The sequence below is a fragment of the Calonectris borealis genome, chromosome W, assembly GCF_964195595.1.
Source record: "Calonectris borealis chromosome W, bCalBor7.hap1.2, whole genome shotgun sequence".
NCBI classification, from domain to species: domain Eukaryota; kingdom Metazoa; phylum Chordata; class Aves; order Procellariiformes; family Procellariidae; genus Calonectris; species Calonectris borealis.
Window position 1 is genome coordinate 36502223 of NC_134351.1, and position 288358 is coordinate 36790580.

At 47.0% G+C, this 288358-nt stretch overlaps 1 pseudogene; it reads left to right on the plus strand.

The window, feature by feature from the left end:
* Positions 1-62543: 62543 nt before the first annotated feature.
* LOC142074961 (phospholipid-transporting ATPase ID-like) lies at positions 62544-193865 on the plus strand (annotated as a pseudogene).
* The last annotated feature ends 94493 nt before the right edge of the window (positions 193866-288358 follow it).

The window sequence follows — 288358 nt, forward strand, 5'->3', positions numbered from 1 at the left end:
TCGCTGGTATGGTTGCCGCATGTCACGAACATTTTTGGGAGTCTCAAGATATAGATGTGCTACCCACTACTTTGCCACGTGCTAGAGAGATTTCCCAGCTACAGCTGGTCACCAGACACTACTTTTGACTCTGGCAAGCAGCCAAAGATCATAATTCTCTGGATTGTCACCACAGTTTCCCTTCTGGTCAACCCTTGTTGCAAAGCTGTGCTGCAGGTGGGCTGGCCAGGCTAATGTGCTTTTCTTTATTTGGTTTACAAACAAAATTTCTTCTCAGCATTTTTTCTGGAGTAGTGTAAATATGCTCTTCCCAAATATGCTCCACAAACCCATTTGGGACACTGCTTTTGCCTGACCCCTTTGTGTTTTATGCTACTTTTTCTCCTATGGCCAAAATAGCAATCTGACTATAGGAAAAAAATTCATGTCCCCCTCATGGTTTGCATTATATATTGCTCTGACAGTCAATTACTCTTCACACAGAAAACTCAGGTGGCACTCTGAGACGATTCCTTTAAATATCTTGTCGCATCCATTATGCTCATGAACACTTTAACCATAATTCCAAATTAAATACACTATGTGCATGTATATCTGTACTGTCTCTTTTCCAGGTTACAATCACATTTATCCTGCCAGGAAAAATATTGAGGCAACCTGCTGCCTTCCATGAAATTCTCCCTAGTATCAATGATAATTTATATATTTTATAGTAGTATTTTCTGCATTAGGACTTTATTATATTATTATTGCTTTTGCTGGCTGCTGCTTACTAGATGGTGATAAGATAGCCTGCTTCAGAGAGGTCAGGGGGAGCTCAGGGGTGACCGACTGATGTTTGCTCTAGGGATATGCAGCAGCAGCAGCATCTCCGTACTTTTGGGCATGGTCCCAAAAGGGGACAGGAGCATGTAGGAGTATATTATTCTAGTGCTGATGACTGAGACTGAGTGACTTCTTGACCTATCATAACTCAAGTTCTGTGAGCTCTAAGAAGAATAAGGAAACCTCTGCCTGGTGGCAAAGGAGCATGGTCAGGACAGAGTTAGAAAAAAAATAGCCATCTTATAAAACAAGGCCCAGGGAGCCTAATGTATTGGGAAGAGAGAATTTGGCTCCCCTCTGAAACATCAAATTTTAGCTAATTAACCAAAAATCTAAAATGTCTGCGCTAATACATCCTGGCATAAATATGCACAAAACCATTGATTTCCCTGGAGATTTCCCCAAGGAAACTGCGTGACATTTTAATCAACAGTTTGCACTTCAATTGCAGAATCACCTTGGCAGTAAATAAGCAGTATATAATCAAGGCTGTGCCAGCACGGCCATGGCACAGGCATGCCAGGGCCTGGCACTGGCAGCCTTTGCTTTTATTCAGTGCAAGTTTATTTTATGTTAGATTGTTCCTTTATCTGTTCTCCAAGTGTTTAACAGAAATGCATATTCCTCTGCACTTACACAGTTGAGAACAAAGACTTGTATTATTCTCATCTCCGTGCACACAGACAGTCAGGTGTTTAAGTGGTGAATTCCCATTAACTTAAATAGAAGTTATGCGCATAAATCCCTCTGCAGCCATATGAAAGAGAGGAATAACCTGATGGGTGCACAGGGCCTTCAGGATGTGATGGCAGAGTTAAAGAGGGCATGTTCTTCTTCTAAAAGCACTACAACAATTTAGGAGAACCTGGAGGGGGAGAAGACAGCAGCATCTAAGTCAGTGAGAAATGCAGGAGCTAGGGTACTGCAGTGCACACAGCCACAAGGGTGATGGGGGTATAGGTCTTATTTGAGGTTAATCATTGCCACTTTTCCTGTTGGGGTGTGATGCAGTATCACAAAAGATCCTTTTAAAATCAAGGAGATATATGGAAAGGGAGGAAGGTATTTTAATTAAACACCCTACTCCCAGTGTTACAATTTGTCATATACCATGTTTGGTTCTCATGTGCTGCTTGCAGGGTAAAACTAGTTGTGGGCCCCATAAGAAGAGATGGCATGCTGTTTCTGATAAAGTGATCAAGGTTTTACCAGTGTATCTCCAGAAGGCAATGACACACAGCCTGAAGCTAGGAATGTGCTAATGAAGGCACACAACAGAAAACTTAATCAAAGACTCCAAGAGACAAAAGGGAATGAAGTAAGGTTTCAGCAGTACAGTGCAGCACCAAATGCCTAGTCAGGAGAAATAAAGAAAGTTTTCTTAACAAGGAAGTAAAAAAAACCAAAACGTGGCCCTCTGGCTTGGTGTGGCACAGTGGCTTGGTGTGGCACAGAAAGAAAAGCTCAACCTTTTTTTGGGGCCTCCTCCACACAAGGAGATAGATAATCTTCGGATAAAGACAGGACATCCCAGCTTAAAATACTAGAAAGAGAGGTGGAAGCTACATGCAGCTTAGTGCAGCCGATGAGAAACTGTACTCTTAAGCATAATCTTCAGGGTGTGTTTTGTTATTTTAGATTCTTTTTTGTGCTATTGTGGTGGGTTGACCCTGGCTGGACGCCAGGTGCCCATCAAAGCTGCTCTATCACTCCCCTCCGCAGATGGACGGGGAGAGAAAATATAACAAAAGGCTCATGGGTCGAGATAAGGACAGAGAGATCACTCAGCAATTACTGTCACAGGCAAAACAGACTCGACTTGGGGAAATTAGTTTAATCTACTGCCAATCAAATCAGAGTAGGACAATGAGAAAATAAAAACCACATCTTAAAACACCTTCCCCCCACCCCTCCCTTCTTCCTGGGCTTAACTTTACTCCCAAATTCTCTACCTCCTCACCCCTGAGCAGCGCAGGGGGATGGGGAATGGGGGTTGCGGTCAGTTCATGACATGTTGTTTCTGCTGCTACTTCCTCCTCAGGGGGAGGACTCCTCACACTCTTCCCCTGCTCCAGCGTGGGGTCCCTCCCATGGGAGACAGTTCTCCACGAACTTCTCCAACGTGAGTCCTTCCCACAGGCTGCAGTTCTTCACGAACTGCTCCAGTGTGGGTCCTTTCCATGGGGTGCAGTCCTTCAAGAATGGACTGCTCCAGCATGGGTCCCCCACGGGGTCACAAGTCCTGCCAGCAAACCTGCTCCAGCATGGGCTCCTCTCTCTCCACATGTTGTCCGAAAAGCGGATTCGTGCAAGTAACCAATTCTACACGCTCAGGAGAGATATTGTTTTATTCAGGCCTGGGTGCTCGGTGGACTTGCCACAAATCAAGCACACCTGGTCTAGTCACCTTTCTGTTTATATCCATGCTTCTCATACATATTTTGAATTTCCTTGTTACATATTCATTACATTTCCGAGAACTAATTATAATATTACATCATCTTAAAAACATGCGCACTAAAGCCTTTAGGGTCTCCTTGAGGGTCTCGGGTGGTCTCTGGTGGTCAGCAGGGTAGTGAACTCTTCATGAACTTATTTCCTCTTTACCTTATAGGGTCGCAATTTTTCCCTGAGCCATGCTTGGACCACGTTTGTTTATAGTTTCCAAGGTTATTATTCACTAGAGCCTAACAATGCTTCCAGGATACACAATTTAGACTAGTTACAATTCTACACACCTGCAAACACAACACCTGCTAGTTACCTAACTTCTAAGTAACAAGTCTTCATTGTTTAGAATTACAGAAGCAAGCAGTATAGACTAGTAGATACTGTACCTATTACATCACACAGGTCCACAGGTCCTGCCAGGAGCCTGCTCCAGCATGGGCTTACAACTGGGTCTGTCCTGGTTTCGGATGGGATAGAGTTAAACTTCTTCCTAGTGCTGTGTTTTGGATTTAGTATGAGAAAAATGTTGATAACACAGTGATGCAATATCGCACCAACAGAGATTCCCTGATTCCCATCCAGAAGCTGATTCGTCGACTGGAGAGCCAAGGAGTGTACAGCAAGACTCGCTCACCCTTTAACAGTCCCATATGGCCAGTGCGAAAGTCTAATGGAGAGTGGAGACTAACAGTAGACTACCGTGGCCTGAACGAAGTCATGCCGCCACTGAGTGCTGCCGTACCGGATATGCTAGAACTTCTATACGAACTGGAATCAAAGGCAGACAACTGGTATGCCACAACTGATATCGCCAATGCGTTCTTCTCAATCCCTTTGGCGGCCGAGTGCAGGCCACAGTTTGCTTTCACTTGGAGGGGCATCCAGTACACCTGGAACCGACTGCCCCAGGGGTGGAAACACAGCCCTACCATTTGCCATGGACTGATCCACACCACACTGGAACAGGGTGAGGCTCCAGAACACCTGCAGTACATTGATGACATCATCGTGTGGGGCAACACAGCAGAAGTTTTTGAGAAAGGGGAGAGAATAGTCCAAATCCTTCTGAAGTCCGGCTTTGCCATAAAACAAAGTAAGGTCAAGGGACCTGCACAGGAGATCCAGTTTTTAGGAATAACATGGCAAGATGGATGTCGTTGCATCCCAATGGATGTGATCAACAAGATAACAGCCATGTCCCCACCAACTAGCAAAAAGGAAACACAAGCTTTCATAGGTGTTGTGGGTTTTTGGAGAATGTATATTCCAGATTACAGCCTGATTGTAAGCCCTCTCTATCAAGTGACCAGGAAGAAGAACGATTTCAAATGGGGCCCTGGGCAACAACAAGCCTTTGAACAAATTAAACGGGAGATAGTTCATGCAGTATCCCTTGGGCCAGTCCGGGCAGGACAAGATGTAAAGAATGTGCTCTACACCGCAGCCGGGGAGAATGGCCCTACCTGGAGCCTCTGGCAGAAAGCACCAGGGGAGACTCGAGGTCGACCCTTAGGGTTCTGGAGTCGGGGATACAGAGGATCCGAGGCCCGCTACACTCCAACTGAGAAGGAGATATTGGCAGCATATGAAGGGGTTCGAGCTGCTTCGGAAGTGGTTGGTACTGAAGCACAGCTCCTCCTGGCACCCCGACTGCCGGTGCTGGGCTGGATGTTCAAAGGGAGGGTCCCCTCTACACATCATGCAACCGATGCTACGTGGAGTAAGTGGGTCGCACTGATCACACAACGGGCCCGAATAGGAAACCCCAATCGCCCAGGAATCTTGGAGGTGATCACGAACTGGCCAGAAGGCAAAGATTTTGGAATATCCCCAGAGGAGGAGGTGACACGTGCTGAAGAGGCCCCACTGTATAATAAACTACCATAAAATGAGAAGCAATATGCCCTGTTCACTGATGGGTCCTGTCGCCTTGTGGGAAAGCATCGGAGGTGGAAAGCTGCTGTATGGAGTCCTATACGCCAAGTTGCAGTAACTGCTGAAGGAGAAGGTGAGTCGAGCCAGTTTGCAGAGGTGAAAGCCATCCAGCTGGCCTTGGACATTGCTGAATGAGAAAAATGGCCAGTACTTTCTCTCTATACTGACTCATGGATGGTAGCAAATGCCCTGTGGGGGTGGTTGCAGCAGTGGAAGCAGAACAACTGGCAGTGCAGAGGTAAACCCATCTGGGCTGCCGCATTGGGGCAAGATATTGCTGCCTGAGTAGGGACCTTGGTTGTCAAAGTACGTCACGTAGATGCTCACGTACCCAAGAGTCGGGCCACTGAAGAACATCAAAACAACCAGCAGGTGGACCAGGCTGCTAAGATTGAAGTGGCTCAGGTGGATCTGGACTGGCAACATAAGGGTGAATTATTTATAGCTTGGTGGGCCCATGATGCCTCAGGCCATCAAGGAAGAGATGCAACATATAGATGGGCTCGTGATCGAGGGGTGGACTTAACCATGGATGCTATTGCACAGGTTATCCATGAATTATCCATGCCTGGCAGATTGATTATATTACACTCCCACAAACCCGCCACGGCAAGCGCTATGTGCTCACCATGGTGTAAGCAACCACCAGATGGCTGGAAACATATCCCGTGCCCCATGCCACCACCTGGAACAGCATCCTGGGCCTTGAAAAACAATTCCTATGGCGACATGGCACCCCAGAAAGAATTGAGTTTGACGAAACACCCTCATAGACACCTGGGCCAAAGAGCATGGCATTGAGTGGGTATATCACATGCACCAGCCTCTGGGAAAATCAAACGATACAATGGACTGCTAAAGACAACACTGACAGCAATGGGTGGTGGGACATTCAAGCATTGGGATACACATTTAGCAAAAGCCACCTGGTTAGTCAACACCAGGGGATCTTTCAGTCGAGCTAGGCCTGCCCAATCAAAACTTTTACATACTGCAGAGGGGGATAAAGTCCCTGTAGTGCATATAAGAAATATGCTGGGGAAGACAGTCTGGGTTACTCCTGCCTCTGGCAAGGGAAAACCCATCCATGGGATTGCTTTTGCTCAAGGACCCGGGTGCACTTGGTGGGTAATGCGAAAGGATGGGGAAGTCCGGTGTGTACCTCAAGGGGATTAGATTTTGGGTGAAAATAGCCAATGAACTGAATTGTATGATGTTAATTGTTATATGGTATTGTATATCATCATTTCTATGGTTGCTATCAATGGTATAGCAGTAAAAATCACCCAGATTAATGAAGAATGAACTCCGATGAAACCACGCAAAGTGCAACGACAACAGAACCGGATGAGCGCAGCAATACTGGAAATCAGAACTGGCTTCAGGATGCAACAGTCCAACACCACACACCATCTATCCTGCCCTGAAAGACTGTTATGACAGATGGAGCCCAAAATCATGGACTAAATGAACTCAATGGACATTTTAGAGGGATGGCCCATAGACTAAGGGAATGATATCTCTGTGTGTGTGTGTGTGTGTGTGTATATATATAAAGACAAGAAAGGTGGTGGTGATTAATTGGAATGTATTAGAAAATGTGAGACCTAGGCATGTCGTAGATGGTATAGAATAACAGGTGGATACTGTCCTGGTTTCGGCTGGGATAGAGTTAAATTTCTTCCTAGTGCTGTGTTTTGGATTTAGTATGAGGAGAATGTTGATAACACATTGATGTTTTCAGTTGTTGCTAAGTATCCTGCTAGCCAAGGACATTCAGCTCAAGAAAAACAAAACAAAACAAAACAAGCGTTGGGATGGAGCACAGCCAGGACAGCTAGCCCAGCTGGCCAATGCTGTATTCCATACCATGTGACGTCATGCTCAGTATATGAATGGTAGGCGTGTTCCAGGAAGTAGCAATTGCTACTTGGTTATCGGTCAGCGCGGGTGGTGAGCAATTGCATTGTGCATCACTCATTTTGTATATTGTATCATTATTATCATTATTATTATCATTATCATTATCATTACCATTATCATTATTATTTTCCCTCTTCTGTTCTGTTAAACTGTCTTTATCTCAACCCCTGAGTTTTTCTCACTCTTACCCTTCCGATTCTCTCCCTGTCCCACTGCGGGGGCGGGGGGAGTGAGCGAGCAGTTGCGTGGTGTTTGGCTGCCTGCTGGCTTAAACCACAACAGGGTCCCAGCCTCCTTTGGGCGCATCCAATTGCTCCGGTGTGGGGTCCTCCATGGGCTGCAGGTCGATATCTGCTCCACCATGGACCTCCATGAGCTGCAGGGTTACAGCATGCCTCACCATGGTCTTCACCACCGGCTGCAGGGGAATCTCTGCTCTGGCGCCTGGAGCACCTCCTCCCCCTCCTTCTTCACTGACCTTGGTGTCTGCAGAGTTGTTTCTCTCACATATTCTCACTCCCCTCTTCCGGCTACTGTTGCGCAGCAGTTTTTTCCCCCTTCTTAAATATGTTATCACAGAGGCGCTACCACCATCGCTGATGGGCTCAGCCTTGGCCAGCGGCAGGTCCATCTTGGAGCTGGCTGGCATTGGCTCTTTTGGACGTGGGGGAAGCTTCTGGCATCTTCTCACAGAAGCCACCCCTGTAGCCCTTCCGCTACCAAAACTTTGCCACGCAAACCTAATACAGGCTTAAACAAATAAATGCCAGATCTCTTGGGTGACACTGTAGGGAATACAGAAGCTATCTGTTCCCTGCAGATCCAGGGATCTCTCATCCTTTTCACACATGCTTAGTGAAGAAAACTGTGGAAGTGGCGATGGGAGACTGCGACGAGCGAGGGAAGGCAGGCAGTCGACTCAATGTGAGTGATAAGGCCAGCTTCAACTTTATTGTAAAACCCTACACATATTTATACACTAAGTTCTACCTTATGCATACTTGTCTCACAATCATTGGCTTAGCTCTAAAAATTACATTATCATATTCCTCCTACTTTCGGTTACTGCTACGTGGTCCGGGTTCCATCCTGTTTTTCTTATACTGTACTTTCTCAAAGTTGCTTATCTGCACAGAGCAAGGTCAACATGACTTTCTTTTCTCCCTTGTCAGCATGACTCAGAATTTTCCCACCGCGGCCTAGTCTGGCTAACTTTCTCCAACAATTCCCCCTTTTTCTTTTTGGACCACCAATACATTGTGGTTCATTTTTACAACATTATTTAAAATACAGTGATATGCTATTTTTACTATAACTATAATTGTTAATAAAATACCAAGCCAGCGCTTGCGTAGTGCCTATGTTAGGCACTAGGGAAGCAAATACATTGGCTGTGGTTGACCATAATTCTATATTGTCGTTACAATCTGCTTGCAATTGATGTATAGACCTTTTGTGTCGATTTGTCGCTACTGTAGTTATATTGAGCCAACTTTGTCGGCTAACTGTGAGCAGAGTTAATTTACCTACATAACAAGGCCCTCCAAAGGCGTTCTTTGGAATGCCAGGCCATGCTCGATCCCCACAGATCAAAAAATATCCAGGGGGAAGAGCTTTGGCCGTATCATTGTTCCACAAAGAGTTATTGGTTCCCTTCATACTCCGTCCATAGGCACTGAGTGTTTTGGAAGCGTTATAATTCCCACAATATTGGCCTATTTCGAATCCTTTCGTAAAAGGTGAAACAACAGTCCAACCGGTGGTATTAACAAAAGGGTTGTTATCATCAGTGCGGCTGCTTATGCCGATCAATGACTGAAAGGTCTGGGCCTGTGCGGCAAAGCGGCTAAAACTGCCAAACACAAAACATGTCTGAGTAGTAACATTATCAGTTGCATTTCCAGTTTTTTCTGACCCCAAAAGGTCAATTTCTTGGGGGTCCCAAGGGAGAGTGTGATTTAGGGCTCTTATTAGTTGTACCGAGCAATTTGCTACAGTAACATTTATACAATTAACTGTTACAGATGTCCAATTATCAACATCTCTGGCAATAATTTCAGGAAAGCCTATCAGACATGTTTTAAAGGGCTCAGTTGCCGTAGCTGAACTCAGGCAAAAGTCTGTCGTCCCAGTTTTATTCGCCCACGCCACCCATAAGTTCGCACAGCTGGGCAACGGCATCGCTGGGATCAGTACAGACAGAGCTACATTGATCATCATCAGCAACAGCAGCTTTGGTCCAGCGGCTTGGAATCCACTTCGGCCCTGTGGGAGTAAGTACACACATATAACCTCTACCCATATACTTCACTTCTGCTGGACCTTTCCACAGTCCGGTTGCTGGATCTCTATACATAACGAAAACTGGCTTGTCATCCTTATTTTCTTTAGGATAACCATGCACCCATGCTGGTGGCTCTTTCTGATCTGCAAAAATACATAAATGATTTAGCACAAAAAGAGTCTTAACAAGTCTTTCTTGTACATCTGAGATTTCCCTAAATTTTTGCAAATATTGTTTCAGCGTTTGATGCGCCCTTTCAATGATAGCTTGTCCCGTGGGTGAGTGCGGAATACCAGCAGTATGTCGCACTCCCCATGTTTGGAAAAAACGTTTCACTTTGGCGCTTGTGTATGCAGGGCCATTGTCAGTTTTTATCGTTTGTGGCACTCCCATAACTGCAAAACAACTAGTCAAATGTCGCATTACGTGGAGTGCTCATTCTCCTGTTTGTGCCGTGGCCCATATAAATTTGCTATAGGTGTCAATTGTAACATGTATATATTTCAGTCTGCCAAAGTCAGCAACGTGAGTCACATCCACTTGCCACAATTCTCTGGCCTCGAGTCCCCTGGGATTCACGCCGATTCCGAGACCAGGCCCATGGTGGCTACACGTAGGACAGGCCCGCACAATCCCCTGTAAAATGTCCATAAAATATCCATAAATGTACACAAAATGTCCACTGCATTCATTTAGTCCATGATTTTGGGCTCCATCTGTTATGGTGGTCACTCAGGTCAGCAGAGGTGGTGCGTTGCGTGGAGTTACTGGGCACCAAAGTTGGCTCAGGTCGGGTCACTGCTGCACTTGCGCTGCTTCTTGTAAAGTTTGTCCTCCGTTGGCTCAGGTGGTTCCTGATGCTTGGGCATGGGCTTATCCACAGTCACAGACGCCTCGGGGTGTCCTGTCCCGCATGGACTCAGCCACAGGTCACAGTCCCTTCGATTCGAGTTCACGCTGCAGTTCCAGCCTGTCCAGCACAGCAGCACAGAAGCAGCAGCGATGCCCTGGCCATCTGCCGGCCCAGGTGCATCCCATTGCTGTTATCAGAATGTTCCCAGGCACAGCACAGTAAGACGATCAGCAGTGCAGCAGTACAGCAAGCAGCGAGAGCAAAAAAGCAGCCACTAACGAGCACAAGACTCTAATACACATTAAGGCAAGCAAGCCCCATGGCAAGCACAAGAGCCTGCGAATTAATAGCTAAACAGCAGTAACAGCTATAAATTCAATCCAGCACATTCCAATCAAACGTGTCGTTATCTTGAACTGTAGTCTTTGGTTGCATTCCGGTAAATATCCATTCTAATACTCTCACAGTCTCCCCCTTTTTCTTTTTGCACTGCGTGAGTGCACCAATAAAATGTGTGGGGCCGTGCAAAACGGTTAAGTCCACAGGTAAGTCAGGGTCAATACGATCCACTGCTCGGTCAACGATGTGGGTGCTTTCAGCTTGAGCAGTCTCCTGTCCGCTACTGTCTACCCTCTCATTTTCACTTGGACCTTCCCTCTCCTCTCCCTTTCCCCCGGCGGTGCGGAGGGACAAGCCCTTTCTGTCGGTGGATCAGGAGGGGGACGAGAGGGTCGGCGAACGACGGGAACAGGAATTCCCGAAGGCGGAGGTGAAAAGTAGTCACCCCCTGCTGTGAGACATCCAGCGGCAGGATCGGACTGCTCAAGCCGATCGGAGGCAGCTGTAGCTATTTGCCTTTCAGTTTTATATCTTTTTATACAATTAATAACATCTCTCCAAGATTTCATTAATTTTCTTGCTGATTTATCATCATCAATTACTAGATCCCACAAACAATCTCCATAAGAACGCCACTCGTCTACTTCAAACATACTTTCAGGGTCTTTAAAAAACCCTTTCGCTTTCCCTAACGCAATTAAACCAGCCAGGTCTTTTAATTGGCTTACTCCCCGCTCTTCTAAAAAGCGTTTTAAAATATCGAAGGCTACCTCTACTTCCATTGCGCGCTTCTCTTGACCCTCTTAATTATCCGGTCGTTTGCAGCCTTTTCCCACGGGTAGCCTTCTATCGGACGGCGAACCCATTTTAATCGTCCTGGGTTCAAGCACGGATCAGGCACGCCGCGACAGCGTCTACTGATCTTCTGCTCCCTGGTCGCTGCTACCAGTGCTTCTCCGATCTCGCTGTCCGGTGAAAAACAGGGATGGGGGGTCCCTGTTCGGGCGCCACTTGCGACGAGCGAGGGAAGGCAAGCAGTCGACTCAATGTGAGTGATAAGGCCAGCTTCAACTTTATTGTAAAACCCTACACATATTTATACACTAAGTTCTACCTTATGCATACTTGTCTCACAATCATTGGCTTAGCTCTAAAAATTACATTATCATATTCCTCCTACTTTCGGTTACTGCTACGTGGTCCGGGTTCCATCCTGTTTTTCTTATACTGTACTTTCTCAAAGTTGCTTATCTGCACAGAGCAAGGTCAGCATGACTTTCTTTTCTCCCTTCTCAGCATGACTCAGAATTTTCCCACCGCGGCCTAGTCTGGCTAACTTTCTCCAACAGGAGACAGGGCTGCATTGCTGCATTATGAAACAGACTGTCCAGTGGGGTGGACACTGCTCCTCTGTGTCCCCTATGATTACTGTCTGGAAAACTGAAGGGCAGATCCATTGCAGCCCTGTCCTCCTTTGCCTGCTGATCTCTCCAAGCACATCTGTTAGGCACCAGCACTTTCTCTCCCATGGCAGTGGAATTTATAGAGAGAGTACACAGGCTAAGCACAACCAGGACTAGAGCATCTCTAGGAGACTACAGGAGATTAAGCATTGTATAGCCATTATATGGCCCTTTGGGTCATGTTATACCATGCCAAAAGTGCCATTTGTCCCTTGAGTGCAGCCCATTTTTCCCACAAGCACAGCTTGTGGGAAGACTGTAAAATGCCTAGGCTTTTTGTTGGCTCTGCATGGGTTGGATTTCCTCTGTGTCTTCAGTCACGGGGTCCCACTGAGGGTTATCCTAATTCCTCAGTGGTATGAGCTGTTTTTTTCATGTGTATCGGAGGAGTGTGCATGTGACAAGGTTTGAAGTGTCACCACATACAGCATATGTGCTTGTGGCAGCTACTGCCTTGCAAATAACAGCAGGAGGTCTTGTGTAATACCCATGTTACAAAGGGCACTTTAATCTGAGGCTCTAACAAGCTGGGCTGTTGTTTTGCCCTCAGCTATTGATTTTTCTATTCACATAGGCATGATTAGCTTTTAACGAGCCCTCCCAAGCATCACCCCCCACCCCCAAGATTCCACTTTGTTCACTGAAGATTATTAGGAAATATGTGCTAAAAACAGTGTGGACACATCTGGGGTTTGCTGCAGCGGCTGATTAATCCCTGTGCTTTCCCCATGCAGTTGGGCACATGCAGTGTCATAGGGAAATGAAGAGACACAGACCTATAGTCCAAGAATGCAATCCTGAGACAGGTGGATCTCCATCAGCTCTCACTGATTTCAGTGTGCATCAAATCACCTAATGCCTCACAGGATCACAGCAAGCGTTTCAGGTACCTGGGAGACTTTTCCCCTTTCAACAGCCCCTTCCCCACCAGAGCAATGAATTTTTTGGCCAGAGAGAAGTTAGTAAACACAAGATCCCATATCTGGGGGGAACTGGACCTCAGAGATGGGATGATCTTGGGCCTCGTTCCCTGCAGAATTGAGCGCAAGCTTTATCTTCCCTTCAGTGTTATTTGAGCAGCTGAACCCAGATGAATGCTCTTTGACCAAAAGGTTTTTGGCTCTGTTCCATCTCCTATGGGTTGCAAAGGGGGAGATAGAGAGAGACTATTTTAATTTCTGTTTTAAAACGTCAGAAGGTATCACATTTCCTGGTGTTGGTGCCAGGAAGATGAGATCAATAGTCACCAGAGCAAGTTGCTGCTTTCCTTTTAAAGGCAAGAGGCTGCACCTTTGTGGATTTCTTATGATTTTCCCCAGATGATCATTGTTTGTCAAGGGCCTGGAGTACTGGGCAAGGGGCTCTGATGGAGAAAGAGAATTTCTAGCCATGCACCCTTCTTTCCCTGCTGCAGGTAAGTGGCACTCCACCGAATCCTGATCAGCATGAGTCATGTTATTCTGCACACACACACTGAAACTATTTTCTGACCATTTCCATTTGGCATGTACCTTACAGCACCATACCTGGTGAGCTATGGGAATATTTCTGTATGAACCTGCAGTGCTGAAGCTGCACACTTCAATTCAGATCGCACCCAGGGAGCGGGATGCATACTGGTAGGAATCCAGAGCATCCCTTCAAATTGAGTTACTTTGGATTTCTACCACTTTATCAGTACTTTTATCAGTTCCTTGGAGAAGCAGTTAAATGAATTTGGCTGAGTAGCTCTCAACAGGCAAGGACAGCCCTAGAGTAACTGGTCACTCGTAAAGTTGCTTTCCTGTGTCAGTTTCATTTTCTTCCCACAGTCTGGTCATGATAACAGGAACATGTAGGTTTTCTTTATCCCTTCCTCTGCAGCGTCGTGGTGTGCTTTCTGCTGCCAGGTGGACAGTTTTACCTCCCACATCCTTTGTGGGCGTCGTGGTTTAGCCTGGCAGGCAGCCAAATACCACGCAGCCACTCACTCACTCCCCCCACCCCCAGCGGGATGGGGAGAGAATCAGAAGGGTAAGAGTGAGAAAAACTCATGGGTTGAGATAAAGACAGTTTAACAGAACAGAAAAGGGAAAATAATGATAATGATAGAATATACAAAATGAGTGATGCACAATGCAATTGCTCACCACCCGCGCTGACCAATAATCAAGTAGCGATCGGTACTTCCTGGATCACGCCTACCATTCATATACTGAGCATGACGTCACATGGTATGGAACACCCCATTGGCCAGCTGGGCTAGCTGTCCTGGCTGTGCTCCCTCCCAACACTTTTTTTGTTTTGGTTTTTTTTTCTTGAGCTGAATGTCCTTGACTAGGAGGGTACTTAGCAACAACTGAAAACATCAGTGTATTATCAACATTCTTCTCATACTAAATCCAAAACACAGCACTAGGAAGAAATTTAACTCTATCCCAGCCGAAACCAGGACAGTATCCACCCCTTATTCTATACCATTTATGTCATGCCTAGGTCTCACATTTTTCAATACATTCCAATTAATCACCACCACCTTTCTTGTCTTTATATATATATATACACACACACAAACACAGAGATATCATTCCCTTAGTCTATGGGCCATCCCTCTAAAATGTCCATTGAGTTCATTTAGTCCATGACTTTGGGCTCCATCTGTCATAACAGTCTTTCAGGGCAGGAGAGATGGTGTGTGGTGTTGGACTGTTGCATCCTGAAGCCAGTTCTGATTTCCAGTATTGCTGCGCTTGTCCGGTTCTGTTGTCGTTGCACTTTGCTCGGTTTCATCAGAGTTCATTCTTCATTAACCTGAGTGATTCTTACTGCTATACCATTGATAGCAACCATAGAAATAATGATATACAATATCATATAACAATTAACATCATACAATTCAGTTCATTGGCTATTTTCACCCAAAATCTAATCCCCTTGAGGTACACATTGGACTTCCCCATCCTTTCGCATCACCCACCAAGTGCACCCAAGAGCAAAAGCAATCCCACGGATGGGTTTTCCCTTGCCAGAGGCAGGAGTAACCCAGACTGTCTTCCCCAGCATATTTCTCATGTGCAAGACAGGGACTTTATCCCCCTCTACAGTACGTAAGAGTTTTGACTGGGCAGGGCCAGCTCGACTGAAGGATCCCCCAGTGTTGACTAACCAGGTGGCTTTTGCTAAATGTGTATCCCAATGCTTGAATGTCCCACCACCCATTGCTCTCAGCGTAGTCTTTAGCAGTCCATTGTATCGTTCGATTTTCCCGGAGGCTGGTGCATGGTAGGGGATGTGATAGACCCACTCAATGCCATGCTCTTTGGCCCAGGTGTCTATGAGGGTGTTTCGGAAATGAGTTCCATTGTGTGACTCATTTCTTTCTGGGGTGCCATGTCGCCATAGGAATTGTTTTTCAAGGCCCAGGATGGTATTCCGGGTGGTGCCATGGGGCACAGGGTATGTTTCCAGCCATCCGGTGGTTGCTTCCACCATGGTGAGCACATAGCGCTTGCCGTGGCGGGTTTGTGGGAGTGTGATATAATCAATCTGACAGGCCTCCCCATATTTATATTTCAACCATCGTCCCCCATACCAGAGAGGCTTTACTCGCTTGGCTTGCTTGATTGTAGCGCACGTTTCACATTCATGGATAACCTGTGCAATAGTGCCCATGGTCAAGTCCACCCCTCGATCACGAGCCCATCTGTATGTTGCATCTCTTCCTTGATGGCCTGAGGTGTCATGGGCCCACCAAGCTAAAAATAATTCACCCTTATGTTGCCAGTCCAGATCCACCTGAGCCACTTCAATCTTAGCAGCCTGGTCCACCTGCTGGTTGTTTTGATGTTCTTCAGGGGCCCGACTCTTGGGTACATGAGCATCTATATGACGTACTTTTACAACCAGGTTCTCTGCCCGGGCAGCAATATCTTGCCCCAGTGCGGCAGCCCAGATGGGTTTACCTCTGCGCTGCCAGTTGTTCTGCTTCCACTGCTGCAACCACCCCCACAGGGCATTTGCCACCATCCATGGGTCAGTATAGACGTAGATCACTGGCCACTTTTCTCGTTCAGCAATGTCCAAGGCCAGCTGGATGGCTTTCACCTCTGCAAACTGGCTCGATTCACCTTCTCCTTCAGCAGTTTCTGGGACCTGGCGTATAGGACTCCATACAGCAGCTTTCCACCTCCAATACTTTCTCACAAGGCAACAGGACCCATCAGTGAACAGGGCATATTGCTTCTCGTTTTCCGGTAGTTTCTTATCCAGTGGGGGCTCTTCAGCACGCGTCACCTCCTCCTCTGGGGATATTCCAAAATCTTTGCCTTCTGGCCAGTTCGTGATCACTTCCAAGATTCCTGGGCGATTGGGGTTTCCTGTTCGGGCCCGTTGTGTGATCAGTGCGACCCACTTACTCCACGTAGCATCGGTTGCATGATGTGTAGAGGGGACCCTCCCTTTGAACATCCAGCCCAGCACCAGCAGTCGGGGTGCCAGGAGGAGCTGTGCTTCAGTACCAACCACTTCCAAAGCAGCTCGAATCCCTTCATATGCTGCCAATATCTCCTTCTCAGTTGGAGTGTAGCGGGCCTCGGATCCTCTGTATCCCCGACTCCAGAACCCCAGGGGTCGACCTCGAGTCTCCCCTGGTGCTTTCTGCCAGAGACTCCAGGTAGGGCCATTCTCCCCGGCTGCGGTGTAGAGCACATTCTTCACATCTTGTCCTGCCCGGACTGGCCCAAGGGATACTGCATGAACTATCTCCCGTTTAATTTGTTCAAAGGCTTGTTGTTGCCCAGGGCCCCATTTGAAATCGTTCTTCTTCCTGGTCACTTGATAGAGGGGGCTTACAATCAGGCTGTAATCTGGAATATGCATTCTCCAAAAAGCCACAACGCCTAAAAAAGCTTGTGTATCCTTTTTGCTAGTTGGTGGGGACATGGCTGTTATTTTATTGATTACATCCGTTGGGATCTGACGATGTCCATCTTGCCATTTTATTCCTAAAAACTGGATCTCCTGTGCAGGTCCCTTGACCTTTCTTTGTTTTATGGCAAAGCCGGACTTCAGAAGGATTTGGACTATTCTCTCCCCTTTCTCAAAAACTTCTTCTGCTGTGTTGCCCCACACAATGATGTCATCAATGTATTCCAGGTGTTCTGGAGCCTCACCCTGTTCCAGTGTGGTGTGGATCACTCCATGGCAGATGGTAGGGCTGTGTTTCCACCCCTGGGGCAGTCGGTTCCAGGTGTACTGGACGCCCCTCCAAGTGAAAGCAAACTGTGGCCTGCACTCTGCCGCCAAAGGGATTGAGAAGAATGCATTAGCGATATCCATTGTGGCGTACCACTTGGCTGCCTTTGACTCCAGTTCGTATTGAAGTTCTAGCATGTCCGTCACGGCAGCACTCAGTGGTGGCCACACCACTCAGTGGTTCAGGCCACAATAGTCTACTGTTAGTCTCCACTCTCCATTAGATTTTCGCACTGGCCATATGGGACTGTTAAAGGGTGAGCGAGTCTTGCTGATCACTCCTTGGCCCTCCAGTCGACGAATCAGCTTCTGGATGGGAATCAGGGAGTCTCGGTTGGTGCGATATTGCCGCCGGTGCACTGTTGTGGTAGCGATTGGTACCTGTTTTTTTTCAGCCCTCAGCAACCCCACAACAGAAGGGTCCTCCGAGAGACCAGGCAAGGTGGACAGCTGTTTAATTTCCTCCGTCTCCAGGGCAGCTATACCAAAAGCCCACCGGTACCCTTTTGGGTCCTTGAAATACCCTCTCCTGAGGTAGTCTATGCCAAGGATGCACGGAGCCTCTGGGCCAGTCACAATGGGGTGCTTCTGCCACTCATTCCCGGTCAGGCTCACTTCGGCCTCCAATACAGTTAACTCTTGGGATCCCCCGGTCACTCCAGAAATACAGATGGGTTCTGCCCCTTTATAGCTTGATGGCATCAGGGTACACTGTGCACCGGTGTCTACGAGAGCCTTATACTCCTGTGGGTCTGATGTGCCAGGCCATCGAATCCACACAGTCCAGTAAACCCGGTTGTCCCTTTCCTCTACCTGGCTGGAGGCAGGGCCCCTCTAGTTCTGGTCATGGTATCCATCTCTCACTTCTTGCAAACGTGAGTTAAGAATTTCTTCATCGCAATTAAAATCCAAAGTAAGATCAGCCCTTCTACTCTCTCTGGGGAACTGTTCACTGGAAACTGGACCGTCGTGAGACAGGTTTTTCCTGACAAGTGGAGTAGCATTTTTCCTGGTAGAACCCCCTTGTGTGATTGTTTTTCCTTGCAACTCACGTACCCGTGCCTCTAGGGTCAAGGTAGGTTTTCCATCCCACTGCCCCATGTCCTCTCCGTGGTCACGCAGGTAAAACCACAGGGTGCCCCGTGGTGTGTACTTTCTATATCCTCTCTCTTGAGCAGAAAAACGCTGACTCCTAATGGCTGAGATACTGGTCCATACAGGTGGAGAATAGGACATACCCTCTTTGAGTTGCTGGACCTCCCGGGACAGTTTCTCCACAGCCAAGACAACGGAGGAGGAGATAGTTTCTTCAAAATCCCGAAGTCTGCTAACCACCTCATCCACCGTTGGTGCTTCTTCCTCTTTCCAGCACAGTACTGCCAACGAACTGGCATGTGACGCTGGTGCGCTCTGTACCAACTTCCACCACATGGGTCGCGTGCACTGGACTTCATCTGGATCTTTGGGTACTTGCTCGTTGTCCAGGTCACTATAAACCACCTCCAGCATGCCTAATTCTCTCAGGTACTGGATACCTCTCTCCATAGTGGTCCATTTGCCTGGGCGATATATAACATCTTCCCTGAAGGGACACCTTTCCTTCACGCCTGACTGCAGTCACCTCCAGAGGCTGAGGGCCTGTGTCCCTTTTCCAATTGCATTGTCAATACCGGATTCCCTAGCAAGGGATCCCAGCTGTTTGGCTTCCTTCCCCTCTAATTCCAGGCTACTGGCCCCATTATCCCAGCATCGGAGCAGCCAGGTAACAATATGCTCGCCTGGATGACGGCTGAAATCTTTCCGCATATCTCGCAACTCATTCAGGGATAGGGATCGGGTGGTTTCTGTCTCGTTTGAGAGTTCTTCCTCTTCCTCCTGCCCTCCTCGTGATGGCCCTGCTTTTCCATCATCCTTTTCTAAACGACCTGACTTCCGCCTCAAAGATTTCTTCTTCTGTACAGGGGTGACGGATACCAGGAAGGGTTGGTCCTCTGGTTCAGCTGTAGTGCCTGTTGCTGTGGTTTGGGTAGCTGCAGTACTTGTCATGGGGGTTGGAGTAACTGTAGTGACTGTTGCCGGGGTTTGAGTGGCTGCAGTGCCTGTGACGGGGGTTGGAGTAACTGTAGTGACTGTTGCCGGGGTTTGAGTGGCTGCAGTGCCTGTTGCCGGGGTTTGAGTAGCCACAGGGGTTGTCGTGGGGGTTGAAATAGCCGCAGTACCTGTCGTGGGGTTTTGAGTAGCCACCGTGTCTGTTGCCGGGGTTGATCTCTGGACAGTATTTCTAAATAGTTGTTAAACCCTAAACAAGACCTGAATCACATTCAGGAGACATAGCAATATGATCATGCTTGTTTGAACATCCCAAGGATATTCAAAGTTCTCAGGGAATATTGTGGACGTCTTCATGAAGAGGATAGAAGAAAAATGAGTTTCTGAAGATATGGAAGGGAAGATGAACAAGTGGGAGAAAGTGTCCCATCCTGTCTCCCCCCTAAATTCATTCTCCGAGGTGAAGAGGTAAAAAGTGTAATTATTAATAGTTTCCAAAAGATAGCTCCCGAAGAACAGGAATGACGGCAGTGCTGAGTACAGGCTCGTGACCAATAATTTTATCATACCATAAGCCAGTGTCACACAGTATAGCAAAGCAATGACCTTAATCCATTTCCCAGAGATGACCAACCCCGCATAAATACTGATAATCAGCAGTATAGACAGCCAGTAAGGTGCTACATACCACAACTCCAAAACCAGGTCCAACAACTCTGAGAGCAAATAAACCAACATTGTGAACATCGAGTACTAAACTGATATAATGAATGCTTATAACAAATTTGTTTTAACCCGTTCGGGTCAGATGTGTCGTTATCTCAACCCTTCGAGCCCCACGTTGGGCGCCAAAAAGGACTGTCGTGGTTTAACCTGGCAGGCAGCCAAATACCACGCAGCCGCTCACTCACTCCCCCCGCCCCCCAGTGGGACAGGGAGAGCATCGGAAGGGTAAGAGTGAGAAAAACTCGTGGGTTGAGATAAAGACAGTTTAATAGAACAGAAAAGGGAAAATAATAATAATAATAATAATAATAATAATAATAATGATAGAATATATAAAATGAGTGATGCACAATGCAATTGCTCACCACCCGCGCTGACCGATAACCAAGTAGCGATCGCTACTTCCTGGATCACGCCTACCATTCATATACTGAGCATGACGTCACATGGTATGGAATACCCCGTTGGCCAGCTGGGCTAGCTGTCCTGGCTGTGCTCCCTCCCGACGCTTGCTTTGTTTTGTTTTTTTTTTCTTGAGCTGAATGTCCTTGGCTAGCAGGATACTTAGCAACAACTGAAAACATCAGTGTGTTATCAACATTCTTCTCATACTAAATCCAAAACACAGCACTAGGAAGAAATTTAACTCTATCCCAGCCGAAACCAGGACAGCGGGCGAAGGACACTGCCAATACTTTTCGTCTTTCATCACCTGTGACACAGTATATTTTGGGACCTTTGGTCTTTTGTTCTTCACATTATGATTGTGATGGTGTTTCCTGGAGTATGGCAATTTGCAAATTGGATATTCTGTGAATTTGCCCTCCTCTTTACCTCAACCCATGAGTTTTCTCAGTTTTACTCTTCTGATTCTCTCCCTCATCCCATTGTGGGGGGAGTGAGCGAGTGGCTGTGTGGTGCTTAGTTGCTGGCTGGGGTTAAACCACGACACCATGGGAGTCACAACTCCAGAAAAGCCTTTCTATGTGGTGCTGAAGGGTTTCCTCACAATCGCCCAAGCGTCAGCCTTAGATGACTGAATGTCCTCCCACAGACTATGCTTTCCTCATCCCAACTTTTATCCCCTTTCCTGACCAATCCTGGCCAACGAGGAGCTCCTTGTGTAGGGGAGGGATAAGGAACAAACCTCACTGGCACATCTGTTGTCATGAGCACCTACAATGGCTGCAAGCTGTCAGATGGGCATCTTGTTCCAACTGGTCTTGCTATGAGAGACTTTCTGCATCCTCTTGCTGTTGCAAGTCAGTGTAGGATGCATAAGAAATACAGGACTGAAAGGAAAAAATGCAGTGTAGGAGGAACCATGGACATATGGGCAATGCACTTGGGTTTTTTTTGTGAGCTGGAGTTGAGGCTGTTTGGATGGAAATGATCCCTGGACATTGCACCAGTTCAGGGTGTGGGGGGAGCCCAGCTTAGCTCAATCAGCCACGGCCGCTTCTCTGCAGTGAGAGTTACTAGCCGTGGTGGAGCAGGTCAAGCTTCAAACCTTGCAGTTTGGGCAAGACTGGAGTTACAAGACAGTAAGGGAAAACAAAGATCATCAGTGTCCCTTTTGAACAATATAGGATGGTTGGGAAAGCATCTAGGTTGACAGTAGTTTTAAAAATAGCGTTGACATAGGGAGGGCTTCTTGCAAGGACTGGCATTTAGTTTAAGTCTACACTGTGGGATGCTCCAGGGTGTGTTTCTCTCCTGTTTCTTTCCTATCCTCTAGTTATCCTCTCCAGTTACTCAGGGGCGTATTAGCCATTCAAAGCCTTACTAGGTCACCAGGCATGTTTGGGTCCTGTGTGCTCCAGAGAGGGTCTTCTGCTCTCTCAGCTTTGCTGTTTGGAGGGAGAGCGAATCTGGTCCAGAGGGTGGGGTGAGGGCATCCCTTAAAGGTCAGTGTCAGTAAGTCCTCAGTTCTGCATCTTGATCGTAGCTTAAATCTAGCACAGGCTGAATGACTGGAAGTCATTCTTCCAGCTACAGTCCTAAGATAAGGTCTTAATGGCATGAATTTAAATCCATCCCACTCTACGCTAGCCCTCTGTGACTAGTGGGCAGTTGGGAAAGTGGAGGATTCAAAGGTGAAGCACTATGGTTTGGAGGTAGCTGCCTGGCCAAGAAAACAGCTCTTGTTTACTGGAAAGGCAACAGACTGAACAACTTCCCACAACTATGGGTTACAGCAAACTCACTGCTGCCTTGCTGCAGCTGGTCAGCTGAATCTCTGCCCAAACCATGATGTCTGCAGTGGGAGCTCAAACACCCATACATGTACACCCCTTACGCAGGCACTGAAATTTAGACAACTTACTGCAGCCCTCCCTGATGTGTTCAGCAATTTGCAAAGGAGGAAGTGAATGGTGTGATCATTGGGAAGATGCTACCCAGGGACCAAAGTGTAAGGAAAGGACAAGAGATCTCAGAGCTGAGTTCATAATACTGAGTCACTCCTGCTCTTCTGAGTGCTTCCACATGTGCTGAACTTCCCTACATGAGCAGGTTCACTGAAGTCCAAGGGGAAAGCATAGCTGAGGGAAAAAGCCATTGCCAATGTATGTGAGATGGACTTCAGTGCCAAGAAAAATCATGAACAAAACAGCCTACCCAATTTTTAGCTATTTTAAAGTCTAAACAAGCCCCAAGGCCAGCTGATTTTATGGTTGGGTCCACTCTCATGTCAAAGGAAGGAGATGAACCTAACTCTAGGAAGGAAGAAATGACTGTGGCCGAGGTCAAAGTGGTTACAAGCACCTATAAAGACAGCAGCAAAGAAAGTGGGAGTAGTGTGGAATGAATCGTCATTAGCTAACATATTAAAATGGGGGGAAAAAAAGCAGAAGAAAGTTCTAAGAAGGAGGAAAACTCCAGAATGAAGCAAGAACAAGGGGTTCATCAAATATGTAGAAGGACCGAAATTAATCCAGATCCTTGTACTTTCGTTTGCAGGAAAAAACGTGATACTGTCTGTTGCTGTTGAGATAGGGTGTGGGTGGTGAGAACATGAGAAATGGCTAGTGCAGGGGAAATTCCTTCTCAAGTTAGGTGCTTTTTAGTTCAAAATTATCTGAAAATGACCAGGGTCTTGAGATCAGTCTTTCATGCCATGTCCCATGTTGGCTGTTTGTATGGATCCTTTGTGTTGGAATTAGGAATCCAATTCAATGAACGTTGTCTCAAATAGGTGTAACTTGGAAGAATAACCCTGGAGTCATCACAAAGGGGCATAGGCTCTTGTTCTTCCTTCAGAAATTGCTTATGGTGCTATAGGGTCCTGTTCATTGCCACTCTGCACTTCAAACTTCATAACCACTGGAGTACTGCCATTGCGGCATTCAGGGTCTTCCATAGCTTTTCTCTTGACAGGACTTCAGAAAATTTCACCTTCCAGAAAATACTCTTTGGCAAAGCCTTGACTCTCATGTTACTATAATTAATCAGCTGATTAATGCATTCAAGTGTTTGTGAGTAGGTTTGAGATTAATTCTAACAGTGTTCACATAAATCTGTTGGGAAAACACAGCAGATGAAGGAAAAACCAGAGTGATAAATACATATAGAGATCTTTTATGTTAAACTTTCTCTTGCTGTCTGCAATAAATTGGCACGTTTCTGGCAGGCATTACTGTCAACACAACTTAGGGAAAGAACATGGTGATCTTAGAATAATTGCAATTCAGAGGTATAGGGAAGCAGGAAGGTGGACTAAAGTTGTAGTTGGCACAGTTTTAGTCTTGTAATGTACCTGGTAGGTAAAATGCCAGGAGACTGGCATATAGGAGGGCACTGTATTAAAAAGGGTCCCAGAATTTGAAAAAAAAGTGAATGTGTGGTTCATTGAAGGTGGGAGAATGAGTGGGAAGGTTGGGAGGCTCATGAGAATGCTGAGGGGTTTTGATGAGGAGGGTCCCCTCGACAGCAGTGAGGCCGCACGGGTGTCCCAGAGGCCAAGGGGAGGTCATACTGTCAATGTATGAGCAAGCCCTGACATTTCGGCACCGAGGCGATCCTCCGGCTGGCTGAAGGAAGCTCTGTGGTTGAGTTATGCAATTGTACTTTATGAGGTTTTTCTCCGCAGAGTTTTTGCTACTCACAACTCTCGGAAAGTAGACAAGGTGGAGCCTTGGGATCAGCTTGTAGGACAGTGTCTCTGGGTTTAAGGAATCCTGACCGACTTCAATGTTACGGATGCAGAGAGAGGGGCTGTGGCAGGGAAATGGATCCCTTACCAAGTTCAACCTTTTTTAAAGCAATTTGATATGTTGGACTCTCTTACTCTCTCAGTTTCCTTTTGAAAGCTTCCATGTCAGCAGGAGGTAGGTAAGGAGAGCAGCAGTTGCCTCTTGAATTAAGCAGGGTGCCCCAACCCTAGGTGCTCTGCTTTTCTGCTTTAGTCTTTTGCAGCTTGTTGTGCTGAGCATTTTATTTTTAAGGGACCTACTACACTCTTCCTATCTACAGGAAACAGAATTAAAAAAAAAAAAAAGGAAGAATTTGTCAAGGAGCCAAACCCAGTGACTGAAGTAAGAAGTAGGGAACTTGGAGTAAGTTTAGTTACCAGGACATTGCAAGGCAGAGCAGGTCTGCAGTGGATTTTAAGGGGCTTGGAGACAAGTACACGATGCCTATTTCACAGTGCAAAGAAGTTTTGCTTTCTTAGATGAATGTCCTTTTGCTGCGATTATGAGTGAAGTTGTTGATCTTGGGAGGGGATAAAGCTTCATGTAAATGAGAAGAGAGGAGTGTACCAGAGTGCTATGGAGGGCAGCAACTTTGTTGCTGTGACTTTTACAAGCCTTCAAGGGTAAGATTTAACACTTTCCTTCCATTTGTTTGTTTTCTCTGTCAGTTTTTGGGGCAGAAAACTTGCATTTTTTTCAGACCCAAGAGCTTTGCAAAGCTTAATCAAAGTGCTTTGGGTTGAGGTTTTTATGTGAGCGAGCTGATAGACTTCTGGGTGGAGTGAGCTGAGCTGTGCATGATTTCAAGCAGCAGCAGCTGCCCCGGGGAAGCTGCTATTGTTTGAATTGTTTTGGAGGGAGCAGACTGCAGCTTGCATTTCTGTCTGTGAACTCTCTCTTCCTCAGCTGTTGATCGGTAACTTGAGCATTGCAACTAACTTACCCAAAGGAGTTGAATGCAAATTTTGACTGCCATTCTGGTGTCAGTTTAAAGAGTGTTTTAATGAAGACAGATGGAGGATATTGGATCATTACTTTAAAACGTGGCAGATAACAGACTGAGTCTGTTTCCCAGCAATTATAGCTAATTGCATTGGCACATTTGAGTGTAGGGGGTGTTATAGAAATTACACATGCCAGCCACCATAACAGGGTTCGACTTTAGGTTTCCACTGAATCAATAAGCCGAAAAGAGATTCTTCTATAAAGTCCTTTTTATCAATAGTGCTACAGCTCGAGCTGGGTGCCTCCGAAGAGGGACCTCGAACAAAGAAATCCCTGGGCAATTATACCCTTACGATCTAAATACCCCACCTCTCACGCAACAGTTTAGACCAGTAGTAATATTAGGGTCTGGGGTCTTCCCGTTCTTCACTGGGTCCTTTCATTGTCTCTAGGCAGGCCTTTTCTTTTCTTTTCTTTTCTTTTCTTTTCTTTTCTTTTCTTTTCTTTTCTTTTCTTTTCTTTTCTTTTCTTTTCTTTTCTTTTCTTTTCTTTTCTTTTCTTTTCTTTTCTTTTCTTTTCTTTTCTCTAAGGTTGCAGCTTCTGTTAATGAATGTAGCTTCCTTATCTTCTGGCTTGAACCTGCTCTGGGGCCTTCTTTTGCTTGACTAGGTAAAAGTTCAACAAATCTAGGTGAAAGTTCACAGCTTGCGGCCTAAGGCTTCAGCAAATTTAGCTACTAATGCTAAGCAAGTTATGCTAAACAAGTTCTATATAAGTAGTATACCAAATAGCACAACAGTCGCCCTTTTGTTTTTATAGGCATACCTGCCTTATAAAGGGTCATCAAGAAGGGTACGTCTATACCCTTGCATGCTCCTAAGCATTATGTTTCTTAAACAAGTCTGAACACACTGAAAAAAGCAACAGAACAATAAGAGCATAACAACTACAGGAAGTAAAATCTTAATAAGAGTGGCTAATAGGCTTGATAACCAAGAATTAAGTCCCCAATGGCTGAACAGTGTTTCCCATCAATCTTTTGAGGTGCCTGGGTGTAGATGGGAAACTAACGATTGAATAGAGTTAGGGTTTGTTATCACTTTGCCTGTGTTATTGACGTAGAAACAGCAAGATTGATTAATAGCTGCACAAACACCCCCTTGACTGGCTAACAATAAACCTAAAGCCATTCGGTTTTGAAATACCATTTTAGTTGGTCCACTATTGTTTGTATGCAGGCAATAGCCAGATTGGAGTTAGCTGCTGTACTATTAACAAAAAGTGTTAAACAATGGAAGAAGCCCAGGGAGTATATGGTTCCTGGGGTTGGTCTATTAGGGTCGCCACCCATTCTGGATATACAAAGTATTACTAAAATGGATCCAAGGAGTATCAAGAGTATCAATATCACAAGTTCCCACATATAATCAATATAAAGGTTATACGATTAGAGCTAAACAGGCTGAGCACTACGGATGTGTGTGATTCATCTGGATGTTATTCCCAAATTATCAATACCCTGTATTGTTGTGAAGCTCTTCTAACTGTTAGTGGCTAGTGTAGTCTGCACACACAGCACCAGTTTATATGTCCAGAGGCACCTTCCCTAGTTATACTTCCCTGACTCCAACCCTGTCGACAATATTCTCAATGACCTTTAAAACAATTATTAGTACACCTTCTAGGATGACATGGACCAAAACTGTTACAGGATAACCGAAACCAACCGTGCTGCAGGATTGGTGGGGTTCTGCGTGGATGGCGGTTATTCATTTAACTGATATTCCTTAGAAATTCATTTAACATGTGAGTGATGAATCCGATTCTCTTTCCCTGTAACTTTTACAACAAAATAGGAAGTTAATAGCAAAGTATATGGACTCTCCCATTTAAGGTCCAACTTCGTTTTGCGAGAGTGGACTTTTATCATTACTGTATCCCCAGACTGGATATCATGTATACTTGCATTCTTGCTGGTACTGGTTGAAACCATTGGGCTTGTGCCCTATTTTCTTGTAGATGTTTTTGTATTCCTAATACTAATTTGGTAACCTGTTCATCTCCATCTAAGAGGCTGGTCCTAGCGGGGACAAAGGTCCCGTGTATAATTAAGTGTTTGCCAAACACTATTCCTGTTGATGACAACCCCAGAGGTTAGTGAGGGGTGTTTCCAATATCCCAATATCCCATAGTACTATTCCTAAAACTTCAGGCCATTTTAAACCTATCTGACTATAAGTTTGAATAATTTTATTATTTCTTTCAATTTCGTTGGAGCCTTTGGTATGAGCTGGAGAGTGTACTACAGCAATTTCCCTTGGAAGCTTAATAGCTTCAAACAGCATTTGGATTTCAGTTCCATTACAAATACTCTTTTCTGCCGAGGTAAGAAACCCTTGTTCTTTCCATAGCATAGCTGTTGCATGACACACTCCAGAAGCATGTTTAGAATCAGTATAAATACTTACTCACTGATTATGTCCCAACCAGGCTGCTCTTGCTAATTCAGTTAATTCAGCCCCTTGGGCACTCACCGAGGGTTGTAGAGGTTGTGCTTCAAGTACCCGTCGTGGTTTAACCTGGCAGGCAGCCAAATACCACACATCCGCTCGCTCACTCCCCTCCACCACAGTGGGACGGGGAGAGAATCGGAAGGGTAAGAGTGAGAAAAACTCGTGGGCTGAGATAAAGACAGTTTAATAGAACAGAAAAGGGAAAATAATAATAATAATAATAGAATATACAAAATGAGTGATGCACAATGCAATTGCTCACCACCCGCGCTGACCAATAATCAAGTAGCGATCGGTACTTCCTGGAACACGCCTACCATTCATATACTGAGCATGACGTCACATGGTATGAAATTCCCTGTTGGCCAGCTGGGCTAGCTGTCCCGGCTATGCTCCCTCACAACACTTAGTTTTTTGTTGTTTTTTTTTAAACTGAATGTTCTTGACTAGGAGGGTACTTAGCAACAACTGAAAACATCAGTGCATTATCAATATTCTTCTCATACTAAATCCAAAACACAGCACTAGGAAGAAATTTAACTCTATCCCAGCCGAAACAAGGACAGTATCCACACCTTAATCTATACCATTTATGTCATGTTTAGGTTTCACATTTTCTAATACATTCCAATTAATCACCACCATCTTTCTTGTCTTTTTATATATATATATACACACACAAAGAGATATCATTCCCTTAGTCTATGGGCCATCCCTCTAAAATGTCCATTGAGTTCATTTAGTCCATGACTTTGGGCTCCACCTGTCATAACAGTCTTTCAGGGCAGGAGAGATGGTGTGTGGTGTTGGACTGTTGCATCCTGAAGCCAGTTCTCATTTCCGGTATTGCTGTGCTCGTCCAGTTCTACTGTCGTTGCACTTTGCTCGGTTTCATCGGAGTTAGCTCATTCTTCATTAATCTGGGTGATTTTACTGCTATAGCAACCACAGAAATAATGATGATATACAATATCATATAAAAATTAACATCAAACAATTCGATTCATTGGCTATTTTCACCCAAAATCAAATCCCCTTGAGGTACACACCGGACTTGCCAGCCTTTTGCATTACCCACCAAGTGCACCCAGGTCCCTGAGCAAAAGCAATCCCACGGATGGGTTTTCCCTTGCCAGAGGCAGGAGTAACCCAGACTGTCTTCCCCAGCATATTTCTTATGTGCACGACAGGCAATTCACCTCCATCTACTGTACATAAGAGTCTTGACTGGACAGGGCCAGCTCGATTAACAGATCCCCTGGTGTTGACTAACCAGGTGGCTTTTGCTAAATGTGTATCCCAATGCCTGAATGTCCCACCACCCATTGCTCTCAGCATAGTCTTTAGCAGTCCATTTGTCATGGTTTAACCTGTGCAATAGCGTCCATGGTTAAGTCCACCCCTCGATCACGAGCCCATCTATATGTTGCATCTCTTCCTTGACAGCCCGAGGCGTCATGGGCCCAGCAAGCTATAAATAATTTACCCTTATGTTGCCAGTCCAGATCCACCTGAGCCACTTCAATCTTAGCAGCCTGGTCCACCTGCTGGTTGTTTTGATGTTCTTCAGGGGCCCGACTCTTGGGTACGTGAGCATCTACGTGACATACTTTTACAGCCAGATTCTCTACCCGGGCAGCAATATCTTGCCCCAATGCGGCAGCCCAGATGGGTTTACCTCTGCGCTGCCAGTTGTTCTGCTTCCACTGCTGCAACCACCCCCACAGGGCATTTGCCACCATCCATGAGTCAGTATAGAGATAAAGTACTGGTCATTTTTCTCGTTCGGCAATGTCCAAGGCCAGCTGGATGGCTTTCACCTCTGCAAACTGGCTTGATTCACCTTCTCCTTCAGCAGTTTCTACAACTTGGCGTATAGGACTCCATACAGCAGCCTTCCACCTCCGATGCTTTCCCACAAGGCGACAGGACCCATCAGTGAACAGGGCATATTGCTTCTCGTTTTCCAGTAGTTTCTTATACAGTGGGGCCTCTTCAGCACGTGTCACCTCGTCCCCTGAGGATATTCCAAAATCTTTGCCTTCTGGCCAGTTCGTGATCACTTCCAAGATTCCTGGGCGATTGGGGTTTCCTATTCGGGCCCGTTGTGTGATCAGTGCGACCCACTTACTCCACGTAGCATCGGTTGCATGATGTGTAGAGGGGACCCTCCCTTTGAACATCCAGCCCAGCACCGGCAGTCGGGGTGCCAGGAGGAGCTGTGCTTCAGTACCAACCACTTCCAAAGCAGATCGAATCCCTTCATATGCTGCCAATATCTCCTTCTCAGTTGGAGTGTAGCGGGCCTCGGATCCTCTGTATCCCCGATTCCAGAACCCCAGGGGTCAACCTCGAGTCTCCGCTGGTGCTTTCTGCCAGAGGCTCCAGGTAGGGCCATTCTCCCCTGCATGAACTATCTCCCATTTAATTTGTTCAAAGGCTTGTTGTTGCTCAGGGCCCCATTTGAAATCGTTCTTCTTCCTGGTCACCTGATAGAGAGGGATTACGATCAGGCTGTAATCTGGAATATGCATTCTCTAAAAACCCACAATGCCTAAGAAAGCTTGTGTTTCCTTTTTGCTAGTTGGTGGGGACATGGCTGTTACTTTGTTGATAACATCCATTTGGATCTGATGACATCCATCTTGCCATTTTATTCCTAAAAACTGGATCTCCTGTGCAGGTCCCTTGACCTTTCTTTGTTTTATGGCAAAGCCGGACTTCAGAAGGATTTGGACTATTCTCTCCCCTTTCTCAAAAACTTCTTCTGCTGTGTTGACCCATACAATGATGTCATCAATGTATTCCAGGTGTTCTGGAGCCTCACCCTGTTCCAGTGCAGTGTGGATCAGTCCATGGCAAATGGTGGGGCTGTGTTTCCACCCCTGGGGCAGTCGGTTCCAGGTGTACTGGACGCCCCTCCAAGTGAAAGCAAACTGTGGCCTGCACTCGGCCGCCAAAGGGATTGAGAAGAACACATCAGCGATATCCATTGTGGCGTACCACTTGGCTGCCTTTGATTCCAGTTCGTATTGGAGTTCTAGCATGTCCGTCACGGCAGCACTCAGTGGTAGCATGACGTCGTTCAGGCCACGATAGTCTACTGTTAGTCTCCACTCTCCATTGGACTTTCGCACTGGCCATATGGGACTGTTAAAGGGTGAGCGAGTCTTGCTGATCACTCCTTGGCTCTCCAGTCTATGAAACAGCTCATGGATGGGAATCAGGGAGTCTCGGTTGGTGCGATATTGCTGCCGGTGCAGTGTTGGGGTAGCGATTGGTACCTGTTTTTCTTCAACCCTCAGCAACCCCACAACAGAAGGGTCCTCCGAGAGACCAGGCAAGGTGGACAGCTGTTTAATTTCATCCGTCTCCAGGGCAGCTATACCAAAAGCCCACTGATACCCTTTTGGGTCCTTGAAATACCCTCTCCTGAGGTAGTCTATGCCAAGGATGCACGGAGCCTCTGGGCCAGTCACAATGGGGTGCTTCTGCCACTCATTCCCGGTTAGGCTCACTTCGGCCTCCAATACAGTTAACTCTTGGGATCCCCCGGTCACTCCAGAAATACAGATGGGTTCTGCCCCTTTATAGCCTGATGGCATCAGGGTACACTGTGCACCAGTGTCTACGAGAGCCTTATACTCCTGTGGGTCTGATGTGCCAGGCCATCGAATCCACACAGTCCAGTAAACCCGGTTGTCCCTTTCCTCTACCTGGCCGGAGGCAGGGCCCCTCTAGTTCTTGTCATGGTATCCATCTCTCACTTCTTGCAAACGTGAGTCAAGAATTTCTTCATCACATTTACAATCCAAAGTAAGATCAGCCCTTCTACTCTCTCTGGGGAACTGTTCACTGGAAACTGGACTGTCGTGAGACAGGTTTTTCCTGAAAACTGGAGCAGCATTTTTCCTGGTAGAACCCCCTTGTGTGATTGTTTTTCCTTGCAACTCACGTACACGTGCCTCTAGGATGAAGGTAGGTTTTCCATCCCACTGCCCCATGTCCTCTCCGTGGTCACGCAGGTAAAACCACAGGGTGCCCCGTGGTGTGTACTTTCTATATCCTCTCTCTTGAGCAGAAAAACGCTGACTCCTAATGGCTGAGATACTGGTCCATACAGGTGGAGAATAGGACATACCCTCTTTGAGTTGCTGGACATCCCGGGACAGTTTCTCCACAGTCGAGACAAGGGAGGAGGAGACAGTTTCTTCGTATTCCCCGAGTCTGCTAACCACCTCATCCACCGTTGGTGCTTCTTCCTCTTTCCAGCACAGTACTGCCAACGAACTGGCATACGACGCTGGTGCGCTCTGTACCAACTTCCGCCACATGGGTCGCGTACACTGGACTTTATCTGGATCTTTGGGTACTTGCTCGTTGTCTAGGTCACTATAAACCACCTCCAGCACGCCTAGTTCTCTCAGGTACTGGATACCTCTCTCCATAGTGGTCCATTTGCCTGGGCGATATATAACATCTTCCTTGAAGGGATACCTTTCCTTCACGCCGGACAGCAGTCGCCTCCAGAGGCTGAGGGCCTGTGTCCCTTTTCCAATTGCTTTGTCAACGCCCCCTTCCCTAGCAAGGGATCCCAGCTGTTTGGCCTCCTTCCCCTCTAATTCCAGGCTACTGGCCCCATTATCCCAGCATCGGAGCAGCCAGGTAACAATATGCTCGCCTGGACGACGGCTGAAATCTTTCCGCATATCTCGCAACTCATTCAGGGATAGGGATCGGGTGGTTTCCGTCTCGTTTATGAGTTCTTCCTCTTCCTCCTGCCCTCCTCGTGATGGCCCTGCTTTTCCATCATCCCTTTCTAAACGACCTGACTTCCGCTTCAAAGATTTCTTCTTCTGTACAGGGGCAACGGATACCAGCAAGGGTTGGTCCTCTGGTTAAGCTGTAGTACCCGTCGCGAGGGTTTGTGTAACTGCAGTGCCTGTCACAGGGGTTGGAGTAACTGCAGTGACTGTTGCTGGGGTTTTGGTAACTGCAGTGCCTGTCGCGGGGGTTGGAATAACTGTAGTGACTGTTGCCGGAGTTTGAGTAGCCACAGTGGTTGTCATGGGGGTTGAAGTAGCCGCAGTGCCTGTCGCAGGGGTTTGAGTAGCCACCGTGTCTGTTGCCGGGGTTGATCTCTGGACAGTATTTCTAAATAGTTGTTAAACCCTAAACAAGACCTGAATCACATTCAGGAGACATAGCAATATGAACATGCTTGTTTGAACATCCCAAGGATAGTCAAAATTCTCAGGGAATAATGTGGACGTCTTCATGAAGAGGATAGAAGAAAAAGGAGTTTCTGAAGATATGGAAGGGAAGATGAACAAGTGGGAGAAAGTGTCCCATCCTGTCTCCCCCCTAAATTCATCCTCTGAGGTGAAGTGGTAAAAGTGTAATTATTAATAGTTTCCAAAAGATAGCTCCCGAAGAACAGGAATGATGGCAGTGCTGAGTACAGGCTCGTGACCAATAATTTTATCATAACATAAAGCCAGGTCACACAGTATAGCAAAGCAATGACCTTAATCCATTTCCCAGAGATGACCAACCCCACATACAAACTGATAATCAGCAGTATAGACAGCCAGTAAGGTGCTACATACCACAACTCCAAAAACAGATCCAACAACTCTGAGAGCAAATAAACCAACATTGTGACCAGCGAGTACTAAACTGATATAATGAATGCTTATAACAAATTTGTTTTAACCCGTTCGGGTCAGATGTGTCGTTATCTCAACCCTTCGAGCCCCACGTTGGGCGCCAAAAAGGACTGTCGTGGTTTAACCTGGCAGGCAGCCAAATACCACGCAGCCGCTCACTCACTCCCCCCACCCCCAGCGGGACAGGGAGAGAATCGGAAGGGTAAGAGTGAGAAAAACTCGTGGGTTGAGATAAAGACAGTTTAATAGAACAGAAAAAGGGAAAATAATAATGATAATGATAGAATATACAAAATGAGTGATGCACAATGCAATTGCTCACCACCCGCGCTGACCGATAACCAAGTAGCGATCGCTACTTCCTGGATCACGCCTACCATTCATATACTGAGCATGACATCACATGGTATGGAATACCCCGTTAGCCAGCTGGGCTAGCTGTCCTGGCTGTGCTCCCTCCTCGCAGTCTAGTTTGGTATCAGAGGATAGTTGCCCTTTACAAGGTACTTAGGAACAACTGAAAACATCAGTGTGTTATCAACATTCTCCTCATACTAAATCCAAAACACAGCACTAGGAAGAAATTTAACTCTATCCCATCCGAAACCAGGACAGTACCTCTAAGTTTCTCACCACTGCATAGCCCGTATGTTGTTTTCCATTCGCGTAGTATGAAGATCCTTTTGTGAAAAGGGTTAGATCCAAGTTCTCTAGAGGTTGATCTCGCAGATCTTCCCGTAGTCAGCTGGAGTGAAACACCACCTCAGCACAATCATGATGCGGCTCACCGTCGGAGGGAACAGGCTGGATTCAAAACATTACATCTTTTCAAAGTAATATTATCCGCATTTAAAATCGTTAATTTGTAACGATATGCTCTTCGTGGGGACAGTGTGTAGCATGTTGTTTAAGAATCAGTTCTACTTCATGTGGGATACACATGGTTGTTGGGTGACCCAGAACCAATAGGCTGCTCCTTTTTATGATAGTTGCTGTTGCTGCTATCACTTTAACACAGGAATTATTCCCTGCTGCTACAGGATCCAGTTGTGTTGAGTAATAAGCCACAGGGCAGTGATGTGGACCTAGCTTTTGAATAAGGACTCCGCTGGTTACTCCTTTGTTCTCATGCACAAATAGTTCAAAGGACTTGGAGTAATCCGGCAATCCGAATGCCAGAGCAAAAGCTGAAGCTCCTTTTATAGCTTTGACAGTCTTTTCTTTCTCTGGACCCCAATGTATAGGCTGCACTTCCTCTGCCTTGTTAGCTTCTGTCAATGGTTTACTTAACTCCCCTCGCCCCGGTATCCAGGGTCTGCAGTATCCTACTGCACGTATAAATCCTTGCAATTGTTTTCTTTGTTACTGGTCGAGGTATTTCTTCCATAGCCTGGACCTGTTCTGGGTCTACTAATCTTTGTCCTTCTGTTAATATAAATCCTAAATATTTTACTTCCTGATGACACAGCTGAAGCTTAGAGAGAGATGCACAGTGACCTTTTTTCTGCTAAAGCAGTACATAGACAAATGTTATCTTTCAAACAATCTTTGTATGTCTTGCTGGCAAGTAACAAATCATTTACATATTGTACAAGTCTAGAATCTCCAGGTAATATAATATCTTTCAAATTTTCTCCTTGCCACCCCGGCATGTGATCCTTAAAATAGTTGCAGATGTCAGAGGCGGCTTGGTCCACAAACACACTTGCTGCCAATTCATTATTAAAATTCTGGAGAGTCATTCCCCCTTATGTCATTAAAGCCTGTTGCTATCTTCCCCAGTAGTCGCTGGGGTGTTCTTCTGGCCTCTGTCTACATTTCTGGTTTTGGTGTTCTTTATCCAGAATTTTAAATTTTTCTTTGTGAAACAGGAGTAGTGTCAAAGCACAAAAACTTCTTTCTGTCACCTAGAAAACTTGTTCTGGATAGATCATGATTCCCTCAAATGTCTCAGCTTGGCTCCACTGGCCGGTTAAGCAACTGATACAGCCTTCCTGTTGATTCAGGCTCCTGGTCAGCCAGGCGTGCCGGATTGTGCTGGCTTTTCCCATGCTCACAGATCTTCGCAGGTTGTCAGCACCAACATGACCATTAAGTCCTTTAAGTAAACTGTCCAATGCTTGGAACACCAAAAGTTTCATCACCAACAGATTTTGATGTGATTTTTTTAATGCTCAGTTCCTCTGCATATCAGGGTATTTCCAGTGCCTTAAATGCATTTCTGGTGCCTGGCTTCTGGGCCAGGAAGTTTGCAGCCAGCAGGGGAGAAGTTTTACTCAGAGCTGTACAGGCTAGTCCACCCCAAACACAGAGGGTGACCAGCAGATGGACAACAGTGTGAGCCAGCACATGTTGAGCACAGGCAGATGTACAGGAAACAAGTGTTTCCCACTGCTTCCTCCTCTTCAGGGAGGCTGGTCATGCTCTGGGTAGTCACACAGTTCCTCTATACCTTAAGTACAAGCCCTGTGAGTGTATTTCTCCTTTTCATATAGGGCCAAGGTAGTAGGAATGTCCTTTTCAGTCTCTCCTCCACCAGCCCCTTCTGTGTGCCGTGTCAAGAGATGAACAGATCAAAATGTCCAAGGTAAGGTGGCCCACACCAATGCAGTGCAACTTGCAAACCTGAGATGGTTTTGCATTTAAAATATGCTATGTGATAAACTGTAGCTGTTGGCCATGGTACTTAGGAGCTAGGTTCTCCCATTTTAATGGCACAGAATTACATGTATGTGCTGCATCATGTCATGCTGCGGGACTAGAAACCCCCATTGTGAATTACCTTCTCATTTGTCTTGCAGAATTTCCATGGAGTTGGACTAAAATAAATTTTTGGGATGTCTCTATTTGGATTAAAATTTGGAAAGAAGAAATTGAAAGGTGAGTGCAGTCTGGTAATGCCAGTCACAGGTGACAACCTAAGGAATGTAAATACAGCACACATGCGAGCCCTTGAGAGCATGCTTGGGAGCATGTCTTACACCTGCAGAGCAGGCGGAGGAAGACACACTTTGTTTACTTTTCCTGCATTTCGTACTAACTTGGGGGAGTGCTGTGGACTGTGTGCCAGTGAACAGGAGAACATATGCAACAGAACAGGCTGCAAAGTTTGTGCTGTATCACAGCACATGACTGGCTTGGGGAAGCTTGGGTTTTGGTGTCCTTTCTACATGGATCTCTTGGGGGAGGGGGCAGAGGGGCAATGCATAGTGCCCTCTCTCAAGCAGTTTATAAAATATGCTAGAAGCAAGTTAGTGTGAAGGTCTGATGCAGTCTTTTGATGATGAAATGTGTTAATGGCAATGGCCCAGATATTCCTTTTAATGAGCAGTAGGAAGAAGAGCAAAGTACAGAGGCGCACCCTGAGAGTGTGGCATCTGATAGATACAGGCACAGCCTTTCTCATAACAGGGCAGCCCTCCCATCTCTCCCTCCATTGCACTTCTCTCCCTTGTCTCTCTCCATTGCCTCTCTTATATCTTCCTTGGGCAACAATCACGTCTGCTCACAATTCCCTTCACCTGTTTCTGCTCTTGAATCAGCTGGTACTCATTAGGCCACCTCTTAATTCTTCTCCACATCTCCCCCTTTTTTGTTTATGATTTTATAGCATTGCCAAAGTCCTATCTTACCTTGGCTGAAACTCCCAATTCCAGAATTCTTCTCCACATGAGAGCACCCCAAAAGCCACTGAGGGGAACCCTAACTCTGGAGTAGAAACCAGAGCCTACATAATTCCCTCCCTGTGAGCTCCACGTGTCACCCAAATAAATGGGTGTGGAGATAAGGAGCAGCCACTCTCTGCAGCATGATCCTCAACAGACTTTGCAGCAGAAATCCCTGCAGAGATGAATGCTTAGAAGTCCAACAGCAGGGCTACTAATGTATCCTTAAAGTGGGTCAGCCTCCTGCAGTCTCTTAGGGTGCATCTTCATCAGTACCAGGGCTTCGTCTTACCACGATAGACATTGAGTATGAAAAATATATTTTTTTTTACATAATTTCCCATGAGGGAAATAACTGTGAATTGAAAAGCTTCTCAAAGTTTGTTTCAGAGCTGTATTTATTTTTATGATTTTACATCACTTCCTATCACTGTGTATCGCTGTTATTAACAACGTGTGCAATTGTGTCAAGCTGTAGCATTACCAGCGTGTCTAGGAGATACCCTTTTCTAGTAAAGGATATGATATGTGCCAGCCAGTCACTATTTCAGCTGCTTTATTTGGTATGCTGATATTGGTCAAAATATTGTGAACTACTATTACAAAAACCAGGATACAAAGTGATATAAAATTCTAAACCAAATTTGAAAAAATAAAATTTCCAAAATTAAAGTTTTCCAAAATGAAGAAGAGACACAATTTCCACTGCTAATATATTTGAAAAATGCATATTTTCATTCTGAAGTGGACTGAAAACAAACGTGAAAAGATGTAGATGCTTCTTGAGAAATAATCTGTTGCAAGGCATTTCTGAGACATGGTGAGTCCCCACCCCTTGCCCAGAGCCAAGGCAGGTGGGTGAGACATCACTGGGAGGAGGAAGCAAAGGACAAACCAGAACTGGTATTATTGCTGGAGATGGGGAAGGGAGAGATGAGGCAGCCTCTGTCCCTTCCCAGAAAGACCTAAAAGGGAATATTTTCTGGTTTAAGGTTATCTATCCCAAGAGTGCTATTTGACCACAAATGTAGTACATGCTGGGCAAAGAAGAGGCATCCTTTTGGAGCCCTCATTTCTTGTTTTCTCTGTCTTTATGGTGATAATATCAAATGCTGCTTTGAACTTTATCTTCAAGTTAAAAATTTACTGGACCTGAGGCAGAAATAATTTCAGTTCACCCTCAAGATTTTTGATTTCAGACCTTGCATCTGCTCTATGAAAATGGAGACATGTCACTACATCTCCTAAGTGGGCCCTATGTTAGTGATGCCAGAAAAAAAAATTATTTTGCATTAATACCTTGTCCAGGGACATATGAAATGTTTTACAAGTGTTAGCAAATTCCAGTTGCCATGTAGTGTTTTTTTAGTGCTAACAGGAGGCTGAGCTCAGTACCAGGCACAAAAGACACAATCCATGACCACAAAAGTGTATTATTTCTTGCATTTCATTTCTTCAGGAGGAAGGAGGATTCTAGTTCTTTCAAGGCAAAAAGAAAGATAAAGATGATCTTTATTGAATAATGGAGGATCAGGCAGGAGGGAATAGGGCTAAACTCATTTGTGGTGGTGTATCTGAATGGACTTGCCTCAGTTTTTTTTAAATTAAAGCCCTCACACTCAGTCCAAGCTAGTCCATTTCAGAAATGAAAATGCATGTGATGATTGCCAGCATAAATCATCTCCAGCCACAGCAGCCAGAGAGGCTCCGTGGAAGAGGGGGCATCTACACATTGAAAATGTGCAGTTTTATAACATGGAGCCCTTGAGAGCCCCTCCTTTGAGTCAATAATGAAAAACACTTCTGTCTGCCAGGCAGCTCGGCATGTGCCTGCTCCGAGCAGGGCTTGGCTGTAATCTTCACTTTTCCCAATGTCGTGGTTTAAGCACAGCCAGCAAATAAACCCCACGCAGCCGCTCGCTCAGGCCCCGCCTCTGGTGGGATGGGGGAGAGAATCGGGAGGGCACAAGTAGGAAAACTTGCGGGTTGAGATAAAAACAGTTTAATAATTGAAATAAAACTAAGTAGAACAGTAATAATAACAATGAGAACAACAACAATAACAGAATATACAAAGCAGGCGATGTACAATGCAACTGCTCACCGACTGCCGACCGCATGTCACGAACGGGGGGTGAGCCCCCCCACACCCCTGGTTTTTATACTGAGCATGATGTCACATGGTATAGAATACCCCATTGGCCAGCTGGGTCAACCACCCCGGCTAGGCTCCCCCGCTGCAGAGTTTCCCCTGCACTTGGCAGGGCATGGGAGGCCAAAAAGAGAAACGAAAAGTCTCCCCGGTGCAAGCACCACCCAGCAACAACCAAAGCATCAATGGGCCATCAACACTCCTCTCATACCAAACCCAAAACACAGCACACCCCCCAAGCTACTAGGAAGAAAGTTAACTCTGTCCCAGCCAGAACCAGGACAGTATCCACCCCTTATTCCATACCATCTATATCATGCCCAGGTCTCACATTTTGCAATACATTCCAACTAGTCATCACCACTTTTTCTGCCTTTTGATATATATGCACACAGAGATATCATTCCCTTAGTCCATGGGCCATCCCTCTAAAATGTCCACTGAGTTCATTTAGTCCACGACTTTGGGCTCCATCTGTCATAACAGTCTTTCAGGGCAGGAGAGATGGTGTGTGGTGTTGGACTGTTGCATGCTGAGGCCTGTTCTGGTTCCATTATCACTGCGCTCGTCCGGTTCTATCATCGTTGCACTTTGCTCGGTTTCATCAGAGTTCATTCTTCATTAATCTGGGTGATTCTTACTATAATACTGTTAATATGGTGTATAGTAACCATAGAAGTGATGACATACAGTATTAAATAGTAATTAATATCATACAATCCAGTTCATTGGCTATTTTCACCCAAAATTAAATCCCCTTGAGGTACACACCGGACTTCCCCATCCTTTCGCATCACCCACCAAGTGTACCCAGGTCCTTGAGCAAAAGCAATCCCACGAATGGGTTTTCCCTTGCCAGAGGCAGGAGTAACCCAGACTGTCTTCCCCAGCATATTTCTCATGTGCAAGACAGGGACTTTATCTCCATCTACAGTACGTAAGGGTTTTGACTGGGCAGGGCCAGCTCGACTGAAGGATCCCCCAGTGTTGACTAACCAGGTGGCTTTTGCTAAATGTGTGTCCCAATGCTTGAATGTCCCACCACCCATTGCTCTCAGCGTAGTCTTTAGCAGTCCATTGTATCGTTCGATTTTCCCGGAGGCTGGTGCATGGTAGGGGATGTGATAGACCCACTCAATGCCATGCTCTTTGGCCCAGGTGTCTATGAGGGTGTTTCGGAAATGAGTCCCGTTGTCTGACTCAATTCTTTCTGGGGTGCCATGTCGCCATAGGATTTGCTTTTCAAGGCCCAGGATGGTGTTCCGGGCGGTGGCATGGGGCACAGGGTATGTTTCCAGCCATCCGGTGGTTGCTTCCACCATGGTGAGCACATAGCGCTTGCCCTGTCGGGTTTGTGGGAGTGTGATATAATCAATCTGCCAGGCCTCCCCATATTTATATTTTAACCATCGTCCCCCATACCAGAGAGGCTTTACTCGCTTGGCTTGCTTGATTGCAGCGCATGTTTCACATTCATGGATAACCTGTGCAATAGCGTCCATGGTCAAGTCCACCCCTCGATCACGAGCCCATCTGTATGTTCCATCTCTTCCTTGATGGCCTGAGGTGTCATGGGCCCACCAAGCTATAAATAATTCACCCTTATGTTGCCAGTCCAGATCCACCTGAGCTACTTCAATCTTAGCAGCCTGGTCCACCTGTTGGGTGTTTTGATGTTCTTCAGTGGCCTGACTCTTGGGTACGTGAGCATCTACGTGACGTACTTTTACAGCCAGATTCTCTACCCGGGCAGCAATATCTTGCCCCAATGCGGCAGCCCAGATGGGTTTCCCTCTGCGCTGCCAGTTGTTCTGCTTCCACTGCTGCAACCACCCCCACAGGGCATTTGCCACCATCCATGAGTCAGTATAGAGATAAAGTACTGGCCATTTTTCTCGTTCAGCAATGTCCAAGGCCAGCTGGATGGCTTTCACCTCTGCAAATTGGCTCGACTCACCTTCTCCTTCAGCAGTTTCTGCAACTTGGCGTATAGGACTCCATACATCAGCCTTCCATCTCCGATGTTTTCCCACAAGGCGACAGGACCCATCAGTGAACAGGGCATATTGCTTCTCATTTTCCAGTAGTTATACAGTGGGGCCTCTTCAGCACGCGTCACCTCCTCCTCTGGGGATATTCTGAAATCTTTGCCTTCTGGCCAGTTCGTGATCACCTCCAAGATTCCTGGGCAACTGGGGTTTCCTATTCGGGCCCGTTGTGTGATCAGCGTGACCCACTTACTCCACGTAGCATCAGTTGCATGATGTGTAGAGGGGACCCTCCCTTTGAACATCCAGCCCAGCACCGGCAGTCGGGGTGCCAGGAGGAGCTGTGCTTCAGTACCAACCACTTCCGAAGCAGCTCGAATCCCTTCATATGCTGCCAATATCTCCTTCTCAGTTGGAGTGTAGCGGGCCTCGGATCCTCTGTATCCCCGACTCCAGAACCCTATAGGTTGACCTCGAGTCTCCGCTGGTGCTTTCTGCCAGAGGCTCCAGGTAGGGCCATTCTCCCTGGCTGCGGTGTAGAGCACATTCTTCACATCTTGTCCTGCCCGGACTGGCCCAAGGGCTACTGCATGAACTATCTCCCGTGTAATTTGTTCAAAGGCTTCTTGTGCTCAGGGTCTCATTTGAAGTCGTTCTTCTTCCTGGTCACGTGATAGAGAGGGCTTACAATTTGACTGTAATTTGGAATATGCATTCTCCAAAAACCCACCACGCCTATGAAAGCTTGTGTATCCTTTTTGCTAGTTGGTGGGGACATGGCTGTTATTTTATTGATTACATCCGTTGGGATCTGACGATGTCCATCTTGCCATGTTATTCCTAAAAACTGGATCTCCTGTGCAGGTCCCTTGACCTTTCTTTGTTTTATGGCAAAGCCGGCCTTCAGAAGGATTTGGACTATTCTCTCCCCTTTCTCAAAAACTTCTTCTGCTGTGTTGCCCCACACAATGATGTCATCAATGTATTGCAGGTGTTCTGGAGCCTCACCCTGTTCCAGTGCGGTGTGGATCAGTCCATGGCAAATGGTAGGGCTGTGTTTCCACCCCTGGGGCAGTCGGTTCCAGGTGTACTGGACGCCCCTCCAAGTGAAAGCAAACTGTGGCCTGCACTCTGCCGCCAAAGGTATTGAGAAGAACGCATTAGCGATATCCATTGTGGCGTACCACTTGGCTGCCTTTGATTCCAGTTCGTATTGGAGTTCTAGCGTGTCCGGCATGGCAGCACTCAGTGGCGGCGTGACTTCGTTCAGGCCACGATAGTCTACTGTTAGTCTCCACTCTCCATTGGACTTTCGCACTGGCCATATGGGACTGTTAAAGGGTGAGCGAGTCTTGCTGATCACTCCTTGGCTCTCCAGTCGACGAATCAGCTCATGGATAGGGATCAGGGCATCTCGGTTGGTGCGATATTGTCGCCGGTGCACTGTTGTGGTAGCGATTGGTACCTGCTGTTCTTCAACCCTCAACAACCCCACAACAGAAGGGTCCTCCGAGAGACGGGGCAAGGTGGACAGCTGTTTAGTTTCCTCCGTCTCCAGGGCAGCTATACCAAAAGCCCACTGGTACCCTTTTGGGTCCTTGAAATACCCTCTCCTGAGGTCGTCTATGCCAAGGATGCACGGAGCCTCTGGGCCAGTCACAATGGGGTCCTTCTGCCACTCATTCCTCGTTAGGCTCACTTCGGCCTCCAACACAATTAACTCTTGGATCCCCCTGTCACTCCAGAAATACAAATGGGTTCTGCCCCTTTATAGCTTGATGGCATCAGGGTACACTGTGCACCAGTGTCTACGAGAGCCTTATACTCCTGTGGGTCATATGTGCCAGGCCATTGAATCCACACAGTCCAGTAAACCCGGTTGTCCCTTTCCTCCACCTGGCCGGAGGCAGGGCCCCTCTAGTTCTGGTCATAGTATCCGCTTCTCACTTCTTGCAAACGGGAGTCAAGAATTTCTTCATCGCAATTACAATCCAAAGTAAGATCAGCCCTTCTACTCTGTCTGGGGAACTGTTCGCTGGAAACTGGACCGTCGTGAGACAGGTTTTTCCTGACAACTGGAGCAGCATTTTTCCTGGGAGAACCCCCTTGCGTCATTGTTTTTCCTTGCAACTCACGTACACGTGCCTCTAGGGTCAAGGTAGGTTTTCCATCCCACTGCCTCATGTCCTCTCCGTGGTCACGCAGGTAAAACCACAGGGTGCCCCGTGGTGTGTACTTTCGATATCCTCTCTCTTGAGGAGAAAAACGCTGACTCCTAATGGCTGAGATACTGGTCCATACAGGTGGAGAATAGGACCTATCGTCTTTGAGTTGCTGGACCTTCCAGGACAGTTTCTCCACAGCTGAGACAAGGGAGGAGGAGACAGTTTCTTCGTATTCACGGAGATTGCTAACCACAACATCAACCGTTGGTGCTTCTTCCTCTTTCCAGCACAGTACTGCCAACTTATTGGCATATGACGCTGGTGCGCTCCGTACTAATTTCTGCCACATGGGTCGCGTGCACTGGACTTCATCTGGATCTTTGGGTGTTCGGACATCGTCCAGGTCACTATAAACTACCTCCAGCATGCCTAGTTCTCTCAGGTACTGGATACCTCTCTCCATAGTGGTCCATTTGCCTGGGCGATATATAACATCTTCCTTGAAGGGATACCTTTCCTTCACGTCTGACAGCAGTCGCCTCCAGAGGCTGAGGGCCTGTGTCCCTTTTCCAATTGCTTTTTCAATGCCTCCTTCCCTAGCAAGGGATCCCAGCTGTTTGGCTGCCTTCCCCTCTAATTCCAGGCTACTGGCCCCATTATCCCAGTATCGGAGCAGCCAGGTAACTATGTGCTCGCCTGGACAATGGTTGAAATCTTTCCGCATATCTCGCAGCTCACTCAGGGATAGGGATCGGGTGGTTTCCGTCTCCTTTATGAGTTCTTCCTCTTCCTCCTCCTCTCCTCGTGATGTCCCTGCTCTTTCATCATCCCTTTTTATACGACCTGATCTCCGCTTCCAAGATTTCCTCTTCTGTACAGGGGCAACGGATACCAGCAAGGGTTGGTCCTCTGGTTCAGCTGTAGTACCTGTTGCTGGGGTTTGGGTAGCTGCAGTGCTTGTCATGGGGGTTGGAGTAACTGTAGTCCCTGTTGCCGGAGTTTGAGTGGCTGCAGTGCCTGTTGTAGGGGTTGGAGAAGCTACGGTGACTGTTGCCGGGGTTTGAGTAGCCACAGGGGTTGTCGTGGGGGTTGAAATAGCCGCAGTACCTGTCGTGGGGTTTTGAGTAGCTACCGTGTATGTTGCCGGGGTTGATCTCCCGCTGCCCACCGCCTCTGAGACTCGCCGCTCCGCCCGCCCCGACGAGGCACTGCCGTTTGCCCTCCCTCTTTTCTTGTTCCTGGGGGTTGATCTCTGGACAGTATTCCTGAATAATTGTTTAACCCTAAACAAGGCCTGAACCACATTCAGGAGACATAGCAATATGAACATGCTTGTTTGAACATCCCAAGGATATTCAAAATTCTCAGGGAATATTGTGGACATCTTTGTGAAGAGGATAGAAGAAAAAGGAGTTTCTGACGATATGGAAGGGAAGATGAACAAGTGGGAGAGAGTGTCCCATCCCGTCTCCCCCTTAAATTCATTCTCCGAGAAGGAACAAGTGCAATTACCAATAATTTCTAAGAGGTGGTTCCCGAGGTACAGAAATGACGGCAGTGCCGAGTACAGATACCAGATTAGACTTACTACCAATGATTTTATCACCTCATAAAACATCAGCAAAATTATAATCTTGGCCCAGTTCCGACTGATGATAAACAGCACAAAAGGGAACACATACTGCAAGCAAGGTATTACATGACCCAACATTGAGAGCCAGCCCCACAACTTTGACAGCCAATACATCAACATTGTGACCAATCAATATAACGAATGCTTATAACAATTTTGCCTTAACACACTTTGGTCAGATCTATCGTTATCTCAACCCTTCGAGCCCCACGTTGGGCGCCAAAAAGGACTGTCGTGGTTTAATCTGGCAGGCAGCCAAATACCACGCAGCCGCTCACTCACTCCCCCCACCCTGCAGTGGGACGGGGAGAGAATCGGAAGGGTAAGAGTGAGAAAAACTCGTGGGTTGAGATAAAGACAGTTTAACAGAACAGAAAAGGGAAAATAATAATAATAAATAATGATAGAATATACAAAATGAGTGATGCACAATGCAATTGCTCACCACCCGCGCTGACCGATAACCAAGTAGCAATCGGTACTTCCTGGAACACGCCTACCATTCATATACTGAGCATGACGTCACATGGTATGGAATACCCCATTAGCCAGCTGGGCTGGCTGTCCTGATTATGTTCCCTCCCATCTTGTGTACCTAGCTCAGTCAGTAGGCACGGGAGCTGTCCTTGGACTAGGAGGGCACTTAGCAACAACTGAAAACATCAGTGTGTTATCAACATTCTCCTCATACTAAATCCAAAACACAGCACTAGGAAGAAATTTAACCCTATCCCAGCCGAAACCGGGACACAATCCATCACACTTGGACTTGCAGGAGACTTTGGAGGGCAAATTCCCTCCTAGAGCTCATCAGAAAACGACGCGAGAGGCCAAGCTGCAGCATGTCCCTACCACATTGCTCCAGCCACAGAGCCTTTTTAGCTGAGCACCGGCCGGGCAGGAAGGTTGGAAAGTGCGGGAAGCTGGACTGATGAGGTAGGATGAGGATAAGAAGAGGATAGGAGCTGCATGTAGTGGAAATCCCCTTAACACAGAGGCCTCACGGTAAGGTGGAGGAACATTTTCAGAGGAAGAGTTGAAGGCCTGTCCCCGTGGGCGTATGAGATGTGTCATGCAGTGGGCTGGAAGATTAGGTTGGTCTCATTCATCTGCGTGAACAGAGGCAGTGCAGATTGAGAGGGGGACAAGGGAAGTGTCTCTTATCTGAAGAAGCTTCTTACGTGTCTTCTGATTATTTTTGCTGTGATTAAATAATAGGAGGTTCCTATTATTAAGGGCAGCAGCTTCAAGCAATGGCTGCGGTAGTGCTTGGGTAGGTCAGGATTTATTTGCTCTTAGTGTGAAGACTGAAGGTGAAACTAGAGCTCTCAGACTGGTGCAACCCCAGACATCCTTGGCCTTATCCTGCACAGCAAGAACACAGTAGCTTAGAAAAATAAAATAAACTTTAAAACAAAGTGCTGTGCAGTTAACTGGAAGGGCTGAGTGTGAAGGTATGTACTACCCACCAGCTCACAAAATTAGTTAGGAATGACTCAGAAACCAAGTGTGAATGAGTGACATGCAAAGGCACTTAGTGCAGCACAAAAATGGACTCAATATTGGTCTGTAAATATGAAAAGTCAAGTCCTAATCCTGTGTTTATTTACACTGCAGACAGGAAGATCCTTCCTGACTTCAGTAAGAGATTTGCCTGTGTAAAGACTGAAATAAAGTGAAAAGTAGGGTGCCAGATGTGGTTCAGCAAGATTTAAGGGCTTTAATCAAGATTCTTATCTGAGGCAATTCAATCTGCACAGTTGCAGAGGGGACTGCCCAGTGTGGATCCACCACGATGGGCTCTCTGTCTATAGACACTCTGGAGAAGAAAAATCTCTTCTGAAGGCTTTTAACGTTTGCTCTGATCCTAATTCCCTTTTATTTCTTCGCTTTCACGTTGGAATTTAGCACAGCTGCACTGGGACGTCACGAAGGGCTGCGAAAACAACTTTGAAATTGACTTTCAGACAATAGGAGAGGAAATGCAGGGCCTGTGAGTCAATGACAAATTTCATCTTGGATCAGTATCTACGGTCAAACCAGTATCCTTTCTGCAGGGCCAGCAGCGAGGGGGCTGCTTGGACTCTGTTTTTGTTTTTCCTGGTCACCTGATGAATTCTCTAGTGAAATAGGAGGGATGCATATAACTTCCTATGGCCAATACACATTGCCCTGGGCTGGAGCAGCAGCTGGGTTCTTATCTCTTTGAAATTTAATCAGAGAGCAAGGAACTTGGGTAGTGGGCTCAGGTTCTGCTCCACCTCCACTTGCATGCTTAGATCTGAGAAGGATGCCTGGTGGGTTATCCTCAAGGACCTTGTCAGTGTGGTCAGGATGGTGGTAACGACTGCCCTCTCTTCCCATCCTCAACCTGCAAATGTTTCCCAGTCTTCGTCATGCCCAAGGCTGAAGGGAGTGTTGTCTGATCATGTGAAAAGTGGTCTGAGAAGCCCCTGAAGGAATAGCTACAGCAGCAATCTGCACTGCTCTTTCTGCATTTAGGAAGGTGTTAGCTGGATTCATCTGAAGACCAGCTGAGGCACTGTCAGAGAGCAGCCAGAGCAGGGCTGCCCTATGATAGGGGACGAGCTGGGAGCTGAGGGTGACCCCAGCGCAGGCAATGCCCTCACTGATCAGGGTCCAGTCCTGCAGCATTTGGTCAGGGGGGACAAAGCAGGATGCTAGTAATGGGGCCCATCCCGACCATCCCAGACAAGGTGAGGTGATGAACCAGGTCCAGGGTCCATTTAGGGAGCCCAGTCAGGAACAGTGGGAGACAGGGCTGAAGACAAGACTACACCATAGGTCCATCTAGGAGGTAGGGCTGGATAGGTCCATCTGGGAAACTAGGACAGACGTCAGGCTGGAGATTGGTACTCCTACAATGTAGCTCAGGCAAGGAATGAAGGCCCAGGGCTGGGCTTAAGTGGAGCTCCTGGGCCTTGGACAGGGGGTGTGAAGGGAGGTGCCAGGTGAGGTCAAGGCCATTAAGGCATATTAGGGCCCTGACAGGCACAGAAAGGTTGAGCTGTGCCAAACATGAGCTGTAGTGAAGTTCATAGACTCTCTTCGGACCGAGTCCTCCACTCTTCATCTTATCTTAAACTTCATGGAAACAAAACTCCTACCATACTGGTTGGGAGTCTGGTTGTGTGAGACCTTAATGAACAGGGTATGGTGGCTTGGTGTTTGCCTCCTCTGCACCATGCGGCAGCAATCTGCCCTCCCTTTCACTTCTCTTCCCTGCCTAACAGCAGCTTCAGGTACTGAGGAGAAGGCAATGTAGGCGAAGGAGATGATTAAGAGACAAGGCCATTAGATCCTGTACTTGGCCTGTCTGTGAGCGATGATGTAAGGTCGGCAAGCCATGTGTCGTGGTTTAACCCCAGCCGGCAACTAAGCACCACACAGCCACTCGCTCACTCCCCCCACAGTGGGATGGGGGAGAGAATCAGAAGGGTAAAAGTGAGAAAACTCATGGGTTGAGATAAAGACAGTTTAATAGGTAAAGCAAAAGCCACACACAGAAGCAAAGCAAAACAAGGAATTCATTCACTACTTCCCATCAGCAGGCAGGTGTTCAGCCATCTCCAGGAAAGCAGGGCTCCATCATGCGTAATGGTTACTTGGGAAGACAAATGCCATCACTCCGAACGTCCCCCCTTCCTTCTTCTTCGCCCAGCCTTATATGCTGAGCATGACGTCATATGCTATGGAATATCCCTTTGGTCAGTTGGGGTCAGCTGTCCCTGCTGTGTCCCCTCCCAACTTCTTGTGCACCCCCAGCCTACTCGCTGGTGGGGTGGTGTGAGAAGCAGAAAAGGCCTTGACTCTGTGTAAGCACTGCTCAGCAATAACAAAAACATCCCTATATTGTCAACACTGTTTTCAGTACAAATCGAAAACATAGCTCCATACTAGCTACTATGAAGAAAATTAACTCTATCCCAGCCAAAACCAGCACATTCTCCACCCCTTATTCCATACCATTTACGTCATGCTCAGGTCCCACACTATGCAATACATTCTCATTACCCACCACCCCCCTTCCCATCCTTTGATATAATAGACAGATATCATTCCCTTAGTGTATGGACCATTCCTGTGAAATGTCTGTAAAATGTCCACAAATGTCCACAAAATGTCCGTTGAGTTCATTTAGTCCATGACTTTGGGCTCCATCTGTTATGGTGGTCACTCAGGACAGGAGAGGTGGTGTGTTGCGTGGAGTTATTGGGCACCAAAGCGAGCTCAGGTCGGGTCACTGCTGCACTTGCACTGCTTCTTGTAAAGCTTGTCCTCCATTGGTTCGGGTGGTTCCTGCTATAGTAATTCCTATAACATGCAACTCAAATCATGGGTTAAAACAATTTAAAGGTGTATCTATTACACCATGTCACCTCCATCTGCCTCCATGCACTCTTCTGCACCACCACGATGAGGGCATTCACCACAGTGATGTTACACGGATTAATAGCTCTGTAACAGGATGACTCCAGGCAGAAGGAACAGCATAGGAAAACAGAGCCAGTGACCACATTTTCCTAGAGATTTTCCTGGAATACCCAATGTGTGATGGGATCCTGGAACTCACTTTATTATTGCTGCCAAGAGGGAGAGGGAATTGAGGGGTTACATATCTAAGAAATTCCCAAAAGGAAAAAAAAAAGAAAAAACAAAAAAAAAGAAAAAAGAGGAGTGTGGGTTGGATATAGATCTTTCTATTTTTGGTGTTCGACCAGTCTTTTACTTCTGGGAGTCAGGATGAGACCTTTACAGGGACCAGATGAACTCCATCTGCATCCTGTTGGCCTTTCTCAGTCTTCTGTTGAGTTGGGGCTGCTGCCCACTGTCAGGAATAAGGCAGTGAACTTGGTAGGCTTAAAACTGTTCTAGTCTGACTATTCTGTATTCCCTATGAAAACAAAACCTCTGTGGCACCATGTGCCCTGTTACACTAGTTTATTAAATTATTAAATGTACTGTGGTCACATTTCTGCGTATGGCAGCTGCATGCTTTCAAATTGCACTACGGCAATTAAAAAAAGTGTCATTGAATTGCACTCCCACCGTCTCCTTGCAAGGCTTTATCAAAGCACCTGGGGAAAGCTGTTTCTGCTTCTCAGCTGCTTCATCGGTCTGTACCTTGTGCTACACAGGTACCAGTGAAATTGCCAGATGTCGTGGCACAACACCTCCCTGTGAGATGGCCAAGATTTCACTAAAATTTGCTTTGAGCCAGGTTGTTCAGCTGCTAGAAAATAATATGTCACTGAGCCAGGGGTATAAATTCAGATGGTCAGTACCCTGCCATACCCTGCCTTTTCTGGGTATCACCCTTTAGCTCCTGTAATCTGACCACAAAGCCAGCAATGTTTCTTATTTCCAGTGACTTTTATGGTGAGGAGATGATTTGTTTGCTCAGCAAACAAAGGTAGGAGCCATCTGCCAAGCATTTGCCCGTGGTCGAACGTCACAGGCAGGCTTCTGAAAACACTCCCAAAGTAACAGCTCATCCACCAGATCTGGACTTGTGTAACTGTGGTGCTATGAACACTGTTCTTAGGGACAGCATTTTGGTGGAGTCACACCTCTTGGAGGTGGTGAATCTAGCCCCTGAAAAGAGCAGATGAGAATAATCCCTCACCCACAGACAACGTTGCTCTCGTGTCAAGCTTTGCATCTGGAGAGCTTGAGGCTGACGGTGGGTAACCATGGTCGTGCCTATTCTTTCAGGACACAGGCACACGTAGGGGCTGCCCATGGTCAACCAGAAGTCTAGGGCAGATCTGGGAATAAGTGTAAATGTCCCAACTCCCATCTTTGTGCTCGGCCCATAGAGCTGCTTTTCTTGGACGTTTGATTTTTATAAATCTATAGGAGAACCAGAAGCTCCTGTAAGGCTTCTTAATACTTAATTGCTGCTTCAAAGATATTTCCTCTCCATCACTTTTCCCATATGGGAGTCTCCTTCACAGAAGACAGAGCATGGGGAAGGTAAGGAGGATGATGCGTTAAAAGCATTGCTTATAAAATGATGGCTGCATATGGACTGTTTAACATGCTGCAGTGCTGCAGGTTTCTGTAGCAACCCTCCCACCCCAGAGTCATGTTCTGGTACAGCTCTAAAGGAGTGACAGGGTGTGATGGTATTAAGCATCACAGAATAGGATAAGATCGAGAGCAGAGGCCAACTGAGATTTCCCTGTAGTCAACCGAGAGCCCAAGCTGTCAAAGCACGCAGACCTGGCGTATTGCATGAAAACATAAATGATGCCTTACACAGAGCTTCAACTGTATCCTTGACATGGGAATGCAAAGCTTTGAACTGGAAAGGCTGAAGTTTTCCCTAGTTTGTTTTTATCATTTAATACTGATATTCCCTTAGCCCCTGAGGGCCGTGAACAAGTTACTTGTTGAATTAGAAATCTTCATAGTGATTATGAGGAATTATTTTCTTCTGGTGTTTAGTTTTAATTATGGATCCTAGAATAATGAAAAGATCCACTATGATACTTCCTGTCCTTATCCTGAGGTCAGTAGTGTCCCAGTGTCCCAAAAGATAGTGTGTGTCAAACAATATCATGATCTTGAAATACTATGGAGAAAATACTGGATGTCCAGATTCCTGCAGTTAAGCATTTGGAAGCTGTTATGTCTGGGGTTTTTACCATGCCTAATGGCAATAGGAAACAAAATGAATGGCTCTGGTTCATTCAGTGGTTTTCTTGACGTAATTAATGGACAGAAATAGAAGGCAGGAATTGAAATAAACCACTCCCATTCTTTTCTCATCCCCCTCTGAGATTTTTGCAGGCAAAGTTCTATAAACTTTATGTGAGTGTTTACAGAGTAGTTTTTCCCATGTTGTATGTGACCCTCCGAAATCTGTTGACGCACAAAGGTCAGGTGCCCTGTACATACTTTTTCCTGCAGCTACTGTCTTCTCTTTTTTTAAGTGGCAGGGATATTTTTCTTCAGATTAGTGGGCAGGCAGCATCTTTAGATCCAGTTTTTATTAAAAAATCTGCCAGACTCTGTGTCTGGTGGACACAGACTTGTCAAGCAAGTAATTTAGTTCTCTGTATGTTGGGTTTGCAGAGGATGCTGCTATTCCATTGCTTCTGTTTTAGCAGTGTCCGTGGAGCCTGTATGCAGCACATAACCCACGGTGAGGAATTTTGGAAAAAAAAAAAAACAAAAAACCACAATGTGTCATGACATTTAGATCACAGGCAGAATTAACCACACCCAGAGATGGCTACATGATGCCAGGAGACAGGCAATATCGTTTATATGATGATCACTGATAAACATCTCTCCTTATCGGAGTGCAATCAATGGGAGGATTTGGCTAGCTCTTCCATGAAGGGCGTTTCCATCTCTGCTCTTTTAGAGACTTATTCATTGGCTTGTACAAAAGGATAAAACATGAAGTTAATGCTGAAGAACGTTGCCGTACTTTGTGTCTGGACACAGCCAGAAATCCAGTAACTGCCTAAAATGGAATAGCTTCCCCCATACACACCTTACGGTGGTGATCTTAAATAATTGGTTTAATGGTGGAAACATGCTGATGTGTGTCTGTTTAGAAGTAGAGATCCTGGATTAATGCATGGATTAGAAGTGGCCTGTGATTCACATTTAGTAGCTCCTGTGCTCCCACCAGCTTAGCAATATCTAAAGTCTATTACAATATTACAATCACCATTTGCTCTTCAATTGAACCAGCAAATCTATTACTGAATGAAGGTGCACTGTGTAATATCCTTGTGCTGTCACACCTTAGGTTCCCTGGGAGGGGGTTAATAGGCATTTTCTGGAGAGCTTCTCTGGGGGAAATTTTAGATGTGCTGGCAACAGATGGCATTCATGCTTCCAGGACTAAACCTGGATGAGTGCTTGATAAACTTCATGTAAAGAGAAAACCCAGCACACCTGAATATGGAAGGGAGGAAAGTAGCTGCCATTTCCCCCAGAGTGCTGGGAAAAATATGTATCAAAACTCTCTTCAAGCCAAAGAAGAAACTATCTACAGGGTGATGCTGGACCCTCAGCCCAGGGTCCCACGTTGCTACCACAACCCTAAACACAGTGAGTTCTTTGGTACGGTCCACTCTGGCAAGATAGTATTATGCAAACAGCAACTGCTGCTACCATGCTGCTGAGAGGCACAGAGAGATGCTGCTCTGGCAGCTCCGAAGAACACTGTGAAGCACAGACAGATGTGAGCTAAAACCTTTAGAAATCTGGGACAGCCCTAGCTGGTGGGCTCAGTATGATGGATTGAGCCTGTCTATCAGGTGGCAAAAACTGGATCAGAGTGCTCTGATCTTCGGGGAAAAAAACACCCGGTTCTGTAATATCGAGCTTGGGTCTTTCTCCGGTTTGAAGACAGATGGGGGAGCAGCCATTGCTTGTGGCTGGAGGGGCCATCTGCAATTAGAAAAGGAAACTGGAAATAGGGAACAAAGCTGCAACTAGCTTACTGAAATGGTGAGTTCTTGTATTAGTGGCTGTTTGCACAACACCGCATTCAAGTGAACATTATGGGATATAAACAAGCCACCGCTCCAAGTTGCTGAGTTGAGAGGCTGCTGAATCAGCTAAAAATGATAATGTCATGTTCTGCTCCTGGGAGGACCTAGAATCATACAATCCAGTTTTTAGGAATAAAATGGCAAGATGGACGTCGTCAGATCCCAATAGATGTGATTAACAAAATAACAGCCATGTCACAACCAACTAGCAAAAAGGAAACACAGGCTTTCTTAGGCGTTGTGGGTTTTTGGAGAATGCATATTCCAGATTACAGCCTGATCTTAAGCCCTCTCTATCAAGTGACCAGGAAGAAGAACAATTTCAAATGGGGCCCTGAGCAACAACAAGCCTTTGAACAAATTAGAATCATAGAATCATAGAATCATTAATCATAGAATCATAGAATCATAGAATCATTAAGGTTGGAAAAGACCTCTAAGATCATCATGTCCAACCGTCAACCCAACACACCATGTCCAATAAACCATGTCCCTAAGGGCCTCATCTACACGTCTTTTAAATACTTCCAGGGATGGTGACTCCACCACTTCCCTGGGCAGCCTGTTCCAAGGCCTGACCACTCTTTCAGTAAAGAAATTTTTCCTAATGTCCAGTCTAAACCTCCCTTGGCGCAACTTGAGGCCATTTCCTCTCGTCCTATCGCTAGTTACTTGGCAGAAGAGACCAACACCCACCTCCCTACAACCTCCTTCCAGGTAGTTGTAGAGCACGATGAGGTCTCCCCTCAGCCTCCTCTTCTCCAGACTAAACAGTCCCAGTTCCCTCAGCCACTCCTCATAAGACTTGTTCTCTAGACCCTTCACCAGCTTCGTTGTCCTTCTCTGGACACACTCCAGCACCTCAATGTCCTTCTTGTAGTGAGGGGCCCTGTTGGAGAATGGATGAGGGAACGCGGTCATGATTCAATCTTGACATAAGTTAGCCAGATTAGGCCGCGGTGGTAAATTCCGAGTCATGCTGACAAGGGAGAAAAGAAGGTCGTGCTGACCTTGCACTGTGCAGATAAACAACTTTGAAGAAGCACTGTATAAGAAAAACAGGATGGAACCCGGACCACGTAGCAGTAACCGCAAGTAGGAGGAGTATGATAATGTAATCCTTAGAGCTAAGCCAATGATTTATAGACAAGTATGCATAAGGTAGAACTCAGTGTATAAATATGTGTAGAGTTCTGCAATAAAGTGAAAGCTTGCCCTATCACTCACATTGAGTCGACTGCTTGCCTTCCCTCGCTCGTTGCAAGTGGCGCCCGAACAGGGACCCCCATCCTTGTTTTTCACTGGACAGCGAGATCGGAGAAGCACTGGTAGCAGCGACCAGGGAGCAGAAGATCGGCGGACGCTGTCGCGGCGCGCCCGATCCGTGCTTGAACCCAGGACGATTAAAAGGGGTTCGCCGTCCAAAAGAAGGCTACCCGTGGGAAAAGGCTGCAAACGACCGGATAATTAAGAAGGTCAACATAGCGCGCAATGGAAACAGAGGTAGCGTTCGATATCTTAAAACGCTTTTTAGAAAAGCGGGGAGTAAGCCAATTGAAAGACCTGGCTGGGTTAATTGCGTTAGGGAAAGCGAAAGGGTTTTTTAAAGACCCTGAAAGTATGTTTGAAGTAGACGAGTGGCGTTCTTATGGAGATTGTTTGTGGGATCTAGTAATCGATGATGATAAATCAGCAAAAAAATTAATGAAATCTTGGAGAGATGTTATTAATTGCATAAAAAGATATAAAACTGAAAAGCAAATAGCTACAGCTGCCTCCGATCGGCTTGAGCAGTCCGATCCTGCCGCTGGACGTCTCACAGCAGGGGGTGACTATTTTTCACCTCCGCCTTCGGGAATTCCTGTTCCCGTCGTTCGCCGACCCTCTCATCCCCCTCCTGATCCACCGACAGAAAGGGCTTGTCCCTCCGCACCGCCGGGGGAGAGGGAGGAGGAGAGGGAGGGTCCAAGTGAAGATGAGAGGGTAGACAGTAGCGGACAGGAGACTGCTCAAGCTGAAAGTCTTCTAAAGGCCACCCCCAAACCTTCCCTCCCCAAACCGTCCCAAGCTCATCAACAGCTGCGTTTAGTGCGGGTTGGTTGGGACAAAATAGCACGAGAAGCTATTGAACAAAAAGATTTTGATTTATTAGATCAAATTAGCCCTCAAGCCTTCCCGGTAATCTACCAGGTAGATAACGCGGGGGCTATGACTGGGGTGCATGAGGCCTTAGATTGGAAAATATTAAATCAATTGCGAAACACAGTTAATGAGTCGGGGGTGCATAGCGAGCCTGCAAGGCAAATGCTAAGCTATATCTGGGGTAGCGGGATGCTATGTCCAGAAGATATTAAGAACATAATGAGGCTTATTTTGAAGCAATCACAACAATTACTTTGGCAAGCCCACTGGCAAAGACTTTGTGAAATCTCTGTGCACTCGCCCCGAGCCCCAAATGATCGTTTAGCTGGAGTAACCATTACGCATGATGGAGCCCTGCTTTCCTGGAGATGGCTGAACACCTGCCTGCCCATGGGAAGTGGTGAATGAATTCCTTGTTTTGCTTTGCTTGCGTGCGCGGCTTTTGCTTTCCCTATTAAACTGTCTTTAATCTCAACCCACGAGTTTTCTCACTCTTACCCTTCCGATTCTCTCCCCATCCCGCTGGGGGTGGGGGGGGTGAGCGAGCGGCTGCGTGGTATTTGGCTGCCTGCCAGGTTAAACTACGACAGTCCTTTTTGGCGCCCAATGTGGGGCTCGAAGGGTTCAAGATAACGACACGTTTGATTGGAATGTGCTAGATTGAATTTATAGCTGTTACTGCTGTTTAGCTATTAATTCGCAGGCTCTTGTGCTTGCCATGGGGCTTGCTTGCCTTAATGTGTATTAGAGTCTTGTGCTCATTAGTGGCTGCTTTTTTGCTCTCGCTGCTTGCTGTACTGCTGCACTGCTGATCGTCTTACTGTTCTGTGCCTGGGAACATTCTGATAACAGCAATGGGGATGCGCCTGGGCCGGCAGATGGCCAGGGCATCGCTGCTGCTTCTGTGCTGCTGTGCTGGACAGGCTGGAACTGCAGCGTGAACTCGAATCGAAGGGACTGTGACCTGTGACTGAGTCCATGCGGGACAGGACACCCCGAGGCGTCTGTGACTGTGGATAAGCCCATGCCCAAGCATCAGGAACCACCTGAACCAACGGAGGACAAACTTTACAAGAAGCAGCGCAAGTGCAGCAGTGACCCGACCTGAGCCGGCTTTGGTGCCCAGTAACTCCACGCAACACACCACCTCTGCTGACCTGAGTGACCACCATAACAGATGGAGCCCAAAGTCATGGACTAAATGAACGCAGTGGACATTTTGTGGACATTTATGGATATTTTATGGACATTTTACAGGGGTGGTCCATAGACTAAGGGAATGATATCTGTGTATTATATCAAAAGATGGGAAGGGGGATGGTGGGTAATGAGAATGTATTGGATAGTGTGGGACCTGAGCATGATGTAAATGGTATGGAATAAGGGGTGGATACTGTCCTGGTTTTGGCTGGGATGGAGTTGATTTTCTTCCTATTAACTGGTATAGTGCTGTGTTTTGGATGTAGTGTGAGAATAATGTTGATGACACACTGATGTTTTGGTTGTTGCTAGGTAATGTTTATGCTAGTCAAGGACTTTTCATCTTCCCATGCCCTGCCAGATGTGCAGGGGGCTGGGAGGGAGCATGGCCTGGTATCCCAAAGAACGCCTTTGGAGGGCCTTGTTATGTAGGTAAATTAACTCTGCTCACAGTTAGCCAACAAAGTTGGCTCAATATAACTACAGTAGCGACAAATCGACACAAAAGGTCTATAAATCAATTGCAGGCAGATTGTAACGACAATGTAGATTTATGGTCGACTACAGCCAATGTATTTGCTTCCCGAGTGCCTAACATAGGCACTGCGCAAGCGCTGGCTCAACTCAAGAAGTTAGCATGTTGGTCGGTGAAACAAGCTAACGTGACCACCAAAGTCTTGACAGAAATGGCTCAAGACATGGACAGTTTGCGCCATGCCATTTTACAAAATCGAGCAGCCATTGATTTTCTATTATTAGCTCAAGGACATGGCTGTGAAGATGTAGATGGTATGTGTTGTTTTAATCTCACAAATCACAGTTAATCTATTCAGAAGCAACTGCAGTGGCTGCGCGACCACACAAGAAGGGTTACCGAGAGCGACAGTCCTTTTGACGATTGGTTCAAGTCCATGTTTGGAGGATTGTCTCCTTGGCTCTTGTCATTGATTAAAGAAGGATTGCGCTGGCTTGGCGTTTTATTAACAATTATAGTTATAGTAAAAATAGCATATCACTGTATTTTAAATAATGTTGTAAAAATGAACCACAATGTATTGGTGGTCCAAAAAGAAAAAGGGGGAATTGTTGGAGAATGGATGAGGGAACGCGGTCATGATTCAATCTTGACATAAGTTAGCCAGATTAGGCCGCAGTGGTAAATTCCGAGTCATGCTGACAAGGGAGAAAAGAAGGTCGTGCTGACCTTGCACTGTGCAGATAAACAACTTTGAAGAAGCACTGTATAAGAAAAACAGGATGGAACCCGGACCACGTAGCAGTAACCGCAAGTAGGAGGAGTATGATAATGTAATCCTTAGAGCTAAGCCAATGATTTATAGACAAGTATGCATAAGGTAGAACTCAGTGTATAAATATGTGTAGAGTTTTGCAATAAAGTGAAAGCTTGCCCTATCACTCACATTGAGTCGACTGCTTGCCTTCCCTCGCTCATCGCAGGGCCCAAAACAGAACACAGTATTCGAGGTGCGGCCTCACCAGGGCCGAGTACAGGGGCACGATCACCTCCCTAGTCCTGCTGGCCACACCGTTTCTGATACAGGCCAGGATGCCGTTGACCTTCTTGGCCACCTGGGCACACTGCCGGCTCATGTTCAGCTGGCTGTCAACCAGCACCCCCAGGTCCTTTTCCGACAGACAGCTTTCCAGCCACTCTTCCCCAAGCCTGTAGCGTTGCCTGGGGTTGTTGTGACCCAAGTGCAGGACCCGGCACTTGGCCTTGTTGAACCTCATACAATTGGCCTCAGCCCATCGATCCAGCCTGTCCTACCCTCAAGCCGATCAACACTCCTGCCCAGCTTGGTGTCATCTGTAAACTTACTGAAGGAGCACTCGAACCCCTCATCCAGATCATTGATAAAGATATTGAACAAGACTGGCCCCAGTACTGAGCCCTGGGGAACACCGCTCGTGACCGGCCGCCAACTGGATTTAACTCCGTTGACCACAACTCTCTGGGCTCGGCCGTCCAGCCAGTTTTTTACCCAGCGAAGAGTGTATCTGTCTAGGCCGTGAGCTGCCAGCTTCTCTAGGAGAATGCCGTGGGAGACAGTGTCAAAGGCTTTACTAAAGTCCAGGTAGACCACATCCACAGCCTTTCCCTCATCCACTAGGCGGGTCACCTCGTCATAGAAGGAGATCCGGTTGGTCAAGCAGGACCTGCCTTCCATGAACCCATGCTGGCTGGGCCTGATCCCCTGGATGTCCCGCACATGGCTTGTGAGCACCCTCAAGACGAACCGCTCCATAATCTTCCCCGGCACCGAGGTCAGGCTGACCGGCCTGTAGTTCCCCGGATCCTCCTTCCGGCCCTTCTTGTAGATGGGCATCACATTGGCAAGCCTCCAGTCGTCCAGGACCTCCCCTGTTAACCAGGACTGCTGGTAAATGATGGAGAGTGGCTTGGCAAGCTCCTCCGCCAGCTCCCTCAGTACCCTCGGGTGGATCCCATCCGGCCCCATAGACTTGTGAGCGTCCGGGTGGCGTAGCAGGTCGTTAACTGCTTCCTCTTGGATTATGGGGGGTTTATCCTGCTCGCCAACCCTGTCTTCCAGCTCAGGGGGCTGAGTACCCTGAGGATAACTGCTCTGACTATTTAAGACTGAGGCAAAGAAGGCGTTAAGTACCTCAGCCTTATCCTCATCCTTGGTGGCAACGTTCCCCCCCCCATCCAATAAAGTATGGAGATTCTCCTTGGCTCTCTTTTTCTCATTAATATACTTGTAAAAGCATTTTTTGTTGTCTCTCACAACAGTGGACAGGTTAAGTTCTAGCTGGGCTTTTGCCTTTCTAATTTCCTCTCTGCATGACCTATCGAGATCCCTGTACTCTTCTTGAGTTGCCTGCCCCTTCTTCCACAAGTGGTAAACTCTCCTTTTTTTCCTGAGTCCCAGCCAGAGCTCCCCATTCAGCCAGGCTGGTCGTCTTCCCCGCTCGTTCTTCTTGTGGCACATGGGGACAGCCTGCTCCTGCGCCTTTAAGACTTCCTTCTTGAAGAACGTCCAGCCTTCCTGGACCCCTTTGCCCTTAGGGACTGTCTCTCAAGGGACTTTCTTGACCAGTGTCCTGAGCAGGCCAAAGTCCACCCTCCGGAAGTCCATGGTAGCGGTTTTGCTGGCCCCCCTCTTTACTTCACCAAGTATCGAGAATTCTATCATTTCATGGTCCCTAAGCCCAAGCCGGCCTCCGACCACCACATCTCCCACCAGTCCTTCTCTGTGAACAGCAGGTCAAGCGAGGCACCTCCCCTGGTGGGCTCGCTTACCAGCTGCGTCAGGAAGTTATCTTCCACACACTCCAGGAACCTCCTCGACTGTTTCCTCTCTGCCGTGTGGTATTTCCAGCAGACGTCCGGAAAGTTGAAGTCCCCCACGAGAACAAGGGCTTGCGACTGTGAGACTTCTGCCAGCCTCTGGTAGAATATTTCGTCTGCCTCCTTGTCCTGGTTAGGTGGTCTATAACAGACTCCCAGCAGGATATCTGCCTTGTTGGCCTTCCCCCTCATCCTCACCCACAAGCACTCGACCTCGTCATCACAATCATTGAGCTCTAGACAGTCGAAGCACTCCCTAACATACAGGGCTACCCCACCGCCTCTCCTTCCTCGCCTGTCCCTTCTGAAGAGCTTATAGCCATCCATTGCAGCACTCCAATCGTGAGACTCATCCCACCATGTTTCCGTGATGGCAACTAAGTCATAGCTATCCCGCTGCACAATGGCTTCCAGCTCCTCCTGTTTGCCGCCCATGCTGCATGCATTGGTGTAGATGCACTTGAGCTGGGCTATCGATTTTGCCCCCGACATTGGCGTGCGGTCCCTAGGCTCTTCTCTAGTGAGCCTGGTTTTATCCCCTTCCCCCTTCGAACCTAGTTTAAAGCCCTCTTGATGAGCCCCGCCAACTCATACGCAAGAATCCTTTTCCCCCTGTGAGACAGCTGAACTCCGTCCGTCGCCAGCAGGCCTGGTGCCGTGTAAACCTCCCCGTGGTCAAAGAAGCCAAAATTTCTCCAATGGCACCAGCCCCTGAGCCACGTGTTGATCCGATGAGTTTTCCTGTTCCCTTCAGTATTCTTCCCTGCCACTGAAGGGATCGAGGAAAACACTACCTGTGCTCCTGATCCTTCCACCAGTCGCCCCAGTGCCCTGAAGTCCCTTTTGATCGCTTCGGGACTTCTCTCTGCAACGTCCTCACTGCCAGCCTGTATAACCAATAGCGGGTAGTAATCGGAGGCCTGTACCAGACTAGGGAATTTCCTAGTAATGTCCTTAACCCGGGCCCCAGGGAGGCAGCAGACTTCCCTGTGGGATGGGTCTGGCTGGCATATTGGGCCCTCTGTCCCCCTCAGAAGAGAATCACCTACAATTACCCTCCTTTTTTTCTTAGCGGAGGCAGTCGTAATGCGTGGGGCTGACTGACTCGCTCTGGGCAACCCCCTGGATGGGCCTTCATCTACATCCTCATTTGCCTGGCCCTCAAGTTCCAGGGCCCCATATCTGTTCTGTAAGGGCAACTGGGAAGGTTGAGGTGAGGGAGGCCAGGCAGGGATTTGCCTGGCGCCCCGAGCAGGGACCTGTGTCCATTTCCCCCCGTCTCCTGGGTCCCCTCCTTCTGCCTGGTGGCAAGAGGGTAGGGGATCCTCTGCTTCTTGTGGAGCCTCCATGTGCTGCCTTTGCCTCTGGGATGGTAGGGTGCGGCTCCACCAATCTATCTCCCTCTCACACTCCCCTGATACTCCTTAACCTCTCCACTTCCTCCTTCAGCTCTGCCACCAGGCTGAGCAGATCATCCACCTGGTCACAGCGCACACAGGTGTTATCTCTGCTGCCCTCCTGTACAAGGGACAGGCTCAGGCACTCCCTGCAGCCAGAGACCCGGACAGATGTATGTTTGCGTGGGGGGCTCAGTCTGGGTCGCCACATTCCTTCTGGCGATGGCTTTCGGCCGAGTGGAAACCATGGCTAGGTCCTCTTCTGGGAGGGCGATGACCACTAGTTGAGCTAGCCTCTAGAGCCTGGAGGGGGGGCTGCCGCCCTGCCCGCTCGCCTTCCCCGCTCGCCTTCCCTGCGCGAACTGCTGCGCCGCGCTCCGGGTTGCTCGCGCTCCCTGGGGGCTGCTCTTGTATCTGAGGGGGTTTGGCCGCCGTCCCTCCTGTCCCCGCCCACGCCGAGTCAGAGCTGCCGCTCGTCAGGACCTCCCTTCTCCGGCTCGGGGGACGGGGGGCTGGGGCACTCTCTCACTCCCGGCGCTTTTGCCTTCGCGATTTTTGCCTTCGCGGTTTTGCCGCTTTAGGAAGGGTCCTCCGCTCCGGAGCCCTTCGCCTCGGTGGCTCCTGTAGCTCCTGTGTGGTTATCCAGCCAAATGGTGCTTTGAAGTCTCAGACAAGTTATAGATAATTGACCTAGCATGCGTTTTCTAACACTGCTTTGTAGACACTACCAGCAAAATGTCTTAGTTGTGTTTTGGTTACAGTTTTTAATTCTATTTGTGCATCATGTAAGTAAGTGGAGAGACTAATAAAGGGAAGATGTGTCTCTGTGAGTGCCTACATGTACCTTGATCTACCTGCAGTTGCACTGGCATAAACTGAGCATCATGTTTTCACTAATTCCATGAGGAATTCTGTTTATCCACACTCGGCATGACTGTATGGGGGAAAAGGAAATGTTTTTTGAACTGCTGTTGGAAACAATGCTATTGCTAAATATAAGCAAGTAAAAACACAGTTGAAATGGGTTGTGCTGTAATTTTGTTTCCTGATTTACCAATCCTATTTATTTTCCTTTTTTTCCCTACAGAGCAATTCAATTAAAACGTCAAAATACAACTTCTTCACTTTCCTGCCTGTCGTGGTTTAACCCCAGCCAGCAAAAATAAATTCCTTAATATGCTCTAAATAGTCTGTCGTTATCTCAACCCTTCGTGTCCCACGTTGGGCGCCAAAAAGGACTGTCGTGGTTTAACCCCAGCCAGCAAAAATAAACTCCACGCAGCCGCTCGATTACTCCCCCCCGGTGGGATGGGGGAGAGAATCGGGAGGGCACAAGTAGGAAAGCTCCCGGGTTGAGATAAAAACAGTTTAATGATTGAAATAAAACTAAGTAGAACAGTAATAATAACAATGAGAACAACAACAATAACAGAATACACAAAGCAGGCAATGCACAACACAACCGCTCACCGATCGCCGGCTGCGTGTCACCAAAGGGGGGCGAGCCCCCCCCCACACCTGGTTTTTATACTGAGCAAGATGTCACATAGAATCATAGAATAATACAGGTTGGAAAAGACCTCTAAGATCTTCGTGTCCAACTGTCAACCCAACACACCATGCCCACTACACCATGTCCCTAAGGGCCTCATCTACACGTCTTTTAAATAGCTCCAGGGATGGTGACTCCACCACTTCCCTGGGCAGCCTGTTCCAAGGCCTGACCACTCTTTCAGTAAAGAAATTTCTCCTAATGTTCAATCTAAACCTCCCTTGGTGCAACTTGAGGCCATTTCCTCTCGTCTTATCGCTAGTTACTTAGCAGAAGAGACCAACACCCACCTCACTACAACCTCCTTTCAGGTAGTTGTAGAGCGCGATGAGGTCTCCCCTCAGCCTCCTCTTCTCCAGACTAAACAACCCCAGTTCCCTCAGCCGCTCCTCATAAGGCTTGTGCTCCAGGCCCTTCACCAGCTTCGTTGCCCTCCTCTGGACACACTCCAGCACCTCCATGTCCTTCTTGTAGTGAGGGGCCCAAAACAGAACACAGTATTCGAGGTGCGGCCTCACTAGTGCTGAGTACAGGGGTACGATCACCTCCCTACTCCTGCTGGCCACACTATTTCTGATACAGGCCAGGATGCCGTTGGCCTTCCTGGCCACCTGAGCACACTGCTGGCTCATGTTCAGCCGGCTGTCAATCAGCACCCCCAGGTCCTTTTCCTCTGGGCAGCTTTCCAGCCACTCTTCCCCAAGCCTGTAGCGTTGCCTGGGGTTGTTGTGGCCGAAGTGCAGGACCCGGCACTTGGCCTTGTTGAACCTCATACAATTGGCCTCGGCCCATCGATCCAGCCTGTCCAGGTCCCTCTGCAGAGCCTTCCTACCCTCGAGCAGATCAACACTCCCGCCCAACTTGGTGTCGTCTGCAAACTTACTGAGGGAGCACTCGATCCCCTCGTCCAGATCGTTGATAAAGATATTGAACAAGACCAGCCCCAGTACTGAGCCCTGGGGAACACCGCTCGTGACCGGCTGCCAACTGGATTTAACTCCGTTGACCACAACTCTCTGGGCTCGGCCGTCCAGCCAGTTTTTTACCCAGCGAAGAGTGTACCTGTCTAGGCCGTGAGCCGCCAGCTTCTCTAGGAGAATGCTGTGGGAGACAGTGTCAAAGGCTTTACTGAAGTCCAGGTAGACCACATCCACAGCCTTTCCCTCATCCACTAGGCGGGTCACCTGGTCATAGAAGGAGATCCAGTTGGTCAAGCAGGACCTGCCTTCCATGAACCCGTGCTAGCTGGGCCTGATCCCCTGGTTGTCCTGGACATGGCTCGTGAGCACCCTCAAAACCAAACGCTCCATGATCTTCCCCGGCACCGAGGTCAGGCTGACCGGCCTGTAGTTCCCCGGATCCTCCTTCCGGCCCTTCTTGTAGATGGGAGTCACATTGGCTATGTATAGAATGGTATACATTGGCTATGTATAGAATGGTATAGAATACCCCATTGGCCAGCTGGGTCCACCACCCCGGCTGTGCTCCCCCCTCCCGGTGCAAGCATCACCCAGCAACAGCCAAAGCATCAATGGGCCATCAACGCTCCTTTCACACCGAACCCAAAACACAGCACACCCCCCAAACTACTGGGAAGAAAGTTAACCCTGTCCCAGCTGGAACCAGGACAATATCTACCCCTTATTCTATACCATCTACATCATGCCCAGGTCTCACATTTTCCCATACATTCCAATTAGTCACCGCTACTTTTCCTTGCCTTTTGATATATACGCACACAGAGATATCATTCCCTTAGTCCATGGGCCATCCCTCTAAAACGTCCGTTGAGTTCGTTTAGTCCGTGACTTAGGGTTCCACCTGTCATAACAGTCTTGCAGGGCAGGAGAGATGGTGTGTGGTGTGGGACTGTTGCATGCGGAGGCCAGTTCTGGGCGCTCGTCCGGTTCTATCATTGTTGCACCTTGCTCAGTTTCATCGGAGTTCATCCTACATTAATCTGGGTGATTCTTACTGTAATACTGTTAATATGGCATATGGTAACCATAGAAGTGATGACATACAGTACTATGTAATAACTAACATAGTACAATTCAGTTCATTGGCTATTTTCACCCAAAATCTAATCCCCTTGAGGTACACACCGGACTTCCCCATCCTTTCTCATCACCCACCAAGTGCACCCAGGTCCCTGAGCAAAAGCAATCCCACGGATGGTTTTTCCCTTGCCAGAGGCAGGAGTAACCCAGACCGTCTTCCCCAGCATATTTCTCATATGCACGACAGGGACTTTATCCCCCTCTACAGTACGTAAGGGATTGGATTGGGCAGGGCCAGCTCGAGTGACAGATCCCCTAGTGTTGACTAACCAGGTGGCCTTTGCTAAATGTGTGTCCCAATGCTTGAATGTCCCACCACCCATTGCCCTCAGTGTTGTCTTTAGCAGCCCGTTGTATCGTTCAATTTTTCCGGAGGCTGGTGCATGATAGGGGATGTGATAGACCCACTCAATGCCATGCTCTTTGGCCCAGGTGTCTATGAGGGTGTTTCGGAAATGAGTCCCGTTGTCTGACTCAATTCTTTCTAGGATGTCGTGTCGCCATAGGACTTGCTTTTCAAGGCCCAGGATGGTATTCCGGGCGGTGGCATGGGGCACAGGGTATGTTTCCAGCCATCCTGTGGTTGCTTCCATCATGGTGAGCACATAGCGCTTGCCCTGTCGGGTTTGTGGGAGCGTCATATAATGAATCTGCCAAGCCTCCCCATATTTATACTTCAACCATCGTCCTCCAAACCAAAGAGGCTTTATTCGCTTGGCTTGCTTGATTGCAGCGCATGTTTCACATTCGTGGATAACTTGTGCAATAGTGTCCATGGTTAAGTCTACCCCTCGATCACGAGCCCATCTATATGTTGCATCTCTCCCTTGGTGGCCTGAAGTGTCATGGGCCCACAGAGCTATAAATAATTCACCTTTATGTTGCCAGTCCAGATCCACCTGAGCCACTTCAATCTTAGTAGCCTGGTCCACCTGCTGGTTGTTTTGGTGTTCTTCAGCGGCCCAACTCCTGGGTACGTGAGCATCTACGTGACGTACTTTTACAGTCAGGTTCTCTACCCGGGCAGCAATATCTTGCCACAACGCGGCGGCCCAGATGGGTTTACCTCTGCGCTGCCAGTTGTTCTGCTTCCACTGCTGCAACCACCCCCACAGGGCATTTGCCACCATCCATGAGTCAGTATAGAGATAAAGTACTGGCCATTTTTCTCATTCGACAATGTTCAAGGCCAGCTGGATGGCTTTCACCTCTGCAAACTGACTCGATTCACCTTCTCCTTCAGCAGTTTCTGCAACTTGGCGTATAGGACTCCATACAGCAGCCTTCCACCTCCGATGTTTTCCCACAAGGCGACAGGACCCATCAGTGAACAGGGCATATTGCTTCTCGTTTTCTGGTAGGTTGTTATATGGTGGGGCCTCTTCAGCACGTGTCACCTCCTCCTCTGGGGATATTCCAAAATCTTTGCCTTCTGGCCAGTTCGTGATCACCTCCAAGATTCCTGGGCGACTGGGGTTTCCTATTCGGGCCCGTTGTGTGATCAGCGCGACCCACTTACTCCACGTAGCATCGGTTGCATGATGTGTAGAGGGGACCCTCCCTTTGAACATCCAGCCCAGCACCGGCAGTCGGGGTGCCAGGAGGAGCTGTGCTTCAGTACCAACCACTTCCGAAGCAGCTTGAACCCCTTCATATGTTGCCAATATCTCATTCTCAGTTGGAGTGTAGCGGGCCTTGGATCCTCTGTATCCCCGACTCCAGAACCCTAAGGGTCGACCTCGAGTCTCCCCTGGTGCTTTCTGCCAGAGGCTCCAGGTAGGACCGTTCTCCCCGGCTGCGGTGTAGAGCACATTCTTCACATCTTGTCCTGCCCGGACTGGCCCAAGGGCTACTGCCTGAACTATCTCCTGTTTAATTTGTTCAAATGCTTGTCGTTGCTCAGGGTCTCATTTGAAGTCGTTCTTCTTCCTGGTCACATGATAGAGAGGGCTTACGATCTGACTGTAATTTGGAATATGCATTCTCCAAAAACCCACAACGCCTAAGAAAGCTTGCGTTTCCTTTTTGTTAGTTGGTGGAGACATGGCTGTTATTTTATTGATCACATCCGTTGGGATCTGACGACGTCCATCTTGCCATTTTATTCCTAAAAACTGGATCTCCTGTGCAGGTCCCTTGACCTTACTTTGTTTTATGGCAAAACCGGCCTTCAGAAGGATTTGGACTTTTCTCTCCCCTTTCTCAAAAATTTCCTCTGCAGTGTTGCCCCACACGATGATGTCATCAATGTATTGCAGGTGTTCCGGAACCTCACCCTGTTCCAGTGCAGTCTGGATCAGTCCATGGCAAATGGTAGGGCTGTGTTTCCACCCCTGGGGCAGTCGGTTCCAGGTGTACTGGACGCCCCTCCAAGGGAAAGCAAACTGTGGCCTGCACTCTGCCGCCAAAGGGATGGAGAGAACGCGTTAGCAATGTCAATGGTGGCGTACCACTTGGCTGCCTTTGACTCCAGTTCGTATTGAAGTTCCAGCATGTCCGGCACGGCAGCACTCAGTGGCGGCCTGACTTCGTTCAGGCCACGGTAGTTTACTGTTAGCCTCCACTCTCCATTGGACTTTCGCACTGGCCATATGGGACTGTTGAAGGGTGAGCGAGTCTTACTGATCACTCCTTGGCTCTCCAGTCGACGAATCAGCTCATGGATGGGGATCAGAGAGTCTCGGTTGGTGCGATATTGCCGCCGGTGCACTGTTGTGGTATCAATTGCTACCTGTTGTTCTTGGACCTTCAACAACCCCACAACAGAAGGGTCCTCCGAGAGACCGGGCAAGGTGGACAGCTGTTTAATTTCCTCCGTCTCCAGGGCAGCTATACCAAAAGCCCACCGGTACCCTTTTGGGTCCTTGAAATACCCTCTCCTGAGGTAGTCTATGCCAAGGATGCACGGAGCCTCTGGGCCAGTCACAATGGGGTGCTTCTGCCACTCATTCCCGGTTAGGCTCACTTCGGCCTCCAACACAGTTAACTCTTGGGATCCCCCTGTCACTCCAGAAATACAAATGGGTTCTGCCCCTTTATAGCCTGATGGCATCAGGGTACACTGTGCACCGGTGTCTACGAGAGCCTTATATTCCTGTGGATCTGATGTGCCAGGCCATCGAATCCACACAGTCCAGTAAACCCGGTTGTCCCTTTCCTCCACCTGGCTGGAGGCAGGGCCCCTCTAGTCCTGGTCATCATATTCGCTATCCACTTCTTGGAAGTATGAGTCAGAAGTCCCTTTATTAAGGTCGGAAGTGGAATCAGCCCTTCTACTCTGTCTGGGGAACTCACTGGAGACTGGAGCAGCAGTTTTCCTGGAAGAACCCCCTTTTGTGGTTGTTTTCCCTTGCAACTCATGTACCCGTGCCTGTAGGACTGAGGTAGGTTTTCCATCCCACTTCCTCATGTCCTCTCCGTGGTCACGCAGGTAAAACCACAGGGTGCCCCGGGGTGTGTACCCACGATGTCTCCTCTCTTGAGCAGAGGGACGCTTGCTCCTAATGGCTGAGACACTGGCCCGTGCAGGTGGGGAGCAGGACATATCCTCTTTGAGTTGCTGGACCTCCCGAGACAGTTTCTCCACAGCAGAGACACAGGCCCGTAGGGAGGAAGAGAGACTTTCTTCATATTGCCGGAGTTGGCCAGCCAGTTCATCCACTGTTTGTTCCTCTCCATCTCTCCAGGTCATTATTTCCAATGAGTTTGCATGTGACGCTGGTGCGCTCCGTACAAACTTCCGCCACATGGGTCGGGTGCATTTGACTTCATCTGGGTCTTTGGATAACTGCTCGTTGTTCAGGTCATCATAAATCACTTCCAGCACGGCTAATTCTCTCAGGTACTGGATACCTCTCTCCATGGTGGTCCACTTGCCTGGGTGGCATATAACATCTTCCTTGAAGGGATACCTTTCCTTCACACCTGACAGGAGTCGCCTCCAGAGGCTGAGGACTTGTGCCCCTTGTCCAATTGCTTTGTCAATGCCCCCTTCCCTAGAAAGGGATCCCAGCTGCTTGGCTTCCCTACCCTCTAATTCCAGGCTACTGGCCCCGTTATCCCAGCATCGGAGCAGCCAGGTGACAATGTGCTCGCCTGGACGACGGCTGAAGTCTTTTCGCATATCTCGCAGCTCAGCCAGAGATAGGGATTGGGTGGTCACCATCTCATTTACGGGTTCTGCCTCCTCCTCCTCCTGTTCTCGTGATGGCCCTGGTTCATCTTCATCCCTTACTAGACGAGCTGATTTTCTTGTGCATTTTCTCTTTTGTATAGGGGTGCCTGATACCGGCATGGGTTGGTTCTCTATCGCAGGGGGCGGAGTAGCTGGCGTGCCTGCCCTGGGGGTTGAGGGAGCCGCTGTGCTTGCCGTGAGGGGTGGAGTAGCCACAGGGCCTGTTGCTTTGTCATCAGCTGCAGAGACCTTTTCTTCCCCTTGGGGGTTCTGAGTGGTGTTAAATAGGGCTCCGTAGGCGTGGGCCAGGTCCCAGCACATTGTAGTGATTTGTGTCTTCCTAGAATGGCCAGGGTGACAGCATACTTCTTCCAAATATTCTACTAATTTTTCAGGGTTCTGCACTTGTTCAGGGGTAAAGTTCCAGAACACTGGGGGTGCCCATCGTCCTAGGCATTTGCCCATGCTATCCCACTCGCCCTGCCACTCATAACTATCCAGCCTTGGGGCAGATCTCTGGATGACATTCTTAAATTGCTTACTAACCTTGGATAAAACCGCAACAATATTCCCAAGGAGTACCAATAGATGTATCTTAACTACCCAGGGATGTTCAAGGTACTGGCAAGTTATTTTAACAAAGGAGATGACATCATAGAGGAAGGTAGCGAGGGTGCCATTCTCTATTTCCTCCATAAAAAATCTCTCGGAGGAAAAGGTATAATTGCTAATGGTCTCCATGAGGTGGTACCCGAAATGCAGAAACGGCTTCATTACAAATCCCAAATACCAAATAACCCCCAATGCCAGTGTTTTTTTAATAACAAATCTCCCAGGCAAAACATCATTAATCACTGCAGAGCACAACAGACTACAAAACCCAACGCCAATCTTTAACAGGTACAGTAAAAACAGGAGCATGGTGCAGAACAAATTAATATGTTAACAGATATAAATTCCTTAATATGCTCTAGTTAATCTGTCGTTATCTCAACCCTTCGTGCCCCATGTTGTGTGCCAAAAAGGACTGTCGTGGTTTAACCCCAGCCAGCAAAAATAAACTCCACGCAGCCGCTCGATCACCACCCCCCCCGGTGGGATGGGGGAGAGAATCGGGAGGGCACAAGTAGGAAAGCTCCCGGGTTGAGATAAAAACAGTTTAATAATTGAAATAAAACAAAGTAGAACAGTAATAATAACAGTGAGAACAACAACAATAACAGAATACACAAAGCAGGCAATGCACAACACAACCGCTCCCCGACCGCCGACCGCGTGTCACCAACGGAGGGCGAGCCCCCCCCCACACCTGGTTTTTATACTGAGCATGATGTCACATGGTATAGAATACCCCATTGGCCAGCTGGGTCCACCACCCCGGCTGTGCTCCCCCCTCCCGGTACAAGCACCACCCAGCAACCGCCAAAGCATCAATGGGCCATCAACGCTCCTTTCACACTAAACCCAAAACACAGCACACCCCCCAAGCTACTGGGAAGAAAGTTAACCCTGTCCCAGCTGGAACCAGGACACTGCCTCATAACCTGTTTGAACAGTTTCAGCAAATAGCCAATGCTTACTTTCTTTTCTTGCTGATTTTGCAGGTATGAATTCACTGTGTTGTTTCTAACAGATTACATCGTCTTCTACCAAAACCTGTCTATGTATTGATAGTTGTAATAAAGTGCAAGCTATATCCCTATTATGAATTAGCATCTTAGTAAAACCTTAAAGTAGATAGAAAGTAGGGCAGAAAAAAAAAATTCCTCTCTTACCTTTGGATATGAGGGTTTGAACTAAATGAAGAAAAAAAATTAATTACAGTTTTCAACAAATTGTGTACATTTTTCATGCCCTGTCCTACTACCCCTTTGTGTCTACATCTGAGTGCTCCTGGCTGTCCTTGGCTTTGCATTACTTATTCCTCCTGTAGTACAAAAGTAATTTGTCTCTTATCCATAGGTTTAACGGCAAATTCCATTGACTTTTTCAAAGGAAACAGCATGAAGAAGAACAAATTTTTAACCCATACTGTTTTCCTGGGAAGGATGGAGTTAACATCAGGAAGGCTGACAGTTGCAGCTAGTTTGCATAAAGCTGAATATTGCTGCTCCCTGCTCAACAGGGTGAGGAAGGTGTCTAATATGGAGCATGTCAGACAGTGGCAACACTGTTGAACCCTGTGGCTCATGATGGCATTGAGTTGCACTTTGCCCATTGCTGTTGGTAATACTACTCTGTCTGAAAGCTGAACACACCAGAAAAATGGATATCAAGATTTCTGCCCCTTTGCACTTTGCTAGAATATGAATAAATGCTGTGTCCTCTGTTTGTTGTTGCTGAGTCATACTGGAATACATGTTATCAAAAAAAAAGGTATAATTTTGATTATGTTTCAGGTATGATATTTTAAATTTGACCATTTCAGTGCACACAAGTTTGCAAAATTACCTTTTTCAAATGCTCTTTTTCAATTTCAGCTCAAAAAAGCATAGGCAAAATTTTGTTAAGCCTATAGCAAACTACATACAATCTTCTTTGCTTATTTACATGGAACAAATTTGTGAAATTTCAACCCACACATATTTTTCAAGAAACTAGCTTATAGTGAAAGTGCCTTTTCATCTAAGCTGACAGCACTGTTCCTGTGTTGTTGTACTGCACTCTAGCTGTTTGTCTATCAAATTCATAGTATTTCAAACTATTTGCCTTAAATTATTCCACTGTGTCTTTTGCTGAACCATCTAGGAGTGACTGTATATAAAAGCATACAGCTTTATCTGCTACCAGCATCAAGGTAGGCTAAAGAGGGCAGCTATTAGTCTTTTACATTTACATATTCCCCCATTTAATTTTTTCCCTCTTCTGCCCACTCAATCCATCCCTGTAGCACTGGAAGTATCTCTTCCTGCATCAGGAGTGGATGTGATGGGTAGGCTGTGGGGACTCTGCTTCCCCACTCCTTTGGCACAGCCCAGTAGGACATGCATACTCCCAGTTAAGTGAGAAGGTAGCAGTTACATGTCTCTGCAGCCTCCACAGCTGAGCGTGGCTGTGCTTGCCTCTCAACATCATTCCTCCTGGCTGGATTTGGTGGTGCCTGTATGTCCTGGTTTCGGCTGGGATAGGGTTAAATTTCTTCCTAGTGCTGTGTTTTGGATTTAGTATGAGGAGAATGTTGATAACATACTGATGTTTTCAGTTGTTGCTAAGTACCCTGCTAGTCCAAGGACAGCTCCCATGCCTACTACTGAGCTAGGTACACAAGATGGGAGGGAACATAATCAGGACAGCCAGTCCAGCTGGCTAATGGGGTATTCCATACCATGTGACGTCATGCTCAGTATATGAACGGTAGGCATGTTCCAGGAAGTACCGATTGCTACTTGGTTATCGGTCAGCGCGGGTGGTGAGCAATTGCATTGTGCATCACTCATTTTGTATATTCTATCATTATTATTATTATTATTTTCCCTTTTCTGTTCTATTAAACTGTCTTTATCTCAACCCACGAGTTTTTCTCACTCCTACCCTTCCGATTCTCTCCCCGTCCCACTGTGGGGGGCGGGGGGAGTGAGTGAGCGGCTGCATGGTATTTGGCTGCCTGCCAGATTAAACCACGGCACTGTAGGATCTGGGTTGTGACAGTGCAGCAGAAGGAGCAATCCCAAAGAGCAGCTCTCCACCCTTAAGCAGCTGCTTTAATGGCATAAATGTCAACTTCACAGTGCACATGGAGTTGACACTGCCCAAATCCAATCTGATGGACACAGTGATGCTGGTATCACATTGCTTCCACCATTAGTGCTGTTCTAGAGGAAGGGGGAAACTATGCTGGGGTAAGACATCTCTGCATCAGTGAAGGCATGGCAGAGTCACCTTCAACTCTTGGGTCCTCTGACTAGTAAAGATGTGGAAAACAAAAATGGCTCTGTTGATCTTGGAAGAGCAAGGTCAGCCCTGGCAACAGCTGTGTGTTGTTTACTGATATGAAGTTTACTTCAGCAAAATGTGAAGAGTTACTGAAACAAAAAACAGAAACATTTGAAGGCTCTGCACAGCAAGCCTTGCTCAGATAGCTCTGGGTCGCTCACAGCAAGCTTGCCCATGTCAGTGCCTCCAAATAAATCCACTAGGGACTTTGCAATCCTAATGTTACAAACAACAAGAAAGAGCAACCCACTGCCCTTCCTGACAGCTCCATGTTTATAACCTAAATTACAGCTTGGTTTGTAAGCAAAGCATGGGTTCCCTGGCTCTCCCACCTTTGTGGAGTCACGTATAAGTGATAGAGTTGCATTTCTGTCTTTATTCTGTATTCAGAAATGTTGTCTGCAGTCAATAGAAGAATGTTGTCTGCAGCTTCCACAGAAAACAGTGGGTTTTTTTCCATCTGTTTTCTGAACTGGCAGGAAATTTCTCAACCCAGATCTCTTCTTTCTACAGTTGATTCCTCAGATTTCCTCGCTGGCCTGGTTTACGATGGTGGTGCCCCTAGTGCTGGTGCTGGCTGTATCGTGAGTCAAGGATGCCATTGATGATTTTGTAAGATCTGTATTGCTGTCCTGTACTTTGGAGTTTGCCTGTGATTCTTCAGCACAATGACTAAAGCAAACCACTTAAAATAAACACAGCCAGTGGCAGGCAGTTGGAGAACTGGTCTGTGGCCAACATGGGGTCTGAGATTAGATCCCCAAATCTATAGTTCATTACCTTAAAAGGAGCTAGAATTTCCAAATTGCTGAGCAGCCCAGCAGCTCCATTGACTTTCTCTAAAACTGCTCAGCATGTCTGAAAATGTGGTAACCGATAGATACGCCTGGATGCATGCACAGAAGTTTATTCTTAGGCTTCCACTTTGGAGAACTCATCCTCTGCCATCTAGCTGCAATGTCGGAGGGTCTCCTAGGAAAAAACATTTGGTAGGAAGTAAGCATATGATCAGTGTGTGATTTTTCAAACTTGCCCAGCTTGCTTTGGCCAAAGTCTGCTCTGATTAGAGCTAATGGTCAAAGTTCCATTGACTTCATGGGGTTACATGAGAGCTAAGTTTAGCATCTGGTTTTCTCTTGTTATTAAAATAAGTTTGATGCTCTATGGAGACTCAATGCAACTTTCCAAGTAGGCAGGTGAGAGGTGGTGAGGTGCTCTCCCAGGGAGCAATACCAGAACATCTGTGGCCACTTTCCATATCAGAGCAGAGGAATGGATGTTTACAAAACTATGATGAACAGGACCAATGCCAATTGAGTCAGGACTGTGCTAAGTGACATATAAGGCTCTACCCTCCTTCTTCCCTCCAAGAGCAAGCCCCGTGTTGCCTGTTGCTCTTTGCAGTCCAGTTATGCCCTATGTTACTAGTGTAAACATGGGCTCAACTATGACTCAGTTGTGACTCTAATCTGCCTTACTCATTCAGCCAGCTGGGTGAAAACCTAAAATGTTAATGAACTACCTACAGCTCTTGTATGCTTGGTTTCCTGGAAAGGCCTTTTAACATACTGATCAAATTTTCAGAATCGACACAAAAGTGACAAACATGTCAACAACCACCCAGTCCAGGTTCTGATCAATGGCATTTAAGTCCTTTTTCTTTTGCTGTAATTTTGACTGAATATTTATCACTGGGAAGAGCATTTTATTAATAATATTTTTTTTTTCTGTGTGATTCCCAAGGATCACTAAACAATTTAAAATGGAATTGTCTTTCACACCATTAGTTCACAGTGCAGTTCTGGACTATGTGTCTGATTAATAGTACAGTACTATTAAGTACAAGACACAGTACCACAATCAGCGCAGACATAATGGCTGTGATCCTGCACAGACAGAAAGTAAACTCTTTCTGTTCCTGGATATATATGTGTTTAAATACGTGGTACTTTGAGAGTATCATATTATTTTACTCCTTACCCTAGAATGAAAAGTAAGGCTATCTCCCCATGTCCATTTATGTTCATAGCATTTATTTCTGCATTAAGCAAAACTAGGCATTATCAACAAGTGATTTTAAATTAAGAAGCATGAATGGCTTCCTCATACATGTCATAATACTTTGAGTGTGTCTTCTGACTTAGATGTACTCAAAACATTTGAGCTGTGTGTCTTGGACTTTGTACTGCTAGCACTGTTGTTTCCTGCAGAAAAAATAGCAGAGGCTTTAGCTTTTGCGGCAGACAGATGTGCTGTTTACTTGCAGCTCCATGGAGTCCAACTGTCCATAGGACACAGCTGTAGACAGCTGTGAAGTCTCTAGTGACTTTTTTTTCTGTACTATAGATAGCAGTATGTTGTGTAAACTCCAACAGATCATCAAACAGTTAAAAATATAACTGGAAACTGAAGAATAGGAACATACTTTTTGTGCTTTCTGCTAAGTAAACCAGTTTCTTAGTTTACTGTGTATTAGTTACTGTGTCTAGGAAACACATACATTGACATAGAAATTTTCTAATATTCTGCCTTTGTTCAAAAACTGGAAACCACAGGTCCTGCCCAACTCCGATGGACATTGAAAGAGAGAGGGCTGAGCTGAACTCAAGCTTGAATCCCCAGTCCTGTTTTGATATAACTTTTGATATTTCTCACCTCTAGGTTTTGCATACATAGCTATCATGACTTGGTTATGTTGGTGCTTGCAGTTTAGCTGGCTGTCTGCACATCTTGCTTAGTGCTGTGAAGGCCATTGCAGACACAGGCTTAGCTAGGCACATGCACAGACGAAGCACCTGCATTGACCTTCCTGACAGCCAGGCCCACACAGAGCCAGATCTGTTGCTCTGGCCCTTAATACCACTTTGAAAAACTAACACAAATGGCAATTTTCCCAGGTGTTTGGGAAGTCTATTACAGCAAAGAAGAGAGTTTTTTTCTGAGACATTGTGGCTCTTTAGGAGAAGGAAGGGAGTAATCAGTCCAGATAGAAGGACAGTGCACATGGACTGTGCTGCTATTGTGGGGCTTGGTCTCAACCCTGCAATGTCACCCCAACAAATGTTACTGCTTTTTTGTATTGTGGTAGTCCCTTAGCTTAGTATGGATCAGGACACATCATGGCAGAATCTGCTCCATCTTACCAACAGCCCAAGTCCTGATGGCGCTTACAGTCTGACTTCAGCAGCAGAGCGGAGTATCCTACTTTCCTAAGTGGTATTTGCTTTATGTGCCTACTTACTAGGAGTTTTCTTGCAGTTTAAAGCATGAAAAATTGATGAATGTCCAAGTAGGGGATATAATAAAACTAGAAAACAACAACTTTGTGACAGTGAGTACAGTTTCTCTCCATCCTGCTCACAGTTAGTCTCTGTAATTACTCTTATCACCCATAAGCAAATTAGTCAGTAGTGATGATAACTGCCTCAGAGACCTGCAGTGTTCAGAAACCACAAGTAGCATTGCGGTGCCACTGCCCTCTGACTGTGTGAACTCATGCCAAGACTGTCTGTTCTGTTCTACTGTTACTGTTGAGCAGCGAGCCGCACAGCCTGACATATATCGAGACAGCTGAACTGGACGGGTAAGTGAGCCTGGCCCTCGGGCGCGATCACTGCTGCCAGTGCAAGGCCAAATCTTGTGTGGTGACCCCGGATGCTGCAAGCTTACCTGCAATAGCTTTTGTAGCAAGAGTTTCCTAATATGTAGACTAAACTTTGGGTAGGTACCTTGAAAATAATGTCTTCTAGTGGAGACTTTTGCCTCTTTCAGTGCAAATGTCATGTGAGGAGGGGATTTTTCCTTTTATTTTTAGTGACAGTTCTTCTAACACTGAGAGTTAGTTTGAAATGTGTTCCTGCAATATCCCAGGTCACTGACAGAAGCTTTCTTATCTCCCTTAGTCTTTTCTGTTAGCCAGATTATCTGGGTGAGTTAATCACAATGAATAGCTCCAGTAATCTCCTTTTGACTGCTATACCATAATATTAATGCATGCACACTGCAAAGGCTTCCAAACATTGCTCACTCCAGGGCACAACTGGCCACAAGTCAGAGGGTTACAACTAATTTGTATTAATTGGAATAAACTGGAGCTGACCATCTTTATGACCCAATTTGCATTACCTTTTCTGCATTGCCTGGAGCTAGCATCAGCTTGAAGGACTAAGCAAGACTAGAGAGATCAAGAAATCGTGTGTCTCCCAAGACCCTACAGACAGTCCTCTGGACTTTCCCCATCTGATTTCTGCTGAAAGTGAGCTTGTAGTTCTTGTACATGCAAGTGCCAGGGAACACTTTTAGGAGGCCCTGAACAAATGCAGTGTTTCTTTGACATTGCATTTCAAACTCATCTCCCCAGCTAGCTAGCCCCAGGACTTCAGTACTCTTCAGGACCAGAATACCATGGGAGAAGATCCAGAGCTCTCCTATATGCTCAGATACCTCAGGGTTGAGTGTGGTATGAGCAGCAGGATAGACAGTGAGCTGCTCAGGGAGCTGAGATGCCTGGTCTTGCACTTTGTGGTGAAAGTGAGAAAACAGAGCCACCTCACCCTCTTTGGTACCATGATACCATGTCCAGAATTCCTCTGACCTGCCTGTCTTTGCAACTGAAAGAGACAACTACGCCCTTTGGCCAGGTAAGAAAGGCCCATGATGGCATGGTCCATCAGATGTCTAAGGAAGAAGACTGTCCTCAAGAACAGAAGTGACTTTCAGGGAGAGATGGACTCATTCCTTTTCGTCTCTCATAATTTGTTACAGTGAAACAAACCTCAAGGTGAAGCAGGCACTGACAGTCTCTGCAGAGCTTGGAGATGATCTTCAGAAACTGACAGAGTTCAATGGTGAGTCTACGTAGAAAATTCACTTTCCAAAGGATTTGCCCAAATACCAAAGTCCAGAGAGTGCCTGGGAGTCTTGCTTCCAGGCTGTCCTCTGCTCCCTGCTAGGACTCCTCTGGATGCAGTGGCAGGAAAACAGAATGGGAACATTGCAGTCTGTACAAAAGATATCAACAGTATGTGTAAAGAAAGAGATCCCCCTTTGCTTGCAGGTCTCGGTGCCGTATATGACTATTATCTGAAACTGCATTGGTGGGAACTCTCCTTTTGGCTGCACACTTTTCTTTAGTATCTGTCTGTACATGTTGAGACTGCCCACCTCGAATTTCAATACAAGAGTTCATGTAATTGCACAGTGGAAACAGTTTTTCCTAAACTTCATGCTTAGTTCTGATCTCAAAATATTTTCACAATGCACTTTTACATTGATGCAGCAATGTTGATGCATTGATTACATTTAGCTTCTGAGTGGCTGCACTTTCCAGACACTGTGCTGACCTGAGGACTAACTCTGCTCTGTGCACACAGGACAGGTGACTACCTCCCAGCCTGAAGCCTTGCCCTGCCAGCATTTCTCTCCTCTCTCAATGCCTCAACAAAGACTGCATTCTAAGATATTTAAAGACCAGCAGTGCAGATGTGGTTAACAGGCAAGGTGTCCTTTCTTAGCACTGTTTTGTATAACAAATATATAGCAGCACATTGTCGTGGTTTAACCCCAGCCAGCAACTAAGCACCACACAGCCAACCTCTCCTGACCTGAGTGACCACCATAACAGATGGGCGCCCAGCGTGGGGCTTGAAGGGTTTGAGATAACGACAGGTTTGATTGGAATGTGCTAGATCGAATTTATAGCTGCTATTGCTGTTTAGCTATTAATCGGCAGGCTCCTGTGCTTGCCATGGGGCTTGCTTGCCTCACTGTGTATTAGAGTCTAGTGCTCGTTAGTGGCTGCTTTTTGCTTTCGCTGCTTGCTGTAGTGCTGTACTGCTTATCATCTTACTCTGCTGTGCCTGGGAACATTTTGATAACAGCAATGGGGATGCGCCTGGGCTGGCAGATGGCCAGGGCATCGCTGCTGTTTCTGTGCTGCTGTACTGAACAGACTGGAACTCCAGTGTGAACTCGAGTCGAAGGGACTGTGACCTGTGGATGAGTCCATGCAGGAGCAGGACACCCCAAAGTGTCTGTGGCCGTGGATAAGCCCATGCCCAAGCAGGTACATCTCGAAGCGTCTGTGGCCGTGGAAATGTCTGTGCCGCAGCAGGTATACCTCTGAAGGGATTGTGGGTGGCCCAAGGATAAGTCCACACTGGAGAAGATACACCTCGAAGCATCTGTGGCTGTGGATAAGTCCATGCTGCAGCAGGTACACCTGGAAGCGTCAGTGGCTGTGCATGAGGTCATGCTGGAGCACCGCAAAGCGTGTGGCCATGGATAAGCCCACGACAGAGCAGGTACACCCCTGGAGGGATTGCAGCCATGGGTAAGGCTATGTTGGAGCAGGTTTACCTCTGAAGGGACTGTGGCTGTGGGTAAGGCCATGCTGGAGCAGGTATATCTCTGAAGGCATTGTGGCCCATGGAGAAGGCCATGCTGGAACAGGTGCACCTCAAAGCGACTGTGGCTGTGGATAAGTCTATGCCGCAGCAGGTATACCCCTGGAGAGACTGCGGCTCATAGATAAGGCTCCACTTGGAGCAGGTACTCCCCTAAGGGACTGCAGTCTGTGGATAAGTCCAAGCCGGAGCAGGGGCAAGGGGAGGAGTTCATTGCAGTGTTAAACCCTATGGTCTGGTCCAAAGGGACCAGGGGTGGAGATTGTAATGGAATTACCTTTAAATTGTTGTAACCCATGATTTGAGTTGCATGTTATGGGAATTACTATAGCAGGAACCACCTGAACCAATGGAGGACAAACCTTACAAGAAGCAGTGTAGCATTAATGGAACCAGAACTGGCTTCAGCATGCAACAATCCAACACCACACACCATATGTGTACATATCAAAAGACAGGAAAAGTGGTGGTGATTAATTGGAATGTACTGGGAAATGCGAGACCTGCACATGACATAGATGGTACAGAATAAGGGGTGGATACTGTCCTGGTTTTGACTGGGATAGAGTTAATTTTCTTCCTAGTAGTAGGTATAGTGCTGTGTTTTGGATTTAGTATGAGAAGAATGTTGATAACATGCTGATGTTTTAGTTGTTGCTGAGTAGTGTTTACAGTAAGTTAAGGACTTTTCAGCTTCCCATGGTCTGCCAGGTGCACAAGAAGCTGGGAGGGAGCATAGCCAGGACAGCTGACCCAAACTGGCTAATGGGGTATTCCATACCATATGATGTCATGCTCAGTATACAAAGCTGGGGGAAGAAGAAGGAAGGGGGGATGTTTGGAGTTATGGCATTTGTCTTCCTGAGTAACTGTTACGTGTGATGGAGCCCTGCTTTCCTGGAGATAACTGAACACCTGCCTGTGAATGAATTCCTTGTTTTGCTTTGCTTGCGTGCGCGGCTTTTGCTTTACCTATTAAACTGTCTTTATCTCAACCCATGAGTTTTCTCACTTTTACCCTTCTGATTCTCTCCCCTATCCCATCGTGTGGTGCTTAGTTGCTGGCTGGGGTTAAACCATGACACACATATACAGAAAGGAGACAGACTTGTTGAAAACCGAATACTCCATGCTCACACATTATCTGTCTGCAGAGAGAGGATGGGGGAACAGACCAAGTGGTGTTAGTCACGCTTTGCAGTGCCCTGCTGGCTTAGATAAGAGGGCGGGATTATGGGAAGAGTCAGTATGGAAAGGGGTGGAGTGAGTGCTGCTGTCCTTGGAACTTCTCAAGGACTGCAGGCTCTCAGGAAATATTTTTAGATAAAGAGGAAAAATAATTTTAAAAATTCTCTGAAATAACTAGATTATTCCAAGACAAATGGTGGGGATGTGGCAGAGAGATAGCATAGCTAGGACTGTCTATGGTAGAACCATCCAAAGCCATGGGCTTTTCTTTTGCTTTCTATGTTGAGGTTTTATGCAATAATGTGTGTGCTCTCAGCTGAGTGTCAGCTCAGTATATCAGGATTTCTCTGAAGTGATGGCTGAGGTTCTGAGTGTTTTAGGTCTTGAGAAATATGTTTTTGCAGGTGCAGTTAGATGCTTTATGTTAATAGACAGAGTGGCATGCCTTAATTATTTTCTGAAGAGGCTGCAGTATCAATTTGTAAGAAAAATCTTAATTTTAAATAATTTTTCAAGCATTTTGTGTGTAATGCTTATCTAAGGATCCTGCATTCTTGAAACTGCATAATTCAAAAAATGTTTCAAAATCTTTTGGAAAATTAAAACTTTTCTTATCAAATATTTATTTTTCCTTGAAATCTCTATTTTAGTTCTGTTATAAATAAAAGTGGCCTCTTTGCAATACTTAAAATGAATAAAAAGTTTCCCAGGATGAATTATATTTGGCAGAGTACTGGGTAGAATACTGTCCTGGTTTCAGCTGGGATAGGGTTAAATTTCTTCCTAGTGCTGTGTTTTGGATTTAGTATGAGGAGAATGTTGATAACACACTGATGTTTTCAGTTGTTGCTAAGTACCCTGCTAGTCAAGGACATTCAGCTCAAGAAAAAAAAAACAAAACAAAGCAAGCGTTGGGAGGGAGCACAGCCAGGACAGCTAGCCCAGCTGGCCAACGGGGTATTCCATACCATGTGACGTCATGCTCAGTATATGAAGGGTAGGCGTGATCCAGGAAGTACCGATCGCTACTTGGTTATTGGTCAGCGCAATTGCATTGTGCATCAGTCATTTGTATATTCTATCATTATCATTATTATTTTCCCTTTTTCTGTTCTATTAAACTGTCTTTATCTCAACCCACGAGTTTTTCTCACTCTTACCCTTCCGATTCTCTCCCCGTCCCGCTGGGGGCGGGGGGAGTGAGTGAGCGGCTGCGTGGTATTTGGCTGCCTGCCAGGTTAAACCACAACAGTCCTTTTTGGCGCCCAACGTGGGGCTCGAAGGGTTGAGATAACGACACATCTGACCCGAACGGGTTAAAACAAATTTGTTATAAGCATTCATTATATCAGTTTAGTACTCGCTGATCACAATGTTGGTTTATTTGCTCTCAGAGTTGTTGGATCTGTTCTTGGAGTTTTGGTACGTAGCACCTTACTGGCTGTCTATACTGCTGATCATCAGTTTTTATGTGGGGTTGGTCATCTCTGGGAAATGGATTAAGGTCATTGCTTTGCTATACTGTGTGACACTGGCTTATGTTATGATAAAATTATTGGTCACGAGCCTGTACTCAGCACTGCTGTCATTCCTGTTCTTTGGGAGCTATCTTTTGGAAACTATTAATAATTACACTTTTTACCTCTTCACCTCAGAGGATGAATTTAGGGGGGAGACAGGATGGGACACTTTCTCCCACTTGTTCATCTTCCCTTCCATATCTTCAGAAACTCCTTTTTCTTCTATCTTCTTCATGAAGACGTCCACAAGATTCCCTGAGAATTTTGAAATCCCCACGGCAGGCACTGTAGCTACTTCAACCCCTACGACAACCACTGTGGCTACTCAAACGCCCATGACAGGCACTACAGTTACTCCAACCCCCGCAACAGGCACTGCAGATACTCAAACTCTGCCAACAGTTACTGCAGTTACTCCAACCAGTGCGACAGGCACTGCAGCCACTCAAACCCCGGCAACAGTCACTGCAGTTACTCCAACCCCCGCGACAGGCACTGCAGCTACCCAAACCCTTCCGACGGGTACTACAGCTGAACCAGAGGACTAACCCTTGCTGGTATTCGTCGCCCCTGTACAGAAGAAGAAATCTTTGAAGCGGAAGTCAGGTCATTTAGAAAGGGATGATGGAAAAGCAGGGCCATCACGAGGAGGGCAGGAGGAAGAGGAAGAACTCATAAACGAGACAGAAACCACCCGATCCCTATCCCTGAATGAGTTGCGAGATATGCGGAAAGATTTCAGCCATCGTCCAGGCGAGCATATTGTTACCTGGCTGCTCCGATGCTGGGATAATGGGGCCAGTAGCCTGGAATTAGAGGGGAAGGAAGCCAAACACCTGGGATCCCTTGCTAGGGAAGGAGGCATCGACAAAGCAATTGGAAAAGGGACACAGGTCCTCAGCCTCTGGAGGCGACTGCTGTCAGGCGTGAAGGAATGGTATCCCTTCAGGGAAGATGTTATATACCGCTATGGAGAGAGGTATCCAGTACCTGAGAGAACTAGGCGTGCTGGAGGTGGTTTATAGTGACCTGGACAACGACCAAACGCCCAAAGATCCAGATGACGTCCAGTGCACGTGACCCATGTGGCGGAAGTTGGTACAGAGCGCACCAGCGTCGTATGCCACTTGGTTGGCAGTACTGTCCTGGGCAGAGGAAGAAGCACCAACGGTGGATGACGTGGTTGGCATACTTCGGGATTTCGAAGAAACTGTCTTCTCCTCCTCCCTTGTCTCGGCTGTGGAGAAACTGTCCCGGGAGGTCCAGCAACTCAAAGACGATAGGTCCTATTCCCCACCTATATGGACCAGTATCTCAACCATTAGGAGTCAGCGTTTTTCTCCTCAAGAGAGAGGATATAGAAAGCACACACCACGGGGCACCCTGTGGTTTTACCTGCGTGACCACGGAGAGGACATGAGGCAGTGGGATGGAAAACCTACCTTGACCCTAGAGGCACGGGTACGTGAGTTGCAAGGAAAAACAATGACACAAGGGGGTTCTACCAGGAAAAATGCTGCTCCAGTTTTCAGGAAAAACCTGTCTCACGACGATCCAGTTTCCAGTGAACAGTTCCCCAGACAGAGTAGAAGGGCTGATCTTACTTTGGATTGTAAATGTGATGAAGAAATTCTTGACTCACGCTTGCAAGAAGTGAGAGATGGATACTATGACCAGAACTAGAGGGGCCCTGCCTCCGGCCAGGTGGAGGAAAGGGACAACCGGGTTTACTGGAACGTGTGGATTCGATGGCCTGGCACATCAGACCCACAGGAGTATAAGGCTCTCGTAGACACCGGTGCACAGTGTACCCTGATGCCATCAAGCTATAAAGGGGCAGAACCCATTTGTATTTCTGGAGTGACAGGGGGATCCCAAGAGTTAACTGTATTGGAGGCCGAAGTGAGCCTAACCGGGAATGAGTGGCAGAAGCACCCCATTGTGACTGGCCCAGAGGCTCCGTGCATCCTTGGCATAGACTACCTCAGGAGAGGGTATTTCAAGGACCCAAAAGGGTACCGGTGGGCTTTTGGTATAGCTGCCCTGGAGACGGAGGAAATTAAACAGCTGTCCACCTTGCCTGGTCTCTCGGAGGACCCTTCTGTTGTGGGGTTGCTGAGGGTTGAAGAACAGCAGGTACCAATCGCTACCACAACAGTGCACCGGTGGCAATATCGCACCAACCGAGACTCCCTGATTCCCATCCATGAGCTGATTCGTCGACTGGAGAGCCAAGGAGTGATCAGCAAGACTCGCTCACCCTTTAACAGTCCCATATGGCCAGTGCGAAAGTCCAATGGAGAGTGGAGACTAACAGTAGACTATCGTGGCCTGAACGACGTCATGCTACCACTGAGTGCTGCCGTGCCGGACATGCTAGAACTCCAATACGAACTGGAATCAAAGGCAGCCAAGTGGTACGCCACAATGGATATCGCTGATGTGTTCTTCTCAATCCCTTTGGCGGCAGAGTGCAGGCCACAGTTTGCTTTTACTTGGAGGGGTGTCCAGTACACCTGGAACCGACTGCCCCAGGGGTGGAAACACAGCCCTACCATTTGCCATGGACTGATCCACACCGCACTGGAACAGGGTGAGGCTCCAGAACACCTGCAATACATTGATGACATCATCGTATGGGGCAACACAGCAGAAGAAGTTTTTGAGAAAGGGGAGAGAATAGTCCAAATCCTTCTGAAGGCCGGTTTTGCCATAAAACCAAGTAAGGTCAAGGGACCTGCACAGGAGATCCAGTTTTTAGGAATAAAATGGCAAGATGGACGTCGTCAGATCCCAATGGATGTGATCAACAAAATAACAGCCATGTCCCCACCAACTAGCAAAAAGGAAACAGAAGCTTTCTTAGGCGTTGTGGGTTTTTGGAGAATGCATATTCCAGATTACAGCCTGATTGTAAGCCCCCTCTATCAAGTGACCAGGAAGAAGAATGATTTCAAATGGGGCCCTGAGCAACAACAAGCCTTTGAACAAATTAGAGTCATAGAATCATAGAATCATAGAATCATTAATCATAGAATCATAGAATCATAGAATCATTAAGGTTGGAAAAGACCTCATGTCCAACCGTCAACCCAACACACCATGCCCACTACACCATGTCCCTAAGGGCCTCATCTACACGTCTTTTAAATACTTCCAGGGATGGTGACTCCACCACTTCCCTGGGCAGCCTGTTCCAAGGCCTGACCACTCTTTCAGTAAAGAAATTTCTCCTAATGTCCAGTCTAAACCTCCCTTGGCGCAACTTGAGGCCATTTCCTCTCGTCCTATCGCTAGTTACTTGGCAGAAGAGACCAACACCCACCTCACTACAACCTCCTTTCAGGTAGTTGTAGAGCGCGATGAGGTCCCCCCTCAGCCTCCTCTTCTCCAGACTAAACAACCCCAGTTCCCTCAGCCGCTCCTCATAAGACTTATGCTCCAGGCCCTTCACCAGCTTCGTTGCCCTCCTCTGGACACGCTCCAGCACCTCAATGTCCTTCTTGTAGTGAGGGGCCCAAAACAGAACACAGTATTCGAGGTGTGGCCTCACCAGTGCCGAGTACAGGGGCACGATCACCTCCCTAGTCCTGCTGGTCACACTATTTCTGATACAGGCCAGGATGCCGTTGGCCTTCTTGGCCACCTGGGCACTCTGCCGGCTCATGTTCAGCCGGCTGTCAATCAGCACCCCCAGGTCCTTTTCCTCTGGGCAGCTTTCCAGCCACTCTTCCCCAAGCCTGTAGCGTTGCCTGGGGTTGTTGTGGCCGAAGTGCAGGACCCGGCACTTGGCCTTGTTGAACCTCATACAGTTGGCCTCGGCCCATCGATCCAGCCTGTCCATGTCCCTCTGTAGATCCTTCCTACCCTCGAGCAGATCAACACTCCCGCCCAACTTGGTGTCGTCTGCAAACTTACTGAGGGAGCACTTGATCCCCTCGTCCAGATCATTGATAAAGATATTGAACTGGACCGGCCCCAGTACTGAGCCCTGGGGAACACCGCTCGTGACCGGCCGCCAACTGGATTTAACTCCGTTGACCACAACTCTCTGGGCTCGGCCGTCCAGCCAGTTTTTTACCCAGCAAAGAGTGTACCTGTCTAGGCCGTGAGCCGCCACCTTCTCTAGGAGAATGCTGTAGGAGACAGTGTCAAAGGCCTTACTAAAGTCCAGGTAGACCACATCCACAGCCTTTCCCTCATCCACTAGGCGGGTCACCTGGTCATAGAAGGAGATCAGGTTGGTCAAGCAGGACCTGCATTCCATGAACCCGTGTTGGCTGGGCCTGATCCCCTGGTTGTCCCGCACATGGCTCGTGAGCGCCCTCAAAACGAACCGCTCCACGATCTTCCCCGGCACTGAGGTCAGGCTGACCGGCCTGTAGTTCCCTGGATCCTCCTTCCGGCCTTTCTTGTAGATGGGCGTCACATTGGCGAGCCTCCAGTCGTCCGGGACTTCCCCTGTTAACCAGGACTGCTGGTAAATGATGGAGAGTGGCTTGGCAAGCTCCTCCGCCAGCTCCCTCAGTACCCTCGGGTGGATCCCATCCGGCCCCATAGACTTGTGCGCGTCCAGGTGGCGTAGCAGGTCATTAACTTCTTCCTCTTGAATTATGAGGGGTTTATCCTGCTCGTCGTCCTTGTCTTCCAGCTCAGGGGGCTGAGTACCCCCTTTAATTAAACTGGAGATAGTTCAGGCAGTAGCCCTTGGGCCAGTCCGGGCAGGACAAGATGTAAAGAACGTGCTCTACACGTCAGCCGGGGAGAATGGTCCTACCTGGAGCCTCTGGCAGAAAGCACCAGGGGAGACTCGAGGTCGACCCTTAGGGTTCTGGAGTCGGGGATACAAAGGATCCGAGGCCCGCTACACTCCAACTGAGAAGGAGATATTGGCAGCATATGAAGGGGTTCAAGCTGCTTTGGAAGTGGTTGGTACTGAAGCACAGCTCCTCCTGGCACCCCGACTGCCGGTGCTGGGCTGGATGTTCAAAGGGAGGGTCCCCTCTACACATCATGCAACCAATGCTTCTTGCAAGCGTGAGTCAAGAATTTCTTCATCGCAATTACAATCCAAAGTAAGATCAGCCCTTCTACTCTGTCTGGGGAACTGTTCACTGGTAACTGGACCGTCGTGAGACAGGTTTTTCCTGACAACTGGAGCAGCATTATTCCTGAGAGAACCCCCTTGTGTCATTGTCTTTCCTTGCAACTCACGTACCCATGCCTCTAGCATGAAGGTAGGTTTTCCATCCCACTGCCTCATGTCCTCTCCGTGGTCACGCAGGTAAAACCACAGGGTGCCCCGTGGTGTGTACTTTCTATATTCTCTCTCTTGAGGAGAAAAACGCTGACTCCTAATGGTTGAGATACTGGACCATACAGGTGGGGAATAGGACATATCCTCTTTGAGTTGCTGGACCTCCCGGGACAGTTTCTCCACAGCCGAGACAAGGGAGGAGTTGACAGTTTCTTTGTCTGTTAACCACGTCATCCACCGTTGGTGCTTCTTTTTCTGCCCAGGACAGTACTGCCAACGAACTGGCATACGACGCTGGTGCGCTCTGTACCAACTTCCGCCACATGGGTCGCGTACACTGGACGTCATCTGGATCTTTGGGCGTTTGGTCGTTGTCCAGGTCACTATAAACCACCTCCAGCACGCCTAGTTCTCTCAGGTACTGGATACCTCTCTCCATAGTGGTCCGTTTGCCTGGGTTATATATAACATCTTCCTTGAAGGGATACCTTTCCTTCATGCCTGACAGCAGTCGCCTCCAGAGGCTGAGGGCCTGTGTCCCTTTTCCAATTGCTTTGTCGATGCCTCCTTCCCTAGCAAGGGATCCCAGGTGTTTGGCTTCCTTCCCCTCTAATTCCAGGCTACTGGCCCCATTATCCCAGCATCAGAGCAGCCAGGTAACAATGTGCTCACCTGGACGACGGCTGAAATCTTTCCGCATATCTCGCAACTCATTCAGGGATAGGGATCGGGTGGTTTCCGTCTCGTTTATGAGTTCTTCCTCTTCCTCCTGCCCTCCTCGTGATGGCCCTGCTTTTCTATCATCCCTTTCTAAATGACCTGACTTCCGCTTCCAAGATTTCTTCTTCTGTACAGGGGCAACGGATACCAGCGACGGTTGATCCTCTCGTTCAGCTGTAGTACCCGTCGCAAGGGTTTGGATTAGCCGCGGTGTCCATCCCTGGGGTTGGAGTAGCCGCAATGCCTGCCGTCGGGGGTTGGAGTAGCCACAGTGCCTGTCATTTTGTCATCAGTATTGGAGACCTTCTCTTTCCCTTGAGGGTTCTCAATAGTGTTGAACAGGGCTCGGTAGGCATGGGCCAGGCCCCAGCACATCGCAGTGATCTGGGTCTCTTTGGAATTGCCAGGGTGACAGCATGCTTTCTCCAAATATTTTACTAATTTTTCAGGATTCTGCACTTGTTCAGGGGTGAAGCTCCAAAACACTGGAGGTGCCCACCGTCCTAGGCATTTGCCCATACTATCCCACACACCCTGCCACTCATAACTATCCAGCCTCAGGGCAGATCTCTGGCTGGTATTCTCAAATAGTTGTTTAACCTTAAACAAGGCCTGAGACACATTCAGGAGACATAGCAATAGGAACATGCTGGTTTGAACATCCCAAGGATATTCAAAATCCTCAAGAGCTATTGTAATCAGCCTGGAGGTGAAGGGGAAGGTGAAGGAAGCTGTCCCCCCCGTAAATTGGCTCTCCAAGGAGAAGAGGTAAAAAGTGTAATTACTAATAGTTTCCAAAAGATAGCTCCCGAAGCACAGGAATGACGGCAATGCTGAGTACAGTCTCCTGAACAATAATTTTATCATACCATAAGCCAGTGTTACACAGTATAGCAAAACGATAACCTTACTCCATCTCCCAGAGATGAGAATCCCCACATAAATACTGACAAACAGCAGTATATACAGCCAGTAGGATGCTTCATACCAAAACTTACATACCAAGTACAGATCCAACAACGCTGAGAGCAAATCAACTGACATTGTGACCAGTGACTACTAAACTGATATAATGAATGCTTATAACAGATTTGTTTTAACCCGCTTAGGTCAGATGTGTCATTATCTCAACCCTTCGTGCCCCATGTTGGGCGCCAAAAAGGACTGTTGTGGTTTAACCTGGCAGGCAGCCAAACACCACACAGCTACTCGCTCACTCCCCCCACCCCCAGTGGGACAGGGAGAGAATCGGAAGGGTAAGAGTGAGAAAAACTCGTGGGTTGAGATAAAGACAGTTTAATAGAACAGAAAAGGAAGGGAAAATAATAATAATGATAATGATAATGATAATGATAATGATAGAATATACAAAATGAGTGATGCACAATGCAATTGCTCACCACCCGCGCTGACCGATAACCAAGTAGCGATCGGTACTTCCTGGATCACGCCTACCATTCATATACTGAGCATGACATCACATGGTATGGAATACCCCGTTGGCCAGCTGGGCTAGCTGTCCTGGCTCTGCTCCCTCCCAGCCTCTTGTGCACTTGGCAGAGCATGGAAGCTGAAAGTCCTTGACTAGCAGGGTACTTAGCAACAACTGAAAACATCAGTGTGTTATCAACATTCTTCTCATACTAAATCCAAAACACAGCACTAGGAAGAAATTTAACTCTATCCCAGCCGAAACCAGGACACATGTACAGCAAAAACAAGAGCATGGTGCACATCAGATAAATTAATATTGAGAACAGATGAATCAATATTGTGTCCTGCAACTGTTAACAGATATAAATCCCTGAATACGCTCTGTTTAATCTGTTATTATCTCAAACCCTTCAAGCCCCACATTGGACGCCAAAAAGGACTGACGTGGTTTAACCCTATCCAGCAACAAAACACCACACAGCTGCTTGCTCACTCCCCCACCTCTGGTGGGATGGGGGAGAGAATCCGGAGGGTAAAAGTGAGAAAATATAGTAAAACAGTAGTAGTAATAATAATAATAATAGAATATACAAAGCAAGTGATGCACGATGCAATTGCTCATTACCCGCTGACCGATGCCCAGCCAGTCCCTGAGCAGTGATCGCTGCTCCCCAGTCCCCTCCCCCAGCTTATATACTGAGCATGACATCATATGGTATGGAATATCCTGTTGGCCAGTTTGGGTCAGCTGTCCTGGCTATGCTCCCTCCCAGCTTCTTGTGCACCTGGCAGAGCATGGGAAGCTGAAAAGTCTTTGACTAGAGTAAGCACTACTTAGCAACAACTAAAACATCAGTGTGTTATCAACATTCTTCTCATATTAAATCCAAAACACAGCACTATACCAGATACTAGGAAGAAAATTAACTCTATCCCAGCCGAAACTAGGACACCTGCTCACTTAATTACTCTCTTGCAGCCTTTATGCTATAATTTTCTTTCTTGTGGTCCTGCAGTTTTAAAGAAAATGGAATAGGAATTATGTGAGGTCAGCACTTTTATCTAAATTTATCCAGTGACATTCTACCACTATGAACTCGCTGTAGAAGGATTAAAAGTATGTTGCTGGTTCAACATTTCTTATTACCCACATTGAAACAAAGAAGTTCCTCACAAACTCTCTAAGACTCAATTTGGAGTTTTAGAAAGCAGGTATTCTTTATTGCGACGTCGGACGCACAGGTGATCGCTCCACCTAGTGTGCGTACCAAATTACTCAACCATAGAAGTTATATACAATTAGAATATACATATTCATTACATTTCCGAGAAATAATCTAAATATTCATGTTATTTCACGGAATTCATTAACATATGCAAAAGTCTTTGACGCATGCGCTCTTGTGTTCATTGATGGTCTTTCAGGGTCTCCTGGTGGTCTTTTAGGGTCCTCTGGTGGTCGTCGATAGTCTTTTTCACAGTGTCCTTTAGTTGAACTCAGTCTTTACGCATGCTCAGTTTTAACTCTTGGCTTAATTAGTACAATTCTCATTATCACAAACTAGCACTATCCCCTTATCTATTTTACTCAAGATTCTAGGTTAGCCTCTTTATCTATTTTACGCAGAATACAAAGTTTCAAGGCCTTTTTATCTACTGGATGTCCGGCCTGTCTATTCACGAAGCATTCCTAACCCATCTTCATCATTTCAACCAAAGAACCGTATGTCTCTTTGCTGTTCCTTTGTATTTGGTATCAATCTCTATCAACATAAAAGGCATGGAAACTACCAGTACAAAATTTCCATATTCAAAGAATAGGATAAATCCAAATTCATTGTGGTCCATTGGATTATGACATGAATATGGGGAAGGAGCAATATCCCAAAACATCAGTAAATATAGGATACAGGAATGCAATGACAGGGTCAGGAGTGGACTGCAGCTACAGTGTGAAATATTCCCTGTCTGGGGAACAGCTGAGAATGCAGTATTGACTGACATCTTTCTGGGCCACAAAGATTTCCACCATCTTTTTGTTTTTACCTTCCTTTTACAGGTGAAGTCAAATGTGAGGCACCAAATAACAAACTGGATAAGTTCACAGGAACTCTTACTCTTCGAGGAGAGAAGTATGCCATGGACAATGAGAAGATGCTGCTGAGGGGCTGTACTATTAGGAACACAGAGTCGTGCTTTGGTCTCATTATTTATTCCGGTGGGTGGAAAAATTGACATGTGAATTGCAGAGCACAGCAACATTAGCACGGAAGTACATCACACCCAGTAAGCACAAAGGAGCCAAGTATTTTCCTCTTTGGAAAATATATTTCTACCAGGTACAAGAACAAAAGCAAAACATTACATGAGATCCCTTGGCTTAACTCTAGGCTAGAAATTGTGCATATTGCAGGGGATTTTAATCTGAGATTTTTTATAGTGGTCTATAAGAGAAAACTAGGTTGCAAATGCTACATTACAACATCCAATTCCATCTTGATTAATTGCTTTAGTAAGCACAAGTGTTAATGTTAATTATAATCAACTATAATCCTCAAAGTGTTATTGTTCTGTGTATAGCCCTTGCCCAGAACTGGGTTAAAAACCAGTTAATAAGAAATCAGAATGATGAAGTTAGTGAGTGGGTGTTTGATTGGAGGAGATCAAGATGTATATGTTTTAATTTAAGAACACTATGGTGATAGATAGTTTAGTTTGTTGCGGATTCTATATTGTTCGCTTCTGTAATTTTAAACAATGAAGATTTGTTGCTTAGAAGTTAGGTAACTAACAGGTGTGTGTTTGTAATTGTGTGGAGTAGTAATTAATTATAAACTGTGTGTTTTAGAGGTATTGTTAGATTTAGTGATAATTAATTTTAGCTATGGAAACTATAAACAAACGTGGTCCAAGCATGGCTCAGGGACAAATTGCGACCCTATAAGGAAAAGATGAAATAAGTTCATGAAGAGTTCACTACCCTGCCGACCACCAGAGACCACTCGAGACCATCAAGAAGACCCTACAGACTTTAGTGCGCATGTGTCTAGGATGACGTAATATTATAATTAGTTCTCGGAAATGTAATGAATAAGTAAAAGAAAAATTTAAAATATGTATGAGAAGCATGGATATAAACAGAAAGGTGACTAGACCAGGTGTGCTTGATTTGTGGCAAGTCCACCGAGCACCCAGGCCTGAATAAAACAATATCTCTCCTGAGCGTGTAGAATTGGTTACTTGCACGCCGGGCACGAATCCGCTTTTCGGACAACACAAGTAGTCTTTTATTTTGGAAATGCATGCAGCAAAATACTTGAGAGAAGTCTTGATCAATCAATAAGAAAGAATATAAGAAATAAATCTGTTTAAGAATTAAATCTGAATTAAATCTTCCTTTACTGGTCTACACTGGGCCAACTAGAGTCTTTCTATCCCCAAGCTTGTTCAAAATTTTTCACTCTTAAGTGTATTTGATTAAAAATTCCACATCATTTCTATGTGATTTTAATCCATATTGGAATATCAGGGTCATCAATAATATTATTGTAGACTATTAGATCTATGCTTTTTATGAGCATAAACCTTCTATTGTTTCTATACTGCAGTAGACATGTGAGATGATGTATAATATATAATAACAGAGCAGTATCAGGTATTCTATGAAAAGTAATTAAACCTGAAAGGGAGGATTGTCTGTTGAAAGAAGAGAACAGGATCAAAATCCAGAATTAATGGCTTTATGTGACTCTTTCCATATAATCTAAGGCAAGTGACTTAACCTTTTTCTGCCTAAGTTTCCCACTGGCACTGTAAACTATATGTACCTGCCTTCAAGAAAGCTGTGATGGGTATTTATGCTGTAAAGCACAGTGGGGCCTCAGAGGGAATCAGCTTTAGAACTGCTAAGCTTTATTACTAAAATTCATGAGTGTGTTTCTGTCCTGGTTCCGTCTGGGACAGAGTTAACTTTCTTCCCAGTAGCTTGGGGGGTGTTCTGTGTTTTGGGTTTGGTATGAAAGGAGCGTTGATGGCCCATTGATGCTTTGGTTGTTGCTGGGTGATGCTTGCACTGGGGAGACTTTTGGTTTCTCTTTTCGGCCTCCCATGCCCTGCCACGTGCAGGGCAAGCTGGGGCAGGGGGGGGAGCACAGCTGGGGTGGTTGACCCAGCTGGCCAATGGGGTATTCTATACCATGTGACATCATGCTCAGTATAAAAAACAGAGGTGTGGGGGGGCTCACCCCCGTTCGTGACACGCGGTCGGCGGTCGGTGAGCAGTTGCATTGTGCATTGCCTGCTTTGTATATTCTGTTATTGTTGTTGTTCTCATTGTTATTATTACTGTTCTACTCCATTTTATTTCAATTATTAAACTGTTTTTATCTCAACTCGGGAGTTTTCCTCCTTGTGCCCTCCCGATTCTCTCCCCCATCCCACCGGAGTGGAGGGTGAGCGAGCAGCTGCGTGGGGTTTATTTGCTGGCTGGGGTTAAACCACGACAACATCCCAGTTACCAGTGAAAACCCAGGACTGCCATATTTCTAACCGCTCCCGTCACACAACCCACTGAGCTGTTTGCAGAGAAATGTTTACTGAAGTCATACTGAGCTGTTTATTGACAAACCACTATCCTCACTGCCTCCCCCGAGCTTTCCCCAAATTCTGTGAAATACCAACCATTAGATCTTTTTCAATGTCTTCATATAACTCCGACAATTTATCTTCCTGTCCTTCCAAGGCAGTGCTTGCTTCATGGTGACACGTGATCCAGTCCCAAAAGCAGTCTTCGTCCAAGTTTTTATAGGCCACCACGAGTGTCCTCAAACCTTCACCAGCAAACCCCTGCGAGACAGTGGTGAGGCAGAATAGGTCAAAGAAGAACAGTCTGCTCACTTGGGCTTACATAGGACCCTCAGAAAGCAAATGGCTATTTGTAAAAGCTTCTTGCCTGAAGTCTGCAGAGGAAGGGTGAAAAATTCACACCTTAGATCACAAACCTTGGGGTACTTTTTAAAAACTAGGCGGGGGGGCTGAGCGAGCAGCTGCGTGGGGTTTATTTGCTGGCTGGGGTTAAACCACAACAGTTTCATCTCCAGGGCCAGACACCAAACTAACGCAGAACAGTGGAAAAACAACTTTTAAACGGACGAGCATTGATTGCCTCATGAATATCCTTTTGTTGGTGGTAAGTCTGATTAATGTATCTTCATTTCTTCAGATGTATTCATCATTTCCAGATGCTCCACATCTTTGTCCACACAAATGAGGGAATATCAGAAGTGACTAATGATAAAAAGAAAAATTATGTAGTAATTTATTAGCAGCCTGAGTTCTGCAGCGCCTCTGCAAGTCCATCTTGCAAAGCAAGGCAATTACATTGACAGTGTTAAGGACCTTTCTTCTCAGCTTTTCATTTGCTGTGCTCTCCCTCGCTATGCATTTTTTGGTGAGAATCACTTTGAAGCCTGCAATAAACATTAGCAGTTCTCCCTCTTCTTCCTGATTTCTTGGCATCTTTGGTGATATCTGCATAGGATTTGTTAATTTACATGATGCCAGCTTCTGACTTAACACATTAGGGTAAAATGTTAGACATGGTCTCATTAATACTTGGAAACTGGTGTTTTTAGCAGTTGGGAAATTTGAGAACACTAGTCATATAGCAGGCACTCTCCTCAAATTAGAAAACAGATCTGATTTGAGGATTAAGCTTGTCAGTGGTTTTAACAAATGGCAAACACTTCCAGGCAGAGGTATTGATTCTTTTACAGAAACTCTCCCAAGATTTTACTGCTTGAGTTCAAAGCCACTCAGGGAAGGGACTATTTTGGTTGTTACTGCCAGTCTGCAGAGACATGCATTCTGATACTGCTTTACTCAATGTTGCTTGAAGAAAAGCTATTTAGTTTCAGGCTTTTATTTTCCTTTGGGTGCAAGTTTGTCATGCTTTTTCATGCATGCTGCACCACCTTCAGTTTATGACACTGGGAAGATCTGGTCACTCCTGCGGTCACCTCTTCCCAGCAGTGCCTGCTGTTCCCTCTTCTTCCCTCCTGCCCTTGCTCTCCAGCCCAACCTGACAGCCAGGCTGGGGCATGGATCCATCCCCAGGCACTGGAGCAAGCCCTGGGGAAGACAGAGCTCGAGGCATCCAACAGCAGCCTGCCCATCACAGCAAGGCTGTCCTGAGCTCTCCCTGCCCTCCGTGACTTTATGCCTCCTCAGCACTGGGGCTTATAGCACAAACATCTCCAAGATTGCCCCACTCTCCAACCTTGCCACTTCATTCCAGCCCCTGTCCTCCTGCTTTTTTCTCAGAATCCCAAAAGCCCTTTAGGTGGGCCCAGGGATGGGAGATGTTAGTGGACAGAGCCGGTTGTGCCTCTGTGAGACTGAAATTGTACCAAAGCAGCAGAGGTTAGCCCGACTCCCAGAGCTGTGAAGTAGTGTCCTGAACATCTGCATGTGCATATTTGCTGTAAAGCAGTGCCACAGCAGAGAGGCACTTCAGGGTCATCTTCAAGCCCTCTTGAGTCCTTGCTCCGTGTACAGTAAGGACATGCCCTTGACTTTAGTAACCTTACACCAATCTCTGCCAAGTGAAAATCTTGCTTACCATCATCAGCTGGTTTTCCTCAGTGTTTTCTTCTCTCACACTTAAGGGGACAGCAAAAACAAGCAAGGTTTGGGCCTCTTACATTCAGAATTTTGCAGGTATTTGAAAAAATTCACATTTTCTTAGTTGTTCTGCTATGTTATAGCTGGAAAGGAGGAGTGACTGTGGGGTAGGGCTATGGAGGATCCACAGGGCACAGAAATGGAGCAGAATAAAACTGAATAGGGAACTCACAATTTAGCATTCGATTAAGGTTTGCCAAATCTTCTTTCGCAAGTCAAGGGTCCCACCCAGAGCTTTCAGTCTGTTTGGCCTCTCTTCATGAATGTGAACAAGATGAATTTTACCTCCTGGCTCTGTTTTAAAAAAACTGAGCAAGTTGCAGTTGATTGCATCAGCCTCTGCCTGGGTTCTTGGGCGCTGATGGAGCCAAGTGTGTGTTTTTCTCCTTTACACATTTTTAAGGCACCTAACATTTTGGTGTCTAAGCTCTGTCCTACCCTAAAACACCAGACTTTTTGCACACCGAAGGGGATGTGGCATCAGGTCCTCCCAGCTCACTGGGTAGTTGAAGGTTCCAAAGTGCAGTCATAAAAAGAGGCAGTATATTGTGCTCTTGAGTTTGGAAATACAAATTAGCCACAGTTTGCTATAAATAGCTCATTTTAAGTGTAATGAAACTTGTTCCATATTAACATTGGCAAAGCTATTTTGTGTTTAATTGTCCATAAAATTTCCAGGAACAAAGCAGTGTTTAAGCACTGGAAAAAAGGAGAGCAGAGTTGCTACCCTGGACTTCAGGAGAGCAAACTTTAAGCTATTCAGGGAGCTATTTAGCAGAGTACCCTGGGAATCTGCTTTTTAGGGCTTAGGAGTCCATGAGTGCTGGTCAGTCTTTAAGAACCACCTTTTAGAAGCACAGGAGCAGGCAATTCCACTTTGTCGCAAGTCAAGCAAGCGGGGCAGAAGACCAGCTTGGCTGAACAGGGAACTCCTCGTGGAGCTCAAGAGGAAAAAGAAATCTCTGGAATCGAGGTCAGGCTTTGCAGGAAGATTGCAGAGCTGTGGTTCGTATATGCAGGGAGAAGACACGAAAGGCCAAAACTCAATTAGAGTTGAAAGTGGCCAGTGTTGTGTCAGATAACAGGAAGGGCTTTTTAAAGTATGTTAATAGCAAGAGGAGGTCTAAAGAAAACATTGGACTGATACTTGTTGAAGATGGTCACCTGACTAATAGGGATGAAGAAAAAGCGGAGGCATTCAATGCATTTTTTGCCTCAGTCTTTAATAATACTGATAGACCGGTCCTACCCGGACTTGCTGCCTGGTCCCCTGAGTCGGAGGACCACTAGTGTGGGAACAGTGCCTTTCCATTTGTGGACACTGAAATTGTAAGGGACCAGCTGTATCAGCTGAATGTTCACAAGTCCATGGGGCCTGATGGGATTCATCCCAGAGTACTGAAGGAGCTAGTGGATGTTACGGCAGGACCCCTCTCGATCATCTACCAAAGGTCTTAGGAGTCTGGGGAGGTCCCCGCTGACTGGAAGCTAGCCAACGTTATGCCAATTTACAAGAAGGGTGTGAGGGAAGACCCAGGGAACTACAGACCTGTTAGTCTAACCTCAGTTCCTGGAAAAATTGTGGAGAAGGTCATAGTGGGTGCTATTGAAAGGCATTTGAAGAACAATGCAATCATCAGGCACAGTCAACATGGGTTCACAAAGGGAAAGTCCTGTCTAACTCATTTGATATCCTTCTATGATAGGGTCACCCGCCTAGTGGATGAAGGGAAGGCGGTGGATATAGTTTTTCTGGATTTTAGTAAGGCTTTTGATACTGTCCCTCACAGCATCCTTCTGGACAAGTTGTCCAACTGTGGGATGAGCGGGTTCACGGTGCGCTGGGTGAAGAACTGGCTGAAGGGCAGGGCTCAAAGGGTTGTAGTGAATGGGGCTACATCTGGCTGGTGACCGGTCACCAGCGGTGTTCCTCAGGGTTCAATTCTAGGGCCAGTCCTGTTCAATATATTTATCAATGATCTGGATGCAGGAGTTGAATGCACCATTAGCAAGTTTGCTGATGATACCAAACGGGGAGGTGCTGTGGACTCTCTTGAGGGACAAGAGGCCTTGCAGAGGGATCTAGATAGATTCTAGCATTGGGCAATCATCATGTGGTGGGGTTAACCCTGGCTGGACGCCAGGTGCCCACCAAAGCTGCTCTATCACTCCCCTCCTCAGCTGGACAGGGGAGAGAAAATATAACAAAAGGCTCATGGGTCGAGATAAGGACAGGGAGAGATCATGCAACAATTACCGTCATGGGCAAAACAGACTCGACTTGGGGAAATGAATTTAATTTATTACCAATCAAACAAGAGTAGGATAATGACAAATAAAAACAAATCTTAAAACACCTTCCCCCCACCCCTCCCTTCTTCCCGGGCTTAACTTTACTCCCAAATTCTCTACCTCCTCCCCCCTGAGCGGCGCAGGGGGACGGGGAATGGGGGTTGCGGTCAGTTCATGACATGTTGTTTCTGCCACTCCTTCCTCCTCAGGGGAGGACTCCTCACACTCTTCCCCTGCTCCAGCGTGGGGTCCCTCCCACGGGAAACAGTCCTCCACAAACTTCTCCAACGTGAGTCCTTCGCATGGGCTACAGTTCTTCACAAACTGCTCCAGCGTGGGTCCCTTCCACAGGGTGCAGTCCTTCAGGAACAGACTGCTCCAGCGTGGGTCCCCCACGGGGTCACAAGTCCTGCCAGAAAACCTGCTCCAGCATGGGCTCCTCTCTCTCCACAGGTCCACATGTCCTGCCAGGAGCCTGCTTCAGTGTAGGCTTCCCACAGGGTCACAGCCTCCTTTGGGCACATTCACCTGCTCCGGCGTGAGGTCCTCCATGGGCTGCAGGTGGATATCTGCTCCACAGTTAACCTCCATGGGCTGCAGGGGGACAGCCTGCCTCACCATGGTCTTCACCATGGGCTGCAGGGGAATCTCTGCTCCTGCACCTGGAGCACCTCCTCCCCCTCCTTCTTCCCTGACCTTGGTGTCTGCAGAGTTGTTTCTCTCACATATTCTCACTCCTGTCTCTAGCTGCAGTTGCCATTGTGCAGGGTTTTTTTCCCCTTCTTAAATATGTTATCACAGAGGTGCTACCGCTGTCGCTGATGGGCTTGGCCTTGGCCAGCGGTGGTTCTGTCTCGGAGCCATCTGGCATTGGCTCTGTCGGACATAGGGGAAGCTTCTAGCAGCTTCTCACAGAAGCCACCCCTGTAGCCTCCCCACTACCAAAACCTTGCCACGCAAACCCAATCCACATTAATGGGATGAAAGTCAAAATGCCGGATTCTGCACCTGGGATGGAGTAACACCGGACACCAGTATAAATTGGGGGAGGAGTGGCTGGAGAGCAGCCCTGCAGAAAGGGATCTGGCTGTGCTGGTTGACAGTAGGCTCAACATGAGTCAGCAGTGTGCCCTGGCAGCCAAGAGGGCAAACCTCATCCTGGGGTGCATCAAATACAGTATAACCAGCCGGTCAAAAGAGGTGATTATCCCGCTGTATTCAGCGTTGGTGCGGCCTCACCTTGAGTACTGTGTGCAGTTCTGGGCCCCACAATTTAAGAAGGATGTGAAGGTCCTTGAATGCGTCCAGAGGAGGGCAACAAAGCTGGTGAGAGGGCTGGAAGGCATGTCCTGTGAGGAGTGGCTAAGGACTCTGGGCTTGTCTAGTTTGGAGAAAAGGAGTCTGAGGGGTGACCTCATTGCTCTCTACAGCTTCCTGAGGAGGGGAAGTGGAGAGGGAGGTGCTGAGCTTTTCTCCCTGGTATCCAGTGATAGGACACGTGGGAATGGCTCAAAGCTGCGTCAGGGGAGGTTTAGACTGGACATTAGGAAGCATTTCTTTACCGAGAGGGTGGTCAAATCCTAGAACAGGCTTCCTAGAGAGGTGGTCGATGCCCCAAGCCTGTCAGTGTTTAAGAGGCATTTGGACAATGCCCTTAATAACATGCTTTAACTTTTTGCCTGAAGCGGTCAGGCAGTTGGACTAGATGATCGTTGTAGGTCCCTTCCAACTGAAATAGTCTCGTCTCTTCTCTTCTCTTCTCTTCTCTTCTCTTCTCTTCTCTTCTCTTCTCTTCTCTTCTAAGCAGGACTCGCCAATGGAGTCCTGGTTAAATGTCACCCTGGTCTGTCCCAACAAGGGTTAATCAGGAGTAAACCTTTCCACATGGCAACCATAGCTGTTTTTTTCATGTTTGGGAGTGTTTCTCAGGGACCTGAGAAAGAAGTGAATGTTCCTCTGACTGGGATGCACCTGCCAGCTCCAGGAATGCTTTTTCCTCCAAAACTTGCTTTTTAGCAGGCTTGGGGAAGCATGTTTTCAGAGAAATAGAGCTGTCACCTTCATGTCTAGACACCTTATTGCTTCAAATCCCAGAGCAGAAATCAAAGTGCCAATAAAGAAACCAAGACAGTTTTAATTCACAGTCCGACAGGAAATGTTTGTCAAAAGTCACCTCCTCTTTACAAAAATCCTACTCAGTCCTGCAGAGGATCTCTTGCAGGCCCTGCATGGGCAGGACCCAGAGAGGGAGTATGTCCACGGTGGGAAGCCCCATGAGCATGTGCAGGTCTACAATCACTTTTTTTCACGTCCTTCTCTTGCAGAGCTGTGGTTATGATTACAACAGCCTGTACACAGTTGTTTTTCTGCACAGAAATTAATCTCCGGGGCCACTGTTAACAGCTCAGTCTTTCACATTTGTCTCAAAGTAAACAGCATGTTAGTGAACTTTGCGTAATCATGAGTATTGCACACAAGTTGAGCTGTTAGGGACGAGAGCGTTGACATGCAAAATGTACATAAAGCAAAATGTACATAAAACAAGTGCAGTAGTAGACAAGAACTGCTGTGATATGGGAAAGTTCACATGGGCTGTCTTGCCCCATGTGTATTTCTGTTGCTAAATCATACGTTGAATTTCCTACATGGATTGCGATATTCTACAAACTGACAATTTTTAACCTGTGGGGCAGTGAGGAATCATTCAGGGTACAGTGATAAGATAAAAGAGCTACCTGGCTCTTCTGTTTAATTTCTTTTACAACAGACAAGGTCTGCAGAGAGAAGTAATATTTTTTACTTGACCAACAGAAATATCTATAAAAATGGACAGACTTGTCTATTTTCTCCGTCTATGTCTATTGGTTTAATAAAGGTCATTACCTGTCCCCAGGTCATGCCTCTCATATATCCTTAAGTCATGATGATTACAACAGCGCAAACTGAAGTCTGTTTTTACTGCTGGTCACAGAGGTTTAAAAACACTGCACCACATTCCTTACTAGCAAGCAATATTGTCTCCATTTCACAAGCGGAGTAATTTATTGGGCTTCCCACAATTAAATAGAAAAGCTACTACTGATGTGGGAAATAAATGTGTCTCCTGAAACTCAGCCCAGCACCTTTACTTACTGCAGTCCCCTTTTAGCAGTTTCTTGGTATTAAAACTCAAGTTGGTCAGACGTGAACTTTTCACCAAGTGATTCAAATCACTCCATAAAAGTATCCTTCCTCCTCTCATAGATTACCTCAGCAATACAAATATCAGCTTTACCAGCAATGTTTCTACATTTGTACCTCAATTATTGTTTTTTAAAAAAGGTTGATTACTGTTGTAATGTGATTGTTACTGGGTGGCCTTATACATAATGGCCCAACTTACTGATATTTCCTCTCTTATGACCATACTTGCAAGAGATGATTTTTCTGTTGTGCAGCCTGTTGATTCCATATCTTCACATTTTTATTAGGATGTTGGGGTTTTTGAAGTCAAATATTTGAAGAAATCCATATCAACAGAACTGGTTTTATTATCATTTGTCCAGGCATGATGTCAAGCTAACTTCAGTTTATCTGTCCCACGATCACCATTTCTACCTTTCAAATACTGGAATTATGTTAGCAGATTTTTAGTACGGTGGAGCTTCTCAGTTTTCAAAGCACTGTTAAAAATTAACTTTACTGGTTAAGAGAATTTCTCAGCTAGTCCCTCTAAGCTTTCATCTTTAAATTACCTGGACCCACTGGATTGAAAATGCTTATTATTAGCAGATAGAGCCACATAGCGTTCCTCATCACAGAAGATAATCTGTCTTTTCCATCTGCTACATCATATGGGATAGATACTTCCTTCTGCTTCCTTCCTCCTTCATTCATGAAGGACTGTCTGTTGAACATGTCTGCCTTTTCCACACCTCTGTTTATGAGTTTACTGTTTTATTTTCTTGATATTTTATATGACTATTAGATATTCATAGTTCTATAATTCCTTGCATTTTATATTAATTTCTATTAAGTTCCCTTCTTCCCTTCTTTTTGTATTCTTTTCCAAATAATTGCTATGTTCTTATCTTCTTTTAATCAAAAAAAATGCTTTATGACCTATTTAATGTTTTTGTGTCTTTTAAATGGTGTTCCTGAGCAAGTCCCAGTTTTCACTAATGTGTCCCAGTTTGAAATTGTCTTCCCAGTTGCTGTTCCCCTGGTTGCTTTAGGCTTCAGGAAATAGGCTTCCCTAAAGTCCAAGGATACACATCACTGGTTAGTGTTGCTTTCTATTGCTCAAAGGAAATGTAATCAGATTGTGATGGCCGGTACCAAGGCAACCATTAGTTCTGAGTCAGTGTATTACAAATTATCTTTAGTAGTTTTTTTTAGAAATGGTGAGGAAAACTATGATACATCCAGCAAATGGCCAGAAAAAATCCTCCAGGGGGTTTCTATTTCCAAGTGTGCAGCCAGATGTTTGAGGAGCAGCACCTCAACTCACCTCTAATGAGATTTGATGTTCTGCAGCCAGCTGCCCATGAGCACCCTGGTTTAGGTGTCTACCTGAGACTTAAATCCCCAGCTGTTTGAGATTTTGTGATTCCAAATTGCCAGACTCTGCACTGTGTAATTTTGTCCTTGAGGTAAAAGTGTCATGACTTTGCTGTTTTTTCTCCTTCACCCCTAGGAACCTTTCCCTGAGATTCAGGCTGTCCAACCCAATCTGATTAGGGTCTTCTGATTAACCTGTACATAATAAATTCATTGTTTCTAAAATGCAGTATCTTTGGGGTTTTTTTTGCAGATCTTTGCATTTTTAGCACTGATGTGTCTTATCCTAGCCATTGGCAATGGCATCTGGGAGTATGATAAAGGCTACTACTTTTAGGTCTATCTGCCCTGGGCAGAAGGTGTCAACTCTGCCTCCTACTCTGGCTTCCTTATGTTCTGGTCATATGTGATCATTCTAAACACGGTGGTGCCAATTTTGCTCTACGTCAGGTATGTGCCAGAACCTCCTTTCACGTTTCATCTTAGGAGAGTTTTAGCTTTTGCCTTAGCTGGGAGCAGCATTTTCCCTGGACACAAATGCAACCCCACTGTGGGTGATGGCACACAGCCAAGGCCAGCTCTCTATGCTGTTGCCATCTAGTGAAGACATCTAATAGCCCCTGCTTTCTTTGTGGGTCTTGACTAGTCAGAATAAGCCCCACGTGGTTTTAAAAGGACAGCGGACTAAAAACATATTGTCTTCTTCCATCGGACCCTTTCCTCTTCTCCTCAAGTCCATACTTTATTTGACAGGGCCTAAAATCACTTTGTTGGGTAACTCTACACCACAGTGATGCTTTTCTTCTTTCTGCTGCCTTCGGAGGTCTTTGTCAGGGTTAGAGCTGGGACAGCAGTGAGCCCTTGAAGAGGAGAGGATAATTTTGCAGTTAAAGGGGAGATGTAGGTGTAGGATGCCGTAGGAGTAAGACTGAAAGCTTTGCACTGCCCACCAAAGTGAATGGCATGTTCTTCAAGGTGGCTGTAGGGCTCATGTGAGGAGTGGATTGCCAGGTAAGTAGATATAATCAGGTTGAGGATCCATAGTGCTCAGTGCTGTATGAGCAGGGTGAATGCCATCACTTCCCAGAGAACATAGTGCTATGTTGGTTATTGGAAATAGGCAACTAGGGGTAAAGGGTAGTCAACGTGTCCATGATGCTTTCAAAACCTTGAGGTTGGGGTGTAGACTGACTAGGCCTGTATAGTTTATTGCTGGACCTAACTCTTCAGGCAGCTTTGCTACTGACTGCAGAGTGAATCCTTGCTGTGTAATTCACAGAGATCATTTGTGAAAAGTTTGTGATGTCAAACTGCAAAGGACAGCTCTTACTTCTGGTGCTACCGGGAGGGGTTAATAGCTACGCTCGGAGTTAGGGGTTGGGAAGTTGTGCTCTGGGACTCTCTTTTCTGTTGGTAAATATGAGGAATTCATCCCGTTCCTTTCCAGTATGTCACACCAGTAGCAAAGTGGAAATTCATGTCACCTGCGAGCTGATACAGCTCCTTGGTTGTGTTGAGTTACACAATGACTAGCTTATTGTGAAGCTCTGGGTTGTTTCAGTCATGGGTGTACTCATCCCCGGCACCGCAGCTCAGCCCAGCCCAGAGCCCTGCTGGAAACGTTCCCTCTCTGAGCACCAATCCCTAAACTGCACCAAATGAAAACCACTGCTGCTGCCACCTCGCTTTTCAGTCTGGTGATGTGGCCTGCCCGGCGTGTACTACTGCCGCTCATTCACAGTGGGATTAATGAGGGTTTGGGGGAGTCTGGGTGAGAAAGAATGATTTCTTGCTGTGTGTCTTAACTCATTGCCCAGCATAATGATTTCCGTCACTGTCCTGGTTTCGGCTGGGATAGGGTTAAATTTCTTCCTAGTGCTGTGTTTTGGATTTAGTATGAGAAGAATGTTGATAACACATTGATGTTTTCAGTTGTTGCTAAGTACCCTGCTAGTCAAGGACATTCAGCTCAAGAAAAAAACCAAACCAAACCAAACCAAACCAAAACAAACCAAGCATTGGGAGGAAGCACAGCCAGGACAGCTAGCCCAGCTGGCCAACGCGGTATTCCATACCATGTGATGTCATGCTAAGTATATGAATGATAGGCGTGTTCCAGGAAGTAGCGATCGCTACTTGGTTATCGGTCAGCGCGGGTGGTGAGCAATTGCATTGTGCATCACTCATTTTGTATATTCTATCATTATCATTATTATTTTCCCTCGTCTATTCTGTTAAACTGTCTTTATCTCAACCCACGAGTTTTTCTCACTTTTACCATTCCGATTCTCTCCCCGTCCCACTGCGGGGTTGGGGGGAGTGAGAGAGCGGCTGCGTGGTATTTGGCTGCCTGCCAGGTTAAACCACAACACTTCTTTTTGGCGCCCAACGTGGGGCTCAAAGGGTTGCTATGTCTCCTGAATATGGTTCAGGTCTTGTTTAGGGTTAAACAACTATTCAGGAATACTGTCCAGAGATCAACCCCGGCAACAGACACGGTGGCTACTCAAACCCCCACAACAGGCACTGCAGCTACTTCAACCCCCACAACAATCACTGTGGCTACTCAAACCCCGGCAACAGTCACTGCAGTTACTCCAACCCCCGTGACAGGCACTGCGGCTACACAAACCCTCGTGACGGGTACTACAGCTGAACCAGAGGACCAACCCTTGCTGGTATCCATTGCCCCTGTACAGAAGAAGAAATCTTGGAAGCAGAGGTCAGGTCATTTAGAAAGGGATGATGGAAAACCAGGGTCGTCACGAGGAGGGGAGGAGGAAGAGGAAGAACTCATAAACGAGATGGAAACCACCCGATCCCTATCCCTGAGTGAGCTGCGAGATATGCGGAAAGATTTCAGCCGTCGTCCAGGCGAGCACATTGTTACCTGGCTGCTCCGATGCTGGGATAATGGGGCCAGTAGCCTGGAATTAGAGGGGAAAGAAGCCAAACAGCTGGGTTCCCTTGCTAGGGAAGGGGGCATTGACAAAGCAATTGGAAAAGGGACACAGGTCCTCAGCCTCTGGAGGCGACTGCTGTCAGGCATGAAGGAAAGGTATCCCTTCAAGGAAGATGTTATATATTGCCCAGGCAAATGGACCACTATGGAGAGAGGTATCCAGTACCTGAGAGAACTAGGCGTGCTGGAGGTGGTTTATAGTGACCTGGACAACGACCAAACTCCCAAAGATCCAGATGACGTCCAGTGCACGTGACCCATGTGGCGGAAGTTGGTATGGAGCGCACCAGCGTCATATACCAGTTCGTTGGCAGTACTGTGCTGGAAAGACGAAGAAGCACCAACAGTGGATGCCGTGGTTAACAGACTCCCGGAATACGAAGAAACTGCCTCCTCCTCCCTTGTCTTGGCTGTGGAGAAACTGTCCCGGGAGGTCCAGCAACTCAAAGAGGGTATGTCCTATTCTCCACCTGTATGGACCAGTATCTCAGCCATTAGGAGTCAGCGTTTTTCTCCTCAAGAGAGAGGATATAGAAAGTACACACCACGGGGCACCCTGTGGTTTTACCTGCGTGACCACGGAGAGGACATGAGGCAGTGGGATGGAAAACCTACCTTCATCCTAGAGGCACGGGTACGTGAGTTGCAAGGAAAAACAATGACGCAAGGGGGTTCTACCAGGAAAAATGCTGCTCCAGTTGTCAGGAAAAACCTGTCTCACGACAGTCCAGTTATCAGTGAACAGTTCCCCAGACAGAGTAGAAGGGCTGATCTTACTTTGGATTGTAATTGTGATGAAGAAATTCTTGACTCACGTTTGCAAGAAGTGAGAGATGGATGCTATGATCAGCACTAGAGGGGCCCTGCCTCCGGCCTGGTGGAGGAAAGGGACAACCGGGTTTACTGGAACGTGTGGATTCGATGGCCTGGCACATCAGACCCACAGGAGTATAAGGCTCTCGTAGACACTGGTGTACAGTGTACCCTGATGCCATCAAGCTATAAAGGGGCAGAACCCATTTGTATTTCTGGAGTGACAGGGGGATCCCAAGAGTTAACTGTGTTGGAGGCCGAAGTGAGCCTAACCGGGAATGAGTGGCAGAAGCACCACATTGTGACTGGCCCAGAGGCTCCGTGCATCCTTGGCATAGACTACCTCAGGAGAGGGTATTTCAAGGACCCAAAAGGGTACCGGTGGGCTTTTGGTATAGCTGCCCTGGAGACGGAGGAAATTAAACAGCTGTCCACCTTGCCTGGTCTCTCGGAGGACCCTTCTGTTGTGGGGTTGCTGAGGGTTGAAGAACAGCAGGTACCAATCGCTACCACAACACTGCACCGGCGGCAATATCACACCAACCGAGACTCTCTGATTCCCATCCATGAGCTGATTCGTCGACTGGAGAGCCAAGGAGTGATCAGCAAGACTCGCTCACCCTTTAACAGTCCCATATGGCCAGTGCGAAAGTCTAATGGAGAGTGGAGACTAACAGTAGACTACCGTGGCCTGAACGAAGTCACACCTCTGTTGATTCCTGCTGTGCAAGACATGCTAGAACTCCAATATGAAGTGGAGTCAAAGGCAGCCAAGTGGTACGCCACAATGGATATCGCCAATGCGTTCCTCTCAATCCCTTTGGCGGCAGAGTGCAGGCCACAGTTTGCTTTCCCTTGGAGGGGCGTCCAGTACACCTGGAACCGACTGCCCCAGGGGTGGAAACACAGCCCTACCATTTGCCATGGACTGATCCACACCGCACTGGAACAGGGTGAGGCCCCAGAACACCTGCAATACATTTATGACATCATCGTATGGGGCAACACAGCAGAAGAAGTTTTTGAGAAAGGGGAGAGAATAGTCCAAATCCTTCTGAAGGCCGGCTTTGCCATAAAACAAAGTAAGGTCAAGGGACCTGCACAGGAGATCCAGTTTGTAGGAAGAAAATGGCAGGACGTACATCGTCAGATCCCAATGGATGTGATCAACAAAATAACAGCCATGTCCCCACCAACTAGCAAAAAGGAAACACAAGCTTTCTTAGTCGTGGTGGGCTTTTGGAGAATGCATATTCCAGATTACAGCCTGATTGTAAGCCCTCTCTATCACGTGACCAGGAAGAAGAATGATTTCAAATGGGGCCCTGAGCAACAACAAGCCTTTGAACAAATTAAACAGGAGATAGTTCATGCAGTAGCCCTTGGGCCAGTCCGGGCAGGACAAGATGTAAAGAATGTGCTCTACACGTCAGCCGGGGAGAATGGTCCTACCTGGAGCCTCTGGCAGAAAGCACCAGGGGAGACTCGAGGTCGACCCTTAGGGTTCTGGAGTCGGGGATACAGAGGATCCGAGGCCCGCTACACTCCAACTGAGAAGGACATATTGGCAGCATATGAAGGGATTCGAGCTGCTTTGGAAGTGGTTGGTACTGAAGCCCAGCTCCTCCTGGCACCCCGACTGCCAGTGCTGGGCTGGATGTTCAAAGGGAGGGTCCCCTCTACACATCATGCAACCGATGCTACGTGGAGTAAGTGGGTCGCACTGATCACACAACGGGCCCGAATAGGAAACCCCAGTCGCCCAGGAATCTTGGAGGTGATCACGAACTGGCCAGTGTGGCGAATAAGGACACGGACTCCGTCTGAGAGGGCACGAAGACGAAGATGAAAAAACCCTTTATTATACAGCACAAGCGCCTTTTTATACCTCACATTATGCCACGTATGCACTTCAAAGAATTCCCCAGTGCATCCCCCAAGCAAAGGTCATCTCGACACTCTTCCACTAATTTCCTTATCTTTGTCACGCCCTCAGAACCGTTAACTGCCACCTCTTATCTCCCTTTTTCCCACGGCTTCTTTCACTTCCCATCTTCCCATGGCTTCTTGTTTACCAACGCTATGATACTGCTTGTACTCTCAGACATTGATTCCTCCACATCTCCCCCTTTTTCTTTTACAACAAACACTAAGCTAACTGACTTTTCTATTGTTCGTTTCACACATTGCAATAAACATAGTACACACACAAGAATACATACAAATACAATCTAACGTATAATTCCCAGTTCAATCAAACTCATTACCCATTTTGCCAAGCCCCAATAATTCTATCTCTTGTGGCTCTACACTCACGGGCGGATGGTACACCAAACATCCGTCCCAATTGTCAGTCACATTGCGGCCGCCACTACAAAGTGTTGCATGCGGCTCCGTGAGACCTAGGGTCCAATTGTTCCACGGGAGTCCCACTAAGCAGGTGGAAAAAGGATCTCCAGGTGACAAGAGCAAAAGGCAAATGGTCTCCTGGCCTGTCTGATTCGCAAGGGCGATCCAGACGTTCTCTTTGGGCTGCGGTGGGGCCCAAAACACACTTACGCCTGCGACAACGGCGAAAAAGACGGCTTGACAAACCGCGCTGGTACCCATCTTGGTCCTCGATCTGTGGAGACACAAGCATACCCTCGACCCCAGGTTATCAATGAAAACGGGCCTTCCCACTCATGAGATTCCAGGTTTCTCACCTTTACCCACGCCTTGTCCCTTATGATTGCCTCATGACCTTCAACAGAATCAAAATGTCTGCAAATCGGGGGTCCACCTTCCTCAGCCCACCAATTGAGAAAATTAAGAACATAAACGGCTTTTGCCAATCTTTCCTGTGGGGTCAAATCCCCTACTCCCCCTTTTTGTTTTGTTAACATGTCTTTGAGCGAACGGTGCGCGCGCTCAACAATGGCTTGCCCTGTGGGACTGTGTGGAATTCCCGTGATATGAGGGGTCCGTGCGGCTTGGGCAACATACCCGGGGCCGTTATCTGTTTTTATTTTGCTCGGTACTCCGAGAATGGAAAAAGCAAGAAGAAAATGTTTTCGGACATCCCGGGATTTTTCCCCTGTGTGGGCTGTGGCTGCAATTGCTCCCGAAAATGTATCCACTGAGACGTGGACACATTTGAGTCGACCAAAGTCGGGAAGATGTGTAACATCAGTCTGCCAAAGTTCGAGTGCCTGCAAGCCACGAGGGTTGACTCCCCCCGGCTGTGGAGGGCCCGCACACTGGCACTCAGGGCATGCAGTGACATTTGGCGTGCTTGCGTAAGTGGTAAATGAAACATTCCAGCCAAGGCCTTAGCGTTCTGATGATAAAAGTTATGTGAACGCCTCGCTTGCTCAAATTTCCCCGGGACAACAACAGCCCCTGCAAGCGAATTAGGAAACCGGTTTCCCTCAACCAGGGGCCCCGGCAATGCAGTATGAGATCTGATATGTAACATAAAAAAAGAGTGGATCCTTCAATGAATGCATTCTCTGAGGGTTTTAAACAGAGCAAAAAGCTGGGCATTATTTACATCTTTCAAATAAGCAAACTCCATGCGGGACACTACCCCTGCAACATATGCAGAATCAGTCACGATGTTGACGGGGCATTGCCATTTTTCAAACACTCGTACCACTGCCGCCAACTCCACGATTTGTGGTGAACCGTCTTGTTTCTGGATATCAGATTGCCATTGATCATGGTCATCTTTCCAGACAAGGACAGACTTACCCGTGTGCCCGGACCCATCCGTGAAGACGGGCCGGAAGGAGGATCCGGGAACTACAGGCCGGTCAGCCTGACCTCGGTGCCAGGGAAGATGATGGAGCGGTTCGTTTTGAGGGCGCTCACGAGCCATGTCCGGGACAACCAGGGGATCAAGCCCAGCCAGCATGGGTTCATGGAAGGCAGGTCCTGCTTGACCAACCGGATCTCCTTCTATGACCAGGTGACCCGCCTAGTGGATGAGGGAAAGGCTGTGGATGTGGTCTACCTGGATTTCAGTAAAGCCTTTGACACTGTCTCCCACAGCATTCTCCTAGAGAAGCTGGCGGCTCACGGCCTAGACAGGTACACTCTTCGCTGGGTAAAAAACTGGCTGGACGGCCGGGCCCAGAGAGTTGTGGTCAACGGAGTTAAATCCAGTTGGCGGCCGGTCACGAGCGGTGTTCCCCAGGGCTCAGTTCTGGGGCCGGTCCTGTTCAATATCTTTATCAACGATCTGGACGAGGGGATCGAGTGCTCCCTCAGTAAGTTTGCAGATGACACCAAGTTGGGCGGGAGTGTTGATCTGCTCGAGGGTAGGAAGGCTCTGCAGAGGGACCTGGACAGGCTGGATCGATGGGCCGAGGCCAACTGTATGAGGTTCAACAAGGCCAAGTGCCGGGTCCTGCACTTCGGCCACAACAACCCCATGCAACGCTACAGGCTTGGGGAAGAGTGGCTGGAAAGCTGCCCAGAGGAAAAGGACCTGGGGGTGCTGATTGACAGCCGGCTGAACATGAGCCAGCAGTGTGCTCAGGTGGCCAGGAAGGCCAACGGCATCCTGGCCTGTATCAGAAATAGTGTGGCCAGCAGGAGTAGGGAGGTGATTGTGCCCCTGTACTCGGCACTGGTGAGGCCGCACCTCGAATACTGTGTTCTGTTTTGGGCCCCTCACTACAAGAAGGACATGGAGGTGCTGGAGCGTGTCCAGAGGAGGGCAACGAAGCTGGTGAAGGGCCTGGAGCACAAGCCTTATGAGGAGCGGCTGAGGGAACTGGGGTTGTTTAGTCTGGAGAAGAGGAGGCTGAGGGGAGACCTCATCGCGCTCTACAACTACCTGAAAGGAGGTTGTAGTGAGGTGGGTGTTGGTCTCTTCTGCCAAGTAACTAGCGATAGGACAAGAGGAAATGGCCTCAAGTTGCGCCAAGGGAGGTTTAGACTGGACATTAGGAGAAATTTCTTTACTGAAAGAGTGGTCAGGCCTTGGAACAGGCTGCCCAGGGAAGTGGTTGAGTCACCATCCCTGGAAGTATTTAAAAGACGTGTAGATGAGGCACTTAGGGAAATGGTTTATTGGACATGGTGTGTTGGGTTGACAGTTGGACACGATGATCTTAGAGGTCTTTTCCAACCTGTATGATTCTATGATTCTAATTGCGCCAGCGTTTTACAATCGAGCGGACATAACGTATAACTCCTCATGACTGACCCTAGCATGTTCGCAGAGTAGGGGGCATTAAGGCCAAATTCAATCACTCCCCTTCTCAACTCCTTCACTACTTGGAAATTCAGAGCCTCCCACCAGGGCCTTTGATGAGCTTCATAAATCACCGGGAACGCCTGGACCTCACGGAGCTTAACCGCGAGGTCAGAGTCCCCTTCTTTCTCTGCCTCCCTTTGAATCCCCTTCCACATATCATGCACATGCGGGGGATATAAATCCGGCTCTTTCTCTGGGTCGACCGGTCCCGGATCGAATGGATTGGGATCATCAATGCCGCTACCCTGCCCCTCCCAGGCAGCCACCGCTCCAGCCTCAGTGGCCGGGGGCGCAGAAGGCTCTTTGGCCGCAGATGCACTCCCTCCTGAGTTTTCACCTCTCAGCTTGTCTTTAGCACTGACATGCTTTTTTAGGGTCTCATTCAGAGTCCTCCAAGGCGCTAGCAGTCCTGCAGCCACCGAGTCCTAACGAGTGGCAGCATCCCAAAGCTGGGTGCCTGCTTCATTCCAAATTTTTGGATCATAAATGTTAGTAGAATCGACTCCCTTAACGGTGGTTGTCACCCACTTCAGGAGTCATCTCAAGTCCCCATTATCCATGGTTACTTGATATTTTTTCAGGATCAATTCCATGGTCCTGCAAACAGTTTTTTCCTCCTTTGTCATGTTTAAACCCATGACTACCGCCCCCCGCTGCTCACCTCTGTTCTGCAGAGACGATTACACGATGTCACTATCCTGTTTCCTTTCAACAGCTTTTTTCCTGTTTCTTTTCAACAGCTTTGCAGTTAAGCGGGGGCTCGCCACCGGATCGGCAATTGCCGACTTTATGGCCCTTCAGACAGAATGTCCCGGTCCCTGTTCGGGCGCCATTTGTGGCGAATAAGGACACGGACTCCGTCTGAGAGGGCACGAAGACGAAGATGAAAAAACCCTTTATTATACAGCACAAGCGCCTTTTTATACCTCACATTATGCCACGTATGCGCTTCAAAGAATTCCCCAGTACATCCCCCAAGCAAAGGTCATCTCGACACTATTCCGCTAAATTCCTTATCTTTGTCACGCCCTCAGAACCGTTAACTGCCACCTCTTATCTCCCTTTTTCCCACGGCTTCTTTCACTTCCCATCTTCCCATGGCTTCTTGTTTACCAACGCTATGATACTGCTTGTACTCTCAGACATTGTTTCCTCCACAGCCAGAAGGCAAATATTTTGGAATATCCCCAGAGGAGGAGGTGACGCGTGCTGAAGAGGCCCCACTGTATAATAAACTACCAGAAAATGAGAAGCAATATGCCCTGTTCACTGATGGGTCCTGTCGCCTTGTGGGAAAGCATCGGAGGTGGAAAGCTGCTGTATGGAGTCCTATACGCCAAGTTGCAGAAGCTGCTGCAGGAGAAGGTGAATCGAGTCAGTTTGCAGAGGTGAAAGCCATCCAGCTGGCCTTGGATATTGCTGAATGAGAAAAATGACTCATGGATGGTGGCAAATGCCCTGTGGGGGTGGTTGCAGCAGTGGAAGCAGAACAACTGGCAGCACAGAGGTAAACCCATCTGGGCTGTCGCGTTGGGGCAAGATATTGCTGCCCGGGTAGAGAACCTGGTTGTAAAAGTACGTCACGTAGATGCTCACGTACCCAAGAGTTGGGCCCCTGAAGAACACCAAAACAACCAGCAGATGGACCAGGCTGCTAAGATTGAAGTGGCTCAGGTGGATCTGGACTGGCAACATAAAGGTGAATTATTTATAGCCCAGTGGGCCCATGACGCCTCGGGCCATCAAGGAAGAGATGCAACATATAGATGGGCTCGTGATCGAGGGGTGGACTTGACCATGGACGCTATTGCACAGGTTATCCATGAATGTGAAACATGCGTTGCAATCAAGCAAGCCAAGCGAGTAAAGCCTTTTTGGTATGGGGGACGATGGTTGAAATATCAATATGGGGAGGCTTGGCAGATTGATTATATCACACTCCCACAAACCCACCAAGGCAAGCGCTATGTGCTCACCATGGTGGAAGCAACCACCGCATGGCTGGAAACATATTCCGTGCCCCATGCCACCGCCCGGAACACCATCCTGGGCCTTGAAAAGCAAGTCTTATGGCGACATGGCACCCCAGGAAGAACTGAGTCAGACAACGGGACTCGTTTCTGAAACACCCTCATAGACACCTGGGCCAAAGAGCATGGCATTGAGTGGGTCTATCACATCCCCTACCATGCACTAGCCTCCGGGAAAATCGAATGATACAATGGACTGATAAAGACTATGCTGAGAGCAATGGGTGGTGGGACATTCAAGCATTGGGACACACATTTAGCAAAAGCCACCTGGTTAGTCAACACTAGGGGATCTGCCAATCGAGCTGGCCCTGCCCAATCAAGACTCTTACGTACTGTAGATGGAGATAAAGTCCCTGTCGTGCACATAAGAAATATGCTGGGGAAGACAGTCTGGGTTACTCCTGCCTCTGGCAAGGGAAAACCCATCCGTGGGATTGCTTTTGCTCAAGGACCTGGGTGCACTTGGTGGGTGATGCGAAAGGATGGGGAGGTCCGGTGTGTACCTCAAGGGCATTTGATTTTGGGTGAAAATAGCCAATGAACTGGATTGTATGATGTCAATTGTTATATGATATTGTATATCATTATTTCTATGGTTGCTATCAATGGTATAGCAGTAAAAATCACCCAGATTAGTGAAGAATGAACTAACTCCGATGAAACCGAGCAAAGTGCAATGATGATAGAACCGGACGAGCACAGCAATATTGAAATGAGAACTGGCTTCAGGATGCAGCAGCCCAACACCACACACCATCTCTCCTGCCCTGAAGGACTGTTATGACAGATGGAGCCCAAAGTCATGGACTAAATTAACTCAGTGGACATTTTAGAGGGATGGCCCATAGACTAAGGGAATGATATCTGTGTGTCTGTATATATATATGGACAAGAAAGGTGGTGGTGATTAATTGGAATGTATTAGAAAATGTGAGACCTGGGCATGTCGTAGATGGTATAGAATAAGGGGTGGATACTGTCCCCGTTTCGGCTGGGATAGGGTTAAATTTCTTCCTAGTGCTGTGTTTTGGATTTAGTATGAGAAGAATGTTGATAACACACTGATGTTTTCAGTTGTTGCTAAGTACCCTGCTAGTCAAGGACATTCAGCTCAAGGAAAAAACCAAACCAAAACAAAACATTGGGAGGGAGCACAGCCAGGACAGCTGGCCCAGCTGGCCAATGGGGTGTTCCATACCATGTGACATCATGCTCAGTATATGAATGGTAGGCGTGTTCCAGGAAGTAGCGATTGCTACTTGGTTATCGGTCAGCGCGGGTGGTGAGCAATTGCATTGTGCATCACTCATTTTGTATATTCTATCATTATCATTATTATTTTCCCTCTTCTGTTCTGTTAAACTGTCTTTATCTCAACCCACGAGTTTTTCTCACTCTTACCCTTCCGATTCTCTCCCCGTCCCACTGCGGGGGCGGAGGGAGTGAGTGAGCGGCTGTGTGGTATTTGGCTACCTGACAGGTTAAACCATGACACTCCGTTAGATCCTAACAGTCATTGAACTAAAAGGCTCTTTCACTGTATGGCCCTGGGCAGTTTTCTTCATACTGCTCAAGAGGTGCTAACAATTCACAAACTAATTGATTAACATCATTAGATTCCCCCAGAGAAATCAGTCACAGCTTATTCGTAGATTGATGCTTGTTTTGCCTGTGTCAGACCTGCTGATGGACTAGTGTGCCAGAAAGCTTGTCTTTTTTCTCAGTGCTATTAGCTGGCCTAATAAAAGAAGTTATTTCTTCCTATAAATCTTGTGTTGTGTATATTTGGAGATCATCATATCTCAAACAGCGCTACTATGCTCGCCAATGTTAGTGCTGCTAAACAGTTTGAAAAATATTCAGTCTGTTCATTCATGTGTCCTGTAGTTTACTTTTCCAACGTGAATGTCACCACAGAATATAGACATAGGATATGGTTTCAAGAAATGAATGGGAAATATGCAGAAAGAAGGCAGACAGTCTATTGCTTATAGTTTTCTAAATGCTTAGCTTCTTCCCCGGAATATACTACTTTGGATTTGCTGCTCAGGGGCATTTGGGAAAGCCATGCCAGAAAGGATGAATTAGTTCTGCTGCCAGGGAGGGTACTCTGGAGGCTTACGCTTCCCATTGGGAAGGAGGTGTCTAAAAGTCTCTTGGTTACAGTTCCCAGGGGATCAACTGATGTGCAGTTCTCAGGAGAGATGGCTTCTGACTTTCTTCTACACCCTCAGGGCTTTTGTGAAGGAGTACTAGTACCTAGAATTGACTTTAGTCACAGTTGAGGTTTCTGATGCAAGTATGGATCTATCATTCATGTAATTCACTGTATTTCAATCTTATTTCAATGAAGTGTTGAATCTGGCTGGGCTGGGCACAGTCCAGACCTTCCAAGTGAAATTTTTCTTCAGGCAGAAGAAGTTTCAATAGTGTTTCCTGGAGATGAGATGTCTTCCATTTCTGTGACCAGATCATCAGTTCAGGAAAAATGAATGGAGCAGCCTTGCTACCTAGATGTGCGAAGAATGGGCTTTGACAACTCCTTCTCTGTGGTTGTCCAGGGACTGTTGCAAACCCAGTATGATCCAGGAGCTGGATTTTGTCTCACATTCCAAAGGGAAGGTACAAGAGAAGTCATCCCCTGAAAGCACCTTCGTTTCCTGCCTAGCACTACATCCTTTCTGGGTTCAGCTTGAGCCAAGTCTTCTTTGCCCAAATGCCAGTCATTTTTATGGTAACTACTTTGTGTTTCAAACATCTGTCAGCCTCTGGATTTTGTCATGGATTAACATAGGAACTGATAGATATGAATCATCAGTCTTCAATACCCATGTCAAGATATTTGTGCTTACTGAAACTTTTTAACTTGATACTAGCTTCAAAACACTTTAACCAATTTTTGCGGTAGAGAAGCTCAGAGACTACACTTATCTGGAGTTTGTGGCTATAACCTCAGTCTTTCTTGCTTGCAGGTGATGTGTATGATATGTCTGGGCAAAGGATAGAAATAAATGAGCTAAGTGCTCAAGTGCTAGCAGGATCTGTGCTTTCTGTGAACCTGCCTGCATAGGTGCTAGTGGACACAACCCACTCAGGCATAGCTCGTGCTCTTGACCCTGACAACAGGGATGTGTGTTCTCGTGGATGTCAGAGGATTGCCAGAGTTGCATTCCCTTCCAGTAAGCCTGGTTTAAACCTGCAGGTCTGGTAGCCTGAGTGCCCACTGTTCCCTCAGCTTCACATGACATCCTAGTGCATGCACAGCTCCTCTTGAATACTTGGCCATTGATATTTGTTGGAAACTTGGACATTGGTGAATTTTATTATCCTTGGCAGTTAATTAAATTTTTGGCTAGGAATCAGTGAGTTCAGTTCATATCGATAACAAGGTCACTATCAAATTCCCCTAATGTCTGGACATCGGAAAGTGTGAAAATGGGTGACTTCATTTCTATCTAGCCTCTGCTTGCTGGCACAAACCCACACGTCTTGGATTTCACTGCCTAAAATATCTGAAAACTGCATGCAGTAATCCAAGTAACAAATGGCAAGATGATGATGAAAATCCCACTCCTCATTCCAATGATTCATTTCCAGGCCATTTAAAACTTAAATTACCCACTGAAATTGGCTATTTGTACTGAGTGCTGTGCCTCCAGACTGCCCTCGCTCAGGCAGCAAAATGCAAAGGGCTCACTTGCTTGGGGAGACATGCTGGTCTCCTGCCAACTGGCTGCCCGGCAGCTCCTCCTGCCCCTGATACTTGCCGGAGCAGAGTCTTGCAGGTCGAAAGGCTGCTGCTCACACATCCGCAGTGTTGCAGTGCCTGGACCTTGTTGCGCAGATTAGTGTATGTGGGGGGGGGTGGGCCTGTGCTCTTGCAGTAAGTGCTAAATGTCAGCTTGCACAGGTCAAAAGGATGACTCCCATCCTGGAAACTCTGAGCTCATCAGGGATGGGGCGGGAGTCGGCATCATCCCCGGCAGGCTTGGCAGTGCATTCCTCCATGACACATCATGCTTTGAGCTTCTGGCCATTTCTCCACTATGTTCCCCTCTGCTTGGGGCTCCTTGTTTTTAGACAAAATGGGCAGTGCCTGTGGAGTTGAACCTTTACATCACATGTCTGTCATCTTTTTCCTTTCTTGCTTTGGGAGAATAGGGTGGAGAACACAGCCTTTTGAATTGTTTAAATTGGGCTTCCACATTCTCCTGTCGCAGGCAGCCATTGAAATCAGGAGCATGATGCCTCCAAGCAGGCATATGTTGAAGGCAGACATTTCTTTGCTATAGAAATCCTTTGGTGGGGATCCTGTAGGAGCATTTGCTGTAGTACAGAGAGGCATCTTTAGCTAATCAGGTTCTCAGCCTGAGTGCTGCTCTGAAAGGCACCTCAAGTGCCTGTCCTCTCCTGTGATTCAGAAGCTTTCACGATCTCCCACTTACTCAGACTCATCAGTCTCTGTCATGAACAGCCCTGCAGGAGAGGGCCCTTTGTAAATGTAAGGAAGAGAGGGGGGGCTATGATGGGCAGGCATTGGTGTACAGGCATGTGAGAGCTCCACAAATAATACCAGGCCATATTTTTGCAGAACACAGAGAAGGTTGATTTCTCATACAACCAGTTAGTCAACCCAAAGTTTGCCTTCTATGACCATAGCCTGGTTGAAGCTGTGAAGCTGAGTGATGTCCCGACGCATAGGTTCTTCTGGCTGCTCTCACTTTGTCACACAGTGATGCCAGAAGAGAAGAAGGAAGGTGAGGACTGTTGAAGGCACCAGACTGAGTGGTTATGTTCACCCTGCACCACAGTATGTCTTCTCTCCACAGAACCTGTTATTGGTCCTTTTGGCCCCCTGATGATTTTCTGTAGTATATGGCTACACATAAATCAGTGTCTTTGGAGATGCCACATGGGAAGAGAATGGACCAGGGCCTCCACTCCCCGTGTGTTCCTGTGGTGGAGCTGACACTGCTGCAACCACCACATCTCTGGAGTATGGAAATTGCAGGTGCCACAGCTTCCCTGAGGTGGCAGATGGCTTGCCCCACTCTTTCTCTACTCTGCACCAAGTCCCATAAAGCACAGAGCATATAGCACCTATCCACTGGAGACTCATTAGCTCTGCTCACCCAGTGTTCCTGCAGGTATTGGGTCAGTCTCCTGAAATCCCAAACAGGGTGAAAACTGTGCTTTAAAGGCTAGAACCATTAACTGACACATATAAGGTGAAAATAGCGATGAGAAAAATACATGCAGATGTAACTAGAAGGGGTTAAACCCAAGGAAGTTGCCCTCTCGGTGAGATCTGTTGGACTCCAAAGAGAGTGATAAAGGCCCCCAAAAGAGTCTAGGGGGCCTCTTGCACTGGCCTGGAGAATGGGGTGAATGGGACTTGATGGAGATGTGTGGACACAAGATGCATTTTAGTGCTGCACCTCTGTGGATAGACAGAAAAGCAAAGGGTTAACTGCTATATAATGTCTTTGATTTTGTATTTGTTTAGCCTCAGAAACAAGGCAGAAGCCACATATTACTTTTTTTCTTGCATGTCAGGTAACTTGGTATATCAGGCGCAATCTCCTGATGAGGGAGCCCTTGTCACTGCTGCCAGAAACTTTGGATTTGTGTTCCAGGCTCGCACACTGGAGACCATATCACCGTTGTGGAAATGGGAGAAACAAAAATCTACAAACTCCTGGCTATTCTTCATTTCAACAATGTTCGCAAGCAAATGTCTGTTATTGGTATGTTCCCTTTGCTCCCTTCTTTCTTTCCTGACTTTTTAGGCTCTGAAGTTGGCCCTCATTCTGTTGGAGAAAATTAGCCAGACTAGGCCGCGGTGGGAAAATTCTGAGTCATGCTGACAAGGGAGAAAAGAAAGTTATGCTGACCTTGCTCTGTGCAGATAAGCAACTTTGAGAAAGTACAGTATAAGGAAAACAGGATGGAACCCGGACCACGTAGCAGTAACCAAAAGTAGGAGGAATATGATAATGTAATTTTTAGAGCTAAGCCAATGATTGTGAGACAAGTATGCATAAGGTAGAACTTAGTGTATAAATATGTGTAGGGTTTTACAATAAAGTTGAAGCTGGCCTTATCACTCACATTGAGTCGACTGCCTGCCTTCCCTCGCTCATCGCAAGTGGCGCCCGAACAGGGACCCCCCATCCCTGTTTTCCACCGGACAGCGAGATCGGAGAAGCACTGGTAGCAGCGACCAGGGAGCAGAAGATCAGTAGACGCTGTCGCGGCGTGCCTGATCCGTGCTTGAACCCAGGATAATTAAGAAGGGGTTCGCCGTCCGATAGAAGGCTACCCGTGGGAAAAGGCTGCAAACGACCGGATAATTAAGAGGGTCAGGAGAAGCGCGCAATGGAAGTAGAGGTAGCCTTCGATATTTTAAAACGCTTTTTAGAAGAGCGGGGAGTAAGCCAATTAAAAGACCTGGCTGGTTTAATTGCGTTAGGGAAAACGAAAGGGTTTTTTAAAAACCCTGAAAGTATGTTTGAAGTAGACGAGTGGCGTTCTTATGGAGATTGTTTGTGGGATCTAGTAATTGATGATGATAAATCAGCAAGAAAATTAATGAAATCTTGGAGAGAAGTTATTAATTGTATAAAAAGATATAAAACTGAAAGGCGAATAGCTACAGCCGCCTCAGATCGACTTGAGCAGTCCGATCCTGCCGCTGGACGTCTCACAGCAGGGGGTGACTACTTTTCACCTCCGCCTTCGGGAATTCCTGTTCCCGTTGGTCGCCGACCCTCTCGTCCCCCTCCTGATCCGCCGACAGAAAGGGCTTATCCCTCCGCACCGCCGGGGGAAAGGGAGGGGGAGGGTCCAAGTGAAAATGAGAGGGTAGACGGTAGCGGACAGGAGACTGCTCAAGCTGAAAGTCTTCTAAAGGCCTCACCCCCCCCACCCCCCCACCCCTCACCCCCCCCACCCCCCCACCCCCATCCCCCCCACCCCCCCCCCGTCCCAAGCTTATCAACAGCCGCGTTTAGTGCGGGTTGGTTGGGACAAAATAGCACGAGAAGCTGTTGAACAAAAAGATTTTGATTTATTAGATCAAATTAGCCCTCAAGCCTTCCCGGTAATCTACCAGGTAGATAACGCGGGGGCTATGACTGGGGTGCATCAGGCCCTAGATTGGAAGATATTAAATCAATTGCGAAACACGGTTAATGAATCGGGAGTGCATAGTGAGCCTGCAAGGCAAATGCTAAACTATATCTGGGGTAGCGGAATGCTATGTCCAGAAGATATTAAGAACATAATGAGGCTTATTTTGAAGCAATCACAACAATTACTTTGGCAAGCTCACTGGCAAAGACTTTGTGAAATATCTGCGCACTCGCCCCGGGCCCCAAATGATCGTTTAGCTGGAGTAACTGTAGAACAACTAATGGGTATAGGTCCTTTTGCCTCTGTAGAAATGCAGATGCAAACTGGCCCAGACGTGTTGTTAGAATCTATGAAATTAGCACGAGAAGCCTTGCAGAAAGTTAAAACTACACCAGCTCCTCCCTCATATATGTCAATTAAACAAGGAAGAGAGGAGCCTTTTGCATCTTTTGTAGATAGAGTCACAGACGCTATTGACCGCGCAGATATGGCAGATTTTATGAAAGGACCTTTGCTGAGACAGTGTGTATTAGAGAACTGTAATACTTATACGAAGGGCATCCTTGTCACCTTACCCTTAGACGCCACCATAGAAGTCATGTTAGAGCGAATGAGTAGAGTTCCTGTAGGAGCTCAAGCCATGTTAGTTGAAACAATCAGAGAACTAGGGGAAAAATTAGTCAAGGCGCAGGGACAGGCGTTTGCAGCTCTTGCCCCACTGAAGCCTCCGGATGCCCACCAAAGTAAGACGACTGGCCGACGAGAGTATAAGTGCTTCCGATGTGGCTACCCAGGACATCTGCGTCGACACTGTCGGGAGCCCCAAGTGTGGTGCCAGAACTGTCAAACGAATAATCATAATACTACGGTCTGCCGGCGTTCGGGAAACGGGAAACCGAGCGCCAAGAGCTGCAGCGTGCCGACACCAATCGCGGCTCCGGTCACCTTCAAGCCAACGGCAGCCCCCAACCAAACGATAGTGCAGAGATACCAGACACCATTGCCCAGCTTCGACCAGCAACCCAACTTCGGCCAGCAACCAGGGGCAGCCTCGGACTCGATCTGGCAACAGCAGTAGATGTCACGCTAATTGACGACCGGCCGCGAAAAATTGCTACAGGAATTAAAGGGCCCATAGTTATCAACGGACAATCTCATGGAGCGTTGTTGTTGGGGCGATCATCCAGTGGTCTCCAAGGACTTTTTATTTTACCAGGACTTATCGATTGTGACTTTACAGGAGAGATCTGTATAGTTGTACAAACAAACTTCCCACCAGTTTATATCCCGAAGGGAAGCCGCATCGCTCAACTTGTACCTATTCAACAATTAACCCAGCAGATGGCAGCAGAGACGACTCAATTTCGCGGATCTAGTGGATTTGGATCTACAGGAGGACTGGCAATGTTGTCTATACCAATGAACCAGCGTCCACTCGCTCACGTCACGCTTTTACATGGAACTGATCAAAAACAATTATCAGCACTTTTAGACACGGGTGCCGACATTACCATCATCGCCAATAACCAGTGGCCTAATCACTGGCCCTTGCAGAACGCAATAGGAGGAGTAGAAGGAGTAGGAGGAACGGCATCTGTTCAACGTAGTCAACAAAGAATACAAATCATCATTGATGGGAGAATTGCGTCAATTTATGTGACAGTTATGCCCCTACCAACAGGAGTTAATGCACTTATTGGACGAGATGTGCTAAACCAATTGGGAGTTGTTCTCACTACAGAACCACCTTTTTAGGTACGGTCACTGCCACATGGACTTTCCCGATCCCACTGACGTGGCTAACGAACGAGCCTGTATGGATCGGGCAGTGGCCGTTGAAAAAGGAAAGTCTGCAACGAGCACATCTGTTGGTGCAAGAGCAACTGATGCAAGGTCATCTCAAACCTTCTACCAGTCCGTGGAACACACCCATATTTATAATTAAGAAAAAATCCGGGAAGTATCGACTACTTCACGATCTAAGGGCACTGAATCAACAGATGCAAGCTATGGGAGCCCTGCAACCTGGCCTTCCAAATCCGGCCATGTTGCCCATAGGATGGCATCTTTTAATAATTGATCTGAAAGACTGCTTCTTTACAATTCAGTTGCACCCCGGTGACACTCGAAGATTTGCTTTTACCTTACCACCTATCAACAGAGAAGGCCCTGCTTTGCGGTTTGAATGGACTGTATTGCCTCAAGGCATGAAAAATAGTCCCACCTTATGTCAATTGTTTGTTGATGCAGCATTACGGCCTGTTCGAGAGGCATGGCCCCAGACAACTGTCTATCACTATATGGACGATATTTTGTTTGCACAAGAGCAGCCTTTCTCGACACAACAAGAAACATTTTTACAGCAGCAGCTTCAAGCAAAAAATCTCGTGATAGCAGTAGAAAAAATCCAGCGCTCGCCAGTGTGGAAATACCTTGGCTGGAACATTTCTGAATCGCAAGTGAGCCTGCAAAAATTAACCATTCGAACAGAGATTCGCACCTTGAATGATGCACAAAAACTACTCGGTGACTTGCAATGGCTGCGTCCTGTGGCAGGAATTACAAATGATGAGTTAGAGGTTTTGCGTCCCCTATTAAAAGGAACCGATCCAACCAGCGTCGTCACTCTGACGAAGCCACAGAGAACCATGATTCAGAAACTCAGTACCCGCATCGTTGACCGAGCAGTGGATCGTATTGACCCTGACTTACCTGTGGACTTAACCGTTTTGCACGGCCCCACACATTTTATTGGTGCACTCACGCAGTGCAAAAAGAAAAAGGGGGAGACTGTGAGAGTATTAGAATGGATATTTACCGGAATGCAACCAAAGACTACAATTCAAGAGAAGACACGAAATTTAGCGGAGATCATCCGGAAAGGGAGGTCACGCATCTTGCAGATTACCGGAACAGAACCAAATGTTGTGTATTTACCAATACGTAGGGAAGACCTAGAGTGGTGGTTGCAAAGATCACCGGCATTACAGTTGAGTCTACTGAGTGAGGCTCTGGACATTAAGGTAGAGTCACTAAAAGCACCTTTGCTAAAATGGATTAGTAATAACGCTTGGATAGAGCGGCCGAAACGCAGTGAACGGCCTCTATCAAATGCTGTTACAATATACACAGACGCAGGAAAAAGGTCACGAAAAGCGACAGCAACGTGGCACGAAGATGGTCAGTGGAAACATCAACTCCTTCAAGCAGAAACAGGTGACTCTCTACAAACATTAGAACTGGCTGCTGTTGTTTGGTCATTTTTGCAATGGATGCACAAGGAACTGAATATAGTAACTGACTCAATGTATGTAGCAGGTATTGTAAATCGCATTGAAGACGCTCGAATCAAGGAAGTGCAGAACCTGCGACTGTTTGAGCTACTTCGACAATTGCAATCAGCCATACAACAACGCACGCTATCCTATTGTATCATACATATCAGAAGCCACAAGTGGTCTGAGGGACTTGGAGAAGGGAATGCACGTGCTGACCAACTCGTGTCCATGGCGGCTCCCCTGAATGAGTTTGTGAAGGCACGGGAGGCACACAGTGCTTTTCACCAAAATGCGCGAGGCTTGCACCGACAGTTCAATATCACCATAGAAGAAGCCAAGGGGATTGTGCGGGCCTGTCCTACGTGTAGCCACCATGGGCCTGGTCTCGGAATCGGCGTGAATCCCAGGGGACTCGAGGCCAGAGAATTGTGGCAAGTGGATGTGACTCACGTTGCTGACTTTGGCAGACTGAGATATATACATGTTACGATTGACACCTATAGCAAATTTATATGGGCCACGGCACAAACAGGAGAACGAGCACTCCACGTAATGCGAGATTTGACTAGTTGTTTTGCAGTTATGGGAGTGCCACAAACGATAAAAACTGACAATGGCCCTGCATACATAAGCGCCAAAGTGAAACGTTTTTTCCAAACATGGGGAGTGCGACATACTGCTGGTATTCCGCACTCACCCACGGGACAAGCTATCATTGAAAGGGCGCATCAAACGCTGAAACAATATTTGCAAAAATTTAGGGAAATCTCAGATGTACAAGAAAGACTTGTTAAGACTCTTTTTGTGCTAAATCATTTACGTATTTTTGCAGATCAGAAAGAGCCACCAGCATGGGTGCATGGTTATCCTAAAGAAAATAAGGATGACAAGCCAGTTTTCGTTATGTATAGAGATCCAGCAACCGGACTGTGGAAAGGTCCAGCAGAAGTGAAGTATATGGGTAGAGGTTATATGTGTGTACTTACTCCCACAGGGCCGAAGTGGATTCCAAGCCGCTGGACCAAAGCTGCTGTTGCTGATGATGATCAATGCAGCTCTGTCTGTACTGATCCCAGCGATGCCGTTGCCCAGCCGTGCGAACTTATGGGTGGCGTGGGCAAATAAAACTGGGATGACAGATTTTTGCCTGAGTTCAGCTACGGCAACTGAGCCCTTTAAAACATGTCTGATAGGCTTTCCTGAAATTATTGCCAGAGATGTTGATAATTGGACGTCTGTAACAGTTAATTGTATAAATGTTACTGTAGCAAATTGCTCGGTACAACTAATAAGAGCCCTAAATCATACTCTCCCTTGGGACCCCCAAGAAATTGACCTTTTGGGGTCAGAAAAAATTGGAAATGCAACTGATAATGTTACTACTCAGACATGTTTTGTGTTTGGCAGCTTTAGCCGCTTTGCCGCACAGGCCCAGACCTTTCAGTCATTGATCGGCATACGCAGCTGCACTGATAACAACCCTTTTGTTAATACCACCGGTTGGACTGTTGTTTCACCTTTTACAATATAGAATTATGATCAACCACAGCCAATGTATTTGCTTCCCTAGTGCCTAACATAGGCACTGAGCAAGCGCTGGCTTGGTATTCTATTAACAATTATAGTTATAGTAAAAATAGCATATCACTGTATTTTAAATAATGTTGTAAAAATGAACCACAATGTATTGGTGGTCCAAAAAGAAAAAGGGGGAAATGTTGGAGAAAATTAGCCAGACTAGGCCGCGGTGGGAAAATTCTGAGTCATGCTGACAAGGGAGAAAAGAAAGTTATGCTGACCTTGCTCTGTGCAGATAAGCAACTTTGAGAAAGTACAGTATAAGGAAAACAGGATGGAACCCGGACCACGTAGCAGTAACCGAAAGTAGGAGGAATATGATAATGTAATTTTTAGAGCTAAGCCAATGATTGTGAGACAAGTATGCATAAGGTAGAACTTAGTGTATAAATATGTGTAGGGTTTTACAATAAAGTTGAAGCTGGCCTTATCACTCACATTGAGTCGACTGCCTGCCTTCCCTCGCTCGTCGCATCATTCTGCTGTGATGCCTTTCCCTTTGCAATGCTTTCTGAATAACATTTAATACTGAGCGCTTGAGATGGGCCACCTTGACTTTTCAATTACACAGCAATAGTGCTAAATAAATACTTAACTTAGGCAGGTTGGAGAACATTTTAACGTCTGGACCACAATGATGGAGCAGCCTCCTGAAGACACTAAGCTTTTTACATATCTTACCTCCTTCATGACAATGCAGGAAAGGCCTTCCTTCTAATCAGCTTCAAAATTGTCAGTGAAATCTGAGGAAGTGGGAAAGGAGAAAGCAAAGACGAGTAGAGAAGCCCACTTTCCCAAAAAGAAAATGGTGAAATAATTCAAAAAATCTCATATAGCCTTTATTAACCCTCCAATGTCCTCAGATACTTCAGGAATTGGAATATCATAACTGTAGCAAGAGAGTGGTAGTACCTTTACTGGTAGGAGCAATAGCAGCAGGAGGACCAGTTCCCTAAGAACAAATTGTTCTTGACTTTTGAATGCAGATGTCCTGCCCGAAGTGCTGCTTGCAGGAACCATGTAGTCTAACAGAACTTCTGCTCAGACCAATGCAATCTGGGTACAGTTGCCTGTGCTGCTACCACTAAGGTAGAGAGTAGTTGCATTATCTTGATTCCTGGGAGTTTGCCAACACCTGGCCAAGTATTGGATGCCTCTAAAAACCTTTCTTTCTTTTGATGCAAGTGCTGTGAATCCCAAGTGCCTCAGTCTGGGATTTGTAGCATTTCTCTTCCTCTTCCTTGTAGTGCGGAGTCCAGAAGGTGACTTGACTTTGTACTGCAAGGGGAGTGATACCATTCTGTATGAACTGCTTCATTCATCCTGTGATTCTCTCAAAGAGGAGACCACAGAACACCTAAATGTAAGTGTTTCCTTCTGCACAACATCTCTGCATTTGATGGTTTCCTTTTCTCCACGTATGGAAATGTAATTTGTATTGAGACAAAAAACAGATTTCAGAAGCAGTATCCAAGCACTAATTTTTTTTTCATGGGGAATGGAGAGGGAAATTAATTTATAAAGCCTTAGGTCTCAAATCAGTTGCCTAAGCATGGGCACCAGGTGCCTTTTGAACTGCTCTAGGATGTCCAGGACACCTGGACACGTATGGCAAATACAATGCAGTGATACCAATTACAAAGGAACAGTGAAGAGACATATGATTCTTCGGTTGAAATGATGTAGATGGGTTAGGAATGCTTTATGAATAGATAGGCCGGACATTCAGTAGATAAAAAGGCCTTGAAACTTTGTATTCTGCGTAAAATAGATGAGGAAGCTAACCTTGTATCTTGAGTAGAATAGACAAGGGGGTTGTGCCAGCCTAAGCTAGTTTGTGCTAATGAGAATTGTGCTAATTAAGCCAAGGGTTAAAACTGAGCATGCGTAAAGACTGAGTTCAACTAAAGGGCACTGTGAGGAAGACTATCGACAACCACCAGAGGACCCTGAAAGACCACCAGAAGACCCTGAAAGACCACCAATGAACACAAGGGCGCATGCGTCAAAGACTTCTGCATATGTTAATGAATTCCGGGAAATAACATGAATATTTAGATTATTTCTCGGAAATGTAATGAACATGTATATTCTAATTGTATATAACTTCTATGGTTGAGTAATTTGGTGCGCCCGGCACCGCATTAAAGAATGCCTGCTTTCTAAAACTCCAAAACAAGTCTTAGAGATTTCTTATTTCACTGACTTACGGTAACAGCAGGACATTCAGAAGACCTGTATTCCTCTGGAGTAGGAGCTGGAAGCCAGGCAGAATAGGTGAAACACCTGAAATGGCTCTACGCATCTGTGTTTTGGCAACTAAATTCTATCCAAGTCTGCTGTTACTGTACAACGCATGCACCCGATGCATTCAAGCATGCCTTGGATTGGAATAACTCAGGTGATCAGTAAAGGGCCATAGAGCTGTTTACATTCTTGAATACAATTCAGATCTGCAGTGATTGCGATTGAAGGGAGGTTGTAGCGAGGTGGGTGTTGGTCTCTTCTCCCAAGTAACTAGCGATAGGACAAGAGGAAATGGCCTCAAGTTGCGCCAAGGGAGGTTTAGATTGAACATTAGGAAAAATTTCTTTACTGAAAGAGTGGTCAGGCCTTGGAACAGGCTGCCCAGGGAAGTGGTGGAGTCACCATCCCTGGAGGTATTTAAAAGACGTGTAGATGAGGCCCTTAGGGACATGGTGTAGTGGGCATGGTGGTGTTGGGTTGACGGTTGGACACGATGATCTTAGAGGTCTTTTCCAACCTGTATGATTCTATGATTCTATGATTCTATGAGAGGTCTCAGTCAGAAGGGACTGAGCAGGCGCTGGGATATACTCTCACTTGCCTCCCCTTCTTCCAGATCATATAGGGACATATTGACTGGGCAGCAAGGAAAAAGCATCACTCAAACTTGTGGCCTTTTATATTGTTGATGGTGTGCACTGGGGGGTGGTTACTCACACAAGTGGATGTTTTGGCCAATATTTACTCCCCCTTGTGATGCCAGATCCTGCTGGTACAGTGCAGAGCGCAAGGTAACAGAAAGTTTTGCCAGAGGGGTTGTGTAATAGCACAAACATCTGTGCTCACTGCCTGGGGGAGCCAGAGAAAGTTGCTGGCAAAGGAGAGGGCAGAGCAGAGGGAGATGGGCTGTGGATGTGGCCTGTTCCTGATGCACCTTTACTTCAAGCCTGGGGGAACGCCTCAGTTTTCACAAAGGGATCTCTGTTATTCCACCAAACACTGAGGTCCATACCATCAATTATATATCTGCAGAAAGCACACTTACAAGGACTTGCTGGGATGTCATGACCGATTGTGCTCAGGCTGTGCATTTCAGCCAGCATTTGTACCCTAAAAAATGTTGAGCCCAGGTCCAAAATTCAAGGCTGTGTTCAGTGTTTGTTTAGATCTCACTATTCTGAACCTTATGTTGAGAAATATGAACCTGGGAAACAACTGCCTGGTTAATGTAAAGCTTTAGAGCCAGAAAGTAGGAAAGTCCTTTTGAATTTGTTCTTTGTAAGGACCATGGATGGCAATGATAAAGTGATCTGGAACTAGTTTTTAAAAAGTACTCCAAGGTTTGTGATCTAAGGTGTGAATTTTTCACCATTCCTCTGCAGACTTCAGGCAAGAAGCTTTTACAAATAGCCATTTGCTTTCTGAGGGTCCTATGTAAGCCCAAGTGAGCAGACTGTTCTTCTTTGACCTATTCTGCCTCACCACTGTCTCGCAGGGGTTTGCTGGTGAAGGTTTGAGGACACTCGTGGTGGCCTATAAAAACTTGGACGAAGACTGCTTTTGGGACTGGATCACGTGTCACCATGAAGCAAGCACTGCCTTGGAAGGACAGGAAGATAAATTGTCGGAGTTATATGAAGACATTGAAAAAGATCTAATGGTTGGTATTTCACAGAATTTGGGGCAAGCTCTGGGGGAGGCAGCGAGGACAGTGGTTTGTCAATAAACAGCTCAGTATGACTTCAGTAAACATTTCTCTGCAAACAGCTCAGTGGGTTGTGTGACGGGAGCGGTTAGAAATATGGCAGTCCTGGGTTTTCACTGGTAACTGGGATGTTGTCGTGGTTTAACCCCAGCCAGCAAATAAACCCCACGCAGCTGCTCGCTCACCCTCCACTCCGGTGGGATGGGGGAGAGAATTGGGAGGGCACAAGGAGGAAAACTCCCAGGTTGAGATAAAAACAGTTTAATAATTGAAATAAAATGAAGTAGAACAGTAATAATAACAATGAGAACAACAACAATAACAGAATATACAAAGCAGGCAATGCACAATGCAACTGCTCACCGACCGCCGACCGCGTGTCACGAACGGGGAGCGAGCCCCCCCACACCCCTGTTTTTTATACTGAGCATGATGTCACATGGTATAGAATACCCCATTGGCCAGCTGGGTCCACCACCCCGGCTGTGCTCCCCCATCCCCGGTGCAAGCACCACCCAGCAACAGCCAAAGCATCAATGGACCATCAACGCTCCATTCACACCAAACCCAAAACACAGCACACCCCCCAAGCTACTGGGAAGAAAGTTAACTCTGTCCCAGCCGGAACCAGGACAGATGTCAACCATCAGTGGAGGGGATTGGTTTTATTTTAACTCACGTGGGTGTCAGAGTAGCTTCTCATGATGAAGTGACATACCAGAGCCTAAGGGAGATGAGGTGGACACAAATATTTTATAGCTATCCTTTGTATGTGCAAATGGCTGATCTATTTATTTTTCTGTCTTTGAAATGGCAGGCAGTGAATAATCCCCAGGTGCCCCTCCATTTCAGAGAGTGTCGTCTTTGTTCTTGCAGCCCTGGGCAGGACTGGGAGATGATGTCCATGAACATGTTTGTGTCAATTTGAAATAGGGCTAAACTGTGATCTTCAAGTCATTCTTTTCTCCATGAGTGTTGTTACAGCTTTTTGAATGCCCTGGGGATCTGCCTGTGTTTGAGAGCCATGAATAATGAATGAAAAGGACATGTGGGATCTGAGGGGAAGCAATTCAGCTTTTGTACTCACAGCAGTGCTTTCCTGAAATCTCAGACATCCTGGGAGCTGCACTGTTGCTCCTTCCATTAGCTGTACGCTCAGGATGCTAGCAGGGCCTGGGAAGAAATAAGTGTGAGCCTAGAAGCTGCTGATCTCTGGAAGTTGCATAGTCCATGGGGCAGAGCCTACTACTCTTCTGGGTCTCAAGAGAGTAGTGGAAAATGATAATCATCCAGTCCAGAGAATACATCGTGCAAATGCTGTGTGAGTCATGTTCAAAGCAGGAAAGACATGGAGGTTTAGGAGGGTAAGGAGCCAGCTGCTTTGCAAGTAAGGGTTATGAAGCTCATGGCCTAAGTAGAGAAGAGGTCACAGGCTCACAGCAGGAAGAAGTGTGGCTCAGAAGAAAACACTGTTTACACCACACCCTTCTCTGTACTCCGACTTTACTTCCAGAAGGTGCTGCAGGGAGAAACAGAGGGTGGGTGTAGGAAAGTAAGTCTGGCTTGTGACAGAGAATGGGTATGAGAGCCAGAGTCAGCAAGGAAGTAGAAGGGTCTTGTGGAGACATAGAGGATTGCCAAGTATCATAGTCAGGCTGATGGGCAAGAGCAGAAGTCCCTGTGTGTAGCAGACTCCTGCTAGTGATGCAGTAGGTACAGTATCTACTATTCCATACTGCTCACTTCTGTAATTCTACTGCTCGCTTTGTTAATGTTAATTATAATCAACTATAATCTTCAAAGTGTTATTGTTCTGTGTATAGCCCTTGCCCAGAACTGGGTTAAAAACCAGTTAATAAGAAATCAGAATGATGAAGTTAGTGAGTGGGTGTTTGATTGGAGGAGATCAAGATGTATATGTTTTAATTTAAGAACACTATGGTGATAGATAGTTTAGTTTGTTGCGGATTCTATATTGTTCGCTTCTGTAATTTTAAACAATGAAGATTTGTTGCTTAGAAGTTAGGTAACTAACAGGTGTGTGTTTGTAATTGTGTGGAGTAGTAATTAATTATAAACTGTGTGTTTTAGAGGTATTGTTAGATTTAGTGATAATTAATTTTAGCTATGGAAACTATAAACAAACGTGGTCCAAGCATGGCTCAGGGATAAATTGCGACCCTATAAGGTAAAGAGGAAATAAGTTCATGAAGAGTTCACTACCCTGCCGACCACCAGAGACCACTCGAGACCCTCAAGAAGACCCTACAGACTTTAGTGCGCATGTGTCTAGGATGACGTAATATTATAATTAGTTCTCGGAAATGTAATGAATAAATAAAAGAAAAATTTAAAATATGTATGAGAAGCATGGATATAAACAGAAAGGTGACTAGACCAGGTGTGCTTGATTTGTGGCAAGTCCACCGAGCACCCAGGCCTGAATAAAACAATATCTCTCCTGAGCGTGTGGAATTGGTTACTTGCACGCCGGGCACGAATCCGCTTTTTGGACAACAGTTTTTGGCGACCCAGATGGGACTGCTGTGAAGCCTTGCCCGGATCGACTTGCCGGCTCTCGGTGGGGAGACCCTGCTCTCTGGACTCCAGCGCGCACCGACCTTTTGATCGGGGACTCCGTGAGTATTCTCCCCGACCAGAGCAGGTGAGCGACTCAACGGTGCAACGCTAAGGTAAATGAGATATTGTTTTGGGATAAAAAATTGTGTATGCATTTGGTAAGGAATTGTGGCCACAGGTAAAGAGGTATATTCATATGCGTTTGACAGTGACAACTGGAGTATATGAAGTTGTAGGCGCCAGGGGTAAACCGGTATATTCATATGCGTTTGACAGTGACGACTGGAGTATATGAAGTTGTGGTTAAGAACGTTCTTTTTTGGTAAAGATATGGGAGCTCAACCATCAAAAGTAACACCTTGTTCCCCCTTAGGATGCATCATTAAACATTGGGGAAAATTTGGGGGTGATCCTTTGAGAAAGGATAAATTAATTGAATATTGTACTAGATGGTGGCCAATGTATAAATTAGAAGATGAGGAAAAATGGCCAGAATTGGGAACCTTGCAATATAATACTATTTCACAATTAATGTTATTTTGTAAAAGACAAGGAAAATAGGATGAGGTACCTTATGTAGATTTGTTTTTTTCTTTGAGAAATGATCATGAAATTTGGAGAAAATGTAAACTTTTAGATCCAGATTCTAATGTGGTGATGATGATGATGGAAAATAAGGAACCAAAAGTGCATTGTTGTTCTGCTTGTAGCATAGGAAAATGATGTTTAAAACTAGGAGAAGAAGAGGAGGATACACAAATGTTAGTACCACCAAATAAAAATGAAACTTCTGAAACCGAAGCAAGAGGAAGCAATATTTTTCGTCCGATAGCTGGCAGGACTAGAACCCAGCAAGGGTCTGTATTGTTAGCACCCCTTCGCCAGGCAGTGGGCCCAAGGGGGGAGCCAGTATTTGTGAAAGTACCGTTTACAACTTCTGATTTAATGAATTGGAAGGAGTTAGCAGGATCATATAGAGAGAATCCTGAAAAGGTGTATAGATCTTTTCGAACAATTATTGAAAATCATAATCCAGATTGGCAAGATATTCAAATTCTTTTGAATAATTTGTTTACTCCTGAAGAAAAGAGGGTAGTATTAGAAAAAGCAAATATGGAAAATGAGAGAATAAATGCAAGAGAAGGTCCTGCTCATTTTATGCCAACTCAAGACCCAAACTGGAATCCTAATAGTAATGATGGGAAATTGATGATTAAACAGTATCAACAATTAATTTTGTATGGAGTAAAGAATGGAATATCCTGCCCAAAGAATTTGGCGGAATTGACTCAAATGATTCAAGGAAAAACAGAGGACCCATCCACCTTTTATGAACGATTATGTGAGGCAGCTAGGAAATGGACAGACTTAGATCCTGAGAGTGATGAGAATAGAGCAATATTTACTACTTTGTTTGTAGGGCAAGCTGCTCCAGATATTCAAAAGAAATTGCAGAAAGTGGATGGGATTACAGGAATGACTATATCACAGTTAATTGAAATTGCTTATAAGGTGTATAATAATAGGGAAGAGGAGGAAAAGAAAAATCAGGAAAAAGAAAAAATAAAAGACAGGAAACAAAAAGCTGCTATTCTAGCAACTGCTTTTGTAAATGCCCAAGGATCAGCTGGAGGAAGAGGTAGATGATATTTGAGAGGGAGAGGATATTTGAGAGGAAAAGGTAGAGGAGGTAGAGATATGTTTAAACAATATACCCCATTAGGATTTAATCAATGTGCTGTATGTAAGAAACAAGGACACTGGAAGAGTGAGTGTCCAAAGAACAAAGAAGCAGTCGTGACTCAGCCACAGCAGATACCACCTGAAGCTGATTTACTTATGATGGGAGGAGATTCTGAATGATGGGGACCGGGGGTAGAAAATGATATTTTCCCAGCTGAGCCCATGGTTCCAGTAAAGCTATGTCGTGGTTTAACCTGGCAGGCAGCCAAATACCACACAGCCGCTCACTCACTCCCCCCGCCCCCCCAGTGGGACGGGGAGAGAATCGGAAGGGTAAGAGTGAGAAAAACTCGTGGGTTGAGATAAAGACAGTTTAATAGAACAGAAAAAGGGAAAATAATAATAATAAATAATGATAGAATATACAAAATGAGTGATGCACAATGCAATTGCTCACCACCCGCGCTGACCGATAACCAAGTAGCGATCGGCACTTCCTGGATCACGCCTACCGTTCATATACTGAGCATGACGTCACATGGTATGGAATACCCCATTAGCCAGCTGGGCTGGCTGTCCTGATTATGTTCCCTCCCATCTCGTGTACCTAGCTCAGTCAGTAGGCATGGGAGATGTCCTTGGACTAGCAGGGTACTTAGCAACAACTGAAAACATCAGTGTGTTATCAACATTCTTCTTATACTAAATCCAAAACACAGCACTAGGAAGAAATTTAACCCTATCCCAGCCGAAACAGGGACAGTATCCACCCCTTATTCCATACCATTTACGTTATGCTTAGGTCTCACATTTTTCGATATATTTCAATTAATCACCACTATCTTTTTATATATATACATATATAATACATATACATACATATATACATATAATACATATACATACATAAATATATACAAATGTCCATTGAGTTCATTTAGTCCACGACTTTGGGCTCCATCTGTCATAACAGTCTTTCAGGGCCAGAAAAATGGTGTGTGGTGTTGGGCTGTTGCATCCTGAAGCCAGTTCTCATTTCGGTACTGCTGCACTTTTTCAGTTCTATCATCATTGCACTTTGCTCGGTTTCATCAGAGTTAGTTCATTCTTCGTTAAACTGGGTGATTCTCACTGCTATACCATTGATAGCAACCATAGAAATAATGATATACAATATCATATAACAATTGACATCATACAATCCAGTTCATTGGCTGTTTTCACCCAAAATCAAATCCCCTTGAGGTACACACCGGACCTCCCCATCCTTTCGCATCACCCACCAAGTGCACCCAGGTCCCTGAGCAAAAGCAATCCCACGGATGGGTTTTCCCTTGCCAGAGGCAGGAGTAACCCAGACTGTCTTCCCCAGCATATTTCTTATGTGCACGACAGGGACTTTATCTCCATCTACAGTACGTAAGAGTCTTGATTGGGCAGGGCCAGCTCGATTAACAGACCCCCTAGTGTTGACTAACCAGGTGGCTTTTGCTAAATGTGTGTCCCAAATACTTGAATGTCCCACCACCCATTGCCCTCAGTGTAGTCTTTAGCAGTCCATTGTATCGTTCGATTTTCCCGGAGGCTGGTGCATGGTAGGGGATGTGATAGACCCACTCAATGCCGTGCTCTTTGGCCCAGGTGTCTATGAGAGTGTTTCGGAAGTGAGTCCCGTTGTCTGACTCACTTCTTTCTGGGGTGCCATGTCGCCACAGGACTTGCTTTTCAAGGCCCAGGATGGTGTTCCGGGCTGTGGCATGGGGCACAGGGTATGTTTATAGCCAGCTGGTGGTTGCTTCCACCATGGTGAGCACATAGCGCTTGCCGTGGCGGGTTTGTGGGAGTGTGATATAATCAATCTGCCAGGCCTCCCCATATTTGTATTTCAACCATCGTCCTCCATACCAAAGAGGCTTTACTCACTTGGCTTGCTTGATTGCAGCACACGTTTCACATTCATGGATAACCTGTGCAATAGCGTCCATGGTCAAGTCCACCCCTCGATCACGAGCCCATCTATATGTTGCATCTCTTCCTTGATGGCCTGAGGCATCATGGGCCCACCAAGCTATAAATAATTCACCCTTATGTTGCCAGTCCAGATCCACCTGAGCCACTTCAATCTTAGCAGCCTGGTCCACCTGCTGGTTTTTCTGATGTTGTTCAGTGGCCCGACTCTTGGGTACGTGAGCATCTACGTGACGTACTTTTACAACCAGGTTCTCTACCCGGGCAGCAATATCTTGCCACAATGCAGCAGCCCAGATGGGTTTACCTCTGTGCTGCCAGTTGTTCTTCTTCCACTGCTGCAACCACCCCCACAGGGCATTTGCCACCATCCATGAGTCAGTATACAGATAAAGTACTGGCCATTTTTCTCGTTCCGCAATGTCCAAGGCCAGCTGGATGGCTTTCACCTCTGCAAACTGACTCGATTCACCTTCTCCTTCAGCAGTTTCTGCAACTTGGCATATAGGACTCCATACAGCAGCTTTCCACCTCCGATGCTTTCCCACAAGGCAACAGGACCCATCAGTGAACAGGGCATATTGCTTCTCGTTTTCTGGTAGTTTATTATACAGTGGGGCCTCTTCAGCATGCGTCACCTCCTCCTCTGGGGATATTCCAAAATCTTTGCCTTCTGGCCAGTTCGTGATCACCTCCAAGATTCCTGGGCGACTGGGGTTTCCTATTCGGGCCCGTTGTGTGATCAGCGCGACCCACTTACTCCACGTAGCATCGGTTGCATGATGTGTAGAGGGGACCCTCCCTTTGAACATCCAGCCCAGCACCGTCAGTCGGGGTGCCAGGAGGAGCTGTGCTTCAGTACCAACCACTTCCAAAGCAGCTCGAACCCCTTCATATGCTGCCAATATCTCCTTCTCAGTTGGAGTGTAGCGGGCCTCGGATCCTCTGTATCCCTGACTCCAGAACCCTAAGGGTCGACCTCGAGTCTCCCCCAGTGCTTTCTGCTGGAGTCTCCAGGTAGGGCCATTCTCCCCGGCTACGGTGTAGAGCACATTCTTCACATCTTGTCCTGCCCAGACTGGCCCAAGGGCTACTGCCTGAACTATCTCCTGTTTAATTTGTTCAAAGGCTTGTTGTTGCTCAGGGCCCCATTTGAAGTCGTTCTTCTTCCTGGTCACGTGATAGAGGGGGCTTACGATCTGACTGTAATCCGGAATATGCATTCTCCAAAAGCCCACCACGACTAAGAAAGCTTGTGTTTCCCTTTTGCTAGTTGGTGGGGACATGGCTGTTATTTTGTTGATCACATCCGTTGGGATCTGACGACGTCCATCTTGCCATTTTATTCCTAAAAACTGGATCTCCTGTGCAGGTCCCTTGACCTTACTTTGTTTTACGGCAAAACCGGCCTTCAGAAGGATTTGAATTATTCTCTCCCCTTTCTCAAAAACAACTTCTGCTGTGTTGCCCCACACGATGATGTCATCAATGTATTGCAGGTGTTCTGGAGCCTCACCCTGTTCCAGTGCGGTGTGGATCAGTCCATGGCAAATGGTAGGGCTGTGTTTCCACCCCTGGGGCAGTCGGTTCCAGGTGTACTGGACGCCCCTCCAAGTGAAAGCAAACTGTGGCCTGCACTCTGCCGCCAAAGGGACTGAGAAGAAGGCATTAGCAATGTCAATTGTGGCGTACCACTTGGCTGCCTTTGACTCCAGTTCGTATTGAAGTTCTAGCATGTCCGGCACGGCAGCACTCAGTGGCGACATGACTTCGTTCAGGCCACGACAGTCTACTGTTAGTCTCCACTCTCCATTGGACTTTCGCACTGGCCATATGGGACTGTTAAAGGGTGAGCGAGTCTTGCTGATCACTCCTTGGCTCTCCAGTCGACGAATCAGCTCATGGATGGGGGTCAGGGAGTCTCGGTTGGTGCAATATTGCCGCCGGTGCACTCTTGTGGTAGCGATTGGTACCTGCTGTTCTTCAGCCCTCAGCAACCCCACAACAGAAGGGTCCTCCGAGAGACCGGGCAAGGTGGACAGCTGTTTAATTTCCTCCGTCTCCAGGGCAGCTATACCAAAAGCCCACCGGTACCCTTTTGGGTCCTTGAAATACCCTCTCCTGAGGTAGTCTATGCCAAGGATGCACGGAGCCTCTGGGCCAGTCACAATGGGGTGCTTCTGCCACTCGTTCCTGGTTAGGCTCACTTTGGCCTCCAATACAGTTAACTCTTGGGATCCCCCTGTCACTCCAGAAATACAAATGGGTTCGGCCCCTTTATAGCTTGATGGTATCAGGGTACACTGTGCACCAGTGTCTACGAGAGCCTTATACTCCTGTGGCTCTGATGTGCCAGGCCATCGAATCCACACAGTCCAGTAAACCCGGTTGACCCTTTCCTCCACCTGGCCGGAGGCAGGGCCCCTCTAGTTCTGGTCATAGTATCCGCTTCTCACTTCTTGCAAACGTGAGTCCAGAATTCCTTCATTACAGTCCAAAATAAGATCAGCCCTTCTACTCTGTCTGGGGAACTGTTCACTGGAACCTGGACTGTCGTGAGACAGGGTTTTCCTGACAACTGGAGCAGCATTTTTCCTGAGAGAACCCCCTTGTGTCATTGTTTTTCCTTGCAACTCACGTACACGTGCCTCTAGGGTCAAGGTAGGTTTTCCATCCCACTGCCTCATGTCCTCTCCATGGTCACGCAGGTAAAACCACAGGGTGCCCCGTGGTGTGTACTTTCGATATCCTTTCTCTTGAGGAGAAAAACGCTGACTCCTAATGGCTGAGATACTGGTCCGTACAGGTGGAGAATAGGACCTATCGTCTTTGAGTTGCTGGACCTCCCGGGACAGTTTCTCCACAGCCGAGACAAGGGAGGAGGAGATAGTTTCTTCGAAATCCCGAAGTCTGCTAACTAAGACATCCACTGTTGGTGCTTCTTCCTCTGCCCAGGACAGTACTGCCAATGAACTGGCATACGATGCTGGTGCACTCCGTACCAACTTCCGCCACATGGGTCGCGTGCACTGGACGTCATCTGCATCTTTGGGCGTTTGGTTGTTGTCCAGGTCACTATAAACTACCTCCAGCACGCATAGTTCTCTCAGGTACTGGATACCTCTCTCCATAGTGGTCCAGTTGCTTGGGCGATAATAACATCTTCCTTGAAGGGATACCTTTCCTTCACGCCTGACAGCAGTCGCCTCCAGAGGCTGAGGACCTGTGTCCCTTTTCCAATTGCTTTGTCAATGCCTCCTTCCCTAGCAAGGGATCCCAGCTGTTTGGCTTCCTTCCCCTCTAATTCCAGGCTACTGGCCCCATTATCCCAGCATCAGAGCAGCCAGGTAACAATATGCTCCCCTGGATGACGGCTGAAATCTTTCCGCATATCTCGCAGCTCACTCAGGGATAGGGATCGGGTGGTTTCTGTCTTGTTTATGAGTTCTTCCTCTTCCTCCTCCTCTCCTCGTGATGGCTCTGCTCTTTCATCATCCCTTTGTAAACGACCTGATCTCCGCTTCCAAGATTTCCTCTTCTGTACAGCAGCAACGGATACCAGCAAGGGTTGGTACTCTGGTTCAGCTGTAGTGCCTGTTGCTGGGGTTTGGGTAGCTGCAGTGCTTGTCATGGGGGTTGGAGTAACTGTAGTGACTGTTGCTGGAGTTTGAGTGGCTGCAGTGCCTGTCGCAGGGGTTGGAGAAGCTACGGTGACTGTTGCCGAGGTTTGAGTAGCCACAGGGGTTGTCGTGGGGGTTGAAGTTGCCGCAGTACCTTTCGTGGGGTTTTGAGTAGCTACCGTGTCTGTTGCCGGGGTTGATCTCCCGCTGCCCACTGCCTCTGAGACTCGCCGCTCCGCCCGCCCCGACGAGGCAGCGCCGTTTGCCCTCCCTCTTTTGTTGTTCCTGAGGGTTGATCTCTGGACAGTATTCCTGAAGAGTTGTTTAACCCTAAACAAGGCCTGAACAACATTCAGGAGACATAGCAATATGAACATGCTTGTTTGAACATCCCAAGGATAGTCAAAATTCTCAGGGAATATTGTGGACATCTTCGTGAAGAGGATAGAAGAAAAAGGAGTTTCTGACAATATGGAAGGGAAGATGAATAAGTGGGAGAAAGTGTCCCATCCTGTCTCCCCCTTAAATTCATTCTCTGAGGAGAAAAAAGTGCAATTACTAATAATTTCTAAGAGGTGGTTCCCCATGTACAGAAATGACGGCAGTACCGAGTACAGATACCAGATTAGACTTATGACCAATGATTTTATCACCTCATAAAAGAGCAGCAAAATGATAATCTTGGCCCAGTTACGACTGATGATAAACAGTACAAAAGGGAACACATACTGCAAGCAAGGTATTACATGACCCAACATTGAGAGCCAGCCCCAAAACTTTGAGAGCCAATACATCAACATTGTGACCAATCAATATAACGAATGCTTATAACAATTTTGCCTTAACACACTTTGGTCAGATCTATCGTTATCTCAACCCTTCGAGCCCCACGTTGGATGCCAAAAAGGACTGTCGTGGTTTAACCTGGCAGGCAGCCAAATACCACGCAGCCGCTCACTCACTCCCCCCGCCCCCCCAGTGGGACGGGGAGAGAATCGGAAGGGTAAGAGTGAGAAAAACTCGTGGGTTGAGATAAAGACAGTTTAATAGAACAGAAAAGGGAAAATAATGATAATAAATAATGATAGAATATACAAAATGAGCGATGCACATGCAATTGCTCACCACCCACGCTGACCGATAACCAAGTAGCGATCGGCACTTCCTGGATCACGCCTACCATTCATATACTGAGCATGACGTCACATGGTATGGAATACCCCATTAGCCAGCTGGACTGGCTGTCCTGATTATGTTCCCTCCCATCTTGTGTACCTAGCTCAGTCAGTAGGCATGGGAGCTGTCCTTGGACTAGGAGGGCACTTAGCAACAACTGAAAACATCAGTGTGTTATCAACATTCTCCTCATACTAAATCCAAAACACAGCACTAGGAAGAAATTTAACCCTATCCCAGCCGAAACCGGGACAAGCTGCGTGATGACGTAGTTGATTTTTTAGTAGATACTTGTCCTGGTTCCGGCTGGAACAGAGTTGACTTTCTTCCCAGTAGCTTGGGGGTGTGCTGTGTTTTGGGTTTGGTGTGAAAGGAGCTTTGGTGGCCCATTGATGCTTTGGCTGTTGCTGGGTGATACTTGCACCGGGAGGGGGGAGCACAGCCAGGGTGCTGGACCTAGCTGGCCAATGGGGTATTCTATATCATGTGACATCATGCTCAGTATAAAAACCAGGTGGGGGGTGGGGCTCGCCCCCCGTTCGTGACACACGGTCGGCGGTCGGTGAGCAGTTGCATTGTGCATTCCCTGCTTTGTGTATTCTGTTATTGTTGTTGTTCTCATTGCTATTATTACTGTTCTACTTCGTTTTATTTCAATTATTAAACTGTTTTTATCTCAACCCCGGGAGCTTTCCTATTTGTGCCCTCCCGATTCTCTCCCCCATCCCACCAGGGGGGGGTTGATCGAGCGGCTACTTGGGGTTTATTTTTGCTGGCTGGGGTTAAACCACGACAATACTGGAGCAAAATATTCTGTTATAAACACAGGTAAAGGACCAATGGGTAAATTTAACGTATCTATTGTTGGGGTCACGGGAAAGAAAGAGGTAAGGCCTTTTTTGAAACCTTTAAAATGTAAAATTGGAGGAAAAACATTGATGCATGAATTTTTATATATACCGGAATGCACCGTGCCTCTCTTAGGATGGGATTTATTGAATAAATTGGGAGCACAAATTAACTTTAAAAAAGGAAGAATCCAAGTTCATTTTCCTGAAGCTAACGCCTGGCAAGCCCAAGTTTATTTATTACAGACAAACACAGATGAATCTGAAGAAATTCCAGAAGAAATTAAAGATGCAGTTTACCCTTTTGTTTGGGCAACAGAGAAACCAGGAAGAGCAAAATATGTGGAACCGGTAAAAGTTGAATTGAAAACAGGAGTTCGACCGCTAAGAAAGAAACAATATCCTATTAGTACAGAAGCCAGAAAAGGTTTGGAACCAATAATAAATAATTTTATTAAATATGGGCTTTTAAGAGAATGTCAATCTGATTATAATACTCCTATCCTTCCAGTGAAAAAGCCACATAACCAAGGATATAGGCTGGTTCAAGATCTAAAAGCAATAAACCAGTTAGTGGTGGACATTCATCCAGTAGTCCCTAATCCATATATGCTCCTAACAACTATCAATGAATCAAATGCACATTTCTCTGTTATAGATTTGCAAGATGCTTTCTTTTGTATAGCTCTGGAAGAAAACAGTCAAAAGGTTTTTGCCTTTGAATGGGAAGATCCGTTGACTGTGAGGAGAACTCAGCTCTGCTGGACTGTGCTGCCACAAGGGTTTAAAAATAGCCCAACCATCTTTGGAGCAGCTCTGAATAAGGAACTGGAACAGTGGTCCGGTAAGGAAGATCAAATCACCCTCCTTCAGTATGTTGATGACATCCTATTGGGAGCAGATACTATTGAGATCTGCAAAAAGACGACTGTTAGCCTCCTAAAATTTTTGGGAATGGCTGGGGACAGGGTGTCAGAGAAGAAAGCACAAATTGCAAAACAAACTGTAATTTATTTGGGGTTTGAGATTTCCCAAGGACAACGAAGATTGGGAAATGATATAAAAGAAGCCATTTGCAGGATGGCACCCCCTCAATCCAAAAGAGAGTTGAGAGGATTTCTAGGAATGGCTGGATGGTGTCGCCTTTGGATTCCAAATTATGGTTTGATGGCAAAACCATTGTATGAGGCAACCAAAGGCCCTGAAGAATTGTTAGAATGGAATCCAGAGTGCCGAAAAAGTTTTGATGACATTAAACAGACTTTAATGAAAGCTCCAGCTTTAGGACTCCCAAATCTGACCAAATCCTTTGAGTTATTTGTTCATGAGAAGAGACATAGAATCATAGAATCATTAAGGTTGGAAAAGACCTCTAAGATCATCAAGTCCAACCGTCAACCCAACACACCATGTCCAATAAACCATTTCCCTAAGTGCCTCATCTACACGTCTTTTAAATACTTCCAGGGATGGTGACTCCACCACTTCCCTGGGCAGCCTGTTCCAAGGCCTGACCACTCTTTCAGTAAAGAAATTTCTCCTAATGTCCAGCCTAAACCTCCCTTGGCGCAACTTGAGGCCATTTCCTCTCGTCCTATCGCTAGTTACTTGGCAGAAGAGACCAACACCCACCTCACTACAACCTCCTTCCAGGTAGTTGTAGAGCACGATGAGGTCCCCCCTCAGCCTCCTCTTCTCCAGACTAAACAACCCCAGTTCCCTCAGCCGCTCCTCATAAGACTTGTGCTCCAGGCCCTTCACCAGCTTCGTTGTCCTTCTCTGGACACACTCCAGCACCTCAATGTCCTTCTTGTAGTGAGGGGCCCAAAACGGAACACAGTATTCGAGGTGCGGCCTCACCAGTGCCGAGTACAGGGGCACAATCACCTCCCTGCTCCTGCTGGCCACACCATTTCTGATACAGGCCAGGATGTCGTTGGCCTTCTTGGCCACCTGGGCACACTGCAGGCTCATGTTCAGCCGGCTGTCAACCAGCACCCCCAGGTCCTTTTCCTCCGGGCAGCTTTCCAGCCACTCTTCCCCAAGCCTGTAGCGTTGCCTGGGGTTGTTGTGACCCAAGTGCAGGACCCGGCACTTGGCCTTGTTGAACCTCATACAGTTGGCCTCGGCCCATCGATCCAGCCTGTCCAGGTCCCTCTGCAGAGCCTTCCTACCCTCGAGCAGATCAACACTCCCGCCCAACTTGGTGTCGTCTGCAAACTTACTGAGGGAGCACTCGATACCCTTGTCCAGATCGTTGATAAAGATATTGAACAGGACCGGCCCCAGAACTGAGCCCTGGGGAACACCGCTCGTGACCGGCCGCCAACTGGATTTAACTCCGTTCACCACAACTCTCTGGGCTTGGCCATCCAGCCAGTTTTTTACCCAGCGAAGAGTGTACCTGTCTAGGCCGTGAGCCGCCAGCTTCTCTAGGAGAATGCTGTGGGAGACAGTGTCAAAGGCTTTACTGAAGTCCAGGTAGACCACATCCACAGCCTTTCCCTCATCCACTAGGCGGGTCACCTGGTCATAGAAGGAGATCCGGTTGGTCAAGCAGGACCTGCCTTCCATGAACCCGTGCTGGCTGGGCCTGATCCCCTGGTTGTCCCGGACATGGCTCGTGAGCGCCCTCAAAACAAACCGCTCCATGATCTTCCCCGGCACCGAGGTCAGGTTGACCGGCCTGTAGTTCCCTGGATCCTCCTTCCGGCCCTTCTTGTAGATGGGCGTCACATTGGCAAGCCTCCAGTCGTCCAGGACCTCCCCTGTTAACCAGGATTGCTGGTAAATGATGGAGAGTGGCTTGGCAAGCTCCTCCGCCAGCTCCCTCAGTACCCTCGGGTGGATCCCATACGGCCCCATAGACTTGTGAGCGTCCGGGTGGCGTAGCAGGTCGTTAACTGCTTCCTCTTGGATTATGGGGGGTTTATCCTGCTCGTCGTCCCTGTCTTCCAGCTCAGGGGGCTGAGTACCCTGAGGATAACTGCTCTGACTATTTAAGACTGAGGCAAAGAAGGCGTTGAGTACCTCAGCCTTATCCTCGTCCTTGGTGGCAGCGTTCCCCCCCGCATCCAATAAAGGATGGAGATTCTCCTTGGCTCTCCTTTTGTCATTAATATACTTGTAAAAGCATTTTTTGTTGTCTCTCACGACAGTGGCCAGGTTGAGTTCTAGCTGGGCTTTTGCCTTTCTAATTTCCTCTCTGCACGACCTAACGAGATCCCTGTACTCTTCTTGAGTTGCCTGCCCCTTCTTCCAAAGGTGATAAACTCTCCTTTTTTTCCTGAGTCCCAGCCAGAGCTCCCCATTCAGCCAGGCCGGTCGTCTTCCCTGCCCGTTCTTCTTGTGGCACATGGGGACAGCCTGCTCCTGCGCCTTTAAGACTTCCTTCTTGAAGAACATCCAGCCTTCCTGGACCCCTTTGCCCTTCAGGACTGCCTCCCAAGGGACCCTCTCGACCAGTGTCCTGAGCAGGCCAAAGTCCGCCCTCTGGAAGTCCATGGTAGCGGTTTTGCTGGCCCCCCTCCTTACTTCACCAAGAATCGAGAATTCTACCATTTTATGGTTCCTAAGCCCAAGATGGCCTCCGACCACCACATCTCCCACCAGTCCTTCTCTGTTTGTGAACAGCAGGTCAAGTGAGGCACCTCCCCTAGTGGGCTCGCTTACCAGCTGCGTCAGGAAGTTATCTATCTTCCACACACTCCAGGAACCTCCTCGACTGTTTCCTCTCTGCCGTGTGGTATTTCCAGCAGACATCCGGAAAGTTCAAGTCCCCCACGAGAACAAGGGCTAGCGACTGTGAGACATCTGCCAGCCTTTGGTAGAATATTTCGTCTGCCTCCTCGTCCTGGCTAGGTGGTCTATAACAGACTCCCAGCAGGATATCTGACATGTAGCTATGGGGGTTTTGACTCAACTTTTGGGAGACTAGAAAAGACCAGTGGCTTACTTTTCTAAACAATTAGATAAAGTAAGCTCAGGATGGCCTAGTTGCTTGCGGGCAGTTGCGGCAACGGTTCTCATCATTCAAGAAGCTAGAAAATTGACATTGGGACAGAAAATAATGGTTTACATCCCACATGCGGTACTTGCAGTACTGGAACAAAAAGGACATCATTGGCTTACCCCTAGTCGTTTGTTACTATATCAGGCTTTGTTAGTGGAACAAGACGACATCATTTTGAAAGTGAGTACAATTTTAAATCCTGCCTCTTTAATGCCAAGTGAAGAAGAGAGTGATCTTAACCATGATTGTTTACAAGTTATTGAACAGGTATATGCCAGCAGGCCAGATCTGAAAGATGTCCCTCTCCAAACTCCGGATGAAGAATTATTTACTGATGGAAGCAGCTTTGTTGTAAAAGGAGAAAGGAGGGCTGGCTATGCCGTGGTAACTTTAACTGAAGATCGAGAAGTAAAAGCATTACCTCCAAATACATCCGCCCAGAAGGCAGAAATTATAGCCCTGACAAAAGCCTTAAATTTGGCTAAAGGTAAAAGAGTCAACATCTATACAGATTCTAAATATGCTTTTGGAGTTGTGCATGCTCATGGAGCAATATGGAAGGAGTGAGGACTTTTGTCTGCCAGTGGTATTCCTATAAAATATCGAACAGAGATTTTAAATTTGTTGGAAGCAGTACAGAAACCTAAAGAAGTTGCAGTGATTCATTCTAAGGCTCATCAAAAAGGGGACTCAAAAGTAATACAAGGAAATCAGAAAGCAGATGAGGCTGCTAAACGTGTAGCATTAAATACTATGATTTATGTTTTAATTCCATCAAAAGAAATTCAGGTGGAATCCCCAAATTATAATGAGAAAGAAAATAAATTAGTTATGTTATTACATTGTAAGAAGAATGATCAAGGATGGTGGATAACTTCACATGGACAATGTATAGTAACCCCTGAAATTATGAAGAAATTAATGGTCAAAACCCATGCTGAAACACATATGGAAGTAGAGGCAATGGTGGAATCAGTAAAACGATATGCGACAGGAACTAAAATGTTATTGATTGCTAAAAGTGTGAGTAATAAATGTGAGATTTGTCTTAGGAACAATCCGAAAATACAAATTCGACCCCCTCCTGGAGAGGTAAAGAGAGGCATAACTCCCGGTGAATATTGGCAAATAGATTTTTCAGAGTTACCGCGATGTAACCAATACCGATATCTATTGGTATTGGTAGATACCTTCTCTGGATGGCCGGAAGCTTTCCCGTGTCGAACCAACAAGGCAAAAGAAGTTGTAAAACATTTGTTGAAAGAAATTATTTTAAGATTTGGAGTCCTTTTAAAGATGTCCTTTGATAGAAGCCCACATTTTGTAGCGGAGGTTATTAAGAATCTGAGTAACCAACTATTAGAAGAGATAAATTTCTAAAATATGTCAGGAAGCTCAATTAAAATGGATTGAAGCTTTACCACTTGCCTTGTTAAGAATTAGGGTAACCCCAAAAGCTAGAGAAAAAGTAAGTCCATTTGGAATTTTGTGTAGTAAACCTTATAATATCAATTTAACAGGAAGGTTTGAACAAATGCACATAATAGGAGAAAAAGTGTTAACTGAATACACTTTTACCCCTTGAATTTCTGGTACATTCATTCAGTCCAGGAGACCAAATCTACCTGCGAACGTGGAAGGGCAACCCCTTTGGAGAAAAGTGAAGAGGACTCTTCCAAATGTTATTAACAACAAACACTGCTGTAAAATTAGGAGGAGTATACTTTTGGATTCATTACACCAGAATAAAAAAAAATACCTGTGGACATCTATACCTAAGGAACCACTGAAATTAACTTTAAGGTGTACTTGATGAGTCACCAGAGATGTTGCTGAATTATTTGTGATATTTAAAATATTTATTGTTAGAAGGGAAACCAAATTAATTAGGAAATTGTGGGTTTAGGAGTAGAAAATGTAGAGCCTGTTGATATTATTGTGACAATCAGTAAAGCTGAATCCCAATTTCTATTGGCAAAATGGGATAGAAATTTAAATATCTGAGAAATTTTAGCCCGAAAAGTGACCAACATGTTTTCTTTTAGTATTGCAGAACTTAAGTGATAATTGACAGTTAGCGGAGAAGAAAATCCAACAATTAAAAGATTTGGTATTTGGATTTAAAGAACGGGAAGGATTAGATTTTCTTGGTTATTTTTGTGGCTTCCAAATTTAAATTGGCTTAGACAATTATTTTTGTTTGTGGTATTGATCGTTATTTTAGTTATGATTACATGTTGTATGATTCAATTTGTATTTTTTTGTAGAACAAATATTAGAAAATAAGTGTTATGAGACTCATGATGCCTAACATCATAAGTCTCAAAGGGGGGAATTGATAATGTTAATTATAATCAACTATAATCTTCAAAGTGTTATTGTTCTGTGTATAGCCCTTGCCCAGAACTGGGTTAAAAACCAGTTAATAAGAAATCAGAATGATGAAGTTAGTGAGTGGGTGTTTGATTGGAGGAGATCAAGATGTATATGTTTTAATTTAAGAACACTATGGTGATAGATAGTTTAGTTTGTTGCGGATTCTATATTGTTCGCTTCTGTAATTTTAAACAATGAAGATTTGTTGCTTAGAAGTTAGGTAACTAACAGGTGTGTGTTTGTAATTGTGTGGAGTAGTAATTAATTATAAACTGTGTGTTTTAGAGGTATTGTTAGATTTAGTGATAATTAATTTTAGCTATGGAAACTATAAACAAACGTGGTCCAAGCATGGCTCAGGGATAAATTGCGACCCTATAAGGTAAAGAGGAAATAAGTTCATGAAGAGTTCACTACCCTGCCGACCACCAGAGACCACTCGAGACCCTCAAGAAGACCCTACAGACTTTAGTGCGCATGTGTCTAGGATGACGTAATATTATAATTAGTTCTCGGAAATGTAATGAATAAATAAAAGAAAAATTTAAAATATGTATGAGAAGCATGGATATAAACAGAAAGGTGACTAGACCAGGTGTGCTTGATTTGTGGCAAGTCCACCGAGCACCCAGGCCTGAATAAAACAATATCTCTCCTGAGCGTGTGGAATTGGTTACTTGCACGCCGGGCACGAATCCGCTTTTTGGACAACAGTTTTTGGCGACCCAGATGGGACTGCTGTGAAGCCTTGCCCGGATCGACTTGCCGGCTCTCGGTGGGGAGACACTGCTCTCTGGACTCCAGCGCGCACCGACCTTTTGATCGGGGACTCCATGAGTATTCTCCCCAACCAGAACAGGTGAGCGACTCAACAGTGCAACGCTAAGGTAAATGAGATATTGTTCTGGGGTATAAAATTGTGCATGCATTTGGTAAGGAATTGTGGCCACAGGTAAAAAGGTATATTCATATGCGTTTGACAGTGACGACTGGAGTATATGAAATCGTGGTTAAGAACGTTCTTTTTGGGCAAAAATATGGGAAATCAACAGTCTAAAGTAACACCTTGCTCTCCCCTTGGATGCATCATAAAATATTGGGGAAAACTTGGGGGAGATCCTTTGAGAAAGGAGAAATTAATTGAATATTGTACTAGATGGTGGCCAATGTATAAATTAGAAGATGAGGTAAAATGGCCAGAATTGGGAACTTTGCAATATAATACTATCTTGCAACTTATGTTATTTTGTTGATGCCAGGGTAAATGGGAGGAGGTCTCTTATGTGGACTTGTTCTTTACCTTGACAAATGATCATGAAATTCGGAAGAAATGTAAACTTTTAGACTCAGATTCTAATGTGATGATGATGATGATGGAGAACAAGGAACCAAAAACGCATTGTTGTTCTGCTTGTAGTATAGGAAAATGGTGTTTAAAACTAGGAGAAGAGGAAAAAGATATACAGATGTTGGTGGCACCGAGTAGAAATGAAAGTTTTGAAACTGAAGCAAGGGGAAGCAATACATTTAGTCCAATAGCTAGCAGAACTAGGATCCAGCAGGGGTCTGTCTTATTACCACCCCTTCGTCAGGCTGTGGGCCCAAGGGGGAACCAGTGTTTGTGAAAATACCTTTTACTGCTTCTGATTTCATGAATTGGAAAAAATTGGCAGGATCATATAGGGAAAATCCTGAAAAGGTGTATAGATCTTTTAGGACAATTATCAAAAATCATAATCCAGATTGACAAGATATTCAAATTCTTTTAAATAATTTGTGTACTCCTGAAGAGAAGAAGATGGTATTGGAAAAAGCTAATTTGGAAAATGAAAGAATAAATGCAAGGGAAGGTCCTGCTCATTTTATGCCGACCCAAGAACCAAATTGGAATCCTAATAGTAATGATGGAAAATTAATGATAAAACAGTATCAGCAATTGATTTTATATGGGATGAAAAATGGAATATCCCATCCAAAGAATTTAGCAAAACTAACCCAGATAATTCAAGGGAAAACAGAAGATCCGTCTACCTTCTATGAACGCTTATGTGAGGCGGCCAGAAAATGGACGGATTTAGACCCTGAAAGTGATGAGAACAGGGCAATATTTACTACTTTCTTTGTTGGACAAGCAGCCCCTGATATTTGAAAGAAATTGCAGAAAGTAGATGGCATTACAGGGATGACTATATCACAGTTGATTGAGATTGCCTATAAAGTATATAATAATAGAGAAGAAGAAGAAAAGAAAAACCAGGAGAAAGAAAAAGTAAAAGATAAGAAGCAGAAAGCTGCTATTCTGTCAGCTGCTTTTGTGAATGCCCAAGGACCTGCTGGAGGTAGGGCAAAAAGATATTTGAAAGGTAGAGGCAGAGGGTACTTAAGGGGCAAAGGTAGAGGATGTGGAAATATATTTAGACAGTCTGCTCCAGTAGGGATCAATCAATGTGCTGCCTGTAAGAAACAAGGACACTGGAAAAATGAGTGTCCAGAGAATAAGAGAGTTGCTGTGATTCAGCCACAGCAAATTCCACCTGAAGCTGATCTGCTTATGATGGGAGTGGATTCTGAATGATGGGGACCGGGAGTAGAAAATGATATTTTTCCAGCCGAGCCCCTGGTTCCAGTAAAGCTGGGAGAAGTAGTAGTCAATTTTTAGTGGACACTGGAGCAAAATATTCTGTTATAAATACATGTAAAGGACCAATGGGTAAATTTAACGTATGTATTGTTGGGGTCACGGGAAAGAAAGAGGTAAGGCCTTTTTTGAAACCTTTAAAATGTAAAATTGGAGGAAAAACATTGATGCATGAATTTTTATATATACCGGAATGCACCATGCCTCTCTTAGGACGGGATTTATTGAATAAATTGGGAGCACAAATTAACTTTAAAAAAGGAAAAATCCAAGTTCATTTTCCTGAAGCTAATGCCTGGCAAGCCCAAGTTTATTTATTACAGACAAACACAGAAGAATCTGAAGAAATTCCAGAAGAAATTAAAGATGCAGTTTACCCTTTTGTTTGGGCGACAGAGAAACCAGAAAGAGTGAAAAATGTGGAACCGGTAAAAGTTGAATTGAAAACAGGAGTTCGACCGGTAAGAAAGAAACAATATCCTATTAGTACAGAAGCCAGAAAAGGTTTGGAACCAATAATAAATAATTTTCTCAAATATGGACTTTTAAGAGAATGTCAATCTGATTACTCCTATCCTTCCAGTGAAAAAGCTACATAACCAAGGATATAGATTGGTTCAAGATTTAAGAGCAATAAATCAATTAGTGGTGGACATTCATCCAGTAGTCCCTAATCCATATATGCTGCTAACAACTATCAATGAATCAAATGCACATTTCTCAGTCTTAGATTTGCAAGATGCTTTCTTTTGTATAGCTCTGGAAGAAAACAGTCAAAAAATTTTTGCCTTTGAATGGGAAGATCCGTTGACTGTGAGGAGAACTCAGCTCTGCTGGACTGTGCTGCCACAAGGGTTTAAAAATAGCCCAACCATCTTTGGAGCAGCTCTGAATAAGGAACTGGAACAGTGGTCCGGCAAGGAAGATCAAATCACCCTCCTTCAGTATGTTGATGACATCCTATTGGGAGCAGATACTATTGAGATCTGCAAAAAGACGACTGTTAGCCTCCTAAACTTTTTGGGGATGGCTGGGGACAGGGTGTCGGAAAAGAAAGCACAAATTGCAAAACAAACTGTAATTTATTTGGGATTTGAGATTTCCCAAGGACAACAAAGATTGGGAAATGATAGAAAAAAAGGCCATTTGCAAGATGGCACCCCCTCAATCTCTGTTAGTAGAACAAGATGACATCATTTTGAAGTAAGTGCAATTTTAAATCCTGCTTCTTTAATGCCAAGTGAAAAAGAGAGTGATCCTAATCATGATTGTTTACAAGTTATCGAACAGGTATATGCCAGCAGGCCAGACCTGAAAGATGTCCCTCTCCAGACTCCGGATGAAGAATTATTTACTGATGGAAGCAGCTTTGTTGTGAAAGGAGAAAGGAGGGCTGGCTATGCTGTGGTAATTTTAACCAAAGATCGAGAAGTAAAAGCATTACCTCCAAATACATCCACCCAGAAGGCAGAGAGAATAGCTTTGACAAGAGCTTTAGATCTGGCTAAAGGTAAAAGAGTTAATATTTATACAGACTCTAAATATGCTTTTGGAGTTGTTCATGCCCATGGAGCGATATGAAGAGCGAGGACTTTTGTCTGCCAGTGGCTCACCTATAAAGTATGGAGCAGAGATTTTAAATTTATTGGAAGCAGTACAAGAACCTAAAGAAGTTACTGTGATTCATTGTAAAGCGTATTAAAGAGGAAACTTAAAAGTAATACAAGGAAATCAAAAAGCAGATGAAGCTGCCAAGCGTGTGGCGCTAAATACCACAAGCTATGTTTTAATTCCATCAAAAGAAATTCATATAGAATCCCCAAATTATAACATAAAAGAAAATAAGTTGGCTGAACTATTACAATGTAAAAAGAATGATCAAGGATGGTGGATTACGTCACATGGACAATGTATAGTAACTCCCAAAATCATGAAGAAATTGATGGTCAGAACCCATGCTGAAACACATATGGGAGCAGAAGCAATGGTTGAGTCGGTAAAACAATATGCAATAGGAACTAAAATGTTATTGATTGCTAAAAGTGTGAGTAATAAATGTGAGATTTGTCTTAGGAACAATCCGAAAATACAAATTCGACCCCCTCCTGGAGAGGTAAGGAAAGGCATAACTCCTGGTGAGTATTGGCAAATAGATTTTTCAGAGTTACCAAGGTGCAACCAATACCGATATTTATTGGTATTGGTAGATACCTTCTCTGAATGGCCAGAAGCTTTCCCGTGTCGAACCAACAAAGCAAAAGAGGTAAAAAAACACTCATTAAAGGAAATTATTCCAAGATTTGGAGTCCCTTTAGAGATGTCCTCTGATACAGGCCCACATTTTCTAGCGGAGGTTATTAAGAATATGAGTAAGACACTAGAAATCAAGTAGGATTTACATACCCCCTGGAGGCCACAATCTAATAGACAAGTAGAGAGAATGAACCAAACATTAAAGAGACAAATTTTTAAAATATGTCAGGAAGCTCAGCTGAAATGGATTGAAGCTTTACCACTTGCCTTGTTAAGAATTAGGGTGACCCCCGGAGTTATAGAAAAAGTAAGTCCATTTGAAATTCTGTATGGTAAACCTTACAATGTCAATCTAACAGGAAAGTCTGAACAAATGCACATAATAGGAGAAAAAGTGTTAACTGAATATCTCTTGTCTTTGAGTAAAATGTTGAGTTCTTTACACAGATATGTTCTTTTGAGAACACCTTTACCCCTTGAATTTCTGGTACATTCATTCAGTCCAGGAGACCAAATCTACCTGCGAACGTGGAAGGGCAACCCCTTTGGAGAAAAGTGGAAAGGACCCTTCCAAGTGTTAATGACAACAAACACTGCTGTAAAATTAGAAGGAGTAGACTCTTGGATTCATTATACCAGAATAAAGAAAATACCTCCTAGACTGTGGACATCTATACCTAAGGGACCATTGAAATTAACTTTAAGGCGTACTTGATGAGTCACCAGAGATGTTGCTGAATTATTTGTGATATTTAAAATATTTATTGTTAGAAGGGAAACCAAATTAATTAGGAAATTGTGGGTTTAGGAGTAGAAAATGTAGAGCCTGTTGATATTATTGTGACAATCAGTAAAGCTGAATCCCAGTTTCTTTTGCCAAAATGGGATAGAAATCAAAATATCTGAGAATTTTTAGCCTGAGAAGTAACCAACATGTCTTCTTTTTGTATTGCAGAACCTAAGTGATAATTCACAGTTAGTTGAGAAGAAAATTCAACAATTAAAGAACTTAGCATCTGGATTTAAGGAACGAGAAGGATTAGATCGTTCTTGGTTATTGTTGTGGCTTCTTATTTGCAATACTGATCATCATCTTAGTTATAATTACTTGTTGTATGATTCAATGTATGTCTTTTTGTAGACCAAATGCTTATAAGTAAATGATGTGAGACTCATGATGCTCAACATCATAAGTCTCAAAGGGGGGAATTGATGCAGTAGGTACAGTATCTACTATTTCATACTGCTCGCTTCTGTAATTCTAAGCAATGAAGACTTGTTGCTTAGAAGTTAGGTAACTAGCAGGTGTTGTGTTTGCAGGTGTGTAGAATTGTAACTAGTCTAAATCGTGTATCCTGGAAGCATTGTTAGGCTCTAGTGAAGAGTAACCTTGAAAAAGAGAACCATAAACAAACATGGTCCAGACGTGGCTCGGAGACAAACCTCGACCTTATAAGGAAAGAAAGGAACAGGTGCATGAAGAGTTCACTACCCTACTGACCACCAGAGACCACCAGGGACCCTCAAGGAGACCCTAAAGGCTTTAGTGTCCATGTGTCTAGGATGATGTAATATTATAATTAGTTCCTGGAAATTTAATGAATATGTAAGAGAGAATCTTAAAATATGTATGAGAAGCATGGATATAAACAGAAAGGTGACTAGACCAGGTGTGCTTGATTTGTGGCAAGTCCACCGAGCACCCAGGCCTGAATAAAACAATATCTCTCCTGAGCGTGTGGAATTGGTTACTTGCACGCCGGGCACGAATCCGCTTTTCGGACAACATTAGGGGTCCTTAGGGAGAGTAAGGATATAAAGACAACAAGGGGTAATAGGGATGGAACATGGTTATATTCAGAGAAAACATGGTTATATTCAGAGAATAGTAGTAAAAATACTCTTTGTCATTCATTGACCTAAAAACTAAGGAAGAGCCACAGTCAGGAAGGCATCATGACTGTCCCTCCAGCTGCTCTTACACCAGGTCATGGACAGACAGGCAAAGGCCTGTCAACAATACTACTGTGCTTTTCTGCAGCTCCGGAAAGACAATGGCTGTGGGGAATGCACATTCCTGGGAACATTTGACATCAGTGTCCCTCTTTGGGCTTCCAACTCAGACCCAGGCTGCCAAAGATGAGTAGGTACTCCCAGGAGGTGGCTTTGTATGCTACAAGCATTTAAGCTCTTGCTAGCTGGACCAGAGACTACTGCTGTAAAACATGGATTGTGCAGTTTTGAGGACTCTATAGAGAAGTTACCTCAGAGCTGTTGTCTGCATTAATAACACTCATAGCTGATGAATGATGAACATCCCAGGAAGTCAAAAGTGATCTTGGGCTTAAAGTCAACCTCTGAATTTAGTCTCCCAACAGCAGGAGGTATATAGTAGCAGATGCTGTCTAAACCTGAGCTAGCAGCAAAACTTTCATGTCCCTTTGATGATAGGTTAAAGCCATCAAGTATCTCCAAAATGCAGAAAAAGCAATAACTTTAAAATAATGAAGGTTTTTGTCCTGAGCAGTCTGTGGTTTAGCTGTTTGGTGGTGTGGAGCAGGGGTGGGAATGGGTCTGTTGGAAGATGCTTAGCAGCCATATGGCAGCTGCATTACAATATGTCTGGGAGCAAGCTCCACACTAGAGGATGCATATGGAGGTCTGGGGACAAAGATCCACAGCTGTCTTTGTCCCTCAGTTAAAGCTCTATCTGCTGTGAAGGGGACATGTGGAAGAATATAGAGCTGTAGGTCTGCAAACATGTTGGCAAAAAATTTCATGCATGTTCATGATCTAGCTGAGCCTGGGGGATTAGAGACTAGAACATTTGCAGAATCAGGGCTCTACTCTGTACAGTAAATTTGCTGAGGAAGAATGAAAATCAGTGCAACCTTATTCCTGGATTTCATTTGTGCTTGCTTGAGTAATTACCTGGAGGTCTAATGCTTTCTCCTTTGCTAGCAATGGGAAGACTTGCCAGTTCCCTGACGTTTTCTGTTAAGCTGCTAGGTGCCACAGCGATTGAGGACAAGTTACAAGACAGAGTCCCACAGACAACTGAGACTCTTGCCAAAGCCCACATTAAGATATGGGTTCTCACTGGAGACAAGCAAGGTAAAGGGGCTACAGCTTTGGATGTTTCTCTTCTCTCCCACTGGTAGAATGGTTCTGCTAAGACCCATGTTCTCATTCTTTCTCCTTTGAAAAACTGCACAGAGGACAAACTTACAGGGCTTTGCTTCATTGCCAGCTAGACAAAACTCCAGTTATCTGGAATTAGACCAGATAACTGTAGCTAGTGCCTATTCTTAATTCTTGTCCTGAGGCTGGAAGCAGTATGAAGGTAGCATCCTTTGCCTTTGGAGAGGTGGCAATGAGGATCCCATAGTCCCTGTCATATGCTGTGAAAAGGTGTCACTTTAGTATAGTCAACTGTCCAGGTGAAGAAGGCTGGAAAAAATCTTGTCCTGCTTTCCAGGAACTTTAATGCTAAAGTGGATGTTAGGTCTGTTTCAATTTGGTTCTGGCATTAATGATTTATTGGTATTGGTAGATACCTTCTCTGGATGGCCAGAAGCTTTCCCGTGTCGAACCAACAAGGCAAAAGAGGTAACAAAACACTTATTAAAAGAACTTATTTCAAGATTTGGAGTCCCTTTAGAGATGTCCTCTGATAGAGGCCCACACTTTGTAGCGGAGGTTATTAAGAATGTGAGTAAGACACTAAGAAGATCACAATTTAATAGACAAGTAGAGAGAATGAACCAAATATTAAAGAGACAAATTTCTAAAATATGTCAGGAAGCTCAGCTGAAATGGATTGAAGCTTTACTACTTGCCTTGTTAAGAATTAGGGTGACCCCAAGAGCTAGAGAAAAAGTAAGTCCATTTGAAATTCTGTATGGTAAACCTTACAATGTTAATCTAACAGGAAGATCTGAACAAATGCATGTGATAGGGGAAAAAGTATTAACTGAGTATCTCTTGTCTTTGAGTAAAGTGTTGAGTCCTTTACACAAGTATGTTCTTTTGAAGACACCTTTACCTCTTGAATTTCCAGTACATTCATTCAGTCCAGGAGATCAAGTTTACCTGTGAACGCGGAAGGACGACCCCCTTGGAGAAAAGTGGAAGGGACCCTTCCAAGTGTTATTAACAACAAACACTGCTGTAAAATTAGAAGAAATAGACTCTTGGATTCATTACACCAAAATAAACAAAATACCTCCTAGACCATGAACATCTACACCTAAGTAACCATTGAAATTAACTTTAAGGTGTACTTGATGAGTCACCAGAGATGTTGCTGAATTATTTGTGATATTTAAAATATTTATTGTTAGAAGGGAAACCAAATTAATTAGGAAATTGTGGGTTTAGAAGTAGAAAATGTGGAGCCTGTTGATATTAATTATGACGATGAGTAAAGCTGAATCCCAGTTTCTATTGCCAAAATGGGATAGAAATCAAAATATCTGAGAATTTTTAGCCTGAGAAGTAACCAACATGTCTTCTTTTTGTTTTGCAGAACCTAAGTGATAATTCACAGTTAGTTGAGAAGAAAATTCAATTAAAGGACTTAGCATCTGGATTTAAAGAACGAGAAGGATACGATAGTTATTTTCGTGGCTTCCAAATTTAAATTGGCTCAGACAGTTGTTCTTATTTGCAATACTGATCGTCATCTTAGTTATAATTACTTGTTGTATGATTCAATGTATGTCTTTTTGTAGACCAAATGCTTATAAGTAAATGATGTGAGACTCATGATGCTCAACATCGTAAGTCTCAAAGGGGAGAATTGATGCAGTAGGTACAGTCTGTTACAGTACCTCTTATTCCATACTGCTTGCTTCTTTAATTCTAAACAATGAAGACTTGTTGCTTAGGAGTTAGGTAACTAGCAGGTATTGTGTTTGCCGGTGTGTAGCATTGTTAGACCCTAGTAATGATTAACCTTGAATTAAGAACCATAAATGAACGTGGTCCAGACATGGCTCGGAGACAAACCTTGACCTTATAAGGGAAGAAAAGAACGGGTTCATGAAGAGTTCACTACCCTACCGACCACCAGAGACCACTCGAGACCCTCAAGAAGACCCTAAAGGCTTTAGTGCGCATGTGTCTAGGATGATGTAATATTATAATTAGTTCTCGGAAATGTAATGAATATGTAAAAGAGAAATTTAAAATATGTATGAGAAGCATGGATATAAACAGAAAGGTGACTAGACCAGGTGTGCTTGATTTGTGGCAAGTCCACCGAGCACCCAGGCCTGAATAAAACAATATCTCTCCTGAGCGTGTGGAATCGGTTACTTGCACGCCGGGCACGAATCCGCTTTTCGGACAACATGTCAATAGAAATTAGAGTTATTTTTTCATAACAGCAGCTGTTATGAACAACAGCATTTATGCTGTTGGAAAACATTCAGAAAGAAAACATGAATTGTTACTGAGGGTGTAATTCCATTCAAATAATTCAAGCCCAGTTGTTGGAAATGTATCACCACAGCCAAAATCATAATGCTGCTGAAAGAATTAGTGCCCCAAAATTTTTTTTTCCATAAATAACTTTACATATGACTTTTTATGAAGGCTGGGAGGGAATTAACACAGTGTCCCAGTGCAGGGGACTCATTTAAAAAATGGGGTAATCAAAACTCTCATTGTAATGACGATCAATAACCTTGTTGCAGCTGTCCACATCGGGGTTGGTATCAGTGGCCATGAGGGGATGCAGGCGGTCTTGTCCAGTGACTTCTCCTTTGCACAGTTCCGTTGAGAGAAGGGGTTAAGGTAGTAGTGATTGATAGTAGTTAAAGGATTAGTCTGATACTTTGTTGTGTAAATTAACTGAGGCGCCTCACAAGGACAGTTCCTGATAAGAACTAAGAACTTGCCTTAAGAAACCAGCTAAAACTGACCCTGCGGTTCTGACAAAAGTAGGAGGACAACTGAGCCTGCAAGAACAAAAGGTTACTAGCGGTGACGAAGAGGAACTATCAGCCTTCATCCCCACGACCCCCGACGACCACCACTAGGAGGCAATGCGCAAGCGCAGATGGGAGGGGTCTATGGAAATGACTTCTTGGAACTCATTTTAATACAAAGCAGGGACAGGTCATGCATATGTATAGGCGTATTACGAAACTCTATGAATATGTAATGTTTTACTGTATATATTTATGGTGAGTGCCGCGTTGAGGTGCGCACGACTTTGGTGGGACTACCCCCCGTGCTGCCCAGCGCTGAATAAACATACCTACTTTACAATCTCATAGATTGTGGAGTCCGGTTTCCGCAAGTCAGTTTTGGCGAGCCAGCCAGGAGACTCTCTGCTTCACCGCGGGATCGGCTGAGGAGCGGACGCCCCTGGGCGCGCCCCGAGCACTTTCCTTGGAGGGGACTCCGCTGCCAGCCGCTCACCGTGGGAGTAGACAAGAACCTCCTGAGTCCGCGGAAAGAAAAGGTATGTTTTAGGAGAGGGGCCTGTAAGTCGTACGCATGACTGGGGCTGCTGGTAAATCGCGCAGAGACGTCTGGCGTGCAGCATAGTCCCCGTATGGGAGGAGGGTACCCTGCACGGTAGGGGATTCGCTGACCGATAGAGCGGCCGCTAGCGATCTTGGGAGTAGATCGAGTGAATCCGAGGTTTCCGCTGCATCCCAGTGTTGGGAGCCAGGACGGACCTGCTAATGACTGGTATATAAGAAGCAGGAGAAGGGTAAGCGGACCTCCTCGCAATTGTGATTGGGTCATCTTTACGGTTGCAGCTGCTGGCTAGATGTTAATTGGAGTAATTAATGTACAATTAATCTGAGGAGTTGTACGTGGCATGGCCATAAGTATTATCATCTGTTGCAACAATTTATTGTGTGACTGAGTGTCTGTGTTGTATGAGTGAGACGCAGCACAGCTGCGAAGCGAGTGCGGAGTTCTGATCCACGGTTCCGTAATCTCCGCGAGGAGAGCGGCCGGAGACGAACGAAGTGAATGATAGGATCGAGCCTTCGTCTTTTGTGTACGAAAACATTGTAAAATTTTGTGGAAAAGCAGTATTGTACATCTAGAGGGTTCTATGATAAGAAAACATCCGATAAAATCAATGAGACAGTGAAGTCAGTGTGCGGGAAGGAAAACTAGTCCCGGAAGCTTATTAAAGGTTAAAAGAAAAGATCAATAAAGGGAAGATACGAAATGGGTAACATTCAAAAGGCAGTCTTGAAGAAAAGCCCCTTGGGCTGTGTGCTTGCTCATTGGAGAGATATCGTTGGGACTGGAGGGACAGAAAGTAAAAAGACTCTTATTAAGTAAGTATTGTAATCAATGGTGGCCGTTGTATAAATTAGAAAGTGAAGCTAAGTGGCCATTTAATGGATCTATAGATTATAATACTCTCCTACAATTGATGCTGTTTCTAAGGAGAGAAGGGAAGTGGGATGAAGTTTCATATGCAGATATGTTTTTCACCCTCCGAAACCATCCGGAGTGGCAAAGGGACTGTGGAATGGTGCCACCACAGGACCCTATGGTACTCGCACTTGAGCGAGAAAATAATAAAGAATTTAAAGGTAAACTGAAGCGGTGTTGCTCGGCATGCAGTATTGGACAGAGGTGTATGAAAGCAAATAAAATTCACCAGGTGCCGGAACCAGAGCTAACTGACCTGTTTAAGCCTCCCCCTCGACCACAGGAGAAGGATGCGGACTCGGACGAAACTTCCACCCCTCCGGACAGCCCGTACTAGAAAGAAAACTGCCCCAGTAGCCTTACAGGCACCTCTTCGAGAGGCGGTGGCGCCTGATGGCGGGACGATGCTAATCAAGCTTTATATGCAGTTAAGCAAGATCCCTCTGAGTCCCCATCCGAATTCCTGGATCGACTGAGGGATGCAATGCGCCGTAACACACCGCTGGATCCTGGATCCGAGGTAGGAATACAACAACTAGTCTCTCTGTTTTTGGGTCAGTCCACAGGGGACATTAGGCGCAAGCTCCAGAAGCTACGCACTACAGAAAGTAGAAATTTGGAAGTATTGCTAGATGAAGCATGGAGAGTATTTAGTAACAGAGAACCGCCTCGCTTCGAAAAAAATCAATGTGCACGATGCAAGAAGTTTGGTCATTGGAAAGGAGAATGTCCGATGAATAGGGGAAGAGGACGAAGTTATCAGGCAAGGAAAGTGGTAGCTCATGTGAAAAAGGACTGACGGGAACCTGGGGAATCCACCCTAGCGGATCCACTGGTTATAATAAAGCTAGGGAAGGAACAACAAGAGGTAGAATTTTTAGTTGATACAGGGGCAACATACTCAGTTTTGAATCAAGCCTTGATGCCCCTGGAGAATGATTACATCATGGTAAAGGGGGCAACTGGCCAAAGTGAAAAGGCATATTTTTGTAAACCTTTGAAATATAAACTGGGAAACCAATGGGGAATTCACAGATTTCTATATATGCCCAACTCTCCAAAGGCCCTATTGGGAAGAGACTTGCTAGAACAATTAGGTGCAAAAATTATATTCAAAAAAGGAGAAATTTCTTTGAAAGTAAAAGATCGACAATACATTCAAATCCTGGGTTTATTCTTAACCAGTCCTTCCATAAAAGGAGAAATTAGGGAGGAAGTCTTAAATCAGGTATACCCTGGGGTATGGGCTACCGATGTACCCGGAAGAGCAAAGAATGCATTACCTGTTGAAGTTAGACTTAAAAAGGGAAACCAACAACCAGTAAGGATTAAGCAATATCCCCTAAAGAGAAAAGATAGAGAAGGGATTCAGCCGATAATTGAAAAATTTTTACAATTCGGACTATTAAAAGAATGTGAGTCTAATTTTAACACACCCATATTACCAGTTCGTAAGCCTGACGGGTCGTACCGTGTGGTCCAGGATCTACGGGCCGTAAACAAGGTAACTGAGGATCTCTACCCCGTGGTGGCAAATCCATATACCCTGTTGACTACACTAACACCTGAATTAGCCTGGTTTACTGTTATAGACTTGAAAGATGCCTTCTTTTGCCTCCCTCTCCATGAAGCCAGCCAAAAATTGTTTAAACCCGAAAACTGGTCGCAAGACTCAACTCACCTGGACAGTGTTGCCACAAGGATTCAAAAATAGCCCTGCCATTTTTGGCAATCAGCTTGCAAAGGACTTGGAATCATGGGAAATCCCATCTGAAAAAGGAAAACTGCTACAATACAATCCTGATTGCCACCGAAACAGAGAATGATTGTATCACCTGGATGGTGAGTCTATTAAATTTCTTGGGGCTCCAAGGGTACCGGGTGTCTAAGAAGAAAGCCCAAGTAATACAGCGCAAAGTGATTTATTTAGGCTATGAAATCAGTGCTGGGGAAAGAACCTTGGGACAAGCCCGTAAAGAGGCAATCTGCCAAACCCAGAGACCTCGAACAGTGAAAGAGTTACGGACTTTCTTGGGAATGACTGGGTGGTGTCGGCTGTGGATTTATAATTATGGACTGCTTGTTAAACCATTATATGCCCTAATAACTACCAACCAGGGACACCTTGAATGGAACAACCAGGCCGTACGAGCCTTTGAGAAACTAAAGAAAGCCTTGATGTCAGCTCCAGCTTTGGGGCTCCCAGATGTGAGTAAGCCATTTCTCCTCTTTTCCCACAAAAAACAAGGGGTTGCTCTGGGGATACTAGCACAGAATTTGGGTCCCGATCGACGAGCAGTTGCCTACTTTTCCAAACAGTTGGATACAACTGCGAAGGGCTGGCCTGGATGCTTGCGGGCAGTCGCAGCTGTAATACTAAACATACAAGAAGCCCGAAAATTCACTCTGGGTCAGAAAATGACTGTGCTGGTGTCCCATACAGTATCTGCAGTACTGGAAGCGAAGGGTGGACATTGGCTTTCTCAACAAAGATTTCTAAGATATCAGGCTATGTTGGTAGAACAGGATGATGTGGAAATAATAGTCACTAACATTGCCAACCCAGCTTCTTTCCTAGAGGGAAACACAGGAGAACCAGTGCATCATGACTGCTTAGAAACCATTGAAGCAACATATGCAAGCCGGCCAGATCTGAAAGACAGCCCCGTAGAAGACGGAGAAAACTGGTTCACAGACGGAAGCAGCTATGTCCTGAGTGGTAAAAGATACACGGGATACGCTATTACCACTAGTCAGGAGATAATAGAATCAAGACCTTTGCCCCTAAATACCTCGGCACAGAAAGCGGAGATAATCGCTATAACCCGTGCCTTGTAATTGGCCCAAGGAAAAATTGTGAACATTTATACAGACTCAAGATATGCCTTCGGAGTTGTGCACGCACATGGGGCAATCTGGAAAGAGAGAGGGTTATTGAGCTCTCAAGGGAAGAATATTAAACACGCAAAGGAAATTTTGAGACTGTTGGAGGCAGTACAACTCCCTAAGAAAGTGGCAATTATACACATTAAAGCACACCAGAAAGTGAGCTCGGAATTGGAAAGGGGAAATGAGCTGGCGGACAGAGAGGCAAAACAGGTAGTGTCCTGGTTTTGGCTGGGATGGAGTTGATTTTCTTCCTATTAACTGGTATAGTGCTGTGTTTTGAATGTAGTGTGAGAATAATGTTGATGACACACTGATGTTTTGGTTGTTGCTAGGTAATGTTTACGCTAGTTAAGGACTTTTCATCTTCCCATGCCCTGCCAGATGTGTAGGGGGCTGGGAGGGAGCGTGGCCAGGGCGGCTGGCCCAGCTGGCCAATGGGCTATTCCATACCATATGACATCATGCTCAGCATATAAGGCTGGGGGAAGAAGAAGGAGGGGGGGCGTTCGGAGTGATGGCGTTTGTCTTCCCAAGTAACCGTTACGCGTGATGGAGCCCTGCTTTCCTGGCGATGGCTGAACACCTGCCTGCCGATGGGAGTAGTGAATGAATTCCTTGCTTTGCTTTGCTTTGCTTGCGTGCGCGACTTTTGCTTTCCCTATTAAACTGTCTTTATCTCAACCCATGAGTTTTCTCACTTTTACCCTTCTGATTCTCTCCCCCATCCCACCCGGCGGGGGGGTGAGCGAGCGGCTGCGTGGTGCTCAATGACCAGCTGGGGTTAAACCACGACAGGTAGCCAAAACAGAGATAAAAATAGAAGGGGCTTTAGTCCCTGACGGGCGAATCTCCCTAGAAGGTAAGCCAGAATATACAAACGAAGATCAGAAACTTATCACAGATCTAGAAGGGTCATATAATAAAGAGGGGTGGGCTCTCACCCCACAAGGGAAACTAATCATTCCCTCCTATCTAACATGGTCTCTGATAAGGGAAGAACATAGAAAGAGGCACTGGGGGGGGCAGAGGCCCTATATAAACACCTAATTAGAGAGATCGTAGCTAGGAATCTATACACTACTGTAAGGCAAGTGACTCAGCAGTGCGATCTCTGTCTCCAGACAAATCCCAAGAACACCCCCAAACTAGAAATGGGCCACATCGGGAGAGGCAACAGGCCTGGACAACAATGGCAGATCGATTTTTCAGAACTCCCAAGAAAAGGGGGGTATCGATATTTATTGGTATTAACTGATACCTTTTCAGGTGTCGCGAGTGGTTTAGAGGCCGCTTAAAGAATCACCGTCAAAGAAACTAGCAGAAAGTGATTTTAATAGAGATTTATAAAGGTGCGACCTAATAGAATTCGATGGCAAGGTTCACTCTATTACTTATTACATGGGTGAAACATACAAGGGAAAATCATCTAAGGGTTTATATTTCAGGGACAGTCTAGGTTTCATTCACAATTTAGCAACACTTAGTTATCAACTAATCATTAACAAACTTTAGTAACGCCTAATCATTAACTATTCAATATTTGCAAAATAGGTTACTAAGTCTACTACAATCACAACTTAATTACAGATTATGCTTGCTATTAGTTCACACACACAGAGAAACATATATATATAAAAATATACAGAAGGTATACCTGTTAAAAATTCCCCTCGATTTCAGTGAAGAAATATTCACGTCGAATGTCTAGGCATTCCCTCTCAACAGGCGAAGGGTTGAGCTTCGAAAGGGACTCACCCAGGACCCAGTGGTCCTCCGAATATCGCAGGCCTGAAAGATCGCAAGCTCTGAGAGGCGTCCCACTCAGAGGGAGATGCTGGGTGCAGCCGCTGCGGTCCAGGAGAGCTCAAAGGGCCTCACTCAGGACCACCGTTTATAGGTTCGCAAGATGGTTGGCTTTAGTCATCCGTAAATTTCCATCCTGGCCACAGTCCCAGGTGGTAATTACTAAAGAATTCTCAAGGTTTCGGTGTTGTTCTGCTGGACACCCGGGCCAGACAGTAGGAGGATGTTCCCAGCCTCAGCTATGCAGAGTTTCTGATACAGTCAAGGAGCGCTCAACTGCCAGACTCAATACACCAAGGCCGAGGTTTCATGGAAATTTCTGAGATCAACAGGCGGCCCAGATCAACAAGTGGCCCAGGGAAGAAAAGGGGGGGTATGAAAGCACCACCTCATCAGGTTGGCCAGAGGCATTCCCTACCAGAACAGCCAAGGCTCGGGAGGTAACTAGAACATTAATACAAGAAATAATACCACGTTTTGGGGTTCCAGCAACCATATCTTCTGACAGAGGACCACATTTCATCTCAAAAGTAGTACAACAAATTAGCCGCCATTTGGGCATAGATTGGCAGCTTCATACCCCATATCGCCCTCAGTTGAGTGGCCAAGTAGAAAAAATGAACCACTTAATCAAACAGCAGATTGTGAAATTGGGACAGGAAACTAACTTGGCCTGGCCTCAGTCTCTTCCTTTGGCTCTTTTGCGCATACGAACTAGGCCAAGAGCAAAGGAAGGACTGAGCCCTTTTGAAATCTTGTATGGACGACCCTACAGAGTACAGAAAGGGATGTCCACACAAGTTGGGGATGAAATCATGACCTCCTACATGGTGGCATTAGGGAAACAACTCAGCAAAATTGAGAAACATGTGGTTGGGACCTGAAGTAGGGGTTTGGATGGGCCTGTACATAATATACAACCTGGAGACTATGTGTATGTAAAGTCTCTTGCAGAGAAAAGGCTTTGGAACCGCAGTGGGAAGGACCATTCCAAGTACTCCTCACCTCCTTCACAGCAATCAAGATCAAAGAACGGAGCGCCTGGATCCATCATACCAGAGTGAAGAAGGCACACAAATCTCCATGGAAGGTCACGCAAGCCCAACCGGGAAAATTATTTTTTTCACGGTCATAATTATGATTTGGGGGTGGGAAAGCACTTCTAGCCAGGATAATACTGAGCAGCTTTGGTCTCAGGCTTATATCAAATATACCAGATCCATGGGGAAATCGTCTGATCTGAGAGGCTTAAATCTATCTACTGTGGTCATACACGGAAGCCAGGTATACTTGAGAGGGTGAAGAGGGAATCTTCCCCACTGAAATTCGGAAAATAATTTGGGACAATGCAAATGACTTCGAAAAGAAACTTCAGTCTTGGTGGAAGTTAGTGAATTTTACTTATGATCCTGCTACAAACACAGTCGAGGCTTTTGTATTAACTATTAGCAAAGCTACAGTATATGTGATCCACCCTATTATAGCGTTAGGACTGAATCACAACAAGACTCTACTTTACCCTTTTGAACATAGGGCATGGGCTCGAAAAACGGGGAATGAATGGCAGACTGTAGATTTAGAATCTTGCATTGTACGAGAACAACAAGGGTTCATTTGTGAGAATAATGCTATTGATACGCAAGATATTTGTCTTGACACTGATCAGAAAGTTTGTCATTTTGAAATTCGCCCCAATGCTGAACTTAAAACCGTAATAATATACACTGGCAAAGGTTGCGTATGTTTGAGAACTACTTATAGTTTTATATCTGTAGAGGACACGAAGGTAGATACTAAAAATCACTCAAATTTTTGCATTTGCAATTTTACTAAAATCATTGGGTGTGACTTTAATTATATAACTCCAGTCATATCCCATCAGGTTCTTAGATCTAATTATACATTATTCCATGAATTGATACCTACATCCCTCGGGATGGATTTAGCTCGAACGAAGGAATTACTACAACATCACAATTTAACACGGATACTAGAAGAAGTTAAAAACAATGGAAAGGAGACCTTGATAACGGTGCATCATGACGTTGTTAATGTTAATCTTAATCAACATTAATCTTCAAAGTGTTATCATCTTGTGTATAGCCCTCACCCAGAACTGGGTTAAAAGACCAGTTAATAAGAAACCAGAATGATGAAACTAGTGAGTGGGGTTTTGATTGGAGGAGATCAAGATGTATGTGTTTTAATTTAAGAGTACTATGGTGATGGATGGTTTGGTTTGTTGTGGATTCTATGTTGCTCGCTTCTGTAATTTTAAACAATGAAGACTTGTTGCTTAGAAGTTAGGTAACTAACAGGGGTGTGTTTTAGAAGTAGTGATAATTAATTTTAGCTATGGAAACTATAAACAGACGTGGTCCAAGCATGGCTCAGGGACAAATCGTGACCCTATAAGGTAAAGAGGAAGTAAGTTCATGAAGAGTTCACTACCCTGCCGACCACCAGAGACCACCCGAGACCCCCAAGAAGACCCTAAAGGCTTTAGTGCGCATGTGTTTAAGATGATGTAATATTATAATTAGTTCTCGGAAATGTAATGAATATGTAAAAGAGAAATTTAAAATATGTATGAGAAGCATGGATATAAACAGAAAGGTGACTAGACCAGGTGTGCTTGATTTGTGGCAAGTCCACCGAGCACCCAGGCCTGAATAAAACAATATCTCTCCTGAGCGTGTGGAATTGGTTACTTGCACGCCGGGCACGAATCCGCTTTTCGGACAACAACGTAGACAAAATAAAAAGTTCTAAAGTGGGTAAAGAAGGATGGAGAACACAAATGGTGGGAAATACTTTTCAGATGGTCGCCCACTGCTACAGGTATCCTTAATACCTTGTGTCACCCTATTGTTGTTCTCCTAATTCTAGTTTTTATTAGTATTGCTTTATCTGCAATACTGTATGTTTTAAATTGGCGAATGATAAAACAAGTAAGTCACTTGATGTATGTCTATCAGCACCGACAACAAATTGAAACAGGCAGAAATCTTATAAAGAACCTGGAGAAGAATGGGATAATATAAAGAACATTAGTATAGAGTTTAGTATAGAGTAAAAGAATTTACTAACTTTTTAGAAAAGGGGGGACTGAGAGAAGGGGTTAAGGTAGTAGAGTGATTGATAGTAGTTAAAGGATTAGTCTGATACTTTGTTGTGTAAATTAACTGAGGCGCCTCACAAGGACAGTTCCTAATAAGGACTAAGAACTTGCCTTAAGAAACCAGCTAAAACTGACCCTGCGGTTCCGACAAAAGTAGGAGGACAACTGAGCCTGCACAAGAACAAAAAGTTACTAGCGGTGACTAGAGGAACTATCAGCCTTCATCCCCACGACCCCCGACGACCACCACTAGGAGGCAATGCGCAAGCGCAGATGGGAGGGGTCTATGGAAATGACTTCTTGGAACTCATTTTAATACAAAGCAGGGACAGGTCATGCATATGTATAGGCGTATTACGAAACTCTATGAATATGTAATGTTTTACTGTATATATTTATGGTAAGTGCCGCGTTGAGGTGCGCACGACTTTGGTGGGACTACCCCCCGTGCTGCCCAGTGCTGAATAAACATACCTACTTTACAATCTCATAGATTGTGGAGTCCGGTTTCCGCAAGTTACCGTTACCTGCAGCACCTGCTCTTAGTCCAGGGCCAGCGGTCCTACATCCACATGTGCAAGTTCCTCAAATATTTCTTCTATAAGAATTTTGCCTTCACATTAGTGCATTTCTGGTATGGCTTCTTCTCTGGCTTCTCAGCACAGGTAGGTCCAGCTTCTGTTTTCTCATGGTCATGTCTAGCATTTTCAAGCAAAGTATCTGGAAACATTTTAAAAGGAAATAAACTAAGCCACTGAAAGGCACACAGGTCTGTCATCTTCAGCTGTATGAGTATAAAGCAGATATTACTTCCTTCATTGTACTGCTGGTAGAGGACAGATGCCTGAAGACATTTAGGTGTATTATGAAGTACATAGGTACCTCATGGGATTTTTTGAAAGTGTTCAAACTGATTACAACCATCAAACAAGGATACAGATTACACAGAGGCCTGATCAATTTGGTGAAGATCTGTGTAAGACCTATGCTTGCCTTATTAGCACATTTAAAGCAATCAGTTTAACCCCAGGATGCCTGTGTGCTTCAGCAGCTTGCAAGAGGAACAAATCTCCTGCAGCGAAAGATCTGGTGTTAAAGACAAACCTATCTCCAACCCAACCCAGCATCGGGGAAGCGCAGATAGCGTGCAAATGTTAACCCTGGGGCTGAGCGTGCAACCGTGAAGGCAGGGCGGTTGCCTTGAGCCCCTGCCTGCCGCTGCGCCAGCCTCTCCGCGGGGCGCTGGGGCGGTATCCTGCTCTGACTGTGGCCAGCAGTGGATGCTTAGCAAACAGGACTAGCATAAAGTGATCCTTCCTCCGTGTATTCCCCCAGCTTATGGTAATGACCGGTTTAGGGCTGCTGAGCTTGAGTCACCTTATACTTTTGGTCTCAGTAGCATCTCGAACCAAGATGTTCCAGAATTTAATTGTGTATACTTTTGAAGAGATGGAAAAGGTAGCATTTTGCTAACTTCATGCTGTTTTTTTCTCTTTAGGCTGTCTATGATGAGTAGTTCATTACACTTTATAATTTAGTATATACCTCCCTCCCAGTGCTAGGAATGAGCCTCTTCGATCAGGTACTGTTTCTATCACCACTTGGATTTTTTTATAGGGGGTTTATCTCTGGGTGCTTTGAGCTGGTTCCATGAAGCAAAAGCAGCTGACTCTTTGGCTAGCTATTGTGATAGCCCCCAAAACAGTTTCCTGCCAGCGAGACCTGAGAGCACAAAAAAAGGATGCACCAGGGAGGAGATTGTGTATTATCCTGATTTGGCCTGTGGGTTTCAGTGTGTGATGAGACTTTTGGGTTATGCTGTTGACTACAGTAAAAGCTGCCATTGCAACACTCCCCTGAAGTAGTCACATCTTATTAGCTCTGTTCCTGAAGCCTGACAAGTGACTTTTTAATGACCACACAAAACAATGAATGAACTAGATCTCTGAAGCCAGGTTTTCCAGGTTCAGCCTTTCAAGTGGAAGTCTTCCTGCAGTAATTTCACATACACATTTCTACCTCATATGCTATTATTGTTCAGCAAGACATAGGAGCAATAAAGCTGCTCCTATATGCCTTTTACAAGTTAAATAAGTAGGAACTTGCTAATCTGCAGTGGTTCACAGTGTTCAGCTCTGGACACTTAAGGGATCCAAGTCAGACAGCCTTGTCTGTGTGTGGACCCTGTGGAGATATTTTCTATCCCTTAGCTTCCAGGCAACTCTCAGGAGAGCAGGCCATGCAGTCCACTTAAGATGAAATACACCTTCAATTTTTTGGCAGCACTTGTCAGTTTTCTCATGAAATTCAACACGGAAAATGTGTCTAGGTGACCTTGGGATGTGGCACGCTAGTCAGCACAACTGAGTGAATTGTTTGCTAAGCCTTTTCTCATGAAAATGCATGTCACAGGGACATGGCAACCCTAAGTGGTCTTGTGTGGTTGGTTGGGTAAGTGCCAGCAAATCTGACCATCTCCTCTCTGCTTTCAGGATGTGGATGATCGTTGGAGCATGCTGTTTCCTCAGCTATATGTGCCTGGACAGCAAAATCTCTATTTTAAGAAAATAGTGTTTGTCAAGTGCATGTTGCAAGGGATCTACAGTTCTCTCATTCTCTTCTTCATCCCATATGGGGCCATGTGCAATACAATGAGAAGTGATGGGAAAGCCATTGCTGACTACCAGTCCTTTGCACTGATGGCCCAGACCTGCTAACTGATTGTGGTGTCTGTACAGGTAAGGCATTCCAGGTAATGATTTTAGGAATTAGTTATTGTTTTATGAAGGCAGCATCTGGAGGGCCACTTGGGTTCCTGATAGCATTGTGTTTGCTGCTGCATCTTGCATTCTTGCAAAAAAAAGTCTCTTGACACCAGATTACTCTCCTCAGTTCAACAGAACAACAGATTTGTATCTTATGAAAGATCAGGGTCACAGGAATGCAGAGTCATTGCCTTGGGAAGTTTACAGTCATAGCAGACAAAACAGTTAAGGCTGGGAGTAGAGAAGGATCATTCCAGTTTTATGGGATGGGTTTGAAGCACAGGACTGTCTGTCTGCTATCAGGCAGTTATTTATAGGGTCTCCATCATGGGGCTGTCTGTAGCCTGGCCCCATGCATGATACAGATGCTAGAACTGCACTTGCTGGAAGAAGTAGCTAAGACTTGGGTGGTACAAAATTCAAATGATACTGGCAGGATGAGAAAAACTTCTTAAAAGAAAAGCTAATCAATCACACTTCCATAGATAATAGTTTCTGCTCTCTGAGATCTTGTAGGCTCCTTCTCCTAACTTTCAGTGATAGATCACAGCTTGGGGTGGGGACATAAGCATGACTCATTTGATCTTAGTATCCTGTCTCCAGTACTGGCCACTAGTGAATGCTTGAGAAGAGGGCAACAATAGGGCAAACGTAGTAATGCTTGCCTTGAATGGTCTCCCAGTATCCTATGATCTGTGGCTTGGTATTTCTTGGGACTTCAATGAATAACGGTCTTGGGGGCAGGGGTACAAAGCAGAGGACAAGATCTGTAGCTGTGTTCAGCACAGATCTGCTAAATAATTAAGGCACTGACAACAGCTGTATCGCTCCATTCTTTCAGATTGGCTTGGACACCTCTTACTGGACAGTTGTGAACCAGTTCTTCATCTGAGGCAGCCTTTCTGTTTACTTTGCTATCACCTTCACAATGTATAGTGGTGGCATGTACCTGATCTTCACAGCCTCTTTTCCATTCATTGGTAAGCCCTGGGACAAATCTGGATTGCACTCAAAATGCATCTCTAGAGGCAATATATAGAATATATTGATTGCCTTTTCTACAGAAACAGAATATATTGATTGCCTTTTCTACAAGAAATGCCAGGGTATTTCTGAGGGCTGCTGGGAATGCTTATTTTGAATCCCATCCATCCAGGTGAACATGTGCCATGTTCACTTCCTTGCATAAGGATGCACATTCACACACAGCCACAGGAACAATCCTTTAAATAATCCTACTGAGCTGGCTGGAATGCTTTCTGTTGCTCTTTTATATTCTGTTTTCAGGTGTCCAGTTCTTACAGATATCTAGGAGCATTTTGTTTGCAGAAGGATGCGTGTTCTTTTGTAAATAAGTAAACATGCTGGTATAGGAAAGCATAGAAGTACAACATCCAGTTAGACATGAGAAAAATGCCATGTGACTATTGTGAGCCTTCAGCCAGGTTAAATGGCAAACGCCCAAGAAAAAAATGCCAGTGATGACCAGGTCTTTGGAGTTACTCTACATAAGAGATTTCTGAACACATGCAAAAAGTGCAGGATAACATAAAAATGAGTCTGTCTCCTGAGACTTGTAAAGAGATTTGTAAAGAGATAAGGCATTCACTCTGACATCCTTGTCTCCCTGAGTTGTTGCTGCAGTTGAGTCTGGACATTGCATTTTTCTTTCCTCGTCTCAGACAGTGATATTGGTATTGCTGTCCTCTCTACAGCAAGTTGATTTCACTGTTGGAGACAGTGTCTACTTTATATTTTGGTCTGTTCGCCAAGTGCTTTGGAATCACAGAGGGTGAAAGGTTTGAGTGAATGATGGTGAGAGGTGCTTCTGTTATGGTTTTAATCATGCTTTTGTTTTTCAGATACAGTTCAAAACACCCTGTCATGGTTTAACCTGGCAGGCAGTCAAATACAACGCAGCCACTCACTCCCCCCACCCCCAGTGGGACAGGGAGAGAATCGGAAGGGTAAGAGGGAAAAAAACTCGTGGGTTGAGATAAAGACAGTTTAATAGAACAGAAAAGGGAAAATAATAATAATAATGATAGAATATACAAAATGAGTGATGCACAATGCAATTGCTCACCACCCGCGCTGACCGATAACCAAGTAGCGATCGGTACTTCCTGGATCACGCCTACCATTCATATACTTAGCATGACATCACATGGTATGGAATACCCCGTTGGCCAGCTGGGCTAGCTGTCCTGGCTGTGCTCCCTCCCAACGCTTGTTTTGTTTTTTTTTTTTTTTTCTTGAGCTGAATGTCCTTGACTAGCAGGGTACTTAGCAACAACTGAAAACATCACTGTGTTATCAACATTCTTCTCATACTAAATCCAAAACACAGCACTAGGAAGAAATTTAACTCTATCCCAGCTGAAACCAGGGCACGCCCTCAGCCAACCAAACATGTGGCTAGCAATCTTCCTTAGCATCACCCTCTGTGTGCTGCCTGTAGTTGGCTTTCGATTGCTGAAAGGTCAGTTAAAGCCAACTGCCAGCGATAAAGTAAGGAGATACCTTAGTAAACCAGAAACCCTGCTTACTACCACCTAAGCTTACCGTGGAGCCATATTCCAGGGGCCTGGCATTGCTCAGAGTGTATGTCCCTGTAGGTGCAAATGCTACCATCCATCTGTCTAATAGTCCTCTGAGAAGGATTGAATTTGGATTTTGGCACAGTTGAAACGATCTGCAGCTGTGTCCTGGTTTTGGCTGGGATACAGTTAATTATTTCCCTAGTGCTGTGTTTTGGATTTAGTATGAGAAGAATGTTGATAAAACACTGATGTTTTAGTTGTTGCTAAGTACCCTGCTACTCAAGGACATTCAGCTTCCCATGCTCTGCCAGGTGCGCAAGAAGCTGGGAGGGAGCATAGCCCGGACAGCTGACCCAAGTGGCCAATGGGGTATTCCATACCATGTGACATCATGCTCAGTATATAAATAGGAGGCATGTTCCAGGAAGTAGCAATCGCTGCTTAGATATCGGTTGGCGGGTGGTGAGCAATTGCATTGTGTATCACTCATTCTGTATATTCTACCATTATTATAATTATTATTATTATTATTATTATTTTCCCTTCCTTTTCTGTTCTATTAAACTGTCTTTATCTCAATCCATGAATTTTCCTTTTTTCTTCCGATTCTCTCCCCCATGCCACTGTGGGGGATGGGGGAGCGAGCGAGCAAGCGGCTGTGTGGTGTTTGGCTGCCTGACGGGTTAAACCACAACAGTCCTTATTGGTGCCCAACGTGGGGCACAAAGGGTTGAGATAATGACACATCTGACCAAAGTGTGTTAAGGCAAAATTTGTTATAAGCATTCATTATATTGGTTTAATAGTTGCTGGTCACAATGTTGATTTATTGGCTCTCAAAGTTGTGGGGCTGGCTCTCAGTGTTGGGTTATGTAATACCTTGCTTGCAGTATATGTTCCCTGTTGTGCTGTTTATCACTGCTCGGAACTGGGTCAAGGGTATCATTTTGCTGCACTGTGTAACACTGTTTGATGATATGATAAAATCATTGGCCGTGAGTCTAATCTGGTATTTGTACTCAGCACTGCCGTCATCTCTGTACCTCGGGAGCCACCTCTCAGAAACTATTAATAATTACACTCTTTTCCCCTCAGAGAACCAATTTATGGGGGAGACAGGGTGGGACACTTTCCCCCACTCCTTCATCTTCACTTTCATATCTTCAGAAACTCCTTTTTCTTCTATCCTCTTCATGAAGCCCTCCACAACAGTTCTTGAGAATTTTGAATATCCTTGGGATGTTCAAACAAGCATGTTCATATTGCTATGTCTCCTGAATGTGGTTCAGGTCTTGTTTAGGGTTAAACAACTATTCAGGAATACCGTCCAGAGATCAACCCCGGCAACAGACACGGTGGCTACTCAAACCCCGGCGACAGGCACTGCGGGTAATCCAACCCCTGCAACAGGCACTGCGGCTACCCAAACCCCGGCGACAGGAACCGCGGGTAAACCAACCCCCGCGATAGGCACTGCAGCTATTCCAACCCCCGCGACAGGCACTGCAGCTACTCAAACCCCAGCAACAGTCACTGCGGCTGAACCAGAGAACCAACCTGTACCGGTATCAGTCACCCGTATACACAAGAAGAAATACACAAGAAAATCAGCTTGTATAGTAAGGGAAGAAGATGAACCAGGCCATCAAGACAACAGGAGGAGGAAGAGGCAGAACCCATAAATGAGATGGTAACCACCCGATCCCTATCCCTGAGTGAGCTGCGAGATATGCGGAAAGATTTCAGCCGTCGTCCAGGCGAGCACATTGTCACCTGGCTGCTCCGATGCTGGGATAACGGGGCCAGTAGCCTGGAATTAGAGGGTAGGGAAGCCAAGCAGCTGGGATCCCTTTCTAGGGAAGGGGGCATTGACAAAGCCATTGGACAAGGGGCACAAGTCCTCAGCCTCTGGAGGCGACTTCTGTCAGGTGTGAAGGAAAGGTATCCCTTCAAGGAAGATGTTATATATCACCCAGGCAAGTGGACCACGATGGAGAGAGGTATCCAGTACCTGAGGGAATCAGCCGTGCTGGAAGTGATTTATGATGACCTGAACAATGAGCAATTACCCAAACATCCAGATGAATTCAAGTGCACCCGACCCATGTGGCGGAAGTTTGTACGGAGCGCACCAGCGTCATATGCAAACTCATTGGCAATAATGACCTGTAAAGACGGAGAGGAACAAACAGTGGATGAACTGGCTGGCCAACTCTGGCAATATGAAGAAAGTCTCTCTTCCTCCCTACAGGCCTGTGTCTCCACAATTTTTCCTTTTCTTCCAGGAAAACTGCTGCTCCAGTCTCCAGTGAGCTGTTCCCCAGGCAGAGTAGAAGGGCTGATTCCACTTCCAAACTTAATAAAGGGATTTCTGATTCGTACTTACAAGAAGTGGGTAGCGAATATGATGACCAGGACTAGAGGGGCCCTGCCTCCGGCCAGGTGGAGGAAAGGGAAAAGGGACAACCAGGTTTACTGGACTGTGTGGATTCGATGGCCTGGCACATCAGACCCACAGGAGTATAAGGCTCTCGTAGACACTGGTGCACAGTGTACCCTGATGCCATCAAGTTATGAAGGGGCAGAACGCATTTGTATTTCTGGAGTGACAGGGGGATCCCAAGAGCTGACTGTGTTGGAGGCCGAAGTGAGCCTAACCAGGAAGGAGTGGCAGAAGGACCCCATTGTGACTGGCCCAGAGGCTCCGTGCATCCTTGGCATAGACTACCTCAGGAGAGGGTATTTCAAGGACCCAAAAGGGTACCGGTGGGCTTTTGGTATAGCTGCCCTGCAGACGGAGGAAATTAAACAGCTGTCCACCTTGCCTTGTCTCTCGGAGGACCCTTCTGTTGTGGGGTTGCTGAGGGTCAAAGGACAACAGGTGCCGATTGCTACCACAACGGTGCACTGGCGACAATATCGCATCAAACGAGATTCCCTGATTCCCATCCATAAGCTGATTCGTCGACTGGAGAGCCAAGGAGTGATCAGCAAGACTCGCTCACCCTTTAACAGTCCCATATGGTCAGTGTGAAAGTCCAATGGAGAGTGGAGACTAAGAGTAGACTACCGTGGCCTGAACGAAGTCACGCTGCCACTGAGTGCTGCCGTGCCGGACATGCTGGAACTCCAATACGAACTGGAATCAAAGGCGGCCAAGTGGTACGCCACAATGGATATCGCTAATGCGTTCTTCTCAATCCCTTTGGCAGCAGAGTGCAGGCCACAGTTTGCTTTCACTTGGAGGGGCGTCCAGTACACCTGGAACTGACTGCCCCAGGGGTGGAAACACAGCCCTACCATTTGCCATGGACTGATCCACACCGCACTGGAACAGGGTGAGGCTCCAGAACACCTGCAATACATTGATGACATCATCGTATGGGGCAGCACAGCAGAAGAATTTTTTGAGAAAGGGGAGAGAATAATTCAAATCCTTCTGAAGGCCGGTTTTGCCATAAAACAAAGTAAGGTCAAGGGACCTGCAAAAGAGATCCAGTTTTCAGGAATAAAATGGCAAGATGGACGTCATCACATCCCAACAGACATAATCAACAAAATAACAGCCATGTCCCCACCAACTAGCAAAAAGGAAACACAAGCTTTCTTAGGCGTTGTGGGCTTTTGGAGAATGCATATTCCAAATTACAGCCAGATCGTAAGCCCTCTCTATCAAGTGACCAGGAAGAAGAAGGACTTCAAATGGGGCCCTGAGCAACGACAAGCCTTTGAACAAATTAAACGGGAGAGAGTTCATGCAGTAGCCCTTGGGCCAGTCCGGGCAGGACAAGATGTAAAGAATGTGCTCTACACCGCAGCCGGGGAGAATGGCCCTACCTGGAGCCTCTGGCAGAAAGCACCGGGGGAGACTCGAGGCCGACCCCTGGGGTTCTGGAGTCGGGGATACAGAGGATCCGAGGCCCGCTACACTCCAACTGAGAAGGAGATATTGGCAGCATATGAAGGGGTTCGAGCTGCTTCGGAAGTGGTTGGTACTGAAGCACAGCTCCTCCTGGCACCCCGACTGCCGGTGCTGGGCTGGATGTTCAAAGGGAGGGTCCCCTCTACACATCATGAAACCAATGCTACGTGGAGTAAGTGGGTCGCGCTGATCACACAACGGGCCCGAATAGGAAACCCCAGTCGCCCAGGAATCTTGGAGGTGATCACGAACTGGCCAGAAGGCAAAGATTTTGGAATATCCCCAGAGGAGGAGGTGACGCGTGCTAAAGAGGCCCCACTGTATAACAAACTACCAGAAAATGAGAAGCAATATGCCCTGTTCACTGATGGGTCCTGTTGCCTTGTGGGAAAGCATCGGAGGTGGAAGGCTGCTGTATGGAGTCCTATACGCCAAGTTGCAGAAACTGCTGAAGGAGAAGGTGAATCGAGGCAGTCTGCAGAGGTGAAAGCCATCCAGCTGGCCTTGGACATTGTTGAACGAGAAAAATGGCCAGTACTTTATCTCTATACTGACTCATGGATGGTGGCAAATGCCCTGTGGGGGTGGTTGCAGCAATGTGTTGGCGTTTAACCTGGCAGGCAGCCACATACCACCCAGCCACTCACTCACTCCCCCCACCCCCTCAGTGGGACGGGGAGAGAATCAGAAGGGTAAGAGTGAGAAAAACTCGTGGGTTGAGATAAAGACAGTTTAATAGAACAGAAAAAAAGGGAAAACAATAATGATAATGATAAAATATACAAAATGAGTGATGCACAATGCAATTGCTCACCACCCGCGCTGACCGATAACCAAGTAGCGATCGGCACTTCCTGGATCACGCCTACCATTCATAGACTGAGCATGACGTCACATGGTATGGAATACCCCATTAGCCAGCTGGACTGGCTGTCCTGATTATCTTCCCTCCCATCTTGTGTACCTAGCTCAGTCAGTAGGCATGGGAGCTGTCCTTGGACTAGGAGGGCACTTAGCAACAACTGAAAACATCAGTGTGTTATCAACATTCTCCTCATACTAAATCCAAAACACAGCACTAGGAAGAAATTTAACCCTATCTCAGCCGAAACCAGGACAGTATCCACCCCTTATTCTATACCATTTACGTCGTGCTTAGGTCTCACATCTTTTTAATACATTTCAATTAACCACCACTATCTTTCTTTTTATATATACACATATATATATATGCACGCACAGATATCATTCCCTTGGTCTATGGACTATCCCTCTAAAATGTCCACTGAGTTCATTTAGTCCATGACTTTGGGCTCCATCTGTCATAACAGTCTTTCAGGGCCAGAAAAATGGTGTGTCGTGTTGGGCTGTTGCATCCTGAAGCCAATTCTCATTTTGGTACTGCTGCGCTCGTCCAGTTCTATCATCGTTGCACTTTGCTCGGTTTCATCGGAGTTAGTTCATTCTTCGTTAATCTGGGTGATTTTCACTGCTATACCATTGATAGCAACCATAGAAATAATGATATACAATATCATGTAACAGTTGACATCAAAATTCAGTTCATTGGCTATTTTCACCCAAAATCAAATCCCCTTGAGGTACACACCGGACCTCCCCATCCTTTCACATCACCCACCAAGTGAACCCAGGTCCTTGAGCAAAAGCAATCCCATGGATGGGTTTTCTCTTGCCAGAGGCAGGAGTAGCACAGACTGTCTTCCCCAGCATATTTCTCATTGCACGACAGAGACTTCATCTCCATCTACAGTACGTAAGAGTCTTGAAAGGGCAGGGCCAGCTCAACTGGCAGATCCCCTGGTATTGACTAACCAGGTGGCTTTTCCTAAATGTGTGTCCTAGTGCTTGAATGTCCTACCACCCATTGCTCTCAGCATAGTCTTTAGCAGTCCATTGTATCGTTCGATTTTTCCGGAGGCTGGTGCATGATAGGGGATGTCCTGGTTTTGGCTGGGATGGAGTTGATTTTCTTCCTATTAACTGGTATAGTGCTGTGTTTTGGATGTAGTGTGAGAATAATGTTGATGACACGCTGATGTTTTGGTTGTTGCTAGGTATTGTTTATGCTAGTCAAGGACTTTTCATCTTCCCATGCCCTGCCAGATGTGCAGGGGGCTGGGAGGGAGCGTGGCCAGGGCGGCTGGCCCAGCTGGCCAATAGGCTATTCCATACCATATGACGTCATGCTCAGCATATAAGGCTGGGTGAAGAAGAAGGAGGGGGGGCGTTCGGAGTGATGGCGTGTGTCTTTCCAAGTAACCGTTACGCGTGATGGAGCCCTGCTTTCCTGGCGATGGCTGAACACCTGCCTGCCGATGGGAAGTGGTGAATGAATTCCTTGTTTTGCTTTGCTTGCGTGCGCGGCTTTTGCTTTCCCTATTAAACTGTCTTTATCTCAACCCACGAGTTTTTCTCACTTTTACCCTTCTGATTCTCTCCCCCATCCCACCCGGCGGGGGGGGTGAGCGAGCGGCTGCGTGGTATTTGGCTGCTGCCAGGTTAAACCACGACAGGGGATGTGATAGACCCACTCAATGCTGTGCTCTTTGGCCCAGGTGTCTATGAGGGTGTTTCAGAAGTGAGTCCCGTTGTCTGATTCAATTCTTTCTGGGGTGCCGTGTCGCCATAGGACTTGCTTTTCAAGGCCCAGGATGGTGTTCCGGGCAGTGGCATGGGGCACAGGGTATGTCTCTAGCCATCCTGTGGTTGCTTCCACCATGGTGAGCACATAGCGCTTACCGTGGCGGGTTTGTGGGAGTGTGATATAATCAATCTGCCAGGCCTCCCCATATTTATATTTTAACCATCGTCCTCCATACCAGAGAGGCTTTACTCGCTTGGCTTGCTTGATTGTAGCGCACGTTTCACATTCATGGATAACCTGTGCAATAGCGTCCATGGTTAAGTCCACCCCTCGATCATGAGCCCATCTATATGTTGCATCTCTTCCTTGATGGCCTGAGGCATCATGGGCCCACCGAGCTATAAACAATTCACCCTTATGTTGCCAGTCCAAATCCACCTGAGCCACTTCAATCTTAGCAGCCTGGTCCACCTGCTGGTTGTTTTGGTGTTCCTCAGTGGCCCGACTCTTGGGTACGTGAGCATCTACGTGACGTACTTTTACAACCAGGTTCTCTACCCGGGCAGCAATATCTTGCCACAATGCGGCAGCCCAGATGGGTTTCCCTCTGCGCTGCCAGTTGTTCTGCTTCCACTGCTGCAACCACCCCCACAGGGCATTTGCCACCATCCATGAGTCAGTAGAGAGATAAAGTACTGGCCATTTTTCTCGTTCGGCAATGCTCAAGGCCAGCTGGATGACTTTCACCTCTGCAAACTGACTCGATTCACCTTCTCCTTCAGCAGTTTCTGCAACTTGGCGTATAGGACTCCATACCGCAGCCTTCCATCTCCGATGTTTTCCCACAAGGCGACAGGACCCATCAGTGAACAGGGCATATTGCTTCTCGTTTTCTGGTAGTTTGTTATATGGTGGGGCCTCTTCAGCACACGTCACCTCCTCCTCTGGGGATATTCCAAAATCTTTGCCTTCTGGCCAGTTCGTGATCACCTCCAAGATTCCTGGGCGACTGGGGTTTCCTATTCGGGCCCGTTGTGTGATCAGTGCGACCCACTTACTCCACGTAGCATCGGTTTCATGATGTGTAGAGGGGACCCTCCCTTTGAACATCCAGCCCAGCACCGGCAGTCGGGGTGCCAGGAGGAGCTGTGCTTCAGTGCCAACCACTTCCGAAGCAGCTCGAATCCCTTCATATGCTGCCAATATCTCCTTCTCATTTGGAGTGTAGTGGGCCTCGGATCCTCTGTATCCCCGACTCCAGAACCCTAAGGGTCGACCTCGAGTCTCCCCTGGTGCTTTCTGCCAGAGGCTCCAGGTAGGACCATTCTCCCCGGCTGCGGTGTAGAGCACATTCTTTACATCTTGTCCTGCCCAGACTGGCCCAAGGGCTACTGCATGAACTATCTCCTGTTTAATTTGCTCAAATGCTTGTCGTTGCTCAGGGCCCCATCTGAAGTCGTTCTTCTTCCTGGTCACGTGATAGAGAGGGCTTACGATCTGAATGTAATTTGGAATATGCATTCTCCAAAAGCCCACAACGCCTAAGAAAGCTTGCGTTTTCCTTTTTGTTAGTTGGTGGAGACATGGCTGTTATTTTATTGATCACATCTGTTGGGATCTGACGTCATCCATCTTGCCATTATATTCCTAAAAACTGGATCTCCTGTGCAGGTCCCTTGACCTTACTTCGTTTTATTGCAAAGCCGGCCTTCAGAAGGATTTGGACTATTCTCTCCCCTTTCTTGAAAACTTCCTCTGCTGTGTTGCCCCATACAATGATGTCATAAATGTATTGCAGGTGTTCCGGAGCCTCACCCTGTTCCAGTGCGGTGTGGATCAGTCCATGGCAAATGGTAGGGCTGTGTTTCCACCCCTGGGGCAGTCGGTTCCAGGTGTACTGGACGCCCCTCCAAGTGAAAGCAAACTGTGGCCTGCACTCTGCCGCCAAAGGGATTGAGAAGAACGCATTAGCGATATCCATTGTGGCGTACCACTTGGCTGCCTTTGACTCCAGTTCATATTGAAGTTCCAGCATGTCCGGCACGGCAGCACTCAGTGGCGGCGTCACTTAGTTCAGGCCACTGTAGTCTACTGTTAGCCTCCACTCTCCATTGGACTTTCGCACTGGCCATATGGGACTGTTGAAGGGTGAGCGAGTCTTACTGATCACTCCTTGGCTCTCCAGTCGACGAATCAGCTCATGGATGGGGATTAGGGAGTCTCGGTTGGTGCGGTATTGCCGCCGGTGCACTGTTGTGGTAGCAATTGGTACCTGTTGTTCTTGGACCTTCAACAACCCCACAACAGAAGGGTCCTCTGAGAGACCGGGCAAGGTGGACAGCTGTTTAATTTCCTCCGTCTCCAGGGCAGCTATACCAAAAGCCCACCGATACCCTTTTGGGTCCTTGAAATACCCTCTCCTGAGGTAGTCTATGCCAAGGATGCACGGAGCCTCTGGGCCAGTCACAATGGGGTGCTTCTGCCACTCATTCCCGGTTAGACTTACTTCCGCCTCCAACACAGTTAACTCTTGGGATCCCCCTGTCACTCCAGAAATACAAATGCGTTCTGCCCCTTTATAGCCTGATGGCATCAGGGTACACTGCGCACCGGTGTCTACGAGAGCCTTATATTCTTGTGGCTCTGATGTGCCAGGCCATCAAATCCACACAGTCCAGTAAACCCGGTTGTCCCTTTCCTCCACCTGGCTGGAGGCAGGGCCCCTCTAGTCCTGGTCATCATATTCGCTATCCACTTCTTGTAAGTATGAGTCAGAAGTCCCTTTGTTAAGGTCGGAAGTGGAATCAGCCCTTCTACTCTGTCTGGGGAACTCACTGGAGACTGGAGCAGCAGTTTTCCTGGAAGAACCCCCTTTGTGGTTGTTTTCCCTTGCAACTCATGTACCCGTGCCTGTAAGGCTGAGGTAGGTTTTCCATCCCACTTCCTCATGTCCTCTCCGTGGTCACGCAGGTAAAACCACAGGGTGCCCCGGGGTGTGTACCCACGATGTCTCCTCTCTTGAGCAGAGGGACGCTTGCTCCTAATGGCTGAGACACTGGCCCGTGCAGGTGGGGAGCAGGACATATCCTCTTTGAGTTGCTGGACCTCCTGAGACAGTTTCTCCACAGCAGAGACACAGGCTCGTAGGGAGGAAGAGAGACTTTCTTCATATTGCCGGAGTTGGCCAGCCAGTTCATCCACTGTTTGTTCCTCTCCATCTCTCCAGGTCATTACTGCCAATGAGTTTGCATGTGATGCTGGTGCGCTCCGTACAAACTTCCGCCACATGGGTCAGGTGCATTTGACTTCATCTGGGTCTTTGGATAACTGCTCGTTGTTCAGGTCATCATAAATCACTTCCAGCACGGCTAATTCTCTCAGGTACTGGATACCTCTCTCCATGGTGGTCCACTTGCCTGGGTGGCACATAACATCTTCCTTGAAGGGATACCTTTCCTTCACACCTGACAGGAGTCACCTCCAGAGGCTGAGGACTTGTGCCCCTTGTCCAATTGCTTTGTCAATGCCCCCTTCCCTAGAAAGGGATCCCAGCTGCTTGGCTTCCGTCCCCTCTAATTCCAGGCTACTGGCCCCGTTATCCCAGCATCGGAGCAGCCAGGTGACAATGTGCTCGCCTGGACAAGGGCTGAAGTCTTTTCGCATATCTCGCAGCTCAGCCAGAGATAGGGATCGGGTGGTCACCATCTCATTTACGGGTTCTGCCTCCTCCTCCTCCTGTTCTCGTGATGGCCCTGGTTCATCTTCATCCCTTACTAGACGAGCTGATTTTCTTGTGCATTTTCTTTTTTGTATAGGGGCGACTGATACCGGCATGGGTTGGTTCTCTGTCGCAGGGGGCGGAGTAGCTGCCGTGCCTGCCCTGGGGGGTGAGGGAGCTGCTGTGCTTGCCGTGGGGGGTGGAGTAGCCACAGGGCCTGTTGCTTTGTCATCAGCTGCAGAGACGTTTCCTTCCCCTTGGGGGTTCTGAGTGGTGTTAAACAGGGCTCGGTAGGCGTGGGCCAGGCCCCAGCACATTGTAGTGATTTGTGTCTCCCTGGAATGGCCAGGATGACAGCATACTTCTTCCAAATATTCTACTAATTTTTCAGGGTTCTGCACTTGTTCAGGGGTAAAGTTCCAGAACACTGGGGGTGCCCACCGTCCTAGGCATTTGCCCATGCTATCCCACTCGCCCTGCCACTCATAACTATCCAGCCTTGGGGCAGATCTCTGGATGACGTTCTTAAATTGCTTACTAACCTTGGATAAAACCACAACAATATTCCCAAGGAGTACCAATAGATATATCTTAACTACCCAGAGATGTTCAAGGTACTGGCAAGTTATTTTAACAAAGGAGATGAAGGTAGCGAGGGTGCCATTCTCTATTTCCTCCATAAAAAATCTCTCGGAGGAAAAGGTATAATTGCTAATGGTCTCCATGAAGTGGTACCCGAAATGCAGAAACGGCTTCATTACGAATCCCAAATACCAAATAACCCCCAATGCCAGCGTTTTAGTAACAAATCTCCCAGGCAAAACATCATTAATCACGGCAGAGCACAACAGACTACAAAACCCAACTCCAATTTTTAACAGGTACAGTAAAAACAAGAGCATGGTGCAGAACAAATTAATATGTTACCAGATATAAATTGCTTAATATGCTCTAAATAATCTGTCGTTATCTCAACCCTTCGTGCCCCACGTTGGGCGCCAAAAAGGACTGTCGTGGTTTAACCCCAGCCAGCAAAAATAAACGCCACGCAGCCGCTCGATCACCCCCCCCCGGTGGGATGGGGGAGAGAATCGGGAGGGCATAAGTAGGAAAGCTCCCGGGTTGAGATAAAAACAGTTTAATAATTGAAATAAAACTAAGTAGAACAGTAATAATAACAATGAGAACAACAACAATAACAGAATACACAAAGCAGGCAATGCACAACACAACCACTCACCGACCGCCGACCCCGTGTCACGAACGGGGGGCGAGCCCCCCCACACACCTGGTTTTTATACTGAGCATGATGTCACATGGTATAGAATACCCCATTGGCCAGCTGGGTCCACCACCCAGGCTGTGCTCCCCCCTCCCGTGCAAGCATCACCCAGCAACATCCAAAGCGTCAATGGGCCATCAACGCTCCTTTCACACCGAACCCAAAACACAGCACACCCCCCAAGCTACTGGGAAGAAAGTTAACCCTGTCCCATCTGGAACCAGGACAGGGCCCGTTGTGTGATCAGTGAGACCCACTTACTCCACGTAGCATCGGTTGCATGATGGGTAGAGGGGACCCTCCCTTTGAACATCCAGCCCAGCACCGGCAGTCGGGGTGCCAGGAGGAGCTGTGCTTCAGTACCAACCACTTCCGAAGCAGCTCGAACCCCTTCATATGCTGCCAATATCTCCTTCTCAGTTGGAGTGTAGCGGGCCTCGGATCCTCTGTATCCCCGACTCCAGAACCCCAGGGGTCAACCTCGAGTCTCCCCTGGTGCTTTCTGCCAGAGGCTCCAGGTAGGACCATTCTCCCCAGCTGCGGTGTAGAGCACATTCTTTACATCTTGTCCTGCCCGGACTGGCCCAAGGGCTACTGCATGAACTCTCTCCTGTTTAATATGTTCAAAGGCTTGTCGTTGCTCAGGGCCCCATTTGAAGTCATTCTTCTTCCTGGTCACGTGATAGAGAGGGCTTATGATCTGACTGTAATTTGGAATATGCATTCTCCAAAAGCCCACAACACCTAAGAAAGATTGTGTTTCCTTTTTGCTAGTTGGTGGGGACATGGCTGTTATTTTCTTGATCACATCCATTGGGATCTGACGATGTCCATCTTGCCATTTTATTCCTAAAAACTTGATCTCCTGTGCAGGTCCCTTGACCTTACTTTGTTTTATGGCAAAACCGGCTTTCAGAAGGATTTGAATTATTCTTCCCTTTCTCAAAAACTTCTTCTGCTGTGTTGCCCCATACGATGATGTCATCAATGTATTGCAGGTGTTCCGGAGCCTCACCCTGTTCCAGTGCGGTGTGGATCAGTCCATGGCAAATAGTAGGGCTGTGTTTCCACCCCTGGGGCAGTCGGTTCCAGGTGTACTGGACGCCCCTCCAAGAGAAAGCAAACTGTGGCCTGCACTCTGCTGCCAAAGGGATGGAGAAGAACGCATTAGCAATGTCAATGGTGGCGTACCACTTGGCTGCCTTTGACTCCAGTTCGTATTGGAGTTCTAGCGTGTCTGGCACGGCAGCACTCAGTGGCGGCCTGACTTCGTTCAGGCCACGATAGTCTACTGTTAGTCTCCACTCTCCATTGGACTTTCGCACTGGCCATATGGGACTGTTAAAGGGTGAGCGAGTCTTGCTGATCACTCCTTGGCCCTCCAGTCAACGAATCAGCTTATGGATGGGAATCAGGGAGTCTCGGTTGGTGCGATATTGCCGCTGGTGCACTGTTGTGGTAGCGATCGGCACCTGCTGTTCTTCAACCCTCAGCAGCCCCACAACAAAGAGGGGTCCTCCGAGAGACCGGGCAAGGTGGACAGCTGTTTAATTTCCTCCGTCTCCAGGGCAGCTATACCAAAAGCCCACCGGTACCCTTTTGGGTCCTTGAAATACCCTCTCCTGAGGTAGTCTATGCCAAGGATGCACGGAGCTTCTGGGCCAGTCACAATGGGGTGCTTCTGCCACTCCTTCCCAGTTAGGCTCACTTCGGCCTCCAATACAGTTAACTCTTGGGATCCCCCTGTCACTCCAGAAATACAAATGGGTTCTGCCCCTTTATAGCTTGATGGCATCAGGGTACACTGTGCACCAGTGTCTACGAGAGGCTTATACTCCTGTGGATCTGATGTGCCAGGCCATCGAATCCACACAGTCCAGTAAACCCGGTTGTCCCTTTCCTCCACCTCGCCGGAGGCAGGGCCCCTCTAGTGCTGATCATAGTATCCATCTCTCACTTCTTGCAAGCGTGAGTCAAGAATTTCTTCATCACAATTACAATCCAAAGTAAGATCAGCCCTTCTACTCTGTCTGGGGAACTGTTCACTGGTAACTGGACTGTCGTGAGACAGGTTTTTCCTGAAAACTGGAGCAGCATTTTTCCTGGTAGAACCCCCTTGTGTGATTGTTTTTCCTTGCAACTCACGTACCCGTGCCTCTAGGGTCAAGGTAGGTTTTCCATCCCACTGCCCCATGTCCTCTCCGTGGTCACGCAGGTAAAACCACAGGGTGCCCCGTGGTGTGTACTTTCTATATCCTCTCTCTTGAGGAGAAAAACGCTGACTCCTAATGGCTGAGATACTGGTCCGTACAGGTGGAGAATAGGACCTATCGTCTTTGAGTTGCTGGACCTCCCGGGACAGTTTCTCCACAGCCGAGACAAGGGAGGAGGAGACAGTTTCTTCGTATTCCCGGAGTCCGTTAACTACATCACACACCGTTGGTGCTTCTTCCTCTTTCCAGCACAGTACTGCCAACGAAGTGGCATATGACGCTGGTGTGCTCCGTACCAACTTCCGCCACATGGGTCGCGTACACTGGATGTCATCTGGATCTTTGGGTACTTGCTCGTTGTCCAGGTCACTATAAACCACCTCCAGCATGCTTAATTCTCTCAGGTACTGGATACCTCTCTCCATAGTGGTCCATTTGCCTGGGCGATATATAACATCTTCCTTGAAGGGATACCTTTCCTTCACGCCTGACAGCAGTCGCCTCCAGAGGCTGAGGACCTGTGTCCCTTGTCCAATTGTTTTGTCAATACCCGATTCCCTAGCAAGGGATCCCAGCTGTTTGGCTTCCTTCCCCTCTAATTCCAGGCTACTGGCCCCATTATCCCAGCATCGGAGCAGCCAGGTAACAATATGCTCTCCTGGACGATGGCTGAAATCTTTCCGCATATGTCGCAACTCATTCAGGGATAAGGATCAGGTGGTTTCCGTCTCGTTTATGAGTTCTTCCTCTTCCTCCTCCCCTCCTCGTGATGGCCCTGGTTTTCCATCATCCTTTTCTAAACGACCTGACTTCCGCTTCAAAGATTTCTTCTTCTGTACAGGGGCGACGGATACCAGCGACGGTTGGTCCTCTGGTTCAGCTGTAGTACCCGTCGCGAGGGTTTGGGTAGCTGCAGTGCCTGTCGCAGGGGTTGGAGTAATTGTAGTGACTGTTGCCGGGGTTTGAGTGGCTGCAGTGCTTGTCGCACTGGTTGGAGTAACTGCAGTGACTGTTGGCGGAGTTTGAGTAGCTGCAGTGCCTGTTGCGGGGGTTGGAGTAACTGTAGTGACTGTTGCCGGGGTCTGAGTAGCCATAGTGGTTGTCATGGGGGTTGAAGTAGCCACAGTGCCTGTCGCAGGGGTTTGAGTAGCCACAGTGGTTGTCGTGCGGGTTGAAGGAGCTACAGTGCCTGCCGTGGGGGTTTGAGTAGTCACGACATTCAGGAGACATAGCAATATGATCATGCTTGTTTGAACATCCCAAGGATATTCAAAGTTCTCAGGGAATATTGTGGACGTCTTCATGAAGAGGATAGAAGAAAAAGGAGTTTCTGAAGATATGGAAGGGAAGGTGAACAAGTGGGAGAAAGTGTCCCATCCTGTCTCCCCCCTAAATTCATCCTCTGAGGTGAAGTGGTAAAAAGTGTAATTATTAATAGTTTCCAAAAGATAGCTCCCGAAGAACAGGAATGATGGCAGTGCTGAGTACAGGCTCGTGACCAATAATTTTATCATAACATAAACCAATGTCACACAGTATAGCAAAGCAATGACCTTAATCCATTTCCTAGAGATGACCAACCCCACATAAAAACTGATGATCAGCAGTATAGACAGCCAGTAAGGTGCTATATACCACAACTCCAAAAGCAGATCCAACAACTCTGAGAGCAAATAAACCAACATTGTGAACATTGAGTACTAAACTGATATAATGAATGCTTATAACAAATTTGTTTTAACCCGTTCGGGTCAGATGTGTCGTTATCTCAACCCTTTGAGCCCCACGTTGGGCGCCAAAAAGGACTGTTGCGGTTTAACCTGGCAGGCAGTCAAATACCACGCAGCCGCTTACTCACTCCCCCACCCCCAGCGGGACGGGGAGAGAATCGGAAGGGTAAGAGTGAGAAAAACTCGTGGGTTGAGATAAAGACAGTTTAATAGAACAGAAAAGGGAAAATAATAATGATAATGATAGAATATACAAAATGAGTGATGCACAATGCAATTGCTCACCACCCACGCTGACCGATAACCAAGTAGCGATCGCTACTTCCTGGATCACGCCTACCCTTCATATACTGAGCATGACGTCACATGGTATGGAATACCCCATTAGCCAGCTGGGCTGGCTGTCCTGATTATGTTCCCTCCCATCTTGTGTACCTAGCTCAGTCAGTAGGCATGGGAGCTGTCCTTGGACTAGGAGGGCACTTAGCAACAACTGAAAACATCAGTGTTATAAACATTCTCCTCATACTAAATCCAAAACACAGCACTAGGAAGAAATTTAACCCTATCCCAGCCGAAACCAGGACAAATGGAAGCAGAACAACTGGCAGCGCAGAGGTAAACCCATCTGGGCTGCCGCATTGTCGCAAGATATTGCTGCCTGGGCAGAAAACCTGACTGTAAAAGTACGTCACGTAGATGCTCACGTACCCAAGAGTCGGGCCACTGAAGAACATCAAAACAACCAGCAGGTGGACCAGGCTGCTAAGATTGAAGTGGCTCAGGTGGATCTGGACTGGCAACATAAGGATCATAGAATCATAGAATTATTAAGGTTGGAAAAGACCTCTAAGATCATCAAGTCCAACCGTCAACCCAACACTACCATGCCCACTACAGCATGTCCCTAAGCGCCTCATCTACACGTCTTTTAAATATTTCCAGGGATGGTGACTCAACCACTTCCCTGGGCAGCCTGTTCCAAGGCCTGACCACTCTTTCAGTAAAGAAATTTTTCCTAATGTCCAGTCTAAACCTCCCTTGGCGCAACTTGAGGCCATTTCCTCTTGTCCTATCGCTAGTTACTTGGCAGAAGAGACCAACACCCACCTCGCTACAACCTCCTTTCAGGTAGTTGTAGTGCGCGATGAGGTCCCCCCTCAGCCTCCTCTTCTCCAGACTAAACAACCCCAGTTCCCTCAGCCGCTCCTCATAAGACTTGTGCTCCAGGCCCTTCACCAGCTTCGTTGCCCTTCTCTGGACACGCTCCAGCACCTCAATGTCCTTCTTGTAGTGAGAGGCCCAAAACGGAACACAGTATTCAAGGTGCGGCCTCACCAGTGCCGAGTACAGGGGCACGATCACCTCCCTACTCCTGCTGGCCACACTATTTCTGATACAGAAATAAGGGTGAATTATTTATAGCTCGGTGGGCCCATGACACCTCAGGCCATCAAGGAAGACAGAGAACATATAGATGGGCTTGTGATCAAGGGGTGGACTCGACCATGGACGCTATTGCACAGGTTATCCATGAATGTGAAACGTGCGCTGCAATCAAGCAAGCCAAGCGAGTAAAGCCTCTTTGGTATGGAGGACGATGGTTGAAATATAAATATGGGGAGACCTGGCAGATTGATTATATCACACTCCCACAAACCCGACAGGGCAAGCGCTATGTGCTCACCATGGTGGAAGCAACCACCGGATGGCTGGAAACATACCCTGTGCCCCATGGCACCACCCGGAACACCATCCTGGGCCTTGAAAAGCAAGTCTTATGGCGACATGGCACCCCAGAAAGAATTGAGTCAGACAACGGGACTCATTTCTGAAACACCCTCATAGACACCTGGGCCAAAGAGCATGGCATTGAGTGGGTCTATCACATCCCCTACCATGCACCAGCCTCTGGGAAAATCGAACGATACAATGGACTGTTAAAGACTACACTGAGAGCAATGGGTGGTGGGACATTCAAGCATTGGGATACACATTTAGCAAAAGCTACCTGGTTAGTCAACACTAGGGGATCTGTTAATTGAGCTGGCCCTGCCCAATCAAGACTCTTACGTACTGTAGATGGAGATGAAGTCCCTGTCGTGCACATAAGAAATATGTTGGGGAAGACAGTCTGGGTTACTCCTGCCTCTCGCAAGGGAAAACCCATCCGTGGGATTGCTTTTGCTCAAGGACCCGGGTGCACTTGGTGGGTGATGCGAAAGGATGGGGAAGTCCGGTGTGTACCTCAAGGGGATTTGATTTTGGGTGAAAATAGCCAATGAACTGAATTGTATGATGTTAATTGCTATATAATACTGTATATCATCACTTCTATGGTTGCTATATGTCATATCAACGGTATTGCAGTAAAAATCACCCAGATTAATCAAGAATGAACTTTGAAGCGAGCGGCTGTGTGGTGTTTGGCTGCCTGCCGGGTTAAACCACAACAAGCTGGGACCAAGGCTGAGATTATTTAGATGTGGATTAGATTGCACTGGAGCGAGGAAACCGCACTATATTTCAGTGCAGGGTTTAAGTGTTGTGGCTCAGTGGCAAAGGAGTGGCGTGTTTCAGTCCTCCCGCCCTGCTGCCGTACAGTTTTTAGCCTGGCAGACCATGGCCCTTCACCCTCCACCCAGCCGTACGTGTTTGCTGGGGATTTTTTGACTTCAGAATTTACTTCGCTTGTAGCCAATGGTTATATGCCCCCTCTGAAACCGGCTGCCCTCCCATCCCCAGGAATATGAAGATGAGGCCGTTAGGGCAAGGAGAGGCTGGGAGAGATGGCGTGGGCAGAGAGCGCACAGTTCACTACAGCCAATGCACGCCTCAACAAGATTGGCATAAACACAGCTCCTGGCTGCCTTTCAAACAAGAGCATCTGCTAAATGCTGCCACCTGGTGCTTCCTTCCTCTTCCTGCATTGAGCTGCGAGACACCAGTGTCTCTGAGCAAAGTCCCAAGGGCATGCACCTCAGTGCTCCCCAGTGACTGTCTTGATCATCCTTGGGATGTCTGTGAAGCTCCCCATGTGCTCCAGGACTGTTGGAGAATGAGTGAAGGGGAATTCTCAGCCCTTGCAGAGGGGGTAGGTGGGTGCTAGAGAAGACTGCTAGGAAGGAAGGTCCTCAGCACACAGTTAGAGGCAGTTCAGATGTGTAAAAATGGGCTGAGTTTACCCTTCAGCTGAAGAGAAGTCCGACACATCTGTGGCCCAGAATCCCAGCCTCAGTGCTTGGGTTGAGCATCTCTCTCTAGTGCAAAATCACTTTACTTTTCTACCTCCTCTGGGAAGTGAATTGTCACAGGAGAGGAGCGTTTGTGTTTCCTGCTGTACGGAGATCCCCAGCTGGCAGTATGAGAGGAACTTAAATACAGACCTGAAGCTTAGAGAGGACAAGTACTTACAGCTGCTATTGTCCCAAGCAGGAAGGACAGGGGTTCGGCGGCTGGGGATTCTGCCGAGCATGGCACTCAGTACTGGCCTCCTGCCTTTGACAGCCCCTTTCTGAAAAGATGCCTGTCCGCAGATGATCTTGGTGGCCACGTGGGAGCAGAGCGCCCACTACCTGCAAATAAAATGCATTATTTCGTTCCCTTCTGCCAAGGAATATGAGAATCTATTGATCACCATTCTCATCATAAAAAGCTTTTACGTATCGGAGATCCCCTTTAGTAGTCTGTTTTCTAGATTAAGCAAGCCATTTTTTCAACGTTTCCCTATAGATCTTGTTTTCTGGACTTTTGACTATTGTTGAGATGGCTTTCACATTTTGGGTTATTTGACTGAAGTGTCTAAAAGAGCTGCAGTAATACTCCAACTGAGGCATCACAGAGCTGTGAGGAACAATACACTGAAATAATCCCCTCCCACGTCTTACAGACGACACTCCCATTAATGCCTTTTAGAATAAGATTTGCTTTTCCTTCTACCAGGCTGCCACCCTGTGCTGCAAGTTCAGTTCCTGCTCTGCAACCCCTCCTGCCATCCTCCTGTTTTGGCAATCATTTTTGGCTTTGGACCCCTGCTTCTGTTTCCCTTTCTTTGCTCTTCTTCTACTGTGCTTGTGAATAATGATGCATTTCCCACTTTTTCCATCTTATTTTCTGATTTCAGGTCCTGCTCAAGATCAAAGAAGCCAAAAAGTGGCCACCTCCACCCTCACCCAAGAGACGCCTGCGTCGGACCAGCACCTGCCACTCTGGCTATGCCTTCTCCCATCAGCATGGCTTTGGAGCACTCATTATGTCTGGGAGAAACATGCGGCCAAAATCACCTTTTGCCACAACAGGAACATTTTCACCAAATAGTGACAAACATAAACACAAAGGACTGTAAAAAAAACCAACCCCCCAAAAAAAACCAACCCCAAAAAACAAACCAACAAAGCAAACCAAAGTAAAGGGCTTTCAGGAAAGGAGGCTGTGCTCCCTGCAAAGCACCGCGCCAGTGGCCGCCCAGAGCTCTGCCCTCCAGGCTACCAAAGCAAGGATTTGGGCCTTTCCTTTCACCCATGTGCACCCTCTGACTTCAGCTTCTCTTCCAAAGACATGTACTGCTCCTGGGGAAGGCGGGCAGAGTGAATTAGAGCTGTTATATGGTATCCCAGAGGGCCTCCCTGGAACAAGAGAGAACACGCTGTGGGAGGCATCTCCACTCCCTGAGATTGTTTATAACGCTATTTTTTTTTTCTCCATTTAACTACATACTTCAGAGCAAAGAGAAGTCCAGGCTGAGGAAAAGGCTGAATTGGCAATGTCTTTCTCATTCACGTGCCTTTGTTTCTGTCATGAATCCACTCTGGGCTGTATTACTGGGGTGACAGTATTGACCCTAGGTGTGCCTTAGGTCCAGCCATACAACCCCCAAATCCCCAATCTTTGTAATATGTGTAATTTTGTAGCCTTTTGACTGTACACAGGCACTTTGGAAAGCATGAGTTGGAAATAACCTCCTTCCAAACTAACAGTTAATCCAATGGGCCGGTGAGTATTTAGGTATATCTGTTGTGAAATATGTTAATCTGATTCGTGTGATGAAGTGTGACCTTCTGTCCTACATACCCTTGTATGACCACAAGCCTAAGTCTAGCAGAGTGGTTTATGTATATAGTATGTATATAGTTCCTGCTTGCAAAAGCCACTTAGTGAACATTCTGGTATAGTAAATGAATTTATTAACTTTTTAGAAAAGGTGGGATTGATAGAGGGAACTAACACTTAAGGGTTAATAACAGAGCCATTGTCTAGCCTAAGCCATAAATTAACTAACAATTCCTGACTGAGATTTCACCATGGTACATCCTCCCACTTGATAAGAGCAGACAGGCCTTGAGCTGGCTCGTTAGGCCTCCTATGTAACAGCTGTGATGAGATAGTGTCCTATGTAAATCACTAATAACGAACACCTGTGAAAGGATAAGTGTTAAAGGACAAGATAACCTGATGCCTTGTTACATTCCAAGAGTCAAGGAACTGATGAGTTAATTAAATGACCATATATAGACAAAGGAAGCCCAGAGTTCAACTAACGGACACAGTGAAGAAGACTATGAACGACCACCGGAGAGGAAAAGACCCTAACCCTAATTTTACTGCGCATGCTTGGACTATGTAAATGACTTTTGGAACTCATTTTAATACGAAGCGGGGACAGGTCATGCATATGTATAGGCATATTACAAAATTATATGAATATGTAATGTTTTACTGTATATATTTATGATGAGTGCCGCGTTATGGTGTGTGTCCTGGTGGAGCGGAGACTCCCGGCACACCCAGCGCTGTTTGCTTGCCTCTATTCATTTAATAAATTGTAAACTTAAATTGGAATCCTGTTTGGGACTAAATCATTTATAACATCTATCAAATACAAGAGCTTCATAAAAGACTAAATTATCATCCTCAAACACTGCACAACAGATGACACGAGATCTGACCCCACGGGACCGAGCAGAGCACCGTGCACACACACACCAGAAATGCCGACACACCCAGGCAGCTGCCAGCACCACCAACCGCCCCGCAGGGCTGCCCGCTCTGGCCACGGACAAGCCCCCGCAGGCGGCGGCAGCAACCACCGCCACCCCTTACCGGCTGTCCGCGCCGCGCCGCTGTTTACAGCCGGGCGGCGGGGCGGCACCTCGGCGCTGCCCGCCCCACCCCCACCCCCCCGCCGGGGCCGCCCGGGAGTCGGCGTCCTCCGTCCCCGCCGAGCGGGGCGGTGCTGGGGCCTCGGGGCGCCCGAGGGAGAGAGCTGCGGATGGCAGAGGATGGGGCAGAAGCCCGGTTTTATCTGCATTGCAAATCTGCTCTTGTTGTAAAAGATCATTGTCCTCAGAGCCATCTCAGGTTTTGTAGCTGGGCACCAGCTATTTCATTTAGACTTAAAATAAAAGGGCAAAAGAAGCTCAGGCTCCCATACAGATCAAGCCATAAATTCTAGCCCTGAGAAGACCGTGTCATGGTTAAGGCTCATCTGAGCCACCAGCACCAGGCGACTTTCCCACCATAAGAGACTGAGGCAATATCTGTCTTCTGAGGCACACGCACATCTGACTTGATGGAAATCACACAAGAAGTATCAGAGGCAAAGATGCTATTTCACCACTAGCGTAGGGTGTCCTGCCCTTTACTCCGCTGGTGCTGTTGCTCAGTGTAATGGATGAAGCGTGACCTGATGGCTCCCTCACCCTCCCTGATGAGTGGTGTGGTCAAATTTCAGAGGAACTTAGTGAGGGCTCAGGGGCCTCTGCAGAGTTTCTCTGTGCTGGCTAATATTTTATTTGGGAACAGTTCATCTGTCAGTCATGAGTTCCAGAGAGCTGAAAATCCTATCAGACTGCCAGCAGAGGGACCTAAGATGCATAGACACAGACAAAGACATGGTGATCTTGAGGGACTGGGATTTGCTCACTGTTTTGTTACACCAGCTCCATAATCAGCAGGGTTACTGGGTGGAAGGCCAGTGTGGCAGTGTGAGAGTCTGTCCTGCCAGCACTGCTGAGCTGTCTAAATGAAGCTTTTTTTGCGCAGAGGACTAAGCAGCGTTGGCTGTTATATTTTTTTCGGCTCCTTTCTACAAATTTAGACTCTTTCCTTGCTTTAAATTGGATTTTTTGCACAGTAACCATCTGGTATTTATTGGGAGCTCTCTGCCTTGAATCTCTGAGCTATCAGTGGAGGCAATGTATGATGGCAACAGGACAGCCATGTCCCCATTTCATCCGGTCTGCATATAACACCTTGCTGCCTGTGGTCCCAGTTTTAGCAGTTACTGTATAAGATTGTTTAAGCTCTAATAGAAGGTTTCATCTCCCTGGGTTTAACTCAGCACAGAAAAAAACAGTATGTTGCACCTGCTGCTTTGGGAGGCTCGTTACAAACTGTGGTATTAAATTTCAGCACAGCCAGTGCAAACTGGAGCTGGGACTGGATCCAGACTTCAGCAGCCAGGAGCTGCTTGCTAGGGAAGAAGCAAATTCTAATCCAGTGATCTCCCCTGCAAGGAGATACCTAGGTAAAGTGAGAGCCTGCACCCTGATTGAGGAAACCACTGTGATAGTGCTTGTCACCTCCCTCTGATTTATCATTCACTTTGCAGAGACAATCATGGCTTTCTGATAAGGATTATGTCTTTCACAGTCAGCCTTCCTGGGGCTAGAGGAAAAAGGAGAATTTATGCAGGTAAGCAGACATCCCCATGATACCCAGACTGGTCTGTGGACCGAGAGTCCTATCAAAGCTGTTCCTAGCATGTAATGCAGCAGAATATAATGCCGAGCAGCAGAGGCAGACCTTTTGCTGACAGAGCAAGGAAACACTGAGACTGTGTCACTCTTCCTATATGGTTTACATGCAAAGCACTCACCTTCTGGCTGAAGGGGACTTGCAAATGCTGCATAGGACATGCAGGGGGTAATAGATCTGTTGGTGAACTTGCTCCAGATACAAATATTTCAGTGCTTTGACAAGATCAGAATTTGAAACATATCGGCTGGCAGTGATGTCTGTCCTACAGATTGCGCTTTGTAGCAATATTTTCTCCAAGCTGCTATACAGCCTTGTAAGTAACGGCTCGTGGGACCGGGCTTCTGCCCCATCCTCTGCCATCCGCAGCTCTCTCCCTCGGGCGCCCCGAGGCCCCAGCACCGCCCCGCTCGGCGGGGACGGAGGACGCCGACTCCCGGGCGGCCCCGGCGGGGGGGTGGGGGTGGGGCGGGCAGCGCCGAGGTGCCGCCCCGCCGCCCGGCTGTAAACAGCGGCGCGGCGCGGACAGCCGGTAAGGGGTGGCGGTGGTTGCTGCCGCCGCCTGCGGGGGCTCGTCCGTGACCAGAGCGGGCAGCCCTGCGGGGCGGTTGGTGGTGCTGGCAGCTGCCTGGGTGTGTCGGCATTTCTGGTGTGTGTGTGCACGGTGCTCTGCTCGGTCCCGTGGGGTCAGATCTCGTGTCATCTGTTGTGCAGTGTTTGAGGATGATAATTTAGTCTCTTATGAAGCTCTTGTATTTGATAGATATACCTAAATACTCACCGGCCCATTGGATTAACTGTTAGTTTGGAAGGAGGTTATTTCCAACTCATGCTTTCCAAAGTGCCTGTGTACAGTCAAAAGGCTACAAAATTACACATATTACAAAGATTGGGGATTTGGGGGTTGTATGGCTGGACCTAAGGCACACCTAGGGTCAATACTGTCACCCCAGTAATACAGCCCAGAGTGGATTCATGACAGAAACAAAGGCACGTGAATGAGAAAGACATTGCCAATTCAGCCTTTTCCTCAGCCTGGACTTCTCTTTGCTCTGAAGTATGTAGTTAAATGGAGAAAAAAAAAATAGCGTTATAAACAATCTCAGGGAGTGGAGATGCCTCCCACAGCGTGTTCTCTCTTGTTCCAGGGAGGCCCTCTGGGATACCATATAACAGCTCTAATTCACTCTGCCCGCCTTCCCCAGGAGCAGTACATGTCTTTGGAAGAGAAGCTGAAGTCAGAGGGTGCACATGGGTGAAAGGAAAGGCCCAAATCCTTGCTTTGGTAGCCTGGAGGGCAGAGCTCTGGGCGGCCACTGGCGCGGTGCTTTGCAGGGAGCACAGCCTCCTTTCCTGAAAGCCCTTTACTTTGGTTTGCTTTGTTGGTTTGTTTTTTGGGGTTGGTTTTTTTTGGGGGGTTGGTTTTTTTTACAGTCCTTTGTGTTTATGTTTGTCACTATTTGGTGAAAATGTTCCTGTTGTGGCAAAAGGTGATTTTGGCCGCATGTTTCTCCCAGACATAATGAGTGCTCCAAAGCCATGCTGATGGGAGAAGGCATAGCCAGAGTGGCAGGTGCTGGTCCGACGCAGGCGTCTCTTGGGTGAGGGTGGAGGTGGCCACTTTTTGGCTTCTTTGATCTTGAGCAGGACCTGAAATCAGAAAATAAGATGGAAAAAGTGGGAAATGCATCATTATTCACAAGCACAGTAGAAGAAGAGCAAAGAAAGGGAAACAGAAGCAGGGGTCCAAAGCCAAAAATGATTGCCAAAACAGGAGGATGGCAGGAGGGGTTGCAGAGCAGGAACTGAACTTGCAGCACAGGGTGGCAGCCTGGTAGAAGGAAAAGCAAATCTTATTCTAAAAGGCATTAATGGGAGTGTCGTCTGTAAGACGTGGGAGGGGATTATTTCAGTGTATTGTTCCTCACAGCTCTGTGATGCCTCAGTTGGAGTATTACTGCAGCTCTTTTAGACACTTCAGTCAAATAACCCAAAATGTGAAAGCCATCTCAACAATAGTCAAAAGTCCAGAAAACAAGATCTATAGGGAAACGTTGAAAAAATGGCTTGCTTAATCTAGAAAACAGACTACTAAAGGGGATCTCCGATACGTAAAAGCTTTTTATGATGAGAATGGTGATCAATAGATTCTCATATTCCTTGGCAGAAGGGAACGAAATAATGCATTTTATTTGCAGGTAGTGGGCGCTCTGCTCCCACGTGGCCACCAAGATCATCTGCGGACAGGCATCTTTTCAGAAAGGGGCTGTCAAAGGCAGGAGGCCAGTACTGAGTGCCATGCTCGGCAGAATCCCCAGCCGCCGAACCCCTGTCCTTCCTGCTTGGGACAATAGCAGCTGTAAGTACTTGTCCTCTCTAAGCTTCAGGTCTGTATTTAAGTTCCTCTCATACTGCCAGCTGGGGATCTCCGTACAGCAGGAAACACAAACGCTCCTCTCCTGTGACAATTCACTTCCCAGAGGAGGTAGAAAAGTAAAGTGATTTTGCACTAGAGAGAGATGCTCAACCCAAGCACTGAGGCTGGGATTCTGGGCCACAGATGTGTCGGACTTCTCTTCAGCTGAAGGGTAAACTCAGCCCATTTTTACACATCTGAACTGCCTCTAACTGTGTGCTGAGGACCTTCCTTCCTAGCAGTCTTCTCTAGCACCCACCTACCCCCTCTGCAAGGGCTGAGAATTCCCCTTCACTCATTCTCCAACAGTCCTGGAGCACATGGGGAGCTTCACAGACATCCCAAGGATGATCAAGACAGTCACTGGGGAGCACTGAGGTGCATGCCCTTGGGACTTTGCTCAGAGACACTGGTGTCTCGCAGCTCAATGCAGGAAGAGGAAGGAAGCACCAGGTGGCAGCATTTAGCAGATGCTCTTGTTTGAAAGGCAGCCAGGAGCTGTGTTTATGCCAATCTTGTTGAGGCGTGCATTGGCTGTAGTGAACTGTGCGCTCTCTGCCCACGCCATCTCTCCCAGCCTCTCCTTGCCCTAACGGCCTCATCTTCATATTCCTGGGGATGGGAGGGCAGCCGGTTTCAGAGGGGGCATATAACCATTGGCTACAAGCGAAGTAAATTCTGAAGTCAAAAAATCCCCAGCAAACACGTACGGCTGGGTGGAGGGTGAAGGGCCATGGTCTGCCAGGCTAAAAACTGTACGGCAGCAGGGCGGGAGGACTGAAACACGCCACTCCTTTGCCACTGAGCCACAACACTTAAACCCTGCACTGAAATATAGTGCGGTTTCCTCGCTCCAGTGCAATCTAATCCACATCTAAATAATCTCAGCCTTGGTCCCAGCTTGTTGTGGTTTAACCCGGCAGGCAGCCAAACACCACACAGCCGCTCACTTCAAAGTTCATTCTTGATTAATCTGGGTGATTTTTACTGCAATACCGTTGATATGACATATAGCAACCATAGAAGTGATGATATACAGTATTATATAGCAATTAACATCATACAATTCAGTTCATTGGCTATTTTCACCCAAAATCAAATCCCCTTGAGGTACACACCGGACTTCCCCATCCTTTCGCATCACCCACCAAGTGCACCCGGGTCCTTGAGCAAAAGCAATCCCACGGATGGGTTTTCCCTTGCGAGAGGCAGGAGTAACCCAGACTGTCTTCCCCAACATATTTCTTATGTGCACGACAGGGACTTCATCTCCATCTACAGTACGTAAGAGTCTTGATTGGGCAGGGCCAGCTCAATTAACAGATCCCCTAGTGTTGACTAACCAGGTAGCTTTTGCTAAATGTGTATCCCAATGCTTGAATGTCCCACCACCCATTGCTCTCAGTGTAGTCTTTAACAGTCCATTGTATCGTTCGATTTTCCCAGAGGCTGGTGCATGGTAGGGGATGTGATAGACCCACTCAATGCCATGCTCTTTGGCCCAGGTGTCTATGAGGGTGTTTCAGAAATGAGTCCCGTTGTCTGACTCAATTCTTTCTGGGGTGCCATGTCGCCATAAGACTTGCTTTTCAAGGCCCAGGATGGTGTTCCGGGTGGTGCCATGGGGCACAGGGTATGTTTCCAGCCATCCGGTGGTTGCTTCCACCATGGTGAGCACATAGCGCTTGCCCTGTCGGGTTTGTGGGAGTGTGATATAATCAATCTGCCAGGTCTCCCCATATTTATATTTCAACCATCGTCCTCCATACCAAAGAGGCTTTACTCGCTTGGCTTGCTTGATTGCAGCGCACGTTTCACATTCATGGATAACCTGTGCAATAGCGTCCATGGTCGAGTCCACCCCTTGATCACAAGCCCATCTATATGTTCTCTGTCTTCCTTGATGGCCTGAGGTGTCATGGGCCCACCGAGCTATAAATAATTCACCCTTATTTCTGTATCAGAAATAGTGTGGCCAGCAGGAGTAGGGAGGTGATCGTGCCCCTGTACTCGGCACTGGTGAGGCCGCACCTTGAATACTGTGTTCCGTTTTGGGCCTCTCACTACAAGAAGGACATTGAGGTGCTGGAGCGTGTCCAGAGAAGGGCAACGAAGCTGGTGAAGGGCCTGGAGCACAAGTCTTATGAGGAGCGGCTGAGGGAACTGGGGTTGTTTAGTCTGGAGAAGAGGAGGCTGAGGGGGGACCTCATCGCGCACTACAACTACCTGAAAGGAGGTTGTAGCGAGGTGGGTGTTGGTCTCTTCTGCCAAGTAACTAGCGATAGGACAAGAGGAAATGGCCTCAAGTTGCGCCAAGGGAGGTTTAGACTGGACATTAGGAAAAATTTCTTTACTGAAAGAGTGGTCAGGCCTTGGAACAGGCTGCCCAGGGAAGTGGTTGAGTCACCATCCCTGGAAATATTTAAAAGACGTGTAGATGAGGCGCTTAGGGACATGCTGTAGTGGGCATGGTAGTGTTGGGTTGACGGTTGGACTTGATGATCTTAGAGGTCTTTTCCAACCTTAATAATTCTATGATTCTATGATCCTTATGTTGCCAGTCCAGATCCACCTGAGCCACTTCAATCTTAGCAGCCTGGTCCACCTGCTGGTTGTTTTGATGTTCTTCAGTGGCCCGACTCTTGGGTACGTGAGCATCTACGTGACGTACTTTTACAGTCAGGTTTTCTGCCCAGGCAGCAATATCTTGCGACAATGCGGCAGCCCAGATGGGTTTACCTCTGCGCTGCCAGTTGTTCTGCTTCCATTTGTCCTGGTTTCGGCTGGGATAGGGTTAAATTTCTTCCTAGTGCTGTGTTTTGGATTTAGTATGAGGAGAATGTTTATAACACTGATGTTTTCAGTTGTTGCTAAGTGCCCTCCTAGTCCAAGGACAGCTCCCATGCCTACTGACTGAGCTAGGTACACAAGATGGGAGGGAACATAATCAGGACAGCCAGCCCAGCTGGCTAATGGGGTATTCCATACCATGTGACGTCATGCTCAGTATATGAACAGTAGGCGTGATCCAGGAAGTAGCGATCGCTACTTGGTTATCGGTCAGCGTGGGTGGTGAGCATTTGCATTGTGCATCACTCATTTTGTATATTCTATCATTATCATTATTATTTTCCCTTTTCTGTTCTATTAAACTGTCTTTATCTCAACCCACGAGTTTTTCTCACTCTTACCCTTCCGATTCTCTCCCCGTCCCGCTGGGGGTGGGGGAGTGAGTAAGCGGCTGCGTGGTATTTGACTGCCTGCCAGGTTAAACCGCAACAGTCCTTTTTGGCGCCCAACGTGGGGCTCAAAGGGTTGAGATAACGACACATCTGACCCGAACGGGTTAAAACAAATTTGTTATAAGCATTCATTATATCAGTTTAGTACTCAATGTTCACAATGTTGGTTTATTTGCTCTCAGAGTTGTTGGATCTGCTTTTGGAGTTGTGGTATATAGCACCTTACTGGCTGTCTATACTGCTGATCATCAGTTTTTATGTGGGGTTGGTCATCTCTAGGAAATGGATTAAGGTCATTGCTTTGCTATACTGTGTGACATTGGTTTATGTTATGATAAAATTATTGGTCACGAGCCTGTACTCAGCACTGCCATCATTCCTGTTCTTCGGGAGCTATCTTTTGGAAACTATTAATAATTACACTTTTTACCACTTCACCTCAGAGGATGAATTTAGGGGGGAGACAGGATGGGACACTTTCTCCCACTTGTTCACCTTCCCTTCCATATCTTCAGAAACTCCTTTTTCTTCTATCCTCTTCATGAAGACGTCCACAATATTCCCTGAGAACTTTGAATATCCTTGGGATGTTCAAACAAGCATGATCATATTGCTATGTCTCCTGAATGTCGTTCAGGCCTTGTTTAGAGTTAAACAACTATTCAGGAATACTGTCCAGAGATCAACCCCGGCAACAGACACGGTGACTACTCAAACCCCCACGGCAGGCACTGTAGCTACTTCAACCCACACGACAACCATTGTGGCTACTCAAACCCCTGCGACAGGCACTGTGGCTACTTCAACCCCCATGACAACCACTATGGCTACTCAGACCCCAGCAACAGTCACTACAGTTACTCCAACCCCTGCAACAGGCACTGCAGCTACCCAAACCCTCGCGACGGGTACTACAGCTGAACCAGAGGACCAACCGTCGCTGGTATCCGTCGCCCCTGTACAGAAGAAGAAATCTTTGAAGCGGAAGTCAGGTCGTTTAGAAAAGGATGATGGAAAACCAGGGCCATCACGAGGAGGGGAGGAGGAAGAGGAAGAACTCATAAACGAGACGGAAACCACCTGATCCTTATCCCTGAATGAGTTGCGACATATGCGGAAAGATTTCAGCCATCGTCCAGGAGAGCATATTGTTACCTGGCTGCTCCGATGCTGGGATAATGGGGCCAGTAGCCTGGAATTAGAGGGGAAGGAAGCCAAACAGCTGGGATCCCTTGCTAGGGAAGCGGGTATTGACAAAGCAATTGGAAAAGGGACACAGGTCCTCAGCCTCTGGAGGCGACTGCTGTCAGGCGTGAAGGAAAGGTATCCCTTCAAGGAAGATGTTATATATTGCCCAGGCAAATGGACCACTATGGAGAGAGGTATCCAGTACCTGAGAGAACTAGGCGTGCTGGAGGTGGTTTATAGTGACCTGGACAACAACCAAACGCCCAAAGATCCAGATGACATCCAGTGCACGCGACTCATGTGGCGGAATTTGGTACGGAGTGCACCAGCGTCACATGCCAGTTCGTTGGCAGTGCTGTGCTGGAAAGAGGAAGAAGCACCAACAGTGTATGACGTGGTTATCGGACTGCGGGAAAACGAAGAAACTGTCTCCTCCTCCCTTGTCTCGGCTGTGGAGAAACTGTCCCGGGAGGTCCAGCAACTCAAAGACGATAGGTCCTATTCTCCACCTGTACGGACCAGTATCTCAGCCATTAGGAGTCAGCGTTTTTCTCCTCAAGAGAGAGGATATAGAAAGTACACACCACGGGGCACCCTGTGGTTTTACCTGCGTGACCACGGAGAGGACATGGGGCAGTGGGATGGAAAACCTACCTTGACCCTAGAGGCACGGGTACGTGAGTTGCAAGGAAAAACAATCACACAAGGGGGTTCTCCCAGGAAAAATGCTGCTCCAGTTTTCAGGAAAAACCTGTCTCACGACGGTCCAGTTTCCAGTGAACAGTTCCCCAGACAGAGTAGAAGGGCTGATCTTACTTTGGATTGTAATTGCGATGAAGAAATTATTAACTCACGTTTGCAAGAAGTGAGAGATGGATACTATGAGGGATACTATGAGATACTATGATGGATACTATGAGATACTAGAGGGGCCCTGCCTCCGGCCAGGTGGAGGAAAGGGACAACCGGGTTTATTGGACTGTGTGGATTCGATGGCCTGGCACATCAGACCCACAGTAGTATAAGCCTCTCGTAGACACTGGTGCACAGTGTACCCTGATGCCATCAAGCTATAAAGGGGCAGAACCCATTTGTATTTCTGGAGTGACAGGGGGATCCCAAGAGTTAACTGTATTGGAGGCCGAAGTGAGCCTAACCGGGAAGGAGTGGCAGAAGCACCCCATTGTGACTGGCCCAGAGGCTCCGTGCATCCTTGGCATAGACTACCTCAGGAGAGGGTATTTCAAGGACCCAAAAGGGTACCGGTGGGCTTTTGGTATAGCTGCCCTGGAGACGGAGGAAATTAAACAGCTGTCCACCTTGCCTGGTCTCTCGGAGGACCCTTCTGTTGTGGGGTTGCTGAGGGTTGAAGAACAGCAGGTGCCGATCGCTACCACAACAGTGCACCAGCGGCAATATCGCACCAACCGAGACTCCCTGATCCCCATCCATAAGCTGATTCGTTGACTGGAGAGCCAAGGAGTCATCGGCAAGACTTGCTCACCCTTTAACAGTCCCATATGGCCAGTGCGAAAGTCCAATGGAGAGTGGAGACTAACAGTAGACTACTGTGGCCTGAACGAAGTCAGGCTGCCACTGAGTGCTGCCGTGCCGGACATGCTAGAACTCCAATACGAACTGGAGTCAAAGGCAGCCAAGTGGTACGCCACAATGGATATCGCTAATGAGTTCTTCTCCATCCCTTTGGCAGCAGAGTGCAGGCCACAGTTTGCTTTCACTTGGAGGGGCATCCAGTACACCTGGAACCGACTGCCCCAGGGGTGGAAACACAGCCCTACCATTTGCCATGGACTGATCCACACCGCACTGGAACAGGGTGAGGCTCCGGAACACCTGCAATACATTGATGACATCATCGTATGGGGCAACACAGCAGAAGAAGTTTTTGAGAAAGGGAAGAAAATAATTCAAGTCCTTCTGAAAGCCGGTTTTGCCATAAAACAAAGTAAGGTCAAGGGACCTGCACAGGAGATCCAGTTTTTAGGAATAAAATGGCAAGATGGACGTCGTCAGATCCCAATGGATGTGATCAACAAAATAACAGCCATGTCCCCACCAACTAGCAAAAAGGAAACAGAAGCTTTCTTAGGCGTTGTGGGCTTTTGGAGAATGCATATTCCAAATTACAGTCAGATCGTAAGCCCTCTCTATCACGTGACCAGGAAGAAGAATGACTTCAGATGGGGCCCTGAGCAACGACAAGCCTTTGAACGTATTAAACAGGAGATAGTTCACGCAGTAGCCCTTGGGCCAGTCCGGGCAGGTCAAGATGTGAAGAATGTGCTCTACACCGCAGCTGGGGAGAATGGTCCTACCTGGAGCCTCTGGCAGAAAGCACCAGGGGAGACTCGAGGTCGACCCTTAGGGTTCTGGAGTCGGGGATACAGAGGATCCGAGGCCCGCTACACTCCAACTGAGAAGGAGATATTGGCAGCATATGAAGGGATTCGAGCTGCTTCGGAAGTGGTTGGCACTGAAGCACAGCTCCTCCTGGCACCCCGACTGCCGGTGCTGGGCTGGATGTTCAAAGGGAGGGTCCCCTCTACACATCAATGAAACCGATGCTACGTGGAGTAAGTGGGTCGCACTGATCACACAACGGGCCCGAATAGGAAACCCCAGTCGCCCAGGAATCTTGGAGGTGATCACGAACTGGCCAGAAGGCAAAGATTTTGGAATATCCCCGGAGGAGGAGGTGACACGTGCTAAAGAGGCCCCACTGTATAACACACTACCAGAAAATGAGAAGCGATATGCCCTGTTCACTGATGGGTCCTGTTGCCTTGTGGGAAAGCATCGGAGGTGGAAAGCTGCTGTATGGAATCCTATACGCCAAGTTGCAGAAGCTGCTGAAGGAGAAGGTGAATCGAGCCAGTTTGCAGAGGTGAAAGCCATCCAGCTGGCCTTGGACATTGCTGAATGAGAAAAATGGCCAGTACTTTATCTCTATACTGACTCATGGATGGTGGCAAATGCCCTGTGGGGGTGGTTGCAGCAGTGGAAGCAGAACAACTGGCAGCGCAGAGGTAAACCCATCTGGGCTGCCGCACTGTGGCAAGATATTGCTGCCCGGGTAGAGAACCTGGTTGTAAAAGTACGTCACGTAGATGCTCACGTACCCAAGAGTCGGGCCACTAAGGAACACCAAAACAACCAGCAGGTGGACCAGGCTGCTAAGATTGAAGTGGCTCAGGTGGATTTGGACTGGCAACATAAGGGTGAATTATTTATAGCTTGGTGGGCCCATGATGCCTCAGGCCATCAAGGAAGAGATGCAACATATAGATGGGCTCATGATCGAGGGGTGGACTTAACCATGGACACTATTCAACAGGTTATCCATGAATGTGAAACGTGCGCTACAATCAAGCAAGCCAAGCGAGTAAAGCCTCTCTGGTATGGAGGACGATGGTTGAAATATAAATATGGGGAGGCCTGGCAGATTGATTATATCACACTCCCACAAACCCGCCACGGTAAGCGCTATGTGCTCACCATGGTGGAAGCAACCACAGGATGGTTAGAAACATACCCTGTGCCCCATGCCACTGCCCGGAACACCATCCTGGGCCTTGAAAAGCAAGTCCTGTGGCGACATGGCACCCCAGAAAGAATTGAGTCAGACAACGGGACTCATTTCCGAAACACCCTCATAGACACCTGGGCCAAAGAGCACGGCATTGAGTGGGTCTATCACATCCCCTACCATGCACCAGCCTCCGGGAAAATCGAACGATACAATGGACTGCTAAAGACTATGCTGAGAGCAATGGGTGGTGGGACATTCAAGCACTAGGACACACATTTAGCAAAAGCCACCTGGTTAGTCAACACCAGGGGATCTTTCAATCGAGCTGGCCCTGCCCAATCAAGACTCTTACGTACTGTAGATGGAGATGAAGTCCCTGTCGTGCACATGAGAAATATGCTGGGGAAGACAGTCTGGGTTACTCCTGCCTCTAGCAAGGGAAAACCCATCCGTGGGATTGCTTTTGCTCAGGGACCTGGGTACATTTGGTAGGTGATGCGAAAGGATGGGGAGGTCCGGTGTGTACCTCAAGGGGATTTGATTTTGGGTGAAAATAGCCAATGAACTGAATTTTGATGTCAACTGTTACATGATATTGTATATCATTATTTCTATGGTTGCTATCAATGGTATAGCAGTGAAAATCACCCAGATTAACGAAGAATGAACTAACTCCGATGAAACCGAGCAAAGTGCAACGATGATAAACTGGACGAGTGCAGCAGTACCGAAATGAGAACTGGCTTCAGGATGCAACAGCCCAACACCACACACCATCTCTTTGCCCCTGAAAGACTGTTATGACAGATGGAGCCCAAAGTCATGGACTAAATGAACTCAATGGACATTTTAGAGGGATAGTCCATAGACCAAGGGAATGATATCTGTGCGTGCATATATATATATGTGTATATATAAAAAGAAAGATAGTGGTGGTTAATTGAAATGTATTAAAAAGATGTGAGACCTAAGCACGACGTAAATGGTATAGAATAAGGGGTGGATACTGTCCTGGTTTCGGCTGGGATAGGGTTAAATTTCTTCCTAGTGCTGTGTTTTGGATTTAGTACGAGGAGAATGTTGATAACACTGATGTTTTCAGTTGTTGCTAAGTGCCCTCCTAGTCCAAGGACAGCTCCCATGCTTACTGACTGAGCTGATCACTCCTTGGCTCTCCAGTCGACGAATCAGCTTATGGATGGGAAGCAGGGAGTCTCGGTTGGTGCGATATTGTCGCCGGTGCACCGTTGTGGTAGCGATCAGCACCTGTTGTCCTTTGACCTTCAGCAACCCCACAACAGAAGGGTCCTCCGAGAGACAAGGCAAGGTGGACAGCTGTTTAGTTTCCTCCGTCTCCAGGGCAGCTATACCAAAAGCCCACCGGTACCCTTTTGGGTCCTTGAAATACCCTCTCCTGAGGTAGTCTATGCCAAGGATGCACGGAGCCTCTGGGCCAGTCACAATGGGGTGCTTCTGCCACTCCTTCCCGGTTAGGCTCACTTCGGCCTCCAATACAGTTAACTCTTGGGATCCCCCTATCACTCCAGAAATACAGATGAGTTCTGCCCCTCTATAGTTTGATGGCATCAGGGTACACTGTGCACCAGTGTCTATGAGAGCCTGATACTCCTGTGGGTCTGATGTGCCAGGCCATCGAATCCACACAGTCCAATAAACCCGGTTGTCCCTTTCCTCCACCTGGCCGGAGGCAGGGCCCCTCTACTCCTGGTCATCATATTCGCTATCCACTTCTTGTAAGTACAAATCAAAAGTCCCTTTGTTAAGGTCGGAAGTGGAATCAGCCCTTCTACTCTGCCTGGGGAACTGCTCACTGGAGACTGGAGCAGCATTTTTCCTGGGAGAAGCCCCTTGTGTCATTGTTTTTCCTTGCAAGTCACGTACCCGTGCCTGTAGCGTCGAGGTAGGTTTTCCATCCCACTTCCTCATGTCCTCTCCATGGCCACGCAGGTAAAACCACAGCGTGCCCGATGATATCTCCTCTCTTGAGCAGAGGGACACTTGCTCCTAATGACTGAGATACTGGCCCGTGCAGGTGGCGAGTAGAACATATGCTCTTTGAGTTGCTGGACCTCCCGAGACAGTTTCTCCACAGGAGAGTCACAGTCCTGTAGGGAGGAAGAGAGTCTTTCTTTGTATTGCCGGAGTTGGCCAGCCAATTCATCCACCGTTTGTTCCTCTCCATCTTTCCAGGTCATTATTGCCAATGAGTTTGCGTGTGATGCTGGTGCACTCCGTACAAACTTCTGCTGCATGGGTCGGGTGCATTCGACTTCATCTGGGTCTTTGGATAACTGCTCGTTGTTCATGTCATCATAAATCACCTCCAACACGGCTAATTCCCTCAGGTACTGGATACCTCTCTCCATGGTGGTCCACTTGCCTGGGTGACATATAACATCTTCCGTGAAGGATACCTTTCCTTCACGCCTGACAGCAGTCGCCTCCAGAGGCTGAGGGCTTGTGCCCCTTTTCCAATGACTTTGTCAATGCCCCCTTCCCTAGAAAGGGATCCCAGCTGCTTGGCTTCCCTACCCTCTAATTCCAGGCTACTGGTCCTGTTATCCCAGCATCGGAGTAGCCAGGTGACAATGTGCTTGCCTGGACGAGGACTGAAATCTTTTTGCATATCTCACAGCTCACTCAGGGATAGGGATCGGGTGGTTTCTGTCTCATTTACAGGTTCTGCCTCTTCCTCCTTCTGTTCTCATGATGGCCCTGGTTCATTTTCATCCCTTACTAAACGAGCTGAATTCCTTGTGTATTTTCTTTTTTGTACAGGGGCAACGGATACTGGCATGTGTTGGTTCTCTGTCGCAAGGGGTGGAGTAGCCGCTGTGTCTGCTCTGGGGGGTGGGGTAGCTGCCATGCCTGCCATGGGGGTTGGGGTAGCCACAGGGCCTGTTGTTTTGTCATCAGATGCAGAGACCTTTTCTTCCCCTTGCAGGTTCTAAGTAGTGTTAAACAGGGCTCGGTAGGCGTGGGCCAGGCCCCAGCACATTGCAGTGATTTGTGTCTCCCTAGAATGGCCAGGGTGACAGCATACTTCTTCCAAATATTCTACTAATTTTTCAGGATTCTGCACTTGTTCAGGGGTGAAGTTCCAAAACACTGGGGGTGCCCACCGTCCTAGGCCTTTGCCCATGCTATCCCACTCACCCTGCCACTCATAACTATCCAGCCTTGGGGCAGATCTCTGGATGATATTCTTAAATTGCTTATTAACCTTAGGCAAAACTGAAACAATATTCCCAAGGAGTACCAATAGATGTATCTTAACTACCCAGGGATGTTCAAGGTACTGACAAGTTATTTTAAGAAAGGAGACGGCATCATAGAGGAAGGTAGTGAGGGTGCCATTCTGTATTTCCTCCATAAAAAACCTCTCAGAGGAAGAGGTATAATTGCTAATGGTCTCCATGAGGTGGTACCCGAAATACAGTAACGGCTTCATTACAAATCCCAAATACCAAATAACCCCCAATGCCAGCGTTTTAATAACAAATCTCCCAGGCAAAACATCATTAATCACTGCAGAGCACAGCAGACTACAAAACTCAACTCCAATCTTTAACAGATACAGCAAAAGCAAGAGTATGGTGCAGATCAGATAAATTAATATATAAATTCCTTAATACGCGCTAGTTTATCTGTTGTTATCTCAACCCTTCGTGCCCCATGTTGGGCGCCAAAAAGGACTGTCGTTGTTTAACCCCAGCCAGCAACTAAACCCCACGCAGCTGCTCGCTCACCCCCCCACCTCCAGTAGGATGGGGGAGAGAATCGGGAGGGCACAAGTAGGAAAACTTGCGGGTTGAGATAAAAACAGTTTAATAATTGAAATAAAACTAAAAGTAGAACAATAATAACAATGATTACAACAACAATAGCAGAATATACAAAGCAGGCAATGCACAATGCAACTGCTCACTGACTGCCGACCACGTGTCACGAATGGGGGGCAAGCCCCCCCACCCCCCTGGTTTTTATACTGAGCATGATGTCACATGGTATAGAATACCCCATTGGCCAGCTGGGTCTACCACCCCGGCTGTGCCCACCCCCACCCCCGCTCCGCGCCGTGCAAGCACCACCCAGCAACAACCAAAGCATCAATGGGCCATCAACGCTCTTCTCATACCGAACCCAAAACACAGCACACCCCCCAGCTACTGGGAAGAAAGTTAACTCTGTCCCAGCCGGAACCAGGATAGTAGGTTCTCTGGAAGCATCGTGCCTGGCTTTGGGGGTAGCTGTCTGTGCTCTGGTGAGGGCTGTGCTGTTGAATTGTTTGTTTGCACTGCGAGAGCGGTTATTCCCAGACGTATAGGTGCTATCTCCAGTGGCCAGCCCCATGCATCACCCCACAAACAAAGCGCTGTCTGATCTGAGAGTTGTGTCTCAAGGGAAGGCCAATGTTTTTGTTACTGACTGCATCCTGCTTTCACATCTATATTAGGCACTTAATAAAAGAAGCCTGGCTTTTATACATAATGAACAACCCCGTTTGCCTCCCTTAACTTTGGAATTTATGGCAGAGATCCTGCGATGTTTTCAGCCTTATTGCATTCCCTCGCCCCTTGAGAGGCAGGGAGGATCAGTATCTTCTTGTTCAGCAGGGAGCTGTGGCCTGAAGACCAAGGTGACTCAGGGAGTCAGTAGCTGCCTTGAATTTTAAACCTGTCTTTTGTGTCATCTGGAGTAGAGTGCTACCCTCCATCAGCCCTGCAGGCATCCAGGCCATTCATTCCATGTAGAATACAGGTCTGTATTTAGATAACTAATTTGTACTCTCATGTTGAAAAATTGTAGTCTGAAAGTCTCCTAGTTCGTGTGCTTCATAGAAGCTTCTGGGCCAGGTCCCAGTCTTGTGGCCTTTTGCTGGCAGCAGTGGGTTTGCATCCTTTGGCCTTAGACAGCAACACCTAGAACAGCTGCTTCAGAGGCTTCCTTACCTGCTGGCAATTGTCCCTCAGAAACCTTCAGGCTGAGGATGAAGCCTTGGACAGTTGCAAATTATGTAAATAATGTGTAAGACAGTTATAAGCTTAAACAATATGTACTCTTAGGTTAATGTTCGTCACTACTTCTGAGGAGTGCGATGAATTGTCATTCTCTTATCAAGGATGTAGCTCTTCTGTTCCTCCCAAACCTTCCTGGAATACATCATCCTTAGTCCCTGAGATAAGCAGTGTCAAGATGACTTGAACATATAGAAAAGGCTGTATTTCAAAGACTGTTTTAATAAGACTTGAATGGTTGCCAGGGTCATCCCTGATAAAGCAGCAAACCTGTGCCCTAAAACTGAACTTTGCTTCAAAATGAGGAGGGGGCACTTCCCCAAACGACCACCGATGACCACCAGAGACCCCCGCGCAAGCACAGAAGGACTGAGAAGAATGCCAAGGAAGATAAGAAGTAACGCTTACATAATCTCATGAATATGTATTAGTTAGGCATGGCTTTAGGTGTGGTTTTGCTAATTTTGTACTATAAAGGAGAGCCTGGAGTTTGTGGCGGTGTGCTTGATTTGTGGAAAATATCCACCCTGCACCCTGCGCAGAATAAAGCAATATCTCCTCTCTAAACATGCTCGTTCGTGTGTTTTGAGGGCTTTAAATCGACAACAAGGATAAGGGAACATATAATATTCAAAAGGTGCAAGCCTGATTTATGGTTGCCTGATATTCTGCCTGCAGTTCTACTTCTGGTTCAGTTTTTGTTGTGGCAGCAGATGCTGTCTGACACTTTTTCCTGTGCAGGATGCCTGGCATCCTGAGTTTTCTTTACTCAGTGGCTTGGTTGTGTTGCATATTGGATGGCTTGGTGGAGCTGGTGACTGGGCAATGTACGATGGTCAATGTGCAGGAATACATCTGATCTCTTTTTATGTGAGCTGGAGAATGTAATACCCCAGACTGGGATATTATATAGGGGTTATGGTTCACTGAAACCTCCTTTCTGTCTTTCTGCTGGGATTGCAGGCAATACTTTTCATGAAACAGATGAGGGATAGATGAAGTGCCTCCTTCACCCTTCCCCACACCATCAAGCTGCTGTGTGGCAAGGGTACCTTTGAGCTCTGGGAATAAATGAAATTAAGATATTGTGTGTATCTGTAGCTGCCTGATGCTCTTTCCTGTGGTTAGCTCTGTTGAAGCTGGGCCAGGCATCAGATCCTGCTGGTTTGCCAGCTCAACTTGGAGTGCTTCAGGATAAACTTGGCTGGGAGGAATTTTTCTGCTTGGTGTATCCCTCCCAGATGTTCAGGGAGGCTGGTTACCCCAATTCTGCTTGGCCTCATGCAACCTGCCTTCTGCTGAACACTTAATTCCCAGTTCTTCACCAAAGCCCTGGACACATAGCAGGGTGTTTTCTGAGGTTTGTTGGGTATAGGTCTCTGTTCCTCTGATTGATTCAGAAACGTGAAGCCTGGTTGGGGTTTTGCTTGTGATAACTAATGCTCATCTGAAGCCCACAGTTTCTCCCCCTCTTCCCGTTCTCATGTGTGCTTGCCTGGACTGGGAATGTTGGTTTCCACAACTCACGTCTGTTGTGCCTGGGGTGGGTATTTGCTGAGCATCTTTGTAGCCCTTATGACTTGCGGAAACCGGACTCCACAATCTATGAGATTGTAAAGTAGGTATGTTTATTCAGCGCTGGGCGGCACGGGGGAGTATCCCACCAAAATCGTGCGCGCGCCAGTGCGGCACTCACCATAAATATATACAGTAAAATATTACATATTCATAGCGTTTCGTATTACGCCTATACATATGCATGACCTGTCCCCGCTTTGTATTAAAATGAGTTCTAAGAAGTCATTTCCATAGACCCCTCCCATCTGCGCTTGCGCATTGCCTCCTAGTGGTGGTCGTCGGGGGTCGTGGGGATGAAGGCTGATAGTTCCTCTTCGTCACCGCTAGTAACCTTTTGTTCTTGCGCAGGCTCAGTTGTCTTCTTACTTTTGTCCATACCGCAGGGTCAGTTTTAGCTGGCTTCTTGAGACAAGTTTTTAGTCTTTATCAGGAGCTGTCCTTGTGAGGCGCCTCAGTTAATTTACACCATAGCTAAGTCGGCCTTATCAGGCTGAGCCGGCCTTGTGAGGAACAAAGTATCAAGCCCCTACCTACTGATTCAATCTTCTAACTACTATTAATCATTCAACTACTAAAATTCCTTAATCCCTTGTCTCACTTAAGCCTTGCCCTGGACTCTGCACTTCCGACTGAGTCCTCAGTGGAGCTGGGGATGGGAGTGTGTCCCCTCCTCAGGACCACTCCTATCTGAACAGTCTCCCCTGTGGGCAGCTCTTGGTCTATCATTACAAATGTTCTGCTGACACCAGTATCTGTCTGGCACAAGCTATAAAGGCTGTTGTTGGAGGACACTGCCTTAGGATGCTTTCAACCTCTCTGCTAGTTCAGTTGCTTTGAGACTTCAGATTTTTCTGCTTAAGAAACTGTATATGCAGTACAGTGGTGGTGTCTCTCGGGCAACTCGTTAGTGTCTTTCACAAGAAGAACTTGTTGTCTGGTTTCACGATGGCTGGTTCAAACTGCACCAGGATCCTCCATAAGTGCCAGGGCAAGACAGTGGTTCAGATGGCAGTGTGTAAGCACAAATTTGATGTGCTGCTAATCTCATCCCAGCACTGGGATGTGGAGTGTGGCCATCCTACTGCTGTAACGGTTGTGCTACATATACACGGCATTGAGACTGTGCCTGGCAAAGCCTATGGGCAGGTGTCTGTGATGGGGTGAAGGGTTGGGAGGTTTCTTTTGAGACTGTAATTGGATGTTGAAGGGAAAGCAGGAAGAAGGGGAAGTGCCTGTGCACCTTAACCCATTGTCAACAGAATAACCCCAGCTGTATTAAAAGTTTTGAGGACAGTCTGGCCTCCTGGTACAGGTGTCTACTTATGCATGGCCCTGTGTCAGCACAAGTTCAGATGCAGTGCACAGGCATTACAGCTCCACAGCTCCTTGCATCAGGCCGCGGTGGGATATCCCACTGAGACAGAGCATCCCTGGTTACTGTGCTTAGAGTACTCCTTGTCAAACGCCAGGCTTTGCAATGCATCAAAGCTCTGGTACCTGCAGTACCTGGGTCTCACAGGGATCTGTGTGGAACACATGCTCTGCAACACATATAGCTATGGTTTGGAAGAGGAAGTGAAGAAAATAATTTTCTGATGATTCTAAGTTAATCAGGGGAGTTGGTTGTCGTGGTTTAACCTGGCAGGCAGCCAAATACCACGCAGCCACTCACTCACTCCCCCCACCCCCTCAGCGGGACGGGGAGAGAATCGGAAGGGTAAGAGTGAGAAAAACTCGTGGGTTGAGATAAAGACAGTTTAATAGAACAGAAAAAGGGAAAATAATAATGATAATGATAGAATATACAAAATGAGTGATGCACAATGCAATTGCTCACCACCCGCGCTGACCGATAACCAAGTAGCAATCGGTACTTCCTGGATCACGCCTACCATTCATATACTGAGCATGACGTCACATGGTATGGAATACCCCATTAGCCAGCTGGGCTGGCTGTCCCAATTATGTTCCCTCCCATCTTGTGTACCTAGCTCAGTCAGTAGGCATGGGAGCTGTCCTTGGACTAGGAGGGTACTTAGCAACAACTGAAAACATCAGTGTGTTATCAACATTCTCCTCATACTAAATCCAAAACACAGCACTAGGAAGAAATTTAACCCTATCCCAGCCGAAACCGGGACAGTATCCACCCCTTATTCTATACCATTTACGTCGTGCTTAGGTCTCACATCTTTTTTTAATACATTTCAATTAACCACCACTATCTTTCTTTATATATACACACATATATATATATGCACGCACAGATATCATTCCCTTGGTCTATGGACTATCCCTCTAAAATGTCCACTGAGTTCATTTAGTCCATGACTTTGGGCTCCATCTGTCATAACAGTCTTTCAGGGGCAAAGAGATGGTGTGTGGTGTTGGGCTGTTGCATCCTGAAGCCAGTTCTCATTTCGGTACTGCTGCGCTCGTCCAGTTCTATCATCGTTGCACTTTGCTCGGTTTCATCGGAGTTAGTTCATTCTTCGTTAATCTGGGTGATTTTCACTGCTATACCATTGATAGCAACCATAGAAATAATGATATACAATATCATGTAACAGTTGACATCAAAATTCAGTTCATTGGCTATTTTCACCCAAAATCAAATCCCCTTGAGGTACACACCGGACCTCCCCATCCTTTCGCATCACCCACCAAGTGCACCCAGGTCCCTGAGCAAAAGCAATCCCACAGATGGGTTTTCCCTAGCCAGAGGCAGGAGTAACACAGACTGTCTTCCCCAGCATATTTCTCATGTGCACGACAGGGACTTCATCACCATCTACAGTACGTAAAAGTCTTGACTGGGCAGGGCCAGCTCGATTGGCAGATCCCCTGGTATTGACTAACTAGGTGACTTTTGCTAAATGTGTGTCCTAGTGCTTGAATGTCCCACCACGCATTGCTCTCAGCATAGTCTTTAGCAGTCCATTGTATCGTTCAATTATTCCGGAGGCTGGTGCATGATAGGGGATGTGATAGACCCACTCAATGCCATGCTCTTTGGCCCAGGTGTCTATGAGGGTGTTTCGGAAATGAGTCCCGTTGTCTGACTCAATTCTTTCTGGGGTGCCATGTCGCCACAGGACTTGCTTTTCAAGGCCCAGGATGGTGTTCCTGGCGGTGGCATGGGGCACAGGGTATGTTTCCAGCCATCCGGTGGTTGCTTCCACCATGGTGAGCACATAGCGCTTGCCTTGGTGGGTTTGTGGGAGTGTGATATAATCAATCTGCCAGGCCTCCCCATATTTATATTTCAACCATCGTCCTCCATACCAGAGAGGCTTTACTCGCTTGGCTTGCTTGATTGTAGCGCACGTTTCACATTCATGGATAACCTGTGCAATAGTGTCCATGGTTAAGTCCACCCCACGATCACGAGCCCATCTATATGTTGCATCTCTTCCTTGATGGCCTGAGGCATCATGGGCCCACCAAGCTATAAATAATTCACCTTTATGTTGCCAGTCCAGATCCACCTGAGCCACTTCAATCTTAGCAGCCTGGTCCACCTGCTGGTTGTTTTGATGTTCCTCAGTGGCCCGACTCTTGGGTACGTGAGCATCTATATGACGTACTTTTACAGTCAGGTTCTCTACCCGGGCAGCAATATCTTGCCACAGTGCGGCAACCCAGATGGGTTTACCTCTGCGCTGCCAGTTGTTCTGCTTCCACTGCTGCAACCACCCCCACAGGGCATTTGCCACCATCCATGAGTCAGTATAGAGATAAAGTACTGGCCATTTTTCTCGTTCAGCAATGTCCAAGGCCAGCTGGATGGCTTTTACCTCTGCAAACTGGCTCGATTCACCTTCTCCTTCAGCAGTTTCTGCAACTTGGCGTATAGGACTCCATACAGCAGCCTTCCACCTCCGATGCTTCCCCACAAGGCGACAGGACCCATCAGTGAACAGGGCATATTGCTTCTCGTTTTCTGGTAGTTTATTATACAGTGGGGCTTCTTCAGCACGTGTCACCTCCTCCTCTGGGGATATTCCAAAATCTTTGCCTTCTGGCCAGTTCGTGATCACCTCCAAGATTCCTGGGCAACTGGGGTTTCCTATTCGGGCCCGTTGTGTGATCAGTGCGACCCACTTACTCCACGTAGCATCGGTTGCATGATGTGTAGAGGGGACCCTCCCTTTGAACATCCAGCCCAGCACCGGCAGTCGGGGTGCCAGGAGGAGCTGTGCTTCAATACCAACCACTTCCGAAGCAGCTCGAACCCCTTCATATGCTGCCAATATCTCCTTCTCAGTTGGAGTGTAGCGGGCCTTGGATCCTCTGTATCCCCGACTCCAGAACCCTAAGGGTCGACCTCGAGTCTCCCCTGGTGCTTTCTGCTGGAGTCTCCAGGTAGGGCCATTCTCCCCGGCTGCGGTGTAGAGCACATTCTTCACATCTTGACCTGCCCGGACTGGCCCAAGGGCTACTGCCTGAACTATCTCCCGTTTAATTTGTTCAAAGGCTTGTCGTTGCTCAGGGCCCCATTTTAAGTCGTTCTTCTTCCTGGTCACGTGATAGAGAGGGCTTACGATCTGACTGTAATTTGGAATATGCATTCTCCAAAAACCCACCACGCCTAAGAAAGCTTGCGTTTCCTTTTTGCTAGTTGGTGGGGACATGGCTGTTATTTTGTTGATCACATCCATTGGGATCTGACGACGTCCATCTTGCCATTTTATTCCTAAAAACTGGATCTCCCGTGCAGGTCCCTTGACCTTACTTTGTCTTATGGCAAAACCGGCCTTCAGAAGGATTTGGACTATTCTCTCCCCTTTCTCAAAAACTTCTTCTGCTGTGTTGCCCCACACGATGATGTCATCAATGTATTGCAGGTGTTCCGGAGCCTCACCCTGTTCCAGTGCAGTGTGGATCAGTCCATGGCAAATGGTAGGGCTGTGTTTCCACCCCTGGGACAGTCGGTTCCAGGTGTACTGGACGCCCCTCCAAGTGAAAGCAAACTGTGGCCTGCACTCTGCTGCCAAAGGGATGGAGAAGAACGCATTAGCAATGTCAATTGTGGCATACCACTTGGCTGCCTTTGACTCCAGTTTGTATTGGAGTTCTAGCATGTCCGGCACGGCAGCACTCAGTGGCGGCGTGACTTCGTTCAGGCCACGGTAGTCTACTCTTAGTCTCCACTCTCCATTAGACTTTCGCACTGGCCATATGGGACTGTTAAAGGGTGAGCGAGTCTTGCTGATCACTCCTTGGCTCTCCAGTCGACGAATCAGCTCATGGATAGGGATCAGGGAATCTCGGTTGGTGCGGTATTGCCGCCGGTGCACCGTTGTTGTAGCGATTGGTACCTGCTGTTCTTCAACCCTCAACAACCCCACAACAGAAGGGTCCTCTGAGAGACCGGGCAAGGTGGACAGCTGTTTAATTTCCTCCGTCTGCAGGGCAGCTATACCAAAAGCCCACCGGTACCCTTTTGGGTCCTTGAAATACCCTCTCCTGAGGTAGTCTATGCCAAGGATGCACGGAGCCTCTGGGCCAGTCACAATGGGGTGCTTCTGCCACTCCTTCCCGGTTAGGCTCACTTCGGCCTCCAATACAGTTAACTCTTGGGATCCCCCTGTCACTCCAGAAATACAAATGGGTTCTGCCCCTTTATAGCTTGATGGCATCAGGGTACACTGTGCACCAGTGTCTACCAGAGCCTTATACTCCTGTGGGTCTGATGTGCCAGGCCATCGAATCCACACAGTCCAGTAAACCCGGTTGTCCCTTTCCTCTACCTGGCCGGAGGCAGGGCCCCTCTAGTTCTGGTCATGGTATCCATCTCTCACTTCTTGCAAACGTGAGTTAAGAATTTCTTCATCGCAATTACAATCCAAAGTAAGATCAGCCCTTCTGCTCTGTCTGGGGAACTGTTCACTGGTAACTGGACTGTCGTGAGACAGGTTTTTCATGACAACTGGAGCAGCATTTTTCCTGGGAGAACCCCCTTGTGTGATTGTTTTTCCTTGCAACTCACGTACCCGTGCCTCTAGGGTCAAGGTAGGTTTTCCATCCCACTGCCTCATGTCCTCTCCGTGGTCACGCAGGTAAAACCACAGGGTGCCCCGTGGTGTGTGCTTTCTATATCCTCTCTCTTGAGGAGAAAAACGCTGACTCCTAATGGCTGAGATACTGGTCCGTACAGGTGGAGAACAGGACATACCCTCTTCGAGTTGCTGGACCTCCCGGGACAGTTTCTCCACAGCCGAGACAAGGGAGGAGGAGATAGTTTGTTCAAAATCCCGAAGTCTGCTAACTAATGCATCCACCGTTGGTGCTTCTTCCTCTGCCCAGGACAGTACTGCCAATGAACTGGCATATGACGCTGGTGCGCTCCGTACCAACTTCCGCCACATGGATCACGTGCACTGGATGTCATCTGGATCTTTGGGCGTTTGGTTGTTGTCCAGGTCACTATAAACCACCTCCAGCACGCCTAATTCTCTCAGGTACTGGATACCTCTCTCCATAGTGGTCCATTTGCCTGGGCGATATATAACATCTTCCTTGAAGGGATACCTTTCCTTCACGCCTGACAGCAGTCGCCTCCAGAGGCTGAGGACCTGTGTCCCTTTTCCAATTGCTTTGTCAATACCCACTTCCCTAGCAAGGGATCCCAGCTGTTTGGCTTCCTTCCCCTCTAATTCCAGGCTACTGGCCCCATTATCCCAGCATCGGAGCAGCCAGGTAACAATATGCTCGCCTGGATGATGGCTGAAATCTTTCCACATATCTCGCAACTCATTCAGGGATAAGGATCGGGTGGTTTCCATCTCGTTTATGAGTTCTTCCTCTTCCTCCTCCCCTCCTCGTGATGGCCCTGGTTTTCCATCATCCTTTTCTAAACGACCTGACTTCCGCTTCAAAGATTTCTTCTTCTGTACAGGGGCGACGGATACCAGCGACATTTGGTCCTCTGGTTCAGCTGTAGTACCCGTCGCGAGGGTTTGGGTAGCTGCAGTGCCTGTTGCGGGGGTTGGAGTAACTGTAGTGACTGTTGCCGGGGTCTGAGTAGCCATAGTGGTTGTCATGGGGGTTGAAGTAGCCACAGTGCCTGTCGCAGGGGTTTGAGTAGCCACAGTGGTTGTCGTGGGGGTTGAAGTAGCTACAGTGCCTGTCGTGGGGGTTTGAGTAGTCACTGTGTCTGTTGCCGGGGTTGATCTCTGGACAGTATTCCTGAATAGTTGTTTAACTCTAAACAAGGCCTGAACCACATTCAGGAGACATAGCAATATGATCATGCTTGTTTGAACATCCCAAGGATATTCAAAATTCTCAGGGAATATTGTGGACGTCTTCATGAAGAGGACAGAAGAAAAAGGAGTTTCTGAAGATATGGAAGGGAAGGTGAACAAGTGGGAGAAAGTGTCCCATCCTGTCTCCCCCCTAAATTCATCCTCTGAGGTGAAGACGTAGGAAGTGTAATTATTAATAGTTTCCAAAAGATAGCTCCCGAAGAACAGGAATGATGGCAGTGCTGAGTACAGGCTCGTGACCAATAATTTTATCATAACATAAACCAGTGTCACACAGTATAGCAAAGCAATGACCTTAATCCATTTCCCAGAGATGACCAACCCCACATAAAAACTGATAATCAGCAGTATAGACAGCCAGTAAGGTGCTATATACCACAACTCCAAAAGCAGATCCAACAACTCTGAGAGCAAATAAACCAACATTGTGAACATCGAGTACTAAAATGATATAATGAATGCTTATAACAAATTTGTTTTAACCCGTTCGGGTCAGATGTGTCGTTATCTCAACCCTTTGAGCCCCACGTTGGGCGCCAAAAAGGACTGTCGTGGTTTAACCTGGCAGGCAGCCAAATACCACGCAGCCGCTTACTCACTCCCCCACCCCCAGCGGGACGGGGAGAGAATCGGAAGGGTAAGAGTGAGAAAAACTCGTGGGTTGAGATAAAGACAGTTTAATAGAACAGAAAAGGGAAAATAATAATGATAATGATAGAATATACAAAATGAGTGATGCACAATGCAATTGCTCACCACCCACGCTGACCGATAACCAAGTAGCGATCGGTACTTCCTGGATCACGCCTACCCTTCATATACTGAGCATGACGTCACATGGTATGGAATACCCCTTTAGCCAGCTGGGCTGGCTGTCCTGATTACGTTCCCTCCCATCTTGTGTACCTAGCTCAGTCAGTAGGCACGGGAGCTGTCCTTGGACTAGGAGGGCACTTAGCAACAACTGAAAACATCAGTGTTATAAACATTCTCCTCATACTAAATCCAAAACACAGCACTAGGAAGAAATTTAACCCTATCCCAGCTGAAACCAGGGCATTGGTTTGAAAACTGCCTGAAGAATTACAGGAATTCCTACGGCATTCTCCTGGAGAAACTGGCTGCTCATGGCTTGGACGGGCGTACTCTTCGCTGGATAAAAAACTGGCTGGATGGCTGGGCCCAAAGAGTTGTGGTGAATGGAGTTAAATCCAGTTGGCGGCTGGTCACAAGTGATGTTCCCTAGGGCTCAGTACTGGGGCCAGTTCTGTTTAATATCTTTATCGATGATCTGGATGAGGGGATTGATTGCACACTCAGTAAGTTTGCAGACGACACCAAGTTGGGCGGGAGTGTTGATCTGCTGGAGGGTAGGAAGGGTCTGCAGAGGGACCTGGACAGGCTGGATCGATGGGCCGAGGCCAATTGTATGAGGTTCAGCAAGGCTAAGTGTTGGGTCCTGCACTTGGGCCACAACAACCCCAGGCAACGCTACAGGCTTGGGGAAGAGTGGCTGGAAAGCTGCCCAGAGGAAAAGGACCTGGGGGTGCTGGTTGACAGCCGGCTGAACATGAGCCGGCAGAGTGCCCAGGTGGCCAAGAAGGCCAACGACATCCTGGCCTGTATTAGAAATAGTGTGGCCAGCAGGAGTAGGGAAGTGATTGTCCCTTTGTACTCAGCCCTGGTGAGGCCGCACCTCGAATACTGTGTTCCGTTTTGGGCCCCTCACTACAAGAAGGACATTGAGGTGCTGGAGCGTGTCCAGAGAAGGGCAACGAAGCTGGTGAAGGGCCTGGAGCACAAGTCTTATGAGGAGCGGCTGAGGGAACTGGGGTTGTTTAGTCTGGAGAAGAGGAGGCTGAGGGGAGACCTTATTGCTCTCTACAACTACCTGAAAGGAGGTTGTAGCGAGGTGGGCGTCGGTCTCTTCTCCCAGGTAACAAGCGATAGAACAAGAGGAAATGGCCTCAAGTTGCACCAAGGGAGGTTTAGATTGGACATTAGGAAAAATTTCTTCACTGAAAGTGTTGTCAAGCATTGGAACAGGCTGCCCAGGGAAGTGGTTGAGTCACCATTCCTGGAGGTGTAGACGTGGCGCTTAGGGACATGGTTTAGTGGCGGACTTGGTAGTGTTAGGTTAACGGTTGGACTCGATCATCTCAAGGGTCTTTTCCAACCTAAATGATTCTATGATTCTATGAATATCTTGCAAAACTTTTAGCATGATAAAACAGCAAATGGGATTCCATGCTGATAAATGCCACAACTTTATGCATGTAATGGTGATTTGTGAACAGTTTCTCACTGCCCACAAGAAGCCTTCAGAGTCACTGTGGATAGTTATCTGAGAATGTCAGCTCAATGTTCAGCTGTAGCCAAAAAGGCAGACCTCATACTGGAAATAAAGAATAAATCAAAAAATGCTGGTATATATTCTTGTATACTTAGGTATACAATCATGTTGTGCCTGCATCTTGAGTACCACATACAGTCTAGTCACCCTCTCTCAAAAAGAGTGGCATAGACCTGGACATGATACAGAAAAGGGCAATGAGGATGATTAAGGGACTGGAATAGCTTCTGTAGGAAGAGATTAAATAAGGACTTCCCCTGGGAAAAGTATATGATAGTAGGAAAGAGTAAAGGCCTATAAAATAGTGTACAGTGGGGAGAAGTTGAGTAAGGAATGAGCATTTGCTATTTCTCACAGCACAGAAACAGCACATCCAGCAAAATTATTTATTATGTAGGAGGTTAAGGAAGTCCTTTTTCAACACAGTTGATTTGCAGAACATGCTGCTACGAGATGTCATGAAGGCTGAAAATATACACAGATTCCAAAAGGAACCAGACACCTCAATGGCAGAGATGTGTTTCAGTGGCTATTATACATGATGGTCAGTATGCAACCTCCAGGTCTAGAAGTTCCTTGACTGCTGATTGTTGCAAGCTGGAAGAGTATGGCCTTAGGAGAGATCACTCTGTACTCTGTGATATGTATATGCCAGTGCCAAAATGTCAAGGATAGGGCACTAGACCAGAAGAATTCTTGGTGTGACCCAGTATGGTGGTTCTTATTACCAGAACGTGCTGAAACAGTGGGGTGAAAATAAACTGAATTAGTTTTGAGCACTTATGGTCTAATGGCTCTCCTGTGGGAGTTATGCACAGGTCACCACAGATTTTCTTATATCTTTTATTAGCAAATCTGAAAGCACTTGCAGGAGAAAAAGACTGGTACAGGCATAGCCCACCAATTCAGTGTGCCAGACACTGTTGTGGTTGTTGCAAAGAGTATGCCAGCTCAATCACTACTGCCCAGCCAGCCAGGTGAGATGCCTGGCGTTAGCTGTCTGGTCCTATCTTTGCTCCCCCTTGGCTTCTGATTAGGATCTGGTTTATGTCCTGATGGAACAAAATCTGGATTCTTAGAGCCTCTTCTTCATATAACTGTGGGTGTTCTTGTTATCCATCCAAATGTCTCGTCCTACGGAGAGGGGAAAGAGTAGGCTATTGTGAATTCTATTGTGAATTCCTCGATCTTTTCCTATGTTGCAATTTCCTTCATAGTCTAAGCAGTAAAATGTCTCCAGTCTCCCTCCACTGAGAACTGGGAAAGGCTGGAACTGCACTGCCTTGAAAAGTCTATTTGCTGATGGAGGAGTGCCTTAGATGCTCATTTTAGGAGCAATAGCAGGAGCCACTGTTATTTGCTGCTCACCCCATTGAAAACTTACCAAACTAATGGGTTTTTTCGTGGAAGCTGGCTGAGGCTGTAGCAAAAGCAACCAGACAGTAATGGGCATGTGATTTTTGTCTGCCATTCAGCTTGCTGCAGGGGGATTCTGAACTGCTTAAGCCTGAGCCTGCTATCACAGCAGGACTGAGATTTTGGGAACACTGATCTTGGAATCCAGTCATAATTTTTCCTCTGCCTCGTTCCTGTAATGAGCTGAACCCAAATCTATACACTCATGAGCTCTAATGTTTGTGCCTCTTTCAATGGGCCAGATAAAGAGTTTTAAAGCCCCTGTAGTGCTGCCCAGTTCCCTGCTCCCTGTAGAGAAAAAAAAGTCTCCTGGCAACCTCAAGCTGTTTTTAAACAAGACAAATGCCTGTGGTGCCTGTCTGCTAGAGGCTCCAGCCTGTACACCGAGTCCCTTTTTAGCATGCTTTCTGCGCGGCTATATCTGGCTCCAGTTCCTTGCTCTGGGAACATGACCTCATTGTTGTTTTGGTATTTCCAGTGATTCAGCCTGGTCTGGGGCAGGGAGGAGTCATTCCTGGTACAGGCTGATGGAGTGCTTGTGCATTGCTGGAATTCCGGAGCGGTGCAGCTCCAGCCCTTCCAGTGCCTTGACAGCTCACGCTGAGGCTCGCCTGGTGCATTGCATTCCTGCCTGGCAGATGGCCTGGATGCAGCTGGTAGAGGGACCAAAGCTCCTGCTTTTGGGGATAATAGAGATCCTTGTCTTTGCAGCATACCTGCCTTGGTGAGGGTGAAGAAAGCTGAGTGCAGTAGCTTGTATGCCTGGGAAAGCCACAAGGAGTCTCTGCTTTATGGGCGGAAAATCAGTCTTGCAGAATTCTCATTGCTGTTTACAGACTGCCAGCATCCCATAATGAAGTTAACTTTACAACATCTGCAGCAACTTGGTAAGTGTTATGATCCTTATTTCACAGGTAGGGAAACTGAGGCACTGAGCAGGGAGGTGGTCTGCTTGAGGTTTTATGCAGCTAGAGCTAGAAAAGTAAACTCCCATGAAGTGGTGCTGACTGTGCAGCTGTAACGGCTGGATTCCTCCAGTGAATGATGAACGTGGGCAGTGGGTCAGACTGAGGTGGAGCAGTGCTTGTAGGGAAGAGCAGCTTCCAATGTGAGACGAGGCCAGGCTGTACAGATTGCTAAACCACATTTTCTGTGGGTATCACTTTCCTCCATCTTTCCAGGTGTGGTCAGAAAGCACAGGGGAGAGCTTGTAGACAGGGTTCCCCAGCCAAGGTCAATGCTCATGCTCCTGGCAGGCTGTGGATGCTGCAGGGCTGTCACTTGTGCCTTGGCAGAATTGCTGTTGCTGCACATGCGGTGAGCCTTATTGCAGCCTTGATCTAAACACACTCACTCTCAACTGCCTTGTTTGAGCCTGGGTTGTTGTGAATGGTTTTTAAACCCTTTGGGATCATCTGGTGGTTAGCCATTGTCGTGGTTTAACCCCAGTCAGCAACTAAGTACCACACAGCCGCTCGTTCACCCTCCCCGCACCCAGTGGGATGGGGGAGAGAATCGGAAGAGCAAAAGTAAGAAAACTCGTGGGTTGAGATAAGAACAGTTTAATACTTGAAATAAAATAATATATTAATAATAATAATAATAATAATTTTAAAAAATGTAATGAAAAGTAAAACAATGAGAGAGAGAGGGGAACAAAACCCAGGAAAAAACAAGTGATGCAACCGCTCAACACCCACTGACCGACGCCCAGCCAGTCCCCGAGCAGCAATTGCTTCCCCCTGGCCAACTCCCCCCAGCTTATATACTGAGCATGACATCATATGGTGTGGAATATCCCTTTGGTCAGTTTGGGTCAGCTGTCCTGGCTATGCTCCCTCCCAGCTTCTTGTGCACCTCCGCGCTGACAGAGTATGGGAAGCTGAAAAGTCCTTGACTTTGTATAAACGCTGCTTAGCAACAACTAAAACATCAGTGTGTTATCACATTATTCTCATGCTAAATCCAAAACACAGCACTATACCAGCTACTAGGAAGAAAATTAACTCTATCCCAGCCGAAACCAGGACAGCCATTCCCTGGCTGAGACCAGTTTGGCTGCAGAAGCAGCTTGGTTGAAGACATGGCTTCAGTGTTGTCTTGCTTACTAGTGAACCAGCCTGTCAGTGTAGAGTCGCTTCACCCCAGGAGAGACCTGTCCCGGTTTGTCACTATGCAGGAATAAGTCATGAAGGCTCATCATGTTTGGAGAAGCAGCCCCCTGTGTGGAGCCCTCTTGCCCATATTGATGAATACTTGGAGATTAAGTTGTGGCCGTATTTTGTCTCAGACAGATCTGGGGAGCTGCACCTGGCACAAGATTTACTGTTGTTACATTGGGAAGCTTTCCCTTTTTCTTGTGCAATGGTAGCCCAATGTCAGGAGAGTTATCTCATCCCAAGGTCAGCTGGGCTGGGCTGCGGTGGAGAATCTCTGCACCATGGAGTGCATAAAGTACCTTCCTCATTGCAGGCACCGGCAGACCAGGGAAAGGATATCAGCATGTGCAGGAACAGGGAGTTTTAACTCCAATAACCTGTCCTTTCCCAGCTGTGTGGAGGGGTAGTGGCTGTACCAGCAGTTTGCTGGAGAGAGGAGACAATAGATAATACAACCTGTCTGCTCTCATTAACAGGGAGAATTTCAGGATGGCTTAACACCTGGCTGGCTTCACTCCTCTTGTAGGTATCACCAGGACATAGACCTGTTACTTTGGGGACCCTGTGCTCTCCTTGAAGCTAGGTTTTTAACAGCACTCACTGATGCGATCGGCCTATGTCAACTGTTTTCAACCTTTTTCTTTTGAGGCTAGGCAATATTTTTTCAAAGGAGGTCCCCCCAACCTCTACAGAACAGACATCAGTTGCTACAGAACTACATGAACTCCCTGTTCTTTGTCACCGGTTGTACCCAGAGGTCACTGGTGTAAGCTCTATGCCTGTCTGGCACCGGGCTTACTGAAAATAGGCTATGCCCGCTGTGGTATACATCCTGAAACAGCTCCTCAGCCTCTTGCTGAGGTCTTTCTGTGCTAGTTTAATGGGCAGTAGCTGAAACCTGCAAACCCCCTCTACTGCTGGTTCCAGCTGTGGGGACAATGAAGGCAAAGCCCCCAAATCCTTTGAAATGTTGCTGCTTTGCTGAGCTAGTCCCTATCCCCTCATCTTCCTTATTTGGTGTAAATCCAGCTGCAATACAGTTTGTAAGTTATCCTGAAATGGGAGGGAAAGAAGAATCCTAGCAGGAGGTGCCCAAGGCAAGTGAACTAGAGAGAGAGAGGGTAAGTCCCAGTGACTGTGGAGCCCCTGTGCATGGGGAGAGAGCGCCTGAACTATGGGGGTGGGCTGCTGCACCATGAGCTGGTCACACACACGGATGGAGCAATGCTCTGATCAGCCTTTCTCCCAGGTGTGATGGGCTACTATAGCACTGTGCACCAGAGAAGGTGTGGAGCTGGGGCTGTCTCAAGTGGGGCATGGGATGGAAAATTGCATAGGTCTGCATTACTGCTAGCAGATGCTGTGTATGGAGCTGCTAGAGAGTGTGGAGTTGGAGTGGGTCTCCCCTTGCTAGCGGTCACTTCACCCCATGGCTTCCCCTCGCAGGCAGCTGCCCTCCCACCCCCCTGCCTGAGCAGGCAGGCCATGGAATCAGCCCGCACAGCCCCATCACGCTTGCTTCTTTCTGAGCTTGCTGTAAACGGCTCTCTGTAACACGAACTGCATTTCTGCCACAGTCCTCTCCAGAGTGCATCTGTATTTACACTGGGACTTTCATTAGCAATCTGGCCCTTGCATTGCCAGCAGCCCGCAGCCCTTGCTTTTCTCTCCTGCCCACATGCTTTGTGAGTGAGACAAACACCCTGGCACTGCTGTGCCCGAGGAGAGGCAGGTGACTGGCAGCAGGAGGAATCCCTGAGCCAGCTCCCATCTGGAAGGAGTGCCTTGTCATGTTGCCTCTCGCCCGCCATCCTGCAGCAACAGGGAGCTGCCTGCAGAGACTCCCTGTAGCACGGCTCGCTGATCCCTGAGCTGACACAGGGACAAGCTGGTTTTGCTTTGGATTATCGCTGGCCCTACATGCTATATTCTTCCTGCTGCTCTCATGCTGTTGCTGCTGCACCTGGCTTCCAGCTGCAGCAAGCTGAGCCCACAATCTGGGGAGATTGTATCTGGCAAGGTAAGAGCTGATCCCTTCCATTTGTTCTGCTAAAAGTAATGTGTCCAGTCCTGTCCCCACCTGGAGATATGCTTCAATTAGTAGTGTATATGTGGTTTTATTCTGCATTGTTCTGTAGCTCCGATGAACAGTCAGTGTGTTGCTCAGGCTGTAGCCTCTATTACATGGAAGGAAAATGCATATATCCATTTTCTTTTTACTTACACACTGGAAAATCAAACTCTGGCTCCCTTTCTACTCCAGTATGGTGTGCTGGTGCTCCAGAGCCTGTCTGTCTTCTCTGTTCTCGTGCAGCATCCTGTGCATGTTCTACAGGTCGTCACCTGCTTCTCCAGGTGACATGAAAGTAGAGAGCAGTCTGAATGTGTCTTGGGAGAGAGAAAGGCGGAGGGAAAAGAAACCCACAGAAGACAAAAATCGAGGAAGTTCAATAGGCACAGAAATGGCTTGAGAGAAATTATTTTTACCCCAGAAAATTAGACAGGGGAAGAGCCTCCTTTCCCTGGATAGTCTCAAAAGGGTATCTTTTTTTTTCCCTTCAGTCCCTTAGAGCAAGCTGTTTTGATATGGAAAGGCCTGAGGCTGCTGTTATCCCTAGGGGTGGAGTGGAGTCAGTCTTGCTAGTCTGGTGCCTTCTTTCCAGCGAACCTCACTGTCATTTAATGCTTCACCTTCCCCCACCACTACACACCTTTACTGGGGCTGTATAGAATCATAGAATAGTTTGGGTTGGAAGGGACCTTTAAAGGTCATCTAGTCCAAACCCCCCTGCAATGAGCAGGGACATCTTCAACTAGATCAGGTTGCACAGAGCCCCATCCAACCTGACCTTGAATGTTTCCAGGGATGGGGCATCTACCACCTCTCTGGGCAAACCTGTTCCAGTGTTTCACCACCCTCATTGTAAAAAATTTCTTCCTTACGTCCAATCTAAATCTACCCTCTTTCAGTTTAAAACCATTACCCCTTGTCCTATCGCTACAGGCCCTACTAAAAAGTCTGTCTCCATCTTTCTTATAAGCCCCCTTTAAGTACTGAAAGGCTGCAATAAGGTCTCCCTGGAGCCTTCTCTTCTCCAGGCTGAACAACCCCAACTCTCTCAGCCTTTCCTCATAGGAGAGGTGTTCCATCCCCCTGATCATTTTTGTGGCCCTCCTCTGGACCCACTCAAGAAAGACAGGTCCATGTCTTTCTTGTGCTGAGGGCTCCAGAGCTGGATGCAGTACTCCAGGTGGGGTCTCACCAGAGCAGAGCAGAGGGGCAGAATCACCTCCCTCGACCTGCTGGCCACGCTTCTTTTGATGCAGCCCAGGATACGGTTGGCCTTCTGGGCTGCGAGCACACGTTGCCGGCTCATGTCCAGTTTTTCATCCACCAGTACCCCCAAGTCCTTCTCGGCAGGGCTGCTCTCAATCCCTTCATCCCCCAGCCTGTATTGATACTGGGGGTTGCCCTGACCCAGGTGCAGGACCTTGCACTTGGCCTTGTTGAACCTCATGAGGTTCACATGGGCCCACCTCTCTAGCCTGTCCAGGTCCCTCTGAATGGCATCCCGTCCCTCAGGCATGTCAACCGCACCACTCAGCTTGGTGTCAGCTTGGTATAGGGAAAAGAGGTGATGACCAAGAAGCCCTACCCCTGCTGGATTTCCCTGTAGTAACCAAGAATAGATAAAATAGGAGGGCAGAAGCATTTTCTTCTGACCTAGCTGGTGTTTAGACACAACTGTTCCCTTTTTAGTCCACAGCTGCTGGGGTGTGCCTGCCCCTGCATATACACAGGCATCCATCTTCCCCAAGCTTGTTGTACCTGGGCTTCCCTCCTATGTGGAGGAGAGTCTCCTAAACAGGACAGACAAGGATATCTAGCCTTCTGCAGGCAACGGTTTCCTTCTGAGGACTAACCCAAACAACAAACCATGTTTTAGGCTCCCCCCTATATTCCTAGTTCCTAAGCTTTGAGGAGGGAAGAGGGTCCTTTAGCTTTCCCTCATTAGCATACCCTGCTCTGCTGCCAGTGGGTGTATAAATATTGCCTACAGTATACTATTTTGGTGACGAGCTCTTGCCAGGATTCATCCAAAGAGTTATGTGAGCAAGTGTTAAAAATAACACCAAGCCCTGCCCAAATGCTGGTGGTGTTTCAGCCAAAGTGTTGGGAATCTTCCATAGAGAGCAGCCTTGGCCCCTTGGGTGGGGGCAGCAGGATGGGGTCCAGCAGGGCTCTCTGTGTTTTTCTGTTCTTGCTGCCCTGCTGAATGCAGAGGACACTGACCCTCAGGTTGAGCAGATCTGCTGGTCACCAAGAGGATGTGAGACTTTTACTTCTAATTAGGTTATTTGCTACTGAGCTTTCCCTGTGTGTTTCCCTGAATATTATCTCTAGGTCTAATGAGAGGTACAGGAAATGCCAGGAGGGGTTAACCTGAGCTTTAATCTAGCCCGCTGCCAGGTCCCTGCCAGTGGCCAGATCTAGCTGCTTCTTTAAAAAGTCTTGGGCTGTAGCAATGACATATGTAGGGATTCTGGCCCTATGTTAGGTTTATCCTGAGGACTGGTAGCTGGAGATTGGTTTAACTGTGGAAGGCATATTAAATCTATTTGTTGAATTAACAGCTATAGCTCTGGACATTCTTGCTATCCATATAAACACAAAAGTAATTCCAAAATTCTGCCCTTTTCATGGTGTGGTCAGTGCCTATAACTGAAAACCGGACCACACTGCAGAAACTGCTGGGATACTGGGGAGCCATGCTCCTTGGGCTATGTAGTCAGTGCAGGATGCACCTTCCCACCGAGGAGCTGGGAGCTGCAGTTTGTTTCCCTCAGGCTGGGTTTTGCCTGTTGGTGGTCAAGTGTTGGAGTGACCATGGGTCGGAATAGGAGCGCGTTCCCAGAGTAATGAGGAGTCCCAATGTGGGTATGGTCATTCTCCTTTATTTCAAGATATTGTGCTACTTTTATAAGCTAGCCACAGTAACACGCACACCTACGAATCCTCTATTGGTTTACAGTCAGCAAGCACACGAATCTTAACATACACAGATTGGTCAAAAGCAGGTGTCCACGCGAACGCTTCCTGCGCCTGCATTCCGTTACATAATCTACTGATATTTACATTCCTCAGCCTGCTTTTCCTACTCTACTATCACTTCAGAGACTCTAAAACTACAATTGCTCTTTAGCAGCCTTATACTATTGCTAACAAATCCTCAGTGCTTGGAATGTTCATAGGATGACCGTTATTTAATAAAAATCCCTCCACAAATTCCCCCTTTTTGTTTTTGAACAATCCAAGCCTGATTTACTACTTTCGATACAGCCTTTTTTATACAACTAAAAGCAATACAAAAGCATACACACAATATTAAGATGATAATCAATATACGCAAGCCTTCTTTTATCAGAGCTATCAGCCATTGCAGCAACTCTCTAAAAATATTCATGAGCCATTAATCTAAAATGCCATGATTTTGTGGTATCATGCTTACATGGTTTTTTAACCATTGTAATTGTTTATGTGTAGACTCACCATGATCGGATAGGTTCATGCAACACATAAACTCTTCTACCCAGAAACCAGGCACACCAAACAGGTTCTGAAAGGCTCAGCTGCCGTAGCAAGAGACAAAACAAAACGCAGATTGATCTGTTTTGTTTGCCCAGGTAACCTCTTCTTGTGAGAGTGCAGGCTTCACCGCTCGGCTAGGCACCCATATTGGTCCCTTATCTGTGGAAACACACATGTATCCTGTTCCATTAAATATTACCGAAACTGGGCCCAGCCACATGCCAGTGATTGGGTCTCGATACATTACTTTTAGTTTTGGAAGCGTTGTATGAGAGTTAAACTTAAGGTTTTGGTGATGTATTATAATCGATGGCTCTTCTCTGTCTCCCATCAGACACAAATAATTTAGAGTAAATAGGACTTTATGCAGTCTCATCTGCGGGTCCTTTTCTTCCTCCTTTTGCTTTGTTAGATAGTCCTTCAATACCTGATGCGTGCGTTCTACAAGGCTCTGCCCCGTCGGTGAGTGTGGGATGCCAGTAATATGCTTGACCCCCCATCTCATCAGAAAGGTTCTCAACTTCTGACTGGTGTAAGCAGGGCCATTGTCTGTTTTCAGTTGTTCTGGCACACCCAACACCGTGAAGCAAGCAAGGAGGTGCTTACACACGATGAGCCTTCTCACCCGATAAAGCCGTGGCCCGTATTACTTTAGAAAAGGTATCTATGGTGACATGCACATATTTGAGCTGTCCAAATTCAGCAATGTGAGTGACGTCAGTCTGCCAGAGCTCTAAAGCCTTGAGACCTTTTGGATTAACACCCAGCCCTATTCCAGGTCCATGATTTCCACACTTGGGACAGGCCTGTATGATAGAGCGAGCTTCGTTTTCTGATAACCCATATTGCCTTCTTAAACCCTTTGAGTTTTGATGAAATATTTCATGACCCTGCCTAGCTTGTAAAAATTTATCTACAGGTGGTACATGACACGCTGGACTGACAAGATTGTCCGCTATCTGATTGCCTTGTCCTAAACCCAACTCCCATTGATGGCTACGGATATGAATGACACAACACGGAGCCACTCGCTGGGAGATGGTCGATCTTAATTGAATAAATAATTTCCCTAGCTGAGGATTATTTGTTTCCCTAATCAGTGCGTCTTGAATTCTTGGTATAAGCCCAGCTACATATAGAGAATCAGTCACCACATTCAAAGGATGATCAAGCCAGTTCCCTAATGCCCATACCACCGCCATTAATTCTAAAGTCTGTAAGGTATCTCCAGCTTGCCCTTGCAAAATCTTTTTGCACCATTGATCTGTTTCCCACCATACGCATGCAGCTTGTCTAGAACATTTTCCCGCATCTGTATATACCGTCAACCCCTCGAGTATCGGGCTAACAATCACTTTAGGTTTTTCTAGCCACTGATTTAGTTTTAGAATCTGCCACAATTTCCCTTGAGGTTGCTGAGAATGCACCTTTCCGCTAAATCCTAACAGAGATTCTTGAATGGCCAGCATGTGACGTATCCACCATTCTAAATCTACAGCGTTAACAGGAATACTGATGTCTGCTGGTTCCTGTCCTGTCAGCTCTATAATTCGCGTTCTCCCTTTTCGGATTAATTCCCCTACGGCTTCAGGACGAGTTTGTATACTGCAACGTGGTTGTACCCGTAAGAAAACCCATTCCAAAATTTGAAAAAGGGAGGAATTTGGCGAGTTATCATTATTCTTGTTGTCAATGGCAGTCACAGAGTTCATTCCCTGTTGTCCCTTCATCTCCCCCTTCTTGTTTTGCCATTGACATATAACGGCAAAAGGTGATTCTTCGGTGTTACAGATAAGCAAAGAAAGTGGCAGTTCAAGAATTCTTCTTGCAGTCCAGGCTATAGTAAGTTTGTTTATAATGTGCTGTAAGGCTACGTGATGTTTGTCCGTCATATGAATTTCAGCTGCAGGCTGAGTGCCTCGCAGTAATTCAATTAGTGGTTTAATGTCTGCATTGGTAATGCCAGCGCAATTGCGAACCCATTGGATGTCGCCTAAGACCGTCTGCACATCAGCCAATGTTTTAAGAGGAGTTTTTAGTGCTATTTTTTGAGGACGAATTTTTGCCTGTTCAATGATCCACCCTAGGTATTTCCAAGGTGGAGACCTCTGGATCTTTTCTGGTGCAATTACAAGTCCCTTGCCTGCTAGCATGGTTGTTAATTGTTGTATATGATGCACTTCAAAAGGAACTTGTTGACAACACAAAATATCATCCATATAATGATAGATGATAGTTTCAGGCCATTTTTCTCTTATCGGTTGCAGCGCCCAGGCGACATATAATTGGCACAATGTAGGAGAGTTTTTCATCCCTTGTGGAAGTACCACCCACTCATACCGCTCTGCTGGTGCTGCTTTATTTATCGAGGGTATGGAAAAGGCAAATCTCTGAGTGTCCTGAGGGTGCAGTGGGATTGTGAAAAAGCAGTCCTTTAAATCAACTATAAGTATGTGCCAATTTTCAGGTAACATATTAGGTGATGGCATTCCAGGTTGTAAGGCTCTCATAGGCAACATTTGGTCATTTATTTTCCTCAAATCATGTAGTAAACGCCACTTCCCACTTTTCTTAGGGATGACAAAAATAGGAGTATTCCATGGACTGACAGATGGTTTGATATGTCCCTCTATAAGTTGTTCGGATACCAGTTGTTTAATTATTTGCAATCGCTCTTTAGTCATGGGCCACTGGTCAACCCAAACAGGGTCATTGGAGATCCATGTTAACGGTGGGTTGGGCGATTGCTCCCCAGTGCCCATGACTAAAAATGCTTTGTAGTCAGCATTGCCCCGATCTGACTGAGAACATCACGTCCAATTAATGCTTCCAAATTTCCAGGGAGTGACAAAACATGGACCTTCAGTGTTGCCCTCTGGCCTTCTGGGAAACTCACTTGAACCGGTTTACTACTTATATATGGGGCTGAGTTCCCTCCCACTCCTGCAATTAATGCCTTTGGGGTTTCTATTTCCCACTGCAACGGCCAATTTGCTCGATTTATAATAGTTATGTCGGCACCAGTGTCTAACATTGCATTGATTCTTATTGAAAGGTTATCCTGAGTCAAAGTCACAGTTTCGAGTGGGCGATGGTCTAATTTTGTAGTGAAACATACAGCAGGTCCAGTAGAACCAAATCCTTTACACCCACGTTCTTCCCAATCTTGGTTTGATTGATTTAAAGGATTTTTAAAAGCTAATATCTGGGCTATCCGACTGCCTTTTGGGATGAAGAGAGGAGGACTAATTGTATAGGCCATAATATGAATTTGACGAGTATAGTCTGCATCAATGACTCCAGGAATTACGATCAATCCTTTTATTCCTGTAGAAGATCGACCTAAAAGGATTCCACCTATCCTATTACTATCAGCTACTAAAGGCCCTACTGCATTGCTAGGGATTTTGCACACTTCTGTATTGGTTAAAGTGAAATCTATTGTTGTTTCCAGGTCGACTTCCAAACTTCCTTTAGTGGCAGCCGAGTGTTTTAGTAAAAACCCTGATTGCTGCTGTTGTTCTGAGGGGGCATTCGTTTCTGCACGCGACCTCTCCCCGCGCTCAATTTGAAGTTTCCCGAACAGGCCTTAGTAGCATGGGTATTTTTTTGACACTTATCACACCATACGGGAGCACGACAATTTCGCCTGCTATGCCCCTGTTCCCCGCAACGATAGCAGATGCCTTTAAAGGGCTGAACTATTCCTGGAGAGTGTTTTCGCCTAACAACAGCTGCCAATGGTTGTACTACTTCTTTGACAGCACTTTGCAGCACAGCTGCCATCGACTCATTTTGTTGTTGAACTCCTGCTCTTTCCACCCGAGAAAGCATTTCTTCCACTCCTGCCCCTTTGGGCAGACTGGCTAGAATGGCCCTGGTAGTGTTATTGGCGTTATCAAAGGCCAAAATTCTAAACATTTGTTGTTTATTGTTCTCTCCCAAATCTGGGTGGTTCATTACTGCATCCCAAAGCTTATCAATAAAGTTGCTATACTTCTCAGTTGCCCCTTGCGTCACCGAGCTGAAAGAAGGGCCTTCCGATCCTGGTAAGGAAAGAAACGCATCTAAAGCAAGCTTAGAAGATAACTGTAACATATTGACAGGAAAAGTTAGTTGGACATTTATATCCGCATAACGTCCCCCACCAATGAGCATTTCTGCTGTGATCCCATATAATGGATCCCCTGGCTGCTGATGTTGGGCAGCAGCATTCACTGCCCTCTGAGACCATGACGATCCCCATAACAAAAACTGCGTAGGTGTCAACAGAAGCCTCATCAGACTTTGACAATCATGAGGACACATCAAATCAGCAGAAAAAATCCAAATAACAATTTGTCGCGAGGCTTCCGATTTAACACCATACTGCGATATAGTATTTTTGGCTTGTTGTAGAATCTTCCAATCATGCGGTTCCCATTTTCCTTGACCGTTGTCCTGTACCACCGGAAAAGCCATGGGGCCAATGTTGGATGCAACCCCCCACTGTCCATCCAAAATAGCATCTCGAACAATTCCTCTCCATCGGCCGGGATGGGTAGCCGCGGTAGGTCCGGAGAAACAGGGTGGCAAGTTGTCTCTCGAACCGGCGGTTGACCAAGGTTCTCTTTTTTGCTGAGTCTGTGTAGTCAAGTCCTTTAGTTGTTGCACAACCTCTTTTAACAGCTGATTAATACTGTCTGTTGAATTTTTCTCTTTTCCGCTAGATGGCGGTGTGGCAGCACCGGAGGAATCATCGGAGAGTGGCAAGGGGGGGCAGAGAGGAGGGGCGGTGGGAGGAGGGCGGCACGTTTCCCCGCCTGGAATCGGGGGGGTGGGTGGAGCTGGCCACTCCTCCCCCTTCATGCCCAGCGGTTGCTCTTCCGCTTTCGCCTCACACTGCTGCTCCGCTTTAGCTCCGGCAACTTCCGGCTGCTGTGGCGCAGATGATATTGTCGGGCAAGATGGCGAACATAGACTGTCGGGTGTTTTTAAGTCCTGCTCAACTCTATCGCGCAATTCGGCAACAGTCTTACAGGTGGACCCCGTCATACCCTTCACAGCAGGCAGCCCAAAAAATCGCGCGAAAGGTCCCGCCTTGGATTCCATGCTCTTAGACTGTTCCGGCATGGGGTCCGGAGCCAGCATCTGAACAGCCGCACACGCCACCTCCCGTTCAGCTTTCATAGCTTTTAAAGTGTCTAGTACGTCTCCCCACAAGTCTGACACAGACTTAATGTCCTTCTCAAATTTTTTATCACCTCCAGTAAGCTTCTGCCACATTAGTTCTCCCAGCTCCCGCCATTCAGACACAGAAAACAACGTGTGAGTGTCTTTAAAATGTCCCAAACGTTGTCCTAACTCAATTAGCTTGATAAGCTGTTTCACCGTTGTCTCGATCCCTCTCTTAGAGAGTAGTCCTACGAGCAACGCAGCTGCTGCCTCATTCTCCGTAATAGCAGTGCACCCTCTGGGAGGCAGTTGGCCACTCTGCACCGATATCTATTCTATCTGTTTGAGCAATAGAATAGTACAACTCCCAGTCGCTGGTTTCCCACTCCCCTTCTCTCGCTCGAAGAATTGTAGTCTCTGCTACCAGACCTCTGGGTTACGAGCCCAGCATGTTTCCGCATCCTCTGCTACCAGATGTTGGAGTGACCATGGGTCGGAATAGGAGCGCGTTCCCGGAGTAATGAGGAGTCCCAATGTGGGTATGGTCATTCTCCTTTATTTCAAGATATTGTGCTACTTTTATAAGCTAGCCACACTAACACGCGCACCTACGAATCCTCTATTGGTTTACAGTCAGCAAGCACACGAATCTTAACATACACAGATTGGTCAAAAGCAGGTGTCCACGCGAACGCTTCCTGCGCCTGCATTCTGTTACATAATCTACTGATATTTACATTCCTCAGCCTGTTTTTCCTACTCTACTATCACTTCAGAGACTCTAAAACTACAATTGCTCTTTAGCAGCCTTATACTATTACTAACAAATCCTCAGTGCTTGGAATGTTCATAGGATGACCGTTATTTAATAAAAATCCCTCCACAGTCAAGTCCCATGCTAGGTATGTAATTCAGCTGCTCTCATGCTGCTGGACCATTAGCCTCTCTCCTGTTTTCCAGCTGTGTGAGCCAGAGCAGCAGACCCCACTGAGTCCTTGTGTTCAGTGTTTGGAGCCCAGAGCTCACAGAAATGCTTCTTGGAGGGCTCATGCTCAAAGCAGCCCCATCTGAAGACAGAGATGCTCCCTCTTGCAGATAGATGATGTGGCTCCACTCTTGCCTGGTCTAATATGGGATGTAGGAGAAGTTACCCCCTGTGGGAGTGCAGCCCCCATTGCTGTTACATGGCTTAATACTTGGAGCCTTGCACACAGAAGAAGATGAAAAGAGCTGAGATGTCTCCTGGCTGCAAGCTTGGGGACAGTGCTTGGGCTTACCTATTTGCTCTGAGTTGAAGGCAGCAGTGTCATGGACAGGGGAGACCACACTTCTCTTTCAGATGCTGGGGTTCAGAAATACAGCATTAAATCCCCTCTATAGCTCCTTTGCCTCCACATTTGCATCCCCAGATACATCTGTGCTAGTTTCTGGCTTTGTAGAGGAAGGGACAGATACTTCTGCAATCTCCGAGTACTTTACTTTCTGAAGGATGGATTTATTTTAAGCTGATACATAAAGTTGCTGTGAAAGCAGCAGGCATGCAAAAATTGCTAAAAAGGTCACAAGTGCTGTTTGGTGCTCCGTGCTTCACCTCCTCTGATATGGGATTACTAATTCTGGCAGATGTTCCCAGGGATGGAGAGCAGGTCCTGTTAGAACACTGTGACCAAGAGTTTTCTCCAGCTGTTGCACTGAGAATGAGTGAGAGCAGAGCAGACACTTGTGTTCTGGCTTTGACTGTCATATCTAGCATGCTCAGCCCTTGCTAGCCCTCCTCCCCATCTCGCCATTTAGCTGGGCTTCTCTTTTCTGTGCTTTGTGTTGAAAGGCACGTGCTGGGTTTGTGCACAGGCTGGAGTGCTTTCTTAAGTGTGTATTGAAAGCACAGACTTCAGAATTGTCCGGAGATGGAAATATGTCACAGAGATGAAAAGCATGTTTTTGTTTTTCCAGAAACATGCTCTGGGCAATCAGTCCTTCATCAGGGGCTTCCTGCTCCTCTATTCCTCTGCTCCTTCCTGCTCCTCCTGCTCCTCTTCCATGTCCAGCCAACAAAGGAGGTCTCTGAGTCATCATCGTTGCTGTTTATCATTAGGCCTGAGCCAAGGCTCTGTGTATCATCATACGTTACAGAGCTCCTGAGGGCTCTTTCAGGGCTCTTTCCACCCTGGTATGCTCTTGTGCCCCTGACTGGAATGTGTTTCGGATGCATGAGGACACATGACCTTGTTTGTCATCTTTAAGCACCTCTTTGCTGGATGTTTCTCAATAGTCTTCTGTGAGGTGCCAGAGCCCCACACCACGGTTTCCAGCAGTTCTTGAAGTGCTGAGATGTCTCCACAAGGAACCCCGTAGAGCAATGTGCTCCAGCTCTTTCATCTGCTTCACATGAGATTGAGCCCTGTTTCAGTCTGTACAACACAATCCAAGCTTGACGTGTTTGTCAGGCATCTCCTGTGACCTGTTTTGCCTTCATGGCCTGCCTTGTTGATGGTGCCAGGTCATGGGCTTTGCCTCTACCAGCTTTTGTTTTCTATTTTAAAGAACATGGCAGGTTTTCCTCCCATGCACGGATTCCCTTTATCCCTATAGCATTTCCTTTGCTGTGGGTCTTTCTCCAACCTGAGCAAAATTGTTGCACACAGTGGACAGGTACGAACTTCCCATTTCTGGCTCTGTGTGCCTGTCTGCATATGGTATTGCTGCCTGTTGGTTGAACATGTCTGTAGAGGAGGTAGACCTTGCACAACTGGCCACATGCCAGCTAGATGCTGCTGATTAGACTCTTTGTGCCGATTAAGCATACACCTATAAGCACATACAGCCAAACAGTTGTTTAATCATGGGCTGACCTGACATGGAGACCTCGAGTACAGCTGACTGATGATCCAGTGCAGCCTGCTGTATTAGATGGGAAGAGGTTATAATAACCAAAGAGAAAGTTAGGAGGGTTCTCAGCTGTGGTCAAGGATCATCTTCAGCAAGACTGAATTAATGAGAAAAAAATCTCTTCACTGTGGTGGATGAAAGGATGAATCCACTGGCTGAAAGCTGGTATTAAGCATATTCCACTTAGAAAAAAAAACCCTTGAGTATGTTTTTAACAGTCAGGTGGATTAGCTACCGGATCAGCTGGCATGGGATGCTTTTCCACTCTCAGTCTTCACCTGTAGATTTGCTGTGTCTTTCCAGGAGCATGTTTCTGTTTCTCCAGGTATACTGCCTCACAGAATAAACTGCTCTAGGTTTTTAATCCTGCATTAGAGGCTTCCTGCTCCTCTGAGTCAAACAGAAATCATACAAGAATAAGACCTCCAGAAGCCATATAATTACATCTCCCTGACCCAGGCATAGTGGACTCAGGCTATGCCATTCCTTGTGTTTCTTCATTTCATCTCTCTCTAGAAGCTCCCAGTGATTGGGACATTATCTGCTGCATCCCACATCTTAGCAGTCCAGTCCCTTCCCTCTATCAGTATCTCCTGATGCCATGGCACACTGGGTTGGCCAAGATCCTAAGACGGGCATTTCTTCAGTGGCAAACCCAGAAAAAGAAATTATTTCCAATTTCTGACACTAAGGGCCTGTGAAAACTAACAGGAATGCATGCCTCTAAATAAAGGAAAGAGCTTTACTTATTTATCATGCAAAATATTAAGAAAACCAGTCTTATCTCCTGACTGCTGTGCTTTTTTGGTGGAATAATGAATGGCTAGTTTTATCTGTTATACCTGATGTCTAACCTAAACTTCCCTGGCTGCCCCTCAGGCAGCCTATTCCTGTTGTCAGGGATGTGGAGAACAACTTATTCACTTGCTCTTGGCAGCAGCCTTTTATACATTTCAGAACTGCTTTCATGTACCCCCTAGTTTTCTACAGACAACTAACCAGCTTGCTTTGCAATTTACTCCTTTCTGTTTTTCCTTGCTCTCTTTGAACTCTCACCAATTTGTCCATATAGGAGGCTGAGGCATGTGCCAGTGTTGGGCAGAGAGGAAGGATTACTCCATGTCTTGCATATGACGTGCCTATTCATACAGTCCTCCATACTGTTTGTCTGCTTCAAAGCAAAATGCCACTATTACTCAAGTTCAGCCTGTGATCTATGGTAACCACAGATCCCTTCTGAATGAGCAGGTCATGCATGATGATCATGGGTGGGGATGTGCAATCTGTGCTGTGTGAGGTGTCATGGTAATGATTACAATTTATGTCAATTTGCTGTTTATGTATAGACCTTATCCCTTCAGCTAACAGTATCAGTACTAAAGATGGTACAGATGAGGAGTAAAAGACAACTGCTCCATCTGAGAGCCAGCAGGTTAAATGCACAAGAGGTGAATAGGGTCTCCAGGATTTAGTTACAAGCCTGCATTACGGAGGCTTTTTAGCAGAAATTTTCAATGATTCTCCCTTAACTGTCCTGTTTCCTCTCCCCTTTGCAGCTTTTCTACGTGCCTACTGGGATGTGGGTGCTCAGGAGCACGGGCAGTCTCTTGGGTGGCACTGGAGTCCTATGCCTGCCAATCTTGTGCTGTAGGATTGCTGCTAGTGGGTGGTTTTTGAGTGTACCTTCAATAGTCTCTTTAAATCAGAGAGTGCTTTGCAGAAGCACAAGCTATCTAGGGATTGCTTTATTTGCCACTAAAACATAGCCAGCTGGGGCAGATAACACTGCAGAGCAGCACTACATGTCCAGTTTGGGTGGTAAATGGAGAAACTTAGGAAAAAAAGCAGTATAAACAACCATAATTAATATCACGTGTCTCTAATAAATCAGCTGGTGGTTATGTGCTCCCTGGGTTTTGTTGCAAAGGTGGGAGTGTTTGAGAAATGGGAGGTCTGCTGGGAACACTTTGTGGTGAGTTGACAGATCTCACTGCTTGACTTTTGCTGTTTCTCTGAGTAGTGATGGCACAGAAGTGCTTTGGCATGCGCAGAGGGAGGTGAGCATGGGTTTTCTGCGTGAAATCCAGAGCAGCTTTCATACTTGCTGTTGCCTTGGAAAACTGGAATATTTATGACAGTACTGAATCAGGAGGGCAGGAGGCTTTTTTCCATTCTTGGATGTGACCTCTCTTGTGTCCAACAGTGATGTTTTTCGTCTTCTCTGCTTGCCCCTTTCCTGCTGCATCCCTTCCATTGCAGTCTCTGTGAGCTGAGACTTGTTTGCAGTGCAGTCACCCTCACTTTGAGTCAGCCAGGAGATGCCCCTGGAGTGGGAAGGGAATGTTACTTTGGTATACATCATGGGAACCATAAGCAGTCACCTTCATTGAGCAGTGCTTGCTGTGTACACAGCAATCTGTGGTTGTACTTAGTGTGTAGACAGTGAACCATTTCAGGGCTGCGGATTCAGCTCAGCCCTGCAGCTTTTCAGCTGCTTAGTTGGAAATATGTGATTTTTATTTGAGGTCAGAATACAAACCAGTGAATACAGCAGAACTGCGTCTGCCAAATTCACCAGCTTCAATATAGTATGTAATGTGGCAACTTAAGGCTTTCCTCATGGCAGAGGGGAACTATTAAGTTATGGTGAAAATGTACTAATGGTTTAGGTAAATTGCGCTGTAGAGTAAGCATTGATCCCATTTTGAAAACTAATTTTAATATGAGTGAAGCCAGTAACACCTTAATATCCATTGTTGCCATGGGCTGCTCAGAGCGATTGCCAGATTAGAAGGCATATCTTTTTTGTAATAATACCCTTTCTGCTCCTTTTGCCAAGGCTTTGATTGGTAAAAGAGTTTATATTCCCACTCAGTGTATCATCAATGTTTGAGTGAGTGCTTGAAGAAACAGGATTGCTATTACAGCTGAGCTCCTGCTTCAGACGCTCTGAAATCTCAGGCTGCATCAGTTACATCCAGGCTTTGCTTTAATTTAAGGTTTTCTGTACAGCTTTATGAGCTTTGTTTATCAGATTGAAGCTGAGACTTAGGTATGATTCAGGAGCTGCTCTGTTGTTTCTGTCCTGATTTCCCTCTGCCTAAATGTGTTCAGCTATTTCTTTGTGCTCCTGCTTGGGGAGTACTAAGTATTAAGGCTAAAAGATGGGCTCTGGAGTTCTAGGATAGGTTATCCCTTTCCCACAGACTTCCAAGTGGTTTACATCTCCTTGTTGCCCCAGTCTCCTGCATGTAAAATGTTGATAGCAGCACTTTCCTAGAAAAACAGTACGAACATACTGGAATCCTGGGCTGGAAGGGACTGGAGACAGACAGCTGGTTGTGGGCTGGGTTTAGTTTTCCCATAGATGTCTCAGTATTGTAGAGGTATGTGAAACTCAGCCCAGCCCTGTGGGGAACCTTGCCAGAACTAGACCTATCTGGTAGTTGTGACTTTTTATGGAGCTTGTAAAACCTCTGTTCCTGGGCAGTGAGGCATCAGCCGCTAGCAATAGGAAGGATTCAACCTTAATACAGGAAGATGGAAATCAAGATAGTGATTGGGGTGAAGGATCCACCTTGCCCAGTATTATTTTTCCAGAAGTGGTTGCAGATGGTCAGCTAGGGAAGAGTGGGAGCAGGGCAAGCAGATATCATACCTTAATAATTTCTTTTTCCAGGGGATTTGCTAAGTCTATTATATTTTAACTGTTTAGTAACCTGAAATGGATCTCTTAAGTGCTTGTCCTGCCTCCCCTTGAACCCATGTGGACTTCTTCCATCCATAATACCCTTTGAGAAGTAAGGAACAGCAAACAGACTAGAGAAAGATAACAGGAATGTTGAAAGAGGAACTACTGGTCTGAAGGGAAGTTGTTAGTAGAGAGTAGCCTTGAAATGGAAGCTATTCAATATGTCAAATAATGCTCTGAGCATTAAAAAGTAAGATTTTGCTAATGATGTTATTCAGCAGGAAGAGCTTGGATGTCCTTAAGGAATAATACAAATGGGAATTGGATAGTTCAAAATTGCATGGTTTTGTGCATGAGAAATAAGCAAAAAGTTCAGCTCCAGCTGGGAGCTCATTGGGGAAAGTGAGAGAGATGGGGGAAAACCCAGGGTCTATCAGTGACATGCAGGATAACTGTGAGCAGCTAGTATGATGCAGCCATGAAAAAGATAAATGTCATCCAATGTGGCATGTTGGACAAAATATTTGTAGCAGAGATGGGGAAATTCTAGTGTATTAAGGCATGGTAAGATCTTGCTTGGAAGATTGTGTATATTTCCAGTCACTCTCTGAAGGCTGTATGCAAACTGCGTCAGGTCCAGAGAAAGGATACTGGTATGATCAAAGAAATGGAGAGCCTACCTAATGTGAAGTGATTAAAGAACTCAGATGATATAACTTTAAACACAGACTGGATAAACGTTGACGTTAAAGCTCATTTTTGGAACATGAGTGAATAGGGGTGAGCTGTGCATGGATAAAGATAAGCTGGAAATTTAGAGAATGTTCTTAAACATCAGAGGAATGAATTTGGGGAATTAACTCTGTTAGAAAAAGGTTAGCAAGCAACAAGAAATGTCTGTTTTTTAAAAAACAAAAACAAAAACAAAAACAAACCAGCAACAACTTTCTCTTTTCAAGTAATTTTCTTATTCTGGAGGTATGACTACTGCCTTGGGTTGCTAGCCCTGAAGAAATCAGTACTGCTGTTCTGGGCAGTGGGCAGGGCTCACTGCTGAAGGATCATCATGGGGGGCTGGTGAATCCTGCTGTTGTGAACGTGTCTGTGACCGGCATAACCCCACAGACTCCTATGCCTCTGTCCTCAGATCCTCTCGGAAGGCAGGCTCAGTGGGGATCGGTTAGTGACCCCCTGGGGAAATGTGAGGACTGAGGGCAGGCATTGCCACTACGCTAACGTGTGCTTTTCTCAATCTGCTTGGATTTTTGACCCCTCATTCAAAAACTCCCATATTTGTTCCCACCTTACACTGAATAGAAAAGTTGTCAAGTGCATATTGGTAATGATCAGCCTGTATTGATCTATGTGTGTTTTAGAGAGAGATGTTGTTTGACCTTGAGGGGCAGGGCTTGCAGGGATGGGGAATGATTTCCCCCCCGGCCTTTTCCTTTCTGAGGACTTTTATAAAGTTTTCAGCACCTCCTGCTTTCCTGATGGCCTCTGTGCTCTGGTCCCCCTTGCTCCAGTTGAGCAGGACCACACTATTAGTTCAGCTCTGACCAACATCCCTCTCTGGCATTCCTGAAACAGCCTCAATGGTGATGGATGGGGTTGCCATGTCTTGGGGATTCAGATTTCTGCCACAAGCAATCAGTGAGTGTCGAGGTTTAACCCCAGCCAGCAAAAATAAACACCACGCAGCTGCTCGATCACCCCCCTCCCGGTGGGATGGGGGAGAGAATCGGGAGGGCACAAGTAGGAAAGCTCCCGGGTTGAGATAAAAACAGTTTAATAATTGAAATAAAACTAAGTAGAACAGTAATAATAACAATGAGAACAACAACAATAACAGAATACACAAAGCAGGCAATGCACAACACAACCGCTCACCGACCGCCGACCGCGTGTCACGAACGGGGGGCGAGCCCCCCCACACACCTGGTTTTTATACTGAGCATGATGTCACATGGTATAGAATACCCCATTGGCCAGCTGGGTCCACCACCCCGGCTGTGCTCCCCCCTCCCGGTGCAAGCATCACCCAGCAACAGCCAAAGCATCAATGGGCCATCAACGCTCCTTTCACACCGAACCCAAAACACAGCACACCCCCCAGCTACTGGGAAGAAAGTTAACCCTGTCCCAGCTGGAACCAGGACAATATCCACCCCTTATTCTATACCATCTACATCATGCCCAGGTCTCATATTTTCCCATACATTCCAATTAGTCACCGCTACTTTTCCCGGCCTTTTGATATATACACACACAGAGATATCATTCCCTTAGTCCATGGGCCATCCCTCTAAAACATCCGTTGAGTTCATTTAGTCCATGACTTCGGGTTCCACCTGTCATAACAGTCTTTCAGGGCAGGAGAGATGGTGTGTGGTGTGGGACTGTTGCATGCGGAGGCCAGTTCTGGGCGCTCGTCCGGTTCTATCATTGTTGCACCTTGCTCAGTTTCATCGGAGTTCATCCTACATTAATCTGGGTGATTCTTACTGTAATACTGTTAATATGGCATATGGTAACCATAGAAGTGATGACATATAGTATTATATAGTAACTAACATCATACAATTCAGTTCATTGGCTATTTTCACCCAAAATCAAATCCCCTTGAGGTACAAACCGGACTTCCCCATCTTTTCTCATCACCCACCAAGTGCACCCAGGTCCCTGAGCAAAAGCAATCCCATGGATGGGTTTTCCCTTGCCAGAGGCAGGAGCAACCCAGACCGTCTTCCCCAGCATATTTCTCATATGCACGACAGGGACTTTATCCCCCTCTACAGTACGTAAGGGTTTGGATTGGGCAGGGCCAGCTCGAGTGACAGATCCCCTAGTGTTGACTAACCAGGTGGCCTTTGCTAAATGTGTGTCCCAATGTTTGAATGTCCCACCGCCCATTGCCCTCAGTGTTGTCTTTAACAGCCCGTTGTATCGTTCGATTTTCCCGGAGGCTGGTGCATGGTAGGGGATGTGATAGACCCACTCAATGCCATGCTCTTTGGCCCAGGTGTCTATGAGGGTGTTTCGGAAGTGAGTCCCGTTGTCTGACTCAATTCTTTCTGGGGTGCCATGTCGCCATAGGACTTGTTTTTCAAGGCCCAGGATGGTGTTCCGGGCAGTGGCATGGGGCACAGGATATGTTTCCAGCCATCCGGTGGTTGCTTCCACCATGCTGAGCACATAGCGCTTGCCTTGGCGGGTTTGTGGGAGTGTGATATAATCAATCTGCCAGGCCTCCCCATATTTATACTTCAACCATCATCCTCCATACCAAAGAGGCTTTACTTGCTTCGCTTGTTTGATTGCAGCGCATGTTTCACATTCGTGGATAACTTGTGCAATAGTGTCCATGGTTAAGTCCACCCCTCGATCACGAGCCCATCTGTATGTTGCATCTCTCCCTTGGTGGCCTGAAGTGTCATGGGCCCACCGAGCTATAAATAATTCACCTTTATGTTGCCAGTCCAGATCTACCTGAGCTACTTCGATCTTGGCAGCCTGATCCACCTGCTGTTTGTTTTGGTGCTCTTCACTGGCCGGACTCTTGGGTACGTGAGCATCTACGTGATGTACTTTTACAGTCAGGTTCTCTACCCGGGCAGCAATATCTTGCCCCAATGCGGCAGCCCAGATGGGTTTACCTCTGCGCTGCCAGTTGTTCTGCTTCCACTGCTGCAACCACCCCCACAGGGCATTTGCCACCATCCATGAGTCAGTATAGAGATAAAGTACTGGCCATTTTTCTCGTTCAGCAATGTCCAAGGCCAGCTGGATGGCTTTCACCTCTGCAAACTGACTCGATTCACCTTCTCCTTCAGCAGTTTCTGCAACTTGGCGTATAGGACTCCATACAGCAGCCTTCCACCTCCGATGTTTTCCCACAAGGCGACAGGACCCATCCGTGAACAGGGCATACTGCTTCTCGTTTTCTGGTAGTTTGTTATATGGTGGGGCCTCTTTAGCACGCGTCACCTCCTCCTCTGGGGATATTCCAAAATCTTTGCCTTCTGGCCAGTTCGTGATCACCTCCAAGATTCCTGGGCGACTGGGGTTTCCTGTTTGGGCCCGTTGTGTGATCAGTGCGACCCACTTACTCCACGTAGCATCGGTTGCATGATGTGTAGAGGGGATCCTCCCTTTGAACATCCAGCCCAGCACCGGCAGTCGGGGTGCCAGGAGGAGCTGTGCTTCAGTACCAACCACTTCCAAAGCAGCTTGAACCCCTTCATATGCTGCCAATATCTCCTTCTCAGTTGGAGTGTAGCGGGCCTCGGATCCTCTGTATCCCCGACTCCAGAACCCTAAGGGTCGACCTCGAGTCTCCCCTGGTGCTTTCTGCCAGAGGCTCCAGGTAGGGCCATTCTCCCCGGCTGCGGTGTAGAGCACATTCTTCACATCTTGTCCTGCCCGGACTGGCCCAAGGGCTACTGCCTGAACTATCTCCTGTTTAATTTGTTCAAATGCTTGTCGTTGCTCAGGGCCCCATTTGAAGTCGTTCTTCTTCCTGGTCACCTGATAGAGATGGCTTACGATCTGACTGTAATCTGGAATATGCATTCTCCAAAAGCCCACAACGCCTAAGAAAGCTTGCGTTTCCTTTTTGTTAGTTGGTGGAGACATGGCTGTTATTTTATTGATCACATCCGTTGGGATCTGACGACGTCCATCTTGCCATTTTATTCCTAAAAACTGGATCTCCTGTGCAGGTCCCTTGACCTTACTTCGTTTTATTGCAAAGCTGGCCTTCAGAAGGATTTGGACTATTCTCTCCCCTTTCTCAAAAACTTCTTCTGCTGTGTTGTCCCACACGATGATGTCATCAATGTATTGCAGGTGTTCTGGAGCCTCACCCTGTTCCAGTGCGGTGTGGATCAGTCCATGGCAAATGGTAGGGCTGTGTTTCCATCCCTGGGGCAGGCGGTTCCAGGTGTACTGGACGCCCCTCCAAGTGAAAGCAAACTGTGGCCTGCACTCTGCTGCCAAAGGGATGGAGAAGAACGCATTAGCGATATCCATTGTGGCGTACCACTTGGCTGCCTTCGACTCCAGTTCGTATTGAAGTTCCAGCATGTCCGGCACGGCAGCACTCAGTGGCGGCGTGACTTCGTTCAGGCCACGGTAGTCTACTGTTAGTCTCCACTCTCCATTGGACTTTCGCACTGGCCATATGGGACTGTTCAAGAGTGAGCGAGTCTTACTGATCAATCCTTGGCTCTCCAGTCGACGAATCAGCTCATGGATGGGGATCAGGGAGTATCGGTTGGTGCGGTATTGCCGCCAGTGCACTGTTGTGGTAGCGATCGGCACCTGTTGTTCTTGGACCTTCAACAACCCCACAACAGAAGGATCCTCCGAGAGACCGGGCAAGGTGGACAGCTGTTTAATTTCCTCCGTCTCCAGGGCAGCTATACCAAAAGCCCACCGGTACCCTTTTGGGTCCTTAAAATACCCTCTCCTGAGGTAGTCTATGCCAAGGATGCACGGAGCCTCTGGGCCAGTCACAATGGGGTGCTTCTGCCACTCCTTCCCAGTTAGGCTCACTTCGGCCTCCAACACAGTTAACTCTTGGGATCCCCCTGTCACTCCAGAAATACAAATGGGTTCCGCCCCTTTATAGCCTGATGGCATCAGGGTACACTGTGCACCGGTGTCTACGAGAGCCTTATATTCCTGTGGATCTGATGTGCCAGGCCATCGAATCCACACAGTCCAGTAAACCCGGTTGTCCCTTTCCTCCACCTGGCTGGAGGCAGGGCCCCTCTAGTCCTGGTCATCATATTCGCTATCCACTTCTTGTAAGTATGAGTCAGAAGTCCCTTTATTAAGGTCGGAAGTGGAATCAGCCCTTCTACTCTGTCTGGGGAACTCACTGGAGACTGGAGCAGCGGTTTTCCTGGAAGAACCCCCTTTTGTGGTTGTTTTCCCTTGCAACTCATGTACCCGTGCCTGTAGGACTGAGGTAGGTTTTCCATCCCACTTCCTCATGTCCTCTCCGTGGTCACGCAGGTAAAACCACAGGGTGCCCCGGGGTGTGTACCCACGATGTCTCCTCTCTTGAGCAGAGGGACGCTTGCTCCTAATGGCTGAGACATTGGCCCGTGCAGGTGGGGAGCAGGACATATCCTCTTTGAGTTGCTGGACCTCCTGAGACAGTTTCTCCACAGCAGAGACACAGGCCCGTAGGGTGGAAGAGAGACTTTCTTCATATTGCTGGAGTTGGCCAGCCAGTTCATCCACTGTTTGTTCCTCTCCATCTCTCCAGGTCATTATTGCCAATGAGTTTGCATGTGATGCTGGTGCGCTCCGTACAAACTTCCGCCACATGGGTCGGGTGCATTTGACTTCATCTGGGTCTTTGGATAACTGCTCGTTGTTCAGGTCATCATAAATCACTTCCAGCACGGCTAATTCTCTCAGGTACTGGATACCTCTCTCCATGGTGGTCCATTTGCCTGGGTGACATATAACATCTTCCTTGAAGGGATACCTTTCCTTCACGCCTGACAGGAGTCGCCTCCAGAGGCTGAGGACTTGTGCCCCTTGTCCAACTGCTTTGTCAATGCCCCCTTCCCTAGAAAGGGATCCCAGCTGCTTGGCTTCCCTACCCTCTAATTCCAGGCTACTGGCCCCGTTATCCCAGCATCGGAGCAGCCAGGTGACAATGTGCTCGCCTGGATGACGGCTGAAGTCTTTTCGCATATCTTGCAGCTCAGCCAGAGATAGGGATTGCGTGGTCACCATCTCATTTACGGGTTCTGCCTCCTCCTCCTCCTGTTCTCGTGATGGCCCTGGTTCATCTTCATCCCTTACTAGATGAGCTGATTTTCTTGTGCATTTTCTTTTTTGTATAGGGGCGACTGATACCGGCATGGGTTGGTTCTCTGTCGCAGGGGGCGGAGTAGCTGCCGTGCCTGCCCTGGGGGGTGGGGTAGCCACTGTGCTTGCCGTGAGGGGTGGAGTAGCCACAGGGCCTGTTGCTTTGTCATCAGCTGCAGTTTCCTTCCCCTTGGGGGTTCTCAGTGGTGTTAAACAGGGCTCGGTAGGCGTGGGCCAGGCCCCAGCACATTGTAGCGATTTGTGTCTCCCTAGAATGGCCAGGGTGACAGCATACTTCTTCCAAATATTCTACTAATTTTTCAGGGTTCTGCACTTGTTCAGGGGTAAAGTTCCAGAACACTGGGGGTGCCCATCGCCCTAGGCATTTGCCCATGCTATCCCACTCGCCCTGCCACTCATAACTGTCCAGCCTTGGGGCAGATCTCTGGATGACATTCTTAAATTGCTTACTAACCTTGGATAAAACCACAACAATATTCCCAAGGAGTACCAATAGATGTATCTTAACTACCCAGGGATGTTCAAGGTACTGGCAAGTTATTTTAACAAAGGAGATGAAGGTAGTGAGGGTGCCATTCTCTATTTCCTCCATAAAAAATCTCTCGGAGGAAGAGGTATAATTGCTAATGGTCTCCATGAGGTGGTACCCGAAATGCAGAAACGGCTTCATTACGAATCCCAAATACCAAATCACCCCCAATGCCAGCGTTTTAGTAACAAATCTCCCAGGCAAAACATCGTTAATCACGGCAGAGCACAACAGACTACAAAACCCAACTCCAATTTTTAACAGGTACAGTAAAAACAAGAGCATGGTGCAGAACAAATTAATATGTTACCAGATATAAATTGCTTAATATGCTCTAAATAATCTGTCGTTATCTCAACCCTTCGTGCCCCACGTTGGGCGCCAAAAAGGACTGTCGTGGTTTAACCCCAGCCAGCAAAAATAAACGCCACGCAGCCGCTCGATCACACCCCCCCCGGTGGGATGGGGGTGAATCGGGAGGGCACAAGTAGGAAAGCTCCCAGGTTGAGATAAAAACAGTTTAATAATTGAAATAAAACTAAAAGTAGAACAGTAATAATAACAATGAGAACAACAACAATAACAGAATACACAAAGCAGGCAATGCACAACACAACCGCTCACCGACCGCCGACCGCGTGTCACGAACGGGGGGGCGAGCCCCCCCACACACCTGGTTTTTATACTGAGCATGATGTCACATGGTATAGAATACCCCATTGGCCAGCTGGGTCCACCACCCCGGCTGTGCTCCCCCCTCCCGGTGCAAGCATCACCCAGCAACAGCCAAAGCATCAATGGGCCATCAACGCTCCTTTCACACCGAACCCAAAACACAGCACACCCCCCAAGCTACTGGGAAGAAAGTTAACCCTGTCCCAGCTGGAACCAGGACAGTGAGCGAGGTGGAAAGGCACTGAGCTGCTCCCGCCTTGCTCCTGAGTGGTCCAGCATGTGGGAAAGAGTGATGATGTCTCTCCCTCCTGTGGCCATTGCTATAGCCTAGGCATGTTCTTGCTGTTTTACCCACAGATAGCAAGGCACAGATTGTCCACTGTGGCGATGAGCTTGCTGTTGCTCATACCACTTTCTATTTTCTTGAGAGGCATGGACACACTGAAGTTAATGAGGACTAGATCAAAATATCCATCCTTTAGGAGGAGGCGGCAGGCAGCTCCCCATGCTGGGTTATAGCTGTGAGCTGCGGTGGAGAGGCGGCAGCCCTGAGGCTGTCAGGCTGTCACAAGAGTGGGCAAATTGTGCACCACGCCTGACGGTGAGGTGTGATTAAAGACCTGTTCCTGCCCAGTGCTTGGTGTCAGAGCTACAGCCCAGGCAGCCGGCTGGGATTTGGGGCTGAGCTGTTTCCAGTTCACGGATCACCAGAGCAGATTTGCAGCAAATAGGTAGGAGGCTTGGGCTGCTGGTGGGTGATTTTGCTGTACAATTGCAGTAAAAGTGGAAAGGTTTCTTCCTTCTTGTATGTGGGGGTGTGCTGACCTTAGTGGCCAATTCCTGCACGGTACGTGTAGGCAGGTGAAGGAAGGTGACCAAGGCCAAGGCAGAAGTGTGTTGGGCTTTTTTCCACCTAGATGATCTATTCATGTCCTGGTTGTTGTCAGCAAGCGCTCCAGGTATGCACACAGCTCATGTCCAGCGTGAGTGCAGCACATGGGGCTCCCTCGAAGTGGTGAGCTCTGATGCAGCCCAGCGCTGGGAATGGGATGCTCCTCCTTACTGGAATTCATGGGTGGGAGAACGTGTTGTGCATTGAGTTCTCACACCCTTGGAGCAAGGAGGAAGGAGGCGAGATGGCAAAAACACTGCCCTACACCTGGGATGCCTGTGAGTAATGAGACTAACATTGCTTGATAAGCAGTTTTCTCTTGCCAAGCTGCACCCCGCAATGCTGGGATGTGTGGGAAGCAGGAGGGGGACCCCTGTTACTGTAGGGGCAGGCATGTTCTGGCACCTGCATCTCCCTCGCCTTGCTTCTCTAAGGAGCGCCGTCACCAGCCTGCAGTACCCCTGCTCCCCTCCTTGCATGAGACTGTGGAGTCAGCCACGCTCCCCTTCTGACACTGACTCATCTCTGTGATCAAAGAGAAGTCATCTCCTAGAAGACAGTCCCCAAGAAAGAGCTTTCTTCTTCCTCATTAGCGCCTGTAATCTCTTACTACCTACGAAGCTTTGGGACAGCCCATCAGTTTTTACCACTGTTGCTGAGAGGGGCAGATCCTGGGAGGGAGATGCAGCAAAGGAGTGCTTGCTGCAGAGGTGCAAGGCCACGTGAGCTTGGGGTGGAGGGAAGGTGCTGAATAACTGTTTTGGGGAGGAAGATACAAATGTTTATGTTGGGAACAGATATGTAAATAGGAGTGTTTCTGAGGGAGCCCCTTGTCTGCTGCATTGCTCTGTTTTTGAACAAAACGGCCCCCTCCATCTGCTCTGGTGTGCATGTCTGCTACACAAGGGAGGTATTGCTGTCAGTGAATTGGTTAATGCCAGTGTCCTGTGGCAGGGACAGGGATGCAGGCAAGCACTCAGCCTGACAGCATTTATACCTCCTGGCGTCAGCATTGGCAATGCTTGTGGAGGACTGGGGAGGGCACCGAAATAGTTTCCATTCTCCTCTCTGCTGTGGGAATGAGTCTCCTGGGTAACAAACACTCCTTGTTTTGCACAGAGCTCCGCAGCTGAGGCTGTCTCCTTCCTCACTGCTGCTCCTGGACTGTCCCAGCTGAATGGGCTGGAGACATCTGCTTGAGCCTGCCTTAATTAACTCTGACAATACAATGGGACTGGCCGTATGGGGGTCTGGGGGCTGCACTCTAATGGGAGTACGTTGTTGCGACTGCTAATAGTCTCATTTACTGCAGCTCGGGTGGAACAGAGCCCGCCAGGACTAGCTTTCTGCTTGCTGTAATGGCCAGGCGTGGAGGTACATCCCTTGCTCCTGCGTCGTCCCTGGGGCTTGTCCCTGCTGCTTGAATGGGACAAGGTTGTGGCGTGGGTCCCAAGCATCCAAGGAAAGGCAAGCAGTGGGCTGAGGAGCATGAAATACCACAGATGGGGCATGTGCATCGGCCTCTCGGGAAGGACCTGCAGAGCTTGAGCTTTGGGATGGGCTGATGGATCGTTTCCAGTGTTTCGGAGGTGAGTAGCAGAGATGCATCTGCGATGCTGGCTCCAGTATGTTGTGAATGGGCTGCACAGCCCACAGCCAGCCCAAGGCCCTTTCTCTTTTCTCGCTGTAAGGGTCTCTCTGTGCTGGGGGGAGTCCTGGACTCCTGCCTCTGGAGCCCTTCGTAGCTCTTGGTGGGAGCTACCCACCAGTCACTGGGTTTTCAGTCAGAAATCTGATTTGAACATTACCCAAAGAGATATTTTAAAGTTTTCTAGTGGTCTGGGATCCGAGACAACTGGCAGCCACTTCCAGTAATGAGTCTAACATGTTTCTGTCACAACTTTTTATGTTGGCCTCTCCAGAGGCAGAAGCTTCTGCAAAGTGTTGTATTGTCCAGGCTGTTGTATTTGTTTTATTTGGTTGCTGCTTTGAGTGTATCATGGCATAGAGCAAAAAGTACTCAGGCATGTGACAGTTCTTCATTTCTTTGAACTGTGTGTCTGTGTGACATTTCTACATGTTCTCTGACTTGCCCGCTCCCCACGGAGCCTCGGTTTAGGAGATGGGGTTTGGTTCAGGCTTGTAGGGATTGCCAGTGTAGACCTTTTTCCAATGTGGACATTCTGTTTTCCAAGCTCTGCTTAGCTCAGAGCAGGGCGGTGGCTGTAGGAGCCGTGATGGCACCTCAGCCCTCTGAGCGGGGTTAGATGGCAAAGTGCAATAATGTAAATGGTCCCTCCAGGATGGTTGTCTCAAGGGAGCTGTTCTAGCACTAGGAACATCTCCCCTGGCACAGCCTGGAGCACAGCTGAGTTTCTGGGGTGTGTGGTCATGCCCAGACTGTGACAGAAAAACAAAAGTAGCTACACATGTCCCTTGGCAAAGCTACCTGTGCCCTGTCAGGAACTGCACTGACTTGCCTATGGAGCAGGTTGCAGCTGCATCTGGTGAAAAGGGGGTGATGGAAAAATCCTTTCACGTGGCCCCAGGATAGCAAGAGAGCCTGGACTTTTGCAGGTGGTGATCCCTTGTTTCAGGAAGGAAGATCTGCCGTGGATTGCTTTGCAGAGATGCCCAGGTTACAGGCAGCACTTTAATCACAAGCTAATAAGTTAGCTTAGTTAATCACAAGTTAATAGTTGCTGGGATCTTGATTTGAGATTCCCTGTGACAGCATGGACTTCAGACATCCTATCCCTGCTAGGTGTGTTCAGCACTGGGGGAAGTGCTGGTGGTCCTCATCCATCCCCTGCCTGGGGATGGATGAGGAGCCAACTGAGAGCTTATGGGTCAGGATTAAAGGGAGGGCAGGGACAGGTGACATTACGGTGGGGGTCTGCTACAGGCCACCCGACCAGGAAGACTGAGCGGATGAGGCCCTCTATAGACAGATAGGAGCAGCCTCACATTCACAAGCCCTGGTCCTCATGGGAGACTCCAACCACCCTGATATCTCTTGGAGGGACAACACGGCAGGGCATAAGCAATCCAGGAGGTTCCTGGAATGCGTCGATGATAACTTCCTTCTCCAAGTGGTAGAGGAGCCAACGAGGAGAGGTGCTATACTGGACCTTGTTCTCACCAACAAGGAGGGGCTGGTGGGGAATGTGAAGCTCAAGGGCAGCCTTGACTGCAGTGACCATGAAATGGTGGAGTTCAAGATCCTTAGGGCACTGAGGAGGGCGCACAGCAAGCTCACTACCCTGGACTTCAGGAGAGCAGACTTTGGCCTCTTCAGGGATCTGCTTGGTAGAGTGCCATGGGAAAAAGCCCTGGAGGGAAGAGGGGCCCAAGAAAGCTGGTTAATATTCAAGGATCACCTCCTCCAAGCTCAGGAGCGATGCATCCCAACAAAGAAGAAGTCAGGCAAAAACGCCAGGAGGCCTGCATGGATGAACAAGGAGCTCCTGGACACACTCAAACACAAAGAGGAAGCCTACAGAGGGTGGAAGCAAGGACAGGTAGCCTGGGAGGAATACAGAGCAATTGTCCGAGCGGCCAGGGATCAGGTTAGGAAAGCTAAAGCCCTGATAGAATTAAATCTGGCCAGGGACGTCAAGGGCGACAAGAAAAGCTTCTATAGGTACGTCGGGGATAAAAGGAAGACTAGGGAAAATGTGGGCCCTCTCTGGAATGAAACGGGAGACCTGGTTACCCGGGATATGGAGAAGGCGGAGGTACTCAATGACTTTTTTTGCCTCGGTCTTCACCAGCAAGTGCTCGAGCCTCACCGCCCAAGCCACAGAAGGCAAAGGCAGGGACTGGGAGAATGAAGAGCCGCCCACTGTAGGAGAAGATCAGGTTCGAGACCATCTAAGGAACCTGAAGGTGCACAAGTCCATGGGACCCAATGAGATCCATCCACGGGTCCTGAGGGAACTGGCGGATGAAGTTGCTAAGCCACTATCCATCGTATTTGAGAAGTCGTGGCAGTCCGGTGAAGTTCCCGCTGACTGGAAAAGGGGAAACATAACCCCCATTTTTAAAAAGGGGAAAAAGGAAGACCCGGGGAACTACAGGCCAGTCAGTCTCACCTCTGTGCCTGGGAAGATCATGGAACAGATCCTCCTGGAAGCTACGCTAAGGCACATGGAGGACAGGGAGGTGATTCGAGACAGCCAGCATGGCTTCACCAAGGGCAAGTCCTGCCTGACCAACCTAGTGGCCTTCTATGATGGAGTGACTACATCAGTGGACATGGGAAGGGATACCAATGTCATCTCTCTGGACCTCTGTAAGGCCTTTGACACGGTCCCCTACAACATCCTTCTCTCTAAACTGGAGAGGTATGGATTTGATGGGTGGACCATCCGGTGTGTGAGGAATTGGCTGGATGGTCACATCCAGAGGGTAGTTGTCAGTGGCTCCATGTCCAGATGGAGATCGGTGACGAGTGGTGTCCCGCAGGGGTCCGTATTGGGACCAGTACTGTTTAATATCTTCATCAATGACATAGTGGGATCGAGTGCACTCTCAGCAAATTTGCAGGCGACACCAAGCTGAGTGGTGCGGTCGACACGCCTGAGGGACGGGATACCATCCAGAGGGACCTGGACAAGCTCGAGAAGTGGGCCCGTGTGAACCTCAAGAGGTTCAACAAGGCCAAGTGCAGGGTCCTGCCCCTGGGTCGGGGCAACCCCCGGTATCAATACAGGCTGGGGGATGAAGGGATTGAGAGCAGCCCTGCTGAGAAGGACTTGGGGGTGCTGGTGGATGAAAAGCTGGACATGAGTCGGCAACGTGTGCTTGCAGCCCAGAAGGCCAACCGTATCCTGGGCTGCATCAAAAGAAGCGTGTCCAGCAGGTCGAGGGAGGGGATTCTGCCCCTCTGCTCTGCTCTGGTGAGACCCCACCTGGAGTACTGCGTCCAGCTCTGGAGCCCTCAGCACAAGAAAGACATGGACCTGTTGGAGCAGGACCAGAGGAGGGCCACAAAAATGATCAGGGGGATGGAACGCCTCTCCTATGAAGAGAGGCTGAGAGAGTTGGGGTTGTTTAGCCTGGAGAAGAGAAGGCTTCGGGGAGACCTTATTGCAGCCTATCAGTACTTAAAGGGGGCTTATAAGAAAGATGGGGACAGACTTTTTAGCAGGGCCTGTTGTGACAGGACAAGGGGGAATGGTTTTAAACTGAAAGAGGGTAGATTTAGATTGGACGTAAGGAAGAAATTTTTTACAATGAGGGTGGTGAAACACTGGAACAGGTTGCCCAGAGAGGTGGTAGATGCCCCATCCCTGGAAACATTCAAGGTCAGGTTGGATGGGGCTCTGAGCAACCTGATCTAGTTGAAGATGTCCCTGCCCATGGCAGGGGGGTTGGACTAGATGACCTTTAAAGGTCCCTTCCAACCCAAACTATTCTATGATTCTATGATTCTATGGTTGCATCTCACTCCGGGGGTGGCTGCGTTTCAGGGATGCTGTGTAGATTCTGTTGGTGAAGTTCTTTAGGATAAGGCACTACAGAAATGTAAAAGAAGCTTCAGGAAGCTTCTTGTAGTCTTCCTGATCTCTTAGTAATAAGGCCTCCCATCCTCCTCCTCCTGTGCGTTGCTTTGCAGACTAGCATTTTATCTCCAAGGGCTCTGGCTGCCATTATCAACCGTAGGAACATAGCACTCCAGTTACTTTTGCTTTCCTTTGCAAAGTTAGGAGAAGAGATCAGACAGCTTGCAGCCACGCAGCACCTGAAACCAAAGCTCATCACAGAATAAGGTGCTGCAGCTCTATTTTATGGCATAGGCTTTAGTCTTTATATTTCTCCTCATGCTACCTTCCTGATTTCCCAGTTCCTGTAAGAATCAATCCTCCATCTTCCAGCTCGACTTGTTCTCTCCCCTCCTCTCCTTCTCTGCTCCCTCCCATCCCCTGCCTTGTCTGAGGTCCCACAGGGACTGATTGCAAGCCAGAGCAGCGATGCTGTGGGCATGCTTGCTCCTTCACACGCAGCAACGTCACAACAGCAGCAGGAGCATTGGAGATGTGATTGCACAGACCCTCTGCATTGCCAGGGATGCAGCTGTGAAAAAAAAAAAAAAAAATTGATACTGTGTTTCCCATAGCATCCTGATGAGAGAGCATGGAGCCCGCTGGAATCTGAGTGCTCAGCAGTGCCGGAGCAGAGCGTGTTCAGTGAGAGGAGACAGGGAACAGAGGATCTGTGGAAAGGTGAGATGGAGAAATGATCGGGGTGGGCGTTAGTTGTACTGATGGTTTTCAGGCCATTCATTGTCCTGCAAAGTGGCTGGTTTGTTTTTGTAGAGATTGCCAGCTACTCAATGAAGCTTAAAGATTTTAGGATTGCTTTGTCTCTTCAGAGGTTGCATTGCTTTGGAGCTGCTGTGATTATAATTGATGGAAGAGAGTGAGGAGGCTGGTATTGCTGCGCAGAATGCATGTTTGTCCATTGTAGCTATGAAATAGCGGTTGTCATGTCTGGAGCTGGTTGTGCAGAGGCAAGCTGTGCTTCACCCCGACAATGCAGTCGCACAGCTCTCCGTTGTGTCTTCCATGACAGCTGAGCCCACATGGATTGTTTTGGTCCCACGAGCTACAATGTTCTCTGTGCATCCCTGGCAGTGATGCTGCTGTGCAGCTCAAAAGCTGTTTTGACAGACAGCGCTTCCATGAAAAGCCAGAAACAAAGGACACAGAGGAAAGGCTGCTGTCAGTGTGGCTTGTAGCTTTTTTTTCCTTTTTTTTTCTTTTTTTTTTTTTAAATACTGGTAAATCAATTGCTCAAAAGGTGTTAGGATAAAATAGTGTGGCAGGTAAAACCCTGCTCTTCTGCTAAGAGATACACTGGGTTCCGTGCAGGCTGGAGTCCTTTGTGTTGCCCAGGGCGTGTCTGTGCTGGCTGTGTAAATGAATGCTTTCTCCCTGCCTCTTTTTCACAGATCAGACGAGAAAGGTTATCTAGGAATGGAGGAATTACTACTTTTAATTACTGAGATGAGTGGTCCAGACTGGGTACCAGTTACTAGAGATTAATTACATGGTCTTTTTATAGCCAAATCCCTCTTGTCCCTCCCCACCTTCCTTCTTCCCTCCCCCACCCTCTGCACAAATCCTTCCATCAAATTGCATCTGCAAACACAAAGGGAGAAGGGCTTGAACAAAGAGAAGGATATATGTGGGACAGGAATATAGATGTCAGAGAGGCAATGTTCAGGATGGCAGTCAGTGAGAACAATAAGGCAAAGGTATAAAAGAATGAGATTTTGGTATGTGTGATACAGTGATGTGGCTGTAGGGGAATGTATACATGGGAATGTAGTAACAAAAGGAGATAATAAAATAGCAGATGCAATCTTTTGGGGTTATGGAAAATGCTGAGCATGTGAGGTTGCAATTGCAGGTGTTTGGGGGGAATGTGGTGTTAATGGGAGTTATATTAGCATTGGCTGTTGAGGAACAGATCATACAGGGACTGGATTGATGGATATTGTAAAGGTGTATGGAGCATGGGGGAAATAGAGATCATCTTTTTTACCTCCAGACATCTAGAGCCTTGTATACTGGTGTTGCTAATGAGCGAGCTTGGCAGGTCTAACCTATTCACAAAAGCTTTCTGCAGTTTGCCAATGACCCAAGAATAATTCAGATAAAGCATCTTTAGGCCTGTCAGGAGCAACAGGATGGTAGGAAAAATATAGATAGAATGGTAAATGTTTGGCAGAGCTGTAGAGGAACTGTGGAGCAGAAGAGGCAGGTGTGAGGGGCATGGAAGAGCTAGAGGAACAGGGGGTTGTGGGTCAGAGACCAGCAGTAGAGGGCACAGAGGAGGAAAATCAGGGTTGTCATTGTCAGGAAATGTAAATGTATCGTTTGTACTGTCATTCTCCAGCCTCTCACTGTGTTCCCTGGGATGGTCAGTGCTGTGTGCAGCCCCAAGAGGTTTGTGGGGGTGGGAGTGATCCTCAACACAGCCTTTTCTGCAGCAGTTTTCTGAAGGAACCATTTTGCTGCTGCAGATTCTCAGACAGTTGCTCCTTCTCCATCCCTATGCAGTGGCAAGGCTCTTCGGCCTTTACACCTGGTGAAGAAGATGATAAACCCAGAGTTTCAGTGCAGGGTGCTGGGTGGGAAGGACAGGGCTTCCAGCAAAACCACGGAGCAGAGTGCATTCTGCTTGCAGCTCTGTGACAATGTCCTGGAAGCACCATAGGGCTTCCTGAACTGCAGCTCCTTCTCATCCCTATCTCGCCCTGGGACCCCTCTCTGTCTCCAGGTCTCTGTCCCATTCAGCCCAATGGGAGCAGGGAGCAGGATATGCTCCTGTAGGTGTGAGAAGAGGGGACTGTACAGTGAGAGACATGCTACCAGACTGCATTTTGTGGTGCTGCTGCAGAACAGGCTCCTGCAGGAGGTTGGTGGGGGGTAAAAACAACACATGTGCATTAGTAGGTGCATCATGGGCTGGAGGACAGGACATGCAACAGTACATATCTATGCAGCGTACACATACTTGTATCGGGGTGTGGAAGAAAAATTGAATATAGTTTGTGCGTACAATGCTTGCCACAGCTTCCATATTCTTCTTCTTGCCAAAACAGCATCAAAGATGCTGTTTCTACTTACCTCTAATATCCTTCTTGGTGTGGTTATTCATTCAGGTTGGTCAGGAGCCCTGCTTTTCTAATTTCCTCACCTTGCCTGGTGATTCCAGATTTTTTTCTTACTTATGATGTACATTCAAAGTCTTTTCTGCAGTACTTCTCCAAGCTCTTTGTTCTTGTTGGCTTTATAACTGTTTTCCCTGATATGCCAGAGATCTGCTCTTTAAAAATTAAAAAGGTTCCATTACAGAGCTGTTTGTTTGCTTTTTGCCCTTCTGTTTTATATAAACTGGGTCAGCTTGAGATATTCAGTCCAAAGCCACTTCTATATTGTAGATGCTGGGCGATAACTCGTCTCAGTAGGCATGGTTCTGATGGACCTGAACGCTGGTTAAACCCAAGAAAAGCAAACAAAAAGTGAGAGATGCGGAGATCTGTGCAGCTGGGTGAGACATGGAGATTTGGAGATGGAGGTGCCTCCCTGTCAGCTGTGGAATCGCAGGACAGTACTGAACAAGAAGATTTTGTCCCAGTGTTTGTGGAAGCCATTAAAATCCAACCAGTAGTGGGAAAGCTCACTTGTCTGCTACCTTTGCTACTTCGTGGGAAGAGTCCTGATGTGGATAAAGTGCTTCTGGCAGTCCAGTCTGTAAGTCCAAAAGAGCCAGAAGCTTACCCCATTCCAGAGTTATGCAAAAGGCTGCAGGATAAGGCTTGAAGGAGCTGAGGGAGCTTGGCTGGCAGGGGGTGAAATCCATAGCAATGATCAATGACAGCTGTGTTGGTAACTAGCCTTAGCAGGGATTTGTCATGTTATCTGCTGAGCAGGTTCCCTGCATGCCCTAGCATTCATCTGAAAGTTGCTTACTCTCCAAAGAGAAAGTAACAGGCTGTCAAAATGGCTCTAGTCCCTGATTCTGCTCCAATTTTCTCTCTTGATGAAAATTATTTTAATGTTCATTTTCTGAAAGAAGTGGGTCAAAGCAGGGACATACCTGTTAAGATGAGCACAAGAGCAGGCTTGTGCACGGTCTTCCTCTCCATCCAAACTCTTCCTCCACAGTTGTGTTGCAGCCTCAGGGATGTGTAGACAATGGGGGTTTTTCTATCCATCAGACACATGCAAATATTTCTTACTGGGCAAGGCTGCTGGTGGTTCTATCAGCAGATAGGGAAAAAAAGGACTACAGTTGTTAACTCTTGTAAATGGGAGGCAGGAGGCAGAGCCACCCAGGTAGAGCTGTAATGTAGGTGAGTGACCATAATGTAAGTGACAGCAGCTTCTGGCTCAGGCTCACCCTCTGAGTTTGAACTGTTGGGAGAGAGACCGTGTGTTGGTGTTTGTGCAGTGCTGAGGGTGTGGGGCTGGCACTACCATTGAGTGATAAATAATAAATATTTGAATGATGGCAGCAATGCTTTGTACTGACACTTGGCAAGTGATGGGAAACTGGCACTACCACCAAACCATCCCCCTCCCTGCTCCAGCACAAGATGTTCTCTGGAAGCAGAGACCGAGTGTCACTGCCCTGTTGACGTGCTTTTGGGGCCAGTGGCACAGGTATCTCAGAGTGATGAGAGCTAGCTAGCTATATCTGGCCCCAAGATATTGTTGGCCCACACAGTGTATCTTCCCTGGCTTTGCCTAATTCAGTCTAATGATCGATACCTGGAGTGACACATCTGCCCTGGGGTTTGGCTTACTGTGGTTGCCCTCTCCTCCATCACTTGTTAGTATGTGAGTAGTTGTAGTCACTTCTAAGGGATTTCTTGCGTGAACATGGCTTATCATGAGCTTGACCCTTCAGAAGAACAGCAGGTAGATTTCAGCATGCATCTGCACTTAGCCATTTTCTATTGGCAACAAACTGTTCTCTCTTGTCCACAGTCAGTGGCATCTAACTTAACCTACTGCTGAGATTTATCCTCCAGCTGCAGGTCATAGTGCTTGAAATGGCTGTTGAGGAGAGCATCTTCCTTACCCAGATGTCTCTTCCTGCCTTCAGCTCCATGTCATATGCCTCATTTTCATTTCTGCAGACACTTGTGTCGTGATTTAACCTGGCAAGCAGCCAAATACCACGCAGCCGCTCACGCACTCCCCCCGCCACCCCAGTGGGACGGGGAGAGAATCGGAAGGGTAAGAGTGAGAAAAACTCATGGGTTGAGATAAAGACAGTTTAACAGAACAGAACAGGGAAAATAATGATAATAAATAATGATAGAATATACAAAATGAGTGATGCACAATGCAATTGCTCACCACCCGCGCTGACCGATAACCAAGTAGCGATCGGCACTTCCTGGATCACGCCTACCGTTCATATACTGAGCATGACGTCACATGGTATGGAATACCCCATTGGCCAGCTGGTCTGGCTGTCCTGATTACGTTCCCTCCCATCTTGTGTACCTAGCTCAGTCAGTAGGCACGGGAGCTGTCCTTGGACTAGTAGGGCACTTAGCAAACAACTGAAAACATCAGTGTGTTATCAACATTCTCCTCATACTAAATCCAAAACACAGCACTAGGAAGAAATTTAACCCTATCCCTGCCGAAACTAGGACAGTATCCACCCCTTATTCCATACCATTTACGTTATGCTTAGGTCTCACATTTTTCGATACCTTTCAATTAATCACCACTATCTTTTTTATATATATACATATATAAAACATATACATACATATATACATATAATACATATACATACATATATATACATAAATGTCCATTGAGTTCTTTTAGTCCACAACTTTGGGCTCCATCTGTCATAACAGTCTTTCAGGGGCAAAGAGATGGTGTGTGGTGTTGGGCTGTTGCATCCTGAAGCCAGTTCTCATTTCGGTACTGCTGCGCTCGTCCAGTTCTATCATCGTTGCACTTTGCTCGGTTTCATCGGAGTTAGTTCATTCCTCATTAATCTGGGTGATTTTTACTGCTATACCATTGATAGCAACCATAGAAATGATGATATACAATATCATATAACAATTGACATCATAAAATTCAGTTCATTGCCTATTTTCACCCAAAATCAAATGCCCTTGAGGTACACACCGGACTTGCCCATCCTTTCGCATCACCCACCAAGTGCACCCAGGTCCTTGAGCAAAAGCAATCCCATGGATGGGTTTTCCCTTGCCAGAGGCAGGAGTAACCCAGACTGTCTTCCCCAGCATATTTCTTATGTGCACGACAGGGACTTTATCTCCATCTACAGTACGTAAAAGTCTTGACTGGGCAGGGCCAGCTCGATTAACAGACCCCCTAGTGTTGACTAACCAGGTGGCTTTTGCTAAATGTGTGTCCCAATGCTTGAATGTCCCACCACCCATTGCCCTCAGTGTTGTCTTTAGCAGCCCGTTGTATCGTTGGATTTTCCCGGAGGCTGGTGCGTGGTAGGGGATGTGATAGACCCACTCAATGCCATGCTCTTTGGCCCAGGTGTCTATGAGGGTGTTTCGGAAATGAGTCCCGTTGTCTGACTCAATTCTTTCTGGGGTGCCATGTCGCCACAGGACTTGCTTTTCAAGGCCCAGGATGGTGTTCCGGGCAGTGTCATGAGGCACAGGGTATGTTTCTAGCCAGCCGGTGGTTGCTTCCACCACGGTGAGCACATAGCGCTTGCCTTGTCGGGTTTGTGGGAGTGTGATAGAATCAATCTGCCAGGCCTCCCCATATTTATATTTCAACCATCGTCCCCCATACCAAAGAGGCTTTACTCGCTTGGCTTGTTTGATTGCAGCGCATGTTTCACATTCATGGATAACCTGTGCAATAGCGTCCATGGTTAAGTCCACCCCTCGATCACGAGCCCATCTATATGTTGCATCTCTTCCTTGATGGCCTGAGGCATCATGGGCCCACCAAGCTATAAATAATTCACCCTTATGTTGCCAGTCCAGATCCACCTGAGCCACTTCAATCTTAGCAGCCTGGTCCACCTGCTGGTTGTTTTGATGTTCTTCAGTGGCCCGACTCTTGGGTACGTGAGCATCTACGTGACGTACTTTTACAACCAGGTTCTCTACGCGGGCAGCAATATCTTGCCACAGTGCGGCAGCCCAGATGGGTTTCCCTCTGCGCTGCCAGTTGTTCTGCTTCCACTGCTGCAACCACCCCCACAGGGCATTTGCCACCATCCATGAGTCAGTATAGAGATAAAGTACTGGCCATTTTTCTCGTTCAGCAATGTCCAAGGCCAGCTGGATGGCTTTTACCTCTGCAAACTGGCTCGATTCATCTTCTCCTTCAGCAGTTTCTGCAACTTGGCGTATAGGACTCCATACAGCAGCTTTCCACCTCCGATGCTTTCCCACAAGGCGACAGGACCCATCAGTGAACAGGGCATATTGCTTCTCGTTTTCCGGTAGTTTATTATACAGTGGGGCTTCTTCAGCACGTGTCACCTCCTCCTCTGGGGATATGCCAAAATCTTTGCCTTCTGGCCAGTTCGTGATCACCTCCAAGATTCCTGGGCAACTGGGGTTTCCTATTCGGGCCCGTTGTGTGATCAGTGCGACCCACTTACTCCACGTAGCATCGGTTGCATGATGTGTAGAGGGGACCCTCCCTTTGAACATCCAGCCCAGCACCGGCAGTCGGGGTGCCAGGAGGAGCTGTGCTTCAATACCAACCACTTCCGAAGCAGCTCGAACCCCTTCATATGCTGCCAATATCTCCTTCTCAGTTGGAGTGTAGCGGGCCTTGGATCCTCTGTATCCCTGACTCCAGAACCCTAAGGGTCGACCTCGAGTCTCCCCTGGTGCTTTCTGCTGGAGTCTCCAGGTAGGGCCATTCTCCCCGGCTGCGGTGTAGAGCACATTCTTCACATCTTGTCCTGCCCGGACTGGCCCAAGGGCTACTGCCTGAACTATCTCCCGTTTAATTTGTTCAAAGGCTTGTCGTTGCTCAGGGCCCCATTTTAAGTCGTTCTTCTTCCTGGTCACGTGATAGAGAGGGCTTAAGATCTGACTGTAATTTGGAATATGCATTCTCCAAAAACCCACCACACCTAAGAAAGCTTGCGTTTCCTTTTTGCTAGTTGGTGGGGACATGGCTGTTATTTTGTTGATCACATCCATTGGGATCTGACGACGTCCATCTTGCCATTTTATTCCTAAACACTGGATCTCCTGTGCAGGTCCCTTGACCTTACTTTGTTTTATGGCAAAACCAGCCTTCAGAAGGATTTGAATTATTCTCTCCCCTTTCTCAAAAACTTCTTCTGCTGTGTTGCCCCATACGATGATGTCATCAATGTATTGCAGGTGTTCTGGAGCCTCACCCTGTTCCAGTGCGGTGTGGATCAGTCCATGGCAAATGGTAGGGCTGTGTTTCCACCCCTGGGGCAGGCGGTTCCAGGTGTACTGGACGCCCCTCCAAGTGAAAGCAAACTGTGGCCTGCACTCTGCCGCCAAAGGGATGGAGAAGGCGGCATTAGCAACGTCAATTGTGGCATACCACTTGGCTGCCTTTGACTCCAGTTCGTATTGAAGTTCTAGCATGTCCGGCACGGCAGCACTCAGTGGCGGCGTGACTTCGTTCAGGCCACGGTAGTCTACTGTTAGTCTCCACTCTCCATTAGACTTTCGCACTGGCCATATGGGACTGTTGAAGGGTGAGCGAGTCTTGCTGATCACTCCTTGGCTCTCCAGTCGATGAATCAGCTCATGGATGGGGATCAGGGAATCTCGGTTGGTGCGGTATTGTCGCCGATGCACTGTTGTGGTAGCGATTGGTACTTGTTGTTCTTCAACCCTCAGCAACCCCACAACAGAAGGGTCCTCTGAGAGACCGGGCAAGGTGGACAGCTGTTTAATTTCCTCCGTCTCCAGGGCAGCTATACCAAAAGCCCACCGATACCCTTTTGGGTCCTTGAAATACCCTCTCCTGAGGTAGTCTATGCCAAGGATGCACGGAGCCTCTGGGCCAGTCACAATGGGGTGCTTCTGCCACTCCTTCCCGGTCAGGCTCACTTCGGCCTCCAATACAGTTAACTCTTGGGATCCCCCTGTCACTCCAGAAATACAAATGGGTTCTGCCCCTTTATAGCTTGATGGCATTAGGGTGCACTGTGCACCAGTGTCTACGAGAGCCTTATACTCCTGTGGCTCTGATGTGCCAGGCCATCAAATCCACACAGTCCAGTAAACCCGGTTGTCCCTTTCCTCCACCTGGCCGGAGGCAGGGCCCCTCTAGTTCTGGTCATAGTATCCATCTCTCACTTCTTGCAAACGTGAGTCAAGAATTCCTTCATTACAGTCCAAAGTAAGATCAGCCCTTCTACTCTGTCTGGGGAACTGTTCACTGGAAACTCGACCATCGTGAGACAGGGTTTTCCTGAAAACTGGAGCAGCATTTTTCCTGGTAGAACCCCCTTGTGTGATTGTTTTTCCTTGCAACTCACGTACACGTGCCTCTAGGGTCAAGGTAGGTTTTCCATCCCACTGCCTCATGTCCTCTCTGTGGTCACGCAGGTAAAACCACAGGGTGCCCCGTGGTGTGTACTTTCTATATCCTCTCTCTTGAGGAGAAAAACGCTGACTCCTAATGGCTGAGATACTGGTCCGTACAGGTGGAGAATAGGACATACCCTCTTTGAGTTGCTGGACCTCCCGGGATAGTTTCTCTACAGCCGAGACAAGGGAGGAGGAGATAGTTTCTTCGAAATCCCTACGTCTGCTAACCACCTCATCCACCGTTGGTGCTTCTTCCTCTTTCCAGGACAGTACTGCCAACGAACTGGCATACGATGCTGGTGCGCTCCGTACCAACTTCCGCCACATGGGTCGGGTGCACTGGACGTCATCTGGATCTTTGGGTGTTCGGGCGTCATCCAGGTCACTATAAACCACCTCCAGCACGCCTAGTTCTCTCAGGTACTGGATACCTCTCTCCATAGTGGTCCATTTGCCTGGGTGATATATAACATCTTCCTTGAAGGGATACCTTTCCTTCACGCCTGACAGCAGTCGCCTCCAGAGGCTGAGGACCTGTGTCCCTTTTCCGATTTCTTTGTCAATACCCGCTTCCCTAGCAAGGGATCCCAGCTGTTTGGCCTCCTTCCCCTCTAATTCCAGGCTACTGGCCCCATTATCCCAGCATTGGAGCAGCCAGGTAACAATGTGCTCGCCTGGACGACGGCTGAAATCTTTCCGCATATCTCGCAGCTCACTCAGGGATAGGGATCGGGTGGTTTCCATCTCGTTTATGAGTTCTTCCTCTTCCTCCTCCTCTCCTCGTGATGGCCCTGGTCTTTCATCATCCCTTTCTAAACGACCTGATCTCCGCTTCCAGGATTTCCTCTTCTGTACAGGGGCAACGGATACCAGCAAGGGTTGGTCCTCTGGTTCAGCTGTAGTGCCTGTTGCTGGGGTTTGGGTAGCTGCAGTGCTTGTCATGGGGGTTGGACTAATTGTAGTGCCTGTTGCCGGAGTTTGAGTGGCTGCAGTGCCTGTTGTAGGGGTTGGAGAAGCTACGGTGACTGTTGCCGGGGTTTGAGTAGCCACAGGGGTTGTCATGGGGGTTGGAGTAGCCGCAGTGCCTGTCGTGGGGTTTTGAGTAGCCACCGTGTCTGTAGCCGCCCCCGAGACTCGCCGCTCCGCCCGCCCCGATGAGGCACCGCTGCTTGCCCTCCCTCTTTTCTTGTTCCTGAGGGTTGATCTCTGGACAGTATTCCTGAAGAGTTGTTTAACCCTAAACAAGGCCTGAACCACATGCAGGAGACATAGTAGCAATATGAACATGCTTGTTTGAACATCCCAAGGATATTCAAAATTCTCAGGGAATATTGTGGACATCTTCGTGAAGAGGATAGAAGAAAAAGGAGTTTCTGACAATATGGAAGGGAAGATGAACAAGTGGGAGAGAGTGTCCCATCCCGTCTCCCCCTTAAATTCATTCTCCGAGGAGAAGCAAGTGCAATTACCAATAATTTCTAAGAGGTGGTTCCCGAGGTACAGAAATGACGGCAGTGCCGAGTGCAGATACCAGATTAGACTTACGACCAACGATTTTATCACCTCATAAAACAGCAACAAAATGATAATCTTGGCCCAGTTCCAAATAATGATAAACAGCACAAACGGGAACATATACTGCAAGCAAGGTATTACATGACCCAACATTGAGAGCCAGCCCCACAACTTTGACAGCCAATACATCAACATTGTGACCAATCAATATAATGGATGCTTATAACAATTTTGCCTTAACACACTTTGGTCAGATCTATCGTTATCTCAACCCTTCGTGCCCCACGTTGGGCGCCAAAAAGGACTGTCGTGGTTTAACCTGGCAGGCAGCCAAATACCACGCAGCCGCTCACTCACTCCCCCCGCCCCCCCAGTGGGACGGGGAGAGAATCGGAAGGGTAAGAGTGAGAAAAATTCGTGGGTTGAGATAAAGACAGTTTAATAGAACAGAAAAAGGGAAAATAATGATAATAAATAATGATAGAATATACAAAATGAGTGATGCACAATGCAATTGCTCACCACCCGTGCTTACCGATAACCAAGTAGCGATCGGCACTTCCTGGATCACGCCTACCATTCATATACTGAGCATGACGTCACATGGTATGGAATACCCCATTGGCCAGCTGGGCTGGCTGTCCTGATTATGTTCCCTCCCATCTTGTGTACCTAGCTCAGTCAGTAGGCACGGGAGCTGTCCTTGGACTAGGAGGGCACTTAGCAACAAGTGAAAACATCAGTGTGTTATCAACATTCTCCTCATACTAAATCCAAAACACAGCACTAGGAAGAAATTTAACCCTATCCCAGCCGAAACCAGGACAACTTGCTATTTATAATTATTGTATTTATAAAGCACTCTGAAGGTGGTGACTACTTCTTATTACAGTAAGCCTGACAGCCTTTTCGTTCCCATGTGCTTCCCTTCCGTTTCCTCTTAGACTGGCTGTTTTTGGGGAGGACTGGGAGAGAGGAAAGGTGAGGCTGCATGGAGCACAGAGGTACCTCGGATATCCCTGGAGGACTTTAGACCCTAGTACAGTAGGGCTAGCCAGTTCATGGCACAATAACAGAGGAGGAGAGGAGGAACTGCCAGAAACAGGTATGTCCCAGCACTGACAAGCAGCGGGCATGAGGGTGGTTAACACACAAAGGTGGCAACGCTCTAGTCACATGTCATTGTTTATGTTTGACCATATCTTGTTGAGACACTGATAGTAGTCATTGATCCATTGGGGTTTATATTCTCTGTTCTTCTGTTGGTGACTTTGCACAAGCTTTAGAGATCCCAAGGAATGTCTCCATCTCTGTACCTCTGACCTCTCCCAGGTTTTGTGCTGCTGACATGATTTAGTATTGCAGGGTGGAGAAACACAAATGCATTGCTTCAGTTTGGGGTGTTTGTCTTGGAGGCACTGAAGGGTGATTCCCCTCTGTACCAGAGTATGTTCCACAGCCAGTATTTTGGTCTACTACCTTGTCTGCTTTCCCCTTGGCACGAGTTGAAAAGAAAAACCACAACAACCTCTTGGCCTGCCCATCAAAATGAAAGGGGAATCTTCTTTCATGGAGTCAAGCCACCAGACCTCACTGATTTAATGAGGCAAATTCACCAGGGAAAATATCCTTCCACCCAGACCTTAATCAGACATTGAGGACCCTCTTATCTCTTGGGGGACCACAAAGAGAATTTGCATGGGGACAGGGAAAACTTCTCCTCACACCCCTACCCCAAGAATTTGTGCAACTTGAGGGAGCAAAACCCCCCAAAACCACACTCTACAGACAGCAAAAAGAAACTCCTCTCCTCAGTGAACAGATATGCAAGAAAAATCCCCTGGTTTCTTCTAGGCTAGTCTTGTTGCAAACCTTGAGTTTTTGAGCTTGATGCTATGTTAAGTAAATGTGTGTAACAGAGGATAGTCACAAAAGTACATTTTGTCAGGTTCCAAATCATTAAACTGATTAAATTATTAAATTGATTCCAACTCATTAAACTGATGTCATTAAACTGCAAAAAGTACTAGATGTCACCCTGGTCATAAGGAACTTTACTTGGTGAACATCTACATATGAATGTTAGGGTACATAAGAAATGGAATGGAAAATTATGGTACAGAGTCTTCTAATGTTGATACAGAAAGCAGGGGACGTCCCCCTGTTGATTGGGAAACTGTGTGCAATTAGTCACCCCAGACTGCAGAGTTGGAGGGAATTCAGAAACTGCCCAGGAAACTGCACAAAGTCCTGGAAAACTCTCAGAAGAGGAGACACTGAAGAAATGGGAATTATTTGTGTTAAATGGGAAACTGTAGGGTTCATGATATGAAATAATGAACAATCTAGAGAAAGACGATAATGATTTATGTGTTGCCCTGCTTGTAACATGGAAGTATTCCAGGAAATTAAGGAGGATTATTTGAAACTGATAATAGGAATAATTTTCACATACCGTGATTAATTAGTTCACAAATCTTGCTGTTAAACTTCAAAGCCCAGCAATATTCCCAAATTGCTTGGCATTTGTGTGAATAAGACTACCCAGTGTATTTATAGTACATGTTGAGAGCAGAAGTTGCAGAGTTTTGAAACCTCCTGGTTGAGTTGAGGCCCATCTCAGTGCAAGGGCTTAGGAGAGGCAAATTCTTCCTCACCACTTGTTGCAGGTACTTGTTCTTTTCTCTGAAACATCTGGTACAGAAAGAACACAATAGCTTCAAGAAAGAAGGTGTCCAAATGCGAGCGTGTCCTAGCTGGGAAGACCCGGGAGCCTACAGTCTTAAGGTATCTCCTCAGCCCTCTTGAGCACCCTTGAAGTGATTAAAAGCAGAGTGGTCATCCCTCCGGTAGTCTTGGTGTGTCCCCTGGGACTCTGGCCTGCTCTTCCAGTACAGAGCCAAGGATCATCCCCGTTTGACCTCCTTTTTTCTCCTGGTGAATAGGTGTATACATCCTCTGCAGCCCAGCAAGACTTTCCTCGGCAGAAGATCTTGGTTAATCCAGGGTTATCAGATTTAGTTAGTCCCTTAATGCTCTGTTGAGCCCAGTCATTCCAAGCCTAATTAGCACATGAGCTGTCTTGTGGAACAATATCCTAAAATAAATATCTCATTCAGGGCAGCTGATCACTGTCCTGGCTAGAGCTTTGCAAGCTGAGTTTGGTTTGGGTTGCTAGCCCCTGCAAGGGATAAGTTTCTCCTCTCAGAAGAAAAGTATGTGTAATCATTAGGAGTGCCTGGTCTGCTTCATAAGTATTTTATTAAGGTTCTGGCTTGCCTTTTGTTAGTTCTGTTGCATGGAAAATATTCTATTATGTAAATTGATGCTGCGGTTTCATCTAGATCCTCCGAGTTCTGCCTTGCTGCTGGCCATGCGAACATACGAGCCCACCCACACATCAGGAGGACAGTTGGAGAGAGATTGGTGGCAGGACCAAAGATCAGGGAATACTCTTGTATGTGAGCAGAATAAAAAGCTTGGGACTGCTCAGACGGGTGGCAAATGTAATAGAAAAGATGATACTCTCCCTGCCCTAGCCCAAGGACAAACAATGAAGTTAAATGCCAGTATGTTCAAAAGGACTGGCAGACAACTACTACCGTGGCTTGTAATTAGCTGTGGAACTCACTGGTTCAGGAAGTTACAAGCCCCAAAAGTTGCAAGAATTCAGAAAAAAAATTGGACACTATAAGGGATGTCAAGAATATATAGCATTATGGTTGTATAGTCACCTAGCTTGCTATGGGAGGGTTGTGAAACCTGCTTCTAGATGTAAACCGTTCCCATGTGGAGGAGGCTGCCTGCGACAGGGGGGAGAATGGAGCAGCCAGTCACCCATTTGCCAACTTTGGGGTTATTACACCTCATGCAGAGAATCCGAACTCTGCTGGTAAAGGTGAAGGATGGGGCTTCACCTGTCTGATTCAGTCCACAGATGTCTGTGTTCCTGTGCTGAAATCAAAACTTCCCTGTAGCAGTTGATCCATGAAGACTAAATATGTTCATCTGTCCATTACTTCTTTCTCCTCCCTCTATTTCTGAGCTAGTGTCAACAGTTGCCCTAGATTTTGTCTTTCTTGAAAAAAGCATTCTTGATAGACTTGTTTTGGCCAGGGAGGTCATATGAAGACCTGCCATGTAGTGCAAAAAGTGGTTTCTAACCTTGCACAGTCTTGCTATGGTCCAAAGATTTGTTCCCAGTTCAGAAGGTTCTTGTCCCATCATCTTGGGAATCATTCTGCCTTTCTTTTGCCAAGCCTGAATTCTGCTGAAATGAGATTCACACAGCATTTGGACTTGATTACAGAGGGCCTGTTTGTTCAGGGACTTGGCCATGAAAGGGTCAAGAAATGCACAGTCTTAAGAGCAATCAGGCAAATTCCCATTTCAAACCTGTGTGCTACAGGGTCTTTCCCTCCAGCTACCTTCTAGGGAATACAAAATCCAGTCTGTAGACTAAAAGCAGCTGGGTATCAGCAGAAAAAGTATATGTGGTCCTGATGTCCTTCAGAAGGCAGGATAAATTTCATGCATTACTCTCATCAGATGCTGCCTTTATTGGGCTGTTACTCAGCCTTTTTGCTTTGTAGCATGCTGTCCTGGTTTCGGATGGGATAGGGTTAAATTTCTTCCTAGTGCTGTGTTTTGAATTTAGTATGAGAAGAATGTTGATAACACACTGATGTTTTCAGTTGTTGCTAAGAACCCTGCTGTCTGAGTGACTCAGGGTCGGAGTGGGAGTGCATACCCAGAGTAATGACAAATCCCAATAAGGGCATGGTCATTCTCCTTTTAGTCAGACAAATATTCATCTTAACTATCTTCTTTTATCATATAACATTACAGTCTACAGAAATTATTTACACTACAACACAAGGATCAATTCTACATGACAAAACAGCATACAAACTTAGCACTTCTAATACAGAGCTTAACTTAACACTTCTAATACAAATCTTAACTTACTAAACCTATTTTCTTTTATACAAACTTAACACTTCTAATACAGAGCTTAACTTAACACTTGTAATACAGAGACCTTACCTGTTCTCCATTACACAGTTCATTTTCCTTCAAAACCTTGTTACCTTCAAAATACATTGAAACATTTCAAGTTGAAGCTTCTGTGACTGAGATACTGACTGCCCCATAACTAATGTATAAAGTTCATATAACTTCCCTGTGGCTGCTCACCTGAATTGTCCTCTGTCCAGCTCAACAGGGATACACCACTGGATATTTCTATTTCCTTTCTTCAAGACCTTCTTTCCTCAGGTCTTCCTCTTTCAGTCCCTGTTCGGGCGCCATTTGTGGTGTAAGATAGCACAGACCCTCACGTGTATATATATATGCACAGCAATACTACAGCCTCTATCATAACAGAGCAGTCCCACAGCCTCTCTCTCCATTGCCTCACACTTCTGTTGCTCTCCATTGCCTCTCTTAAATCTTCCTTCCAGCAACGATCACATGTCTGCTCACCATTCCCTTCACCTGTTTTGGCTCTTGAATCAGCTGGTACTCATTGGCTCTTGAATCAGCTGGTACTCATTAGGCCACACCTCAGGGTAACCACAAGCAGTATTCCTAACTGAGAGCTTTTACATTTTGATGTTTACAGTTTCCTTACAGAAGGGACAACTAAGCCAGGTGTTCAGGTCTTTTCTCTCCACACCCTGCTACTCAAGGACTTTTCAGCTTCCCATGCTCTGCCAAGTGCACAAGAGGCTGGGAGGGAGCATAGCCAGGACACCTGGCCCAACTGGCCACGGGGTATTCCATAACATGTGACATCATGCTCAGTATATAAATAGGAGGCGTGTTCCAGGAAGTAGCAATCACTGCTTAGATATCGGTTGGTGGGTGGTGAGCAATTGCATTGTGCATCACTCATTGTGTATATTCTACCATTATTATTATTATTATTATTATTATTATTATTATTATTATTTTCCCTTCCTTTTCTGTTCTATTAAACTGTCTTTATCTCAATCCATGAATTTTACTTTTTTCTTCTGATTCTCTCCCCCATCCCACTGTGGGGGATGGGGGAGCGAGCGAGCAAGCGGCTGTGTGGTGTTTGGCTGCCTGCCGGGTTAAACCACAACAGTCCTTATTGGTGCCCAATGTGGGGCACAAAGGGTTGAGATAACAACAGATCTGACCAAAGTGTGTTAAGGCAAAATTTGTTATAAGCATTCATTATATTGGTTTAATAGTTGCTGGTCACAATGTTGATTTATTGGCTCTCAAAGTTGTGGGGCTGGCTCTCAGTGTTGGGTTATGTAATACTTTGCTTGCAGTATATGTTCCCTGTTGTGCTGTTTATCACTGCTCGGAACTGGGTCAAGGGTATCATTTTGCTGCACTGTGTAACACTGTTTGATGATATGATAAAATCATTGGCCGTGAGTCTAATCTGGTATTTGTACTCAGCACTGCCGTCATCTCTGTACCTCGGGAGCCACCTCTCAGAAACTATTAATAATTACACTCTTTTCTCCTCAGAGAACCAATTTATGGGGGAGACACGGTGGGACACTTTCTCCCACTCCTTCATCTTCCCTTCCATATCTTCAGAAACTCCTTTTTCTTCTATCCTCTTCATGAAGCCCTCCACAAAAGTTCTTGAGAATTTTGAATATCCTTGGGATGTTCAAACAAGCATGTTCATATTGCTATGTCTCCTGAATATGGTTCAGGTCTTGTTTAAGGTTAAACAACTATTTAGGAATACCGTCCAGAGATCAACCCCGGCAACAGACACGGTGGCTACCCAAACCCCGGCGACAGGCACCGCGGGTAATCCAAACCCCATAACAGGCACTGCGGCTACCCAAACTCCGGCGACAGTCACCGTGGGTAAACCAACCCCCGCGATAGGCACTGCAGCTATTCCAACCCCCGCGACAGGCACTGCAGCTACTCAAACCCCAGCAACAGTCACTGCGGCTGAACCAGAGAACCAACCTGTACCGGTATCAGTCACCCGTATAAACAAGAAGAAATACACAAGAAAATCAGCTTGTATAGTAAGGGAAGAAGATGAACCAGGCCATCAAGACAACAGGAGGAGGAAGAGGCAGAACCCATAAATGAGATGGTAACCACCCGATCCCTATCCCTGAGTGAGCTGTGAGATATGCGGAAAGATTTCAGTCCTTGTCCAGGCGAGCACATTGTCACCTGGCTGCTCCGATGCTGGGATAACGGGGCCAGTAGCCTGGAATTAGAGGGTAGGGAAGCCAAGCAGCTGGGATCCCTTTCTAGGGAAGAGGGCATTGACAAAGCCATTGGAAAAGGGGCACAAGTCCTCAGCCTCTGGAGGCGACTTCTGTCAGGCGTGAAGGAAAGGTATCCCTTCAAGGAAGATGTTATATATCACCCAGGCAAGTGGACCACGATGGAGAGAGGTATCCAGTACCTGAGGGAATCAGCCGTGCTCGAAGTGATTTATGATGACCTGAACAACGAGCAATTACCCAAACATCCAGATGAATTCAAGTGCACCTGACCCATGCGGCAGAAGTTTGTACGGAGTGCACCAGCATCATATGCAAACTCATTGGCAATAATGACCTGGAAAGACGGAGAGGAACAAACAGTGGATGAATTGGCTGGCCAACTCCGGCAATATGAAGAAAGTCTCTCTTCCTCCCTACGGGCCTGCGTCTCTGCTGTGGAGAAACTGTCTTGGCAGGTCCAGCAACTCAAAGACCATATGTCCTACTTGTTGGACATATGTCCTACTTGTCCCCACCTGCATGGACCAGTATCTCAGCAATTAGGACTAAGCGTCCCTCTACTCAAGAGAGGAGATATCATGGATACACACTCCGGGGCACCCTGTGGTTTTACCTGCGTGACCACAGAGAGGACATGAGGAAGTGGGATGGAAAATCTACCTCAGCCCTAGAGGCCCGGGTATGTGAGCTGCAAGGAAAAACAATCACAAAAGGGGGTTCTTCCAGGAAAACTGCTGCTCCAGTCTCCAGTGAGCACTTCCGCAGACAGAGTAGAAGGGCTGATTCCACTTCCGACCTTAACAAAGGGACTTATGATTCATACTTACATGAAGTGAGTAACAAATACTACTACCAGGACTAGAGGGGCCCTGCCTCCAGCCAGGTGGAGGAAAGGGATAACCGGGTTTACTGGACTGTGTGGATTCGATGCCCTGGCACATCAGATCCACAAGAATATAAGGCTCTCGTAGACACCGGTGCGCAGTGTACCCTGATGCCATCAGGCTATAAAGGGGCAGAACCCATTTGTATTTCTGGAGTGACAGGGGGATCCCAAGAGTTAACTGTATTGCAGGTCGAAGTGAGCCTAACCAGGAATGAGTGGCAGAAGCACCCCATTGTGACTGGCCCAGAGGCTCCGTGCATCCTTGGCATAGACTACCTCAGGAGAGGGTATTTCAAGGACCCAAAAGGGTACCGGTGGGCTTTTGGTATAGCTGCCCTGGAGACGGAGGAAACTAAACAGCTGTCCACCTTGCCCGGTCTCTCAGAGGACCCTTCTGTTGTGGGGTTGCTGAGGGTTGAAGAACAGCAGGTACCAATCGCTACCACAATGGTGCACTGGCAGCAATATTGCAGCAACCGAGATTCCCTCATCCCCATCCATGAGCTGATTCGTCGACTGGAGAGCCAAGGAGTGATCAGCAAGACTCGCTCACCCTTCAACAGTCCTATATGGCCAGTGCGAAAGTCTAATGGAGAGTGGAGACTAACAGTAGACTACCGTGGCCTGAACGAAGTCACGCCGCCACTGAGTGCTGCCGTGCCGGACATGCTAGAACTCAAATACGAACTGGAATCAAAGGCAGCCAAGTGGTACGCCACAATGGATATCGCTAATGCGTTCTTCTCAATCCCTTTGGCGGCAGAGTGCAGGCCACAGTTTGCTTTCACTTGGAGGGGCGTCCAGTACACCTGGAACCGACTGTCCCAGGGGTGGAAACACAGCCCTACCATTTGCCATGGACTGATCCACACCGCACTGGAACAGGGTGAGGCTCCAGAACACCTGCAATACATTGATGACATCATCGTGTGGGGCAACACAGCAGAAGAAGTTTTTGAGAAAGGGGAGAGAATAGTCCAAATCCTTCTGAAGGCTGGTTTTGCCATAAGACAAAGTAAGGTCAAGGGACCTGCACAGGAGATCCAGTTCTTAGGAATAAAATGGCAAGATGGACGTCGTCAGATCCCAATGGATGTGATCAACAAAATAACAGCCATGTCCCCACCAACTAGCAAAAGGGAAACACAAGCTTTCTTAGGTGTTTGGAGAATGCATATTCCAGATTACAGCCTGATAGTAAGCCCTCTCTATCAGGTGACCAGGAAGAAGAATGATTTTAAATGGGGCCCTGAGCAACAAAGAGCCTTTGAACAAATTACACGGGAGATAGTTCATGCAGTAGCCCTTGGGCCAGTCCGGGCAGGACAAGATGTAAAGAATGTGCTCTACACCGCAGCCGGGGAGAATGGCCCTACCTGGAGCCTCTGGCAGAAAGCACCAGGGGAGACTCGAGGTCGACCCTTAGGGTTCTGGAGTCGGGGATACAGAGGATCGGAGGCCCGCTACACTCCAACTGAGAAGGAGATATTGGCAGCATATGAAGGGGTTCGAGCTGCTTCGGAAGTGGTTGGCACTGAAGCACAGCTCCTCCTGGCACCCCGACTGCCGGTGCTGGGCTGGATGTTCAAAGGGAGGGTCCCCTCTACACATCATGCAACCGATGCTACGTGGAGTAAGTGGGTCGCACTGATCACACAACGGGCCCAAACAGGAAACCCCAGTCGCCCAGGAATCTTAGAAGTGATCACGAACTGGCCAGAAGGCAAAGATTTTGGAATATCCCCAGAGGAGGAGGTGACGCATGCTGAAGAGGCCCCACTGTATAATAAACTACCAGAAAACGAGAAGCAATGTGCCCTGTTCACTGATGGGTCCTGTTGCCTTGTGGGAAAGCATCGGAGGTGGAAGGCTGCTGTATGGAGTCCTATACGCCAAGTTGCAGAAACTGCTGAAGGAGAAGGTGAATCAAGCCAGTTTGCAGAGGTGAAAGCCATCCAGCTGGCCTTGGACATTGCTGAACGAGAAAAATGGCCAGTACTTTATCTCTATACTGACTCATGGATGGTGGCAAATGCCCTGTGGGGGTGGTTGCAGCAGTGGAAGCAGAACAACTGGCAGCGCAGAGGGAAACCCATCTGGGCTGCCGCATTGTGGCAAGATATTGCTGCCCGGGTAGAGAACCTGGTTGTAAAAGTACGTCACGTAGATGCTCACGTACCCAAGAGTCGGGCCACTGAAGAACATCAAAACACCCAACAGGTGGACCAGGCTGCTAAGATTGAAGTGGCTCACGTGGATCTGGACTGGCAACAGAAGGGTGAATTATTTATAGCTTGGTGGGCCCATGACACCTCTGGCCATCAAGGAAGAGACGGAACATATAGGTGGGCTCGTGATCGAGGGGTGGACTTGACCATGGACGCTATTGCACAGTGTGGCGCATAAGGACACGGACTCCGTCTGAGAGGGCACGAAGACGAAGACGAAAATCCCTTATTATACAGCACAAGCGTCTTTTTATACCTCACATTATGCCATGTATGCACTTCAAAGAATTCCCTAGTACATCCCCTAAGCAAAGGTCATCTCGACACTCTTCCGCTAATTTCCTTATCTTTGTCATGCCCTCAGAACCATGAACTGCCACCTCTTATCTCCCTTTTTCCCACGGCTTCTTTCACTTCCCATCTTCCCATGGCTTCTTGTTTACCTACGCTATGATACTGCTTGTACTCTCAGACATTGATTCCTCCACACACAGGTTATCCATGAATGTGAAACATGCGCTGAAATCAAGCAAGCCAAGTGAGTAAAGCCTCTCTGGTATGGAGGACAATGGTTGAAATATAAATATGGGGAGGCCTAGCAGGTTGATTATATCACACTCCCACAAACCTGACAGGGCAAGCGCCGTTTGCTCACCATGGTGGAAGCAACCACCGGGTGGCTGGAAACATATACCGTGCCCCATGGCACCGCCCGGAACACCATCCTGGGCCTTGAAAAGCAAGTCTTATGGCGACATGGCACCCCGGAAAGAATTGAGTCAGACAACGGGACTCATTTCCGAAACACCCTCATAGACACCTGGGCCAAAGAGCACGGCATTGAGTGGGTCTGTCACATCCCCTATCATGCACCAGCCTCTGGTAATATCGAACGATGCAATGGACTGCTAAAGACTACGCTGAGAGCAATGGGTGGTGGGACATTCAAGCATTGGGATATGCATTTAACAAAAGCCACCTGGTTAGTCAACACTAGGGGATCTGTCGCTCGAGCTGGCCCTGCCTAATCAAAACCCTTACGTGCTGTAGAGGGGGATAAAGTCCCTGTCTTGCACATGAGAAATATGCTGGGGAAGACAGTCTGGGTTACTCCTGCCTCTGGCAAGGGAAAACCCATCCGTGGGATTGCTTTTGCTCAAGGACCTGGGTGCACTTGGTGGATAATGTGAAAGAATGGGGAAGTCCGGTGTGTACCTCAAGGGGATTTGGTTTTAGGTGAAAAAAGCCAATGAACTCAATTGTATGATGTTGATTGTTATATGATATTGTATATCATCACTTCTGTGGTTGCTGTCAACACTATTGCAGTAAAATGAAGATTAATGAAGAATGAACTCCGATGAAACCAAGCAAAGTGCAACGATGATAGAACCAGATGAGCGCAGCAATAATGGAATCAGAACTGGCTTCAGGATGCAACAATTCAAAACCACACACCATCTCTCCTGCCCTGAAAGAGTGTTGTGACAGATGGAGCCCAAAGTCATGGACTACATGAACTCAGTGGACATTTTAGAGGGATAGTCCATAGACTAAGGGAATGATATCTGTGTGTATATATCAAAAGACAAGAAAAGTGGTGGTGATTAATTGGAATGTATTGGAAAATGTGAGACTTAGGCATGACGTAGATGTTATAGAATAAGGGGTGGATACTGTCCTGGTTTCGGCTGGCATAGAGTTAAATTTCTTCCTAGTGCTGTGTTTTGGATTTAGTATGAGAAGAATGTTGATAACACACTGATATTGTCAGTTGTTGCTAAGTACCCTGCTAGTCAAGGACTGTTCAGAGGCTGGGAGGGAGCATAGCCGGTAGAGCTGGCCCAGCTGCCCAACGGTGTATTCCATACCATGTGACATCATGCTCAGTATATGAATGGGAGGTGTGGTCCAGGAAGTACCGATCGCTACTTGGTTATCGATCAGCGTGGGTGGTGAGCAATTGCTTTGTGCATCACTCATTTTGTATTTTCTGTCATTATCATTGTTATTATTATTATTTTCCCTTTTCTGTTCTAGTAAACTGTCTTTATCTCAACCCACGAGTTTTTCTCACTCTTACCCTTCCGATTCTCTCCCCGTCCCACTGGGGGTGGGGGGAGTGAGCTAGCGGCTGCGTGGTGTTTGGCTGCCTGCTGGGTTAAACCACATCTTTTCCCCAAGAAAAACTGCTGACTTGTACTGCAGTAAGATCTTATTCACTATGAAGACCTTCTTTGTCCCTTTTAGGGCTTAGCTCATTTTCGTGGTTGTAACTTGCGATTTTCCCAGAGGCTGGTGCATGGTAGGGGATGTGATATACCCACCCGGTTGTTGCTTCCACCATGGTGAGCACATAGCGCTTGCCCTGTCGGGTTTGTGGGAGTGTGATATAATCAACCTGCCAGGCCTCCCCGTATTTATATTTCAACCATCATCCCCCATACCAGAGAGGCTTTACTCGCTTGGCTTGTTTGATTGCAGCGCACGTTTCACATTCATGGATCACCTGTGCAATAGCGTCCATGGTCAAGTCCACCCCTCGATCACGAGCCCATCTATATGTTGAATCTCCTCCTTGATGGCATGAGGCATCATGGGCCCACCGAGCTATAAATAATTCACCCTTATCTTGCCAGTCGAAATCCATGTGAGCCACTTCAATCTTAGCAGCCTGATCCACCTGCTGGTTGTTTTGGTGTTCTTCAGTGGCCCGACTCTTGGGTACGTGAGCATCTACGTGACGTACTTTTACAACCAGGTTCTCTACCCGGGCAGCAATATCTTGCCACAATGCGGCAGCCCAGATGGGTTTCCCTCTGCGCTGCCAGTTGTTCTGCTTCCACTGCTGCAACCACCCCCACAGGGCATTTGCCACCATCCATGAGTCAGTATAGAGATAAAGTACTGGCCATTTTTCTCGTTCAGCAATGTCCAAGGCCAGCTGGATGGCTTTCACCTCTGCAAACTGGCTTGATTCACCTTCTCCTTCAGCAGTTTCTGCAACTTGGCGTATAGGACTCCATACAGCAGCTTTCCACCTCCGATGCTTTCCCACAAGGCGACAGGACCCATCAGTGAACAGGGCATATTGCTTCTCATTTTCTGGTAGTTTATTATACAGTGGGGCCTCTTCAGCACGCGTCACCTCCTCCTCTGGGGATATTCCGAAATCTTTCCCTTCTGGCCAGTTCGTGATCACTTCCAAGATTCCTGGGCGACTGGGGTTTCCTGTTCGGGCCCGTTGTGTGATCAGTGCGACCCACTTACTCCACATAGCATCGGTTGCATGATGTGTAGAGGGGACCCTCCCTTTGAACATCCAGCCCAGCACCGGCAGTCGGGGTGCCAGGAGGAGCTGTGCTTCAGTACCAACCACTTCCGAAGCAGCTCGAATCCCTTCATATGCTGCCAATATCTCCTTCTCAGTTGGAGTATAGCGAGCCTCAGATCCTCTGTATCCCCGACTCCAGAACCCCAGGGGTTGACCTCGACTCTCCCCTGGTGCTTTCTGCCAGAGGCTCCAGGTAGGGCCGTTCTCCCCGGCTGCGGTGTAGAGCACATACTTTACATCTTATCCTGTCCGGACTGGCCCAAGGGCTACTGCATGAACTATCTCCTGTTTAATTTGTTCAAAGGCTTGTTGTTGCTCGGGCCCCATCTGAAGTCGTTCTTCTTCCTGGTCACCTGATAGAGAGGGCTTACGACCTGACTGTAATTTGGAATATGCATTCTCCAAAAGCCCACAACACCTAAGAAAGCTTGTGTTTCCTTTTTGCTAGTTGGTGGAGACATGGCTGTTATTTTGTTGATCATATCCATTGGGATCTGATGACATCCATCTTGCAATTTTATTCCCAAAAGCTGGATATCCTGTGCAGGTCCCTTGACCTTACTTTGTTTTATGGCAAAACCGGCTTTCAGAAGGATTTGAATTATTCTCTCCCCTTTCTCAAAAACTTCTTCTGCTGTGTTGCCCCATACGATGATGTCATCAATGTATTGCAGGTGTTCTGGAGACTCACCCTGTTCCAGTGCAGTGTGGATCAGTCCATGGCAAATGGTAGGGCTGTGTTTCCACCCCTGGGACAGTCGGTTCCAGGTGTACTGGACGCCCCTCCAAGTGAAAGCAAACTGTGGCCTGCACTCTGCCGCCAAAGGGATTGAGAAGAACGCATTAGCGATATCATTTGTGGCGTACCACTTGGCTGCCTTTGACTCCAGTTCGTATTGGAGTTCTAGCGTGTCCGGCATGGCAGCATTCAGTGGTGGCGTGACTTCAATCAGGCCACGATAGTCTACTGTTAGTCTCCACTCTTCTTTAGACTTTCGCACTGGCCATATGGGACTGTTAAAGGGTGAGCGAGTCTTGCTGATCACTCCTTGGCTCTCCAGTCGACGATTCAGCTTATGGATGGGAATCAGGGAGTCTCGGTTGGTGCGGTATTGCCACCAGTGCACTGTTGTGGTAGCGATTGGTACCTGTTGTTCTTGGACCTTCAACAACCCCACAACAGAAGGATCCTCTGAGAGACCGGGCAAGGTGGACAGCTGTTTAATTTCCTCCGTCTGCAGGGCAGCTATACCAAAAGCCCACCGGTACCCTTTTGGGTCCTTGAAATACCCTCTCCTGAGGTAGTCTATGCCAAGGATGCACGGAGCCTCTGGGCCAGTCACAATGGGGTGCTTCTGCCACTCATTCCTGGTTAGGCTCACTTCGACCTGCAATACAGTTAACTCTTGGGATCCCCCTGTCACTCCAGAAATACAAATGGGTTCTGCCCCTTCATAGCTTGATGGCATCAGGGTACACTGTGCACCGGTGTCTATGAGAGCCTGATACTCCTGTGGGTCTGATGTGCCAGGTCATCGAATCCACACAGTCCAGTAAACCCGGTTGTCCCTTTCCTCCACCTGGCCGGAGGCATGGCCCCTCTAGTTCTGGTCATAGTATCCATCTCTCAGTTCTTGAAAACGTGAGTCAAGAATTTCTTCATCGTAATTACAATCCAAAGTAAGATCAGCCCTTCTACTCTGTCTGGGGAACTGTTCACTGGAAACTGGACCATTGTGAGACAGGTTTTTCCTGAAAACTGGAGCAGCATTTATCCTGGGAGAACCCCCTTGTGTCATTGTTTTTCCTTGCAACTCACGTACCCGTGCCTCTAGGGTCAAGGTAGCTTTTCCATCCCACTGCCCCATGTCCTCTCCGTAGTCACGCAGGTAAAACCACAGGGTGCCCCGTGGTGTGTACTTTCTGTATCCTCTCTCTTGAGCAGAAAAATGCTGACTCCTAATGGCTGAGATACTGGTCCATAGAGGTGGAGAATAGGACATACCCTCTTTGAGTTGCTGGACCTCCCGGGACAGTTTCTCCACAGCCGAGACAAGGGAGGAGGAGAAAGTTTCTTTGTATTCCCATAGTCTGCCAACCACGTCATCCACCGTTGGTGCTTCTTCCTCTGCCCAGGACAGTACTGCCAACCAAGTGGCATACAATGCTGGTGCGCTCTGTACCAACTTCCGCCACATGGGTCGCGTGCAGTGGACGTCATCTGGATCTTTGGGTGTTTGGTCGTTGTCCAGGTCACTATAAACCACCTCCAGCACGCCTAGTTCTCTCAGGTACTGGATACCTCTCTCCATAGTGGTCCATTTGCCTGGGCGATATATAACATTTTCCTTGAAGGGATACCTTTCCTTCACGCCTGACAGCAGTCGCCTCCAGAGGCTGAGGACCTGTGTCCCTTTTCCAATTGCTTTGTCAATACCCACTTCCCTAGCAAGGGATCCCAGCTGTTTGGCTTCCTTCCCCTCTAATTCCAGGCTACTGGCCCCATTATCCCAGCATCGGAGCAGCCAGGTAACAATATGCTCGCCTGGACGATGGCTGAAATCTTTCCGCGTATCTCGCAACTCATTCAGGGATAGGGATCGGGTGGTTTCCGTCTCATTTATGAGTTCTTCCTCTTCCTCCTCCCCTCCTCGTGATGGCCCTGGTTTTCCATCATCCTTTTCTAAACGACCTGACTTCCGCTTCAAAGATTTCTTCTTCTGTACAGGGGCGACAGATACCAGCGACATTTTGTCCTCTGGTTCAGCTGTAGTACCCGTCGCGAGGGTTTGGGTAGCTGCAGTGCCTGTCGCGGGGGTTGGAGTAACCGCAGTGACTGTTGGCGGAGTTTGAGTAGCTGCAGTGCCTGTTGCGGGGGTTGGAGTAACTGTAGTGCCTGTCGTGGGGGTCTGAGTAGCCATAGTGGTTGTCGTGCGGGTTGAAGTAGCTACAGTGCCTGCCGTGGGGGTTTGAGTAGTCACTGTGTCTGTTGCTGGGGTTGATCTCTGGACAGTATTCCTGAATAGTTGTTAAACCCTAAACAAGACCTGAACCACATTCAGGAGACATAGCAATATGAACATGCTTGTTTGAACATCCCAAGGATATTCAAAATTCTCAGGGAATATTGTGGACGTCTTCATGAAGAGGACAGAAGAAAAAGGAGTTTCTGAAGATATGGAAGGGAAGGTGAACAAGTGGGAGAAAGTGTCCCATCCTGTCTCCCTCCTAAATTCATCCTCTGAGGTGAAGAGGTAAAAAGTGTAATTATTAATATTTTCCAAAAGATAGCTCCCGAAGAACAGGAATGATGGCAGTGCTGAGTACAGGCTCATGACCAATAATTTTATCATAACATAAAGCCAGGTCACACAGTATAGCAAAGCAATCACCTTAATCCATTTCCCAGAGATGACCAACCCCACATAAAAACTGATGATCAGCAGTATAGACAGCCAGTAAAGTGCTACATATCACAACTCCCAGAACAGATCCAACAACTCTGATAGCAAATAAACCAGCATTGTGACCAGCGAGTACTAAACTGATATAATGAATGCTTATAACAAATTTGTTTTAACCCGTTCGGGTCAGATGTGTCGTTATCTCAACCCTTCGTGCCCCACGTTGGGTGCCAAAAAAGGACTGTCGTGGTTTAACCTGGCAGGCAGCCAAATACCACGCAGCCGCTCACTCACTCCCCCCACCCTGCAGTGGGACGGGGAGAGAATCGGAAGGGTAAGAGTGAGGAAAAAACTCGTGGGTTGAGATAAAGACAGTTTAATAGAACAGAAAAGGGAAAATAATAATAATAATGATAATGATAGAATATACGAAATGAGTAATGCACAATGCAATTGCTCACCACCCGCGCTGACCAATAACCAAGTAGCGATCGGTACTTCCTGGATCACGCCTACCATTCATATACTGAGCATGACGTCACATGGTATGGAATACCCCATTAGCCAGCTGGGCTGGCTGTCCTGATTATGTTCCCTCCCACCTTGTGTACCTAGCTCAGTCAGTAGGCATGGGAGCTGTCCTTGGACTAGGAGGGCACTTAGCAACAACTGAAAACATCAGTGTGTTATCAACATTCTCCTCATACTAAATCCAAAACACAGCACTAGGAAGAAATTTAACCCTATCCCAGCCGAAACCAGGACACTCATCTTTTCCCCAAGTCATTAAGGTGATAGGGGATTTAAAATTACTTGAGATGCAGCTGTCCTCATGTACCTTTTCTCTGTGCAGATGAAACTTGCTTCTGAAATTATCCTCCCATAAGCCTTGAATAAGCAGGG